The sequence below is a fragment of the Mytilus trossulus genome, chromosome 11 (genome assembly GCF_036588685.1).
Source record: "Mytilus trossulus isolate FHL-02 chromosome 11, PNRI_Mtr1.1.1.hap1, whole genome shotgun sequence".
Lineage (NCBI taxonomy): Eukaryota > Metazoa > Mollusca > Bivalvia > Mytilida > Mytilidae > Mytilus > Mytilus trossulus.
The window spans coordinates 22,955,755-23,244,112 of NC_086383.1; the positions used below are offsets into that span (position 1 = coordinate 22,955,755).

Consider the following 288,358-nt stretch of genomic DNA (forward strand, 5'->3'; position numbering starts at 1 on the left):
ACTTTCAGCTCTGTTGCCTACAATGTATATCGTGGCGACCAGTTGTTATTTGTGTGGGACGTCTTCGATCATCAAACATGTTGTCGCTGATAGTACATACCGCCACTTTCAGCTCTGTTGCCTACAATGTATATCGTGGCGACAAATTGTTATTTGTGTGGGACGTCTTCAATCATCAAACATTATGTTGTCGCTGATAGTATATACCGCCACTTTCAGCTCTAGTGCCTACAATGTATATATCAATGCAATCAATTCTTGTTTGTGTAGGATGATACCGGAATGCCCAGAAACACGTCAACACGGAGCCTTAGCTCACTCCTAACAAGCTATAAAGGGCCCCATACATGACTGGTGTTAAACCTTTAAAAAGGAAAACCAACTGTATAATCTATATTAAACCGAGAAACGAGAAACGAGAAACACTTATGAACCACATCAACAATCGACAACTACTGAACATCAGTTTCCAAACTTAGGACATGTGAAAATAAATGCAGCATAAGCATGGACGTATTATATTGACAATATAATACTTCCATTATATAAGAAAAAGTGTATGACAAGTCAACGAAATTGCTTAAAAGTAATCCTCTCCGACTATTGTCGAGATACCATAATTGCATTTTAAATACAGAAGTAGGATAATTCCGGATAATCTTCTTCTTCAGGAAGTTCACCCTATCTGCAGAGTCACCGCATTTAACAATTTTTTTCTATTTTTAAAATTGCGTTATTTGAAATTTTATAATCGTATCCGAACCGCTACTGATTGGATTTTATAAAACATTCCACAAACAATGCTGATTGCTTTGACAGATATGAGGAATTGTTAATACCTTTGATTGTCTTTAAGAGTAAATCGCTTTATATTCACGACACATTCCTATGTTGTAATTCTATTTGATTCTTAGATATAACAAGATTGGTCATTTAACATCTATATAGTTAATAATGTATTTGTTGATCTTGAAATATTTGTAAATATCAAGTAAACTTATGGTTTCTGATATATGGTCATATATGTTTCATACTTTTAAGATAGTAGTACATGTACGATATTTGGAACATAGCCATCGTCATCTGTGATAGGGGCCGTGAAATTTACAAAGGAATGATTTCAATTTCAACACTCGGAACACTTGGTTTAATATATTTAATGTATGCAGCAGCCCTGGAATATCTAGACAAATAAGAAAATCTTGAAAAAACTACTTTTTAGCTCACCTGGCCCGAAGGGCCAAATGAGCTTTTCTCATCACTTGGCGTCCGGCGTCCGGCGTCGTCCGTCGTCGTCGTCCGTCGTCGTTAACTTTTACAAAAATCTTCTCCTCTGAAACTACTGGGCCAAATTAAACCAAACTTGGCCACAAGCATCATTGGGGTATCTAGTTTAAAAAATGTGTGGCGTGACCCGCCAAACAAACCAAGATGGCCGCCATGGCTAAAAATAGAACATAGGGGTAAAATGCAGTTTTTGGCTTATAACTCAAAAAACAAAGCATTTAGAGCAAATCTGACATGGGGTAAAATTGTTTACCAGGTCAAGATCTATCTGCCCTGAAATTTTCAGATGAATCAGACAACCCGTTGTTGGGTTGCTGCCACTGAATTGGTAATTTTAGGAACATTTTGCTGTTTTTGGTTATTATCTTGAATATTATTATAGATAGAGATAAACTGTAAACAGCAATAATGTTAAGCAAAGTAAGATTTACAAATAAGTCAACATGACCAAAATGGTCAGTTGACCCCTTTAGGAGTTATTGCCCTTTTAAGTCAATTTTTAACCATTTTTGGTAAATTTTATACATCTTTTACAAAAATCTTCTTCTCTGAAACTGCTGGGCCAAATTAAACCAAACTTGGCCACAATTATCATTGGGGTATCTTGTTTATAAAATGTGTGGCGTGACCCGCCAAACAAACCAAGATGGCCGCATGGCTAAAAATAGAACATAGGGGTAAAACGCAGTTTTTTACTTATAACTCAAAAACCAAAGCATTCAGAGCAAATCTGACATGAAGTAAAATTGTTTATAAGGTCAAGATCTATCTGCCCTGAAATTTTCAGATGAATTGGACAACCCGTTGTTGGGTTGCTGTTCCTGAATTGGTAATTTTAAGGAAATTTTGCTGTTTTTGGTTTTTATCTTGAATATTATTATAGATAGAGATAAACTGTAAACAGCAATAATGTTCAGCAAAGTAAGATTTACAAATAAGTCAACATGACCAAAATGGTCAGTTGACCCCATTAGGAGTTATTGCCCTTTTAAGTCAATTTTTAACAATTTTTCGTAAATTTTATATATCTTTTACAAAATTCCTCTTCTCTGGAACTGCTGGGCCAAATTAATCCAAACTTGGCTACAATCATCTTTGGGGTGTTTAGTTTTAAAAATGTGTGGCGTGACCCCCCCCAGACCAACCAAGATGGCCACCATGGCTTAAAATAGAACATAGAGGTTAAACGCAGTTTTTGGCTTATAACTGAAAAACCAAAGCATTTAGAGCAAATCTGACAAGGGGTAAATTTGTTTATCAGGTCAAGATCTATCTGCCCTGAAATTTTCAGATGTATCAGAGAACCCGTTGTTGGGTTGCTATTCCTGAATTGGTAATTTTAAGGAAATTTTGCTGTTTTTGGTTATCTTGAATATTATCATAGATAGAGATAAACTGTAAACAGCAATAATGTTCAGCAAAGTAAGATTTACAAATAAGTCAACATGATCAAAATGGTCAATTTATCCCCTAAGGAGTTATTGTCCTTTATAGTCAATTTTAAACAATTTTCATAAAATTTGTAAATTTTTACTACCGGTAACATTTTCCACAGAAACTACTGGGCCAAGTTCATGATAGATAGTGATAATTGTAAGCAGCAAGAATGTTCAGTAAAGTAAGATGTACAAACATATCACCATCACCAAAATACAATTTTGTCATGAATCCATCTACTTCCTTTGTTTAATATTCACATAGACCAAGGTGAGCGACACATGCTCTTTAGAGCCTCTAGTTACATTATTTTGATGTTAATCATCTGATCATTAAGTGGAGAAACTGCAAAATGTAAGCTCACACTTCTTTGTTGATTCATTAACGAATCAAACATGCGACTTAGCACGCTACATTTTTTTCACGATACCATCCATGCGACATATTGCAATCGAAGCAATCACGCTACATAAAACCACGATGCCATGCGACATATAACTAGCAAATCAAGCACGCTATAGCTACACTGTGTCACGATATCAAGCGATATATTGAATCGTAGCAAGCACGTTGTATAGTGCCGCGATACAGAGCGAAATATTACTATCAAAGCAAGCACGCTACATTGTTCAAGATACAATGTAACATATAATACAATCAGAGCAAGCACGCTACGTTGTGCCACGTTACCATGCCACATATTACAACTAGAGCAAACACGCAACATTGCTCAAGATACCATGTGACTTATTTCAATCAGAGCAAGCACGCTACATTGCTCAAGATATAATGCGACATATTGCAATCAAAGCAAGCACGCTACATTGTTCAAGATACCATGCAACATATTGCAATCAGAGCAAGCACGCTACTTTGCTCAAGATATCTTGCGACATCTTGCAATCAGAGCAAGCACGCTACATTGTTCAAGATACCATGCGACATATTACAATCAGAGCAAGTATGCTACATTGTTAAAGATACAATACGACATAATGCAATCGGAGCAAGCACTATACATTGCTGAAAATACCATGTGACTTATTTCAATCAGAGCAAGCACGCTACATTGTTCAAGATACCATGCGACATATTGCAATCAGAGCAGGCACGCTACATTATTTAAGATACCATGCGACATATTCCAATCAGAGCAGGCACGCTACATTATTTAAGATACCATGCGACATAATGCAATCAGAGCAGGCACGCTACATTATTTAAGATACCATGCGACATATTTCAATCAAAGCAAGCGTGCTACATTGCACCTCAATATCATGCGACATATTGCAATCAGAGCAAGCACGCTTAAGTGTTCATGATACCATGGGACGTATTGCAGTCGGACCAAGCAAGCTACATTGCTCAAGAAACCATACGAAAGATTGCAATCAGAGCAGGCATGCTCAAGCCGTTGTTCAAGATAACATGCGGCATACTGCAATCAAGGCAATCACGCTTCATTGTGTTCGATACCATGCAACATATTGTAATAAAAGCAAGCACGCTACATTATTCAGGATACCATGCAACATATTGTAATAAAAGCAAGCACGCTACATTATTCAGGATACCATGCAACATATTGTAATAAAAGCAAGCACGCTACATTATTCAGGATACCATGCAACATATTGTAATAAAAGCAAGCACGCTACATTATTCAGGATACCATGCAACATATTGTAATCAAAGCAAGCACGCTACATTATTCAGGATACCATGCAACATATTGTAATCAAAGCAAGCACGCTACATTATTCAGGATACCATGCGACATATTGTAATAAAAGCAAGCACGCTACATTATTCAAGATACCATGCAACATATTGTAATCAAAGCAAGCACGCTACATTATTCAGGATACCATGCGACATATTGTAATCAAAGCAAGCACGCTACATTATTCAAGATACCATGCAACATATTGTAATCAGAGCAAGCACGCTACATTATTCAAGATACCATGCGACATATTGTAATAAAAGCAAGCCTGCTACATTATTCAAGATACCATGCGACATATTGTCATAAAAGCAAGCCTGCTACATTGTGCCAAGATACCATTCGGCATATTGTAATCAAAGCAATCACGCTACAAAGCAGGGCTATATAGGCGTAGCAAAGGACGATACATCTTTGTCTATGAATGAAGTTCCGTACTAACGACTTTTTATGTAGGATCATAAGTTCATCGATTACGCAGCTACGATTAAACACGCATAATATAAAAAAAAACGTACTAAGAAGCCATCTTTCAAAAATAAAAATCATTTTTGTTGAAATTATTGTATAATTCAGCAAAATGAAAAACACAACTTTCACATAGCAATTGTAACTACATGTATGTAAATGTAACATTTTTTACAATTTAATTCATATGTTGTTAGCACCTTGAAGGGAAAAACTTACTGGCTGTGTTGAAGGTCCATTTGTGGCCTTGGTCAAGTTTTTGTCTGTTTGACACACTTCCCGTGTTCGTTCTCAATTTCGTTTAAGTTAATTATTCAACAATTACAACACTCATCAGACAGGCAATTCATTATAGAAGGACCTCTGTTTAGTTTAAAATATCGCCGAATAATTCATACTGCAACTACGGGCGCATTGCATTTGAGCCAATTTAAAAAAAATCCTTGGGATCTTTCATTTGCGCCACAAGGTTATACATTGTACTTCATTTGCGCCAAATAATAAAAACTTTATTTGTGCCATTTTACAGGTAATGCTTTATCGCGAAGAAGATTTGTTTCTTCAGTATGCCCCCCCCCCCCCCCCATATAATTGAAAGAGTTCATACTCATTTCTAATACAAAATTAAGGGTCACTCAGATTAGGGATTAATATATACATGTAGTTTGAGATGAAAAGATAGACATTGGCAATTCAGAGACAAATAGAGGAAATCAAGGCTGTAATTTAGGATGAACATATGGGTTATCATGTCTCCTGAAAGATTTTTTTGCCGCAAATGAAATGCCAATTGGCGCAAAAGCAAAGCACCGGCAACTACACAAGGTCATGTAGTTGTGTTTATTTCCTAAATATAGTTTCATATATAGCTATATTTTGTATAATATTAATTTCATCATGGAACTCTATCTCCACAACCAGGGACCCATAAAGGGAAGAACAAAAGTTTGAAATTTGTGTTACGATTTGTATTAATTTAAGTTGCAGTATAAAAACAATATTTAGTCATTATCATAAAAATCCAATTTTTTTTTGTACTTGGCGCAAAACTAGGAAAGAGTTTGGCAGAACCTCGCCCTTCCCAGTTTCTCAGCCTCATACAAACAAGTTTTATTTTCCTGACATTGACCTAATATTGTGTTATATGTATTTTGATATTGCAATTAAATATTCGGAAGAAAATGCTTATTAAGGGGAAAATGTTGCGTAAAACTTAAATTTAATGTGTCCATAAATATTAATCAGGACAATGCATCGCTATACGCTATTAATTTTAGTAGCAGGGTTACAAATAACTATGCTCCTACATAATTCATTAAGTTTGTAATTGAAAAATCTTTTGAAATATTTTGAAACACGACCTGAATCTGGGTAATTAATAAAACCTAAAAACGCTCTAATGGAATTGAACCTTAATGTAATAATATTTTATTGCATAAACTTGAAATTTAATCGATTATTTTTTCTTAGAATAATGCAGAAAAATCCCATCATTGATTACATATCGTTAACATGTAATTCATTTGGTAAAATGTAATTGTTCCCAGCCTAAACTGGTGGAATTCGCAAGTTAATTACCGAAAGGGTTGTAATATTTCTTTCATATATACTAGAGTAGGAGTTTTACATTGAAAACAAAATCTGAAAAAAAACTGGTTTTCACTGGTAGGGATACAATTCACCTGTGCATTCCATTCGATAAACCAAACTGTTAAAATAGAAAATACGAAGTACATTTGTACAATATATTATATAAAGATAAAAATGAGAATTGGGAAATCCGAACATATATATCAGCCACTATATTGAGAACTACTGATGTATTCCAAATACCCTGACGCAGATATTGCAACTGTTTTCCGTAAAAACACTAAATATACTAAAACCTTTGTCAATGTCTGCATTCACTTTAAAAAAAAATCATGGCAGCTTATATCAGCATACATTGTATTTAAACATAATCAAAACGGACAATTATTTGCATATGCCTTGTTATCGGAGTCAAAAGACTTATTTTGATACGTTCGTGAGTCGACAGCTTTCAAGGTTCCATGATTGAAATAAAAGTTAATATGTTATAACTTCATCTGATTTTAACATAGTTATAAAATATGTGTTATGATTGCCAATGAGATAAATCTTTACCAGAGACCAAAATGACGTAGAAGTAAGCAAGTATAGGTTACAGTATGACCTTCAAGGTTGCAGTCTTGTAATTGACTGCTCCATAGGCTTACAGCAACTAACGACAACCACCGAACATATATATGTCCACAAGATAACAACTAAAACAGGCTTAAGTTAACTTATAAAAAAACATTATTTCACTCTTTCACTTTGTACAGTCGTTCTCATAAAGAAGGATTCAGATTAATAAATAACATACATGAAATAGTTTGGATATGCTGTAATCATGCGATAGGTATAAACATATACATGACTTTTTTTGTGTATACTTGACTTCGAGAACGAACATGGATATACATGACGTAATTTATATATTTTCGTGACTTAGAGAGATGACCATAATGTTCCACTTTATGTAGGTACAATCAACACATAATTCACACTGAGACATTGCCCACTGAAGGAACTCTTACCTATATTGGCAATGATTATTTAAAAATGTAATGCTTCTTTTTGTAACTTCATTGGGTGTAAAAGCGCTGACCGAAGTACATTTTAAGCTTCCGCGCTTCATTCTAAACGAAAGTGCGCACGGTCAACACTTTTACAACCCTATAAAGTTACAAAAAAAGCATTCAATACTTATAATTACATTTTTTTTTAGCTAGGATCATAAAAACACGAATTTCATCAATTGTTTTATTCAATTCGCCTGTGCACTTTTTATAATGTGACCTCTTGTTATCATGATTGATAAGATTTATTACGTAATAAAATTGCTTAAGGAATAACACGTGATGTGCAGTTTGCCAATCAGAATAACGTATTGTAATGAAACATGCATCTAATGTTATTATTTACATTTGTACGTTGCTGCTGTATCGATTAATCGTAGTTTATTTCTGTATCACGATCTACACCGATCGTTAAATTTTAAACGATATCCTATATCAAAATAGATTACACCATCAAAGTAAATGAATTTACATAACTGTACTCTTGCGACAAGGCTCTAACGTGATGTGTTGGTCTTATGTGGAGTCAGTTGTGGATCCAGAAATTTTCATAAGTGGGGATCATTGGTTGATCCAGGGGGGGGGGGGGAGGGGGGTCCGCGGGTTGGGCCCACTTTCTTTGGGCCGATCAATGCATTTAAATGTGGACATATAGTTGCCACCCCCCTTTTGTCCTGGGTTGGGAACCCCCCTTTTTAAAATGGCTGGATCCGCCCTTCGGGATAACGTGATGTGTTGGTCTTATGTGGAGTCAGTTGTGGATCCAGAAATTTTCATAAGTGGGGATCATTGGTTGATCCAGGGGGGGGAGGGGGTCCGCGGGTTGGGCCCACTTTCTTTTGGCCGATCAATGCATTTAAATGTGGACATATAGTTGCCACCCCCCTTTTGTCCTGGGTTGGGAACCCCCCTTTTTAAAATGGCTGGATCCGCCCTTCGGGATAGACCGTTTTTATAAAGATATAAAAGATGTGGTATGAGTGCCAATGACACTACTCTCCGCTCAAGTAAACCATTATAGGCCAAAGAACGGACTTCAACACGGTGTTTGTTTTTGTAGCAGGTACAAATGTACATGTTAGTGTTTCTAGTATTCCGTTGTTTTTGTGGCAGGTACATGTAAGTGTTTCTAGTATTCCGTTGTTTTTGTAGCAAGTTCATGTAAGTGTTTCTAGTATTCCGTTTTTTTTTGTAGCAGGTACATGTAAGTGTTTCTAGTATTCCGTTTTTTTTGTAGCAGGTACATGTTAGTGTTTCTAGTATTCCGTTGTTTTTGTAGCAGGTACATGTAAGTGTTTCTAGTATTCCGTTGTGTTTGTAGCAGGTACGTGTAAGTGTTTCTAGTATTCCGTTGTTTTTGTAGCAGGTACATGTAAGTGTTTCTAGTATTCCGTTGTTTTTGTAGCAGGTACATATAAGTGTTTCTAGTATTCCGTTGTTTTTGTAGCAGGTACATGTAAGTGTTTCTAGTATTCCGTTGTTTTTGTAGCAGGAACATTTAAGCATTTCTAGTATTCCGTTGTTTTTGTAGCATGTACATGTAAGTGTTTCTAGCATTCCGTTGTTTTTGTAGCATGTACATGTAAGTGTTTCTAGTATTCCGTTGTTTTTGTAGCAGGTACATGTAAGTGTTTCTAGTATTCCTTTGTTTGTAGCAGGTACATGTAAGTGTTTCTAGTATTCCTTTGTTTTTGTAGCAGATACATGTAAGTGTTGCTAGTATTCCATTGTTTGTAGCAGGTACATGTAAGTGTTTCTAGTATTCCGTTTTTTTTTGTAGCAGGTACATGTAAGTGTTTCTAGTATTCCGTTGTTTTTGTAGCAGGTACATGTAAGTGTTTCTAGTATTCCTTTGTTTGTAGCAGGTACATGTAAGTGTTTCTAGTATTCCGTTGTTTTTGTAGCTGGTACATGTAAGTGTTTCTAGTATTCCGTTGTTTTTGTAGCAGGTACATGTAAGTGTTTCTAGTATTCCTTTGTTTGTAGCAGGTACATGTAAGTGTTTCTAGTATTCCGTTGTTTTTGTAGCAGGTACATTTAAGTGTTTCTAGTATTCCGTTGTTTTTGTAGCATGTACATATAAGTGTTTCTAGTATTCCGTTGTTTTTGTAGCAGGTACATGTAAGTGTTTCTAGTATTCCTTTGTTTGTAGCAGGTACATGTAAGTGTTTCTAGTATTCCGTTGTTTTTGTAGCAGGTACATTTAAGTGTTTCTAGTAATCCGTTGTTTTTGTAGCAGGTACATGTAAGTGTTTCTAGTATTCCGTTGTTTTTGTAGCAGGTACGTGTAAGTGTTTCTAGTATTCCGTTGTTTTTGTAGCAGGTACATGTAAGTGTTTCTAGTATTCCGTTGTTTTTGTAGCAGGTACATTTAAGTGTTTCTAGTATTCCGTTGTTTTTGTAGCTGGTACATGTAAGTGTTTCTAGTATTTCTTTGTTTTTATAGCAGGTACATTTAAGTGTTTCTAGTATTCCGTTGTTTTTGTAGCTGATACATGTAAGTGTTTCTAGTATTCCGTTGTTTTTTTAGCTATTACATGTAAGTGTTTCTAGTATTCCGTTGTTTGTGTAGCAGGTACATGTTAGTGTTTCTAGTATTCCGTTGTTTTTGTAGCAATTACATTTAAGTGTTTCTAGTATTCCGTTGTTTTTGTAGCAGGTACATTTAAGTGTTTCTAGTATTCCGTTGTTTTTGTAGCATGTACATGTAAGTGTTTCTAGTATTCCTTTGTTTGTAGCTGGTACATGTAAGTGTTTCTAGTATTCCGTTGTTTTTGTAGCTGGTACATGTAAGTGTTTCTAGTATTCCGTTGTTTTTGTAGCATGTACATGTAAGTGTTTCTAGTATTCCGTTGTTTTTGTAGCAGGTACAATTAAGTGTTTCTAGTATTCCGTTGTTTTTGTAGCATGTACATGTAAGTGTTTCTAGTATTCCTTTGTTTGTAGCTGGTAAATGTAAGTGTTTCTAGTATTCCGTTGTTTTTGTAGCAAGTTGATGTAAGTGTTTCTAGTATTCCGTTGTTTTTGTAGCAGGTACATGTACGTGTTTTTAGTATTCCGTTGTGTTTGTAGCAGGTACGTGTAAGTGTTTCTAGTATTCCGTTTTTTTTGTAGCAGGTACATGTTAGTGTTTCTAGTATTCCGTTGTTTTTGTAGCAGGTACATGTAAGTGTTTCTAGTATTCCGTTGTTTTTGTAGCAGGTACATGTACGTGTTTTTAGTATTCCGTTGTTTTTGTAGCAGGTACGTGTAAGTGTTTCTAGTATTCCGTTTTTTTTGTAGCAGGTACATGTTAGTGTTTCTAGTATTCCGTTGTTTTTGTAGCAGGTACGTGTAAGTGTTTCTAGTATTCCTTTGTTTGTAGCAGGTACATGTAAGTGTTTCTAGTATTCCGTTGTTTTTGTAGCAGGTACATGTAAGTGTTTCTAGTATTCCGTTTTTTTTTGTAGCAGGTACATGTAAGTGTTTCTAATATTCCGTTGTTTTCCACTTATCAGCGATGTGTTTCACTTAGTTTGTTTTTAACCCGGATTTGTTTTCGCTCAATCGATTTGTGACTATTGAACAGTGGTAAATAACTGTTGCTTTTATGTACTAAGAGAAACACATATTAATGGGTATTTCGGATAAGAAGTACGTTTAAATATTGCAGATAAACCTTCTGTTAATATCAATTTGGCAAAATAAAGTACTTAGTGTATCTAACAGTATTCATAATTACAATTAATATACTTTGTCTTCTTATTTATTCTTTCGTACTCATTAATCTTAATTGGTAATTTTTCAACATTACGATTCAATGAGGGTATGGATGGGGTTGACAGAAAAAGGAAAAATACACAAAATTTGCGGAAAACGTCCCAAAATATAACGAATAGAGATAAAAAGTCAAAGAAATTTAATCAATAAAGAATGATTGGGTGCTTAAATGTAAAGAACAGAGAACAATGGGCAAACATATAAAAGATAAAAGTAAAATGTCTCAGAAATCAAGAATGGAAAAATGAAGGATCCCATCCGGACCCTCTTTATTGTCATCAAATATTTTATCGTCGTGCGTTTTCGTGTTTGACTAACGAACGTTATATATCAATTAAGAAACTAGGTATAAAGCATCCTTTTGTAGTTTAGCTAATCACCACTAAATGTCTCTATCTTAAGCTTGCTATAGCAGTATAGCTGTTTATTTTCTTATAAGGTATTGGAATATTGCATTGCTTGTGCTGTCATGTGATGTAATCGATTTCTGTTTGTATGTAAAAACTAATTCTATCATCTGCTTCATCATTCACAACATTTAACTCAACAGGAAAACAATTACGGAAACAATCCGGAAAAATTACTTATTGGAACAGCAGATTTTTAACTTCCGTATACCGTCAAGTTTACACACGCAACTGACCAATCAGAGTCAAGTCGATATGTAATATAGTAATATGTATCAATTTAACTTGAAACAAATTATGGAACAATGTTATTCTTATATGAAATTCTTGCATGATTAAATCAAGATATTTATTTTCATTGGATAAACATTCTTTGAAACAAGTTTTAAAGGAGTGATATTAAAGCTGGTGACTTAATTTACCTTGTCGGACAATAACTGTTTTATTGTAGAATTCATTCAGGTTTGCAACATTAAAGACGAGGCTTTCGTACAGTATATGTCTTTTAGATTGCAAAATATACATCTTTATCTCCTCCATATTGAAGAGCGGATGACAATTTGATGAAAAGGAATAAAAATGTCTTAGACAGAACAACATTCCAGAAGTGTCATTAATAGTTCAAGTACAGATATATTATTATCCCGTCACATACTTTCGATTATCTAATATTTCACAAGTTCAAACTTCGGACACATACTTCACCAAGACATAATGAAGGAGGACTATTGCTATCCTCGTTAAAAATTACATACAATGAAACACATTGTACCATCTGTTGGTAAAAAGTGAAATTGCATTTAATATTTGCTGATCAAACGATACTTATGTTTTATCAATAGAGGAAAAGGAAACCATCTGTAGACCAGGAAAAGTACAAGGTTAACGTATTATTGTTTTTAGTGTTTACTTAGAAAAAAGAGAGAGCTTTCAAAGGCATCGAACTGACAAACGACATTTATAGCTGCTTTCAAAACGTGCAGTATTTTGCACAATCAATATAATAACATACTTCTTTTCCTTTTCTGTTGATATTTTGTGAGAAGATTTCAAGCTCGTTCCATGTGACTAAAGAAACAATAAAAATAGATACACACATAAAGCCTGGTGTATTTTGGAAAGCCGTCCATTTAAAGATGAAGCACATGCGATTACCTAGACGTGCATCAGCTCCATGCAGTGTGCAACATCAAGTTGTCAAGGTAACGTGTTATAGTTGTCTCGTTCTTTATTGTAAATTCTGCTCTGTCACGTGCTCCACGTGTAAAGTGTGAAGATGAAAGTTATGATTTAGGAGCTACCATTTGATTTTAAGGGGCTAGAATGAAAAATTTGTTATTTGTTTTTTTAACTGTAATCTCTGTTCTTCCTTTTTTTTTGTCCTGCTTGTTTCTTTTATTTTATCCTGACTTTTTTTTACATAAACTAAAATCCTGGCTTGTTTTTACTTAAAACTCCTGTTTTGCCTAGATTTATTTCAAATTTCATCCTTGCCCTCCCCTTACATTCAAATGGTAGCTCCCTAAGATATGTACATTCTCATCAAATTTTAAACTTCGTATACATTTAATTACATTTTATGTATTTTGGTTTTATACCAAACAAACTGACAGAAATTGTAAATCCAACTTCTTTACAAGTTCTTGATTTTGGGATTTCATATTTACATGCTTCCCACTTTGGTTATTTATATAAGAGTGCATGTGTGCAAGACATCGGGTGCTTTTAGGTGTAATACCACCAAATCATGGTACGTCACATCCGGTTGCACGAAAGTAGGTCTAAAAAAAATATTCACTTGAATTTGACTGTTGTAGGTAATTAATCCTACATTTCACTGCAGTAAAACTATTTCTGTGTCATAAACATATGTCTTGGGTATTTCAAAACACCATTATTTTTTATTTGTGATTTCTATAGAAAATTTTGTAATCTTGAGGTTACATGGTTACTAAACCTTGTACACAGATAGAATAAGGGGAGAAATTTGATTGGTTAACTTCCATTGATGGTTATTTTCTTATATGCAAATAAATGTTATGTAAAACTTTTTCTATAGAACTGGACAGGATAAAACTTTACTCATGCCAAGTATTAATTTTCTTTATTTGAAACAAAGATAAATTCTGCACATTTTTTTGGAAAGTGCAAATTTAACAATGACTATATATATAATAGGGGAAAATTAATGGTGGTATTACACCTTTAACTCTACTTTCGATACAAATCTAGTTACCATGGCGCCAATAATGACAAAAGACCAGCAAAGAACTGATTATAGTGATTCGTACCCGATAATGGACCCTTAGTTTTGTGTTGTTTCTTAAGCTTAAATAAATAATTAATCTAAAGAATGATATATTTTTCTTATATTATCAAAATGCGGTTCAAAGAACAGTGAATTAAGAAAAGTCCGTTTAAACGATGGACATTATCGACACAATTTTTACTAGTATTCCAATTAACAAGAATGGCAATTTGAACAACTTGGACAGAATTATATTTTCAAGTTTGTTTGTAATCGTTTGTTTTTCTTTAATCGTTGATAATTGGCCTTTTAAGTATAAAATTGCATATTCATTGATGAAAAGGAAATGCGTGACCTAATTCTTCTACGCATTAATTATTCATTGAGGAAAAAATGTAGTACACGATTATTGTAAAAGTTACGATTTGAAAATCAATTATGGTTATTAATTATTTCTGAAACTATATGGATATTCTAACAAGGAGTGTTGAGATAGAATGCTTGTAGTTTTTATTTGCTCTGGACCAAAAAAACACAGTTCTTTAATTCATATTAACAAAATTAGTGGGGAATAAAGGCTTTTCCCCCGGGAGAGAAATCCCAATTAGAAAAAAAAATGGCTTAAATTTATTCCCAAAAAGACAACTTTTTTCCCGAACAGTGCAATCTCAGTAGTAATTGTGCATGAATACAAACTGAAATACACGCATAAAAACATTTTTCATGTCTAAAATGACTATATGTGCAGATTTCACACGGTCTATTTATGTATAATCACTGACAAAAATGGGTCTTATTTCAACGCAGTTGACTCAGGAAATTTCACTCAAATTAGTGGTTGATTTTAAATTTCCCAATTTAATGAAAATGACGCATATTTTCCCAATAAAAAAGGGTAGAGGTAGTTTTGAAAAAAGCAAACACTATCACTGAAATCTGATAACAAGCTGTATAGATGATTTTAAATTTGTATGTTAAGAAAATAAGTATAGGTTACTTTCGTTTATCAATACGCAAAGGAATTAGTTAGTTTACATACATTACCATACTAGTTATCAAAATTAAAAAAAACAACATTTATTCATCACAAAACGCTGAGATATACTAGCAGAATACATTTCTCCTTTTTTATGTCCCATTTATGGGCATTATGTTTTCGGGTCTGTCCTTCTGTTCGTCCCGCTTCGGGTTTAAGTTTTTGGTCGAGGTAGATTTTGATGAAGTTGAAGTCCAATCAACTTGAAAATTAGTACACATGTTTCCTAGGACACGATCTTTTTAATTTGATGCCAAATTAGAGATTTTACCCCATTTTCACGGTCCACTGAACATAGAAAATGATAGTGCGCATTGGGCATCCGTGTACTGGGGACACATTCTTGTTTACTATTTAAATATACTTTCAAAGAATCACATTTCGTTCTTAGAAAAGGACTTGGTGCTTCTGGGAAAAGTGTAAAAACAAGAGTCTTTATATAGATTGGGTCTGCTGGTATAATGTATGATATTTGCAAATGTTATAAAAAGAAGACGTTTACAACGACACATAATGATATCGATAAAATATGGTTTAAAATTCTACCTCTTGCACTTGTGACTTAGCATCAATATAAACAACATTCATGTCTAAAAATCAAACTGACAATAAAATGCACCTATTTCACTTTTACACATTGTGACTTGGATGGAGAGTTGTATGCAAGTTGCTTTTTCTATTAGGAAGATGTTTTAAATAATAATAATCCGTCGAATCCATTGATAATTACTCAACAATAAATCCAAAACAAGAGGCGCATTCATGTGGGGTGTGTAGGTTCCCTAATGACCATCATATATGATAATTACATGCTACTTGTTGAGAGATGAGACTTTAATAAAATATTGAATTGAATTGCTAGACTTTTTTCCCTTAAATACCGACCGGCACACTCAAAGTTTGGTATTTTTTATTTTACTTTTTCTGCGGGTTGTGACATAAAACAGGACAAATCGAAACCAACAACTGTGCTAAGAGTAAATTAATATGTAGGAAGAGGCACACAAAACAAAAAGAATCATGAGACGGTAGACAAAAAGTAACCTAGCCACACATATGCATGAGAATTCCAGAATGGTTTGTTTTCTCCTTTACAAAAGTATGAGATCAGGCATCTCTTTGTTAAACGTCAATATAAAAAAAGAAGATGTGGTATGATTTCCAATGAGACAATTATCCACAAAAGACCAATATGACACAGACATTAACTGCTATAGGTCACCGTGCGGCCTTCTGTTCAGTTTTCGTGGTTTATTTGAAAAGGACACATTCTGTAATATCAACCAATAATAACTACTTTTTACAAAAACAACACACAGTATTGGATTGTATTTTACCGTATAGTAAAGATTATTTATATTACACATTTTTTTGTAATTGAAAATGATAGAATATAAGAATTGTCACTGTATATAATTATTTACAAACTCAATATATAGATTTAATCAAAATGTTATGCCAAAAGATCTTTAATAGAGAGGATGTATCACGAATAACACTGAATAGAATTGGTTCCGTCTGCATTGAGCTGGAACAAAAAAGAAATACAAGCTTCATCCTTGAAAATCATTGATCAGCTTAGAACAGTGTAAATAATTAAATTTCCCGCGTCATCAAATCCGTCATTTAGTTCTACTTGTCTAATGTTTTTTGAAAATGCAAAGTCACGGCTTGAATTTAGTTTTTGAAAACACAGAGATTGTTGGATAACGATGTTATTATCTTTTGAAAAGAAATACTATCAAGTTTAAAAGTGCAATGTGTATTAAATAACACAGATTGTTGACATTGTCAACTATTTGGTTTCACGTAAAATTGAGAATAAATATTGGGAATAAGTTAAAGAGACAACAACCCGACCCAAGAGCAGATAACAGCCGAAGGCCACCGACGGGTCTTCATCGCCGAGAAAATATCCAGCACCAGGAGTTGGGCCTCAGCTTGCTCCTGAAATAAAATGTGTACTACATCAGTGAAAATGAACATACTAAACTCCAGAACATATAAATGAAATAAAATGTTAAAAAAACATACAAGACTATAAACAAAAGCCAGAAATTCCTTACTTTGGACAGGTGCAAAAATATACATTATTTTTTTTAACAAAATTCGACCTGTGAAAATTTACACGAGACATTTATTGATATTTTTTAATACAGTGCATTGCAGTGTTATTGATGCTCCGAAGGTATAACTCATCTATGGGGTAACTTTAAAATTGAACTTATTACATGTAACAGTAATTTGATATTGAAAGTCAACCTAAGGTATTCGGTTAATTGTCGCTTTTTTTTCTTATATTTTTTGTTTACTGCATGGTGATCGCAAAAATATATATTTCGCGAGCTTAACATAATTTGTATCCATTTCTTTCCATTCAGACATAAATTCTATACTCTGAGACCATCATATATTATGAATAATAAAAGAAATGTATCGCCTTAATTGGTCCATTCTTAGACTGAGACTGACATAATACAATATGAAAACTGAAAACAAATTATTTCCAATGTGCTGTAATGACGTCAGCTTAAGTTAATTTGCTTCTAAAGTTGTAAATTGTCACTTTAAATAGCCTGAGACCAGGTGTAAAATGTCTATGTGATTACTCTACAATTTTCATTCTGTAACTTGTCCATCAGTTGTCAAAGGATATTACGACTTTAATCAATGCCGTAATCCCGAATGGATTGTCGTAATTGGGAGACTGTCGTTAACACTGTAATTTCTTTCTGGGGACAAAGTCTTTAAATAAACATTTAATGGAGAAACTATTTATCTACACGTCTTTCACAATTTGAATGATAATGAACAACTTAACTGAGTATTCATCCTAAGTCGCAGCAACAATATTTACTGTTAACGTTTTCGTCTGTTCATTCATGGGACAAGTAAATTAAAAAGTAATTTCTAAAGGTTTGGAAGGATATACATGCACTCAGAAGTTCTGTTCCAGGACTTAATTATACATAATTCGCGAAAGAGTAAACGAATTAATCGATTATTATTTACATCGGTAGTTACTCACTCAATCACTCACTCCTCAGTTGAAAGTGCCGAGGTAAAAAAGTAGTTTATATCATACAAATGTATTTTTGCGCCTGTCCCAAGTCAGGAGCCTCTGGCCTTTGTTAGTCTTGTATTATTTAAATTTTAGTTTCTTGTGTACAATTTGGAAATTAGTATGGCGTTCATTATCGCTGAACTAGTATATATTTGTTTAGGGGCCAGCTGAAGGACGCCTCCGGGTGCGGGAATTTCTTGCTACATTGAAGACCTGTTGGTGACCTTCTGCTGTTGTGTTTTTTTTTTATTTTGGTCGGGTTGTTGTCTCTTTGACACATTCCCCATTTCCATTCTCAATTTTATTACTTGAGATTGTTAACAATAATCTATTGTTTAACTTAATTTATAATATAAAAAAGAAGATGTGGTATGATTGCCAATGAAACAACTGCCCACAAGAGACCAACATGACAAACACATTAACAACTATAGGTCACCGTACGGCCTTCAACAATGAGCAAAGCCCATACTGCATAGTCAGCTATAAAAGGCCCCGATATGACAATGTAAAACAATTCAAACGAGAAAACTAAAGCTTTAAGAACAATAACTATTGTCGCCTTGAATTATCACACGACAACTTTGCTTCTGATGACACTCCAAACTTCCTTCACATGTATGCAGCTCGTGATGCAGTATTTCTCGTCGTGTCATTTATGACATTGCATTTTTGCAAAGTACAAATATCATGAGTAAAAAAAGAAATATAGCATATAGCAAATAATAGATATTTTTCTTTATTTGCAGTCAAAACGATCTCTGAGCCTTGATGACATAGAAGAACTGAACGAAGACCAGAAACAAGGTTAGTCTATCACAAAATAATCACATCAAGTGTTAACTAAAAACATTGGCGGATTCCATGGGGGGGGGGGGGGGGGGGGGGTTCCGGCGGTTGGAACCCCCTTTTTTGGCCAATCAATGCATTTGAATGGGGACACATAGTTGGAACCCCCTTTGTCCTGGGTTTGGACCCCCTCTCCCGTTTTTAAATGGCTGCATCCGCCCCTGAACAACTAGCATTCAATTTAACTTATTTTTATAAGGTAAACCACAAACGATGCATTGTAACTTAAAAGAGATTATCAATGTATGTTATATGAGTATCATGACGGGTGTCACGTGTAGAGCAGAACTAGTTAATGCTTCCGGAACACTTGAGATGACCCCTGTTGGTGAGTTCTTGCTGCACAGTTTTTAGAATTGTATGTCTTGTTTTGTTTACCGCACAGTTTCAATACAGACATCAAACGTCAATATTTTAGTGCACGAATCAGACGTTTATTTTTTTCTATATAAGAAATCAAACGCTCTCTTATGATGATAGTAGCTTTTATTGCTGATGATTTATTAGAGATCTGAGAGCTATTGCTGATAAAAATTGTTCTCCTGATTTATAAAGAGATCTGACTGCTATTGCTGATAAAAATTGTTCTCCTGATTTATAAAGAGATCTGACTGCTATTGCTGATAAAAATTGTTCTCCTCATTTATTAAGAGATCTGACTGCTATTGCTGATAAAAATTGTTCTCCTGATTTATTAAGAGATCTGACTGCTATTGCTGATAAAAATTGTTCTCCTGATTTATAAAGAGAGCTGACTGCTATTGATGATAAAAATTGTTCTCCTGATTTATTAAGAGATCTGACTGCTATTGCTGATAAAAATTGTTCTCCTGATTTATTAAGAGATCTGACTGATATTGCTGATAAAAATTGTTCTCCTGATTTATAACGAGATCTGACTGCTATTGCTGATAAAAATTGTTCTCCTGATTTATAAAGAGATCTGACTGCTATTGCTGATAAAAATTGTTCTCCTGATTTATTAAGAGATCTGACTGCTATTGCTGGTAAGAATTGTTCTCCTGATTTATTAAGAGATCTGACTGCTATTGCTGGTAAGAATTGTTCTCCTGATTTATAAAGAGATCAGGCCCCATGGTCATAAAACTTTCGAGCATGATTTTTGTACTCAGACTCGAAAATCAACCAATCAAATTGCTGGATTTCATGTTTCGAGCTTGATTTTTGTGCTCCGAGCACTAAGCAAAGTTTTATGCCTTCAAGGCCTGACTGCTATTGCTGATAAAAATTGTTCTCCTGATTTATTAAGAGATCTGACTGCTATTGCTGATAAAAATTGTTCTCCTAAATTATAAGGAGATCTGACTGCTATTGCTGATAAAAATTGTTCTCCTGATTTATTAAGAGATCTGACTGCTATTGCTGATAAAAATTGTTCTCCTGATTTATTAAGAGATCTGACTGCTATTGCTGATAAAAATTGTTCTCCTGGAGTCGGTTTCACACATAAATTACGACTGAGATTGATCGTAAGTCATGGACAATTCAGTATTCTAACGATCAATCTTAGTCGTAAGGTTTTTTTTGTTTAACGCATAGGACTACTGGCTACAAAACTACACAATAAGCAATAACGCACAGGGAATGAGGGTGTACATGTGGGATTATAGAATAGAGAATGATGGGCAAAAAATATAAAGAATGAAGATAATGGATTATGGATATAAAAAATAAATTAGACAACAAAAGAACAAAAGAATAAAAAAAGAGAAAAAAAGAACAAAAAATAAATAGAGAATGATTTTCTGCTAAAATATAAAGAATATGAAATAATTCACGGCTAACGGACGTCGTGACAACAGGACGTTTTTCGTGACTATCACATCACTCCTTAAATTTCTTACTTGCAATAACCTAATAGTATTTGTAATTTTGTAGTCAGTTTTAATATTACTTATTCATAGCACGAAAGACGTGACTTAAAATCTCTTTATTACATTATAGAATATAAATCTTTACAATAGCATTACAAATCTCAAAGGATGTTTTTTCAATAGGTATAAATGAATAGTTTCAATAGTTAATCTAACATAACAATTCTCTAGACAAATTATATGTACATTTGCTACAATAGAAAATCAAATTATGGAGTTTCATCCGCTTTATTTACGTCTGTTTTACTCCCAGAAATTAGACGTTTCATCACAGAAAGTGATAAATGAGTGTCTATTCTTGGAGCAATTTCGAACTCATAGACATACAAGTTTAAACCCTAAGGAGTATAGAATAAGTAAATTTGTAAATTGTGTGATTTATGTATATTTTATATGTCGATAATATCGGTACACTTACCAAAACCCAATGATGAAGATTTTCTTAACTAGATTTTAAATTCTGTTTCTAGTTATACGTACCGCATGCATTGCTAGATAGTACGATTATCCTTTTACAATTTTATTAATTCATTAAAAATTGGATAGTAACAGGAACTTCCAGAATGTGTTATTTTCAAAAATCTGACAACCTGATTCCTGCCCTGGTTTATAAATATAGATATTATATTAAAATCATTTAGACTATGTGCAGAAGTAATAACTTTACACACATTTATAATGTGCACACTTTTTGTAAAATACACTATAATGACGTCAGGTACACGTGGTTCGAGTTTATAATGTTTTACTTGACATTTTACTCGCAAATATATTTTCTGAAGTTTTTTATAAGTGGCCTCTTTGAAAACAAGCTGCGAATGAGGACGTCAAACTTAGGGATAAGGTTCTACTTCTTATCACATTTTTCTCATAAACCAAATTTAAAATGCCCTGGATATCTTGTTATGTCCGTGTATAAATTTTTATAACTGCATTAGACTGCAACATGTATAATATATTTGTTAGATCTGAAAGAGGCTTTTGGAATGTTCGTTTCACGAAAAGGAAAGATGTCAGCACGAGACCTTGGTTCGTTTCTACGCTGTCTTGGATGGAATCCGTCGGAAAGAGATTTGGAAGAAGCGAGACAAGAGTTAGACGTCGCAGGTAAATATAAATAAAGAGATCTAGAAGAAGCGAGACAAGAGTTAGACGTCGCAGGTAAATATAGATAAAGAGATCTGGAGGAAGCGAGACAAGTTAGACGTCGCAGGTAAATATAGATAAAGAGATCTGGAAGAAGCGAGACAAGAGTTAGACGTCGCAGGTAAATACAAATAAAGAGATCTGGAAGAAGCGAGACAAGAGTTAGACGTCGCAGGTAAATATAAATAAATAGATCTAGAAGAACCGAGACAAGAGTTAGACGTCGCAGGTAAATATAGATAAAGAGATCTGGAAGAAGCGAGACAAGAGTTAGACGTCGCAGTTAAATATAAATAAAGAGATCTAGAAGAAGCGAGACAAGAGTTAGACGTCGCAGGTAAATATAAATAAAGAGATCTAGAAGAAGCGAGACAAGAGTTAGACGTCGCAGGTAAATATAGATAAAGAGATCTGGAGGAAGCGAGACAAGTTAGACGTCGCAGGTAAATATAGATAAAGAGATCTGGAAGAAGCGAGACAAGAGTTAGACGTCGCAGGTAAATACAAATAAAGAGATCTGGAAGAAGCGAGACAAGAGTTAGACGTCGCAGGTAAATACAAATAAAGAGATCTGGAAGAAGCGAGACAAGAGTTAGACGTCGCAGGTAAATATAAATAAATAGATCTAGAAGAACCGAGACAAGAGTTAGACGTCGCAGGTAAATATAGATAAAGAGATCTGGAAGAAGCGAGACAAGAGTTAGACGTCGCAGTTAAATATAAATAAAGAGATCTAGAAGAAGCGAGACAAGAGTTAGACGTCGCAGGTAAATATAAATAAAGACACAATAGAAATAACCTGCAAAAGTCTGCAAATGAAAAGTTATTGCTCCTGACGCAAATTGATTCATAAACGTTAACCAATCACATGTACTTAATATCACAAACACAATTTAACAGTTGAGAATTGAAATAGTCAGGAAGGCATATTTTTCTTATTAGTGTCCCCCGGACTGTTGTACGAAATCGGTTCGCGGATACCTTAGGTTAATAATTCATTGACATTTACTAATTTAGTGACGTTAACTTATTTATTAAACTTTAACTAATCTATTGACGTTGATTTATTTATTGAACTTAACGATAACTAAGTCTTATTCATTGATGTTAACTAATTCATTCACACTTACTTATTCATCAACGTTAACTAATTCATTGACGTTAACTAATTTATTAAAGATAAATTATTCATTGACGTTAACTTACCTAATTCATTGACGATAACTTATTCATTGACGTTAACTTATTCATTGACGATAACTTATTCATTGACGTTAACTTATTCATGGACGATAACTTTTTCATTGACGTTAACTTCTGCATTGACGATAACTTATTGATTGACGATAATTATTCACTTGTGTTAAAATTTTGGATGTAACGCGTCTTCTTATAGACATGATTTTGTCATGTGACCTGACGTCTTCAAACGTTTTTTTCATGATTTACTCCGGTTTAAAATGGATTTAAGAATTAACATATCTTATTCACCTACGTTAATCAGTTCATTAACGTTTACTTGTATATCATTAACGTTTACTAAATAATTGACGTTAATTGATTCAATATATAATTTAAACTAACTTATGAATGTCACAAAGAAGTATCGTGACGATCCAGGAAATTAAACTCGAATCATGTAGGTTCACTTTTCGGACGTTAAACAACACCGAGTCACAATTCGTGTTGTCAAAACGTTTGGAAAGCATTAAAAAAACGACGACAATTTCAAGTTCCTTCTTTATCTGTTCTATATTTTTTTTTAAATCAATTTCATAGAAATAAAATCTAATCTAATGATTTAGTTTGTTAAAAAAATATTCAAACTGTGACCAACAGAACTAAAAATTCATTTATTCATTAGCGTTTCGTGAATTGATGTGCTTCACAGTAACTCGAGGGATGCTTTTTGACCTTTGAATTCTTTCATTAGTTATAATTCTAAAATGATCAGCACCATACAAAAGGAGGACCGTTATAATATTACTTAATTGGCTTTCTATAGCACTCTCGAATTGACAGTGTACCCTAATTTTGATAAATCAAACTGTCGATTGTGTCCTGCGTCTGTTTAGGACAATGACCCAGAAAAGATATATAAAGCCGAGCTTTTAATAACAGACTAGTGTATATGACGTATGATAAGCTCTGAGTTGCCCCGAGTTTAATATAATAGTTTAGTTGTGTTTATTTTTGATAGATAATTACAATGTTTTGTCATCTACATCGTAATGCCCTAAAATCACAGAAACATGTCAGAAACATGTATTGAAAACTGTAGAACAATTACGTATCATACGCATTATAGAAACGCTGTTGATATGCTGAATGTACCAATACTTTATTTGTGAGAGTTCACGTAAGCTTGAGATGAAATAAAAGAGGGACGAAAGATACCAAAGGGACAGTCAAACTCGTAAATCTAAAACAAACTGACAACGCCATGGCTAAAAATGAAAAAAGACAAACAGAAAAACAATAGTACACATGACACAACATAGAAAACTAAAGAATAAACAACACGAACCCCACCAAAAACTAGGGGTGATCTCAGGTGCTCCGGAAGGGTAAGCAGATCCTGCTCCACATGCGGCACCCGTCGTGTTGTTTATGTGATTACAAATCCGGTAAATAGTCTAATTCGGTAGGTCAAATTCATGAAAGGGAAGGGGATTGTAGTTACGACGTAAGGAACATATCCGATATCATTTGTGAAACGGTTATTCCATAACGGTACATAATGTACACTAAAACGCCCGAAAGTACTTGAAAACTTAACGAAATTTCTAAATTTGATGAAATAGAAATTTTGCATTCTATCGCTTTAACAATCACCACTGTCATCCAAGTAAATTTCAATAAAAATGTCAAAATAATTCCATAACCTTTAACATGTTTAAGGGATGACTGTCATTATTGTTCTGTCTATGAAGAAATAATATATTAATCATTTGGATTTTTTTGTCTTTGAGCTGATTTTTTTTTTAGGGAAGGGGGATCCGTGTTGCTCAGTCGGTGTTCAATGTTGTGTTTTGTGTACAGTTGCTTTTCTGTTTGTTTGTTTGTTTGTTTGTCTGTTTGTTTTATTTTTTTATTTTTTAAATTATATTTATCCATGATGTTGAAAGTTTGTTTTCGACGTATGGGTTAAGATGTCCCTTAAGTATCTTTCACTTCTCTTTTATATCAAATTAAGGTGGTATCACTACAGGGAGATAACTCTGTAAAATCAACAGAACGTTTTAATGACGTTGTGTTCCTAAGGGAATAATAAGCTTCTCAATGACCAAAATAAGTGTTTGTCAAACTGCTTTATAGCCAGTGTGGTTTTTCTGATAAAACGGTTGGTTCAAATTTTTTATTTTTTTTTATATATTTGTCAAAGGGTCAAGGTAAATACTCAGTCTAAATTTTAAGAAAATTAAACGAGTCAAATATTAATTTTAGTTTCAGTGTTATGTATCAAATCAAACCACATGTATCAAAAGTTACTGTTTCATATTCTTAGTTAAGAACCTTTAATTCGGAAACATATAATATTCCACTACACTTCGTATAAAATTACCTTTGAAAAATTTTCGGCTCTCTCTTGACACCATTTGCGAGTATGGTCTTGAGGAAACAATGATTTTTTTTTGACGGACCTGTCCGTCGGAAGGGGACGATAAATGACTGACCCGCGTTAAGAGAGACCCATTATTCTTGCACGTTAAAGACACCCTTGTAGATTTCGAAAAAAAAGTAGGCTAATGCCACTACAAGGCAGCACTCGCGTCCGCAAAGTGGAGAGGGATTAATATATTAAGTTGCAAAACTTGTTTCCCAATCCACTATAAATGAACATGTTTAAACTAAGTATACCTTTGGAAATTCATTATCCAATTTAAGATCAACGTTATTAGTTTGAATACTTTTAAAAAGATTTACTAACTTCCTTATTAGTTTACAGATAGTCTATTTAGGCACGACAAAGTAAAGAACATTGTCAATACTAATTAAGGACACTAGGACCTAGAGCAGTATTACCGCGGGAACCAGTAGCTAAAAGTACAGCACGCACTTGTTTATAATTAGATATTACGCTTAGAATATGTAAATTGGAATCTGATATCTCTATTGATGTTTTAATTAACTTAATATATGTTAAAGTAAAGTAAGCACGTCTTTATGAAAAACTCATCGGCAATCAATGGAGTTTAACTATATAATCATGTCAATGTTAAATAAATTGCAATATCTCAGTAAAGTGCATTGTCTGTCACAATATTTTCTTATCTTCATACATGTATGAGTCTATGGGGTCAAGTTGGCTGTACTTTTTAAAAGTTGGCTATTTTAATCACCTAATGTCAATGTTTTGGCGATATTTTCATAGAAAACTATCCAACAAAGCATATATACCTTGTTGAAACAATATATCTTTACACATAACCGGATTATTGATTCGAGGTTTACAAAATGCAGTTTATTGATTTTGCGTTTAAAAACAATGCAGTTTCTAATGTTTACCTAAGCTAGTTCAAGTGGAACTTTTATTTATATGATGTTGACGATAACTGTAGCTAGGTCATTTAACTTCCAGCAGCAGATTGAATAAGCCTTTTACTAAAAGTTTTAGAACAAATAATTGCAACGAGCATGCAACTATATACTTTAAGTATTGATGCACTTGTTACATTCTGCTTGAGGCTCTTGACGTGTGCTTACAATACTGTGACATAACTTATTTTCGAGGATACTTTATTACGCGTTTTACCCTTTCTTGACCATTTTGCGGCTATTTAATTTTCGCGATTTTCTGATTAACTGGATAAAGTGTAAAAAGGAGAGATCAAAGTTTTACATGTTTGCGATGATTTATATTCGCGTTATTACTCTATTCGCGAAAGTCGCGAAAATAAATCGCTCGTAAAAATAAGTTGGTTTACAGTATATAGAATGGAGGTATTCTGTCATATCTAGAATAGCAAATGACATATATCTTCGGTCCAAAAGTTAACTGAAATTAGCAAAATTTAAATTTTGATTACAAATTCAAGTACATACAACTAGGAGTTGGATATTTTATCAATTTTTTTTTCGCTAAAAAAACAACGTTGAAAATGTGTTTTGCTCCCTTATTAGTTTTCAGTTTTTAAAAGACGTATACTTTGAAACTATCTTTTTTTTCAACTCAACAGCCTTTTGAAACTTTACAAATGTGTGGGTTGTTTTTTTTACAAACTGTAATTATCATTCATGCATGTACATGAAGTAGAGAGAATGCAATTCTTTTTTACCCCCCCCCCCCCCCCCCTTTTTATTTTGAAGAATGCAATGCGCTTAAATAAACATTTAAATGTTCCTTACTTGATTAATCATCAGCACGGACAGTATACATGTATTTATCTACGATCTTCGTGTGTCAAAGTTATCTGAAATTATGTTCTATTCTCCGTAATGTTTTACAATATTTGTGAATAAACATTGATGCTAGTAATGCCTAGTATGCATATACATGTAAGAAGTTACCCATAAACCCTAACAAAAAACATGTATAAGCCAACATCCGTCAAAGGATCTCGACTCCACTTGAAAAATAATGACTTTTGATTATCCTTAATCAATTACAATCATTAAATACTCGTGTCATCTTACATTTAAAGCGAGTTATCATGAATATTGTGCAATTGTTGATACCTTTGATCAGATTATAAACTTTCAATGGTATTTTAACACGCGATTTAGTTCATTTCGACCAGGTTTTTGTATTTGTTATTTGAAGTAGGGCATCATATTTAGAAGTTATAAAATGCCAAAAGGAGTCAATTCAAATCTATCTTTAAAACTAAACTTTTTATAAAACGAATTCCAGAGTACATTTTTTTTATTTCGACCTTGAATTGCCTTTGTTAAAATGTATTTTTTCAATAAGTATTATTCATGATGTATGTGCTGGTTGTCATCAACATTTATCTAGGACAATATATGCGTATACATAAACAAGTAATACGAAGCCATACCGAGAAACTCTATTTTGTAGATACAAATATGTTAAAAAATAATAATATTCTATATAAATACATACAAATGAGAATATATGTCGTGCTTAGTCTAATTCTGGCCAATCTACATCAATTGGAACAAAATCTAAGCATGAGCTCCTGTAGTTCAAATTCATTGTAACGTTGTATCGTTTCAGCAAGTGGTCGTCTGACATTTGCGGAAGTGGAAAAGTTTGTCCGGAAACGTGGTGGGATTTATACAAAATCAGAAGAAGAATGCGACATCATTGAAGCGTTTAAGGTCCTTGATAAAGACGGCTCTGGGAAGATATCGATTCGCGACTTCCGGCGTTGCATGACGACTTTAGGAGATAAAATGTCTGACGAGGAAGTTGAGGAAATATTGCACTTTGCTAAAACAAAAGATGGAGAGTTCATAAACTACGCAGGTAAATACTTAGTATTCTGTTTTATTTCAATACAATCTTCTCAATATAGCCTCGATCATATGTAAGAAGTACAGAAATTATTTTTTTAAATATAAAAAAAGAAGATGTGGTATGAATGCCAATGAGACAACTATCCACAAAATACCAAAATGACACAGACATTACCAACTATAGGTCACCACACAGCCTTCAACAATGAGCAAAGCCCATACCGCACAGTCAGCTATAAAAGGCCCCGATAAGACATTGTAAAACAATTCAAACGAGAAAACTAACGGCATGCTTGAGCACTTGAGAAAATGAATAAACTCGGCACTATATAATAATAAAAAAACCCGAAGATATCATGTTACGATTAGTAATAAGACAACTATCAACCAAAACCAGACAACTATACATCCAAAGCATCGTACTGTTTACATAGTTAGCAGAATGCAAGGTCCCTGTAACGGAAAACATTTTTGCCAACATCAAAGTCAACTAGTTAATCGCTTATATGCTTTCGAAATCCCGGTTTGAACATAAATGTATAGACTACTAGTACTGTATATAAACTATGTATCGTTGAAGACTTCATGTACATATGTCGATTTAAAATAGTAAGACACGTTCGTATTAATAGCAAACTGTGTACCAGTTGAGTTACAAGTATTTCATGTACTTAATATCGTGTGTGTCAAATCTATAATTTGAAAGTAGAATTATTGGTTCTAATAGAAGACAATATAACGCACGTTTTGTTTTGCTCGGAGAAAAACCAAGGTCTTCACCTTCTTTCAATTTCTATTGATCCTTCAATTATTGAAGATTATTTGACGGGATACTTCAATTATTGACAATCATTCGCCGGGTCTTTTCAGAGACTAAGAAACAATTACAATTACAATATCAAAAGCAGCTGCTTTCCCGAAATAAATCAAAGCCTGGATGATGGAATTAAGGATGCTAGCAACACATTGTAATTATCTATAGAACAGTTAAAAGATTAACCCATTAAATATTTACGTCTTGTGATTAAGGGAATGAGCACGGCTGTTTGCTTCTTTCTAAAGTCAATATCAAAAGTGCACCAAGTAACTTTGTATTTTTCTTAATTTCTTAATCTAACTAATGATCCACAATGTATTGCTATACGAAACTAATGATGCTCGAATCATTTGCTATGCCGATATAATGACACTCAAATACTATGCTATACCGAACTAATGACCCTCGAATCCTTTGTTATACCGAACTAATGACCCTCGAATCCTTTGCTATACCGAACTAATGACCCTCGAATCCTTTGCTATACCGAACTAATGACCCTCGAATCTTTTGCTATACCGAACTAATGACCCTTGAATCCTTTGCTTTACCGAACTAATGACCCTCGAATCCTTTGCTATACCGAACTAATGACCCTCGAATCCTTTGCTATACCGAACTAGAAAATATCTGTTGTTTACTCTTTTCTCAGAAGTCAATCTCGGAAGTGCATCCAGTAATTTTTATATTTAGTCGTGCTAATGATCAGCGAATCTTTTGCTATGCCGAACTAACAATTCTCAAAATTTATGCTATGCGTCTAAGATTGTTTGTACTAATTAAGTTTAATTCCGTTTGTCATCAATGTTTATCGTTCTGAAAAAAATACTGATTGAAAAATCTTAAACGCATTGCTCTTCTAACATTCCAATATATAAAAATGAGATATGAATAACCTTAAGACATTGGATGTTAAGTTGTCAAATAAATAATAACCCATCTTGAGCAATCACGCTCTTTCCCAATACTATAGATTAATTTGTTCTTTTTCTTGGAAAAAATCTCATGACCTAAGCCCCAGTACATCAATTTGCTGTCAATTTGGTTCAATATTATTTATAGGCAAAGTGATTTTTATTTTCAATATCTAGTCATTAGGGTTAAGTTTATAGGGGGTGTAGGTGGGGTGAAGGTGGGTTTAACAGAATATAGAAAATGATTGGGGGGAAATGGAGGACAACGCGATTTATTTTTTTAAATTATGGATGCTAAAGGTGTTATACCACCATTGACTTTCGTATGCAACCGGATGTGACGTACTAGTGTAGTACACCTAATATACAAACACGTATCGGACTTATATATGTGACCCCTTATAGAGCCAGAGAAAATATGACCATTGCATTTCAAATAGAACTTATCCATCTGATGAGTTAAGCCTTTCTCAACTGATTTTTATAGTTTGTTCTAATGTTGTACTGTTATACCACTGTCCCAGGTTAGGGGGAGGATTGGGATCCCGCTAACATGTTTAACCCCGCCACATTATTTATGCATGTGGCTTTCCCAAGTCAAGAGCCTGTAATTCAGTGGTTGTTGTTTGTTTATGTGCTGCATATTTGTTTTCATTCATTTTGTTTTATATATAAATAAGGTCGTTAGTTTTCTCATTTGAATTGTTTTACATTGTCATATCGGGGCCTTTTATAGCTAACTATGCGGTATGGGCTTTGTTCATTGTTGAAGGGCGTACGGTGACCTATAATAGATGTTTATGTCTGTTTAATTTTGGTCTCTTGTGGACATTTGTCTCATGTGAAATCATACCACATTTTCTTTTTCATAATCAAGTGACTTATAATTACAATTGTTGAAAATTCGCTTAAAGTAAGTTATAACATAGAAATAACATAGAAAAAGAATTCCTAATATAACGGAAAAGACATAATTATATTTAAGTATCTCATTTGTTTCCATATATTATATAAAAAAAAAGAAGATGTGGTATGATTGCCAATGAGACAACTATCCACAAAAGACCAAAATGACACAAACATTGACAACTATATGTTACCTTACGGCCTTCAACAAAGAACAAAGCCCATACCGCATAGTCAGCTATAAAAGGCCCCGATAAGACAATGGAAAACAATTCAAACGAGAAAACTAACGGCCTTATTTATGTAAAAAAAATGAACGAAAAACAAATAATTTTTTTTTATGTAACAAATAAACAAACGACAACCACGGAATTACAGGCTCCTGACTTGGGACAGGCACATACATAAATAATGTGGCGTAGTTCATATTTTGGAGTTGGTGAATTAATGACTCTTTTTAGGCATTGAACATAAACCGCTTACGTATCATTTATTTTACCTTAGCAAATGATTAAATTCTATTGCTTGTTTCAGAATTCTTCCAAAAGTGTCAGGATTATAGTTCCGACGAGGGTTGACCATAAACGAGCACCAAAATTGTTTACAAAGATCAATATAAATTGTCCATATCGACAACCAATTTCATGTCCGTTGGAAAACGAATACAGTTTGGACTGGTTGCTTAGATTAGAAGACTTTACACGTAGAGGAGACATATTTGTAGTGGAACCAGTAGACCGGAAGTTTAGACGTAGAAACATCGACCATTTTTTGTGCTTTTAAAACATTTGCACAAACTGCACTGAATACATTTTGAACAATTGCATATTGCCATTTTCCAAGTTGACACTTGCCAATTTTATTGTATTGAATTAATAGTATTGATTTACGTTAATTTTTTTTTTTGAAAAGTAAACAAAAATATTACAAAATTGATTATGTCGGGTAATGATTATTTATATTTTAAGGGTAATCTACTAATTAAAGGTATCTATATACAACTTGACGATTACCCGATTTAATAATAGTAAAGTTGTGCAGCATTTTCAAAGTGAATGTTTCAACATGGCATATAACGAAGGTTTTGGAATTTTTCGAGCGTCTTGCGTACAAAAGTATAACCCTTGTATATGTGGTGTGTATGTTTTTTTCCTTAAAGTTTATTAGGGTTTTTTTTCTTCAAAAATTTAAGACAACAAAAAAGCAAAAACTGAGAAGTTTGATATATATTTTTTAAACGTGCAATAACAGTATAAGAACTATCGATACAAAACAAACACACAAACAAACAAACAAACAATCAAATAATTTATGAGGTTTGTTTTATTTACTGTATCAAATGTTACATATTGTTTTCCAGTATGATTTTGTCAAAAAAACAAAAACATAACTGAGAAATAGACAGTACACGAGTCTGAAATTGCACTGTAAAACCAAATTTGAGCTCGACCGAATAGTCATAGATTTCCGAATCTTTGGAGGCATGCTATCACGAGTATTGTTTTTCAAAACGGTCCTCTAATTAAAATTTTGGAAATTATTTCATTTCAGACCACACGTTTAGGAATTATATATTGAAAATTTTTTTTCAGAAAGAATTGATTTACTACTAATCTTTATGGTTGTATAATTCGCCGTTTCGGAATCTAATGCATTCTGGGAAATATTTTAAAAAGTGTACACCAAATTAAGCGTCGTGATTGGTTAAAATCGTTCTAAACAATTGAAATTCAACTAAGAAATGACGGTTTTTTTTCCACTTTGGGGCACGAACAGTGAAAACTACCCATAGGTCTTTAGATTTTTAAACGGTCAATTGTTAATGATCATTTCGTACAATACAGCTTATTTCAGATTAAGGGACAAACTGAATAATAAAATAACCATACCTTCTTACATGTAATGGCAAACAACAATTTTCTGTCATTTAAATGAATTAATCAAAAGAGTATCGTTTTTCTTGGTTAACCATGCACTTTCGTATTATTTCAAATTAATCAAATGTGAATACAGGAAACCATACATGTACATATTCAACTTTAATGTTGCAAGTTGTGTTTTTATGTGGTAATGAATGATTCATTTGAATGCAATACATTATATAGAGGATGGATGCAATGTTATCGAGAAGACTAAGTAGAAATACTTGTAAAACAGTCATAATGTTAAATATCGTACTTTTTTAATCTCGATTTTTTAACATCGAAACAAAGGCAAACATAGGCCAGTAACGGAATCAAAATATTTGTTTTATACTTTTTTGTTTGTTCGTGTAATGATCAGTGTTGAAACACATATTATACGACTGTTATTGAATTGATCAGTCATCTTTTTGTGATTCTACCACTACACGTAGGTTATTCTCAATCAAGTTTTTGAGAAAGAAGAAAAAACATTAGAAGCAAAGTACAAGTTGTGTCCTTAAAACATATCAAAGTTGAGAGACCATTTATTAGATCACATTTTCTTCAAGGTGAACTAAAGGTTATTTCTAAATATAATGACATTCCATTGAGTATTTGTATCATAAAAGGGGATAATATGAATAACAAGCACTCATAAAACCCACATATTACATTCCTCTATAATTAGCATTTTCCAATATCAATACTTAAGTTGACACATTGATTCAAGACGTTCTATTAATGAAACTTCCACGAATATAAGATGTCTTCCGATCGCTTGGATTGCAAAATAGCAGAAAATTGGTCAATGAATGACATATGCAAATTTTGAGACAGAAATCCAATGTATTTGAAAACCTTTCATCATCATTTTAAGAAAAATGTGCTTTTCGTTCTATTGAGACGTTTGAGAAATGTATAAATTTGTTTGATTCAATTATCTTTTTTCCAAATAAGGTATATATAAGGGAGATCACCCGAAAAGTTAAGATTATAGAGAAATGGGTTTTTAACATTTTATATGACAATTTTATGTAGGCTGCAACTTTTTAATAAGCTCCTAGACTCATACTTTCAATATACTTAACAAAAACAGCATGGTATCAGCAACGATTCGACGAAGCTTAATTAGTATAAAATTATTCTTGAATTTTGACTACAGTATTTTTACGTATCCACTCTGCTTAAGGGGGTAGACCTTGGTCCAGGGAGATAACTCTTTAATTCAGTGATGCGTTTGTAATAGTCAAGTTTTATTAATGTATTTAAGCATTATCTGAAACAGATTGAAAATAATCTATGTATCCTAGAAGCTTTGAACGTATTTATGAAAATGGCTGACACAAACGTACTGATGATTTTAAGAGTTATTTCCCTTAACCTAAGTCTACCACCTTAAACTGTCGGTTACGTGTATTTGTGTAACCAAAAATAAATATTTGAACGTCATTTGTAAATTGTTTTTTCAACCTTTTAGAAAATGTACATACAAAATAAAAATGTTATACTGTATTTGAGATATTAGAATCTTGTTAATTGCATGATTGTTTTATTTAAATATTTAATAACAAAAAAAATGTATATATTTATAACTTTTTTCACACTTTCACATTTTTAAATACAAATACTTGTAATAAAGATTACCAGTTATTGTTTCATTATTCTGCTTGAATTGTATATTCAACATTCAATGTAAGTTAACGCAAACAAAAATGACAAAGAGAAAAAAACAGAAAGAAAAATAAAGTTTACGTATGAGTTTTAAGTATGAACTTGATATGACTTTTGGAAGCACATGATTTTACAATTTATAGTTTTCTTTTAAATTAGCTATGGTGTCTTTTTCCTTCGACTAATGGTAAGTTTCTTCTTCCCTTTTAAACTTTTCATATCACTTTAGGTGCAGTTGATCGTAGTTTCGTCCTCCAACAAGGACAGACAACAAAGTAACCCGAAAACAACAAAATTATTTAGAACACATTCTGGTTGATGAGAAAGCAAAATAAAAATCTGGCTTAGTGTGTTATTCTTGTCGGATCAAAACATGTTTCAAGTTGTTATATATAAAAATATTCTAAACGTCTGAATATGCATGTAATATTTCCCGCTGGACATTAAACACCTATCAATCGACGTTACTTGCCATAATCAACACGACAGGTGCCACTAGGGGTGCAGAAGGCTAAACAAATACAAAATATACCACAGTTTCCTGGTATTTATGTTGCCTTGTTTATTTTATTTTTTATGAAGTTGTGTTTCAATTGTGAAGGAAGCAGTAGACAAACTTATTATTTTATTTGGTATCGAAGTTCTATTTCTTATACCTTGATTAAAAAAAACACGTAAATATTTCTTGCAAAGAGTTTCGAGGGATTCATAGATAAGTTGACTGTTGAGAGACTTAGTTTCAGTCCCTATCCAATCAAACCTAATGACAGTCAAGTTTCTGTTGTTTATCTTGGTCAACTCCTTGTTCTTTAGAGAGAGAAAATGATACCAGAGGGACATTCAAACTCACAGGTCGAAAATACTGACAATGCCAAGGTTAAAAAAATAAAAAGACAAACAGACAAATAATTGTACACAAGCCACAACATAGAAAACCAAAGACGCACCTCGTCAAAAACTGAGGTTGATCTCAGGTGCTTCGAAGAGGTAAGCAGATACTTCTACACATGTGGCACCCGTCGTGTACGATTCTATAATTGTGTTTATAGTTATAAAATTGAGAATGGAAATGGGTAATGTATCAAAAAGACAACAACCCGACCATAGAAAAAACAACAGCAGAAGGTCACCAACAGGTCTTTAATGTAAAGAGAAATTCCCGCACCCGAATGCGTCCTTCAGCTGGCCCCTAAACAAATATATACTAGTTCAGTGATAATGAACGCCATACTAATTTCCAAATTGTACACAAGAAACTAAAATTAAAATAATACAAGACTAATAAAGACTAGAGGCTCTGACTTTGAACAGGCGCAAAAATGCGGCGGGGTTAAACATGTTTATGAGATATCAATCCTCCCCCTATACAATGTACCTCTAGCGAAATGTAGAAAAGTAAACACATAACAATACGTACATTTAAAATTCAATTCAAGAGAAGTCCGAGTCTGATGTCAGAAGATGTAACCAAAGAAAATAAACAAAATGACCATTATACATAAATAACAACAGAAATACTAGCAGTTAACTGACATGCCAGCTCCAGACTTCAATTACACTGATTGAAAGATTATGATTTCATCATATGAATATATATTCGTTTTCGTCCTGAACATGCATGCAATATTTGTAACTGGACGGTAAGCAATCAACAGAAAATGTATTAAATTAATGACATTTAAAAGCTCACAAATGTAAATAGATATAAGAAGATTTGCATTGTATGAGTGCCAAAAAGACGGATCTCCATCCAAGTTACACAAGTACGGTTTTAAACACGGAGCCTTGGCTCATACAGAACAGAAAGCTACATGAATAAAGGGTCCCAAAAATGATTCACGGTCTAATCTTTACAAAAAAAAACGTGAAACGAGAAACACTTTTGAACCACACCAACCAACACCAACTGCGAAACATCTGGGTGCTTGCTAAAATCTAAATGATATTCTGACTCACAATTTCCACTTGTTATATATGTAGGTCATCAGACCACATTACGTTGTATAATCAGACTTTGTTTAACAAGAGAAAATAAGGCGACCTAATTATTCTATTTGATATCGAAGTTTTATTTCCTATACCTTGATTAAAAGAAGCCAGTCAATTAATTTGAGAGGATAATATCTACTTCGTAAATTACTACACGACAATGTCGACTACAGATTACTACTTATGGTAATGAACAGTGAATTAAAATCAGCCTCCTATATCATTTTATCTCCGTTTTATACCATGTTCTTATTCATGATCTACAATATAAATGAAAGAAAAAATATAACAAAAATTAAATCTTGAATCTAGAATGACGTCCTCGCGTGTATTCGAATCGAAGAACTCTCGCAAGTTAGGAGTGTTGCAGATTTCGACCTATTGTAGCATGTACTCGTATACAAGCACATAGATATACATGTAGCAAACTATGTTATCAAAATTGAAGAAAATTGGCAAGCAGATAATGATTGTATATGTATGACTTGTATGTAGGTTTGTAAATAGAGCTTATGGTATATTCTTGTTTTGAAGAAAATACCGCCTATAAACAAAGATTAATAATTATTATTCATTATTTATCATTAAAGACACACGGTTCACACGGCTAAAATTGATACCAACTGGTATATTCACTGACGATTATAAAGACACAACTAGCCATAAACTGTTTTCGATATCATCTAAACGAAAACGAGTTTCAAGACTGAAAAGTATACATAAAGGATAACAATAACTCCAAACAAATCTTGGATAATACAATAGATCATAACATCCATCGACACAATATATAGTAAAAGATAAAACACATGCATATTCGAAACAAACACCGTCGCATATTTTCACATTTCTCAACTATAGCTGCGTTTCATTACTCAATATTGACAATATTGTTAGTTTTTTTTTTCGTTTACAACATCATTGCCAAAATTGCATACTAACATCTACACATAAAACCACATGTATCATAGTATGCCGATAACCAACACGCATGGCACTTCTGTAAAGTTATGATTTACAGCAATAACCCGCAAAGAATTCACAGCCATTGAAAAAGCTCGTTTTTTTTTAAATTAACAAGGCCGTTAGTTTTCTCGTTTGAATTGTTTTACATTGTATTATCGGGGCCTTTTAAAGCTTAGTGACTATTCGGAATGGGCTTTGCTCAGTGTTGAAGGCCGTTCGGTGACCTATGGTAGTTAATGTTTGTGTTATTTTGGTCTTTTGTGGATAGTTGTCTCATTGGCAATCATACCACATCTTCTTTTTTATATATAATTTTCGGTGTACATGTGAGGTGTGCATACAATTTATATTTTAGAACCACCCCGGAAGCCTCGTTGTGAAATTCTGGTAAAGACAACAGTATCATATGCAACATGACGATACCATTAGTGGAGCAAGATATGTTTACCCTTTTTTATGGGTTTTGTGTTGCTTGTTCTTTAATTTTCCATGAAGTGTTTTGAGAACTTATAGGTCACTTCGTCGTCTTGGTTTTTGTTGTATGTTTGACACAACAGTACCTTGACCCTGTATACATATCGAAGTTCAAAGTTATTAGTCAAAAGGTAAAGTCAAAGTCGCGTATGGCGTATTAAATTATAAGCCGGGTACCTATGATAGTAAGTAGCTAAATATAATCATATCTAATTGTTTTTTTACTGATTGGCATCCTGACACACTGTAAAGAAAACTGAATTCTTCAAGACCGTATGGTAACCTCTAAAAAGTTGTTATGTCTTTGGTTTTGCGTCTCTGATGTTCATTCCTTTCTCTTTTTCAAAGGGCTAGAACACAAATTTCCTCACAAGCATATTGGGAGTCTTGCACAAAGTCGATCCTTCCTTTATACAGAGTGTAATTACCTTAGAAACCCGCGTACTTTAACTCCTTCAATGATGATTTAGAGGAAGAACCCATGCACTTTAAACTTCTTGTTGATTTAGTGGAAAACCTGTTATTAGTGCCTTATTACGGTTTACGAAAACAATATAATTTGCAAACTAAAATCCAGATCAGCAGATATATTGCTTGTGTTAAATTTCTCAAGTCAACATGCGATATGCTTAATCAGGATCTTTCCTATTCTGCATCACTCTTGTCTCATCAATTTAATACAATTGTCACAAATAAAGCGAGAAATTATTTTTCTCCGAAACAAACAACTTAATTCTAACTGCCATTTGTCTTCGTTATAAGCTCTATGTTTGTAAGCATGACATATTGATGCTATATTCGTCGTAACATTGATTACATGAGCACCAGTATTTGAGGGTATGAATGAGGATCCTTATTTTTCAAATTTTGGACTAATACCATGGACAAATGAACAAAGCTGGGACTATTATACTATTGTTCATGAGTATAATAGTCACAGGGCATGGCAAGTAAAGAATATACACTGATATAATAAACCAAACAAACAAATATAAAATAAGGGCCTTAAAATACATTATAAACATTATAATGGACAAACAATATAAAGATAAAATATAATGGAGAAAAAGTACCTACAGAATACAAGAAAAATTAAATGTAGACTAGACCAAAATAATTGGACCCTCTTCCAGATCTCAACAATAAGGTAATTGTTTAAAAACAATTTGTTCTAAAATGTATTTCATAATTTCATAATAACAAAAAAAATCGTTGAACTATCCTAGGTTTTTAGACTTTATAAATTGTATAATGTTTGAATTTTATTATTTATTTATCACACACCGGTTAACCAAGCCACGTGACTGAAACAATAGAATATTATATGACTATTTTAAACCCTCAATGACATAGTTATAATGATACTGAATCGATACTATTATTCAGAGCAATTTACCAAATATAGAATGGTTCCAGACAATATTAAACAATGTATACCTATAACATTCAGAACTCGTATTAATACAGGGAAAACATTACTATTTATTCTGCCATAGACAATACCAACATTTTCTTGTACCACTCTTTAATAATAAAAACCTAGATAAAACAGCTATTTGTGGTGTTAGTACTTATTATATTTTAAAAAATGAAACCAAATAGCATCATGACCATAATATCATGAAATTATAAATATTTCCAGGAGATTGCCTCCAATTTCACCAACACTGTTATTGTTTTCTTTTTTAATCTTACTTTTTCTTTTTCTTTCATTTTTTCTTTTTCTTTTTCTTACTTTTTTCTTTTTAATCTCTTAAGTATGCTATTTCATATCAATTGATAAATTGACAATGTCTTTAGGCAATGCGACAAAAGACACCAAAAGGAATTCTTAAACGCATAAGTCGAAATAATTATGACAACGTCATGGTTAAAAAAATACAAACATACAAACAACAGATCACAAAACACAACAAAGAAAATAAAAAAAAAGAGAAACACAAACACCTTTCGACTTATAAACTTCAATGTCCATTTGTTTTTCTTTCGCCTCTCTTATACAGACAATATTAAGTGGTAGAAAAAACCTAATGTCCTTGGTGTCGATAGAACATTCATAACAACCTACATGTTGAATGTATAGTTAATTTGTTACAGAAATTACAGATAAAGTTAAGTCTGCCTCATATCCTGACTTACAATGAAGATTGGTTTCCAAACGTGATGATTTAATCTTTCTAAATTGTGAACTTACCATTCCTAGAGTATACTGTACTTGTTACACGCTACATTTTTTATTTCCATAGTCTGCGAAACATATTTGGGCAGTAGTGAGTCATAAAAAATTATCATCATGAAGATTTGTTTCAACTTTTGAAGATTTTGTACATTTTATTGTTGAATAAAGGATTTTGATCAGCAGTCCATATTTATTTTGTTCCGTTTGATTGCTGTCTTTTATTTTCAGTAAATTCCTTTTTATATTTCACTCATAAAAGTTCTCAAAATGCTGTCAATGTGTTGTTGTATTCGAGTCTTTTGATCTTTGTTGTGCTTATTTATAATATACAGTTGTCGGTAACAATTAAATTCATAAACTGATAACGCCATGGCTTAAAAAACATAGAATCAATAGTTCACAAAACACAACATAGAACACTAAAAACTGAGCAACACGAACATCTTTCAACTTATGTATATTTCGACTCTTTTACAGTCGTTGTTAAGTGGTAGAAAACAAACGTATGTCATAGGTGCCGATGGAACATTATATAACAACCTTCATGTTAGATTTATAAGTAATTTGATAAAGAAATTACAGATATAGTTGAGTCTGCCTCATTTCTTCATTTGCAAAGAAGGTAAGTTTTCAAAAGAACTGATTTCAGTGTTCAAAATTTTGAATTTGCCCTTCATAGAAATATCTTTTTTTTATAACACATTATACAATGTTGTGTTTGAACCATTTTGGGTAGTGGATAGTTATAAAAAATATGACCAACGCGTAGATTTGATTAACCTTGTGAAGATTTTGTTCAGACACCTGTTTATTGTTGAATAAAGGATTTTAGTGTCTATATTTATTTTGTTTTCGATGGGTTGCTGTCTATTAATTATACAGTAAATTTCCTTTTTTTATTTGAATCTCATATAAGTTTTCAAAAAGCTGACATTTTGTTGTTGAATTCCGAGTTTTTTGTATCTTCTTTATGCTTATTTATTATATTTCGTTTTCTGTTTCAATTAAATTATAAGTCGAAACAAGTCTCATCTTAAAGATTTTGGTTAAATGTCGGTGACTCAATTTGCAGAACACTTGTTTATAATTAACAACTTTATATGAATTTTCAAAATATCATCTGAAAAGCCCTCTGGAAAGCAATTTAAAGAAACAAAACATTGAGTAACTATGTGAACCAAACGTGTGACACTATGAAATGTTTAGATTCCTGGCATTTCTGTATTATAACCAAGTAAGAAAGACCTTTTGGCATTTCAGTAGAAGTGAATTGACGAAACATGATATATTGTCGCAATCTTTGACAATGAGTATAGAATATTTATCATTATTGATGACCTGATTAAACAATAGAGACAATGCATTTTGCTATTCATTCATACATTTGCATTTAGTGCTTAGTCTTTCGGTTTTTTTGTTGTGCCTTGTATACTATTATTTGTCTGTTTGTCTTTTTCTTTTTCAGCCATGACGTTCGATCAGTGAGTTTGAATGTCCCTTTAGTATCTTTGTCCCTCTTTTACACCTTTTCTTCTGGTAAGTGTACAAGTAAAAGAGAATTTTATGAATACGTTTCGTTGGGTGCCTTATGAATCTAAAACAATATTAATACTGTTAATCGAAAATAAAGAGTAGAGCAATTATTATACCAGACCAATTCGAGGTAATCGAATTGAAAACCTCTTTACCGCTAGAGGGTACGACATCTTTATCCCGCTCACTAAAGACGTCTTACTATGCTGTTTAAAATGTGATTTTATACATAAACTGTTCCGACACTGTAAAGGGACGCTAGGAGGAAGCACGCGTGGGTTTAAACAGTATTTACTATTAATATACAATACCAATGGAATAAAACAATTTTAAATTGATAGCAGTCAAATGTGGGATACGGGAAAACAAGTTCGCGGACAACACTTAAATCCGTCTCCAAGAGTATCATTCTTCTAAACAAAAAGCATCTTTCGCTTAACGATAGCTCGTTTTATGTATGTTGCTGCGGGTATTATTTTCTTGTTAAAAACGTTTCATTTTTATTATCAATTCATTCCTATTCTCATTTATTTTCTAGAAAACCAGTTTTTTCATCCATCTTATGTTCAGCGCTTTGGTACAGGCGTCCGATGTTTTGAGACGTATAGACGCCAATAGATCTTCATTAACCGCCATTCATTAAACACTAAAAAGGATGAATGAAGAACCTAATTAACTAGTTTGTTTATATGTTTATGATTCATGAAGCTTATAAACAGTTCATGTATCAAAACGACAAACTTGTTTGAGTACATACAATCTAAGACTCTTTCGTCGTCCAATAGTATTAAACCATTTGACTTTTCTACACTTAACACAAATATTCCTCATTCCAAAGTAAAAGAAAAATTGAAAGAGTTGGTATTACTTTGTTACACGAAAAAGAAAGGCTAACGTAGATTCAAGTATCTTGTCTCAGTGAGGGATAAATCTTGCTATGTAAAGAATCGTTCTGATTTATACAAATTTTCTCTGAAACTGACATTATCAAGATGCTTATGAGATTGAATGTCTCTGCAGTATCATGCACCTCTGTTATACAGTCTTTGTTTAGTGGCAGACAATTACTGATATTCTCGTTTAACATTCAACATGTATAGTTAATATGTTACAGAAATTACAGATTTACTTAAGTCAGCCTAAAATCTTGACTCAATAATTTTGGTTTTCAAAAGGGATGAGTTCAGCTTTCCAAATGTTAAACTTGTCATGCATTTTTAGAGTACATCCTCTTTAATCATGTTCATACACGCTACATTCTTATGTGCATAGTCTATGAAACAGTTTAAGTAGTGGAGAGTTATCAAAAACTATCACCTTGCAGATTTGTTTTAACTTGTGAAGTGAAGATTTTGAACAGACACCGGTTTATTGTTGAATATAGATTTTTAGTGTGTTTATTTATTTTTATCAATGAGTTTGAATGTCCCTATTGTATACTTTCCCCTCTTTTACACCTTATATTCTGGTACGTGTACTAGTAAAAGAGAATTTTATGAATACGTTTCCTGAGGTGCCTTACGAACCTATAACAATTTCTATACTGTTAAACGAATATAAAAAGTATAGCAATTACTATAATATTAAACCATTCCGAGGGAATCCAATTGAAACTTAACACGGCTAAATTGGTCGTTTGGAATGTGAGTTGATACTTTAATTGTTCATGTACTGCAATGAACGTAAAGAGTAAGCACATGTGGGGTTAAACAGCATTTTCTATTTAATACAATAACTGTCGAATAAATCATTATAAATTTATAGCAGTCAAAAATGAAATTCAGGGAAACAAGTTCTGAAAAACTTAAAACCTTCTCGAAGAGTGTCATTCACCTTTACAAAACACAAACACTTCCACCATCGCTCGTTTAAAGAACGTGTGTGTTTAAAATGCCTTGCCGAGGTTGTCAGCCTTGAAGAAGTCACTTTTATGAATTTTGGTTTTCAATGATCTTCAACTTCGTTCTTTATTTGGCTTTTTAATTTTATTATTTTTATTGGAGCGACTCTGATGAGTCTTTTTTAGACAAAACGCGCGTCTGGCGTACATACAAAATTTAGTCCTGGTATCTATGATGAGTTTATTCATTATCAATAGTTTTCCGTTTTCTTGATTATGTTTTGAAAAAAAAATGATATTTCATTCATCTTATGTTCACCATTTAATACAGGCGTCCGATGCTTCGAAGGCGTAAAGACGCCAATAAATCTTCATTAGCCGCCATCTCATTAAACACTAAAAAGGATGAGTGGAGATCTTAATTGACTAGTTTGACTATATGTTTATCATACATCAAACTTATAAAGAGTTCATGTATCAAAACGACAAACCTAAATATTGTACGTTCAATTTATCTAGTAGACACTCAAAGTTTTCCGATGCAAATTTTCACAATATGATTTACTTCTAAATATTTTGGCTTGTCAGTCAATGAGCCTGATTTTACTAAAGGCTCTCGTTGTGATAATTACTAACTGGTCTATTTGAAAAAAAATAAAAAGAGAAAAAAAAAATGATTCTTAGCAAAAAAGTTCTAATTGGTAATATATTATTTATATACATATACCTGTTAATCAAGAAATCATGTTTTATTTTTGTCCTAGCTTAAAAATGTGTAAGTTCTCCCTTTTAATCATTTACCTCAAACCAGGTTTCAGTTTGAAAGTATTGTGAAAGTAAGATGCAGACGTATAAAAGCTTTTCGTACGGTTTATTTCAAAAGAGAAATAATATTTTAATGACAAAGAGTCAACACTCCATACCCATCAAAAGATACCATGGACTCATATGTTAGTAGCAATTATCCTTATTTAAACAAAAAGTATCAAGAATGTGTTCATAGTATGAATACTCTACTCGCCCTATCATTTGTTTTGTTCAGTGGACCGTGAAATTGGGAACTAAATGCTAGTTTGACATTCAGTTTATTGTATATTATATATATATATATCAAAATAATGGTAGTCAGCAAACTGTTTATCATTTTGTCGCTAATGTATTATAATATAGTCTATAAAAAACATATTTTGTACTGTTATAGACAATAGAATTTTGCCAAGTATACTTTAATTTCATTTTCAGATATTGATGAAGTCTTGTCATTCCCAATTCAGTTATACTAAGTGCTTGCATCAGAGTTATGAGAAAGAACGATAAAAATTGACATTACATAATCTTTTTTAATCAGTTTTATTGAAGTCTGGTGATGGTAGTTCAGTGACTGCTATTCAAGTCCTTCCTTAAATTATGTTCATCGTTGTCATTGGGCTTGGTTTCTTCCTTACTGTTTAAAAAGTAGAACCACAAAAATAAAGAACTCTGTGGAAAATTCAAACCGAAAAGTCCCTAATCAAATTGCAAATTCAAAACCTCAAATCATCAATCCAATGGGAAAAATATCCTGACTCTGTATACATGTAGGTATTTCCTGATGTTTAAATGGTGGATCAAACCTGGTTTCATAACTAGCTAAACCTCTCACTTGTATGACTACTACTGTAATATACCTTAGTTTGTTGATTTCTGTTATCATTCGATTTTGCTTGTTTCTTCTGTAACCTGTTCTAACATCGGACACAGACTTCTTTTAAACAGAGTTTTATTGTGTGTTTGCTGTGTTTTTGTTTATGCCACATTGTCTAGATGTACTGCATTGGAGAGGGTTGATATCTCACAAAACATTATGAAACCCACCGAATATTTGCGCTGATTCCAAGTCAGGACCCCATAAGATTTATTAGTCTTTGGAGTTTTATTTAACTTGTATGTTTCGCAGTTTAACGTGACGTTCATTTTTCTAAACTGGTATACATTATTGTCTAGGGGCCTACTGACGCCAGCCACCGGTTGCGAAAGTTTCGTGCTGGCTGTGTTGAAGACCTTTTGGTTGACTTTGGCTGTTTTCCGCTATTTTGTCAAGTTGTTGTCTCTTTGACATAATCCCTATACTATGTCATAATTATGAATTCATCGTTCAATTAGAGTTGCCCGTGTCTCAAATAACAAGATACTTGTATTTTGCGGTCTAAGATCTCTAAATACCGCAATAGATAAAATAGAAACAAAGAAAACAAAGAAACAACAACCTAACCAAAGAGCAGAAAAGTTGTTACGAGGGTTGATGATTATGGTTTATAATTAGAACTAGGGTAAGGGTTATATAAAAAATCCAGTCAACAGCCAAATGTCACGATTGAGATGGGTCTTATTTGCAGCGGGGATTGTCTTGTATGTTAATTTGCTTGTCGCTTACTGTACCAATCATATTGCCCCAGATACGCACTTCATCAATTAATGTCAAATCAGCGACGCTCGAGGCAAAAATATTTGAAAGTCTAAAATCTAATACAAACATGGAAGATAGTAAAAAGGTACCTACATGTACATAGTATTTCACAATAATAGTACAATATAATATAAATATCAAAAACTGCAAGCAACACGTTATAAATTACATTTGTACATATTTTTTTGTACGAAGCACTTTTCTGTTCTGAATTTACTTTCATCAAGAACGCTCAAGGCTAGTTGTTGTTTTGATACTGGATCTTTTACAATAGTTTGATACGTCGCGGTACTTTAATGCATTGTATGGTTCAGTGTAGAGTCTCAGTCGGTACTTTCATATACATTTATCTTCCTAATACTCATTATTCACAAAATTTATATGACTTACAATTGTTCGATGTACATTTTCGCAGCTATGATTTATTACATCGCACTTTTCTGTGCATGAAAAGGACAGGTCATCTGCAAATATGTATTAAATAGAATGGGATTGCATGTCTAATGGCCTGAGTTATATTCATCAATCGGTTTTTAATGTTTTTGTTCTTTTGTAATAGAGAATCTGTCTAGACGGCTAGTCAGATGTACTATGATATATAAAGGGAATCTTTCTTTTTTCATTTTATGGTTTGCTTGATTTGTTACATATAGATATAATAATGTTGGTTGATTATATTGATTGAAACTTAATTTAAATGTACTACTACAGAGAGTCGTGGTTTAGTGGTTAGTGCATCGGACTTCTCACACAGGTTTCTGGTTCGATGCCCGTCTGGGATGAAAATTTCAGGGAATGAGTTGTCGGCTCTCCCTTGACACCATTTGCGAGTATGGTCTTGAGGAAACGATGAAAGTCCGTCGGAAGGGGACGATAAATGGCTGACCCGTATTCAGAGAGAGCCATACATGTATCTTTTGCACGTTAAAGACACCCTTGTAGATTCGAAAAGAGCCGATTAATGCCACTACAAGGCAGCACTCGAACCTGTAAAGTGGAAAGGGATTAATATAAGTTGTAATAACTTGTTTCCCAATTCACTATAAATAAATATATAAATAAATTTAAATTAAACTACATGCTTACAGTTATATGAAGTATCAATTGAATCTTATCACCATTTTAACAAAAACAAAAATGTTATCGCCACGACATAGATTGTTGCTAAGCAGGTTATAACGTGGTGTTTAGTCTCCTCCAGTCAATCTATCGCCCTTAGTTCAAAATAATATGTATTATCGAATCTGTAATATTTATTTTTATGTTATGCAAAAAGACAAAATTAAAGGTCTATATTTTGATTGGTTGGATAGAAAAATACACAGCCCCGTTCAGTAGCCACCATGTGACGTTAAAAAAGTGACGGGGTGTGTGAGTAAGATTCCCACTACATGTAAAAAAAAAACGCTATCGTACGGCAGCCTACATGTATCAGCCCAAAATTCCGACCAACCTATCTAGACAATCTCATATACAGAAACATATTATTTGCCGTATTGCTCAAAATGATCACTTCCTGGATGTTCATGCATGTAATTTCTGATACTGGACATTTAACGATCAGCATCAGCAATTAATAAGATATTTATCAAAAGGATCCTGTAAAATTAAAAGGACTCATCATTAAAATCCCAATATAATGTAAATTTTGTACTGAATATTAGGGTTGAGTTATCCTTCTTTTAGTACAAAAATATATCATAGAATAATCCAGGCTTCAAGATTTGTTTGTCAGACGTCTGTTTCGTCTACAAATAACTCATCATGACGATTGAATCAAATTGGTTTAAAAGGCCAAAAATAAAGTGTAAAGTTGAGGAGCAATAACCATTCCTATGAAAATGTTAAGATTTGATCATGATGCCTTTGATAAATGGATGTTTCACGTCCATTGTCAAGTTAAATGATAATATAAATGCTCATAACGAGAACATTTTAATGCAACATAAATAGATTTTAACCCGTCTACATGTATGTACGATATACCATTTCAATTAGTTTGATTGTCAAAGTGCTTGTTCACAAGGCAACAATCTTCATATCTCTTAGCCTTGAAAAAATATGTTCACCCTGACCCGACCAGTCTTTGATATAACTCTTTAACGCTGCTTGGTAAGCGACAAAGCACCTAATACCAACTTTAAAGTTATTCGTTTGATGCGGAAGAAAATAGAACAAACGACTTCAGCACTCGCGGCAAGAAAGCTACCAAGAAATCCATAAAGCTATTAGCAAATTGAAACTACACCTGACAAAGCATTAACAATTGCCAGAGAAATGACAGAGAGGCAGTAAGGAAGAACAAGACTGAAATTACTTCACTTCAAGTCATGAGGTAAACATTTCAAATTGGTTAATGTTAGTTGTGTTTGTTGTAACTGTTGACGTTATAGAAAAAACATTAACTCCATCAAAGATTATACAATACTGCTCATCTTAATTCCGGTTGGAATATGTGCGTTAAATTTGATGCCCCGTATGGGGTAGAATGTGACGCTTTCAGCATGTTGAAAAGATAAACAGTGTTATAATCAACTCTTTTATGACTCTGTCGGTTACAAAACAAAATAATAAGTGATGCTCTCTGACGGACTATTATAACAAGATGTTTAAAACACTATATTGTATATTTCATTTCATGAAAATAGTTATTTGTATATTTCATTTCATGAAAATAGTTATTTGTTATATTGGCTGTGTTGGATGCTTTATTTTACATCAAAATTCATTCGGAATTGAGACGTAACCTCAAATAAAATGTAAAATGGAAATGGTTGATGTGTCATAGAGACAACAACGCAACCAAATAAAAAAAAAAAAAAAAGAAGGCCACCAATGGGTCTTCATAACAAAGAGAAACTGCAATACTAACAAAGGCCAGAGACTCCTAACTTTGAACAAGCGCAAAAATGGGTCGGGGTTAAACATGTTTTATGTGATATCAACCTTTCACCCATAACTCTAGTTGATGTAGAAAAATTAAACGCACAGCAATACGTATAATAAAACTCTGTCTGAGTCCGATGTCAGAATAAGTAACACAAGTCCATTGTAAGCAACATGACAATGTTATATATGTTACAGGCATTTTCTAAATTTAGGCATTTTGTAAAATGACTGAATTTTTAGGCATTTTACAAAATGCCTAAAGTTGACAGGCATTTTATAAAATGCCTAAAAAATCATAGTCATTTTGTAAAATGCCTGAAATTTTTAATGAACATTTTACAAATTGCCTGGTCTGTTTCAGGCAAATTGTGTAAGTATGAAATAGATGATAAAAATATATTGTAAAGCTATACTGTAAAATAAATTTAAGATTATTCTTTAAAAATGTAACAACCGTTAATAAGAAAATCTGTAGGCTTCTAGGAGCCTGAATTGCTCAACTTGCAAAATATTGAAAATAAAAGTATGACACTCAAGGAATATTTTAACTATTGGCCAAGTAAAAAAGGGCATAATCACATATGAAGATTGAGTTGACGACTTCTGTTACCATTAAATTGCCTTATAGGCCTATTGAATATGCATGAAATATTTGCCACTTGAAAAGCATGCACCATTCAATGTATGATACTATTACTTGTCATCTGTGTTCAAATGAAGAGGTTATCAAACAAGAAAGAATCAGACTCAATGACAAAACAAGCTGTCAGGTTAGAAATTTATCGGAGAGAGTTTTAACAGAGGTAGATATTGGAGAGAATGCATTAGTTGCAATTCCGCATGTGGATCGAGAGAAAGGAGACCTGTGTAACCTAATGACTGTTGTTACTGGAAAGAAAGAGCATGGTTATCAACTGGGAATTAAAGATGGAATACTACGTGTACTTTACACCAGGAATCAGTCTGAACTGTCTGATAGTAACTTTATTGCTATTCAATCTGTAAATTATAATAATGAAATATCCTTCAGAAAAGCTGTCAGTAAAGTTTCTTAGTGTGAAGGTCAGGGTTACACAAAATGTGGCTGTAGTGCTAGTGGTAAGACTAGATGTAACACTAAATGTTTTCTTTGCAAACAGTCAGAAAAAATGTGCAACAGTTGCTGTCATCCAATCATTTGATATAGCAAAAATAATTGTCATCTTTAGTGTTAATGTAAATGATTTAATTACAATTATATAACTGTAACTGTATAAATTTCACCCTATATTTAATGATAGAAAAAAATCATCTGTTTGATATTTCCAGTCGTTAAATTTTGAGTAAATTCAATTCAGTTTAAGTGCTTTAGGCATTTTGTAAAATGCCTTACAATTTTTTCAGGCATTTTATAAAATGCCTGAAAAAAATAGTCAATTTGTAAAATGCCTAAATCATGCAGCATTTTAGAAAATGTCTAAAAAATTTCAGTCATTTTACAAAATGCCTAAATTTAGAAATTGCCTGTAACATATACATAAATTAACAAAGGGCAGCTAGAATGAGCTGACATGCCAACCCCAGACCTCAATTAAACTGATTGAAAGATTTTGATTTTATCCTATGAAAATCAAGCACAATCCCTCTTTTTATATTCAGTTTTTACTAAATTGTAATACAATGTATCGAAAACCCTAATGTATAGTTAAGAGATACATGTAGTGTCCATTCCAGTTATATTTGCACGTCAAAAAGAGCTCCTGCAACAACTTGTAGACGATTATATATTTTAAAAATGAAATTGAGAATGGAAATGGAGAATGTGTCAAAGCGACAACCAGTGGCGGATCCAGAAATTTTCATAAGAGGGGGCCCACTGACTGACATAAGAGGGTCCCGCTCCAGTCACGCTTCAGTGATTCCCTATATAAGCAACCATTTTTTTTCCCAAAAAGGGGGGGCCCGGGCACCTCGCCCCCCCCCTAAATCCGCCTCTGACAACAACCCAACCATAGAGCAAACAACAGCCGAAGGCATCAATGGGTCTTCAATGTACCAAGAAACTCCCACACCCGGAGGCGTCCTTCAGCTGATCCACTTTAAACAACTTACCTATTGAATTATGTTTATAGATATAGGAAGATGTGGTGTGAATGCAAATGAGACAACTCTCCATCAAAATAACAATTTAAAAAAGTAAACCATTATACTAGTAGGTCAATGTACGGCCTTCCACACGGAGCCTTGGCTCACACCGAACAACAAGCTATAAAGGGCCCCAAAATTACTAGTGTAAAACCATTCAAACTGGAAAACCAACGGTCTAATATGTTATAGGCCTGAATGTGTTTGAAATGTTTGCCACTCAACGTTAAGCAAATAAAAATCAATCAATCTATATAACTGTGCTAATATGCAATTGCATTGGACACTTTTTGAAAGACTTCTACTGTACATTTTTACTTGGAATTTCTGCAGTCCATTTTAGAAAGAGTGGACATAAAAAAAATAACAGTTATATTGCAAAACATAGAAAACTATATAGATCCTAAACTGCAAACGTATTGCCAAAAACCTTGTCAACGTGGTTGTAAGACTCTGAACACGTTTATCCTAGTGTCAACACCAACCGTGAACACGTATTGCCATAAACCATGACCGTGTATAATTGCTGCAATTTTATCAATAATTTGTTTTGTTTAAATAGGTCGAAGTTCCATAGAACAGACATATACAACAAATATGCGATCTTTAAATTAGTTGACTAATGTTGCTAATTTAGTGTTATGCTGTTTGGATTATTGCTCATTCTAATGTAACGTGTTTCTTTCGCTTTATGAATAAACCCATGCTCTAAATCCAATATTTTTTTCCTGCACATGCGTATATTGACTACTACAGGATAATGAATTTTATCAAATTGGCATGCACTTTCAAACTCTTAAATGATGCACATGTTGTTACTATTTCATTTATTATGACTGTTATGTGTCATTGTGTACTATTTCATTTACTATGACTGCTATGTGTCATTGTGTGTTTCATTCCGAAATTGACATGTTTGACCTAGATACGACAACCGTTCATGCTGGCTATTCAAAAACTCCTTCCTCTGAAAAATTACAGTGCCAGCTGATTGCTTATTTACAAACAAAAAGAAAGGTTCACGGAAGAGCCTACACAATCGCGTTACCCTTGTACACATCGGACATAGAAATTACATTTATATTGTCCTAATCAGAGTCGAAAAAGTTAATGCAAGCTATACTTTATTGGTTGTTTTAACATGGATAGGCATTATATTTGTGTTATTTTAGCCCTCACTATCGCTCGGGCATAAATAATCACGAATATAATGCCTACCCATGATAAAACAACCAATAAAGTATAGCTTGCATCAATTATTTCTTAATTAATGTTTTACCAATAGGTTTTATCACCAAAACAAATATAATGGACCACACTGTCGTGTTGCTTTTGATATCAATGAATTCGATAATAAATCATATGTTTCCTCTTAAGAGAATAGACATACGGTTGTTAGATAGTGGATGTGATGGTATTTATGATACATGTACACGTATTCCTTAACGATTAACAAAGATGAGATGTCATCAAACATAGGCAATGCGTTTATAAGCCTAATTGCAGCAATCCTGTATCTTGAAAATTGTCAAAGGAAACACAAGCTCTTGGATGCCATAATGGTTCAAGTTTCTATGTTATATGCAAGCCAGTTTGTGTTTAGTTTTTCATAATATTGGTGAATAAAAATCTTGGTTGTTTTCACGGGATAACGTCGATAGTCCGACACTCATTGGTCCGACACTCATAAGTCCGACACTCAATGGTCCGACACTCAATAGTCCGACACTCATTAGTCCGACACTCAATAGTCCGACACTCAATGGTCCGACACTCATTTGTCCGACACTCGATCATTTTCCTTGTTCAATAAACCATAAAATAAGGTCAGAACCCTATAATTTTGCATAAAATTCAGAAAGATCACATCGATTTTAATAAATATGTGTACAGAGTTTCAAGTTGGTCTTCAATATCATTATACAGTTCCTTGAAAAACAAGAGTGGACACACTGAAATGTCTTGCCTGTAAAACGTTAAATTCAAATTTAAATAATCAATGTCAGGGGCGGATCCAGCCATTTACAAAAGGGGGTGTGGTGTTCCCAACCAAAGATAAACAGTGGGTGGTCCAAATACAAATCCCGATACAAATGCATTGATCGGCCATAAAAGGGGGTTCTAACCACAACCCCCAACCCTACCCCCTGGATCCGCCACTGAATGTACATGAGGTCAAGTTGAGATAAACCCTTTCAGACATACGTACACTCATCGTTAGTCCGACCTTGACGATTTCCAACTTTCGTTTTTCGAGTGAAACTGTGAATATAAAACATCGGGATTTTTGTTTTTAATTGAACATTGCCTCTACAAACTACTTAGCTTATATTCCTATATATTTCACCAATAAAAAAATCAGAATTTGTATGAAATGAAAACCTACATGTACTGTAAATATAACCATATATGTTGGATCGAAATAAAAAAAACTAAAATACCGCGTTATAACTCAAAGATAGCAAGTCTTATGCACACACAATCAAGACATGGACATATCACGATTTTCATACGGTGTGATAATTTCTTACATTATTTTCTCAAGTTGTAGATAGAATTGTTCATCGACGTATTATAGCTGACTATGCTTCATGGGATTTGCTCATTGTTGAAGGCCGTACGGTGACCTATAGTTGTTAATTTCTGTGTCATTTGGTCTCTTGTTTAGAGTTGTCTCATTGGCAAGTACACCAAATCTCCTTTTTTATATATACACTTTTTTTTTGAAAGGGTATATCTCACCTCGACCTCATGTGTTTGTGGGAGGGGGGGTCGTGGGTTGGACCCCCTTTTTTGGCCGATCAATGCATTTGTATGGGGACATGTACCTTGGGTTGGGAACACAGACACTCCCCTTTTTAAATGGCTGGATCCGCCCCTGACATTGATCATTTAAATTCAACGTTATACAGGCAAGAATTTTAGTGTGTCCACACTTGTTTTTCAAGGTAGTGGAAAATGGTGGAGTGTCGGACTATTGAGTGTCGGACTATCGAGTGTCGGACTAATGAGTGTCGGACCAATGAGTGTCGGACTAATGCGTGTCGGACTATCGGGACGACCCCGTTTTCACTAAGGGAAGAGAAGTAACAATGTCACAATGATTATATGTTTTCATTTATGCACCTTTGTCGAGTGTATCGGATAGGCAACCCGAATCTAACTGAAAGAGACGACATCAGCTTGTTTTTGTCTATTTGATGAGTTAAGTCTTATCAGCTGATTTTTATAGTTCGTTCTGATGTTGTACTGTTATAACCCTGTCTTAGGTTGGGATCCCGCTAACATGTTCAACCCAGCCACATTCTTTATCTTTGTGCCTGTCCCAAGTCTGGAGCCTGTAATTCAGTGGTTGTCGTTTGTTTATGTGTTACATATTCTTTTTCGTTCATTTTTTTGTACTTAGATTAGGCCGTTAGATTTCTCGTTTGAATTGTTTTACATTGTCTTATAGGGGCCATATAGCTGACTATGCGGTATTGGCTTTGCTCATTGTTGAAGGCCGTACGGTGAATTATATTTGTTGATTTCTTTGTTATTTTTGGTCTCGTTTGGAGAGTTGTCTCATTGGCAATCATACCACATTTTCTTTTTTATATGACTATAAATAAGTTTGAAATATTTTGCAAATGTTTACAGTGAATTGAAAGAGAAGATGTAAGCCAGCATCATGATTGGATTTCTGACAGACAACAATATCAAAATGTACTAAAATCTGTGACTTTCATAAGTGATATTTACGGAAGCGTATTAGCGCCACACATTTTTTTATTTATTTTTCTTACTATGTTTGCGTTACAACGCAAACCTTTGCGAAATAACGCAAACCTTTGCAACCTTTGCGTTTAACGCAAACATAGGAAGAAAAATAAAAACAAATGTGTGGCGGTAATACACTTCCGTAGATATTTAGTACACTTGTTTATTTTCTTTTTTTTTAAATGAATAACTTTTTTTTAATCTAATCCCAATTTGAAAACAGCATTAAACTATGTAGCCTTATCAAGTTGTTAAAGTATTTATAAGTATATTCCTAGCGTTAAATTAAGTAGTTTTAAGTCACTATAAAACGGAAATTTGGTATGATTGCTATTGAGACAACTATCAACCAGAAACCAGAGGATGAAAGATGTAAACAACTATAGGTCACCGTACTGCCTTTAACTTTACGCAAATTCAATACCGTATAGTAGCAAGTCAAAGAGGGCATCGTCATACAGACATGGCTTTATAGGTAAACTATATATTCTTTAAGTCATTTTTCGGGCCATTGTGTATTCATAGAAAAGTACATCGATGCGAGATAACACCAATATGTTGGTCCCTCAGGCATTGGTGAACTTTGACGGTGTTTGAAAGTATGTATAATGCATAAGCTCTGTTTAGTTTCACGCTCGTCTGCTTTAGAGTGGAACTGATGAAGGTTGTCACAAATAAGGTAGGTCTACTTCCAATGGTACATTTGTATTACATGTATTCTCTTATCGTACATCTGTAAAATTTTATCATTTAAAGAGAAAAAAGATACCAAAAAAGACTAATAAAAAGTTATGAGTACAATAACAAACCAGACAATACCATGGCAAAAACAAAAGAGGATTCGATATAACTATGTAAAAAGATTGAGCTATATGTACGCCACCAAAAATGTGATCTCAGATGCTTTGGAAACGAACATATAAAAAAGAAAATGTGGTACATGTAAGCATTTTAAATTCAGAAATTATTGCGAGTTTTTTAATTGTGGCGAAAATTGAGACAGGTTTATAATCGCAATAATTAAAACTACCAGTTTGAAATGTTTTATATGAATTAAACAGGAGTTTTCTCAATATCGCAAAAATAGAAATCACAAGAAAAGAAGCCTTTATACCAAGAATTTAAGAGATAAACCAAACGAGGCTAACAAGGAAACCATATCATCATATTCATACCATCTAGTGTATTTTATTTGATTTTAGTACTACACACATCAGTCCCTAATCTTTTGATTTTGGTTTACAACAATAAGATGTGATGACTCACCAACGGTATTAATGTCTGACACCCAAATGTCAAATACGTGGTCATAATATAAGTTAAAAATTGTAAATAACAAAACTTTAATATAAAAGAGTGTTAACAATTAAAATCTTTTGAACTCCCATAACTGTTGCATACAGAATCATTACAATCACTGGCTTTTTCCCGCCGTTTTGACGACAGTTTCCGTTTTCCTTTTATGGAATGATTATTTTGATTATGTGAAGGAATCGGATCTGTCCGTGTCTCTTCTTCGACTGAATAATTGATGACTGGTTCACTGTTCAAATCTTCATTTCTATCGTCAAATACAAATTCTTTGTCGTCTGTATCAGACGCTGAGTCACTCGATAAGCGTCTAGATTTTTGCTTGTCTGAATGTTTTGAAGGCTTTTCGGATTCGTTTAACGATAGTAAACGATAAGTAACACGCTTTTTGATTCGTTGTCCTAAATCAGATAGATTTCTTTGCATTGCTTTTTCTGCATTACGAATTGTAGGGGTTGATGGTTCACTTGATATTTTGTCTTGTAAAATTGAACGAGGAGCCGTTAAAGAATTTTTCAAACAGGAAGTAATTTCTGTATGTGATGGCGGGTTTGATGACGACTGTCTTTGAGCAGATTGTAAGAGTATTTTCCTATCTTCTTTGTACATATCGATGAGCAAATCCATTTTTGATTCTATATCTTCAACCTAAAATAACAGATAAGATACATTTGTTTTAATTCATTTTTTTCATATATTTTCAATTTTTGTTTATTTGGATTCTTAATTAGTGTACACTATAAATATAACAATTTTCCTGGATCTCATGAGTATTGTTAAAAAACTTTTTTAATCTTTAAAAAAGGAACAAGTTTTCTCGTATGTTTTATGCAGACTAAAATTCGGCTTAACCATGATATCTTCATGCAAATATTCATAAACATATAACTTTTCCTCAATCAACCAAAAAAACTGAATCCACATGAATGTGTATCGATGGTTTGCTGTCTTGTTGACGTACATATACCAGACAAATGTATATTTTTATTCGTATATGCAAATGTATACATGTATGTAACAATATTACAATTATTGTTTTCTTTCACTACTAAATATATGTATCTTACGATGTACTTGTATGACCATGCACAAAGATTAATTTCACATTTACAGTTAATATCATACTGCTTGAATTGTAGAGTAAAACTTTAGTAGGCTTGCTTGCTCTGTTTGTATAAATGTCATCTCCAAACAATATATATAGGCATATTCTAACCTGTGAATATTACATTTGATTGGACTTTATCCTAATTACAATTGTACAATATATACAAACAAAGCAATCAAGCTAACCAAAGTCTTACCCTGCATGCATTAGGAAATTAGCTGTAAAACACACATTGATTCCATTTATGTCTCGTTGGCATTGGTTAACCAGGCATTCATAGTACATAAACTCATCATTAGAAGACACAGTTTTATTTCTATTTATGTAAAATTGAAAATGGAAAAGAGTAATGTGTAAAGGGTCCAACAACCCAACCATAGAACAGACAACAGTAAAAGGTCACCAATAGGTCTTCAATGCAGCGAGAAACTCCCACACCCTGAGGCATCATTCAGCTGGCCCCGAATCAAATATCTATATACTATTTCAGTGATAATGGACGCCATACTAAACTCCGAATTATACACAAGAAACTAACTGTACTTGTTTTTAAATTAGGAGTTTAAGAACTGTTATTTATGTTGTTACAATGCTGTATGTGCTTTTGTTGGATCATATAAAGCTTGCACTTTTATAGTATTGTTTTCTTTAGTTCAAAGTCCTTAATGCTTGGTTTTATTTATCTACAAACTTGTTTTCAATCAATTTTAACCAATTTTTTAACAGTAATAAATTCTGTGTTTTCCATTGCAGTAATTAACTTTCAGATGTTTTTGTCATGAATTAGTTAAAGCGTTATTTGTCCCTTGATACTTTTCTGCAATTAAAATTATTGAAAGTGAAAAACGTGATTGGAATATTTGAAACCTGCTAAATGGCATTCAGTGCACTTCTGCAATGTGAATGCGCATAAACAAATACATTTATTTATAAACAGTCTTTAAGAATTAATTCGAAAATTAATAGTCCAAATAAAAATGACAACATTGAGGCAAAAATAATATCATCGAAAGGAAAAAGCAACAAAACTTAAAACGACGACATCTCGAACTCCATCAAAACCCGGCGGGAAACTAAGGTGGTCTGGAAGAGTAAGGAGTTTTTTTTTCTCAACACATATGGCACCCGCATATTCTTATTTAATTTTCCGACAAACTTACAGATCTTTCTACTTTAACAACTCTGGAAGCAAGACTTTGATTGCAATCATAAACATCTTTTTTCTTGCTGCCTTGTTTACCAAGAATTACATCTAATCTGAAATTAAAGGGGAAATGTTTAAATGACATTTGTGATGCTATAAAGCAACATTTTCAAATGTAGAACTTTAGCACTGATACTCAGATCTGATTTCAGTGTGTTTCTTCTTTTGTTTACATGTCATCTACAAAATTTCTTAAATGTGTCTTGTAATTATGTATTTATAAAATAATCTTAAAACAATCGAAGAAACAAATAGTGCGTATGAGAACATTATAAACACTGTTATTCCATTATTTCACTTTCCGATGTTGCAAATAAATTTTGATAAACTCTCAGTATCTTGAGGTATTGCGTATTTAAGTTAATATCAAACATTTTCATGCATATTTTAAGGACCAATAAAAAACATACAGAAGAAAACTAGACAAACCTGCACTGTAAATTTTTAACACGACCAAGCATGTCCACATGGCCAGCCGAATATTGTTCGATGACATCTTTGACGTCATAAGGTCGCAAAGCTTCCTTAAATTTTCGTCTAGCAACAAAATATTTGATTTTTCGTAATGCCCTTATGGCTTGTTTATCTACATCAGTTATTTGGTGTAATTTTGGAGAGTGGTCGAGGTCATCTGAAGAAAACAAATTTAAATAACGTCAATGCATTGCAAATCTTCAATATTAAGAACGCGAGTAGTTCTCTGTTTATTGGCGAAGTCCTAAAAAAATTTTAAGCAACAGTCTTGTGACATTTATATGGCTACAATTGTAAAACGATTTAATTAGAATTTGTAACAAGATTTGATATTTGCAATGTTGTCGTACTCTTCTGTTAGTGTTATCAACTATTTTTCTTTTCAATGCGCCAATCTTAGAACTAAATTTCTGTAAACAGGCTGCGCAATTACGGGTACCGTTGCTTAATCAGTTATAATTTTTAGTGTCACAAGAAACCAGTTTTGCACTATATAACCATTCGTACATTTCGGGACGGAGGTGTACATGTATTACATTACAGAAATTATTTTTAATTGAATCTATGGCGGATATAAATATTTGCGGATATATTATATACTGTTGTCTGCTAGAATATGGTCGGGTTTTTGTCGCTTTGACACATTCCCCATTTCCTTTCTCAATGTTATTGAACGTCGGAATTTCAATAGGATATTTTTTTACTAAGATTTGATATTAAAGTATTTTCTTTTATAAAATACGAAACGGATCTTATCACGATTTAATGATTATTTTTTTTATACATGTTTTGATACTACGACCGTAATGAGTATATAAACTTTTGTAACGTTTATTCCTTTTAATTGAATATTGATATTATTTTTATTTATTTTATATGGATCATTTTTACAGCAAGACATAATATTCTAAGAAAGTAGAAAACAAATAGTAACCTTCATACGATAATGGCGGTGACGGGTTATCTTTCCTAAGCGGAAGTTGATCCACTCTGTGATCTGCTATTCCTGTAGCAAGACTCAAATGGCTCCTAAAAGCAAACAAAACATTGTTCATTACCATTTGTATACGTCTCAATTGTATGATTATTAGAATAATCTAGTTCTTTACAATTTATGTTAATATCAAACATTGCAACATTGTCCTTAGTTAAATTAAAAATGCTACTGAATAAACTCGAAAATATAAATCACTCTAGATAACGCGATGTTTGCAGTAATAATTCTACATACAATGTATGTTCCAAAGTCCCAATTCATAAAGACGTCACGGTAAATTTCATTAACCTTCAGTTGGTAAATCAAGATAAATATTTGCAGGATTATTGAAACGAATATATGTGCGATTTATTGGAAACGTTCGATGTTAACGTTAATACTTTGCCTAGAGATATTATTACTGTTATATCTCTTGACCAAGTGTGCATGCCATGCAATGTTTTTTTTTCTAGGAATATTTTGTATATTTCAGCACGCATTGTCAGTATTAAAATGATATTGCGATCGACTAAGATATTGAAATATTTTCATTCGAACTGTCGGGTGGCAATACTATCCATCGTATGTTGGCTAACATGTAGATGTATCAACTTGTCAGAATAAGAATACTTCATTTTTTTGCTCTCAATCAGTTGATTCTCCCCACTAAAACATTGACCCTATCTAATCAAATCGCCTTTACATGCAATTTGCAACAGTTTTATCATATATTTGCCACACTATAACTTCCGAATAATACCGAATTATCATAATTATTCATAATAATACACAACAAGCAGATGGAAATGAAGTATCTTCTTTTTGCTTATTATGAGACAATAAATAAAAGTAAAACATAGATCACTTAATTGTACTACTCTAGCAAATAAGAGTACATAAACATATACAGCAGCAAAGCACGTTTATCAAATTATCAAATAAGAAATGCAATGATAAATATTATCTTATGTTATTTGCTCTGGAATATATTTTTTTGTTTTTAATCTCGAAAAGCTTAATTCGAGGTCGAGGCAATACATTTACGAATATATTAAGTCGTTACCTTAACCAAGTCTGATATATATCTTAATATGTAATTTAATTGCTTTTGAATAGATTTTTGTTGCTTCCAGTCTGTAAAAGCTTCACTTAAGGACGAAGCCGTAAATATATAAATATATAGTCGTTAGGCCAAATGAAAATAATATATGTGTGGTTCCAGTTACCCTAACTACCTTACTTTATAGTCTTTATAATAGCCTAACCTAAAGATTTTTATGGCATTTTTTTTTATTAAGCACTGTTTAAGTCAGAATGTTGCTCCATGTAAAAAAACATAAATTAAAATATCCGTACCTTCCTACCCAAACATATTTTTAGATGTACATGTAACTGGAACCACACATGCTATTTTGTTTGGCCTTACTTTCACACAAAATCTGAGTGTGTTTGCAGTAGCACATATCCGTTGTCTGGTTCCGCTTCCGCAAATCCGTAAACCGTAAAATAACATTTTTCTACGAATTTCAATGTCATTGAATGTTTTTGAATGATCCAAATAAACTTATAAAGCATGCATTCATACATTGCTTTTATTTTTCATGTAAAGCCGGAAAACGTTATATAATAGTTTGCTTTCAATAACGAATGAATAAACCTATCAAGCATGCAACAAACATCGCTTTTATTTCTCATGTATAAAACTTTACAAATAATATCATTATCCATTCAAGTAAAACATATTGATGTTTATTGTCATCTAGTCCGAGATTTTTCTGATGTATATAAAGCAAGGGAAGGCTGTTCGTTATTTCATCTTGTAGTACTAGCATACTACAATAAACGACACACTAAACTGTGTTCTTGTCATATATGCTTTTAAGGTTACAGATACCAGATCACGGCAATAGTTTGCGCAGAAGAATACATTGCAGCGAGAGTACAACTAACAAGCATTTTGTATTTTAATAATCCATTCTAATTTTAGTTTTGCAAGCCATTATCTAAAAGCTAAGAACAAGTGTACTCACCAGGTCCTGTTTACAAGGCTGCATACAAAGACATGTATAACTAAGACTTAATCATTATTAAAGGAGGGATATGAGAAAGCTATATGCGACAAAGACTAAAAAGAGTGTAGTAACTAATATCGTGCTCTAAAAAAAAAACGTGGACAGCTTTTATTATGGTTTTATCAATTGTTTTAATGGAATCTACTAATGAAATTTTATAAAATTTATTTATGTCACAATAAAGATATCACATATTTTCTTATTGCTATAGTTTCACCTACAATTTCTAAATAGTTTCAGATTTACCTAATTAAATGTATATATGTATCAACAGAAACACACATTTCCATCGCCAAAACATACATAAAAATTTCGGGCGGGGGCACCTTTTTAACCCTTAAAATTATTTCAAACATTTTTTTCGTTTTCTTCTTTAACAAATTCAAGTTCCTTTAAAACAAGTATATTAATTGCAGATCATATTCTACACATGTATGTGTTGGTATATAAACCTGTATATGTTGTAATTATTACTTATACAGAGGAAGCAAAGCTAATTCTATATCCTTTTAAGGCTATGGCGTTGATGCAAGATACAAGATGGTCACAACCTTTGACTCTAGGCAAAATAATTGATGCAAGATCGACACAACTATGAAGCATACTAATGCACTTTTAGTAATATTTAGCCTTCCTGACAAGTTGACAGCACTATATTCCAGATAGTTTTATAAGACATATACATGTAAACTGACTTTATTCTGCTATACAACATTTTTTTTATATAGATTAGACCGTTGTTTTTCCCGTTTGAATGGTTTTACACTAGTAATTTTGGGGCCCTTTATAGCTTGTTGTTCGGTGTGAGCCAAGGCTCCGTGTTGAAGGCCATACATAAACATATAATGGTTTAATTTTTTTTTTAAATGTTATTTGGATGGAGAATTGTCTCATTGGCGCTAAAACCACATCTTCCTATATCTATGTGTACGTGTACATGTACATTGTACCAACAACATATACAAATCTGATTTAATAAGCAGACACTATAATGATTTTTTTTCATTATAACTTTGAATAAATACTAACTTAAGTCTTTTCTACCTCAAGATCTGTATTTTGCAAAACTTTTAGGAATTTTCGGCCCTTAATAATCTTCAACTTCGTACTTTATTTGGCCTTTTAAACATTTATGATTCGAGCGACACTGATGAGTCTTTTGTAGACAAAACGCGCGTCTGGTGTATATATAAAAAAATTGAATCCATGTATCTATGATAATATAAAAAAGAAGATGTGGTATGATTGCCTATGAGACAACTATCCACAAAAGACCAAAATGACACAGACATTAACAACTACATGTATAGGTCACCGTAAGTTTATTTACATTTCAAAGAAATCGTCGAATTTGTTAGAACAAAATTCAAAATTTCAACATTTTACAAAACATTAGGGGATAACATCATGTTCAAACAATCACATACATGTACAATTACGATATGTACGGAATAGTCAGGCATTTTTGCAGTGAATATACATTATGCTTACAACTGGCTTAAAATGTGAAGCCTAAATTTCGTTTTCCAAAATGAAATTCATCTAGTAATCCTATGATATTGATACGGCTGTATATTTTACTTTTCTGAAAAAAGGTAGCTCGAATAATTACAGCGTCCCCTTCTGGTTAAAAATAAGCCTACGGTTTGATTTACCAATAATGACCCTTATAGGTGAAAACAAGTTGACGAAGGGAGGTAATGTATGAGTTAGTGCGACATAGACAGTCATTTGTGAAGGTGCAAATACATGTACATATGAAGCGGACAATCATGCACAGTCAAACTTGTTGTCTGATTTCACAAGTTTGGCGGTGCACCTATTTTGATCGGAGATTTTAGCATGCAGAACACGTTCAGTGATGGCTTGTTGACAGTACAAAGGTTGAGAGCCTCTCAAACAAGCATGCGATATTCAGCATGTTGCATGGTCATACCTGATACATTCTGATATCAAATTCCTAGAAAACAATTGGTGTTTTTAATAACTTGTATCTTGCGGTTGTCTTTAATATTGAGTATGCAAACTCGCAGATATTTTCGGTTAATTATACATACGAAGCAACCAAACTCTACGAACATTTCTTTTGAATTGTTAACACTAGTCATTTTGTTGCCCATGATATCGTGCTGTTTGGTGTGACCCACGGCAACGTGGTGAAGACCGTAATTTGATCTTCAGATCTTATTTCTATTTACCAGTATAACGTATGTTAATTGTCAAATGTTTGGAAACCTATAAAGAAATAAAGTGTAAGATTTCTTGATAGAAAGCTGTTTTGTTTTTTACGCCAACACCATAACATATCCATGGTTTATTTTGTTCCTTTGAAATTTATTTATTCATATTGCTCAGACGGCTTCGCAGTACTTTTGTACTAGAACATCAACATTGTAAATGCAATATGGCTTTAGATTATTTTTTTTCACCAAACGCATTCTAAATGTTACGAAAGAAAACAATTTTAAGGATCTGATGTGCAATATTTACGGTGAGGCTCCTCGCGGGATTACTTGGCCGTTTATAGTGATCATTTGATTAACAGACCAAGGATTTCAAATTATTTGATTATGTTGTTTAAAAATATAACAAATATAGTTTCAGAAAAAGGGAGAAGGTTTGGATCCATTAAAACGTTTAATCCCGCTGCAAATGTTTGCAACTGTCCTAAGTCAGGAATCTGATGTACAGTAGTTGTCGTTTGTTTATGTAATATATACGTGTTTCTTGTTTCTCGTTTTGTTTACATAGATTAGACCGTTGGTTTTCCCGTTTGAATGGTTTTACACTAGTAATTTTGGGGCCCTTTATAGCTTGTTGTTCGGTGTGAGCCAATGCTCCGTGTTGAAGGTCGTACTTTAACCTATAATGGTTTACTTTTTAAATTGTTATTTGGATGGAGAATTGTCTCATTGGCACTCACACCACATATCTATGTTATTATATGGCAGTACATATACGTTTGTGATTATATGCGATTACTTGGAAACCCCCATGGGTGGCCTCTTTGGTACTGCAAATTGTTTCAATACAAACCTTTGATGTATCTGTATACTTAATTATATAATATCAATGACATTTGCACAAAGTATTTTTCCCACTTTCAATTCTTTAATGTGTCATAATATTTCAACTTTATAGCAGAAGATCAAAGACCCGGATGTGCAGATTGTTTATTAAACAAACAATGTGTTCAATACTAATCATTTAGGTTTTTGAAATATAATACTTAAAAATTCTTCAAACAACTCTATAAAAGCAGCTGCAACATTTCAACATATGTGCAAGTTCTTTTGAAGTTTTTAGGATCTTGGTTAAAAATTGTATGTAAGGAAATTACAATACAAATATAAAAAAGAAGATGTGCTATGATTTCCAATGAGACAACTATCCACAAGAGACCAAAATGACACAGACATTAACAACTATTGGTCAACGTACGGCCTTCAACAATGAGCAAAGCAAAGTCTTTTATAAATTTTTGTTGAAAAAGTTACAAAGTATGGAAAAATGAGATAAAAAATCCTAAGCCGATTTTATTATAGCAGGACCATAACGATATTGACGACTTCAAAAGGTCAATGTAGCATGACACACTTAATTCAGATAGTTTGTTCACTGACCTCCCTACACCCTTCTTTACTTAACTTAATCTAGGAAATTTTGATTGACCAATAAGGATATCCATATATATATAATTAATGTAAATTAAACAAATCTTGCAGAAATATTTTGGGCAATTCACAAAATGGTGGGGTGAATAGATACATGTATATTATAGAGAAAATCCAATCTGTCATTTTTAATGTATAACAATCAAAATGTTGATTAACGGTGAACTGTTCAGTCATCTATACACAATACTGTGTAATGCGGTTTACTTATCCACCTTACCTATAATATAATGAAAAGTGCAAGTTTTTTTGAGATATAATTACCTATGCAATGTATCTGGAACTTCCTCTTGGTCTGAGAGATTTGTTCTTCGATTGTTTTCCTTTCTCGGCTGTATCAATGGGGAATGAGGGTTTCCGGAATGACTATGGTTACTTCCGCCGGTACTTCTATCTCGCCGTCTTGTAGAAAAGCGACTGACAAATGACGCATTATTTTTAAACTGTCTATCACTGAAAGAAAGAAATAGAATCATTTTCATAACAGCGTGGACAACCGCAATTCTTATGTTGGTATTAATTCCGAATAATTTTTTATAATATGTTTAGCTTCCTATGGGAATTTAGATATAATAAAAGAGTAAAGTACATGCAGGTGTACGAAAAGAAACAAGAATGTGTCCGTAGTACACGGATGAACCACTGGCAATATCGTTCTTTATGTTCAGTGGATCGTGAAATAGGGGTCCAACTCTCATTTGGTATCAACATTTGAATGATCATATCATAAGAACATGTACAAAAATGTATATAAAGTTGATTGGGCTTCAACTTCCTAAAAAACTATCTTGACCAAAAACTTTAACCTAAACCAGGACAGACGGACAAACAGACGGACGAACAGATGGACAAATGGACGGAAAAACGGTACGACTGACCAGCAAACATAATGCCCATCAATGGGATATACAAATAAAGTTTAAGTATTTAACATTTAAATCAACATACAAGGTTTTTAGCCCTTTGCTGTTAATTTGCAGTATTTTGATTTGGGCGTTTTGAACCTTTGGCTATCCCGTTACATATAAACGTTCACCTAATCTGAATCAGTCAATTAATAACCTGAGTGTCAAGAAATGGTCTTGTCCACGCTGTTATGATAATGATTCTAACAATACCAATATCGTATATTTAAAAATATCTAAGCAATGTCATAAAATGATTTATGTCCTTACCAAACATACACGTATGTCTATAACGGAGATAGAATTCAAAAGAAATGCATCAGTTCTTGTCATACTGCATTTCCTAAGGACGATATTTTGTCTGGAGTTTCTATCTAGTTTCACATTTATGATGTATTATCTTGGGCTGACGCTCAATAAAGACACAACATTCAATACTATTTACGTCTAAGAAACTACTTCTTCTCCTTTTGATTTATAATTTTCATTTTAATCGGTAAGCGACAATTTTACATCCTACAATACAATCCTTTTGTGTAAAATTCGGAGTTTGAGAATGTAATGAATTGCTGGTAATTACATTGTTCGTAATTTCAAATGAAAGTTACGTCACGTTGTTAGTTCAATTTTCCTTTTCAGAATCTTGGTTATATTTTCAAAAGTGTACACCAAATCGTCCTGATTGGTTAAAAATGTCATATACAATGGAAATTTAACCAATGTCGTGACGTTATTTTCGGTTAGGGGTAAGAACAATGCAATTACCAATGATGCTTTAGATTCTGAAACGGCCAATTCCCATCGTTTTTTTAGACGTTGATAGCCAATAATAAAATTTGGGGTGTACGCTTGTGAAACTTTTACCAAGAATTCATTAGATTCTGAAACGACGAATTAAACAGGAAAATACTTACGCCGTCGGACTAGGACAGGGAATCATATGGGGTTTCCATGTAGCTATAGATATAGAATTTCTGTCGGCTGCATAGCAACGCCACAGACTCTGTATCAACATGGCGGCTGGAACTCTCCTACGAATGAGGTGTTTTTGTCGTTGCTGTTGTTGTACTTTAAGAGCAAACCCTGAACCAAGTATTCCCTATGAAGAGTAAATAAATGGATACAAATAGTGGTAAATAATAAAAACTCAAACAATGTCATACTTTAAAACAAAATTAATCTATATTTATTGCTGACTATGTTGATGCCCGTACATTGACCCGCAGTTGTTAATTTCGGTGTCATTTTGGTGTATTGTTGAGAGTTGTCAAATTGGCAATCATACCACGTCTTCTTTTTTATATTTTTATTAAAATTTTGAAATTATTTTAGGGCTTTTTGAGTTACTACTGTTCTTAGACAATGAAGGAATGAATGCTCACACACATGTTTATTATTTTCATCATACAAGGCTCTTATTTTTTGTCATGCAGAGGCCTTTGTATATCTTACTTTACGTAAATGTTGAAGGTCATACGGTTCTTACAAGGTGAAAAGTTACAATTTTAAAAATAAGGCAATGTCGTATCATTCGACATTGTTATATTTTTAAAATTGTACAATATAAAAACTCTGTTACAAATTAAAGGAGTTACCCGTATATCTTTGTTTATCTGTTCATTTATTGTACATTTTTATTGTATTGCTTATAGTGACTTCATGTCATGCACTTTAAAATTTACATCTTTTCCAAGCAGGTTTAGAGTAAAACACTTGTACCTTAAGTTTAAACGTCTGGAAAAATTGAAATCTTTTGAATGTAATGTTACCTTGTCGACTTAAATCACAATAGAATACACACTTACTGCAGGTAGAGCAAAAAATGAAATCCCTAAGATAGCTGAAAATCCTGCAATAACCTTTCCAGCCCACGTCTGAGGTACTACATCCCCATATCCCACCGTGCATAATGTTATCTAATCAAAATGAAACAAGACAAGAATATACAAATGTATTTTTATAAACATTCATTGCTAAGTTGTGTAGGTTTTTTTTTCTTTGTTTGTTAATCCTATTTTTTACTTGTAATTGTTGATACAATCAGAGACATATAATTAAATATTGCATTATATGTGTCCGATAGAACAATCCTGCGTATTTTGAGTCTATTGTGTTTCGTCATATAATACATTTTGTATATAATATCAAAAAGTTACATCAGATTTCAATAGTTAATAAAAAGACATATAGAGGTTAAAATTAGTATACTTACCACGCCCCACCAAATTGCATCAGCAAAACTTTTTAATTTTGGTTTTTCGGAATCTTTTTCGGCGAGAAAAACGAGGAATGAAAAGAAAAGTAAACCTAGAATTCCTATATACAGCGTTGTTAACAGCTCCTGAAATATAGAAATTTAACGTTCTATGGTTAACGCATAAATTAACAAAAAACTAAATACGTTTTTCCTAAAATAACTTTAAAAAAGTCAAAATGCATGATTTCAAGTATTGCAAAGCCAAACATTATAGTAAACATGCAGTTTTAAAAACTCCATCATCTAGTTCACCAGACGCGTGTTTCGTTTACACAAGACTCGTCTGTGTCATTCAAATCTGACTAGAAACCCCTTAGTGCACGAATAACTTTAATAGTAATAATAATTGTAATTTGTAATAAGTAAGTTAAGGTGGTACCTAACACTACAGGGAGATAACTCTGTAAAATCAGCTGAAAGTTTTAATTACTTTGTGTTAATAAGGGAATATTAAGCTTCTCAATGATCAAAATAAGTGTTTGTCAAACTGCTATATAACCAGTGTAATTTTTCTGATAAAATGGTTGGTTAAATTTTTTTGATTTTTTGATATTTTTGTCAAACTTTAAGGGTCAAGGTAAATTGTTTAAATACTTGTCAAAATTTTATGAAATTAAACGAGCCAAATTAATTTAAGTGAAGGTGTTGGGTATCACCTTAAATATTCAAACAGCATTTGTTTAATCTAGGTATTATTGACGGATAATGATATCTTGTTTTTTTGTTCAAGTCAAGACAGTTGGCAAACCAAACATGCAGCAAACCAACGGCAAAAATAATAATAAAAAAAATATATTGCTTGATTGTAGTTGAAGTAACAATTCAAGACAGCTTACTATGATTATATTTTATTCACTGAGAGCATCTTATGAGTCAATAGATTTTGTTCATATGTTTCAAGACATGATCTTCATAAATGACTTTGCAATATCAATACATTTTGCTTAGATATTTCATGACAAATAAATAAACTACGATGTTTGCAGCAAGACAAACCACAAACGCATCAACTTATTTGAGATTTATTACAAGTATGATTAAAAGCTAACCTGTCTGTGAGCCCATATAACTGATCCTAAGAGTTTCCAAGACCCTCCACGACGGTCCATTCGAACCATTCGTAGAATTTGGAAGAACCGAAGACCTCGGAGTGATGTAGCGGCGAATGCTGAGCTTAGTGATCCAACAAATAATATCACGACAATGGAAATAATTAAAATTAAATCTGAAATAGAAAAAAAATGTTTTCTATGGTTTCGTATTACAATCTGCAAAGTAAGGACATATGTTCTATGGTTTCGTATTACAATCTGCCATAAAAGAACATATGTTCTATGGTTTCGTATTACAATCTGTAATAGAAGAACGTGTGTTCTATGGTTTCGTACTATAATCTGCAAAAGAAAAAAATGTGTTCTATGGTTTCGTATTACAACCTGCAATAGAAGAACATATGTTCTATTGTTTCGTATTACAATCTGCATTAGAAGAATCTACAATCTACAATAAAGGAACATGTGTTCTATGGTTTCTTATTATAATCAGCAATAGAAGAGCACGTGTTCGATAGTTTCAATTGACAACACATGCTTTGATATATTCTGCTTTATGATTAATTAGCGAGAATTTGAGCAGTAATGAAGAAAATATATAGGCTGTTATATAATTAAGAATACAATTACAGATGAAGACTGATACAGCTTTTATTTCTTTGTCTTATGATAAGAGGTTTTCCTAGAAATTTTCGTCTTTCAACTATATATATCTAAAATTAGCTGTTTCAGAATCTGAAGGACAATGGATAATTTCATTGTTCGTACACCAAAATAAAAGAAAAACATCGAGTCATTGTTTGAATTTTAAGACTTGTTTTAACCAATAATGATGTTTTGATGTACACTTTTGAAAATATTACCCTGAATGCAGTAGACTTTGAAACGGCGAACTGGTCGTGAGTCGTCAGACTAAGTAGTACGTCTTTTTTGCTTTTTCTCAACCATGATTGAAATTTGAAGTAACAAAAAAGAAAGAAAAATGCTACAGAAAAACATGTGATGTTTCAATTGTATGATGTCCGTGGGTCAAATTCACAAACATTGGGACAAGTGTCGTAGAATTGCAACAAGGTTTGTTTGTAACCGTCAACAACTCCCTTTCAATTTGAAATCTAATGGTTTCGGTAATTGCTTTGAACTTTGAACTGGTTGGTAAAATGATTGAGTTGAATCATGTTTAAGAACCATTTTTTCCAATTATGCATATCGCTTTCCGGTTAAGGCAGGACGTGATTCCAAGTCAAATTTAAATATTTTTGCCTAAGTCCTAAGAATATATCAAACCGGACAGTAAAGAAGTAAGTAACCGACCAGTACACAAATCCGCCATACTTGCCTATAATGCATAATGGTCTTCTCATAAACCTGAATCTTCCACTCCACCCTTGGTATCTGGATCGACAGCCAGCTGCCCAAATACGTACAATATACTCTGTAATCAGCCATATTAACAAGGCAGGTTCCTACAACATATCTACAATTTTATATAAGGTTTTTTGTAATCGACAGCCACCTGCCCAAATACATACAATATACTCTGTAATCAGTCTAATCTTACCGCCTATAGATTTATGGGGATATGATTGGTAAACGAACTACACGTGGTGACATCGTATTAGGTCACTAACATACCATGTAACTACAAATAGTGTAATAATATCAACAAGGCAGGTTCCTAACATAGCAACGATCTATATCTTGGGGGAAATCCCTCTACCAATTTAGGGATATGACAGTTGTTTTACTATTTCGATTCTATAGAACAAATGGAAAAGCTTATCATAATAGATCATTGCATCTGCATAATCTTATTTCCATTCAATAGATAGAATAACATAAGCATAAGCATTTTATATAATTTTCTTTGACAGTGCTAATATTATATAAATATCAGTTTTATTAGTTTTGCGGCAGGTTCCATTGTACACAAAAGGATAGATTGAATGAGTATTAGTGTTTTACGCTAATATTCAGCACTATGGGCCATTTCAGTTTCTCGTGGTGGAAGAAACAAGAGTGCTCGGAGAGAACCACCGACCTTCGACAATTCTAGTCAGTTAAAAAGAAGTCGAACGCAATTGCATGTATGGGATTCGAACTCACAACCTCATTGTTCACAGGCTATCGATACAGTAGTTGAACTACTTGCAATATAGAACTATGAGCCACCCAATACAACATAAATTATAATTACTTACTATGTACATAATAACATCGGAAATAACTTCTGTTGATAGATCATCTATGGTAGCCAACACACTTAAAACGAGACAAGACACACAAGCTACAAACCTGAAAGAAACAAAAATAATATTAAGTATTAACTCATCTATGGTAGCCAACACACCTAAAACGAGACAAGACACACATCCTACAAACCTGAAAGAAACAAAAATATAATTAAACTCCTTGTTTTCAAAATTCCAATAGGGAACATACTTTATATAATTGTTATTGGCCGAAACGTCTTGAAAAATTGGTTTATTTAAACAATTATAATTAAACTGTCAATTGTTCTTGAACAATTGAGAGGTCTTTCCTTTTTTAATGTAAAATACATGTTCCAATAGACGTAGAATGTATTGAAAAGGTCAAGGTCAACCGTAAAAAGCTCGAAAACACACTAAAAATCCATTATATGAGGTTAAACACACTAAATTCGCTAACTGGGACATGACCTTGACCTTTGACCTTTTGACCTTTGTCAAGGTCATTAGTCCCCAATGTCATTGCTGAAGACCCCATGGGTCTAGGACCTTTAGTTATATAGTAAAAGCTGATTTTGTCTTTCCAGAAACCTAAAACAGGGGTTATGCCCCTTAAAAAAAGGTCAAATCTCTTTTTTTTAAATGTAACAAAGTTGCACCGTAATGACCCAAACATTTTCCACTATTTAAAACTTCTGTAAGTATAATAGTTTCTGAGATTATCCCATAACAAGGTGTTAGTTTAAAGGTCAAGGTCAACAAAAAAATTTGACCTTGAGGTATTTTTCAAAGACACATGATGATTTGATGATGAATGGTGAAGATCCTAGGTGTCTACAACTTACGATTTCTGAGTTTTGGTGGTCAACCGACACCGGTTAATTTTAATACGGGCATAACCCTACCAATGAGTCGTTGAATCTTTTCGATCTAAATGTAACAAAGAACCGGGGTCTGGTCCTGAACAAATTTCACCCTTTTTTTTTCTACCTATTAACGTTACGGTGTTGGAACGATAACAAGTTTTTTGGGGTTTCGGAGGGATTACTCCGAACCGACAAAATATTTCGACTCACAGGGTGAGTTCCGGATAGGTATTCATGACACCGATACAAAGTGTGAATATGAAAGCGACACGTCTTACGGTTAACGCGGATAATTTTGTCAAAGTTTGGCGGAAGAATAATAATAATAAACAGAAAAAAATTCAGTAAGGTCTTTCCCTTTTGAAAAGGGAAAGACCTTAATTAAGTATTAACTCATCTATGGTAACCAACACACTAAAAACGAGACAAGACACACAAGCTACAAACCTGAATTGAAAACAGAATAAATCAAATATTAAGGATGTACCTAAGTAAAGTTTAGGAATTTGTGTTAGATGTTCGGATTCCTTGGTTCCCCCTACAATACAGGGTATAATAGTTTGCCCCTTAACACCTTTTTTCCTTTTGTATAAGACTTCATAGCCCATAAAAGGTCATTTGCCAAAATTGAAGCAGATTGTAGATTTCTTTTTTTTTTTTCGATTTGAGACCCAAATACAACCAATGCAAATTTAAGGTAAAAGTCCGAGTCAGTCTTTTCCTTTTATATTTTAAAACTCAAATAACTCGAATATCGATCAATATGTTTAGCTTATTTTGTTCCTTAACTTATGCTCGTTCGACTTGAAGTATTGCTTTTAAATTCTTGATTTTATTACTTTCACCTAAGTACATCCTTAAACTTAATAAAATATGGAGAATGATAAGACCATCGTTCTCATTAAAGCCATGGCTACTGATTTAGAACCATAGATTATCATCATTCGATCATTACACTGTTTTAATTACAGAATGTATAAACTATGAATATGAATAGATGTCAGATAGAATCCAAATGACAATTAAACTACTGGTTTAGAATTGTCTACAGTGAAGTACATAATACATATTGTTTCTGCTTTTTGTTAGCCAAACATATCTAATATTGGCTTATGACTTGTTGTTACATGCATCTTTATTTCATTTATATGTTGTTTTAATATTATAATTGTCAGTATTTGGATCACTTGTCCATTGTTCTCTTTCCAATAAAATATTGAATTGAATTGAATATTAGAGATATTTTTGACAGTATACATGCTTGTTAATTTAGATTTGTATGTTTATCTACTCATCTTTTCCGAATAGTATTAAACAAATCTACGTGTATATATGCTGGAGCTCATAACGCTTGAATTCGGCAAAAGGACGCGAATGATCTAGTATTAGCAGGACATAGTACATTCATGTTAAGTTCTTACAGTGTACAAAATTGAACTGAATGATTCTGAAAATTAAAAAAAAAATTAAGTACACCCATGGATTTGACAACGAGCAGGTTTTCATTAGACATATTTAATGCACAAAATGGCCAACTATGTCAATTTTGTAAACTCAATCCATATTCTTATTCAATTAAGAGTTTTGCACGGACACATTTCGTTGGTTTTTGCTATTTTTGTATATTTAGGTAATAGATCGCCTCATTTACATTTTTTACAACTTTGACAACATAGATACATATCAACAATTCTATATAAACACATTAAATTCATGTTTTAGAGGACAACGTTTTAATAAATGAGTGTTCAAAACTTCTCAGTGGAGTTTAAATAATAAAGTTTTGTATGCAAACAACCCCAAGGGACAATAAAGCACGAAATACCCTTTCCATCAAATAAATTGAAAATTACAACTGGGACACTGTCCATGTCATACATTGCAAGCTAATGCACTCAAGCTCATTGTTGTGCATTTATACAAGCAAATAAAGAACATAAAAACATGTTATTTATCTCCTTGTTATTTCATTTTAAACCAGTATCATAGTTTGTAAACAGCAATTAAATCTAAATGCTTTTAAACATTCGAGTTCCAGACGGTTTCTTGTCTCCCCTTATTATTACAGAGCCGCATCAAAATACCACTTGAAATTCATCAATAGGACTTTATTTTGCTGTAATATTACATCTAAGGCCAATTTGATTGGACAGTGTCTGCCAACCATTTCACTTCCTATGACATCTAACGTCAATTTGATAGGACGGTGTCTGCCTCTAATTCTACTACCGAAATCATTGGCAACACTCAGTCGACGTTTCCGGAAAAGTTGAAATATTGCATTCTAAATATTGTACGTATTGTACTTTAGTTTAGGAACAAGGGTAATGTATGCCAAGAGCTACAACTGTCAAATCAGCTCCGCGCATAACCAGGACTACTTCATGTGCGACTGTCGAATCTCAAATTTACGATGATAACTCATGAGATGCAATTATAGTGTTATTCTAAAACAGCGGTATACTACTTTTGCCTTTATTTATTCTTTATGCCTTTTTTCGGTTATTGTTCATACTAAGTGTAGAGTCGTTAGGTCTATAAAGATAGTCGAAATAACTTATTGGTTAGGAGTTAAATGTGCAATTAGACTATGGATCAAACGCTTTTGATGCCAACAATTATTTTTGTCGTTTATTTTGAAGAAAAAAAGATATTAATGACAACACATATTTTAAAACGTGTCTTGAATAATACATTTATAGTACAGAAATATCCCTTCAACAAACTAAACGAAATATAATTTCATACCCCACATATTTTTTTGGTAAATACAGACAACAAATTAGGAGATAACTGTATTGTATTTTAAGCTTGGCCTTCGTAAAACGTAGATTTTACTGTCGCAAATTGAGTTTACCTAGCGACGCGGAGCGGAGATAGGTAAACGGATATTTGCGACAGTAAAATCAAGTTTTACGAAGGCCAAGCTTAAAATACAATACAGTTATCTCCATTCTAATGCCACATATTAGAATAAATGTCATTTAATAAATACTTTGGCTTAAAAATGGCATAAATGAAAAAGTCCGCGAAACTGTTGCATTGTCTTTAGCATCTAAACAATGTGACGTCATGTGTTTACTCTGGATGTCAAACATGAATACTAAACATATTTTTACTTTTCGTACGCTCCAGAATGGTTTCAATATAGACTAAAAGAAGATTTTGAGGCTCAAAATGTGAATATATTGTTTATTTTTTGAGAAATTACATATCCCAGAATTCAAAATGGTGGCTTTCTTAGTTACGGACTGGTAGAACGTGGAATCTAACCCCTCAAAATATTTATCAACGTCCAATGAAAATTGTCGTTACAAACTAATTGCATTAGAATGTTGTTTATAATGATGGAAACTGAGATAAAAGATAAATATATCTGTTATGTCGGTGTTATTTTACGAACCAGACTGACTGATGATATTTCCTGATGTCTTTAGCCTCACTTTGATGTGACAACATATCGATTCTTGTCACGTAGAGCAAAAGTTACTTCAAAGAAAATTTCATGTAATCGGATGTTAAAAGTGTTTGATATGATTTTTTTTTGTCTTAATTCATCCGATTGTTATCGCGTTAAAGCACTCCCTGACAAATGAAATGACAAATTGTATATTTAACGCTGTATTATAAAGAGAAAGGCGTCCAAATATTTCACATTACATTGGTATCAAATTTGAGGTTTTAAAAAACTAAGGATTTTCTACCTCAGGAATAGATTACCTTATCTTTATTTGGCAAAACTTCTAGGAATTTTTAATTCTCAATTCCCTTCAACTTCGTACTTAAATGGCCCTCTTGACGTTTATTTATTCGAGCGTCACTGATGAGTCTTTTGTAGACGAAACGCGCGTCTGGCGTATACATGAATTTTCAATCCTGGTGTCTATGATGAGTTTATCAAAGACTTGCTTTTCTGAATTTGATTTGTATCGTAAATAAATAATTATAAGCAGCAGATATGAAACGATTGCTAATAAGACAAATAAATCTCCAAAAGAAACAAAATGACACAGAAATTAACAACTAAAAGTCACTATACAGCCTTCAACAATTAGAAAAACCCATAACACATAGTCAGCTACGAACAAAAGACCGTAATGACACACGTAAAACAATTCAATTGAGAGAACTAACGGCCCGATTTATGTACAAAGTAATGAACGGAAAATAAATATGTTCAACTAGTCCTTCTGCATACTATTTGTTTTTCTATTGATCAAGTTTAAAAAGAAGGCTGAAATAAACATGTTCTTATCATTTGTTTTATCTTGCGAGTTTTGTCAACAAATAAGTTTCTTTATTGCTGGTTTGTATGTTTATGGGATTTTTAAGTCAGGAATCTTTTCAATGTATGGCTTTATTTGTCAATCTCAACTGTTTTTCTCCCTTAAGACAAACGGTTTTGATGCATGGCAGATATAGATTTCTGATAGTTTATGTTCGTTGTTTTTTTCTCTTTTCAAGGCTAAGAAATACTTTCAGCTTGACTTATTGTAGTAAAACATTTGTCCGTTTTTTAATATAATATCTTTTTTACAATATGTCCTTATAATTTGAAGTCTGCTTGTGTTGCTGTCTCATTCGTCTTTCATAAGTAGATGTGGTATGAGAAATAATGAGACAACTTTCGCTCCAAGTCATTATGTATGAAAAGTAAACAATTATAGGTCAAAAAATGGCCTTTTACAAGTAGCCTTTGATCAAACGAATATCAGGCTATAAAAGTCCTAATATGACTGATGTAAAACCATTCAAACGGAAAGTCGAACGGTATAATCTATATATAAAAAGAAACTAGAAACAAATGTTTTCTACATCAACAAACGACAACCAAATAGTATACAAGAGATACCGGCTTAAATCTGGCACAGAACTGGAGTTCAAAAATATTTTTATATAAAAAAGAACATGTGGTATGCATATGATTGCCAACTGTCAGCAAGAGACAAAAATGACAAAGACATTAACAACTATAGGTATCATTTACATTAATAAACATAGGATTTCTGTCCTGTTTTTCCCCCCAAATTACCTTTAATTAGCAGTATTTGCAAAAAAAGTTTAGCTTCTCAAAGCTCTTCAACTTAAATATGATTTAGCCTTTTAACTTTAACTATCCGAGCGTCACTGATGAGTCTTTTTTTAGACAAAAACACGCGACTGGCGTACAACGTCAGATATTTCTGATGATTTTCTTTTACAACAATAAACCAATATTTGTAACAAGAGTATCAGTTTTCTTCCAAGTCAAACTATCTGACCTCCGATAGGATTAAGCGTACTATAACAGCAATAACCACCAGTGTAAGTAAATATTAGTACTTTGCCAATGGAAATATAAGTATGATCTTCTGAGTGCATGTAAATGAAACAAATTTCTGTGTGACCGAGTATTAATAGAAGGATATCGAATGCATTTTTTGTTCATTGCATAAGTAAATAATATCGAAACAGAACTGTTTATATTATTCCCGCGTAAACTGCTGATATTGTTCCTGCGTATTTGTATAGATTCACTAAATAAACAATTCTTGCTCGATAGACACTTCGCCGACTTCAAAAGATTGAAGAACTTTCTTAAAATAATAAATAACTGATGTTCATATTGTGATTACGTATTTTGTATATACAATATGCATTGTTATTTGTTTTTAATGCATAGAAAACTATTTCAACCCTCCTTTGTTGAAACGAAATACCATTATTAATATTCGTGTACGAGTTGCTTTTTTTTATTTTTTTCAATTATTATAACAGATGGTTAATTCATTGGAAATTATTTCAAAAAGTTTTGTTCAAAAGTCATTTAGATTTACATTTAGTTTTCTGTGTTCTTGTTGTTTGAACTGTCAATAAATAGCTGATGGGTTTTAACTCAATTTGTTAATATGCCAAAACACAAAGCCAACGTTCAAAACATTATTTTTAATCTAAGACTTTTACAAACATTCTAAAACATGTTATAGCCTTTAGTTTTCTGTATTGTTTTTTGTGCACTATCATTTGTCTGTTTGTCTTTTCCGTTTTTAGCCATGGCGTTGTCAGTATATTTTTGACGCATGAGTATGAATGTACCGCCGGTATATTTCGCCCATCTTGTATGAGATTTGTGTTCTTCCTCTTAATCATACGGTTTATTCTTAGAAGTTTGCACTTTTAAAAGTCGTCTATTTTGTAACAATACCTAACGTCTTAGCTTGATATTCTTTGTTAATAATGTTTGCCTATACTATAGTACATGTAAACCCCGATGTCCGGATAGTTCGTGTAGATTTATAAATTGACCTAACTTCTAAATTGCAGCAGCTATTTTATTTTAAAACATTTCAAATCTTTTCTTGCGTTAGTTAGACCGTTTGATTTCTCGCTAGAAATGCTTAATACATTTGACTGTCATTGCAAAGCCTTTTATAGCTGACTATGCAATATGGGCTTTGCTCATTGTTGAACGCCGTAAGGTGACCTCCAGTTGTTAATATCTGGGTTATTTGGTCTCTTTCGAAGTGTTGTCTTAATAGTAATCATAACACATCATCATGTTTTGATATGATATTTTCAAAAACAGTATTAAATGTAATCGTAAATAAGATGAATACAGGATACTTTTATCATTTCGATCAATTATCTGTCGATTTCAATTCATTTTGTTTTCTTACTTTAAAAGTGCAACAATGCATAACTTGATAATGTACGAAATGGGATACCCAAAAGACATCGTGCAATTAATTATATCTAAAAAAGGCTACCGGTAACCAAATTAAACATCTGCAGTGAACAAACAAAATATATTCCAAATGTCACGGGGACAGTTATTGTTTAATTTGAAACCTTAGAGAAATTTCAAAACCAGATTAATGTCTTGAAAATTCAATTGTTTGGTTTGATTACGGTTTAAAATTGTCGTTTACACAGCCAATAAGGTAATACATCATTGTTTGTGATTTTTATATGACAAGTACCAATTTAATCATGCTGAGGTTTCTAGTCAGAGACAACCAAGGATGAAGTAAATAGTCAGAGAGTTATACTTTTCAAACACAATTAATTAAACAACATGAACTGAATATAACCTCAGGCTATGCCAGAAACAAACAAGTACTTATTACAATATCACATTTTTTCTCGTACAAACTCACGTCCTTAAAACCGACATGAAAGGTAGTACTGCCGATACTTGAGCTCAGTTTGTTATTCTTTTTCAAAACATTCAATTAAACAACATGAACTAAATATTACCTCAAACTATGTCAGAAATAAACTTATTACAAATGCAGTACACGAACATATTATTACGTGTTTTCTGATACAAACTTACGTCTCAAAAATCTACATGGATGGCAGCATTGCGGTTTTGAGCTCAGATTGTTATCATTTTTTAAAACATTTAATTAAATAACATAAACTAAGTACATGTATAACCTCAAGCTGTGTCAGAAACAAACAAGTACTTATTACAAGTACTGTACACACGGACATATTATCACGTTTTTTCTCGTACAAACGCAAGTCTCAAGAATCGACATAGACGGTAGCAATGCGGATAATTGAGTTCAATTAGTCATACTCTTATATTGTTATATTGAACAGTGTTTATCTGTTTTGTAGATTCTTTATCTTTACAATAAACTAAAGGTGTGTGTTCACTTTTTGTTACTTTGCTTATGTTTTCTCATGAGAAGATTGATACATTTAGTAATATTCATTATCTCGTTATTTCTCTTCACGCGAACGTCACGTTTTGAACGCGCAGAACATCAAAATCAAGTGAACAACTTTATATAATACAAAAAAAATACACCAAACGGTAGAAATCACCATGTAACAACACAACACTTTCAACTATTCAAATAAAAATGTAAATGTACAAATTTGTATACAAAAAAGATGACTAAAATTTATTTTTGAATATACACGAATACCATGCACGGAATAACAAATATGACATCTTAAACAATTCAAAATCGGGAAAGACCTCACTGGCAAAATTATTTAACCGCAATTTAGCTTGAAGTTGCATTTTTGAAAGATAAACACCAATTTATATGCACAACAAAGATTGATTTTTCTGGCCTCACATAATCTTTGTTCGGATCAGTTAATACCAGACAGTTAGCTTCTGACTACAAAATAGCACAACCATTCTTCTATCTATATACAAGGTCAAGACGACCAAATTCAAAGCTATTATGAATTTATCTTTTAGATTGATATAAGACAATCTTTGCATCACTTTATCCTGAATGGTATTGATTGGATCAAAAGTTTTGAATTATCGATGAAAGGACTGTGTTATTTCTGTAGAAGCTAATTGGTACCGATATAGCCGCAAGATAGTTTTTATGCGATATGGCTTTTGGTGGTGAATGTAAATTTTCGTTTTTCATTTCTATTCTTGAGTGAACTGTTTTGTGCTCTTAATGTAACATTTAAGCTATGGCCTTTGTTAAATAAAGGCAACATTAGTATACTGCTGTTCAAAGGTAAAGAACAGAAATCCGAAAAACAAACTAAAACCTAGGTAAATACATCAACTATCGGTGGCGACAAATAAAGTCAACTTTAGTATACCACTGTTAAAAAGTCAGAGATTCAGAGAAATCAAATCGGGGTTACAAACTCAAACGGAGGGAAACACATCAACTAAAGCACTAACAGCTTTTTCACCTATTTCTAATCCTTCAGTTTGGCAGTTATCAGCAGCCTGATGTATCAGTCTGTAAGTTGAAGACTATCTATCAATATAAGGACCATAAAAACGAAAATACACATATAGACAAACAGCAGTATACATACAAAACACAACATAGAAAACCGGACTGAGCATCAAGAACCCTATCGAACCCGATGGTGATCTGAAGTCCTCCAGAACTTTGCAAAATCATATCAATACGATTGTCACAGAAAGTTTATGGAAAAGTACATGTAAGAGTAGTCTCTTGACTGAAAGTTTATCATGTATATACATTAAAAAATGAAAATCAAATGAATAGACAATTGCTTTTTCTGCTGGATTCATACATAAATTACAAACAACCGCATAAATCAAGACTATAAGACTGACGGATGCACATAACATGCAGAGGAAAGCTTTCTCCTCTATGTTTGGCTTGTCAGGAAACAACTGCAGGTGGAATAGTTAAGTTTATTTTTCTGATGATCTCTGCATTAGTTGTCAGCAAAACAACACTCATAGTCTGAATAGCAATAATTGTAATATATGTAAAGTTGAATTAGATTTTGTTGCCCATTACGTTTCTATTTAAACATGAAACAAACAATCTAGCCAGTTTTGCACTGAACATTTAAGTGCACGATATATATACAATTGTTTTCCCTGGCAAACTGGGAATTATAATAGTACTACATATTCATTTCTGTCAAGTTTAAAGACTGCAATAATTAATTAATTGTTTTAATATGAGATGAATTGCGGACACCACTGAATTAAAATCAATGCAAAATAACATTTAAATAGGTATATAACATGTATAATACCTACTGACGGTACATACTATAAGATTGACAAATCAATTCATCTGGTTGGGGTAATGGAAGCTATTTATTAACATAGGCATCAACTTTCAGAGCTAAAATTTTAAATGTTAATCCTATTAAATATCATTTTTTGTTATTAATGCGTATACTAGTTCAGATATAATACTAGACTTTAGTTTTTTTGAATTTTAATAAGTGCGCAAAACAATTAATAAAAAGTGATAAAAATCAACTGAATTATTTTCCATATGATTAAACGCAAATATTCCTTAATGGTCCATGAAAATATGATGGTATTCGAAAAAAACAACAACACAGTCATGATGATAACTTAAGGTTGTATATCTGTAAATATTTACAATGCAATTTCCCATAGGAGCTCCTTTTACGGCTATAACTGTACCACATAAATTTGAAGTTTTGAAAAAAATCTTATCCTAGAATTGAAAGTTCAAATGCACTACACATTTTTTCAAAGGTCAAAATATAGGGCTGTACGGCATATTTTCAACGTAAAATGCCTCGAACTTCTCAGAGTTTAAACTAACACTTATTTTCTGAACTACCCTACCTCGAATGAAGGGTTACCATATATTTCCATATAACAATATGCACATGTATATTTACTGGTAACAATCATAAGTTATGTCTCTGTGAGATTGAACACAGAGAGCATAACTGGGAACCAGTTTGTAAACAAAATTAATTTTCCAGACATATTCAAGATTTTCCCAAAAAGAGACAGGGTTTGAGAAACAGCTGTATTTACAAAGTGCAACCTATAGCTTTAACAAAAATAACTATTGATTCAATAGTTTCCTTGTAAAATATTTCGGATTAGAACATACTTCTTCGATCTTAAATACTATACAGTACTCCAAACAACATTAAAAGTTTTTTCGAGTCTACTTATGTCAGACATCTTTTTATTTATAACTTCGTTTTCTATAGGAAAATGTCCATTATCAAAAGCTTTTTATTAAAGGGTACTTTGACAAGACACGCAAGACATACCCTTGAGGCCTATCATTTAAGAGATTCTAGTACTATGTGATTTAATCCGTTATTACAAGCGCTTAAGGTTGTTGACTAAGTTTAGTACTTATGTCGCCAATGTATGTTCGATTTTATTGCCCAATATCTTTGATCTATGATCGTATAACGAAAAGATTTCATGACGTATTGCCTACATGAACGGATAATAACAATAGCTATGTTTTAACACAGTTTTTTTCAATAGGCGTCCGTCGAGAAAATATCTAACGTACCGACGCACATTCGAGAACTAGTATCACGTGTGATGTTATGTGCATAAAAAAAAAGTTTCAAATATTGCATAAAATTAGTTAAGGTACTGCTGCTTCAAACAATAAACTAGTAGACAACTTTAGAGTTCGATACATTTTTGATTTAGTGAACATCAATCGTACGTGCAGGGTCATCGTCACTTCCGTTCAAATGTTGAGACAGTGGTTGGAAAACTATGATGCTATATTGCACGAATTATTTGGAAAATAAAATTCTCACAACTTGACAATCATCCCTGCTTTCATTGGAGAAATGGGATTATTTCTAGTTTATTCTGGTCAGTGACGATCACTAAGACGCTTGATGAATATTAACATTGCAGGGATACAGGCGATAACCTCTTTCTGGCAAATGACGTAAAAAAGTCGGACATAATTGACGATTTGTCCCCGGTGAAGGACTAACGCTAAAGTGGTCTATTATTAAAACATTGAACTATATAAATTGAAAGCATTACTGACATACATGTAGAAGATAAACTAGTGAAGCTTTAAATGTAATGGAAGCATTTCATCAAACGACGATAGTTTTTCACAATATTTGTATTGTTTTGTTTCATAAAATCAAGATTCAGAACACCCTACATGTATTTATAAACAAATCATAGGACCACAATTTAAACCAAAACATAAATAACACACAAACAAAAAAATACAAAGCAAAAACCACTACAAATATATGTTCTGCTTTCCCTTATAACAAACACCAATTGCATTTAGGGAATAATTCATATTGTTGATAACAAGATGCTGTAATAACTATTTTCGCACACGTAGAACAATTTCTCATTTGCAACATTGCTGTCTGGAAACAACAAGATTAAACATTGAGAATATATAACCATTAATTGATTCAACTTAATTACAAGTCCGGGAGGTATATATTGGTGTTACGTTATCTAAACCTAACTGTACCTCCATTTTATTAATATCACTCCGCAGACCGAGAACATTTTTTTTAATATCCTTTCCCAGACTGTGACCTGTAACAATCTTATTAGTACACCACTAAACTTGTATCTGTCAACAACAGGGAAAATGTAATAAAATCTACTAGATTCATTTTCTGCTACTCGTCTAGGCGATAATGAAATCATATTATTCTCTAAATTGTGGGATATGTGCTGCCTTTTATTGTTTATAAATGAAATCATGTTCTCAGACGGCACGAAGGAAGTCTTAAACTGTAGCTTATATTCTCTAGATATAACTGTAATGGTTAATACACATTTGTAATGGTTACTGCATGAACACATTTCCTGACATTTTAGAACCGAGGAGTGTCAACAAGTATATTTTAAAATTCGAATTTTTCATATATGTCGAGATACATAGAATATTCATGGCCTACTAGCCAGTACTTCAGTACTGTCACAAATATATTGATATTGTGATATTCAAAATTATTATTATTATTATTTTTTAGTATAAAGGCTTAAAACAATGAATATATATCTTATTCATGGAAAGCTTTGAATCTGAAAACCGTCTGTAACTATACCTTTTATCCCAATTTTCCTTTATAAATTTAAATGAATTAAAAGCTGATTTCTGTTTTTGTTAATAAGTTTTGGATTTTAAAATATTTGGCTTCGAACATCATTGTAGAGACATATTTATGAGATCACAACACATATGACTCTATCCATTAGTTTCTCTGTTTGTTCTTGACGTCATACTTACAGTCAGTTTATTGACGTTTATATTGAAAATGAATCCATGTCTAATTATTTTATACAAGATTTACCAATAACTTTTCCTGCCATCCTATATTTTATGTCATTATCAATAATATGCCTTAAAACAAAATAGACATAACAGACCGATGTGTTTTCAATATAGAACAATATAACACGAAGCTTGAGAAGCTAAATTATCTCTGTTTTATTTGATTATCTAGATCTTAGACATGCTATATAAACGGTGTCAACCAAAAGTTCATTTGGGATTTACGAAGCAAGATTGAAACAAAAACTAATTATTTTACCCTTATACAATAAATGGTAGCCTAATGGTAGGGTTAGTTCATATACACTTATAGTGTAGTATGTTTTAAAGTGTTGGGTATTCAAAACAAATATTAATCTGAAGAAAAAAAATGGTTTATTGAGACGTTCACACCAATCTCTTGAGTATATATATGCATTTTATATTCAAATAAAGCGATAAGAACTTATTCCATATACAGAAATTTGCAATAAATAAAACCTTTTCACTATGTTATAAATATGATATTGACCCACTCTCAAAATTCTAATTTTCATTCTAGGTTCATAAATAACATATCGTCAAAATAAAATCATACTCTTATAATCTGCAAGTAAACATGTACAATACTATAAAACATCTCACATTTTACAGAAGCCATAAGAATAAAGAAGGAATGCCACAGTTTCACATTGTTGATTACTAAATTGCAAATCAAATTAGTTTAAACAATATTTTATTTCATGAAGTGCACAAAATATAATTATACAATATGAAATACAGGGATTCGGAAACAAGAAAAACTTATATAAATCCGTCTCCCTTATAACCAAATCAAATTGAATACACATTTTTAAAGAGCATGTAAACAATGTACTAAAATGGAAGCAATTGTGTTTCAGTATGAACTAAATATTTATGATTTGGAATTCCAGATACGATTTTTACAAATAGAAACAATTTGTTTTAAATGCGAGGTCGTAATTCATAGTTCTTAAATTAATGTTGTTATCATATGAGCCTAGAGTTTTTGCTGTACTCGTATCTTTTTTTTAATGAAACACTATTCAATTTGACATCATTACAACGTTATCATATCAGATATGCCAGGTTTAATAAAAAGAAAATAAGAAGAAAGATCAGGCGTGCATCTCGTCTACTAAAGATTTATCAGACACCTATATGTAGATATTTTTGGCACTCATTCTGAGATCACAATATGTATGACTCAATCCGTTTGTTTCACTGTTTCGTCTTGACGTCATACCAACACTCATCCTATTGATGTTTATATTGAAACTGAATCCCTGTCTGATTATTTAATGCAAGTATAGCAATAGCCATTCTATACTTTATGTCAATATCAACTATTTGCGTTTCAGCAAAATAAACGAGTTTGTTTTCAATTACTTGTAGGAATACTATAAAATTGAGTTTCAGAAACGAGACTTTGTGATCTAAAATTGTGAAGTCGCATACTATTCTAATTTAAATACACTAACAAGTACATTTATCGTAACATAATAGAAAAAAGTGCATTTTGTAGTTAACCACTTACTAGTACTGTGCGCCTAAATATACTGTATATAATTAAGTATGGAATTAGAACTAAAATATGTTAATATAATCCATATGAGAATTGTACACTGCAGAGGGATAATTGTTAGCACAAATAATTAAATTTTCATATTTCTAAAAATAATTGGAGTGAAATTATTTCATTTGCAGTTATAAGCAGTTAAAAAAACAACTCACCTGTAACCTTAATTTGAAATTGACCTAAACTCAAAATTGACCGACATATTTCCACTCTTAGTTCAGAGAAAAATATATCGTTTTAATGACCATTATTTGTTATCAAAGATATAACTTGCAAATTAAATGTAGAACTGTATAATTGTGATTGACACATCACATTTTGAAAGCAGCCTTGAGAACATTAACAATGCACATTGACGCGTTCGATTGTTGATTACTGAACGGTATATCAAAGGGAATACAAATTGAAGGCTTTGTCATGTAAAAAATGTTAACCTTACTAAAAAGAAGTAATCATTAAAAATACTCAGTCGATATTTATAACATGTGTCATATTTTTTTCTTACATGAAATGTAAGTTTAACTTCTGTTCTTTTATTTTATTGTGAACTGACTGTACTATAGGTATAGATTGTATTGCATCTCGTTTCAAACTAAATAAGGTTAATGAAATGTATTGAATTTACATAGATATAATTAATAATCAACTTATATTATTTCAGGTCATAAATATGAAAAAAGTTAAAGAATTTGTTTTGATTCAAAAAACTATATTAAAATCTTTTTTCTTAATGAACCAAGAGAAAACGAAATAACAATTAATTGCAAAAAGCATCAACAATGAGAACAAGAGTAAGCACCAATAACCGATTGGTAATCAGTGGTGGTCTCAAGTGAAGTGAACTCATTTCAATTGCTTGTAACAATGATCAGATTTTAAACATTGCCGAAGTATGTTACGTGAAAACAAGTTGATATCTACTAGAGGCAGTTTCACATTCTAAGAAAATGCCTTAATTCATGTGTAGTTCCTTTGATTTTCAGTTTCACGTACAAATGATATGATAACACTTCTGTGTAAATGAGCTGATACGTTCTTGTCTTGATTTTCATGTGTTGTTTTCTGTGATTTAATAAAACATTGGCAAGACAATTTTAAAGACACAGCTAGTTGATTTAGTTTTCTCACTTATCTCTTCTCGGAAAATAAACCCTACGCCGCATTTGGAAATCCGATATATGTATTACAAAAAAGGATTTAATATTGTAAATAATTTTAACCAAAGTATCCTTAATGAGTTATATGAGTTATATGCAATCATATTTTTTTCATGTGGTTTGATTAAGTAACTTTTCTAATAAGTCTTTCCCCAATGATGATTTATCATTGATTTGTGATATATATATATATAATAAAGTTATGAATAATTTATTTAAATTCATGCATTGCAATAGCTGACATTTGAAAAAAAGAAAGAAAACGATTCCTCAATTTAGGGTAGGAAAATTTGTGTCACGTTTAATCAAATGATGGGATTTCCGACTTATAACTTTGTTTACGCCATTCCCTATTCAATTTCAATTATTGTGTAGTGAATAAATTCATCATAGATACCGGGATTGAAATTCGTTATTTGTGCCAGACGTGCGTTTCGTCTACAAAAATACGCTATTTGTGACTCTCGAATACGGTTATTGTATGCCTCTTCAGCAAAGCTAAATAGTGTCAAGTTCAAATTCAAAATAAAGGAACAATAAAACTCGATAATATATAATGATGTCATGTATCCTTCTTATTTGAAAGGGGAAGACCAGTGATGTAATTGGGGATATATATTGGAGTGTTTTAAGAAATTGCTACTCATTTTCATCTTTTGCAATAATTCCTACATTGTTGGTGCATTATGTGAATTTTCATCTTGTCTGATGCATATTACGCCTGTCCCAAGCCAGGAGCCTCTGGCCATTGGGAATCTGGTATGATTTTAAATTTTAGTTTTTTGTGTATAATTCGGCGTTTAGTATGACGTCCATTATTACTAAACTAGTATGCATTTTTTGTTTAGGGGCCAGCTGAAGAACGCTTTGACACATTCCCATTTTCCATTCTCTATTTTATAATTTATGAGTCTCACCAGATGAAAATATTTTTTTTCAAACTCTGCTTTCCCCTCCCTTCAAACAATGTCTTCTAACACAAACTAATGTATCTTTGAAAAAAGTAGAATAACAAAAATGCCAAATCTCCAAGGAAAATTTAAAATGGAAATTGCCTGATCAAATGACAAAATCAAAAGCTCTATACGTCTTGATATACTAATTACAAAAGTAGAATGTTGAATATGCTCTACAGAGAAAAAAAAATAAGCTGCAAACTTTCATTATACAATGCAGTTATAATAAATCAAAATTCACAATTATTCAAAATTAGAAATATCATAAACTATACAGAAATGGACATCACCATTTGATAGACTTCTTTTTTTAGATTAGGATTAATTGGATAGCGCAGCATGCTCATATCTATTTTTTGTCATAATATATGGTTTTGATTCCAGCATGACACGACAGTAATTATTTTGTTCATTTCTGGAAAAACCGAGTTGTGAACTCACATTAGCCTGAATAGAATTTAATAAAAAATAAATATATGAATTGCAAGATGGTGATACATCTCATTTAACAATGACAACGTGTAACTAGGGCAACTAAATGTGTTTGCCTTGTCTTGTAGTTTTTTCGTTTACCACTGTATTTTACTATACATTTTTCTCAAAGATAAACATTGTGAAAAACCGACGTAAAGCGTTTTAAATGTTATAATAATATACCAAGTGTTATTCCCGATCAAAATATATAGTATGTGCATTATGCAATAAAAAATACCTAAAAAGGCGTCAATTTCTCAAATTGAAATTTTAAGGAGAAACTATTGTTCTTATGCACAGCTATGAAACGATGACAGATGTATATACATGTAAGATTGCATTTCTTTCTAACCAACGTTTTGTAAACGTTGGGGCGTTTGTTGTTGTTTTCTAAACGTTACGAAAGTAGAAACAAATGCATCGTTTAATATGTGTTTACTGATTCTGTTTGAACTTTTAATAATGCATGACATGTTGTTGGTAAACAGACTTTTTTTACAAACGTAGAAACAAATATATCTTTAATCAGGTTGAAGTTAGAAACAAACATAGCGTTTGTACTAATAAACGATGAACGCCAAACTGTAGACGCATTTCTAACGAGTGCATAGTTTGTCAAATTTTACGTAAACTTTGCAAACGTATGTAAAAAAAAATAATCAAAACATGTGCGCGCTTAGCCGTTTGCTTCGTTTGTGTTAGAATGAAAAACACTCTTAACATGTGCTACAAAACAAATTGAATTTTGAATATGATTTATTCTAACATCTACATGATTTGAGATATCGTTTATTTATGCCTTCTAACGATAGAGATATAGAAAATATCTAGACGAAAGGCATGCAATAGCTGTAAAATCCCAACAGTGAAACAATAAAAAGTAGAAAAATAATAAAGAACACGCGTAGTATGAACAATAAAAATGTTAACTGACAGGTCAGATTATTCTACATTCAATATAAATGATATCAACTTTAAGCAGTGTTGTTCTATGACATATTTCTTGATGATCCTTTCATAACTATTTACTCCACTGGGTCTGTGCCACTGCTTCATGTGCTGGTGGACGTTTCGTCTTCGAGGGTATCACTAGCCAAGTAATCAACATTTCGGTGTTGACATGAATATCAATTATATGGTTATTTTTTTATGAATTTACTGCTAGACAAAATATAAATTATTCGAAATATTGAGTGTTTTCTTATTCCAAGCATAGATTACCTTAACCATATTTAGCACAACTTTTTATATTTTTTTTTATCCTCAATGCTCTTCAACTTTGACTTTGTTTTGGTTTTCAAACGCGACTTTACATTTTACATCGAATTAAAGTAAGTTCCTTTTAATTGAATTCTGGTCTGAATGACGAGTCGACGAGTCATGTGGCACAACGTTAAAAACTATTGGTTATGGAATAAAATGCATAATTATGTTGGTTTTTTTTAATTTTTAGTGTTAAAATGAGAGAATATGGACAAACGTATGAAGAATCTATTAAAACAAAATACTTCTTATGACAAGACAATTATCTCTTTGTAACCCTTTTCATCGGAATCATTAATACAGAGAATCGATGCCGGTGTGGTATGACATTCCGGAACAATGCACATCAAACTGATTAGAGTCTGAACATTTCCCAGGAGAAAATACCGATCGGTGAACTTTTTAAAAATGAAGAGAGAAAAGGCCTTAAACTTTCTACTTGTAAATATCTGCTGGGGTTAAGTATACTTTAATGAAAAGAGGTTGAAATATAACTTTTTTTTGTCTTCCTAATTGTGTCTATATAAAACTCATGTGCAATCTTTTATTTCAATATTATGAAAACTAATTAGACTTTTAATTAAAAGAATTTTAAAATTAAATTTAGAACGGAACTGTAAAATACGTCAAAAAAACAGAAACCCGACCAAAGAGCAGAAAACAGCTTAAGTCAACCAGTAATAGTGAATTCTATTAAAAATTAAATGGTTTTATATTAATTGTCTTGTATAAAATCAACACGGTAGAAACGTGACATTACTTGAGTTGTACAATAATACTTGAAACAGTGTTAGAGGATAAACTAGGACCTTATAATAGTGGAATATTTGCGTACTGCAAATATGTATTAAGTTCACTAGCTGTTTATGCAGTGACAGAGACAAGGATGCGCATTGATTTCCTCAAAAACTATACATTTTTTTTGACAGACTTAATGTTTCCATCTATCTGCTACTTTATACGGATACATCAGATATCAATATTGTCTGATTTATCTTTAGAGATGACAAAGTTCATACAGCAGGATATATTTTGTAGACTAATACAGAGACCGTAATGTGATATATGTATATCAAGTATAATGGTATATCTAATGTGGTTGAATACGAAAGAATGCTATATTTGGCAAAACTTTTAGGATTATTTGGTCCTCTATGCTCTTCAAATTGGTACTTTTGACTGATACAGAGACCGTAATGTTATATGTGTATATCAAGTATAATGGTATATTTGATTGCAAAACATTTCGGAAAAAGTAAAATCACAAAAATACTGAACTCAAAGGAAAATCAAATAGAAAAATCCATAATCACATAGCAAAATTAAATGACAAAGTTCATACATCAGGATAAATTTTGAAGATTGATACAGAGACCGTAATGTGATATATGTATATCTAGTATTATTGTATATTTGAGGGCAAAAAATTTCGTTGAATATGTGAAGAATTCTGTATTTGCCAAAACTTTTGGTTTGTTTGGTCCTCAATGCTCTTCAACTTCATACTTTTTGGCCTTATTTACATTTTTTAATTCGAGCGTCAATGAAATATACAATTTCAAGTACGGCATTTTTTATGAGTTTTTTTTAATTCATATTGCATATCGAGCCATTTTAGAAAATAAAAAAGATAAAACTATGTACATATGCAACAATATACTAGTTAATTAACTATTCTTTACATAAGCCTGTCTGTGCCAAGTGAGGAAAAATGTTGTTGTTCTTTTTATGTATGATGTGTTTAAGCTTTTAATTTTTCTATTTGTTAAGCAACTTTACGTACTAATTTTTCCTTGATATTCGGTATTTTTGTCATTTTACTTTTTACATTAAATCAACTGGCTTTTTTCATTTAACTATTATGTATAGTATCTTTGGTTGTGATGGTTACTTTTGTCTCATGAATATTTACCATATTTTGCCTTTCGAAATAAATCATGCTGCATCAGCCCTTACACAACTTTGACTACATATGTTTTTGTTTGTATTTTCTGAAATAAACGTTTCATTGATGTAGGCACAAACATCCAGTAGTCATGTTTACTTAGAATTTATTTATTCTTATTTTCCCCTCCAGATGACGTGATAACAGATGTGTGACAAACTATATTCTAAAAAAAGTTTTAATGAGTCGTATTTAAATTGTATGGTTATTCTTAAAGATGAGTTTGAATGATTATATTTACAAAAATTGTGAAGACAGTAATTAAGATGTTTCAGATTGAAACATGTAATTATGATATCATTGTATACTTAGTGCAAATTGATATATTATATCATTACTACTGTCTACGGAACTCAATAAAACCTTAGCTCTGTTTATTTTGCTAATACCGAAAAAGAATATTGTAAAGTCTTATTCAATTTTATTAATGCCTAACCGTTACTTGTGAGAAATAAACAAATTTATATAAAAAGGTAAACAAAACACAACATTGAATAGAACTAGCTTGAATAGACTCTTAGGTTTTAATATTATATTTTTTTTATGCACAACAAAGATTTGAAGTAAATTAGTCATAATATTTATATGTATAAATTCGTCAACATTTTGTGCAAATTGAGATAGGTCGATGCTCTCGTTCTAAACCCTAATGTTTGATAGCACTTTATCTTATTCATTTTAACTCTTATTGTAGCCCTATATAACGAGTCGTAAAGTATTTTTTATGTCTTCAAATGTTAAATGCGTCTCTTACACGATGTTTATCCGCCAAGTCAGTAATTTAACAGTCGTGATTCCAAACGATTAAGAGATGTTAAGTTTGATGATGGCATTACTGTTTGATTTTATGGGTATGTATGACGAAAAAAAACAAAAGAGTTGTGACGTAATCAGCAAATCATAATTCTGTCAATATTACCGTAATTTACCTCTAAAATACTGTTTAGATAGAACTAAGACATATATATATTATAAACTTAAGGCAGATTTCTTAAAACTCTTTGGACATTTTTAATTAAGAATTAAATGATCTTGAATCCTAAGAAAGGAACCTGATAGTCAGTGGTTGTTGTTTGTTGATGTGGTTTATAAATATTTCCTATTTCTCTTTTATATATATATAGATTAGATAGTTTGTTTTGCCGTTTGTATGGTTTTACAATAGTTATTCTTTGGCCATTTATAGCTTGTTGTTTTGTGTGAGCCAAGGTTCCGTGTTGAAGTCAGATGTTTGTCCTGTAATGTTTTACTTTTAAAAATTGTGACGTGCATGGATAATTGTTTAATGGACAACATTCTCACCACTTTTTTATATTTATTTATCAATATGCTAAGCTCTTAATCGTTCCGATTTTTTAATGATAGTTTATTTATGTACATGTATCAGTTTTTCATACTGTGTTTTATGTACTATTGGTTATCTGTCGATTTTGTTTGGTCATTTCTTTACTTGGCATTTAAAATTTACCATTAGTAAAGTGACCGATAGCAATTAATTTCTATTTCAATTGGTCTCTTGTGGAGAGTTTTCTCATTTGAAATTATACCACATCTTCTTATAGAGTGTTTACAGAGAGTGACACAACTCAATGTACTTTTGCATCAAACCCTTTAAGAGAGTTAAGCTTATTAGGCAACTGTCATAACCACTTATTGTTCAAATTTGGTATAGGCATTTGCATATAGATAACTTTCAGAAACGAGATATCAATTAGATGGCGATTCCGAAACGTTTTGGAGTAATACAAGCAATTTAAGATAAAGTACTCTTTCTTAATCAATAGGATAAAATCCGAGACACAAAAAATGAAATACACATCTTCTCTTGCTTTTAAACCTGATTGACTGGGATGCAAATTGTATATATATCTTTCTACTCTCTTTTGTTACGACTACCAATTATACTTTTTGTAATCTTTATGTTTTATGCGCAAAGTACACTATATTTGTTATCACAGAATTAAATGTTTTTACATTCATCAAATTATGTTAAATTTTCCCGTTAGCTATCATAATATATAAACTATTTTACAGATTAATTATATTTTAAAATCTATTATATGCTTCAGTAATATGAGAGAGTAAGTTTTAACGCTTTCTTGTACTTTAAATTTACTTACATAGGAAGTTAATAAAAAGATGAAATTAAGTTGCTTTTAAAGAATAAAGAATAAAACTTTTAAACAATTTTTTTATATAGATTAGACAATTGCTTTTCCCGTTTGAATGGTTTTACACTTAATAATTATCTAGTAATTTTGGGACCCTTTATAGCTTATTATGTGGTGTGAGCCAAGGCTCAGCGTTGAAAACCGTTCATTGGCCTATTATGGTTTACTTTTATAAATTGTTATTTGGAGTTGTCTCATTGGCACTCACGTCACATCTTCCTATATCTAACATTTAAAAAATAATCCAATAGGGAGCTAAAAAGACTACAGAACAAAGGTAACCAATTAAGAATAAAGATAAATGTCGAAAAGAAAAAGACACGAAGTCGCTTAATTAAGACCTCTTTTACTCGGAATCAAAACCTTTGACATTTAATAATGTTGATACAAAGCATCTTAAATGACGTTTTTTGCGGTATTGATGCACCATGTTAACCTACTATATGTCATGCAACTGCTGTAATTAGGAAGAAATTACAGAAACTGTGTTATTTTAGCCTACATTGGGATCAGAAGTATAATAAGTCTGGTTAACTTACGTAATGTTCTTATAAACTACTTAACAGCAGCTAAATCAGCGCCATTATTAAGTCATTAGAGGATAACGATATAATTAAATCTATTTTCAATTTGTTAAAAAATTTCATGCTATCAATGATTATGAATAAAGAAATTTGAGTATATATCAATTAGACACCATTCAAATGATTCCAAAAATAAAAATAAGTTGAAAAACATCTATGGTTTTCACCAATGTAAATTTGATCACACTTTATACTGGTAATGTGTATTTAATTATTCGTTTAAGGTTACAACATAAAGTTTTCTAGATTCGGTCATGATAAAATAAAGTAACTTGTCTTTATAGAAGTGACATAAAATTACGAAGGAAAATAAAACGATATTGACGTGATATGATTTTTGACGAGCCATTTACTCACTAAAGACCAAAGATATGGGTGCACTAATATAGAGGTCACAATGTGACTTCTAACATATGGTACGATTCGAAAGGAAAACTAACACAATATGAAATCTAACAAGTCATCAAAAAAGGAATAATAAAAGACTGGTGAACGCTAAAACACAAAAAAAAACAATGCTAGATAGCAACAAACGATAACTACGTTACTAGACTTCAAATCCTATTGCGTTGGAAATGTAGACAAAACAATGTGACTGTTCTACACACGCACCGAGTGCATAACCGTTAAAACCCCAACATTGTTTGAGCTATTAACACTAAACAAGCATGCAACCTTAGACATAGATTTGACAAGAAATCTTCTTGCATGGTACTGAAAAAACAAACATCATGGGAGATCGCACACACATATTGAGCACACAACCGTTAAAAAAACAAGATTTGTGTAAGCAACAAACAATGTGGACTGGCCTTGCGGTCATGAAACTTTCGAGCACGATTTTGTATTCAGACTCATGAATCATCCAATCAAATATTGGATTTCATGTTTCGAGCAGGATTATTGTGCTCCGAGCACTACGCAATTTTTTTTTAACTTCAACCCCTGATAAAAACCCAAAAAGAACATATCCTACAAATCATCAAGCATGGAACAAAAAGACAATCAACGTTGCAGATACATGTAAGCCTTGAAATCGTTCAACTTCCTGGACAGAAGTGGAAAACACAAACCGAGGACAGACTGTTTTTTTTTGTGTTTAGAGTTTAAAACGTGCTGTACAAATTAGTAAAAAAAAGCTTAACGTATGCAGTATGGGCTTGCTCATTGTTGAAGGCCGTACGATGACTTTTAGTTGTTAATGTCTGTGTTATCTTGGTCTCTTGTGGACAGTTGTCTCATTGGCAATCACAGCACATCTTCTCTTTTTATATTCTAAGCGTTATTCTGTACTAAGCATAATAAACTAAAAAAATATCAAAAAAAAGTAACTGTCAATGACTTCGCAGTGTTTTTTTATGTTTCGACTTTCTAAAAAGAAAATGAAAACGAAACCGAAGTGGCCAGCTGAGGACCATCTCATGCGCGTGATATTCTCGCTATATTTAAGTGTCAACTACTTGTTACATCTGTGTTAATGTGTAATAGTTCATTTACTTTAATGCGTGGTTTGTTACACATAGACTAGAAAATTTATCTAATTATTTGTTACGTTCTTTCTTTTTCACCATTTTCTAAATTGTAATACTAAATGAAACGTTTAGAGATAGCAGAACTGCCCTTATCTTATGAGTTCCAGTTTTATATATGTAAAAGCCTTCCTTAACTTTAAACCTTGCGACACGGAAAAATCACATAGTCTGCTTATACCTTGAGACAGAATGAACTGGAAATGTAAGAACATTCACGCATGTCCCCCCTATGCAAAACTTCTTGCACAAAGTTACTTGATAAATGATGCATAGAAACTTATTCAAAGGATGCAACTACTTGTTACATCTGTTTAAACTGATATGATTATTGAGTTGTTACATAGTCTATTACGTTTCTTATTTTGATTAATCAACTTGCCAGTGGTATATTTAAATTCACTATGTATCTTTCTTGTGTAACTTATATGAAAGTCTATATTCATTAAAGATTAAAGCAAATAGTTTCATTGAACGTAATAGCAAAACCATATTTTTATAAATGTCTTTGAAGCTTAATTTTCTAATTGCGGTAGCCATTAACCCATTCCTCATCTACATGTTTATAATACCACCAAATTCGACTGATGTCTTGATTCTTCAATTACCAAAGGAATCTCCGAAAATTATTATCTTTATATGATCACTTGAGGAATAGATGTAGCACATGAATATTGAAAAAAAAAGAAAACGGACCGGAATTGTACATCCCCCTTTTTTATTTATAGATTTACAAATGTATGCGGAACGTCGGCATGTTTCATGAGACTTTCCTTTTCATAAGTGACATCTACTGTACGGACTGTTTGATATCAAAAACGATGCATTTAAATTGTACATATTCATTAAAACAAAGCCAAATCATATTTTAAACAAAACGTTTTTTTGAATTGAAGAGAACAAAAACAGCAAAGATTTTTTTGTTTACTCTTGGTTTTTTTTCCACATATGGATAGTAATTGTTCATCATGAATTGATACGCCATATCCGTTTTCCGTCGTTTTAAAAGAAGATATTGTATCTCATATTGTGGTAACTAATCGTGATGGCGTCTGTAAAATATGATGGGAGTTCAAGACAACATAGGTACTACCAAGTTTCAATACATACGTAAGTCATTGTTCATCGTGTGTCTTTAAACCATGTATAGGGTAAAAGGTTAATACACTTTTATCATCAACAACTCATATAATTAATGGAATAACAAATATCTACGTAAAAATGAATATACGAACATCATGAAACAATTCATTTGAGCAAAATAAATGCACAATCCGGATAAAAATAGCTGGAGTTATCTTTGATACATGACTTTCAATATCATCAGTGTGAACACTTGAAAACTAATTACACCATGTAGGATTAAATGTGTTTAGTATTATAAAGGGATTATTACATAAAGATTATATTCGGATTCACACACCTCTTTGGTTCTACGTTGCTTATTCTAAATGAATATAAACATTCATTACGAGGTCATTGATATAACTTATTAAATCCAACACAACGTCATTTGTATTCGCGTTGAACCTTAAATTTCATATTTAATACAATCTATATATGAAAATCTGATTTGAGATTTGGTATTCTAGTTGAACCTTATTACTTTCTTTCGCGACAATGGAAAATCCCATGTTATTCAAATCAGCTCTTGAAATAACAAATATTAAAGTAAATATAAATATTATAACGTTATAAAACTATTGGCGCTACAGAAATATACAATTAATGTGCTCAGTGCATTGTATTATAAAGGATAATTAAGAAACGAATATATTAGGATTCATACACGTCTATAGTTATTACTTCTTTTTACATGGACATAAATGCGACATGAGAGCATTGTTACTCGAGTTGAACTACACATTTTCCAATATATATTAAGTTTACAAACTATGAATATGAAGATAACTGTTCCTCAGTTGAATTTTACATTTTTATATAGATAGAACGTATGATAATTCGACATGAGATCTTAGATATTCGAATCAAACTACATAACAAAGGGACGCAATATACCAATGCGACAGTCAAATAATATGCCCTGTTGTTTTCGATTATAATACAACAACAAATGGAAGCGTTTAACGACCTTGACTGGCTATGCAGCCCTTGCACGGTCGGTTCGTTGCCCGAATGCGATTGTTGAGCATTTAAATAATGTTGTGCCATTAGTTAGGAACGAGTGGTGGTCGCCATTTTGGAGGTCACTATCTTGGTTTTGTGAGGTGTTTTGATTTGGTTTGTTTTACAATAGAAATTTTATACAGCTGCTAGTTTTCTGTTAGTTCCTAATGGTATCATTTGCTCAATATTCAGTTCATCGACATCAACATGATATATAACACACCGTCAAACATTCTCCGTTGATATATTTAAATAGAAAAGGTTTTGATTTCCTCAGTCAAAGTTGATGAATGATGGGTTTGACTATCCTATGTCAAATATCTTGTAACGTGTATTTTATAGTATACAAACGTCTTTGTGTTTTGGGGTTTTGGGCATTTCTTACGACGGTAAATCCAAAAAAAAAAGATAATTTGGAACCACACAATTATAAAGTATTATCTTACTGTTTACGCTACTTGTCCATTTGAAACACGGAGAGCTTTTGAAACACAACAGATTAAATACATTAAAACTTATTGATCTCTTCACATGTTATATTTATAGTAAAGTAAAGATTTGCGTTGTTGGAGTAATTTACTATAACGGAAGTTACAATGAAAATTCATGTTTTGGCGATAGCCATTAAAAAAGATAGAATATTCTTCAATTTTAGATAGAGTACTGTATGGATAATTTATAAAATGGATTGTGCCTGTGCAATGGAGGACCCTCTAGTGCTCTTATGAATCGATCTTTAGCTAAATAGAAGATTCATAGTTCAAATCAAAGAAAAAAACTTTCAACGAACGACATATTTACTAAACTGAAACACAGTAATGATACAGGGAACACGGTACTATAATAACATTTTCCCATCAATAGGTTGGCCTTTTGTGTACCCATGACAGGTGAAGAAAGTCAGCTTAGGAGGGCTGTGATTGGATGTAAGGGTACAATATATATTTTTTTATTATCTATGAATATCTGCAGTGTGTAAATTAACAATATAAATTTTGAAATTTATTGAAATATTTTCTAGAGAATTATTCGAAAAGGCTTCTTAATTTCATAAATTTGGTGTAAAATGACGGTGGGCAGGTATAACATAATCAAGCTCCGATGGAAATTGGTCATGATATTATTTGGCTTCAATTTTTAAAATAGAGTAATAAAGTACCAACACCCCACATAACTATTTTATCAAGGTTTTTATTATAAAAACTGGTAAATTTAGAAAATGTTAGTATTGTCCGAATAAATAGTACCGTTTTCCTTACAGATCGATGTCATTACATCAATAAAGACCTGAACAAATACGAAAAATAATTCCGGTTATGATGAATAATTTCATGGTCAGTTATTATCTTATGGCATATCTTAATCGATGCTCAAAAATGTTTTTAAGACTTTGATGTTCTAAGATAGTACAAATGTATCAAAATAGGTACTTCAGATCTGAGAAAAAGATAAACTGTACCTCAATGTTTATATGTCATGCAATATTTGTCAAAGAGTGTTGTACACACATATGCAGTCACATGTATCAGCAGTCATTTGATGTCTAATTTACTTAAATAGTCTACATTGTTGAAAGTGGTAACCTAGCACAGGTACTTTTTAATTGAATATGTTATACTTTCATATTTTCTAAATTAGTGGTGTTACATATAATATATTAAAAAAATATAAAAACATTCAATAATTCTATTTACAGACTGTATCATTTGTTTACCTCTTCATGTATGTTGGTGATTTGCAACGACGTTTATCCCATATACCTTTTATTTCTATGCATACCATATTCTCTTAAACTGTAGAAAACCATGCAAAAACGTTGATGACGTCACGGTTACATCACTGAATTATGTATATGGGCTCATAACAAAATTATGTCAGCCAATGAGGAGACGCGTTACATCCAAAATTAAATTATTCAGTAAGAATATATATTGTTTATGTCGTAAACGACATATAGAGGTATTCCAAGCTGAGCTTTTCAATTAAGATCGTATAATGTTTTGTGCAGACGAAATATATGGAGTGACAGTTCAGTGACACGTAGCCATAAAGTTGAGTTTGGAACATTTCAAATGTTGTTAAATACTGCGTTTGTTTAGATTGTTTTTTATGCTGGTGTCAGCAAAAAGTTATACCATTGCAGTAAGGTTTTTAATTAATTGACTCAGAGAGAACATCGACCTTCTACGGGAAGACTAACAGTCCTTGTCAATTAAGATTGGAACACAACTCGCCAAGAGCAGGGTCCGAATTTAGAAACTCGGAATTGGCAGTTTATTGAGCAATGTATATGACAACGTAAAATTACAACAAAAACAGCCTCCGTCAAATTCAAAACGGAAAGTCCGTAGTCGACTACAAAAATAAAATTTAAACACAGCCAACGCATGCATGGATACCAAATTTCATATTCCTTACTTGGTTCTGGCATTATTGTATGTAAAAAAAAGTAGCTTTAACCTGGGTTTAAAGCTAGCTTAACCCCTCACTTGTATGACCGTCACATACAATTACATTGTATTGACAAGGACAATATTTTCCATATATCAAAAAAGGGATTTAAAAATGAACAAGTACAAACTTAAGTTCATATATAAAAAAAGAAGATGTGGTATGAGTGCCAATGAGACAACTGTCAACAAGGAGTCCAAAATGACACAGACATTAACAACTTCAACAATGAGCAAAACCCCTACCGCATAGTCAGCTATAAAAGATCCCGATATGACAATGCAAAACAATTTAAACGATGAAACTAACGGCCTTATTTATATACAATAATGCTTTTCAAACCACTTTTAAATTGTTTTGATTTCATCTGTGTTCTAGAGCAATCGTTAAATCTAAACTGAACCGAAAATAAAATAACCGACATAAAATTAAAAGAGAGTAATGATGAAACATATTTATGCACGCACATTTTGCTTACATCATATCATCAATATTCTAATACATTCCATTTTGACGTTTTAATTATCCATGAAAAATATAATGAAAATGTGCTGTTATTGAAATATCAAGAGATTATTAGAAAATTCCAATAAATTATATTTAAATTACGTAATAACTTGCATGTAATTTTTCATCAATCTAGTTTTTACCATCATCTTTAGGTTTAGGTAGGAATGTTATTGCCTCTCTCATCTTACTGGAGTTTTATTGAAATCATAAAAGAAAATGAAGTAAGTAATAATTTTGACGAGAATAATTAAAGCATTTTTTAGGATGAATTTATTTAACTACAACACTCGTTGCACAGGTGAAAGAAATAATTAAATGGATTTCAAAGTGTAATCGCTCTGTATTTTAGGTTTAAACAATAAACTCTCTGTTTTAGCCTTAGAACATAATGAAAATATTAGGAATTTTAACCCTGGAAATAGATAACAAGTACTCAATGTACGCTGTTTTAGCAACATCTCTCGAATTGTTTTAACATTTTGTTTTCAAACGTCACTTATGGGATTGTGTAGACGACTAGCGTCTAGTGTACACTATTTAAAGTCTGGTATATATGACGAGATTATCCGTCGTGCAATACGTATCAACTACCAAAAGGACACTTGGCTAATTGGTTTTCAGTATGAATACTGTTTCCTTCGTTTTCTCTAATATTTTCTTGAAAGTGTTTTTTTAATATTTAACCACTGCATTGTCAGTTGGTTCTCGACTTAAATTTACAAATTTCGTTTGTATTCTCTATTTCTCTTGGTTACATGACAAATACACAACATACGAGTCAATTAAAAACCAATTGTTCAGAGAACAATTGTAGGTCTTTCCACTAGTAAAGATCTATTTTGATACTGAAATATGAAAAATCAGTTTAAAATGTTAGTTCCTATGGCTTTATGATGTATTTATATGAATTTAAAGTAAAGGTCAAAATCTAAAACGTCATCTTAACCTATGACCTTGACCTCAATTTCAAGTTCACAAACCAATCAAAGAAAAAAACTTTCAACGAACGACATATTTACTAAACTGAAACACAGTAATGATACAGGGAACACGGTACTATAATAACATTTTCCCATCAATAGGTTGGCCTTTTGTGTACCCATGACAGGTGAAGAAAGTCAGCTTAGGAGGGCTGTGATTGGATGTAAGGGTACAATATATATTTTTTTATTATCTATGAATATCTGCAGTGTGTAAATTAACAATATAAATTTTGAAATTTATTGAAATATTTTCTAGAGAATTATTCGAAAAGGCTTCTTAATTTCATAAATTTGGTGTAAAATGACGGTGGGCAGGTATAACATAATCAAGCTCCGATGGAAATTGGTCATGATATTATTTGGCTTCAATTTTTAAAATAGAGTAATAAAGTACCAACACCCCACATAACTATTTTATCAAGGTTTTTATTATAAAAACTGGTAAATTTAGAAAATGTTAGTATTGTCCGAATAAATAGTACCGTTTTCCTTACAGATCGATGTCATTACATCAATAAAGACCTGAACAAATACGAAAAATAATTCCGGTTATGATGAATAATTTCATGGTCAGTTATTATCTTATGGCATATCTTAATCGATGCTCAAAAATGTTTTTAAGACTTTGATGTTCTAAGATAGTACAAATGTATCAAAATAGGTACTTCAGATCTGAGAAAAAGATAAACTGTACCTCAATGTTTATATGTCATGCAATATTTGTCAAAGAGTGTTGTACACACATATGCAGTCACATGTATCAGCAGTCATTTGATGTCTAATTTACTTAAATAGTCTACATTGTTGAAAGTGGTAACCTAGCACAGGTACTTTTTAATTGAATATGTTATACTTTCATATTTTCTAAATTAGTGGTGTTACATATAATATATTAAAAAAATATAAAAAAAATCAATAATTCTATTTACAGACTGTATCATTTGTTTACCTCTTCATGTATGTTGGTGATTTGCAACGACGTTTATCCCATATACCTTTTATTTCTATGCATACCATATTCTCTTAAACTGTAGAAAACCATGAAAAAACGTTGATGACGTCACGGTTACATCACTGAATTATGTATATGGGCTCATAACAAAATTATGTCAGCCAATGAGGAGACGCGTTACATCCAAAATTAAATTATTCAGTAAGAATGTATATTGTTTATGTCGTAAACGACATATAGAGGTATTCCAAGCTGAGCTTTTCAATTAAGATCGTATAATGTTTTGTGCAGACGAAATATATGGAGTGACAGTTCAGTGACACGTAGCCATAAAGTTGAGTTTGGAACATTTCAAATGTTGTTAAATACTGCGTTTGTTTAGATTGTTTTTTATGCTGGTGTCAGCAAAAAGTTATACCATTGCAGTAAGGTTTTTAATTAATTGACTCAGAGAGAACATCGACCTTCTACGGGAAGACTAACAGTCCTTGTCAATTAAGATTGGAACACAACTCGCCAAGAGCAGGGTCCGAATTTAGAAACTCGGAATTGGCAGTTTATTGAGCAATGTATATGACAACGTAAAATTACAACAAAAACAGCCTCCGTCAAATTCAAAACGGAAAGTCCGTAGTCGACTACAAAAATAAAATTTAAACACAGCCAACGCATGCATGGATACCAAATTTCATATTCCTTACTTGGTTCTGGCATTATTGTATGTAAAAAAAAGTAGCTTTAACCTGGGTTTAAAGCTAGCTTAACCCCTCACTTGTATGACCGTCACATACAATTACATTGTATTGACAAGGACAATATTTTCCATATATCAAAAAAGGGATTTAAAAATGAACAAGTACAAACTTAAGTTCATATATAAAAAAAGAAGATGTGGTATGAGTGCCAATGAGACAACTGTCAACAAGGAGTCCAAAATGACACAGACATTAACAACTTCAACAATGAGCAAAACCCCTACCGCATAGTCAGCTATAAAAGATCCCGATATGACAATGCAAAACAATTTAAACGATGAAACTAACGGCCTTATTTATATACAATAATGCTTTTCAAACCACTTTTAAATTGTTTTGATTTCATTTGTGTTCTAGAGCAATCGTTAAATCTAAACTGAACCGAAAATAAAATAACCGACATAAAATTAAAAGAGAGTAATGATGAAACATATTTATGCACGCACATTTTGCTTACATCATATCATCAATATTCTAATACATTCCATTTTGACGTTTTAATTATCCATGAAAAATATAATGAAAATGTGCTGTTATTGAAATATCAAGAGATTATTAGAAAATTCCAATAAATTATATTTAAATTACGTAATAACTTGCATGTAATTTTTCATCAATCTAGTTTTTACCATCATCTTTAGGTTTAGGTAGGAATGTTATTGCCTCTCTCATCTTACTGGAGTTTTATTGAAATCATAAAAGAAAATGAAGTAAGTAATAATTTTGACGAGAATAATTAAAGCATTTTTTAGGATGAATTTATTTAACTACAACACTCGTTGCACAGGTGAAAGAAATAATTAAATGGATTTCAAAGTGTAATCGCTCTGTATTTTAGGTTTAAACAATAAACTCTCTGTTTTAGCCTTAGAACATAATGAAAATATTAGGAATTTTAACCCTGGAAATAGATAACAAGTACTCAATGTACGCTGTTTTAGCAACATCTCTCGAATTGTTTTAACATTTTGTTTTCAAACGTCACTTATGGGATTGTGTAGACGACTAGCGTCTAGTGTACACTATTTAAAGTCTGGTATATATGACGAGATTATCCGTCGTGCAATACGTATCAACTACCAAAAGGACACTTGGCTAATTGGTTTTCAGTATGAATACTGTTTCCTTCGTTTTCTCTAATATTTTCTTGAAAGTGTTTTTTTAATATTTAACCACTGCATTGTCAGTTGGTTCTCGACTTAAATTTACAAATTTCGTTTGTATTCTCTATTTCTCTTGGTTACATGACAAATACACAACATACGAGTCAATTAAAAACCAATTGTTCAGAGAACAATTGTAGGTCTTTCCATTAGTAAAGATCTATTTTGATACTGAAATATGAAAAATCAGTTTAAAATGTTAGTTCCTATGGCTTTATGATGTATTTATATGAATTTAAAGTAAAGGTCAAAATCTAAAACGTCATCTTAACCTATGACCTTGACCTCAATTTCAAGTTCACAAACCAAGGACCTTAAATCAAAAGCCCCTAGGTCTTTAATATGTTTGGTTTATTAGTAATATCACTTTACGCGTAATTCTAAATGTCAGATGGGCAAAAACTCCCATTTATTGTCTGCGCACCCTTTCAACCAAAATATACAAGTAAGGACATGTCGCAACTAACAATTTATGAAAAATTATTTGTCGATATGTCATAAGGTATTTGAAAATAAATGAAAATAAGCAAAATTCTCAAAAAATCAAAATTTAGAATATGACCTTGACCTATGACCTTGACCTCATTTTTATTTTTTTGGACCAAGGACCTCGAATCTAAAGACCCTATGTCTTTATCACTTATGGTTTACCATTTAGAAATGCATATCACTTAATTAAATGGAAAAGGGGGAATAACTCTCATATGGAGTCTCCGTAAAGCTTCGGTCCAAACGAATATCCTAATCCTGAAGCTGTAACGAGCAATTTGGTAAACTAAATTTGTCGTTATCTTTAACGGTTGCGAAGGAGTAGTGGTCACAAGAAAAACAGTGTTTGGGGAGATAACTCTTACAACGTAAAGTATTTTGTTACGCAGTTGTAAATTTTAAAGCGTATAAATTATACGATACCATATTCCAAATATCTAAGCGACATCTTTTGAAACATCAATACTACGCAAGAAAAAAAATTTGGAGGAAGAAAAAAAAAAAAATAATAATAATAATAATAATTAAAAACCAATTGTTCAGAGAACAATTGAAGGTCTTTCCATCAAAACAATGTAATTTGATATGAAAAGTGAGTTTAAAATGTCATTTCAATCGTCAAATGATAGCTTCTAGTAAGCTGATTCCAAAAATATATTGTTTCCATACATTTTTTTTAAATAAAGGAGATAATTTGTTACTTCCGGTTTGAAAAATGTTACTTCTGATTATATTTGAATATTTACTTGACACTGATTCCAAAAATATCTGGTTCTATATACTTTTATATTAATAAAGTACAAAAAATAGCTACTTCCGGTTTACAAAAAGCCGGTTGTTTTTTTCAAGGTTAAATGGTTTGATACCTTTTTCTAAAAGTTGTATATCTTTATCATGTATACTTATAGAATAAAAGCAAAGGTCAAAATCTAGAACGTCAAATTAAGCCAAGACCTTGAGATCAATTTCAAGGTCATAAACCAAGGACCTCAAATCAAAAGACCATAGGCCTTAATTATATTTAGTTAATGAGTTATATCACCAAACGCGTATTTTTAAATACAAGAGGGGAGAAAACTCCCTTTTACATTCAACGTACGCTTGCAATCAAAATTTACATCTTACGACATGTCGCAACTAACAATTAAGTAAAAATAATTTGTTGATATCTTATACAGTCTTTGGATATAAGTGAAAATAAGCCAAATTCAAATACTAGAATATGACCTTGACCTTTGACCTTGACCTAATTTTCATTTTTTGGGACCAAGGATTCAAATCAAAAGATCCTATGTCTCTATCACTTATGGTTTATAAGATAGAAATTCATATCACTTATATCAGATGCATAAGATAAAATAACTCTCATATGGAGCGGTCATATCGCTTCGGTCAAAATAGGCCAAATCATGCGAAGGATATAACGAGCAATATGGTAAAATAAATTTGTCATAATCTTTAACGGTTGCGAAGGAGATGCGATAACAAGGAAAACAGTGTTTGGGGAGATAACTCCTACAAAGAAAAGTATTCGTTTACGCAGGGTAAATTTCAAAAGCACATAAACTGGTCGATATCATATACAAAATATCTAAGCGACATATTGCGAAACAAATGTTTATCGCAAGAACAAAATTAGGCGGAAGAAAAAAAAAATAATCAGAAGAAAAACAATAGGTCTTTCCACAGAAAAGTGGAAAGACCTAACAATCAGAACAAATTCAATAGGTCTTTCCACGGAAAGGTGGAAAGACCTAATAAAGGTTTCTACCTCAGAAATAGATTACCTCCGGAATCGATTACTTTCGCTGTATTTGTCAAAACTTTTAGGAATGTTTGTTCCTCAATATTCGTAAACCTCGTACTTTATTTGGCTTTTAACAGTTTTGTTATTTGAGCGTCACTGATGCGTCTTCTGTAGACGAAACGCGCGTCTGGCGATCATATAAATATTCAATCCTTCAATCCTGGTATCTATGATGAGCTTATTCAGATAGATGTATATTTTCAAAATGAAAGAAACAAATTCTTATTCATAAGCCCATATTGTCTTTTCAGCTGAACTAATTATGACCTACGTGTATTATGAACGGGTTATGCCATAAAACCAGGTACAACCAACCTTTTTTCATTAGATATCCTGTACCAAGCAAGGAACATGGTAGTTGTTACCAATTATTTATATGTGTGTTTGCGTTTGTATTAGTAGCAGTTCAGTGTTTCTGTTGTTCCTCGGTTTTATTCTTATAGTTGATGTATCTCATACGGTTTTGATTTATGACCCTAATTTATTTAAGTTAGATTGGTGAAAGAGGGACGAAAAATACCAAAGGGACAGTCAAACTCATAAATCTAAAACAAACTGACAACGCCATGGCTAAAAATGAAAAAGACAAACAGACAAACAATAGTACACATGACACAACATAGAAAACCAAAGAATAAACAACACGAACCCCACAAAAAACTAGGGGTTTCTCAGGTGCTCCAGAAGTGGAAGCAGATCCTTCTCCATATGTGGCAGCCGTCGTGTTGCTTATGTGATATCAAATACGGTAAATAGTCTAATTATGTAGGTCACATTCATGGTTAATTTTGAATAGCGGTGTACCACTATGCATATATCTACATGTATGCTCTGATATTGTATTCGAAGAACTTTAATGTAAAGTAGACATATTCAATTTTGATGTATATTTGTAAACAAATCATTTATCATCTGCAATTCTGAATCAAGGTACCAGTAGTTTACCGACTTTCAAAGACAGCATTTATTTCGCGTGGTTATAATTTTGAATTCTAATATTTACATACACATGATAAACTATTCTTATAGTGTCGTTTTAGTATTAATCGGCTCAATTGATTATACAATTTATTTAAATGCACGTCAATGTATCTTAGTGCATCTGTCAAAATTCGAAGAATCTAAGCCAATTTATATCCCTTTTCATAAAATTCATTTCAACATTATTCGATATTATTTGACTAATCTAATATCTTGAAGGCTAGAGTGACATTCGTAGATTTACATCTGACATCATCAGCTTTGGTGATTGCCTCCCCTGTAACTCTATTGTATGCCCTTAATAGCAGAATGTACCCGTCATTGAAAATACCAAAAAGAAACTATTTAAAGTAAAAGTTAAAGACATTCAAACTCATAAGTAACTTTTGCAATTTAATACTCAAATATTTCGAATGCCGATCAATATGTTTAGCTCATTTTGTTTCTTAACTAAAGCTCGTCCGACTGGAAGTATTAATTTCAAATTCTTGATTTTATTACTTTCACCTAAGTACGTCCTCAAATTGAATAAAATATGGAGAGTGATAAGACCATCGTTCTCATTAAAGTCATGGCTACTGACTTAGAACCATAGATTATCATCATTCGATCACTATACAGTTTTAATTACAGAATGTATAAACTATGAATATGAATAGATGTGAGATAGGATACAAATGACAATTAACATTCTTGTTTAGAACTATCTACAGAGCGGAAGAGGTACCCCTCGCTTTTAATTGTTGTTAGCCCAAATATCTTTATGAAATTAATATCGGTTTTAAAGATATTTTGTTTTACAGTAGGCATGCTTGTTTATTTAGATTTTTATGATTATCAACTCAACTATTCCGAATATTATGTGTAGAGACTCATAACGCTTGAATTCGTTGTAGGACGCGAATGACATAGTATTAGCAGGATATACATTGTAGTACATTTTTGCTAAGTTCTTACAGTGTACATAATTTCATAATTTTCTAATAAAGCATGTACTAAACTAAATAATTCAGAAAATTAAAAACAATATACGTACATTTGTTTATTCCTTGGATTTGACAACGAGCAGGTTTTCATTAGACATGTAGAATGCGCAAAATGGCCAATTATGTCAATTTTGTAAACTCAATCCATATCCTCATTTACTTAAGAGTTTTGCAAGGACACATTTCATTGCTTTTGCTATTTTTATACAGTTATATATATATCGTCCCATTTACATTTTTTACAACTTTGATAAAACAGATACATATCAACAATTCTATTTAAACACGTTAAATTGTTGTTTTAAAGGACAATGGTTTAATAAATGAGTGATCAAAACTTTTCAGTGGAGTTTAAATAATAAAGTTTTGTATGCAAACAAACCCGACGGACAATAAAGCACGAAATACCATTTCCATCAAATAAATTGAAAATGACAACTGGGACACTATCTATGTCATACATTGCAAGTTAATGCACTTAGGCTCATTGTTGTGCATTTATATAAGTAAATAGCGAACTTGAAACATGTAATTTAACTCCTTGTTATTTAATTTTAAACCAGTATCATGGTTTATAAACAGCAATTAAATCTAAATGGTGGTAAACATCTGGGTTCCAGACGGTTTCTTGTCTCCTCTTATTATTACAGAGCCGCATCAAAATACCACTTGAAATTCATCATTAGGACTTTATTCCGCTGTAATATTACGTCTAACGCCGATTTGATTGGACAGTGTCTGCCAACAATTTCACTCCCTATGACATCTAACGCCAATGTGATTGTATGGTGTCAGCCACGAATTCTACTACCGAAATCATTGGCAACACTCAGTCGACGTTTTCGGAAAAGTTGAAATGTTGCATTCTAAATATTTTGCATATTGTACTTTTAAAAAAGAAATAGAGTCATGTGCATGTATGCCAAGAGCTACAACTATCAAATCAGCTCCGCGCATATCCATTACTACTTCATTTGCGACCGTCGAATCTCAAATTGACGATTATAACTCATGAGATGCAATTTTAGTGTTATTTTAAAACAGCGGTTTACTACTGTTGCCTTTATTTATTCTTTATAGACTAGCTATTTTTAATTATTGTTCATACTTAGATGTGGAGTCGGTAGGTCTATAAAGATAGCCTTAATAACTTATTGGTCAGGAGTTAGAAACAAAAAAAAAGTGTGTCCATACATTTTGTATTTTAGGGAACGACAATTTCACTTAAACATGTTAAAAGAAAGTTGAAAGTTGACTTCATTTTAAATGTGCACTTAGACTATGGCTCAAACACTTTTGATGCCAAGAATTATTTTGTCGTTTATTTTGAAGAAAAAAAAATTGGAATGACAAAATATGTTAACGCGTCTTCAATAATACTTTCATAGCATAGTAATATCCCTTCAACACTTAAAAAAACCTAAACAAAACATAATTTCATACCCCACATATTGTTTTGGTAAATACAGACAACAAGTGTTGTTTATAATGATAAAAACTGAGATAGAAAAGAAATTTATCTGTTATGTCGGTGTTATTTTACAAAGCAGACTGACTGATGATATTTCCTGATGTTTTTAGCCTCACTTTGATGTGACAACATATCGATTCTTGTCAAGTTCAGCAAAAGTTACTTCAAAAATAATTTGATGTAATCGGATGTCAAAAGTGTTTAATATGATTTTTTTTCTAAATTCAGCTGATTGTAATCATATTCAAGCACTCCATGACAAATGAAATGGAAAACAAAAATATAAATTTTGCTCAGAAAAAAAGTATATTTAACGTTGTATTATCAAGAGAAAGGCGTCCACATATCACATTACATTGGTATCAAATTTAAATTTTTGAAATACTAAGGTTTTTCTACCTTAGGAAAATATTACCTTGGCTTAATTTGGCAAAACTTTTAGGAATTTTTGGTCCTCAATTCTGTTAAACTTCGTACTTTATTTGGCCCTCTTGACGTTATTTAATTCGAGCGTCACTGATGAGTCTTTTGTAGACGAAACGCACGTTTGGCGTATACATGAAATTTCAATCCTGGTATCTATGATGAGTTTATCAAGGACTTTCTTTTCTGAATTTGATTTGTATCGTAATGAAAATAAGAAGAACATGTGATACGATTGCCATAAGACAAATTAATCTCAAAAAGAATTAAAATGACAAAAAAAATAACAACTAAAAGTCACTAAACAGCCTTTAACAATTAGAAAAACCCATTACGCATAGTCAGCTACGAAAAAAGGACAGCAATGACAAACGTAAAACAATTCAATTGAGAGAACTAACGGCCTGATTTATGTACAAAATAATGAACAGAAAACAAATATTATCAACTACCAGTAACCAATTCAACGTTGACGTTACGTTGTGACAACGTAATACCCTCGTTGTGACCACGAAGTTAAATTAAAAATGTTCTTCTATATATCATTTGTTTTTCTATTGATCAAATAAGTCTAATATAAACATGTTCTGATCATATGCTTTATCTTGTGAGTTTTGTCAACAAATGCGTTTCTTTATTGCTGGTTTGTATGTTTATGGGATTTAAAAATCAGGAATTTCTTCAATGTAGGATTTTAGTTGTCAATCTTAACAGATTATTTTCCCCCTTAAGAGAAATGGTTTTGATGCATGGCAGATATAGATTTATGATAGTGTATGTTAGTTGTTTTTTCTCTTTTCAAGGCTAAGAAAGACTTTGAGCCTGACTTATTGTAGTAAACATTTGTCCATTTTTTAATATAATATCTTTATTACAATATATCCTTATAATTTGAAGTTTGCTTGTGTGGCTGTCTCTTTGGTCATAAATAAGTAGATGTTGTATGAGAAACAATGAGACAACTTTCTATCCAAGTCATTAGGTGTGAAAAGTAATCAATTATAGGTCAAAATATGGCATTTTACCAATAGCCTTGTCTCAGACCGAATATCAGGCAATGAAAGTCCCCAAATGACGAGCAAAACCATTCAAACGATAAAAATCAACGGTCTATAGATATAGGCAGATATGATATGAGTGCCAATGAGACAGATTGAACTCTCCATCTCAATCACAATTTATAAAATTAACCATTATAGGTCAATGTACGGCCTTCAACACGTACATGTAGCCTTGGCTCAAACAGAATATCAGGCTATAAAAGTCCCAAAAATGACTGGTGGAAAACCGTTCAAACGGGAAATAAACGGTATGATCTACATAAAAAGCTAGAAACAAATGTATTCTACACAAACAAACGACAACCAAATAGTATGTAAGAGATACCAGTTTAAATCAGGAACAGAACTGGATTTAGAAAATTTTTGAACAAAAATCAAACCAGGATTACATTTGTACATTGGGCTTTGAAGAATCTTCAGTTGTAAAAAAAATATGCGCATCTTTAACCTTTGATGTAAAATGTTAGGAAACAATTTGATTGAACCCGCAAAGCAAATGTTAAAGTTATTTTTATATAAAAACGAAGTTGTGGTATGCTTGCCAACTGTCCACAAGAGACCAAAATGACACAGACATTAACAACTATAGTTCTCATATACATTAATAAACATAGGATTTATGTCCTGTTTTATCCCCAGATTACCTTTAGTTAGGAGTATTTGCCAATAAGTTTGGCTTCTCAAAGCACTTCAACTTAAATATGATTTAGCCTTTTAACTTTAACTATCTGAGCGTCACTGATGAGTCTTTTGTAGACAATAACACGCGACTGGCGTACAAAATTAAACGTCAGGTATTGTTGATGATTTTCTTTTACAACAACAAACCAATATTTGTAACAAAAGTATCAATTTTCTTCCAAGTCAAACTATGTGACCTCCGATGGGATTAAGCGTACTATAACAGCAATAACCAACAGTGTAAGTAAATATTAGTACTTTGTCAATGGAAATATAAGTATGATCTTCTGAGTGCATGTACATAAAACATATTTCTGTGTGACCGAGTATTAATAGAAGGATATCGAACGTTTTCTCTATTTATTGCATAAGTAAATAATATCAATACAGAACTGCTCACATTATGCCCGCTTAATCTGCTAATATTATTCCCACATATTTGTATAGATACATGGAATAAACAATTCTTTCTCTGACGAAAGACACTTCAACGACTTCAAAAGATCGAAAAACTCGCTTAGAATAATAAATAACTGATGTTCATATTTTGATTACGTATTTTGCATATACAATATGCATTGTTATTTGTTTTTAATGCTTAGAAAACTATTTCAACCTTCTCTTGTTGAATGAATTACCATTATAAATATTCGTGTAAGTGGTGCTTTTTTTCAATTATTTTAACAGGTGGTTTATTCACTAGAAAAGGTTTCAAATAAGTTTTGTTTAAAAGTCGTTTAGATTTACATTAAATTCTCTGTGTTCTTGTTGTTTGAACTGTCAATAAACAGATTATGGGTTTTAGCTCAATTTGTTAATATTCCAAATCACGAAGCTAACATTCAAAACATTAATTTTAATCTTTTACAAACATTCCAAAACATGTTATAGTCTTTAGTGTTCTATATTGTGTTTTGTTCATTATTATTTGTTTGTTTGTCTTTTCCATTTTTAGCCATGACGTTGTCAGTTTATTTTTAATGTATGAGTATGAATGTCCCGCCGGTGTCTTTCGGCAATCTTTTATGAGATTTGTGTTCTTCCTTGTTATCTTTCTGTCTATTCTTAGAAGTTTGCACTTTTGAAAGTCGTCTATTTTGATACAATACCTAACGTCTCAGCTTGATATTCTTTGTTAATAACGTTTTCCTTTATAAAAGTACATGTAAATACAAAAGCCCGGATATTTCGTTCAGAGTTTATAAGTTGATCTACCCTCCTTATTTCAGTAGCTATTCTATTTCAGTACATTTAAAACAGTCTCTTACGTTACACGTAATTTAGCTGTTAGTTTTCTCAAATAAAATGATGTTTACTTTTGTCAATTCTTAAAAGACCTTTTATAGGTGACTATGCGATATGGGCTTTGCACATTGTTGAAGGCCGTACGTTGATCTATAGTTGTTAATTTCTCTGTCAGTTCGTCTCTTTCGAATAGTTGTCTCATCATCAGGTGTTATATTATATTTACAAAACAGTATTATTAAATGTATTCATAATTAAGATAAACTCAGGATAATTTTATCATTTTAATCATTATCTGTCAATTTTAGTTTATTTAGTTTTCTTTTTTTTAAAGTGCAACAATGCATAACTTGATAATGTACCAATTGGGATACCCAAAAGACTTCGTGCAATTAATTATATCTAAAAAGATAACCCGTAACCAAATTAAACATCTGCAGTTAGCAAACAAAATATATTCCAAGTGTCATGAAGACAGTTATTGTTTAATTTGAAACCTTAGAGGAATTTCAAATCCAGATTAATGTCTTGAAAATTCCATTGTTTGGTTTCATTATGGTTTAAAGTGGTCGTTTACACAACCGATACAGTAATATATCATTGTTTGTGATGTTTATATGACAAGTAACAATTTAATCATGCTGAGTTTTCTAGTCAGAGACAATCAAGGATGAAGTAAATAGTCAAAGTGTAATACTTTTCCAAAACGATTAATTAAACAACATGAACTAAAGATAACCTCAAGCTATGACAGAAACAAACAAGTACTTATTACAAGTACTGCACGCATGGACATGTCATCACGTTTTTTTTTTCTACATAGACGGTAGTACTGCGGATATTTATTTTTTTTAGTTAAATCATCCATTCCCTTTACATTTTTTCATTGACTGCTATTTATTTGTTTGTCTTTTGTCATGTAGATTGTTATGTGTGCAATAGATAGTTTTATGTTTGCTTTTTTTTTTAAGATTAAGATTGACATATGCAGTAAGATTCATTGTCTCGTTATTTTTCTTCACGCGAACGTCGCGTTATTAACTCGCAAAACATAATATCACGTGAACAACTTTATATAATACAAAAAAGATACACTAAACGATAGAAACCACCATCTAACAACACAACACTTTAAACTATACAAATATGAATGTAAAGTTCGTACAAATCTGTATACAAAAAAGTTTACTAAAATTTATTTTTTGAAATTACACGAATACCATGCACGGAATAACAAATATGACATGTTAAACAATTCAAAATGATGCAAGAACCTACTGGCAAAAATTTTCTAAAAAAGTTCATCGGAAGGTACAAAGACCTTGTTGATAAATATTCCGTATCAACTTCTCAAATAATACACGATGGTCTTGATGTGTAGATTCAGCGTACTGATGTTGTTCATCATCTTAATAACATGTTTTATTGTTCTTTTATTTGTCTTTGTTCTATTATTTATATTACTTTAACTGTTGAATGGTTTTATGTGATATCCGTTTGACGTGGCTCGGTACTTATACATTTCGTCAATGTGTTTGTATTTCATTTTTTGGTGGTTTGTTTTGTATATGCGACTTTTTGTATTTCTTTTGGTCTTATATTGTGACTTTGTATTTTAAAAGATCCCATAGTATGATATTTTCTATTATATGTCATTATGATATATTTCTATTATGAATTACTATATACGTTGAACCACAAACGTCAAAATCATCAATCGCGTAGTGAAGTTAACTATTTTTGGATTCTTATAAATTATATATTACTTTTGGACTAGTTTAAGTCTCGATCTATTTCTGAAATTTATTCTTACATAATTTTGAATTTTAACCCTGTATGCTGACGTTGCTTATGTAAATTTCAAACAACAAATTTCTGACGTCAGACACTCAAATCAATCAATGTGTTCGTAGATAGTAGATGTTTTTGTGCTCTGTTAAATTGTTCCTTTTAAAATTGTTATACGATGATGACTGATGTACCCATATTTTGACTATTTTATTTATTGTGTCTGTTTATTTAACACATCAATGTAAATATAACGGAATTTGATGAGACTGTCATTAAAGTAAGAGGGGAAGCGCTATAGAATCGGGTTTAATCCACAATTTTCTACATTTGAAAATGCCTGTACCAAGTCAGGAATATAACAGTTCTTGTCCATTTGTTTTTGATGCGTTTTGTTACTTGATTTTGCCATGTGATTATGGACTTTCCGAATTGATTTCCCTCTAAGTTCAGTATTTTTGTGATTTTACTTTTTACCGCAATTTGCCTTAAAGTTGCATTTCGAAAGATAAACATCAATTTATATGCACAACACACATTGATTTTTCCCGGCCTTGCATAATCTTTGTTCGGATCAGTTTATACCATACGGTTAGCTTCTGACTACAAAATAGAACAGCCATTCTTCTATCTATACACTAAGGTCACGACGACCAAATTCCAAGCTATTATGAATTAATCTTTTAGATTAATATCTGACAATCTTTGTATCTCTTTATACTGAATAGTATTGATTTAGATCAAAAGTTTTGAATTATCAATGAACGGACTGTGTAACTTCTGTAGAAGATAATTGGAACGGATATACACACAAGATAGTTTTTATACGATATGACTTGTGGTGGTGAATGTTAATTTTATATATGCTCTTAATGTAACATATACGATATGGCCATTGTTAAATAAAGGCAACAGTAGTGTACTGCTGTTCAAAGGTCATAAATCGATTGAGAGATAAGAAATCCGGGTAACAAACTCAAATCTATAAAAACTATCGGTGGTGATAAATAAAGGCAACTGTAGTATACCACTGTTTAGAAGTAATAGATTCGGAGAAATCAAATCGGGGTTACAAACATTAAACTGAAGGAAACTCATAAACTCAAACAGTTAAAGACAAACATAACATAAAAACCGGACTAAGCATCTCGAACCCCAATCAAACGCGAGGGTGATCTGAAGTACTCATAAACTTTGCAAAATCATATCAATACGACTTCCACTGAAAATTTATGAAAAAAGTACATGAAAGAGTAGTCTCTTGACTGAAACGAAGCAGTTTATCATGTGTATACATTAAAAAAAAAATGAAAATCAAATGATAACTTTAGCTTTAACAAAAATATCCATTGATTCATTAGTTTCCTTGTAAAATATTTTGGATTAGAACATACTTAGTCGATCTTAATTACTTTACAGTACTCTAAACAACATTAAATGATTTTACGTGTTTACTTATGTCAGACATTTGTTTTATTTATAACTTTGTTTTCTATAAGAAAATGTCCGTTATCAAAAGCTTTTTATAAAAGGTTACTGTGACAAGACACGCAACGCATACCCTCGAGGCCTATTATTTAAGAGTCTAGTACCATGTGATTTAATCCGTTATTACAAGCGCTTAAGGTTGTTGACTAAGATTAGAACTTATGTCGCCAATGTATTTTCGATTTTCTTGCCCAATATCTTTGATCTGTGATCGTACAAGGAATAGATTCCATGATGTACTGCCAGGATACACGGAAAATGACAATAGCTATGTTTAACATAGTTTTTTTTTTAATTTGGGTCCGTCGAGTAAATATCTAACATACCGACACACATTCAAGAACTAGTATCACGTGTGATCTTATGTGCATCAGAAAAAAATTAAGACTGCAAAATGAAACATCTAAGTTTCAAATATTGCATAAAAGCAGTTAAGGTACTTCCAACAATAAACTAGAATACAACTTTAGAGTTAGATGCATTTTTGGTTTTAGTGAACATCAAATGTACGTGTAGGGGCAACTATGATTTTATAGTGCACACATTATTGGGCAAATTGAATTCTCATAATTGACAATCAGCCCTGCTTTTATTTGGGAAATGTGATTATTTCTAGTTTATCATGTACAATGACGATCACTAAGACGCTTGATGAAACTTAATATTGCAGGAATACAGGCGATTCCCGGTGAAGGACAAATGCTAAAGTGGACTTTTATCAATACATCGAACTATATAAATTGAAATCATTACTGACATACATGTAGATAATAAACCAGTGAAGCTTTAAACGTCATAGAAGCATTACATCGAACGACGATATGTTTTCATAATATTTGTATTGTTTTGAAAGCGGTCTGTGTTTAGTTACATAAAACCATTATTCAGAACACCCTACATGTATTTACAGACAAATTATTGTACCACACTTTAAGCGAAAACATAATGATAAAAGAAGAAATCGAAAGCAAAAACCACTACAAATATATGTTCTGCTTCTCTAATAACAGACACCAACTGCATTTAGGGAATAATTCATATTATTGATATCATAATGCTTTAATTACTATTTTCGCACATGTAGAATAATTTCTAATTTGCAACATTGCTGTCTGGAAAGAACAAGATTGAACATTGAGAATATATAACCATTAATTGATTCAACTGGGAGGTTTATATCAGTGCTACTTTATCTTAACCTACCTGTACCTCAATTTTATTAATATCACTCCGCAGACTGTGAACATTTTTCTAATATCCTTCCCCAGACTGTGACCTGTAACAATCTTATTAGTACACCGCTAAATTTGTATCTGTCAACAACTGGGAAAATGTAATCAAATCTTCTATTCATTTTCACCATTACTACTCGGCTAGGCGATAATGAAATCATATTATTTTCTAAATTGTGGGATATGTGCTGCCTTTTATTGTTTATAAATGAAATCATGTTCTCAGACGGCACGAAGGAAGTCTTAAACTTTAGCTTATCTTCTCTAGATATAACTGTAATAGGTATATTCACATTTGTAATGGTTACTAAACACATTTCCTGACATTTTAGAACTAAGGAGTGTCAAATGGTATATTTAAAATTCGAATTTGTCATATATGTCGAGATACATAGTGTATCCATAGCCTGCTAGCCAGTACTTTAGTACTATCACAAATATATTGATATTGTGAGATTTAAATATATTATTATTATTATTATTTAAATATATAGACGTAACACAATGAATATATCTTATTCATGGAAAGCTTTGAATCTGAAACCCGTCTGTAACTATACCTTTTATCCTATTTTTCCTATACAAATTAAATGAATTAAAAGCTAACTTCTGTTTTTGTTAATTTTGGATTTTAAAATATTAGGCTTCGAACATCATTGTAGAAAGTTATCAAAAGTACCTAGATTATAATTTTAAACGCTAGACGCGCGTTTCGTCTACATAAGACTCATCAGTGACGCTCAGATCAAAATAGTTAAAAAGCCAAACAAATACAAAGTTAAAGAGCATTGTAGAGACTGATTTTCAATGTGCATATTTATCATGCCGCCAACAATATAACCAGACGACACCTTATCCACTTTCATCAAAAACCTTCTGAGATCACAATACGTATGACTCTGTCCATTAGTTTCACTGTTTGTTCATGACGTCATACCAACACTCAGTTTATTGACGTTTATATTGAAAATTAATCCATGTCTGGTTACTTTATACAAGATTTACCAATAACTTTTCTTGTCATCCTATACTTTATGTCATTATCATTTATATGCCGCAAAACAAAATAGACATTACAGACCGATGTGTTTCAATACAATATTACACGAAGCTTGAGAAGTTAAAATATCTCTTTTTTATTTGATTATCAAGATCTTAGACATGGTATATAAACGGTGTCAAACTATAGTTCATTTGGGATCTAGGAAACAAGATTGAAAAAAAACCTAATTATTTCAAAAAAATTTCCATAATACAATAAACGGTAGACGAATGGAACGTTTACTTTGTATACACTATAGTTAGTTATTTTTGTTGTTGGGTAATACACAACAAATATTAATCTGAAAAAATATGGGGTTTTTTCACACAAATCTCTTAAGGGTTTGTATTCATTTTTTATTTAAAAAAAAGCGAAATGAATTTTTATTCAATATGCAAACACATGTAATAAATAAAACCTTTTCACTTTGTTCTGAATATGATGTTGACTCACTCTCAAAATTCTAATTTTCATTCTAAGTTCATAGATAAATAGATCGTCAAAATTACCTCATACTCTTATAATCTGCAAGTAAACATGTACAATACTATAAAACATCTCGCATTAAACTAAAGTCTTATAGGAAGGAACAAAGTTTCGCATTGTTGATAACTAAACTGCAAAATCAAACAGAATACAAATGTAAAAAGCAGAAAGAGCTTTATAATGTGAACAATGTGCTAAAATTGAAGCAATGTTTGTTTTAAGTATAACATAAACATTCAATCAAACACGTTTAAAACCAAGGGTATAATAGAACTTGAGTACATAAAGAGACATTTAAAAGAACAGGAAAATTAATATTTGCGAAAAGCAGTAGACTTTTCATGCAAATGATATAATACCACTTTTATATATGTAAATGAGCTGATATGTTTTTGTCTTGATTTCCATGTGTTGTTTTCTGTGATTTAATAAAACATTGGCAAGACAATTTTAAAGACACAGCTAGTTGATTTAGTTCTCTCAATTATCTTTACTCGGAAAATGAACCCTACGCCACATTTGGAGATCCGATATATTTCATTACAAAAAAGATTAGATATCAGAAATAATTTTATCCAAAGTACTCTTTATGTGTTATATGTAATCACATTTTTTCCATGTGGTTTGATTAAGTAACTTTTCCAATAGTTCTTTTCCCAATGATTATTTATCATTGATGTGTGATATATCATGTATAATAAAGTAATGAATAACTTATCTTAAAAATGTATGCATTGAAATAGCTGACATTTGAAAAAAAAGAAAACGATTCCTCAATTTAGGGTAGAAAAATTTGTGTCACGTTTAATCAAATGATGGGATTTCCGACTTCTTTCTTTGTCTACGCAATTCCCTATTCAAGTTCAATTATTGTGAAGTGAATAAACTCATCATAGACATCGGGATTAAAATTTTGTATTTACGACAGACGTGCGTTCCGTCAACAGAATTATCATCTGTGACGCTCAAATACGATTAATGTATGCGTCTTCAACAAAGCGAAATAGTGTCAAGTTCAAATACAAAATAAAGGAGTGATAAAACATCGATAATATAAAATGGTATCATGTATCTTTCCTTTTTGAAAGTGGACGACCATTGATGCAACAAAGACTGAAGATAGGAGTGTTTATTAGAATTTGCTACTCATTTTAATCTTTTGCATTAATTCCTACATTGCTTGGTGCATAATGTGAATTTTCATCTTGTCTTATGCGTATTAGTTTATGTTCAGCTTTTACCAGGTCAGAATATTTATTTCTCTTACCAGGTCAGAATATTTATTTCTCTTACCAAGTCAAAACATTTATTTTCAAAATATTCCCCCTCCCCTCCCTACCAGAAAAAAAAGTCTTCTTATACAGACTATCTATATAACAGTAGAATAACAAAAAACCAAAATCCAAGTAAAATTTAAAATGGAAATTCCCTGATCAAATGCATGGCAAAATCAAAAGCTCTATACTAATTACGAAAGTAGTATATTGACTATGCTCTACAGGGAGAAACACAATTAGCTGCAAACAATCACTACACAAAGCAGTTATAATAAATCAAAATGCACAATTATTCAAAATTAGAGACATCATAAACTATACACAGAAATGGACATCACCATTTTATAAACTTCTTTTTTTGAATTAAGATTAATTGGATAACGCAACATGAACATATCCCTCTCTTGTCATAATATATTGTTTTGATTTCAGCATAACATGACAGTTATTATTTTGTTCATTTCTGGAAAAAACGAATTGTGAACTCACATTAGCCTGAATAAAATTTAATTGAAATAAATATATGAATTGAAAGTTGATATTATATCATAGTTAACAATATAAAAATGTAACAAGGTCACCTATATGTTTTGAATTGTCCTATAGGTTTTCTTTTTCTTTTGGTACTATATAATTTGCAACCAAGTAATTTTTTTTAAAACGGATCAAATACGTTTTATACTTTACAACCATGCCCAATATGTACTTGCTTAATCACAATTTATAGCTTCATGCATTATGCAATAACAATTCTATCTAAGCGATTCCTTATTTTTAAATTTAAATTTGAAGGAGAACATTTGCTCCTATGCTCAACCAACCTACGTCGACAGATTCATATACACTTTAAGATGTTTATCCACTACATTTTATGCACTAAAAATCCAATAAATAGTTATCTGTGTCATGCTGAGAACTGCATGAATTGAGATATTGTTTATTTTGAAACATAAAAAAAGCTGTTTCTTGTGATTTGTTTTTAATTAAAATTCAACATGATACGGCAGTTATTATTTTATTTTTTTTATTAAAAACAAAATTGAAAACTCACATTAGCCTTATTAAAAATATAGAATTTATATAAATCATTTGAAAGATGCTGATATATCTTTTTTAATAATTAATTAATAATTTAAATTTCGTAACCAGGGCAAATAGATCTTTCGTCTTTTCCTAACCATGCTAACGTCTTTTTTTATTTTTGCGTATTCTATGCATTTGAGCCAAGACATGATCGTAATGAATATTTGCATGCATTATGCAATAAAAAAAAGAGCATTTTAACACTTTTTTGTTTCAAGTTCCAATTTTAAGGCGAATGTATTGTTCCTATGTAAAATAATGGGTTTTTTCACCCGACAACGGCTGATGCATATACACTGTAATATATGTAGTCTCTGCATTTCATGTACTACAAAAACAATACGTTTTTAATCTGTTTTTTTATAACAACTGCATGATTTGAGACATCGTTTATTTATGCCTTTTAACAAAAGAGCTATAGAAAATATCTGGACGAAAGGCATAACTAAGCTTTAAACTTCCAATAGTGAAACAATAAAAAAACAAGAAATAATAAAGAACATGCGTAGTATGAACAATAAAAAATCTTTACTGGCAGGTCAGATAATTCTACATTCAATATACAGTTGTAAATAGTATCAACTTTATGCAGTGTCGTTCAATGACATACTTCTTGATAATCCTTTGATAACTATTTACTTCACTGGGTCGATGCCACTGCTGCATCTGCTGGTGGACGTTTCGTCCCCGAGGGTATCACCAGCCCAGTAGTCAACATTTCGGTGTCGACATGAATATCAATTATATGGTGGTTTTTTTTATGAATTTACTGCTTTACACAATATAAACTACTTGAAGTATTTTCTTATTCCAGACATAAATTACGTGAACCGTATTAAGCACATTTTTTTGTTACTTTTTACCCTCAATGCTATTCAACTTTGAATTTGTTTTGGTTTTCAAACGCGACTATACATTTTACATCGAAATATAGTAAGATTCTTTGGATTGAATTGTGTTCTGCATGACGAGACGATAAGTCATGTGGAACAAGGTTAAAAACTGTTGGTTATTGAATAAAATGCATAATTATTTAGTATGAAGAATCTATTAAAACAAAATACTTCTAATGACAAGAAAATTTTCTCTTTGCAACCCTTTTCATCGGAATCATTAATAGAGAGAATCAATGCCGGTAGGGTATGAAATTCCGGAACAATGCATTTCAACCTGATTAGAGTCTGAACATTTCCCAGAAGAAAATACCGATCGGTGAACTTATTAAATTTTAAAAATGAAGAGAAAATTGCCTTAAACTTTCTAATTGTTAATATCTGCTGGGGTTACGTAAACTTTAACATGTTTAATGAAAAGAGGTTGAAATATAACTTTGGTTTTGTCTTCCTAATTGTGTCTATATTAAACTCATGTGCAATTTTTTTTTTTAATATTATGAATAAACTTATCATAGATACCAGGACTAAATTTAGTATATACGCCAGACGCGGTGTACCTAGACTTTTTTTATTAAAAGAAATCAAAAATGAAATTGAGAAGGGAGTTGTGAAATATGTCAAAAAGACAAAAACCCGACAAAAGAGCAGAAAACAGCTGAAGTCAACCAATAAAATTCTGAATTCTATTGAAAAATTAAATCGTGTTATATTACTTGTCTTGTATAAAATATGTAAAACATGATAGTATGTATCAAGACGGTAGACAAGTTAAATAAAGTTCTTTTTACAATAATTTTCGATAGAGTGTTGGAGAATTCCAAGGACCTTATTACAGTTGAATCTGGATCACTATCAACATGTATAAAGTTCACTAGCCGTTTATGCAGTGACATAGACAAGGATGCGCATTGATCTCCACAAAAACTATACATTTTTATTTAACAGACTTAATATTTCCTTCAATCTACTACTTTATACGGAGACATCAGATATCAATATTGTCTGATTTATCTATAGAGATGACAAAGTTCATACATCAGGATTTATTTTCTAGACTGATACAGAGAACGGAATGTGATATATGTATATCAAGTAGAATGGTATATTTGATGGCACAACTTTTCAGAAAAAGTAAAATCACAAATATACTGAACTCAGAGGAAAATCTATTCGGAGAGTCCATAATCACATGACAAAATTAAATGCCAAACACATGAAAAAACAAACGCACAAGAACCATCACATTCTTAACTTGGTACAGGCATTTTCAAATGTAGAAAATGGTGGATTAAACCTGGTTTTATATCGGTAAACCTCTCACTTTTTGACAGTCTCATTACATTCTGTGATATTCACAATGATGCGTCAAATAACGCATATAATAAATAAAATTGTCAAAATATGGGTAACGAATGCTGTTTTTGCAAAAGATAGTATCTAGAGGAAAATTTTAATATGTTTTCCTCATTTTTGTTGAGCCTGCGATTAACAATAAAATAAGGCGAGACTTTATTTTCTGTAAAACCCTTACAATTTTGATAGCTTAATACATCGATAACCCACCTCCTGCTAGGGTTTGAATTGAAGGTCACATGAATACGTATTCAATGAAGTCCAAATAATCACTCACCAGTGTACAACTCATCAACCTTGATTCTCAGCTTATTCAACATAATAGAACAAGATTGGCTACTAACAGTGAATTATAATTTCACTATATCATTTTTATTTATGAATTAACAACAAAAAAAAGATATTTATTTTTTTGATATTTCAAAGCTAATGCACATAACATTTCATTCCAGTTCTTAACCTACATAATGTTATCTTATCTTTATAAGGTAATAAATCTAAATATTCTTCAAATTCAAAGTTTTCTTAAAAAAGTTAAAACATAAAGCTTTGGGAGAATTTTCCATTTTTGATTTCTATGTCTGCTAAAATTGGTAAAAAATATCTGTATAATGCTCAACTTTAATCATTTGGGATTAAAACTAAAGTTACTCTGATCATGCTGATTTAACCAAATATTAAAAAAGTCCATATGTATTCAAGATATTTATCATACAAATCAACCATTCAAAAACTTTTGATCACCTGACCATAATACTACATTGTTTTAGCAGTCAGTAACTATGTGTAAAAATACATTTTAAAATTAGTAATAACTGGTAATAACCGGGCCGTTTAAGGAATTACTTGTATTAACTAAATGCATCGGGAATTACCAGTAATTCCTAAATTTTAGTAATTACATGGTGTTCCTAATTTCACCTATTTACTGTAACATATATATGTCACAATGTAGTCAATTAAGAATTTTTTACAAGCATGTACAAAGTCAGGAAAGTTATTGTTTTCCTTTTTACGTATGATGTGTTTAAGCTTTTGATTTCGTCTATTTGATTAGCAACTTTCCCTACTGAATTTTCCTTGGAGTTCGAAATTTGTGATATTTTATATTTGCATGATATCATCTGGCTTTTTTTCCTTAACACTTTTGTTTGGTATCTTTAGTTGTGATGGTTACTTTTGTCTCATGTTTTGAAGTTTTACCATATTTTTCCTGTAAAAATTAAACCATGCTGCATCAGCCCTTACAAACTTTGTCTAAATACATCTTTGCTTGTTTCTTCTCAAACAGACGCTTCATTATTGTAAAAATATTCAACCGGCAGTCATCTTTATTCAGAATGAAAATATCAATAATCACAGTGTTCACTCCAGCTGACCTGATAAGAGATGTATGACAAAACATATTCTTAAGAATGTTTTAATGAGTCGTTTTGCATTTTTATTGTATGGTTATTTTAAAAGATGAGTTTGAATGGTTTTATTTCCAAAATTGTGAAGACAGTAATTACCGTGTATCAGATTTAAATCTGTAATTATACGAAAACTGTATTGAATGCAAATTGATATTTTTTTATATTGTATCAGCACTGCTGCCTAAGGAACGCAATAAGACTTTAGCTCTTTCCTTTTGGTTTTAGCGAAACATAATAATGTAAAGTTTTATTAAAATTTCCAAATGCATATCCTTTCATTGTACGGGACAAACAATAATATAAAAAAGCAAACAAAATACAACATTGAATAGAACTAGCTTGAATAGACTCTCAGGTTTTAATGATAATATTGTGTTTTGCACAACTTGTAGATTTGAAGAAAATCAGTCATAAAATTTAATGATGAAGCAAATCAACACACAGCATTCTCTAATGTATAAATTCTTCAACATTCTGAGCAAATTGAGATAGGTCGGTGCTCTCGTTCTAAACCTTAATGTTTGAAAGCACTTAATCTTATTCATTTTAACTCTAAGTGTAGCCCTATAACGAGTCTTAAAGGATTTTCAATGTCTTTAAATGTTAAATGCGTCTCTTACACGATGTTTATCCGCCATGTCAGTAATTAAACATTCGTGATTCCAAACGATTAGGGTTTTTTCTGTTTAATTATGGCATTACTGTTTGATCTTATGTGTATGTATGAAGAAAATAAAAAAAAAAGAGTTGTGACGTAAACAGCAAATCATAATTCTGTCAATAATACCGTAATTCACAAACCTTTTCAAGACTGTTAAGATAGAACTAAGGCGTATATATATATCTATATATATTATAAAGAAAGATTTCGATAACTCATTATACATTTTTAATCAAGAATTGAATGATCTTGAATCATAAGAAAGGAACCTGATGGTCAGTGGTTGTCGTTTGTTGATTTGATTTACAAATATTTCCTATTTCTCTTTTTTTATATATAGATTAGATCATTTGTGTTGCTGTTTGTATGAGTTTACACTAGTCCTTCTTTGGTCCCTTATATCTTGGTGTTCGGTATGAGCTAAAGTTCCGTGTTGAAGACAGTTATTTGACCTATAATAGTGTTCTTTATAAATTGTGGCCTGCATTGGGAGTTGTCTTATAATCACTCTTACCACATCTGTTTATATCTATTTATCAATATGTTTAGCTCTTAATGGTTCCGATTTTCAAATACTTTTTTATTTATGTACATGTATAAGTTTTGCATTCTGTATTTTTGTACTCTTGGTAATCTGTCGTTTTTTCTGTCATTTCTTTCCTGGCATTTAAATTTTACCATTAGTAAAGTGACCGATATCAGTATATTTCTATGTCAATTGGTCTCTTGTGGAGAGTTGTCTCATTGGCAATCAATCCACATCTTCTTATGTTTACAGAGAGTAACACAAATCAATGTACTTCTGCACTGAACCCTTTAAGAGAGTTAAGCCCACTGGGCAACTGTCGTAACCACTGAGTGTTCAAATTTGGTATAAGTATTTGCATATAGATAACTTTCAGAAACGAGATATCAATTAGATGGAGATTGAACAAACGTTGGAGTAATGCAAGCAATTTAAGATAAAGTGCTCTTTCTTAATCAATAGGATAAAATCCGAGACACAAAAAAATTAAATACACATCTTATCTTGCTGAAACCTGATTGACTGGGATGCAAATTGTATATATATCTTTCACCCCTCTTTTGTCACAAATAACGCTTATTCTTTTTGTAATCTAAAGGCTTTTATGCGCAAATTGCAATATATTTCAAATCACAGAATTAAACGTATTTTCATTCATTAAATAATGTAAGATTTTTCTGTAAGCTATCATATTATATATATACTATTTTACAGATTGATTATATTTTAAAAACATAAAATCTAGTATATGCTTCTGTGATATGCAAAAATAAGTTTTAAGCTTTCTTGTACTTTAAATTTACTTTCATCTCTTGGGGTTGTAACAGCATCTTCGAAATAAAGAACAATGTACACAAAAATAGATAGAGAAAAAGCAGGTTGCTTATTAACAATATAGAAGGTAAGGGTTCCAATACAGGATGGACAAACATAGGTAGCTAATAAAAAAGTTTAAAATACGTTGCTTATAAAGAGTAAAGAATACAAAACTATTATATATATTTTTTATATAGATTAGACCGTTGGTTTTCCCGTTTTCATGGTTTTACATTAGTAATTTTGGGGCCCTGTATAGCTTATTGCCCGGTGTGAGCCAAGGCCTCGTATTAAAGGCCGTACATTGACCTATAATGGTTTACTTTTATAAATTGTTATTTGGATGGAGAGTTGCCTCATTGGCACTCAAACCACATCTTCCTATATTTAGCATTTAAAAAAAAATGGTTAGCTAAAAAAGACTACAAAACAAAGGTAACCAATAAAGAATAAAAAAAAAATGTCGAAAAGAAAAAGAAATAAAGTCGATTAATTGAGACCCTCTTTAACTGGGAATCAAAACCTTTGACATTTACTAGTTTTGATACATAGCATCATGAATAAAGTTTTTTGCGGTATTGATGCACCAATTTAACCTACTATATGTCATGCAACTGCTGTGATTAGGAAGAAATTACAGAAACTTATTTCAGCCTACATCGGGATCAGAAATATAATTAGTATGATTAACTTACGTAATGTTCTTATAGACTACTTAACAGCAGCTAAATCAGCGCCACTGTTTAGTCATTAGAGGATAACGATAAAATTGAATCTATTTTCAATTTGTTAAAAAAGTTCATGCTATCAATGTTAAGGAAAAAGGAGATTTGGGTATATATCAATTAGACAGCATCCAAATGTTTCGAAAAATAAAAATAAGTTAAAAGAAATCTATAGTTCTCATCAATGACGACTCCAATTGTATATTTTTTCACACTTCATACTAGTTATGTGTATTTAATTATTCGTTTAAGGTTACAACATAATTTTGTCTAGATTCGGTCGTGATGAAAAAAAGTAACTCGTCTCTATAGAAGTGACGTAAATGTATGAAGGAAAATAAAAAGATATTGACTTGATATCGATCAAGGACATGGTTGTACTAATATAAAGGTCACAATGTGAAATCAGACATGTGATACAATCTGAAAGGAAAAATATCACAATGTTAAATTTAACATGTGAAACCATCCGAAAAGGAAAAATAAATGAATAATGAACGCTTAACACACATAACAAACAATGCGTGATAGCAACCATCGAAAACTAAAAGACTTCAAATCTTATTGCGTTGAAAATGTAGACAAAACAATGTGAAAGATATTAACCCGCATAAACCGTTAAACATCCAACATTGTTTGAGCTAATACCACTTAACAAGCATGCAAACTAAGACAACCACTTGACAAAAAATCTTCTTGCATGGTACTAAAAAAACATCATGGGAGATCGCACAGAAATATTGAGTGCAAAACCGTTTAAAAAAAAACTCAGCTTTGTGTTAGCACCAAATAATCGGGTCTGATAACAACCAACGACAACTTCTGAACTACAAATCATCCAGCAACGGACAAGAAGACATTCAACTTGACAGATACAAACAATCAAGACCGCCTTGATGTCATTCAAATTCCTGGATAGAAGTGGAAAAAACAAACCGATAACAAAAAAATTTTATGTTTAGAGCTTAAAACATGCTATAAAAATTAGTAAAACAGCACAATAAACTAAAAAAAAACATCAAAAGACAAAAGACAAAAAGTACCGATCAATGAGTTCTTATTGTTACTGTAAGCCAAACCCCAACTGCTAATCAAACAGGTTAATAATAAAAGTAAAGATCATCATACAAATGGTTTACATAAAACACGAAAAGCATGGTCCACATGTTCGGCAAATACCTGTACGGCCATTCATCTAATCCACAAAGCCGTTCAAATCTAGTGTTTTGTGGGGTCAGTCTTAAAATTATCTGTATGAGTTTAGTAGAGGGCTGTATTTCTGACGACAAGGTGCTTTATGTTTTTCATCGATTTGTTCTTTTACCTTGTTCCTAGGTAACAGGTATTTTTCATTATTTTTTTAATGTAATGATGTAAGTCAAGCATAAAATTAGATTCCATGTGTACTAGTTCATTTACTCCAATGTGCGGGTTGTTACACATAGACTTGAAAATTTATTAAACTATTTGTTACTTTCTTTCTTTTTTGACCGTTTTCTAAATTGTGATACTAAATGTATCGTTTAGATATAGCAGACTTGCCCTTATTGTATGAGTGCCAGTATTATATTTTGAAAAACCTTCTTTAATTAACAAGGAAAAAAACTTGCGAAACGGAAAAATCACTTTGTTTGCTAATACATGTTATACCTTGAGACGGAAGAACTGAAAATGTAAGAACATTCACGCATGTCCCCCCTATGCAAAACTATCTGCACAAATTTACTTGATAAATGATGCATAGAAACGTATTCAAAGGATGCAACTACTTGTTACATCTGTTTAAACTGATATGATTATTTAGTTGTTACATAGTCTATTACATTTCTTATTTTGATTAATCAGCTTGCCAGTGGTATATTTAAATTCACTATTTATCTTTCTTGTGTAACTTAAATGAAAGTCTATATTCATTAAAGATTAAAGCAAATAGTTTCATTGAACGTAATTGCAAAACCATAGTTTTATTTGAAGTTATTTTTTTCCATTGGTTGTAACCATTAACCCATCCTTTTTTACATGTTCATGAGACCACCAGATTTGCCTGATGTCTTGATTATTTGATTTCCAAAGGAATTCCCAAAATTGATAACCTTTTCCTGATCACTTAATTATTGACTGGAGTACATGATTATCAAAAAAGAAAAGGAAAACGAAACCGAACTGACCAGCTGAGAACTACCTCCGTAGTGGGATTTTTTTCGCTAAATGTAAGAGTCATTGGTGGTATTCGGCTGTTATCTGCTGTTAGGTCTGGTTGTTGTCTTTTTGACATATTCCCCATTTCAGTTCTCAACCTTATTTGCACTTTGATTCGATGCAAACCTATCCCTTTTTTACTCTTTTAGATATAAGACAAAACGGCCGTGGCATGCATTACGTCTATGGTATTCACAAACATATCATTTATATATGTGACATCTACTCTACTGACTGTTTAAATCTGACATTCAGACCAGTTAAAATAGAATTTAAAACGGTGCATATTCGAAAACGACGAAGACAAAACAGATGTTGAAGAAAAACATAAATTGAATTAAAAAAGCGAAGAACAACAAGAAAAGCATTGTTAACGAATAGTAATTATTTGTCATGAATTGATACGCCATATCCTTTTTGTTCATAATTATGAACTACTATTATAACTACTAGAGATAGTCTAGCTGTGGTCAACAAATGTGATGGCGTCTATATAATCTTATGTTGATATCTCATTAGACTAAAGTAACAACCATGTTATAATGCATACGAAGGGCATGCATTCATACCATCGTAAATATAAGTTTAATTTCTTTTAAACAATTCATAAAACTAACAGAATAACAAATATTTACGTTAATATGGATTTTAGAACGTTATGAAACAATTCATTTGTGCAAAATAAATATAGAAACTGGAATTATCTTTGATACATGACTTTCGATATTATCAATATCAACACTAATTACAATATGTAGGATTAAATGTGTTTCTTAATATGAAGGGATTATTACATAAAGATTATATTCGGATTCATACATATGTATGGTCTTATTTTAAATGAACATAAACATCCAACACAAGGTTATTGGTATTCGGGTAAAACTTTGTAATTTTCTATAGATACAACTTATTAAATCCGACACAAGGACACAATAGATATAGGAAAATGTGGTGTGAGTGCCAATGAGACAACTCTCCATCCAAATAACAATTTAAAAATTAAACCATTATAGGTTAAAGTACGGCCTTCAACACGGAGCCTTGGCTCACACCGAACAACAAGCTATAAAGGGCCCCAAAATTACTAGTGTAAAACCATTCAAACGGGCAAACCAACGGTCTAATCTATATAAACAAAACGAGAAACGAGAAACACGTATATATTACATAAACAAACGACAACTACTGTACATCAGATTCCTGACTTAGGACAGGTGCAAACATTTGCAGCGGGATTACAATATCCGAATTATTGGAATTTATCGTCCTATATATACAGCCAATCACAAATCGAAATAAGGTCATTGGCATTCTAGTTGAACCTATTCTCTTTCTTCCTCGACCATAGAAATCCGATGTAATACAAATCAGCTTTTCAAATAACAAATATTAAAGTAAATAATACTATAAGAACAATATAAAACTATTGGCGCGACACAAATATACAATTGTTGTGTTCAGTACATTGTTTTATAAAGGGATAATTACACAAAGCATATATTAGGATTCATACACGTATATCGTTATTGTCTCTTTGTACACGGACATAAAAATGCGACATGCGGTCATTGGAATTCGAGTTGAACCACAAATTTTCCAACATATTTAGTTTACAAATTATAAATATGACGCCATTTGTTTCAAAGTTGAACTTAACATTTTCCTAAAGATAGACCCTATGATGATCCGACTTGAGATCCTTGATATTCCAATTAAACTACATTATATGCCATTGCAAACAGCTTCTAGTGTACTGTTAGTTCCTAATGGTATCCTTTGTTCAATATTCGGTACATCAACATGATACATGTATATAATATACCGTTACATACTGTTAAAGATTCTCTGTTGATATATTTAAAAGAAAAGGCCAATTTCCTCAGTCAAAGTTGATGTTAGATAGGTTTGACCTTCCTAGTTTAAATAGCTTGTAACGTGTATTTCGTAGTATTAAAACGTCTTTGTGTTTTGTGGTTTGAGCATTTCTAATGATCCAAAAAAACTGAGAATACTTTGGAGCCACACAATTTTATAGCATCATCTTACTGTTGACGTTACTTGTCAATTTGAAACACGGAGAGCTTTTGTAACACAAAATATTGAAAACATTAAAACTTATCGATCTCTTCACATGCTTGCTATATTTATAGTAAAGCAAACTTTGTGTTGTTGTAGTATTGTCCTATAACGGAAGTTAAAATAAAAATTGATGTTATGGCGGTAGAAATTATAAAAGATCAAATATTCTTCAATTTGAGATTTGAGTACCGTTTAGATTATTTATAAAATGGATTGTGCTTGTACCAATTGAGGACCCTCTAGTGGTCTGATTAATCGATGTCTAGCTTAATGTAAGATTCATGGTTGATTCAAATCAAAGAAACAACTTTCAGCGAACGACATATTTACTAAACTGAAACACAGTAATGATACAGATCAAAGTCATTACATCAATTAGGGCCGGCACAAATACGAATAATAATTCCTGTTATGATGAATAATTTCATGGTTAGTTATTGTTTTATATATATCTTGATCGATAGTTAAAAATGTTTAGACTTTGATGTTCTAAGATAGTGCAAATGTATCAAACAGGTACAGATCTGAGAAACAGATGAAATGTACCATAATTTGTGTTTTATATAGACAAACAGTGTTTTACGGTGAGCATGAGTTATCAGCCATCATTTGATATAAAATTTACTCTACATTCTTGAAAGTGATACAATCATTTGTTTTTCAAAATGTGTTATGAGTGTGTTTTGGTGATTTGTATCGTCAGATTATTTAAGGAATGACTGTAATGTTTGTCCTGTCTATGAAAAAATAACATAAAATATGTGACGGGTTATTTTAAAGTGTGCACAGCATTTTTAATGTTAGTTCGAAATATTATCATTGACGTTTATCCAGTATATCTTTTTATTTCTATGCATACTAAATTCATATTTAATCAGAAAAAAACTTGTATGGTTTATGTCTTAAAACGACATATGAAGGGGAAGGTATTCCGAATTAAGCTTTTCAATTAAAAACGTTCACTGTTTTGTACAGACAAAATATATAAGTGACAGTTTAGTGACACGGAACAATAAAGTTAATTAAGAACAATTTCAAATGATTTGAAATACTGCGTTTGTTTTGATGTTTTATGCTGCTGTGAGCAAAAAGTTATTTATCATGGCAGTAAGCTTTCATGTTATCAAAGAACCAGGAAGATCATCGACCTTCTACGATAACTAGCAGTCCTTGTCAATTACGATTGGAGTCAAACACAATTCTCTAGGAGCAGGATTCGGATTGAGTAACTCGGAATTGGCATTCTTTTGCGCAATGTATAAGAAAAAAGTAAAATAACAAATATATCGAACTCCGACCAACTTCAACACGGAAAGTCCGTAGTCGAATGGCAATGTCAAACACATCAAATGAATGGATAATAACTTTAAATTTCCTTAATACTTGGAACATGAATTTGTGTATGTACAAATGGTGACAAAACCTGGTTTAAAAGTTAGTTAAACCTCTTCCTTGTATGACAGTTGCATAAAATGCCATTATATTGACAACGGTGTGTGATTAAAACAAACAGATATTGCACATTACTGCTACCACCGATAGCTTAAACGTCTGACTCGTTGTAGCATCATTTGATGACAGTTGAAAAATAAATCCCGTATTTTTTGATATATTTGAGATAACTATAAGTAAAACATAAAACATAAACTTTTATCATTTCTAGTGAAGCAATTACTAAAATGTCCATGTTTATCCGGATTTGTCTTAAAGGAAGATCAGTTAATACTTCAAAGGAATAGTGCCACGATATACACGGTCTTCTTATATCAACAGATCTTTCTTTAGATCTCTTCGCTTGATGACTATTCCAAGTATACATGACAACAATACGTCACAACTTTTAGCTGCTATTCAACATATAACATATCATGTTTTATTTTGCAATGTATAACCATCACTAGACTCGTAAATGTATGATACAGTTTCAAACTCCTGAGGATAATGAGTTAGTTCACTGTTAACAAATAACAAAAGAAAAAGAACGGCTCGTAAATGGGTTAATTTGCATTTTTTTTTATAGAAAAATAACGACACTTATAAAGGTACTTTTACATTGCCCAAACAGGAAAATGACGTAATGTATACATGTATAAAATATATGTATATAATGTATGAAAATAAGTGCACATTTATGTGTGACTTAACAATGTTTGAAAAGGAAAAAAAACGCACGTTTTGTGGTAAACTAAAAATCTTTTAAATGGAAAATTACAACCAGTTTATGGGAAAATTTGCATAACTTAAAAAGAAAAATAACAACATGTATTTGATTATATATGGATGGTTGTTGGTAAACGTTTTGGAAAACATTACATTACACATCATAAGAATGTATTCAGAAACAAATACAATGATGAATGCTTGTTTACAAAAGGATAATGATTTCTTTATAACAGCAAAACACTTTTAAAACTAAATGTACTCTCCTGTGTCTTTAGATTTTTTATCATCCAAATATGAAGTTAAGACAGTTACACATTTCTACTGAACCTTTGAAGTTTAGATTCGAATGTTGTCAGATACATTTGATAGGCATATCTTTTATTTTTTTTGCGTTCTTCAATACTTACATAATTGTCTCCTCATCTTTTAATATATTTCATCACCGAGTCATTTTCTATTCTTTCTAATTTTTCATAGTTTCCTCGTTTTCTGAACCTCATCCTGACAATATCGTCTACATGTTCAGAATTTTTTTTTTTTTTAAAATGACCAAGTATAAATCAAAGTTCAAAGCACGTTTGAATTGTATTTCGTTTCAATGTTGTTCTAGAGCAACCGTTAAATATAAACTGATCCTAAAATAACATAACCTACAGAAATAAAATTAAAAGAGAGTAACGATAAAATATATTTATGCACGCACATTTTGCTCACATCATATCATCAATATTCTAACACATTCCATTTTGACGTTTTAATTATCCATGAATAACATAATGAAAATGTGCTGTTATTGAAATATTAAGAGATTTTTAGAAAATGCCAATAAATTACATATAAATTACGTAATAACGTGCATGTAAATTTTCATCAATCTAGTTTTTACCAACATCTTGAGGTTTAGGTAGAAATGTTATTGTCTTCATCATTTTGCTGGAGTTTAATTGAAATCATAAAAGAAAATGAAGTGAGTTATTATTTTAACGAGAATAATTAAAGCAATTTTCAGTATGAATTTATTTAACTACAATACTCGTTGCACTGGTGAAAGAAACCATAAAATGAATTTCGAAAGTAATAGGTCTGTATTTATGGTCTAAACAATAAACTAACTGTTTTCAAACCTTAGAATTATTTGAAATACATAGGATTTTTAACTAGGTAATAGATTACCTAATATTGGCCGTTTAAGGTGGTACCCAACACCTTGACTTAAAATAATTTGGCTCGTTTAATTTTCATAAAATTTTGACAAAGTATTTGCTTTGACCCGTTGACAAAAATATAAAAATTTCAAAATATTTGAACCGAAAAATTTAGCAGAAATATTATGTAGCAGTTTGACAAACGCTAATTTTGATCATTGAGAAGCTTAATAAACTATACAACGTGATTAAAACATTTAGCTGATTTTACAGCGGTGACTCCCTGTTGTGTTAGGTACCATCTTAAGCAACATTTCTCTCAGTAATCGCTTCATATTTAGCTTTTTTAACCTTTTGTTTTCGAGCGTCACATAATATGGGATTGTGTAGACGAAACGCCCGTCAAGCGCACACTATTTAAAGGTATCTATAATGAGATTACCTGTCGTGAAATGCGCATAAAATATCAAAAGGACACTCGACTAATTTGTTTTTTAGTATCAATGAAGTTTTCTTCTTTCCGTCTAATATTGGTATGGTGGTCGCACCAGTGAATTCCAAATTTCACGGCTATGTATATGTCTTCTTTACGTCTAATATTGGTATGGTGGTCGCAACAGTGAATTCTAATTTACACGGCTATGTATATGTCTTCTTTACGTCTAATATTGGTATGGTGGTCGCACCAGTGAATTATAAATTACACGGCTATGTATATGTCTTCTTTACGTCTAATATTGGTATGGTGGTCGCACCAGTAAATTCTAATTTACACGGCTATGTATATGTCTTCTTTCCGTCTTATATTGGTATGGTGGTCGCACCAGTGAATTATAATTTACACGGCTATGTATATGTCTTCTTTCCGTCTTATATTGGTATGGTGGTCGCACCAGTGAATTCTAAATTACACGGCTATGTGTATGTCTTCTTTACGATAAAAATGTAACTATTGTTTGATCTGGTTTGACTTTGTTATCCTTTATACTCAGTATATGTTAATTATTTTATTGATAACATTATTTTTTTTTATTAATTAAACTAGAACATATAATTAAGGAGCTATTCATTATGATACTAGTATATTGTATTTTGAATGCAACTATTATCTAGTCCCAGATAACAATAATTCTATAGTATATCGTCCATAAGACAGCGATTAAACAAGTCTGAAATGTGTGTAAATATGTTTCAATGTTGGAGATACTATCCGGTAAAATCAACGCAACCAGTCTCCTTATTCTTATATGGGTTGATATCTCCATATTATTTGTGTAAAATATACTTTGTAAAATCCTCTTTGAGTAGCATTTAGAAGACACGTTATAAAAAGAGTATTATTTTGTATCCTATTTTAGGAAATGAGCCATATTTGAAGCAAGATCTTCTTACCTTTAGGAAGCACTGGAGATCACCAAACATTTCAAGATTGGATTTCGTTTCTAATAATTGGCTTTCTATAGTATGATTAGTGGCCAGGTTTTTTTCGTGTTTTTTTTATATTTTACCACGTGACTGCATTGTCAGTTCGTTCTCGACTTGAATTCTAAATTATTGTGTGTCCTCTATTTCAATAAGTTACATGTGAAAAAAGGCTTGTACATCAGATAAATGATTAAAGTGAAACAAACAAACAAGTTATGGTTAATAGATATAGGAAGATGTGGTATGAGTGCCAATGAGTGCCAGTGAGACAACTCTCCATCCAAATATCATTTTAAAAAAGTAAACAATCATAGGTCAAGATACGGCCTTCAACACAGTGCCTTGGGTCACATCGAACATCAGCCTATAAAGGTCACCAACACTTACTAGTGTCAAACGAGAAAATCAACAGTCTAATCTATATGAAAACGAGAAACGAGAAACACTTATGAACCACATAAACAGCCGACAACCTTTTAACATCTGATTCCTTACTTAGCACAGGTGCAAACAATTGCAGACATATTAAACGTGTTAATGGTACCAAACCTTCTCCCTTTTCTAAAACTATAGTATCAAATCTCAACATAGAAAGCCCTTAATGTCTATTCAAACAAAACTACCTATATCTTCGTGATTTATGAGCGGTTACTGCCTATAGGAATTTATGTTGCCAACCAATACTTAGCACATACAAATTGTACCAGTAGCTTACAATTTTCGATGATATTTTTTCAATCAGTAATATGTTAAAAACGTCCGGCAGTAGGTCAGTTTCTAAGTGGCGGCAATTTAACAAAAACATTCTATCAGATAAATGGAATAATAAGACAAGATGGTCAAGTCTAACTGAGTGCATTGAGACAAAGAAGAGAAAACATCATGTGGTGAACATATTTCAGCCCTGTATTGAAAACGTGTTTATTCTTGAAATGGATACACTTGCACAAGGACAGGTTTATATTACACAAATATTTGTGAACTGGGTCAATCTTTTTTACTGTGACAAACTCAACTAAACTGATACGTGTGTGAAGGATATTGCAATATAGCTGCAATGTACACTTTTATACAAAGTCAACATATATATTTGCTAGTTAATTTTTCAATATAAGTGGAAGTTTGGCTTGTTTTTAGGAGCAATTCAGTGTTTCTGCTGTTCGTTATTTTTCTTTTATAATTGACGTGTTTCCCTCGTTTTTGTTTTGTTACCCCGATTTGTTTAAATTAGATTGATAACTTTTGAATAGTGGTATACCACTATGCATATATCTACATATATGCTTTGATATAGTTTTAGAAGAATTTTAATGTAAAGAGGACATATACAATTTTGATTTATATTTGTAAACAAATGATTTATTATCCTCAACGTTAAATTAGGACACCTATAGTTTACCGACATTCAAAGACAGTATTCACTTCGCGTGGTTATAATTTTGAATTCTAATATTTACATTCACATGATAAACTATTCTTATAGTGTCGTTTTAGTATTAATCGGTTCAATTAATTATACAATTTATTTAAATGCACGTCAATGTATCTTAGTGCATCTGTCAAAATTCGAAGAATCTGAGCCAATTTATATCCCTTTTCATAAAATTCATTACAACATCATTCGATAGTATTTTGACTAATCTAATATCTTGAAGGCTAGAGTGACATTCGTAGATTTACATCTGACATCACTAGCTTAAGTGATGCTAGTAAGCGGAAATTGAATGTGTTATATCAAATTATATGTGGCATTTAAAATGTATTCAGAGCAAATGTCAATTTGTATGGCCTTTACATAACATGTAATTTTTTAAACGCCGTGATGGCAATGAATTCTTTGAAGCTGCTTCGTAAATTAATTAAAAAATATCAAAAATTATAATTGTCGTTTAAAATGGAATCTTGCGTAAAGAAATCATTTCTTTAATTTGTGATGCGTTTGATATACTTTTATGCTAATAGTTGAAATTGTTTTAAATGAAGAAATATATCTCTCTTATGCATGGTTCTGATGAATTAATAAATAAGCAATATTTTTGGGTTTGGTTTTATCCGCTCTCTAACGTATGTAATACATTTTGAATATTAAAATATTTTTACTTCGAACATAAATTGCACATAAATCGTTGAAATGCGCATGAGGCGCATAACAATTTGTGTGTGTGTAAAGTTATTACACGCAATGCTTTCTATGTAGTTTTGTACAGAAATATGGAAAAGAAAACAGTTTTTAATCTTCGATTTTATTACAAAAAATCCAACAATTAAGGAAAAGGATTTCTAGATTTGCCCAAATTAAATCAGTTCAAACCTGAGTAGATAGATGCTACGCAGAACAGTTCTATAACTAAAGGGACACAACACGTGATATGTAGAGTAACGATTAAGGTTCGTTATCTATATGGAGAGAATTCGTAATGACTAGTAAAACACAAAGTCGTCCTCTTTGCTCAAACTTAAACGCATCTTTGTCTATATAATGGAATTTGATGAGACTGTTGTACAAGTGAGAGGTTTAGTGTTATAAAATCAGGTTCAATCTACCATTTTCTACAATTGAAAATGTCTGTACCAAGCCAGGAATATGACAGTCATTGTCCTGTCGTTTTATGTGTGTTTTGTCATTTGATTTTGACATTCCGTTTTGAATGTTCCTCTGAGTTCAGTATTTTTGTGATTTCATTTTTTACTGGATAAGCCGCCAACTAATTACGGACATGTTAAAGTTTAAGGTTTAATTCCATGTTTCATTATCGAGGTAGTCTTTATAATGACGTCAAAGTGTCAGTTAGCTAACAATACAGGATCTCATCAGTATTATACGTAGTACAAATATAACAAATATATGTGTTTACATGAATGATACTCACGTGTCACACCTCCCCATAATCAAGTTAGTTATAATCCAGTCTCTTAGGATTGTTCATGTTTTACTGATTATAGGAGTTTTAATTGATCGGATGGCAAAACTATCTCAGAATTAGGTTAAACTTTTTTTATTCTAGCTTGATGTTACAAGGTTTTATATGTTGAATGATTTTTTTAACGATACTCTGTATCTCTAAAAGACCAACAGATTTAAAACAATAAACGGAATGAATTCATCGAGTATTGCACGTAGTTTTGGTGGCGTCCGTTGATTTTCATTTTCTGTAACAATTCAACCGTTTATTAAAATTCTTCAATCATCCTTTTCAAAGTGGTTTAAATGACGTCTTGTTTCATTTTCTCTTGAGTTTTAATTGTCCCCCTAATCATCTTTTAATATATATCAACTTATTATCATAAAACCAAAATCTGGGTTTTTAATCAGCTTCAAAGATAGAACAGCAATGAAAACAGAATGATTGGAAATTGATTGTTTTGTCGCATTGTTTCTTCTTTTTTTTATTATAGTTGTTATGATGTATGGTAATAAAAAGGGTTTCTCTTCTTTCGACGAGGTATATAGTCTATAGATATTTCGGAAACCATATTTTTTTCATATTTCGCATCAATAAAAATATTATATCGAATATTTCAAAATAACTGTCATTCTGAGACATAAGTTTTTGATTCGTAAAAGGAATAAATTGTATGACAGATCTGCAATCAACACAGTACTTAGTAATATTTTACAAAAAAAATTCTCATCTGAGACTACTGGGCCAAATTAATCCAAACTTGGCCACAATCATTTTTTTGGGTATCTAGTTCCAAAAACGTGTCCGATGCCCCGGCCATCCAACTAAGATGGCTTCTAGGCTATTTTATAGCAAAAATCAATGACACAATCAAACCAGTGAAAAGGTTCTAATTCTTGACATGGAACAAGCAGACCATACTTTAAAATTGCGACCAGGAGAACACTTCAACTTTAAATGACGATTGACAAAATGCATTTTTATTATACTCATTGAATCACAAACCAGAATAAATTCATTGCTGAGCAATCTTCCTTCCTGAATTCAAAATGTTCTTAAAGTCGTTCAGTTTCATTAAATGTTATCTTTTGTGGATTACATCATGTGATCAGTGAAATATATACTGCAAGGGATTCAAAAATACAAATGTTAAAACTTCCTGTCAAAATGAATATAATGCTTACGTTGAAACGTTAACATAAACTTTCAATTGCACAGGAGTCAATTAATTTGCATAAGTAAACGTCTAATAATAATGACTATAATGTTAACATTGCAACTTTAACATCAACTTCCAATTGCACAAGAGTCAGTTGCACCGATGTGGAATCTTAATTACTTTACAAGAACCGTTTTGGTGCAGTGAAGATATATGCACTAGATAATCCTGAGCTATATTTATTCAATATAAAAAAGACAAACAAATTCTCACAAATATTTTAGATGTTTAATCTCTTTTTCAGTGCTTTCATGCATATTCTGACTGTATAATAAAATTCCGTATATTTCTAAAGTGTTACACAGTACAAATGTAATTTTTGAAAATATGCAACTTTAAATTTCAAAAAGAACTGTTTGTGTACTTGTAAACTTCTTTTCTGTATGAACTTAATTTCCTTGATTTTCTCTATAATGAAAACAGAAATAAGGTACAGCATATATTTAGAGCGACTTTTGAAAACAAAACAAATCACCAATATCAGTTGCCTTAAACGTTCTCAAAAGCATTTAAATGAGTAACAAAGTTTAACTGGAACCTTATCTGTGTTTCTGAATAGTAGTGTTGTGACATTAAAGGGGTTGGTGTAAGCTTTCCCTAAAAGAAAACTTAATAACACTTATAACATAAGAACCGCAATAAGAAAATAATTCTTAGTACATGCAAATATAATTATTGTACTTACATAGCTATATGGTAAATTACTGATGCCCATAATTTTGGTCTTTCAAGAAAATTATAAATTCGTGCTTGTAATCTCCGAACACGTGCATCTTTCCTGTGGGCACGGTAATTTAGAGGTTTTCCGAGTAAAGACATTCGTGGTTCCGCATACCTTTTACTACCAAGACCACGTTTTGATAATCCTGTAAGATCCTTTTCTATATCGTTTCGTCTAATGCTATTATTTTCTGTATCGATGTCTACATCCATGAAATCGAATTTTAATTTCCTACTCTGCTCGTGCTTTGGTGAGTAAAGGAGATCATCCGAATCACTAGAGTGATTAATAAATTTCCATTCTGAAGTGTCATTACAGTCGTCATGATGGCCCTGATCCGCCACGCTAATAGTCAGTTTAACGTTTGACTTCCGAGTCATAGTCATTTCTGCTCTTGTAACGAGTAATGACTATAAATCATGGAAATTCAATATAAAAAATGAGGAATGGATGTAACATAAACACTTTTACAAATCGCTCCATTTCCAAATCAAATCAATTTATAATGGTATCGTTGTCATCATGTATGCCGTGGAAAATCCATTCAATATCTAAAGTTAATACAATTTTAATATGTTTCATCATATGATCACGGATCGTACCGTTTGTCCATCTGAAAGAAAAATAATTAAAATATTTTAAATGGTCATAAAGAATATTATCAAGGGTAACACAATTATTGTTTAAAACGCAACGAATAATTGATTAAATAATTTTAGTACTGTAACATGATTTTTGTTAAGCCAACACCATTTATAATAACAGATATTACTTTGTATCGTATCTTGATCATCTGAAACATGAACACTTCATTTTAATGACAATGAAACATATTCTTATGTGAGAAAAACTCATCATAGATACCAGTATTAAAATCTTATATAAACGCTCCACGTGCGTTTCGTCTACAAAAGACTAATCAGTGATGCTGGAATAAAAAATATGTAAAAGGCCAAATTAAGTACGAAGTTGAAGAGCATTTAGGACCCAAAATTCTTAAATTGAAATATTTAATATCACAAACGGTAGATTCATTTATGTTTGTGGGTATCAATTTTGAGGAAAACTTGCATTTTCGTGGTTATTTGATTTCATTGTTTTCCTAATCTGTGCAAACAATTGGCCGTTTCAGAATCTAGAGCATCATGGGTAATTTCATTGTTCGTACCCTAAAGTGAAAATAACGTTACGTCATTGCTTGAATTTCCATTGTTAATAATGTTTTAAACCAATCAAAACGCTTTGGTGTACGCTTTTGAAAATATTACCCAGGGTGCATTAGATTCTGAAACGGCGAATTGAATGCTTGGTTTACTTGGACCCACGAAACCTACGAAAATTGGTATCCAACCAATAATAATAGATCTACATTTGTTTTGAATGATTTTCAAACCTTTCAAAGTGACAAGATTTAATTTAAACTTCCGGCAATATAAAGTTTGGCACTTGTTTTGAACAAAGCTTGGTGACAAAACTGCCTAACAAGGCAGCACAAAAATAACTGCTATAATCCATTGAGTAGGGAATACACGTAACAATGTAAAACGTTAATTGCTTTGGTCAGTTTAATTCAACATTATTCATTCAATATCAAAAGTTTATGACGATTTGAAAACAATAAATATGCAATCCCTCCATTCGACACTCTTTTTTAACTGTTCAATACATGTTTTGAATATTAACCATAAGCATGCAGTACATAACTCCACGTAGATATTATATACACATAAAATAACAGTAAATTCCAATAATTAAATTCTGTTATTGCACTTTCCAATGAAATAAATTCACGGAATAATAGTAAGTTTGATGTTTGAAATATTGTGTAATTTCGCTTCAATTATTGTTGATAATTAATATATGCACTACAGTATTAACATCCAAAAGAAAAGCTTTAAATATTGTTTATACTTATTATATGCATTACAGTAGCAACATCTAAGAGAAAATGAATCAACAGGTATACTATATGTATATGCTACATCCTCATTAGATTCATATTCTAATCATAATATGAAAATAATTGAAAGTGTAGGAAACTGTGTGTCTCATTAATCAGATAGGGAGTGCTGAACAAGTAATTTTGTCAATAGTAATTTGCTTGAGCAAGGTTAGATAAATAGTGAACAGATTAATAGTTAGGATAACAAATATTAAACACATGCAAATCCACGTGGTAAGAAATAGAAGAAATATTGGTTGCATAAATCAAGTGGAAAATCGTATTTGTAATCTGAATCATACCAAAATAATGAAGGAAAAAAGTAAATGATACAAATTGATATGTATTTATAAAAACATAATATATGTTAACTACTAAATAGAGAACTAAAATAAATATACAGTCCTCTTGGATATAGAAAGTTTAATGTTTTAAGAGGGGGTGGTCGAAGGGATCTTTATCCCGAAATCACGGGCTTGAAAACATGAAATCCCGAGGTCCCGAATTTAAAGAAATTTAATCCCAACATCCCGAAATTCGAAAACAGAATTCAATTACCAGCTGAAAAGGAATTGTCAATTAAAAAATCTGATATTCTTTTAAATAAATTTACTAATTAAAAATGTTGTAACCATCAAACAGTTAAGGTGTATCTAAAATAATTTATATATCTTCTTACTAAATAGGTAGAGCTGGCAAAGCTCTTTTTAATGTTTGTTTCAATGCCAGTCAACTTCGATATTATTTCGGCTTTCAGAATAATTTTAATCTGACTCGAGGGCAAACAATGAGTCCTTTGTATTCGAAATAAGCGTCTTGAGTATAGAAATGATGTTTGGTATGTTTGATCTTATTTCATTGATGGTTTTTCTTGATATATATGTATTTCAAGTGTAAAAAAAAACAGAAGCTATCTATGCAATAATTAACAAAATTACAAAACATCAACATACGTCAGAATTTGATTATGTTATAAGAACATGTTACCTTAACAAGTTACATTAAACATTGATAAGTACAAAGTCGACAATATAGATATCAGGCCTCACGGTCAGTAAACTTTCGAGCATGATTTTTGTACTCAGACTCGAAAATCAACCAATCAAATTGCTTGATTTCATGTTTCGAGCATGATTTTTGTGCTCAGAGCACTGATCAAAGTTGTATGCCTTCAAGGCATGGAATGATGGAAAGAATACTTCTTATATGAAATACTTTTTTTTGTATATTCTTGTTAAGTCATACGCAATAGGTCGTAATTGTTAGTTAGCTGACGTGTAAAACTAAAATATGTGTGCATTAAACGGCTCGTTTGGTATTAATAGTGAGAGATTTAGCGCTATATTACCAGTTCAATCCACCATTTTCTATATTTGAAAATGCTTGTACCGAGTCAGGAATAGGACCGTTGTTGTCCATTCGTTTGATGTGTTTTGTCCTTTGATTTTGCTATTTGATTAGGGACTTCCGTTTTGAATGTTCCTCGGAGATCAGTATTTTTGTGATTTAACTTTTTCTTAACGTATTATACGACTTCCAATTGTTGATTTTTCTACTACTGAATCAACTGAGTGTATATCTCCTTTATTTATAGGACTGTCTAATAGGGTCGTAAATAGTATGATTTGCTTTCCAAAGAAAGATTACAATACAATTATATAACCTAACAGTCAATATATTTATAAAACATAAGAGTTGCTATTATTTAGTGATAACTTTCTTTACATATGAACAGTAAATAGAACCATGTTATCTAGTAACATAAGGTTATATCTGTCAACTTGTATTATTACTATTTGAATATTTCTGGTAAATAAATAATATATTACGTCTCTTTATTGTTTTTTACCCCGTCTTAATAACATGTCTGTAGCTTGAATTAATTGTTTTCTTCATTACTGTTTTAAGTCCTGTCTTAAGTATCTCTTCCTTGTAAATAAAAAGAAAAGGACATTCACACTTATCATTCAGAAATAGAAACAACTGGAACAAAACATAACACTTCGGTAGGTACCATATTTATCAGGTATATCCAACTTGGAAAATATATCTTGAAGCTAAATGTTAGGTCATTTATAGTTCAATATAGTATTATCTTTTCGTTGTTCATTTTGAGTACTTTATATATCTATGAGTTACACAATTAGAAGTCAATGTGCATTTAAGGCTAGAGTAGTTAATTTTGCTACGTCTGTAAAGGGGATAACAGTAGAATTAATCACACCAATTGTATTATATTAGATATTTGATAGTGTTAATATCTCAAAATAATTAATATTGAAAAGCTTACGCTAAATGTCAGATATATAAGTTCTGAATAATTATCTACATCGATGTTAAAACTATATATAAGTAATTACCATATTTTTTTTATTTGCACTATAGAGAAAGTGCAAGATATTTCTCATTTTACTGCAGATATGATTTGTGAAAAATGTTAAGAATGTTTGCACTTGAATAATTTAAATAGATATCAATTTTATAAAGAGATAACGTAAAAAACCTAGTTATACCTAACATAGACTAATTTCAAAGTTATCTTTCCACTCTCAATTTTCTTGATGGTTGGTTTGATTTATTTGTTTAGGTCCGTTCTCAATGTCACATATATAAATCTTTGTTAACTTCCAATTGACAGCTGGTAACGATTTAATACACGTGAAGTTGATTCACGAGTTCTCTCAAGAAGTAAGAATAAGTGAGAATGACATCTAAACGCTGTCCAATTTTTCTGAGATTTTATCCAACCTTTATAAATAGTTTGATAATAAGAGTTCATATTTCTTGACTTAAAGCCGATAGGATTGATATTAATTAATGTTTTTTAGTATGACCAAAGCTAAAATTTTTAAAAGGAAAATATCATTATAAAATGTGTATACAAATCTCATTTAATATATCAAGATAAAACATGTGTATGCCAGAGTCTAGTATCGACCATTAAAGGCTCATTAATGGCGCTCACAATTTTAATTTAAAATAAATTATAGATATCGAAGTTCAAGAGCATATTAAAACTGAGAATAGAAATGCAGAATGTGTCAAAGTGGTAACAACCCGACCAAAAAGCAGAAAAACAGCAGAAGACCACCAATGGCAAGAATGTAACTCAACCGAAGGCGGATGGCTTCAGTTGACCTGTAGCAAAAAATAGGTATTTGTACAGCAAAATGGACATCCAACTCAAATTCCAAAGCATTTAAATGAACTAAAATTAAAAATCATGAAAAAAAACAATTGCATTAAAAACTTGATACAAGCCACTCAAAATACGCTGTTTTTTTTTAGTATCATTGAACCATAATTTTGAGACCGTTTTCTATAAATGCTTTTTTCACTATTACGTGAGAAACTTATTCAAATTATGTATTTGAACTAACATATTCATTTCACGCAGTCTTTTCTTAGAATATATATGTATATAGGCAATATGTTGCTCATATCTGAATATCAACTATGTTCTCAAAATGAGGTGTTTTAGAAGATTTTGCTGTAAAGCACTAAATAAAGTATTAAATTGTTGCAATCCTTTACTTATATATATATAATAAAATTAAGAATGGAAATGGAAAATGTTACAAAGAGTCAACAACCGGACAAAAAAGATTTAAAACACATTCCTAAGCCACCAATGGTTCTCATTAAGACAATTTAAAACAACAACAGAACAATACAGGGATAGTCTTGTGAACATATAAAAGAGGGGCGAAAGATACCAGAAGTACGAGCAAACTCATAAATCGGAAACAATCCATACAACGCCAGGATTATACCATAATAGAAAAAAGAAAATAAATCGTTAGCAACACCAGCCACCAAAAACTGGAGTCATCTAAGAGACGGTTCATGTATGTTTTTTTGAAATTTATAATAAAATCAGATTTATCTTTCAAGGATCAAAATTGTTGCCTCATAATACATTTTAGTCTGTCGTAGCTAAGCATTATCTGGTATTTTTTGTGTGCCTTGTTTTTGAAGACATTTATTTTACTGAAGAAAAAAATCCTGGCATTATTCAACAGAAAAAACTACACTGCATCCTTTTTAACAACATTGCATGAGCTACAATATCCATTTTACTTTAAAGACAAATTTTAGTGTGAACCATAAATCTTAAAGTTACATATACATTAATACTGATAAATAATTACCCTTAAAATAGATTAATGGCGATGGAAATATAAACAAAAAAGATTATAACACTACAAAGTGATAATTGGTATGAGAAAATTGAATAAAAATGTTCACGAAGAATTTTCCAACCAATCAGGTAATACATTATGTAAATGAAAACAAATGGTTTTCTTTCAATGACCTTGTATCTAATGTGTTTACAGGTGTTTCGAGACCTTGGTTACGAAAAGAAGCCTTACGGACATATTCGCTTGATTTCGTTAAATAAATAACGTTTTGGACCTACTTTTTATTACCGTTCATGTTGACTTCTGAAATGCGTGTTGCACAGTTCGACGTAAACTGTTACTCTTAACATGAAGATGTGGTATGAATTTCAATGATACGACTCTTCACAAAAGACAGTGTGACACAGATATTAACACTTATAGGCCACCATGCGACCATCAACAATGAGTAAGACCATACCGCATAGGCAGCTATAAAAGGCCCCGAAATGACATACGTAAAACAAATTATACGACATAAATAACGATCTTATTTATGTAAAAAAAAATAAAAAAATATGTAACACAGCAGCAAACAATAAGATTTGAGTGCTAGTGCATCTATACGTTCAGTGCAACCGTTGACTATGATTTAGATCTTTTTTGTTTTGGTATGCACATCCAACAATTTCATTTTCAGTTCGATTTTTGATTTTCAGATATCTAAGCTTCGAGCATCAATGAATCGACGAAAAATGTTGCAATGCGCATATGGTGCATACCTATTGATATAAGTATTAATCAAAACTAACCGAGTGAAATAATTTCTCCAAGATGAAAAAATGTCACTTATGATCGTCCTTGAATGTATTAATACTTTAAACTTTTAATGAAAGACATTTTATTTCGCAATAAAATTGAACATATGCTAGTGTGTGAAATCTTTAAAAAGAAGATGACAAAAAACAACACATCCAAAAAATCACTACACAAAGTAGACAGTATAAATTTGTAGATTTAATTAAAATTCTGTTAACGGAAAGACTGACAAACTCATTGATGTGAAGTGGTTTCTTGAAAAAATCTTTTAGGAAATTCGAACAATAAATTCGCAAGTTAAGGTCATTTATAGTTCAATGACCTCTTCAATAATAATCCGCTGTACCAACTAAAGTATACAATATCAATCCGCTGTACCTTAAGTACCAACTAAAATAAACAATGTGCATAAAGCATATAACAATTTATTTTGCTGCTTCTGCAAAACCGATAACAGTATAAATATTTGATCGTATAATTATCCCAAAATAGTTATTAATTACAGTGAAACCTGACTAAACCGAATCCTGCAGAAACCGAAAACGTGTATAAACCAAACATGTGTAAAGCACCGTCATATCAAATTGCATGCGTTGTAACCTGATGAAACCCAAGATTGGCCAAAACCGAACAAAGTCCAAAAGAGGTTCGGTTTAAACAAATTTTACTGTCATTATGAGAGAGTACTGGGTATCAGATAAACAAAATATGAACGGTCATTTACATCAATATTAGATCTGAAAATATTCATAGCATGAAATTATTTAATTTTGCCAGAAAATAATTATTGTTATTGATTTTATTCATTATGTCTGTTTTGTTCACGCATCGTTGTAAATATAACGGCATTGATGAGACTGTCGTTAAAGTGAGAGGTTTAGCTTTATACAATCGGGTTAAATCAACTATTTTCTACATTTGAAAACGTCTGTACCAATTTAGGAATATGACAGTTGTTGTCCATTCGTTTGATGTATTTTGTCATTTGATTTTGGCAAGTGATTAGGGACTTCAGTGTTTTTGTGATTTTTCTTTGTACTTATGAAAGAACATACATAATGTTGTGGTTATTATTTATGTAATAACAGAACTATTTGATCGAAACTGCTATTGATATACACATAAAGGGATCTCCTTCTTGAAAGAGGGTTAATTATTTTTAGCGGTTATAATTACACAGTTAGTTTAGCAAAATGATAGTTTCTTTATTTCAATTATAGGATAACATTTTAATATTTCTAATATACATGTAATATTTTTAATTCGATCTCATATAATGCTAACATTGAAAACAAAATAAAATTAACCGTACATCTCTGCTTTTATACTTTGGCAGAGTGTACTACATGTTACATACAATGATCTCCACTGAAATATCTGTACCAGTGAAGAAATATGTTAACAGCATGTTGAATAATAACAAAAAAGGTTTCGGTAGAATGTTTCAGAAGTACAGAAAATATAGTTCAACCATTGTTTCAGTGTAATGTTAATGTAGATTTAATTTACGGCATGTTATTCCAGTTAATACTCTTCACTCAGCTGCCAAACAGAAGCATGAAACGATGCAATGCTTGTGAAGATTATTTAAATGTTCTACTTATGCTGAGGGGATTTCGGAATATGATTGGCATCATTCAAATGCCAAACAGAAACATGACACAATTCAATGTATGTGAAAATGATATAAATATTCTACTTATGCTTATGAGCATTTGGAATATGATCGGCTTCATTCAATTGCCAAACAGAAGAATGAAACGATTAAATGCATATAAAGATGATATAATATTATAATTATGCAGGGGGGGCTTTTGAAACAGATGCATGAAACAATTCAATGCATGTGAAGATAATTTAGATGTTTTATTTACACTGAGGGGATATTGGAATATGATTTGCGTGTAAGTTGCAGACATTTCGCTTGTTTACTTGGATCTTAAATATGTCTGAAATAAGAGATACATTATGTTTTGGTGTTTTTTTAGTAAGCATTAGCACAAACCTAATCTGTGAAGACATTTATAATAGAAGAATATTTACTTTGCTTAATTCACGTTTTGTTAAGATAATTCATGTCTTCGCATTTCATTCCGATCGCATTTCAAATAAAATTAACAGCAGGACATAAACTGCAACACATTCCCTTCAATGCTAACAATCAAAAGTGTTAGCGCGCACAATTTTGAGTGACAGGTACGCACACAATGAAGAATAATTGTACTTAGAATCGATGATTGTCGCTGTACATATAAACAAAGAACGATTACAACACTATGAAGCGATTTTTTTCTTGAGATAATTTAATAAAAATGTTATCAAATAGTTTTTCTGATTACATTATGGGAACAAAAACAAATTATATACTCTATATGACCTTGGTTATCAATTGTATACCACATATAGCAAAAAAGGTAGAAGAACAATGGGGCAAGTATAAATCAGAAGGTCAACAAACAAGTCGCCAGGGCAGAGAAAAAACATCATCACATATTTGTTACGAATATGTCGGGGTTTGCATATGTAATAACCTCATAATTGCCCGGATCAAAACTGAGGTTATTGGTTATTGTGCTCTGATTCCAAATGACGTGACGTCATTGCGTCCTTCACGACACTTTTGTGATTTAAGATTTTACCTGTGATGTTTCATTTAATTGTTATGATTGTCTTTTTTTCTCTTTTCTGCACACTTAGATATGTGATAAACAGATAATAACATGTATTTTTCATATTGCTCAGGTTTCAGAGCAGGAAAACATTGGAACTTGGCATATTTTAAAAACATGTTCTCACAACAGATAGTTATGGGACCAATTCATTATATGCCATTGGGTACACATTTACCCTTTTCGATGATATTTGATTTCCTGAAGTTCATCATACTTTGTGAGTTGTCTTGTTGACACTCATCTTATTTCGATTATACATTATTTACCTATACCCATTAAACCAACAAAAGTTTAAATGAAGGAATGAGTGTAATATTTTTTCTGTCTAAGAAGAAATAACATAAAAAATTTGATGCACTCTGAATAACGCGCGTAGTGGGTTATTTAACAGTATGCACCATATTTTTTATGTTATTTCGAATAGACAGAAAAAATATTAAAGTCATTTCTTATAATTTAATTCTAAATTCCTTTTTAACCGTAGAAAACCGTGAAAAAAACGTTGATGACGTCACGGTCACATAACTAAATTATGTCTATGGGCTCATAACAAAATAACCTCATCCAAAATTAAAGTATTCCAGAATATAATAATGATTCTACAGTACCCAATTTTCACCTGTATCTGAGGTAACTACTGATTTTTATGGATGTATTATCGTATGAATTTGTAATTATCATTTCCACTCGAAACTACCGATCTGAAGTCTTCCGCGTAATAATTAACCTCATAATTGCCCGGATCAAAACTGAGGTTATTGGTTATTGTGCTCTGATTCCAAATGACGTGACGTCATTGCGTCCTTCACGACACTTTTGTGATTTAAGACTTTACCTTTTATGTTTCATTTAATTGTTATGATTGACTTTTTTTCTCTTTTCTGCACACTTAGATATGTGATAAACAGATAATAACATGTCTTTTCCATATTGCTCAGGTTTTAGAGCAGGAAAACATTGGAACTTGGCATATTTTAAAAACATGTTCTCACAACAGATAGTTATGGGACCAATTCATTATATGCCATTGGGTACAAATTTACCCTTTTCGAGGATATTTGATTTCCTGAAGTTTGTCTGGAGTTGGTTTTTTTTTGCAATACGATTTGGTACACATGTTCCTTTATAAGAATCTGTATATATCTGGACATTAGAAAGCAAAAAAAATAAAAAACGATAAGATACTTTCATTACCAGGAATAAGACGTTGAGATGTATGCTCACACCAACGTTATTTGGTAGTTGTCTCACTATACTAGCAAACCTACAACATACTCCAATTTATATAAAAAAATAACCATCATTGGAAGTTAACCAATCAAATTTCTCCCCTTATTCTATCTGTGCAAATGGTATAGTTACATGTAACCTCAAGATTACAAAATTTTCTATAGAAATCACAAATAAAAAATAATGGGGTTTTGAAATACCCAAGACATATGTTTATGACACAGAAATAGTTTTACTGCAATAAAATATAGGATTAATTACCTTCAACGGTCAAATTCAAGGGAATATTTTTTTAGACCTACTTTCGTATACAACCGGATGTGACATACCTTGATTTGGTGGTATTACACCTGAACTGTTGGCTTTAAATTGGCTTCAAAAACTATTATAAACAACATAGAATGTGAGTTTTCTTAACAAAACAATAACAAAAGCTTAGACATAACGATATTAAAAAAACAAATACAATTTGTTCTTAATTAAAAGAAAATTAAATAAGGTACATCAAGTGGAACAGAAATAACTTTCTCTTGTTATAAATAATTGAAGAGTGGAAACAAATTAAAGAAAACAAACAATGTATAGATCTAGTGAACCAAAGCGAATTGTAAGTTGAGAAAAAAAATGACACCACCCACGTACATGTTATTAAACCCATTATTTTAATAATCATACTTTTTGTATTGAACAACATCAGGAGTGATTTCAAATTAATTAAAACTTTTTTTTTGGAAAATCTGAAGAGTTTATTATATACATTGAAGATTTATTTGTTTCACAGAAGGTTAATTTATCACTGTATTATGACGTGGAATTGTAACTTTTACAAATATTTAAGGCCCGTTATCGGAGACATTTTGTATATATTCATTTTTCAGGGATATGTTTGTTCTAATAGCCCATAGAAAGTGCCTGGTTTAAACTTTATAAACTTTATATAACATAACTATTTCTACAAGTGATTTTCGTAACTTTCCAACCTTCTGAATATTTTACCATACTTATATTGAAAAAGGAATATTAAAAAAAAGTTACTTAAATATTTATTTACGGATTTGTATTCCAAATTCATAGCTTGAAACAATCAATTATTTACCGAAAATATATAAGTCTAAATAACATGAATATTGAGTTTCTAATTTCATCCGTAGTTCTTTGTAACGCCAAATAGAAAAACTTTAAATAATACGAAAGACAATAATACTGCATGTGTTTGGCTTAACATGCATTGCGAAAGGCAAATTTATTGTAACGTAAAGTTTGTTTACCCGTTTTCCGCATTTATACACATAGTTTGTTGTTTCAGACAATTATATGGTACATGTGGTAGCTGATATCCCTACCGAATATCGATGAAAAAATAAAAGACATCGTAGGACAAACGCTTTCATTGGAGCCGCTGGTTTGTCCATATAAAAAGTTTTAATTAATTTGAAATCACTCCTGATGTTGTTCAATACAAAAAGTATGATTATTAAAATAATGGGTTTAATAACATGTACGTGGGTGGTGTCATTTTTTTTCTCAACTTACAATTCGCTTTGGTTCACTAGATCTATACATTGTTTGTTTTCTTTAATTTGATTCCACTCTTCAATTATTTATAACAAAGGAAGTTATTTCTGTTCCACTTGATGTACCTTATTTAATTTTCTTTTAATTAAGAACAAATTGTATTTGTTTTTTTAATATCGTTATGTCTAAGCTTTTGGTATTGTTTTGTTAAGAAAACTCACATTCTATGTTGTTTATAATAGTTTTTGAAGCCAATTTAAAGCCAACAGTTCAGGTGTAATACCACCAAATCAAGGTATGTCACATCCGGTTGTATACGAAAGTAGGTCTAAAAAAATATTCCCTTGAATTTGACCGTTGAAGGTAATTAATCCTATATTTTATTGCAGTAAAACTATTTCTGTGTCATAAACATATGTCTTGGGTATTTCAAAACCCCATTATTTTTTATTTGTGATTTCTATAGAAAATTTTGTAATCTTGAGGTTACATGTAACTATACCATTTGCACAGATAGAATAAGGGGAGAAATTTGATTGGTTAACTTCCAATGATGGTTATTTTCTTATATGCAATGAAATGTTATGTGAAATTTTTTCTATAGAACTGGACAGGATAAAACGTTACTCATGCCAAGTATTTCTTTATTTGAAACAAAGATAAATTCTGCACAATTTTTTGAAAAGCGCAAATTTAACAAAGACTAATAGGGGAAAATCATTGGTGGTATTACACCTTCATAGGCTCCGTTGTTCCTAATTCATGACATGACTTCCTGAAAGTGCCAGGAATACTGTCCTAAATGCAAACTTTGTCTTTGTAATTCAAGTGTAATAAACAAACATTTCATTTGATAACAATTTCTTAAGAACAAAGAACCGCGATCAAGACTATCACCTGTCTTCACGTGTTTATTTTATAGTTTAATATGCTATCATATATATTTTTAATTGCTTTTGAATGCACAACAAAATTAAATGCAATGTGTTTTCGAACTTGTGTTGAACTACTTAATAGCTCTTTTATTTTACCAGCTTCATCTTCTCTTTAAGTATTCAAAGATGATAAATTAAAAGCCTGTTTTAGTTATCAAAGGTATCAACCATTGACTTTTGTCAGAAATTGAATACACAATGATGTACAGATAAAAAAAAATCATTAAAAATTTCAGCTGTATTTTTTTTTTTTTTTTTTTTTTTTATATATATTTCAAGGTAATTCTTGGATGTTGATCCCACATTTGCTTATAAAGTTATCAAACTAAATAGTTTGTCTTAGATATTTTTGTCTTTAAAAAAAATTGGTTTCAAACTAATGCATAAATATTTCCATAATATTTCTCTAAGAAAAACAATTTCCGATTTATTCCTTGAATTGTGTAAGATGAATATGGTTTGTATTTTCGTTGCATATTTTTTGGACATACAATGCATGTACATTAGTATTAGTTTTGAAAATAAGATAACAGATTGTTTGGTTAACGAACCACTAGAAATAAGATAGAAACTAAGTTATGCAAATAATTCTGTTGTCTTTTTTTTATAAGTCTAAAAACTAAAAAACGTACAACACGGAATGTATCGACACTCAATTTTTTTTCAACCATTAGCAAATATCGACAGTGCTCTGATTCCTCAACACCTTTCTACATTTTTCAAATCGCATATCTATTAGATTCAAAGTTTTACCCGTATTTTCTCAACCAATTTCTGACTTTGAACACCGTTATAATACTGTAGCCTTTATTTATGATTATAGTTACTAATCAATGACCATTTTTCATATACGTTTTATTTAAAAGTGAAGTTATATCACATAATTAATCTTATGCAATCTTCACCAAAAAACTAATTGGTTTTAACGTAACTGTTTCATTGAAATGTAGTGTAAAGCATGTCATTGTACATTTGAAATTTTACGGTATGAGGTATCAATTGAACATATAAGCCATTGAATTGGTGTCTGATTTCAATGTGGACTAATAACAGCCATTGTATCGAATGAAAACGCGCAACAAGTAAAATATCAATAAATTAAATGTTTGTTTTATTGTCATATCTGTATCAGAAATATAAATATATAAAAACAGAGAGATGAAATCTTTGCTTTTTAACACTTAAACATTTAGAAATAAACGCTATGTTATAACACAAAGTCGCAAAAGTTTACAAACCGGAAAATGTAATTTGTTTCTTTCATCTTTAATCTTTTCATGGAACACTTAAAGCCACATGATTTGAAAGGTCAACTGTACACGACTAAAAGGTTGAAATGATATAATTTCATTTTCTATTTGTAAATGTAGTGAATCTGGAACTATAGTTTCGTTCAATTTCCGGAAATCAAAACAGAATAATTTAACACATTAAATAGAAATGTCACAGTTTCCGTTTCGAATATTAGAATAACAGTTGATATTTCTATGCACTTTTTCTGTGTAATTATATGTTATGCTATCATCATCAATCCGTCAATGTTATTATTGATAACTAGCATTCAACACCATGCTTTGATTAATTGAAAATCTATACATTTCTTAAGAAGTTTTTATCTCACTGACATGCAAAAATAATGTTCTGAGGACGTCCTCGCAACCTAATTTTAACACGTAACATTTGTGAATATTACGACATAAGATATCAAAACATATAAACAAGGTTTAACGAAGAAATTCTAATTTATATAATATTTTGATTTTCACAAACATTTTTAAATATGTAATATATCACAGAAATAATTTTATAATGACAATTTATCGTATTTTATTTAAGTATTCTATCAATTTTAAATTCTTCTCTGTCTTCGGAGAAAGGGAGTCAAGAATAACAAATCAGACGGTAGATATATCAAGTGACTTTTTGTAGACCTTCGAATATGTGTGCGTCAGGGAATAAGATTACTTAATCTAGATCAATTTTATTCAATTTTTCGAGAAAAAAAAACTAAGGATCTTCTTATCCCAAGAATAGATTACCAAAGCCGTATTTGGCACAACTTTTTGGAATTTCGGTTTCTAAATGCTCTTCGACTTTGTTTCTGTTTGGCTTTACAACTTTTCTGATCTGAGCGTTACTTATTAGTCTTCTGAGACTAAACGCGCGTTTGACGTATTTAATTATAATCCTAATACCTTTGACAACTATTTTCAAGACTATCAACACTGAAATTTTGCCATGATTCTAATATGTTGAAAATAAGAAAAGACGATTTTTGTATTCTACATTTTGTTTAGTGTTCGTTTAGCGTAACATGTCAAAAATTGTTTAATGGTACAATATAAAATCTGACTAGATATGTATCAAGTTATAAAAACAGTTTTCAACTTGAGATTTTTTAGTAGTAAGATTAAACGACCCAGGGATTTGGCATCTGGCTTTCTAAATGATATTAAGTTATTTCATCTTCATTTGCTCATGTCAACGAAAAGCGTCCATAAATATCAATTGACAAGCATTACTAGGGATTGTTTGTCCTATTTATTTAGTGTATCTGTACTCGTCTCAAATTCACAGCTCAGTGGTAATATTCTTATACCTACGATGACAGTGTTAAACAGTAGTTTTGGAATATACCCGTTCTTGCTTAGACACTTGCTGCCTGATTAAGGATTTGGATCGTTTGAATCGGCATGGCCCGTGTCTCCCATACGTAGTTTGAGTGTATTGCAGGCTAAACATACATATGAAATAAAAGACGAGGTACTTCAGGAAATTCAAAAATCAGAAAAGAAGATGAAAAAACATCACATAGAAGGTTTAAATCACTGAATGTGGTATGCTTCGAATGAAAAAAAAACCCAAAGCTTTAACATGTTATTCTAATACTGTGATATTGGTTTAAACAATTCAAATAAATTGCATCAAACAAGATGATTCACATTATATAGTTGATTTAAAATGTTAGTAAGTCATATTATTTCGAAGATCGACTCAGATAATAGAAGACGCCTTATCTCATGCAAAGGCCAAGTCACTCGCAACCTCGCACATTTCTTAGTAACAAATTGATTTATGATTTGATAAACAGCTAGTCTTCAAAAAATAAATGGTAAAAGAAGGCCAGTGACCTTAATTTTGAGATTTTTGCTAAATGAGAGCATGATATCATCAATACATCTGTCAGGAATCTCCTAAATCTATATCTAGATTGTGTCAGCAGACGCAATTTCACGTGGCTACGATTTTAATCATATAAGCGGTATTATGGATTTATTCTCTTTGACAAAGCCTGGATATACATACGTAATAGACAATTTTAGGTTGAAATACTTCGAATTATTTGTAGACGTTTTTATTTTTTGTGGAATTTTATCCAGAGTTTTACAAACATGGATTTTTTCTTCTTAATAATTCCTTCCTTCACTTTAAATATGTGAGGAAATATTCCTCGTGGTCTATTGTCATATAATTCCTTCCTTCACTTTAAATATGTGAGAAAATATTCTTCGTGGTTTATTGTCATATAAAATTCCTGCGTTTCTGTTCATACATTTGAATATTACATATTCAAAACAGCATGTGAAAAAAGTAAGAATGATATAATCAATTAATTGTCGAATGAAGCATTAATTAAAGAACATATCCAATAAATTGAAAATCTAAACGTGTCTAAAGATAGCTTTCTATAAAAGAGGTTGAAAGATACCAAAGGGACAGTCAAACAACACGATTCCCACCAAAAAATAGGGGTGATCTCAGGTGCTCCGGAAGGGTACGCAGATCCTGCTCCACACGTGGAACCCGTCGTGTTGCTTATGTGATATTATAACTTGCATCTTTAAAGCTTTTAAAAACTAACAAAAGAAGAATGTATTGGAAAGAGATATTCAATCATTTAAACAGTGTTTAACCTTAACAATACATGTACTGATCTGCATAAATACGGATATATCTGAATTTATAGCTCAAGTGTATTCATCGAACTTTGTTTAACCTTCACGGTATGGTTATTCCAGCGTAGCTGATGAGTCTTTTAAAGACGACACTCGCTGCTGGTGTTCACTATTATATGCCTGGTATTTCTGATGAGTTTTTGTATAATTAGTTATACATCCTACCTGTGCAAGGCTTTTGGTATTCCTGATAAAGATAAATTAAGAGAAACATGTCCGAAGCAACAAACTTATAAAGTATTAGTTTGATTTATAATCATGATAATCATTTTCATTTCCTTGTTTAAATCTATGTCATTTATTTCTACATTTAGGATGGAAGGGTTGTCTAATGAATAACACATTAGAGGTAGAGACATCACACTAAGTTTGCGCTTTCACAAGTAAGTGCACATGTGTAACAAGTCTGAAATCGATTTTGACATTATCTAAATGCTGGACAATTTCAAGTGATGCCCGATCTCAGAACGTAAAATGCTCAAATCTTTATTGAAACATTTAAGATCGGATCAAAATCAAAATCAGTACAAATGGAGCTTATCTTCAATCAAAGCCTTTAAAAGGGAAAAGAGTCTTGGATATATATTAAGATATATTAAAGATCCCCTTTCGGTTATCAACTTTTTTATGAGTAAACAAGTATCATAAATACATATGAAAATTAAATGTAGGATCCATGATACAATATTTTATCCAGAATTAAGATAAATGGACATCAGGATTTTTAGCAACTTCAATTGTTTCATATTTTTATTATTAATAATAATTTTGAAAGAGATACATAAATTACCACATAATTTGGAGTTACATTTCCTTAGCTGAAAAGAAAATCTTTACCGTTTTATATGTATGGCTAGTATATTTTTCTTACAATATTTCCAAACCTTACTGGCATAAAAATAAAGAAAGTAAAAACTGTATACGAAAATTGATACTATGACATAAAACAGCATAGCTGTGTGCGTGTATCAAACTCTCTAGCTAAATTAGCGTGTGTCATACCGAAGTACGATACTTATGCTACGTTCCATGCCGAGCGCATATTTCGAAGCCACAAATTTGTTTTTAATGTGATGAAAAAAATTGTTCAATAAATATATTGTAAAGGAAAATAAGAGTCCTTCATGTTCGCCATATTATTGTATTAAGAGCGGAAAATCATCCATAAATTTTCTCAGACATCTACTCAATTTATAATCATCAACTGGGTCGTTAGAAGCAGTTTCCTATGTTGGGCATCCAATAAGTGGTATTATCGGAATTCTTTGACATTATAAATCATGCTAATAACAAGACACTCTAACATTGAATTTACAGTGCAAATATTTCTAAGATTTAGACAACAAAAGGTTTTAGTCTTACATAGGAATTTATTTTTAGTGTTGTCAACTAATTTTCTTACATTTTTGTCGATTCGTATATTTTGGATCGTTTACAAGGCATGCTTAATATCCATTTACCTTATTCTTTGAATGTGTATTGCTTGAGCTTCAAGTTTAGAAAAACTTGATCTGCTTATTAGCTAGTGTGGGCTTTGTTTTAATTTTATCGGTGTTTCTTTTGTAATATATATAATTTTATAACTGCTTCGTACTTCGTTCATATTAATCGAGTCAAGCCATTGTATGTGTGAATACTAGAAATAACAGTGATACCTATTCATAACTTACGGATCACTGTAGAAGCACTATTGAAGTTTATTTTCCCTGATAAAAAAGTATTTCAAAATGAAATACCAGTAGAAGGGAATAGTATGTATGTTACTCGGATCAGATGTACCTGTTTCAGAATTACCAGGGATGTGAGATCCGATACGATCTGATTTGCAATTAAAATTATGATTTTTTTTTAAACAAAACCGTTATAGATATAAGGAGATGTGGTATGCGTGCCAATGAGACAACTCTCCATCCAAGTCAAAATTTGTAAAAGTAACCATCATAGATCAAATTACAGTATTCAACACGCTGCCTTGGCTCAAACACAAATACAAACTGTTAAGAGCCGAATAAATGATAAGTGTAAAATCATTTAAACAGGAAAACAACCGATATAATCTATATGAAAAAGAGAAACAAGAAACACTTATGAACCACACCAACAAACAACATCTTTTGAACGTAGTTTTGACATTAAATGACTGTCGATATTAAATGACTGTTATTTTATTCATACTGTTAAGACAAAATAGCTTCAAATTCTATAAATAGCAGAATTAAACATAGACAGTAACGGGCAATGAATTCAATATCCATGAATTGATGTTCTTATTCGTTATCTAAATATATACATTACTGTCTGATACGGTTTCAGATTTCCTGTTAGAAGAAAGATAACTTTCACTCCCTTATGTATATCTTCATTTATTTCCTAGGGACAACGTATATTTTTTAGTTGACTGTGGGTGGTTTTTTCAATTAAGACTTGCATGACTTAAGGTTATACGTTTGTTACAAACACATAGAACTGACAGACTATATTTATCACAGTAGGAGTTAAAGAGGAGGGACGAAAGATACCAGAGGGACAGTCAAACTCATAAATCGAAAATAAACTGAAAACGCCATAGCTAATAATGAAAAAGACAAAGACAAACAGACAAACAATAATACACATGACACAACATAGAAAACTAAAGAATAATACACGAACCCCACCAAAAACTAGGGGTGATCTCATGTGATCCGGAAAGGTAAGCAGATTGTGCTCCTTATGTGGAAAAAAAACTAATACAGAATGCAATCATGATGAATTTCTATGTTTGCCTGTTTCAAGAAGACTTTCTTTTCCCATATATATAAAAACACATTTAACTACGTATACCCCTTCAGGCATAAGGTACCCAATTCCAATCGTTGATTACGTCATCATAAAGTTTTAATACATATTGACAACTTATATATAGATAAATTTCAGAATTAGAGAATACCATGATTGTATTCTGCGTATAGACGTTTTCGGTTCAATTTGATTCCAAATAATTGGAGATACCAAGGAAGCATTTAAATACCTGAGGTTGAAAAGAGGACATTGTATCGGTAAAAAATTAATTAAGAATCCACAAAACAAAAAAGCCAAGAGTAAATATTAAGCAAAATATACCTACCAGAAACTGGGGTGAAGTCAGCTGCTAGGTAGAGTCCAGTAGTTCCTCTACTAATAGTGAGACCTGTAAACATCCAACAACAATTAAGTTTCAATGACGAATAAAACCTTATTAATTTATGAATAAAGTAAAACACATACATTAGATACAGTAAGATGTGGTATGAGTGCCAATCAGGCAACTCCCCATACAAGACAAATCAGACGCACCCGAAGGATGCAGAATCATACAGTCTATTACCAATGGTTGTAGATGTCTTCTAGATATGCATGGTGTTTGATTGTCGTCTGACTAACAGCTGTGTGAGAAAAAAAAGGTTAATATTTCTCAATTTAAATATCTTCATACAAGAATTAAGAAGGGCTTTACAGAAGTGACAAAAATGTTAATAGAGTTAAAGAAAAAAAAGACAGACAATATACGAAGCGGTTAAACATATCTTGCCTTTAACGCAACTATCCTAATTAACGACGTCGATTATGAGTCTGGAAATTATCGAATTAAACAAACAGAAAAAACAGTGAAATTAGCAAAATTTTAATATTCCATTCAGTAACATACTATATCTCTTTTGGTCTTTTGTGCAATTTGTTTGCATGCATATCTAAGTTCCATACCTGTACACATGCTGTACCAGTTATGGAATATGACAGTTGTTATCAATTCGTTTGATGCGTTTGAACTCTTGAATTTGCCATTTGGATTACAGACTTTTAAAGAAAAATATTCCTCGGAGTTTTATTTTTTTTCAAATGATGTATATCCATCACCGCCTTTTGTATCACACTTTTTGTTAGGAAACAACGTTGTCAGGTTTGTTTTTTTTAATGTTTGGTAGTATTATCAATCATTATGGTAGTTTTTTCATATTATACACAAACAATAACTTTTATAATATGAGTGTTAATGTTATTCTCCATACTGCTTTTATAATGATTGAGTTATACACTGAGATTTTTTTATCATTGGAAACAATGGCAATTAAAAGTCACATTAACATGACATTTTATTGCGTAACACTGTAAATAGAAAACTATAGCCTGATATTAACCAATTAATCTATACTGATTGACAGGTCATCAGCGAAAAGATTGTAAAAAACTGGGACGAAAAAAAAACAACACTAATCTAATTTTCAAGTCTGATAGATGCATCATGAGAGCTTACCGGACGCTTTGATATTGATGTTAGATAACAGTGTCAATTGTATATTTTGGATGACTATATCGTCTATAAATTGACGGTATTATTCAATGCCACGTTGGAGCTATATGAGGTTAATATCAATTATAAACAGAAAAGGAACAACTTTATGATAAGATGGTCACAGTTGGTTGCTGTTGGATTACCTGTATTTTCTTCAAAACGAAAGTTACAATATCGAAGAAAAATTTTATTAATCATTTTAAGTTAAGTTGTAACTTGTATTTTTTATATACTAGCACAAAATCGTTCTCACTCCAACAGATAATTCAATCCTTGGAAAACAATTCTATGTGACAGAATTTGATGCGACTGTCATAAAAGTGAGAGGTTATTGCTATAAAACCATGTTCAATCCACCATTTTCCACATTTGAAAATGTATGTACCAGGTCAGGAATATGACAGTTGTTGTCTATTCGTTTGATGTGTTTTATCCTTTGATTTTTGCAATTTGAATAGGAACTTTCCGTTTTGATTTTTCCTCGGAGTTCAGTTTTTTTGTGATTGTACTTTTTTCCCTAAAAATTAAAAGAATACAGAAACTAATGAGCCCTATCCAAACTATCTTATCTGCATCGTTAAGTTATGGCCTGCTTGACTTGCTCTACGTCAAATATTATTCATAACAATTTGTTATGTATTTTATTACCCTATTTACATGCAATTAAACAATGTCCTACTTTTCCATGAAGCATTATTCATGAGCTAAATCGTATATGGCAAAAAGATGAATCCGTGACCTTGAGTAGAAAAAAATTGAAATGATTAACATGTTCAATATATTTATTTTATTCAAACGTAAAATAATGATATATTTGATTTCTTCACGCTAATCTTTCTGAAATAGATTTGAATCGCTTTCCCTTGAAAATAAGTAATTTATCAACATTTTTAACCGTATAATGTTATCGATTAAAAAAATATGTTGAAGTTCATTGTGGGTTGAAATGCTAATCAAAATTACTTTCAATTAAAAAGTTGTATGGATATCATCAAATTTGTTATTCAAGACAGATTTTAGAAAAATAATAATGCGCTATTATTCGCTATGCCTTTACCTTAACCTTTATCTTGTTATTCCTAATGAACATCGTATTGTAGTTGTTGTAAGTCGTCATTCTATATATTACCTTATTTTACTTAATCTTATTAGAAGGATTTTTGTATCAGTGTTGACGACAGCGATGACAAAAAACTGACGTGTTACACGGAACGGAAATTGGATTACTCCGAGAAAAAGTAATTACACTTCAATATAGTCCGATTGATACCTTGTAGCTATTTTGTAAAAGACTTCTGAATTCAATCTCTTCAAAGGTAAAGTACAAGCAGGCAGACGTCTTTGACATCATACAGTGTAGTTCTGTAATGCGATAACAATGGCTTATCAAAAAAGGCCTTACATGGTTTATTGTTTGTTTATTTACGTTTCTATACTAAAGGGAAGCATGTTCGATATATTGGTTTAAATGTAAGCGATGATATTTTATCGTGTGGTTTTCTATGTTGTGATGTAATGCTATTGTTTCAGAAAAAGAGAGAAGGTTTGGATCCATTTAAAACGTTTAATCCCGCTGCAAATTTTTGCACCTGTCCTGAGACAGAAATCTGATATACAGTAGTTATCGTTTGTTTATGTATTTTATACTTGTTTCTCGTTTCTCGTTTTTTTATATATAGATAAGACCGTTGGTTTTCCCGTTTGATTGGTTTGACATAAGTAATTTTGGGGCCCTTTATAGCTTGTTGTTCGGTGTGAGCCAAGGCTCCGTGTTGAAGTCCGTACATTGACCTATAATGGTTTACTTTTTTTTAAATTGTTATTCGGATGGAGAGTTGTCTCACTCGCACTCACACCACATCTTTCTATATAAAAAAGAAGATGTGGCATTATTACCAATGAGACAACTATCCACAAAAAACCAAAATGACACAAGCATTAACAATTATAGGTCACCGTACAGCCTTCAATAATGAGCAAACCCCATACCGCATATAATGAGCTATAAAAGGCCCCGATAAGACAATGTAAAAACAATTCAAACGAGAAAACTAACGGCCTTATTTATGTAAAAAAATTAACGAAAAACAAATATGTATCACATAAACAAATATATCTATTATCTAACTTCATGAGTCCTGAATTCGAATGTGTCCTTCAAACAAAGATATTAAAGTGCTTGCATATCATATTTACAGGGTATTATTTTTTTTTTTTTTAAAACAAGTCGTAAAAAGCCTTAACAATATTGCCATAGAATAAAGTAACTACTTACTTGTTAGCTGCCGCGCCAAGGGACACAACTCTATACGTTATCAGTATTAGTGACACTTATAATAAATGACATGACAAACAAACAATTCCCCTAGTCTCGATTACTTTTAATTTAGAATCATTGATTCTAGTGCTTATTCCATTACTGTATGGTAAATACAAGATAACCATTAATTGAAACTCTCTTCTCATTGTTTGTCATTTATACGGTAATCAATGACAATACACCACACTCCCTAGTCAACAGTAATGAATCTTTACCAAGTGGTAGACGGTATATTAAGCAATATCCATTTGGAATATGATATTTAAATTGAGATTATAGCGTTGTTTTTCAAAGTTCAAGGACATTTTCTATATGAAACATTTATTTTTTGTAGCATATTATATGAGATTGATTTGCATTGGTGATGTTATCAGTAATGGTATTATATTATTGGACATTTTTCAGAGTTTAAGATCGCTTCCTCGTACGTTTATAGTATCAATCAATTTTATACACAATATTGACTTTGACCTTTTGAAAAATATATAAAAATTTTAGAAAACTTTAACCAATCACTTTTTAGGAGAAAAAAATGATGGATAGACAAACACTTTTTTTTATCATTGGGAAGCTTAAAATTTTCTTAACAATACAAAGTGATTAAAATGCTCAGCTGATTTTACAGAGTAATCGCTCTGTAGTGTTGGGTACCACCTTAATGGAGACTAGCGTCTATTCATAATATGTTTTATTTTTTAAATACAAAACCATCCGTTTTTACTTGAAAATGAATATTCTTAACATTGTTTCTAACTTTCTATATTCGTATATCTATATAAGATATGATAGTTTTTAATTTCTCGGCCGTTCAGGTTATTTTCGATAATGTTCCTTATAGAGATCATTTATCATATTGAATACTTCCTCATAGTATAACATAAGAAAGTATACCAAAAAGTGGGCCTCTGGTGTCCATGTGGTTTAAGTAGTTTCTAGAATTATCACTTGCCAGTCAACACTGAGGCTGTTATTTCCAACCGCACTCGTGTGGTACTGGGAACACTCGACTCCGATCTAAATTGACTATGATTGTCAGTTTTCCTTTCAAAGGTCGATGGTTTCCTCCAGGCACTCTGGCTTTCTTAACCAATATAACTTGCCGCAACGAAATGGCCCAAAAGCGGTGCTTATAAATGGCGCTAATGCACAAAAAAATCAAAATAAAAAATATAACAAAATTATTAAAGTATAAGTAGTTATCAATAGTACCAGAATTATGATTTAATACGCCAGACGCATGTTTCGTCTACACAAGACTCATCATTGACGCTCAGATCAAAATAGATGAACAGATAAACAAGTATAAAGCTGACGAGCATTGAGGACCACAAACTCCTAAAGGTTATGCCAAATACGGCTACGGTAATCTATCTCCGGGATTAGAGTAAATACTTGCAATTTAAAGATGGTTTTTACTGATACCTTAACTTCACACTTACAAGAAAGTTGTTTATAGATCGGTTGTATTGTCAAAACTCGGATTATTCACCAAGACAGATATAATAGATTAATATGACAATAATTGAGATCCGGCATTCACAACCGAAAACACACATCCCATTCACAAAGCTTTCCATTACACGAAGTAATGATAAGAACACATGGTGTGGCTTTTCATTTTGTGATGTTAGACTATTGTTTCAGATAGGGGTGAAACTTTGTACCTATTTAAACGTTTAAACCCGTTGCATTTGTTTGCACTTGCTATAAGTTAGGAATCTGATATTATAAAAAAAAAAAAGAAGATGTGGTACAATTGCCAATGAGACAACTGTCCACAAGAGACCAAAATGACACAGACATTAACAAATAGAGGTCACCATACGGCCTTAAACAATGTTCACTAGTTATAGTGTGTTTATATGGTTCATAACTGTTTCTCGTTTTTTTTGTTTTTTTTTATATATATTAGACCATTGTATTTCACGTTTGAATGGTTAAGCAGTAGTCATGTTTGGGCCCTGTTTATCTTGCTGTTCGTTATAAGCCAATGCTGCTTATTGAAGACCGTACTCTCACCTATAATGGTTTACCTTTACAAATTATCAATGGGATGGATCATTTGTCTCATATGCATTCATACCACATCTTCTTATGTCTATTCTTAGTAACTAAACACCAGAAAACCAAAACACTCGACAGGACCTACTTTGAACATTAGAGCATATTTCTTTCTATAGTGTGTAATGTAATGAGGGATTCTTGTCTATCTGGTCAAGTTTGGTCACAGAAAATTATTAATAGAATTTGTTATAACATCATCATGGATAGATATAACAAAGCTGACTTTAAATGAATTTAGCTATCCGTTTAAGGTCCCGGTTTGATCATAAAGCTTCCTACGTTGTAACGTATGTTCTGGCTATCAATGGTTGAAGAGTTTCCCACATAGGTAAACTCAGAAAAACGCTTCGAAGCTTTAAAATTATACAGAATAATTTTCATATGTTTACTGTCCCTCTGGTATCTTTCGTCCCTCTATTACAGTCCCCAATACGTATCAATGGCCAACACAGAACAGCAATCTATAAAGTCCCAAACAATGGTTAGTTGAAAATGATTTAAACAGTAAAACCAATTGTCTTATCTATATGAAAAAAAATACAAAACAAAAGAAACACCATCCTTGTGAAAAGCCTTGAAAAAAACCCATCACTATGGTCTAATAAGGTTCTAGTACTCTTACCTGCAGCCTGTTTGTAACATGTGTCTCAAGATTTATCAATCAAATAAGAAAAAAATCAACAAGTTTATTCTCGAAAATCATTAACTGAGAAACAAATCCATCTCATATTACGTTATTTTGGAAACTGTTTATAGACCTGATAGAGACTCTTTCAATCCAGAATCTAACCGTAGAACGAACATGGCAGATGAAAAGTAAAATAACAAAAAATACCGAACTCCAAGGAAAACTCAAAACGTACGTCCCTAATCAAATGGGACACGAACAGAAATGTAACCATACGAACATAATACGAGTTGATAATGAACTTTCTATGAAACCGTAATTCTTAACCCGATATAAGCCTCATAGTTAAACAGAATATATTTAGTCCATGTGCTGCGGTAATTTCAGTGTGTAGCTTATAAGTGATTTTCCATAGCTGTCAATAGTCATCTATTTATATTTAGTAAGAGTACATTTCAAGAAACGTTATACGCTAAGCTATACCGAAAAGATGACAAAACTCGACTAATAAAGGAATCAAAAATTATTATGGTTGATGAGCAAAAAGTCGGGTTCCCTATGGATAAGGCGAAATATGCGTTGAACAGTTTTCTGTGAAAACATTTAATTCTAATCATGGTTAAGTCATTTATCAGCTGCATAATTTAAAATTATTGATATATATTAGTAGAATCAGTTGCAATTACTAATTCCATAAATGAAAAAAATTGGCTAATCCAAAATAAAATCAACTCATCATAGATAACTGCAGGAATCAAATTTTGTACTCCAGACTAGTGTTTTGTCAACAAAAGACTAGTGAGTGTCTATAGAATAATAAAATTGGGAATGGAAATGGAGAATGTATCATTGTGACAACAACCCGACCATAGAAAAAAAGAACAGCAGAAGGTCACCAACAGGTCTTCAATGTAACGAGAAATTCCAGCAAAAATGAATTTAAAAATTAAAAGACAAAATCAGATAAAAAGTCGAAGACTTTGATAACCAAATATTTCGAAGGGACTGTTTTAAAAAAACAAATAAATTCTCGTGATCTATCCTCTTTTACATCGACTAAAATTATATTAGATTTTAATAATATTGAAATACTAAAAAAAAGAAATCCAAGAATTCATCATTCTCTTTGATGCAGGTAGCATTACTAAATCTCGTGTAGCGTTGTTTATTGATAATGACATAGGAGATTATTTTAAAAAAATAATCATTAAAAATAAATTTTAAGATATGTTTACAACTATTAGAGTCCTTTTTTTATTTATATACCGAGTGGTAAATACAGATAAATTGTATGATTAATACGGTCATCTGTAATCGTGATGTATTAGTTTCTGTGATGATATTGATATCAGTCATGGTTAGAAGCATTTATCAAGCCTTTAATACGTACTTGTATGACATCACGTCATCGATATCAGTCACTGGTGCATATCAGACGCGGATTTAGGGGGGGGCATGGGGCCCGGGCCCTCCCTTTTTGGGAAAACATTTGTTTGCTTATATAGGGAATCACTGAAGCGTGACTGGAACGGACCCATTTCTTATGTCAGTCAGTGGGTCCCCACTTATGAAAATGTATAGATCCGCCACTGCATATGCGTTATCAAACCACTTATCCGTATAACGTCAAGTCACATAAAAAATAAGATTTTTTGGGTATATAGTAATCCCTCGAGCAGATTATACTAGCGTATAGGTGTTGATACGGAAGTGATATTGAAATGCCATACCATATTCTCTTTTAGTCAAACTGTATATAATTAAATAGAATGGCATTATCAATTCAATTCGTATGATATTCAGTAGTTACTGTAAATTGATCGCAAACCATTTAAGAGCTACGATTTAATCGTATTTTACAATACGCGTAATCAACTCCTTGACATTTTAATATAGCTACCATTTGTGTTGACATGGTAGAAAACTACTTTAACGTGTTTTGTATTTTGTGCTTAGTTTTTATTGTTATTCAAAATATATATGTGGCCATATTCTGATCTGAAAGCTGCCTTTTAAGTGTTTTTTTTTTTTAATTTTGAATGTTTTCAGATCCTTCACTTTTTCGATGTCTTTTTTGACTATTATGTCAAATCGAGTCGGACTTGGATGAAGTTGAAGGTCAGATAACTTTGTTGTTTGTTTTTCCTCAAACTAATTCATTCGTGTCATAAATGATTAATTCCTTTAAATGAGATTTTTTTTTGTTATGAATTGTTGACAAAAACAGAGGGATACTATGCAGCATTTGTCGTGATTTTCTTCTCTGCATCATTGAAAAAACAACCAAGAACGGTTACTGACGTCAGTAAGCACATGTTTTACTTCTTCTTTTATCTAAATCCCCCTATTTTTATATTGCTACACTCTCCTGGACAGACATGTCAACTTTGAAAAATGCATTTTTTAATACGATAAAATTACTCAAACTTTTGCTGCGTCAGTTATTGTTAGTGGCAGTGGAATCTTTTCAAATTTATTTTTTTAATTTCTTAGTATGTTTAATGTGAAGCTTCCTTTTTTAACAGTATCAAATTGTATATCCTTAAATAGAACGGCTTTGTCTATTCAATTCCAATCAAATTCAATAGCAATTTGATCGCAAACCATTTAAGAGCTACGAGTTAATTGTATTTTGTAATACTCCTGATTAACTCCATGAAATTCAAATATAGCTACCATTTGTGTTGACATGATCAAAAATTACTTGGACGTGAATTGTATATAGTGCTTTGTTTTGACTTTTTTGACTGTTATAGACAATAAATACGTAGACATATTTAGGTCTGAAAACTGTCTTTATAGATTTTTGTTATCAATTGGAGTGTTTACAGATCCTTCATTTTTCTATATCTGACATTATTCTCGTCTATCATTCAATTTTTGATTATTTTGTCAACTTGAGTCTGACTTGGGTTAAGTTCAAGGTTAGATAACTACGTTTTAATATTTTTTCTAACTTTTGTTTGTTGTACAAAATGTTCATCAATTACACAAGATATTATTTTAAATGTAATTATAGATTATCGTTGATCATCTCAATGATATTGATTTTCTCGCTTGAAAAGCAATCGAGTTGAGATGACCAATGATAATCTGTTTATCGCTATTTTACTTATGCCGAAGTTATCAATTTCATGTCAATTTCATTAGCAACGACACGTGCTCCATTAGTTTCTAGCGATAATTTTCATTTCGACTCCGTGTTCATGTCTCCCGACTCCACTGAGAAAGGAAGTTATCAGTCAACAATATCAAAGGATCAAGATCATATGGCAGTTGGTATCGAAAAGTCCGTTTTTATTCATGTTGTCGTTTGTTTTGTTGCAGTTCACTGTTTACGTTGGTTTTTTACTTATAGTAGATGTGTTTCCCCTGGTTTTATATGCTACCCGGATTTTTTTCTCTCGCTTAAACGCTTCGTGACTATTGACCAGCAGTATTCTACTGTATCCTTTATTTGTATCATTCTTCTTATTCTGAATTTTATTCACTTTTTGTTCATCTTCAACCCGATTTTAGATCAATAACAATTACGAATAAGAAATTATATGTCTTTGTGGTAAACTATTACAATTTTTAATTTATTTCTACAAAGATACATGCAAGTTTTCCTTTTATTTTTCGTCGCTTATTTTTTACTTTTAGTCGAACGACTTTAAACGAGACTAGTTATTTGTGCATCCCGCAATCGTTTTTTCAACATTGGACATTACTGGTGCAGGTAAAACTTAAGGTGCGGTTTGGATCAAAAGTTATGTTTACATTTTTGTTTCCATTGTATTTATATTATACTTGATCTTTAATAATTTGCAATTACTTAACCAATGCAGATTAATTTCACAAACTAAATCAACATGTGTTTTCAGCGTTACAGAACACAAGATAGTTCTGATTTGATATTGCAGATTTCTTCAAATTTCACATGTTTTTGCGTTTGAGGGCATCCAAAACAACAATAAATTAAGTTGTATTGGAAAGACAATTCATACGTTTCATTGATCTTATATTTCTAGATGAATAAATACTTAATACAACATGGAGAAACAAAGCTCATAAGTCGAATATTAGTCAAAATATTTCATTAATTATATCTTTCTGAATTCATGTGTTGGTCATATGATTCGAAATGGGACAATATGCTGTTATAAACTCCAGTGAAAATATGAAAGGTCCTGTATAGGGGTCCTTTATTATGTATTATTAATTAACTGGAGCTTATTTGACTAAATACGAGTAAAACTGCCAAATCGATAATTTTGTCCTATAAAGCCAATACGGATTTTTCCGTATTGGCCCGGGTTTAGCAAGCCCAATATTAGCATATTCGATTAGCTCTAGACTAATCGGTTGAAATCCCGATAACTCTAGAGAACTACGGCTAGTGTCGTCTGACAGGAGAAAATGACAACAAAACGATGGAGCAATAGCTCTATACAAAATATAGATGATGCGATGGATGCGTTAGTTGAAGACTATTTTCACTACGACGATTTATCTAATAGGGAGGCAGAGTACATCAAGAGAAATCTCGCGGATGTCAATGGGGAAGGAAATTTGATTCTGGAAGAAGTTGATTCAGCGAATTTCAACTTCCCAAATGAAATTCTGCAGGACATTGAAAATGCACAGAATCATGAGATTGACGAATCAGACAAAGAAAATAGCTCGAGTAGCAAGAGGTTTCGCTCTGTCACTGATGAAGACACTGACTCTTTTCTAGCTTTAAGTGTTAACAAGAACACAAAAACTAAAACAAAGAGTGACTTGAACGTGATGCTGGATTTTTTCATATCTGTTGGAGAAATGCGTGATTCAGTGGAAATACCTGCCAAAGACTTGGACAGTCTGTTATCAAGATTTTTTCTTGGAGTCCTGAAGAAAAATGGTGACGAATATGAGCCTGACTCTTTATCCTCTATGTTCAACAGCTTGGATAGACATTTGAAGGACTCAAAAAGTAGTATAAGGTACGATTATTTTCATGTAGATTATTTGATATCTGTGAGACATGTAACTCCCTTGTCTTGATATAGCATGATAGCCTTTGCATTATTCTGTCAAGCATTATGACTCGAATATTCAGTGCCAATATTTTAATTTTAGCCTTGTGTAATTTTTTTTGGTAAAAACTATATATATCATCTGGGTCAATGTGGTTTTGATGATCTTAAGCTTGTGTACAATGAATATTCCTTGGTTTCTCTTTGCTATAAGTATAAAACATGTACATACAAAAATTACATGTCAGATATTATGCATATCTTTTCTTTAATGTTTCAGTATTAAAAAGGATCCTGAGTTCAACCACACAAGACGGGTATTAGAAGCGAAGCGAAAGGCATTAAAGTCATTGGGCAAGGGCAGTAAGCCAAACAGAGCTGAACCTTTGACGACTGAGGAAATCCAAATCTTGAGGGAGAAAGGCGTTATTGGAACACGTAAGTTTAAAAAAAAATGTTGTATTCCAGCGTGTCAGTCAGTAACTTTTAATTAAACATTTTTCTAACCTTGTGGCAAACAAATTATTTTATTTCCTTGTCGCCCTCTATCCATCCCTGATTATTAAATGGTTGTTCTAATAAAAAATGTTAAAAATACACATAAGGTCTTGAACAATGAGAGTGTCTCCAGAGGTCTTTTGCATTTTGATACAGTATTTGTCCTTTAAATACTATTTTAAGTTGGATATTTACATTAAGATACATGTATTTTAGTTAAGTTCTTTTTTTTTTCTTTTTCCAGAAAACCCTGATGCATTACTGAATGCTGTGTTTTTAAATAATGCAACATACTTTGGTCTACGAGGTCGACAAGACTATGTTAACATGACATGGGGAGATGTCAAGTTAAAAGTTACATCTGATGGAAAGGAGTATTTGGAATTTAATGGTGAGATTATGTTATGATTTCCATCATTTAAATAGTTGATATTTTAAATCTTTTAGAAATCACAGAATATATACTTCTGTGGATAATGGATGTACATGTACAACAGTCCTGACAAAAGTTGGTAATTTGTGCTTTTAAGGATATTAACCATTGTTTTATATTTATCAAAACAAATCTTATTTACTATGCAATACATGTTTTTTGTTATATAAAAGTGAAAGTTTTGTACAGACAGGAAGGATAATTCTTCTTTAAATATTGACATAAGCATACTTTTTTCAGAAAGAAGCACCAAAACCCGTAGTGGAGCAAAAAGCAGGGATTTCCGGGATATTACGCCAAAGATTTTCGGGGAAGGAGGAAGTAATTGCCCTATTCATGTTTACAAGGAATACAAACGGCATAGACCTCAAGACACATTAACTGATGAACATAGATTTTATTTGAGGCCTTTAGATAATAAACATGAGGAAATATGGTACACTCGCCAAACCATAGGCAAAGATAAATTAGGTAAAATGGTAAAAAATATGGCAGAAAAAGGAGATCTTCAAGGAAGAAAGGTTAATCATTCGGGACGTAAAACTTTTGCTACCACACTTCTTCAAAATGGTAGACCTGCCAATGAAGTTGCTCAATTAGGAGGCTGGAAAGGCATTAGTACCTTAACTCATTATTCAGTACCGTCTATTGAACAACAGCAACAAGCTTCTCACACAATATCTAAGGTCATGTTGCCGAACTCAGATTTACAGACGACATCAGATTCAGAGGAACCTTGTGAACTTTCAAACTCAAATACATTAGTTCATAATAATTTAAATGCAAATGTATCAAATACAAATAATCAAACTGCTAACAAACATGACAACCCAATGGCCATGTTTGCAGGTGCAACTATAACAGGTGGTGTTTTCAATATTAACATATACTCAGGGGAAAGAAAGAATACTATAAACTGCAGCCAAGAGCTTTAATCTGAAAACTAGATAAAAACATGTTTTTTACTTGTTGTGTTTATTTACTGTTGATTATTTAATAAAATTGTTACTATTTTATTGTTTTGATTAAAATCCTCAATTTTCATTGATACATATTCAAATCACTACTATTGAAGTCCTGAATGTCAGATTTTCACACTATTTTCAATCTTCATATTGGCCCGGCTAGAGTTCATATTGGACTGGTTAATTAATAAAGGTATCATTGCGTAACAATTTTCATATTGGCTTAGTTATAGGTCCTCGGGCAGCCATATTGGCCTTCGGCTTCGCCTCAGGCCAATATGGTACCCTCGGACCTATAACTAAGCCAATATGAAAATTGTTACGCAATAATACCATATTCCTTACTTCTATATGCCTTTTTGTCTTTATCTTTACATTTCAGAATTCGATTATTCTCTATTTTTTTCAGGGTTTTTTACTTACTTTTTTTCTGCGTGTAAGTCAATAAAGAAAAATTATCACTTTCTCTTCATTATGCTAGTCAAGGGAAATAAGTCCAAATAAAATGAAATTATTTCATATTGAAAACTATTATTAAGAGAATAGAGTACGATGGGACTTAGTTTGCCATGTTTACACTTAGATGATGAGATTATCGAGTCCGGGATACTACAAAAAATTTAAACAGTATATTAGGTACTTTATCTTAATAAAAAAAAGAAGACATGGCATGATTGCCAATGAGACAATTATCCACAAGAGACCAACTGACGTAGATTTAGGTTACTGTACGGCCTTTGACGCGACAAAAACCAATACCGCATAGCAATATAATTTAGTCTACACTATAAACGAAAATAACTGGATTCTGTAGTGTCGATATGATGTCTAATAAATCTATAAAAAATAATTTTTTAAGTATAATATTTACGATTTGAAACCAATTATTTTCAAATAAACGAACTCTCCCCAATCTATATTATTAAGGTACATAGTTATATATTGATTGATACAATTAGATAGATATTATTTTGTTTCTTATTGACAAATTATTTCTACATACTCAGTTATAGGTACATTGTTGAGTCTTTATTTTAAAATACAATTGATTAAAATCGTCTTAAACTAGATCCATAACTGTATTACATTTGAAACATGTTGAACAAATACAAATAAAATGGAAAATTTTGCAAATATGAAGCTCTCAATCCTTTGTTTTTACAGCACCGTCGAGTCATATTTAAATAGTTTATCGAGTTCTAGGCCTTTGTTACGTGTAATATAAAACTATGTTGTAGCTGTGTCATAGTGACATCCTTTGTTAGATCATTTACCTGACAGCGTTTTATTGTTTCTGAATATATATCTTAAATTGAAAAAAAAACATCGCTATTATTACAGAAATCGTGTCGGCTCTGACATGTGTTTTTCAATTAAAAAGACAAAGCATGCGGTATATCGGCTGAGGGAATTGTCATATTTTATTCTTTCAAAACACTATTTGTTCTTTCTCAACGCAACAACAAAAAAGTATAGTATATTTACCCTTTAAAAAACTAAACCAGCACATAAAAATCCACAGCTAAGTTAGCCAAAGCCATCAACGCACTAAGGTACGTTACATTTGAATTCTCAAAAATAGGATAGAATAAGGAGAGAATTCAAGATTAGATTTGTAATACTGAAATAACATTTATCCATAACAATGAAAATTACAATACTAATTATGAGTTCATCCAAGTCACAATATGAAAAAAATAAACAATTAAACGTCTAAGTACGGGCTTCTGCTCGAGGTATTGGCTGGCAACTTATAGTAAGCTATAAAGGGCACCAAAATATCTATGACTAAAAAGGATTCAAACAGGAAAACCAACTGCCCCATCGACAAACGAGATACATATTTGAACCACACCAACAAACGATAACCACTGAACTACTAGCTCCTGACTTAAAACATGTGCATAAAGATGCAGCTATGTTTAACGTTTTAATATGGCACCAATCTTCACCTTAACATTAGTTAGTACTTTAACATAACAACATAAAAGACACACTTACTTTTATGTGAAATTCATACATTACAAAACAGACCAACAGTCCAATTGTCACAATACGTATACTTTTTTATATAATTCTTGCATTTGCCAGAGCAAGCACTTACAAATGTCTTCACCCAGACGGTCCGGGTTTTATTTCCGGCATCGAACTTTTAATATCGACTATGCGAATACTGTTTAGCCAGTCAAGGTCGTAAACAATCATTATCATATAAATGTACACCATCATTAATTTTAGATAGAGGTGTGGATAAATGGTACTAAACACTCCGAATTTGTATAAAGGAATAGTTTTAAGGTTTTATGTTAAGATATATATATTCATCAAACATGCATTGTACAATTTGTGTTCAAGATACCTATTAACAACAAGTGATAGGGGTATAAGGCGACGCTCGTGTTCAAGTATTTAGTTAGCTTGGGGTTTTTTTATGAAAGAACTGTCTTAAAACTTTTGAGTAGTAATGGCGCTCTTGTTGGTTTTTTGTGGTTTATGTGTTGCTCAATTTACAAGTTTTTCTTATAGACTAATTTTTTTTTTAACAGAACAAAAAAAAAACTGCCGAAAGCCACCAATCAATACAGCGAGAATATTTTGCAACCGGAGCGTGCTTCAGCTGGTCCCTAAACAAAAAATGTGTATAAGTTATGTGACAATGGACGTCATACTAATTTGCATATGCAATTACAAATTGAGAACTTTATATGACGTAAAAGTCAAAACAAGCACCGTAGTGAACATGTTGTGTAATAAACAGACAAATAGTTCTGCGTTAACTTGGTATGGCTATATGTCCATTAAGTTTACATTTAGAGTCTGATCAATACAATTAAATCATCAAATTCAATTGCACTACTTGAACGTCTGACGACCGCTCTTCATGATCTCGGGATAAACTGCATATGATCATATGATTGAATTTTACGTACTGATATCTTAAAAATCTTTAAACTAATACAATACACATTACAGATTGTACGACATGTTGTCGTTAATAATATAATATCGTCGGTTCACCAGAGTGAAGTAGATTTGGAATCAAAAGTTGCTATTTAAACAGATATGTTAAGAAATCAGCCATTTGATATTAAAAGGCAGGAGGGCTAGGATGAAATTTGAAAAAAGACAGGACAGGAGTTATCAGTAAAAAAGAAGACAGGATAAGTAACTTGACATAATATAGTTTGTGGAAATAAAAAGTCAAGATAAACTAATAAAAATACAGGACCAAATAGAGGTAAAAATTAAATGGCAGGACAGATAGCACAATTTACAAAATGCAGGACAACATTCTTCATCCTAGCACACCCCCCCCCCCCCCAAGTCTGTATTTAAAAAAAATAGATTTCATTTTAACAAAACAAGTAAAAGGGAAAATTTTGCAAATATGCAGCTTTGAAATCTTTGGTTTTACGTCGAGACCTACTTAAATTGTTTATCGAGTTCTGTGCCTTTTCTTTTATCTGATTGTTCAAAACTATGCTGTAGCTTTTTGAGAATAGTGACAGTCTTTGTTGGATAAATTACCTGACAGCGTTTCATTGTTTCTGAATATATAGCTATTATTACAGAAATCGTGACGGCTCTGACATGTGTTTTTCAATTAAAATAACAAAGCACGCGGTATATCGGCTGAGGGGATTGTCATCTGCTATTCTCTCACAAAGCACTATTTATTCTTTCTCAACGCAACAACAAAAAAGTATAGTTTATTCAAATTATTAAATGCCTCGTTCAGGGCTGCATTGTACGTAATTGTAAAAAAAAGCAGAAATCGTTTCGGCTCCGACATGTGTTTTACAATTAAAATGACAAAGCACGCGGTGTAAGGGAATTGTCATCTGCTATACCCTCAAAGGTTTTTTTCATACGAGTCCGCATTGTACGTTAATGTCAATTTTTTAAAACAATTCCAATGGAACTAAAAGGAGAGTATATTTACCTCACAAATATGTCTCATATGAGACTGCATTGTACGTAAATATCAATCTGTTTAAACTAATTTCAATAGAAAGAACCGCACGTTACTACACTCAAATCAGTAAATGGGTTCGTTCATACTGTGTTTGAACATTTTACATTTCAACAGACAAACAAAATGTGTAGTAGACCGCTTACCAAGCAGTCTGAAAGTTAACTTAACCATAGTTATGATAGTTAAATAGCATTTGCTACTTTTTTCTGTTTTAATTTTCAATAGTCAATTTGTTTTTTATTAATACAATACTCTCTGAGTCAATCCTCTGATTGAGTGAGGCTTCACAACCATATTCATTACAAATGCGTCAGTATAAACAAGACGATGTGGTATGAGTGCCAATGGAACACACTACTGTCCATCCAAGTTCTAAAATGTCAAAAAGTCAACAATTATAGGTCAAAGTACTTACTTCTACATAAAGCTTTGGCTCACAAGAAACAGTAAGCTATAACGGGTCCCAAACAACTAGTGTAAGACAATCAAAACAGGGAAAACAACTGCCTCATCTATATTAAAAAAAATCATTCGAGAAACCCTTTTGAATCAAACCAACAAACGGCAACCACTGAATATTAGTCCTCTGACAAAGGACAAGGGCATACCATTGCAGCGTGTTTAAACGTTTTTTACAGGTACCAACCTACCAAACTTTGCTCTGTAGTGTAACATTCCAACATAAAAGAAACGCTTTTGTTTATATGAAATCCATGCTATACAAAACAGACCAACAAACTCATCGAGTACTTTATAAATATAACGTAAAAGTCAAAACAAATACCGTAGTACATGTTGTGTAATATACAGACAAATAGTGCTACGGTAACCTGGGTATGATAAAATATCCATTAAATTTACATTCAGAGTCAGATCAACGCGACAGTGCATTTATCTAATAAAATCATCGCCAAATTAAATTGTACTGCTTCAACGTCTGACGACCGGTCATCATAATCTGGCGATAACAAGCATATGATCAGAAGATGGAATTTTAAGTACTGATATATTAAAAATCTGTAGACCAATGCAATACATATTACATATAGAAAGATATGTTGTCATTGGATATATAATATCGTCGGTTCAACAGAGTGAAGTAGATTTGGAATCAGAAGTAAATTACAATTAAACAGATACAGTGAAACGTTAACCTGACTTAACCGACTCCTGCATAAACCGAAAACCTGTATAAACCAATCAAGTTATTAAGCACCGTCATATCAAATTGTATGCATTGTGAACATGATAAAACCGAACATCGGCAAAAACCGAACAAAATCTTAAGTCCCAAAGAGGTTCAGTTTAAACAGGTTTCACTGTACTTTAAAAATCATTTGATGAAATGATACACAATGAGAATAGAAATAATATAGCAACTCCTCAAAATGATAAAAACAACACGTTCTAACGTCAACAACAAAAGTTGCTGTAGCTCAAGCTGAAGAAAAAAGATTTTGTAACTGATTCTGAGTGTGACAATGAACAAATTCAAAAAATGCATTAATCAACTTCATGGATTTTTTTGGCTAGTGTTTGGATGATATCTTCATACGATAACATTTGGTACAATTTGCAGCATTGTATGAATTTGACTTTCATAGTCCACCTGCAAGCATTTTCAATTGTTATATTATTTTTGCATATCTACGAATATTTGAATGTAATTGGTCCGTTAGATTTGTTTTCTTGGTTCACATTTTTCCACATGTTCCATATGCCATGCTGCCAAATCAACTTTCTCACTACGTCACTATATAGCACTGTATAAAGGCAATACGATACAAAGGAATTGAACCAAGGGCCCGCTAACTCGAATACTTCAGTCCCTACCCGTAATCGATCTCTCCTAATGAGTATTCGTAGATCAACGGATTATATCGATTGAATTGTTCGTGTTCCTGGAAAGTTTACAGAGTATGGAATCCGATGTGTTTACTGGGTCACTGACATATAATTTTGCATAATAATTCGTGTATCCATTTTTTTATTTTTAAATCGACCTATGCAACTACATTGTAATACAACTAGAAAAAAATATTTGTAAAACCTACATATCTGACTCTCGAAACTTAAACTTTAATGAGTCATTTAAAGTTCAAATTGTGAGTCTTGGAGTAAATTTTGAAAAATCAAACAGAGCTGTGAAGTTTTCTCAGTTTCAAAATAGTTAACTTTCCAAAACACTAGTTACAAATGTAATGTGATAGGTGATTGATTAAGAAATCTAAAGAGCAAAAAAAATATATAGGTCAATGAGCTTGTTTTCGAGATATTAGCCATTAAAAGCTTGGCGGGAAAATATTCTCCCTCGACTCTTCTTCAATTTATCATTGACAAAATAAAGTTCTCATAAACTTTGAAAAAATAATTAAAATTTTATAAGACTTTTACAGTCTGCTTATTATTATACATGTAAAAGATTTATAAAAAGAAAAATTGGGTTATTGGGCAAATTTTCTTTATGCATTCAAATGGATAAAACCAGAGGATTCCAAAAATCTGACAAAAATCCCAAAACAAGACATGAATGTACTTAAAATCCCAAACAGATAAACAAACGTGATTATATGTGTTAATTCATCCCCCACCAAAATCAGACGTGACTTCGTACTTATCCGAACTTATAATCCTGGTACTTTTGACTATTTTGACTTTTAACTATTATCCATCCCGCAATGATAAACAGACGTGACTTCGTACTTATCCATCTCGCAAAGATAAACGAACATTACTGTCAGTGTGGAAGCATGCATCGCATCCTTCAGAACTAAATGGACGTGACCTAACATTTATACATCCCACCTAATCAAAACGATCGACGCTCTTGTGCATTGTACGTAAATATCAATCTGTTTAAACTAATTTCAATAGAAAGAACCGCACGTTACTACACTCAAATCAGTAAATGGGTTCGTTCATACTGTGTTTGAACATTTTACATTTCAACAGACAAACAAAATGTGTAGTAGACCGCTTACCAAGCAGTCTGAAAGTTAACTTAACCATAGTTATGATAGTTAAATAGCATTTGCTACTTTTTTCTGTTTTAATTTTCAATAGTCAATTTGTTTTTTATTAATACAATACTCTCTGAGTCAATCCTCTGATTGAGTGAGGCTTCACAACCATATTCATTACAAATGCGTCAGTATAAACAAGACGATGTGGTATGAGTGCCAATGGAACACACTACTGTCCATCCAAGTTCTAAAATGTCAAAAAGTCAACAATTATAGGTCAAAGTACTTACTTCTACATAAAGCTTTGGCTCACAAGAAACAGTAAGCTATAACGGGTCCCAAACAACTAGTGTAAGACAATCAAAACAGGGAAAACAACTGCCTCATCTATATTAAAAAAAATCATTCGAGAAACCCTTTTGAATCAAACCAACAAACGGCAACCACTGAATATTAGTCCTCTGACAAAGGACAAGGGCATACCATTGCAGCGTGTTTAAACGTTTTTTACAGGTACCAACCTACCAAACTTTGCTCTGTAGTGTAACATTCCAACATAAAAGAAACGCTTTTGTTTATATGAAATCCATGCTATACAAAACAGACCAACAAACTCATCGAGTACTTTATAAATATAACGTAAAAGTCAAAACAAATACCGTAGTACATGTTGTGTAATATACAGACAAATAGTGCTACGGTAACCTGGGTATGATAAAATATCCATTAAATTTACATTCAGAGTCAGATCAACGCGACAGTGCATTTATCTAATAAAATCATCGCCAAATTAAATTGTACTGCTTCAACGTCTGACGACCGGTCATCATAATCTGGCGATAACAAGCATATGATCAGAAGATGGAATTTTAAGTACTGATATATTAAAAATCTGTAGACCAATGCAATACATATTACATATAGAAAGATATGTTGTCATTGGATATATAATATCGTCGGTTCAACAGAGTGAAGTAGATTTGGAATCAGAAGTAAATTACAATTAAACAGATACAGTGAAACGTTAACCTGACTTAACCGACTCCTGCATAAACCGAAAACCTGTATAAACCAATCAAGTTATTAAGCACCGTCATATCAAATTGTATGCATTGTGAACATGATAAAACCGAACATCGGCAAAAACCGAACAAAATCTTAAGTCCCAAAGAGGTTCAGTTTAAACAGGTTTCACTGTACTTTAAAAATCATTTGATGAAATGATACACAATGAGAATAGAAATAATATAGCAACTCCTCAAAATGATAAAAACAACACGTTCTAACGTCAACAACAAAAGTTGCTGTAGCTCAAGCTGAAGAAAAAAGATTTTGTAACTGATTCTGAGTGTGACAATGAACAAATTCAAAAAATGCATTAATCAACTTCATGGATTTTTTTGGCTAGTGTTTGGATGATATCTTCATACGATAACATTTGGTACAATTTGCAGCATTGTATGAATTTGACTTTCATAGTCCACCTGCAAGCATTTTCAATTGTTATATTATTTTTGCATATCTACGAATATTTGAATGTAATTGGTCCGTTAGATTTGTTTTCTTGGTTCACATTTTTCCACATGTTCCATATGCCATGCTGCCAAATCAACTTTCTCACTACGTCACTATATAGCACTGTATAAAGGCAATACGATACAAAGGAATTGAACCAAGGGCCCGCTAACTCGAATACTTCAGTCCCTACCCGTAATCGATCTCTCCTAATGAGTATTCGTAGATCAACGGATTATATCGATTGAATTGTTCGTGTTCCTGGAAAGTTTACAGAGTATGGAATCCGATGTGTTTACTGGGTCACTGACATATAATTTTGCATAATAATTCGTGTATCCATTTTTTTATTTTTAAATCGACCTATGCAACTACATTGTAATACAACTAGAAAAAAATATTTGTAAAACCTACATATCTGACTCTCGAAACTTAAACTTTAATGAGTCATTTAAAGTTCAAATTGTGAGTCTTGGAGTAAATTTTGAAAAATCAAACAGAGCTGTGAAGTTTTCTCAGTTTCAAAATAGTTAACTTTCCAAAACACTAGTTACAAATGTAATGTGATAGGTGATTGATTAAGAAATCTAAAGAGCAAAAAAAATATATAGGTCAATGAGCTTGTTTTCGAGATATTAGCCATTAAAAGCTTGGCGGGAAAATATTCTCCCTCGACTCTTCTTCAATTTATCATTGACAAAATAAAGTTCTCATAAACTTTGAAAAAATAATTAAAATTTTATAAGACTTTTACAGTCTGCTTATTATTATACATGTAAAAGATTTATAAAAAGAAAAATTGGGTTATTGGGCAAATTTTCTTTATGCATTCAAATGGATAAAACCAGAGGATTCCAAAAATCTGACAAAAATCCCAAAACAAGACATGAATGTACTTAAAATCCCAAACAGCTAAACAAACGTGATTATATGTGTTAATTCATCCCCCACCAAAATCAGACGTGACTTCGTACTTATCCGAACTTATAATCCTGGTACTTTTGACTATTTTGACTTTTAACTATTATCCATCCCGCAATGATAAACAGACGTGACTTCGTACTTATCCATCTCGCAAAGATAAACGAACATTACTGTCAGTGTGGAAGCATGCATCGCATCCTTCAGAACTAAATGGACGTGACCTAACATTTATACATCCCACCTAATCAAAACGATCGACGCTCTTGGGCTGTGGTAGACACATGAGGCAAACAAATCAACGTTATTTTAAGCTATAATTATAATATTTATCAAAATCATCATTGGACATTTTTAAAGCAAATTTATGTGTTTACGATTATTCGTGTAGTATACTTAACAAATAAAATAAGTTTAAAAGGATAAGAATTCCTAAACAGACGAAATAGTTATGAAGGTGCTGGTAGATTTCGTGATCTAGGCAAAGCTTTGAGTTTTAACTGACCATTTTATAGGCGGGTTAATACTTCCTTCGGTTTGTGGGTGAGTCGGCCGAGTTGACATTTCAAGAAATCCGTCAGAATAACTTTTATTACTATAACACTGTTTTTATTCATTGTCTTAGATTACCATAGCTACAGACTGCCGCATTACTATCCTTCGGATACAACTGTTTTTTTTTGTAAAGGTTGAACACATTCAATATAACATAAAAATGTGTGTAGATTAAGGGACAACATCAAAAGATCGATGTAGGATAAAAAAAAAACTTCATTCAAATAGTTTGGGGTGGGGGGTAACATTGCTGCAAGTTTGGTGAATCTAAAATCGATTTTACATATATCACTATTGGTCAATCAATTTTTCCCCAATTAAGTTAAGAGGGGGGTGTGGGGGTCAGTGAAAAAACTATGTGAATTAAGTTTTTTATCCTTCATTGAACTTTTGATGTCGTCCCTAAGGCAATTTATCATAAGTATAATGTTAATTGTTTAACGTTCGTGGTAAATTTTTAGCCAATCTATTTCGTTATAGCTTGAGTAAAAACAATATTAACTTGTGCTGCGAGCAATAACTAAACAATAGTGTTTTTTTTCTTGATCTTCATAATTAAAAAAATGTAGATCAAACATTTATCTTGCTTGAAACTAGGTTAAATTATTAGGCAAAACAGGTTTTCGTTTTAGTAAAAGAGGGGCGAAAGACGCCAGAGGGACATGCAAACTAAACTTAGTAACGATATACGAATGGTCCTTTGAGGATTTTTAAGATTTCTTAAGAAAATATTTCTTATAATAATATATAATGTAAGGACTGATTTACCTGCACAACTTAAAAATATATAGTATCCCGGTTGCTCAAACTCTTTCGCGACGAAGGGAGTGCACCTGTACTCTAAACCATATGCAATCGTTTTGCTGAAAAAGCAATTTAGCATTAGTATGTCATGTTCGTGTAAAATGAAGCCACTTTCGTGTCAAGAAATTTTCAATAATTGCCTATTCAGTTTATCCAACTGTGTAAAACTGAACGTTAAGGACATGCTCAGGAAATAATTCCCATGTTTTTTACCAAGCCACGTGATATATTCAATTCAATTCTCTTCCACATACGGTGTCGCGGGAATTAAAAAGATTTCTACCAAATGATCTTACTCGACAATATCATTTCCAGCTTCAGTTAAACGCATAGCAGATGATTGATTTTAGCTAGATAGGTAAAAGGCTTTGGTGATTACTCGTAACCTTGTGGCCGGTAATTGTTGATGAAAAATATTGATATTTAGAAATGTATGCTGGATATTGTTAGAGTTAATCACTATCTTCAATAAAATCCAAGTAAATTTACATTCATCTCCTAATCAAGGCAACATTGTTCCATAGATGTTTACCCTCTCTCGATATTTCTCATCCACAAAGCGTAATTCTCAATTTTCTTCTACTCGCTCCAACTTTATGGTTTTTGTTATTGCTTTAAGCAATCGAAATCTTAGTTGTAATAATAATAACTTCCGCAGATATTACTGAATAGGAGTTTAATGGAATTTAGTCTAATACGTTCAGATCATCAGCTGTGATGCTTAGCTGTCTTTATATCATGTCCAAGGATCAACAGGAAAACAACTAATGTAACCACATTTAAAAGGCATAGTAAAAGATGTCTTCCTGTTCTGGACTTTGGAAATGTGACCATTACTTCAGATCGTAATTACCTTTTATCAGCTCAAATAATTTTAAATGTTGTTATAAATTGTGGTCCTCCAGACGATCTACTTTTTGATGTTTGCCTACCCTAGCAATGTAATTTGTGTTGACCGAGAATATTACATATAAAACATCAGGTTATAGAATTTGGTATATTCGAAAAAGAGGGTTGCAGAACACTCTAATACTGTTTACTGGCTAAGTGGTTTTTTTTTGTTGTTTTTTTTATTATCAAGTTCAAGTTTCTATATTCTATGGGCAAAACTATCGAGATGGTTTTTTTCACGTTGAATTTTGCCGAATTCTTCTCCCAAAGTTAAAGTTTACGCGGGGGAGTATCATCGTGGTTTATTCAGTGCAAATTTCCCATTTTACAGTATATTTCTATCAGAGCAAAATTAGCTTAAACTAAAAAAACTATTTTGTTTGACCTGTAATAGCCTGAAACCGTTCAAGACACTCATGATGAGGAGATGTGGCATGATTGCTAATGCGACAACTATCCAACAAAGTTTATATAAACCGATTGCAAGAAGAAAAAATAGGCAATCATACGCCCTTCAACAATGAGAAACACGATCGTTAAACACTACCGTAGTACGCTCAATATTACTTTTAAAAACTTCACAAGATTCTTACAATCGTGCTATTGTCAACATTTTCCAATATGCAATCATTTTTAAAAGGGGTTCCAATGCAGGATAAAAAGGGCTGTTTCCAACCCTGTGTCCCTATTCTAAAGCATTGATCGTAAAAATGGTGGTCCAACCCCGGACCACCCCTCCCCTCCTCCCCCCTCATCTATTCCTTAAATAACATAATTTTCACATTCATGTACCTCTCGTGTACATCTCGTCATTCAAATTTATCTTTAAATTAATTTCTGTTGCAATATAGGTCATGCAGATCCTTGGTTTTGTCTCAAGTAGAAATATTTATAAAAAAAAATCATTGGCGGATCTAGGTGCGTTCTATGGGTTGGAACCTACCTTTTTTAAAGATAAATACTCTTGAATAAGGACATATGGTTGGTCCCCTTTTTACAAATGGCTAGATCTGCCCTGAATTCCTAGACGTCTGAGTATCATTTGATGTCGCCTAAGATTGAAAATCTAGTTTCCTTTAATCTGGCTTGGGAAAATGTTTTCCGCCGACCTTTATATCAGTTTTACAGTACAAAAAGGTAAATTTATTTCAATTGAAAAAACTCATAAACAACTGTTCTATCACAACGTTGTTAGTTTTTTTCTCAAATTTTAATTTAGAACGGATCGTTAACTGAGCATAATTTCCTCCGGGATGTGAACTCATGAAAAGTAATCATCAACGAAATAAACGTTTAAACAGTTTTAAAACGGCACAATACTTAAATTCATATCAAAGGGAAAAAATGCTCAATGCTGACTTAATAATATAGAAAAAACAACATGTGGACATGTATTAAACAACTGAATGAGAAAAGATCAAGAAAAGAAAAATATACAGCAAATTTTTGTAGAAAAATCAAAAATTAAAAAACAATTAAACCGCCAAACCACATCTAACAAACCAAAGAACTATGAAAAAAGAAAAGGTTATTAAAAAACAAACAAAAAGTTCTTGCAGACATCATTTTCCTTTCATCTTACAGTTTGTTAGTTTGTTATCTCCTTGACAATCATACCACATCTCCTTAATATCAAAATAATAACATCACAAAGGTGAAGTTGTTTAAAATTTTTAAAAATATTGCAATTAATTGAAATCATTTTTGTGACATTTAATTCAATGCATACTTACAGTCTCTGTGATTTTCCAGATCAATAAGACCTAATTCAATCTTTTATTCCTTTTCTCTTCAAAATCTACAGCGTAAAATTATTCCGGAAGTAGCTTTTACATGCATCCGTCTGCTGCTCACGTGTGAAAAAGACATGTCAAATGGAACTTCTTTTTAATCATTTTATCGAAGAATATTTTTGTTTAACTAATGTTGCGGTAGAAATAACAGTTTGTCTTGTTCAATTATTTATTTTTTCTCGCAAAAAGATAAAAGTATTTTCCGACAAATAGTCATGCCTCTGTACGGATATATGTTTCTTTAGAAGTTTGTCTGAAGCTTAAGAATAGGCACGTCTGGTTGAATAATCCGTAGATTTCATTTTACAGATATTCAATACGTCAGAATGACAGAGATGAAAAATATAGCATTATCTCTTAGCATAGTATCCATTCGTTGAAAACAATTGATTTATCGACATTTTTTCATACAGAATAATATATATGTATATTAATGGATTTTGAAATTTATGTTCGCTTGAATTAATCTGATCCATCAGTATTAAATTCAATAAAAATTCTTTGTAGAAAAACCGGATGAATGTAATTCGAATCCTTTCGTTTGTTCTATCGTTGAAAACAAATAGAGGTTTGAAACTTTAATCAGGCAATTATACACTATTTGATTTCGTATATTTACATAAAATTAATGTCCGGGAAAAGTGACATCCATTCTAAATGATATGTCACAGACTGCGATACAAATGCAATAAGAAAAAACATTAACTCTGTAAAATAAGAACAATACTTATATTGTTTGATCAGTTAAACATGTTCTATCGTTTTTTAGCTCACCTGGCCCGAAGGGCCAAGTGAGCTTTTCTCATCACTTGGCGTCCGTCGTCCGTCGTCCGTCGTCGTCCGTCGTCGTCCGTCGTCCGTCGTCGTCGTCGTCCGTCGTCGTTAACTTTTACAAAAATCTTCTCCTCTGAAACTACTGGGCCAAATCAAACCAAACTTGGCCACAATCATCATTGGGGTATCTAGTTTAAAAAATGTGTGGCGTGACCCGGTCAACCAACCAAGATGGCCGCCACGGCTAAAAATAGAACATAGGGGTAAAATGCAGTTTTTGGCTTATAACTCAAAAACCAAAGCATTTAGAGCAAATCTGACATGGGGTAAAAATGTTTATCAGGTCAAGATCTATCTGCCCTGAAATTTTCAGATGAATCAGTCAATCGGTTGTTGGGTTGCTGCCCCTGAATTGGTAATTTTGAAGAAATTTTGCTGTTTTTGGTTATTATCTTGAATATTATTATAGTTAGAGATAAACTGTAAACAGCAATAATGTTCAGCAAAGTAAGATCTACAAATAAGTCAACATGACCAAAATGGTCAGTTGACCCGTTTAGGAGTTATTGCCCTTTATAGTCAATTTTTAACCAATTTTCGTTAATTAAAGTAATCTTTTACAAAAATCTTCTCCTCTGAAACTACTTGGCCAAATTCATCCAAACTTGGCCACAATCATCTTTGGGGTATCTAGTTTAAAAAATGTGTGGCGTGACCCGGTCAACCAACCAAGATGGCCGCCACGGCTAAAAATAGAACAAAGGGGTAAAATGCAGTTTTTGGCTTATAACTCAAAAACCAAAGCATTTTGAGGAAATCTGACATGGGATAAAAATGTTTATCAGGTCAAGATCTATCTGCCCTAAAATTTTCAGATGAATCGGTCAATCGGTTGTTGGGTTGCTGCCCCTGAATTGGTAATTTTGAGGAAATTTTGCTGTTTTTGGTTATTATCTTGAATATTATTATAGATAGAGATAAACTGTAAACAGCAATAATGTTCAGCAAAGTAAGATCTACAAATAAGTCAACATGACCAAAATGGTCAGTTGACCCGTTTAGGAGTTATTGCCCTTTATAGTCAATTTTTAACCAATTTTCGTTAATTAAAGTAATCTTTTACAAAAATCTTCTCCTCTGAAACTACTTGGCCAAATTCATCCAAACTTGGCCACAATCATCTTTGGGGTATCTAGTTTAAAAAATGTGTGGCGTGACCCGGTCAACCAACCAAGATGGCCGCCACGGCTAAAAATAGAACAAAGGGGTAAAATGCAGTTTTTGGCTTATAACTCAAAAACCAAAGCATTTTGAGGAAATCTGACATGGGATAAAAATGTTTATCAGGTCAAGATCTATCTGCCCTAAAATTTTCAGATGAATCGGTCAATCGGTTGTTGGGTTGCTGCCCCTGAATTGGTAATTTTGAGGAAATTTTGCTGTTTTTGGTTATTATCTTGAATATTATTATAGATAGAGATAAACTGTAAACAGCAATAATGTTCAGCAAAGTAAGATCTACAAATAAGTCAACATGACCAAAATGGTCAGTTGACCCGTTTAGGAGTTATTGCCCTTTATAGTCAATTTTTAACCATTTTTCGTTAATTAAAGTAATCTTTTACAAAAATCTTCTCCTCTGAAACTACTTGGCCAAATTAATCCAAACTTGGTCACAATCATCTTTGGGGTATCTAGTTTAAAAAATGTGTGGCGTGACCCGGTCAACCAACCAAGATGGCCGCCACCGCTAAAAATAGAACATAGGGGTAAAATGCAGTTTTTGGCTTATAACTCAAAAACCAAAGCATTTTGAGGAAATCTGACATGGGATAAAAATGTTTATCAGGTCAAGAACTATCTGCCCTGAAATTTTCAGATGAATCGGTCAATCGGTTGTTGGGTTGCTGCCCCTGAATTGGTAATTTTGAGGAAATTTTGCTGTTTTTGGTTATTATCTTGAATATTATTATAGATAGAGATAAATTGTAAACAGCAATAATGTTCAGCAAAGTAAGATCTACAAATAAGTCAACATGACCAAAATGGTCAGTTGACCCCTTTAGGAGTTATTGCCCTTTATAGTCAATCTTTAACCATTTTTCATAAATCTAAGTAATCTTTTACAAAATCTCCACTGAAACTACTAGCCACAATCATCTTTGGGGTATCTAGTTTGAAAAATGTGTCCGATGACCTGGCCATTCAACCAAGATGGCCGCCACGGCTAAAAATAGAACATAGGGGTAAAATGCAGTTTTTTGCTTATAACTATGAAACCAAAGCATCTAGAGCAAATCTGACAAGAAGTTAAATTGTTAATCAAGTCAATATCTATCTGCCCTGAATTTTTCAGATGAATTGGACAACTGGTTGTTGGGTTGCTGCCCTCCAATTGGTAATTTTTAAAGAAATTTTGCCGTTTTTGGTTATCTTGAATACTATTATAGATAGCGATAAACTGTAAACAGCAATAATGTTCAGCAAAGTAAGATCTACAAATAAGTCAACATGACCTAAATGGTCAATTGACCCCTTAAGGAGTTATTGCCCTTTATAGTCAATTTTTAACAATTTTCATTAATTTGGTAAATTTATGTAAATTTTTACCAAATATAGTTCTCTGTTACTAATGGGCAAAGTTCATGATAGATATAATTGTAAGAAGCAAAATCGTTCAGTAAAGTAAGAACTTCAAACACATCACCATCACCAAAATACAATTTTGTCATGAATCCATTTGTGTCCTTTGTTTAATATGCACATAGACCAAGGTGAGCGACACAGGCTCTTTAGAGCCTCTAGTTTCTTTCAGTAAAAGTGAGATTGAAAGTGCAGCTGAAGGACGCCTCCGGTAGCGGGAGTTCCCGCTACATTGAAGACACATTGGTGACCTTCGGCTGTTGTCTGCTCTATGGTCGGGTTGTTGTCGTTTTGACACATTCCCCATTTCCACTCTCAATTGTATACTATCTTTCTCTCTCCATTACTCAATCTCTCACTAGCTCACTCATATACCCTCGTTCTCTCGCTCACTGTCTTTCACTCATCGCTATAACTCACACAAACTCTCACACTTACATGCATCCGTTAAATGTAAAATTTTAAAATGTCTGTACCAAGTCAGGAATATGACAGTTCTTGTCCATTCGTTTTTGATGTGTTTTGTTTTTTAATTTTGCCATGTGACTATGGACTTTCCAAATTGATTTTCAGTTCAGTATTTTTGTGATTTTACTTTTTACTTTTCTCTCACTCACTCCCTCAATCACTTTTTAACTTATCTCTCTCTCTCTCTCTCTCTCTCTCGCAATCTCTCTCTCTCTCTCTCTCTCGCAATCTCTCTCTCTCTCTCTCTCTCTCTCTCTCTCTCTCTCTCTCTCTCTCTCTCTCTCTCTCTCTCTCTCTCTCTCTCTCTCTCTCTCTCTCTCTCTCTCTCTCTCTCTCTCTCTCTCTCTCTCTCTCTCGCAACCTCAATTCTCTCTTATACCAGCCTCACCTGCAGTTGAACTTAATCAGCAGAAACATCCTGGATCTGTGAATAATTGTTTTAGGGGCACAAAAGAGAATTATCAAAGTCACAATCAGGACAAGTATGTAGGGAGTGAAACAATGGTAAATCACCAGAATTATAGGTACAATAAAGGGAATACGAATCACAACAGTTGGTAATTTCATTGACCTGTTTAATCACAACTGACAGAGGATTATACGGATAATCTATTATGTGAACAGTCATTCAATTCAAGGAGTTTGAGTACAATGTTGTGTGAAAGACCTTGTGATAAAACTTTGAGAAATCAAAATACTCTCTCTAAAAAATACCTGATTAATGGTTTAGGTAAAAAACAAAATAGCTGAAAGGTATACAGATTTTTTGTAAGACAGTCTTTTTAACGACCAAAAAAACCCTAAAGGAAACAAACTAAGAACATACAGAAAATTTAAAAAAAATACAAATTAGAAATTTCTTTTATTAATAGATTTTAGATCAATATATGAATATATCAAATTTCATGAAAATAAGAATTAGTCATAGTTATCTGAATATTGAATAGGGTTGACACCGTAAATTACTTTTGAAAAAAAGATAATGTCCTCTCTGAAAGGAGGTAGAAGATGAATATCATATTTCTATAAAATGTCAAATTGTAGAAGAATGTAGGCAAAAACTTGTTCAGAAAGTAGAGAGTTACAGATTTCACCAAAATGTCTGATGAAGAAAAATTTATATTTATGTTTAAATTACATTTTATGAGTATGATGTAACTAAAGTTATTGTAAAGAGAGTTAGTCTTTAATTAGATGCATGATTTTTTTATTAGTTGTTAGTGGCTTTGAACTGGCTGTCAGATAACTGCGAGTACTCTCAGATCTGTTCATTGTGTCTTTTTGTGTCGGGATGTATAAGTACTCGGCCACGTCCTTTTGTATTTTTGTCTAACTGATGAGTTAAGCCTTTTTCAACTGATTTTTATAGTTCGTTCTCATGTTGTACTGTTATACCACTGTCCCAGGTTAGGGGGAGGGTTGGGATCCCGCTAACATGTTTAACCCCGCCACACTATTTATGTATGTGCCTGTCCAAAGTCAGGAGCCTGTAATTCAGTGGTTGTCGTTTGTTTATGTGTTACATATTTGTTTTTCCATTGTTATTTTTTTTCAGTTTAATCTTCCTGAAGGAATGTAATGTAATTTGGCTATCATTTGCAAGATGATTGTTCGTCATTCTATTTAATATTTTAATGTTATTGACTTAAAATATTGTATTGATGAATAATTGATAAAATTACATATAGCCATAATAAAGGGTGGTAACTTCATTTGTTTTTTTTTATTGCAAATTAATTAAGATAATAAATGCCGGGGAAAAGAAATTATATGTTTTATTCTTTTTTTTCAACACAAATCCTTGACACTTCGCAGAAAAATTGAAAGTTGTGATATGTACGAAATTCTCTACAAACCTCAAAATGATATATGAGATTACGGTGTCTTCTTACGCATTTTTTCTGGTGGAGATTTCACTTAGATTCCGTTTCTAATTGGCTTTGCTTACATTTATATATTCTGCCCAAAACTGTGAAATTGGTCAAAATTGATATTTCAGGGTAAAAACCCCTAGTTTTACACTTGCAATCTTGTTACACTGTACCTACAGTTTAAAAATTGAGAAAATTTGTAAAACTAACATTTAAGGGGGAAGTATTTTGATCAATCTTTATATCTTTCTTATGATTTAAGGGAGATACAATTTGTCATGCTGATAATTTTTTTTTAATTAAAAGGGGTTGACAGTTACGGTTGATCATAATTTGATGGAAAGTTACCTTTTATTTTTAGATTTTTCTTAAACTCGTGTATTGTGATTAAGTGAAGAATCATTTTCTGTGTTTGAAAATTTAAAATTATAAATTTGATAGAAAAATACATTATCATTGTTCCAATGGAAACGGCTTGGAATGAACCTCCGAATATACATGTACCTATCTGATTATATCAAGGCTAAATATTTCTAAAAATGTCAACATATTGTATGAATGAACATTATACTATCTTGTAAGATCTTGTAACACAAACATTTTTTGTACATAAGTAATATAAAACAAATTGAAAAAATAAATGTTTGGTTGCCATCGGAAATTGAAATTGTATAATATTGGATATTGTATATATAATCAATAAGTATTGGTCTTTTTAAACAATGTATTGTAGAATAAATGATAGAATATAAAAAAAAATGATTTGACCTATTTAAAGTGGTACAAAACACTACAGGGACATAAATCTATAAAATCAGCTGAACGTTTTAATTATGTTATATAATTAGGAAAATATGACGCTTTCCATAGATCAAAATGAGTGTTTGTCAAACTGCAATATATCAAAAGATTTTGTTTCTGAAAATGTGTACATGTTTGGTTCATTTTTTTTTAAATTTTGATATCTTTGACAAAGGGTGAAAGTAAATATTTTGCCAAGATTTTATAGAAATCAATCGAGCTGAATTAATTTAAGCCAAGGTGTTAGTTACCACCTTAATATATCTTGTCTTCTCGGACTCCCGTCTCTTGTCGCGGTTTCGGCTTTGCGGGTTGTATACAAACGGATCCGCGCTTTGTCGGAATAATTTTGTTAAAACTAATGTCCGTGAAAAATTTAGTGTTAAACATAAACACATGTCTTACACTTGTATTTTACTCGTTTCCTTTTTTTCTATGACTGCATGATAAACTCTAGGCTCTTGGTTTTTAGATTTAAATTAAGCTTACAGTTATTTTATCAAGAACTGAAATTATACAAAAATGATCGGGATTTATAATACCAAAATGATTCATTGTACGTGAATAAAAACCCAGTAAACATGTCGAGACTTTTTTTATGAAAACCAATCTCGATTTTAAAAGTGACTTACTAGTATGTTACATCATCTCATAATACTTTGCACATTTATTTCAACCATTTACATTTTATAGTGATTGAACGAATAATTTTTAATAGTATACTATAATATCAAGCAACAATCGTCTTTATGTTCATTTAGGAATAAAAATCATAAATCATCTTCTTGACATAAAGAATATTAGATTTTAAAGTTATATCTCGCCTTTCTAATTAATCTCATTTCCATAGACTAGACAGAATTTTTATGATATTTAGACATTTCAGATTATGAATGTAAAGTAAACTAAAGTTCATCATTTATGGTGATTAAATATGTGTAAGCATTTAATACAGAATTTATTTATTTCATTTTTATGGTATTAATCATTTCATAGTGATTAAATATTATTTTATGAAATTATATAAAAGATTATACAACTGCAATCAATTTTATAAGATATTGCTCCATTCGAGACAGTATTTTTTTAAACAGATGCTAGCTGAGTGTTTTGAATGATAAGCATTTAACTGGTAAGATTGAAGAAATATCGTATTGCAAAAGATTTTGTGGGGAATTTTGTTTTTCTTGTTTCTTTTACAATGATCTGTATAAAGATTTGTACTCTTTATGCGCATCACTACACCATGCATATTTGGTTTTAGAATACCACATGTTGAATATATCAAAACAATTAATTTGTCAGAGCAGTATACATCAGGTCAGATTTGTAGACTGATTATTTTACAATTGATCATTTTTTCGTGTTTAAGATGGAACCCGACACTTTCCCTAAAATTAATTAGGCTCGTTTAATTTTCATAAAAATTGACAAAGTATTTACTTTGACCCTTTAACAAAAATTTCAAAATTTCAAAAGTTTTGAACCAACCATTTTATTAGAAAAATTAAACTGGTTATATAGCAGTTTGACAAACACCAATTGTAATCATTGAGAAGCTTAATATTCCCTTTACAACACACCGTAATAAAAACGTATAACTGCTTTTACAGAGTTATCTCCCTGTAGTGTTAGGTACCACCTTAGCACAAGTATGCTATTTGCTGGTGGTCAGTTTTTATTGGAGAGAACGATCAACTTTCGGTATTTATTTACTTTTCCATAAAAGTAACTATCATATTGTTTTAGGATTTAAAAAAAAATAGAAGGTTTTGTTTAAAGTCATACATTTTCAATTTCAAAAGTAACCTTGTCAAATGAAATTAAATGAATTTTGTTCTCTACATTGTACGATTGTACCGAAAGATAGGTGAAAGGCTCTGGTAGAAAGCTAAAAAACGAAAAAATACAAGGATATCATTCGTAAAAATAAATCAACATGCAGACATTTTATACGTTCAGGTATTTTACATCCAATATTTTATAGTAGTATTCTTCACAAAGAACAACAATGTCGGTAATCACCTTAAAAGCTAATAAACTCTTTAAACATATATATTCAGAAGAGATATACATGTAGTTGGGAAGCTGCTGTCAAGTCATTTAGGATTACATGGTTGGTATTTATATTGATTCACTCATAGGGACCTTGCATCGGAATTAAATCGTTTATTCTAAAACCAGTTGTTAGCATGATACGGGTTAAGTTCTTCTCATATATTTTATGATGGTATGAGCCTAAGCCCCTAATGGGGGATTGTTCTTGTTTTACATATAATGTTGTGAATAGAGGCATATGCATTTACTATTTTAGCACCCACTATGTGCTTTTTTTTTTTATCTGCAATGGTTATAAGAACAACGATTCTGAGTGTGGGAAAATTTGGCGTAATCATCATGATCAACAATCTTTGACTGAAACATATAAAAGAGTTCACTCAACATTATCTTAGTCGATGTATTTTTAAGATCTTTTGTAGGGTCTTTTGACCATTTTACCTACTGTGTCCGTTTTATTTACACAGTGGTGTTAAAAATCAGTGGCATTTTAAATACTGTATGTTGACCTCTAGCAGTCTGTTGACATTTTGTTTATATTTTAAGTTGCTATTTCAATGATGTTAAAACCAGCATTTGTGTGCATGCGTCAAAATTTTTATCTTATTATCATTGGCTACTCAGTAATAAACAAGAGCGCAGCAATTATGTGTTAACATGCAACCAACAAAAGATGGCACTCAGAATAAAAACAATTGAGGATCCTGATTGGATGATGTAGGTTGGGATTATTTTCTATTTGAAAGCATAACCATTTATGTTTGAAAATTGGTGAAAATTAAATGCATAGTTCACAATGTGTAGAAGGTATAATGAGAAATCGAGGGGCCTTTCATTTTTTAAATGTTTAATTTTGCTGTAATAAGAGGCTGACTGCTAGTGTCATAGTCACAGGCACTGCTATCCTTTGTTCTATTTTGGTTCTTCAAGAAACAATTTGTTGATTATCTATGGCGTACTACGGAAAATGCATTACAAACAATTGCTCTCTAATGACCAGTAGATGAACATTGTTAAAGAGTTTTGCACTTGCTGGCCTGAAAAAAATAACGATGTCACGTATTATACGTTGGAAGGTCTCGTGTGTTTGTTTACCCAATATAAAGGATTATTACATTATAGGTTATATTGGATAACGGACACTAAATAAGAATTTACTACCATAAGAATACTAAATATTGAACATAATGGTCATAACGGCTATTTAAATAAGCTTTCGAAGTTCTTTATTTCAATTTGTTTTCACGAGGGATATGATAATGTCTGTTTCTTACAATGTTTGGGTTTTAGAACTTGGATAGAATGCTGCATTATTTGGCACAGTTGTTCATAGACATTTTACTAATGAAACTTCCGAAGAAACCATTATTGGTGTTCAATATCAATGTTATTCCTCATTTTAACATTATATTTGCAGGTACATTAAGGAATAAATTCAATTTAGCAAACTTAACTTTACATATGAAATATTCTTTTGTAAACCAAATATATTAAAAATTGTAGGCTCGAAGATAAAAAAAAAACCAATAGTTAAACTAAGTGTTTGGGTATTGAATTTTTTTGACTTGTACTAATGTAGACTATATAAAGTTTCCTGAATTATGATGTTAAAACCAGAATTTTTGTGCATGCATCAAAATTTTAATCTTATTACCATTTGCTACTCAATAATTAGCAAGATCGCAATTATGTGTTAACATGCAACCAACAAAAGATGGCACTCAGAATAAACACAATTGAGGATCCTGATTGGATGATGTAGGTTGGGATTATTTTCTATTTGAAAGCAGTTTGAAAATTGGTGAAAATTAAATTCATAGTTCACTATGTGTAGAAGATATATTTATCAACTGAGGGGTATTTCATTTTTTAATGTGTTTTTTGTGTAATAAAAGGCTTACTTCTAAAGTCATAGTCACAGGCACTGTTATCTATTGTTTTATTTTGTTTCTTTAAGAAACAATTTGTTGATTACCTATGGCGTACTACGGAAAATGCATTACAAATAATTGCGCTCTTAGATAAGTAGAAGAACATTGTAAAAAGAGTTCTGCACTTGCTGACCTGAAAATAATAACGATGTCACGTATTATGCGTAGGAAAGTATCGTGTGTGTGCTTACCCAATATAAAGGATTATTACATTATAGTTTATATAAGATAACGGACACTAAATAAGAATTTACTACCATTAGTTGACTAAATATTGAACATAATGGTCATAAAGGCTACTAACATAAGCTAACCAAGTTCTTTATTTTAATTTGTTTTCACCAGGGATATGTCAATGCCTGCTGCTTATCAAGGTTTTTGTTACTAATAGATTTTTGCATTTTGGCATAGTTTCCATAGACATTTTACTAATGAAACGTCCGAAGAAACCATTCTTGGTGTTTAATATCAATGTTATTCCTCATTTTAACATTTTTTCTGCAGGTAGGAATATGTTCAATTTAGCGAACTTAACTTAATATGAGATATTCATTTATTAACCAAATATCCTAAAAATCATTGATTCGAAGATAACAAAAAAACAGAAGTTAAACTAATGCTGAGTTCACACGTAATTCGAATTAGTTTAATTCGCATTCGAAACGTTTTACGTCCTAACGTCAATTCTAACTCGAATTACAATGCGCGTCAAATTCGCTGTTCTGTCCAAACGACATTAACTTTTAATTCGTATTAACAAAAACGTATTTCTAATTCGAATTGGATAATTCGAATTGGCCAATTTGAATCAATTCGAATTAAAAAAAAAAGAAGAGTGTGTGAACGCGATTATCGAATTCGATTCGCATTCGATTTGAATTCAATTCGAATTAAATGTCCGTGTGAACGAGGCATGAGTGTTTGGGTAGTCGTTATTGAATTGTTTCGACTTGTACTATTGTAGACTATATAAAGTTTGTTGAATTATACATTAAACTTACTTCTTGTCTTTTGTATTTTATATATATACATGTATTCTCTTTTGATCAATAATCCTATTACTCGTTTTATACACGAGACTAGAACAGCCGTCAAATTTGTGTATTTACCAATTTTAACCAATAATTTCCGATTATAATATTTTGGCTAAGTTCCCATTCCCATTCCAATGAGACAACACTACACTGTCGAAGCATCCGTTAACGTTACTTTGTGAGTGTATGCCACGCCCTCAGTTTTTGTTTGTTACCTTGCTTTGTTTTCTTAAATGATGTATGAAATTTGAACAATTGGTGAACTATTGCTGCTTTAATTTGTATAATTTGAATGGTAATATTGATCATGAGTATACATATACATACATGTACAGGTATGCACATTGTATAAACTTACAAGTTTAAATACTGGTCTCAGACATATAGGTGTATTTTCCACCTCGAAATTTGTATTTCCTAATTTGATTTTGAATTTTCTTTCGAGAACTAACTCAAAATATTTGTCACTATACTTATCGTATTTCCTTTTGATGCGCAATAGTATTTCCGTTTGATGCGTACGTTATTACGATCTTAATGAGCTAGATGGTCAAAATGAAATCATTTATGAATTCAGTGCATAGAAATAGAAAACATAACTCATGTTCGTATGACATCCGGTGCGTTGATAATGTAATTTTTCTTTACATTGCATAACTTGCTTACCATACGATTTGTAGTAGTTTCCAGTATTATGTTTTAATGTCAAGGTCTATAATGAGATTAGAGCTAATAATCATTTCGCGGCCTTTTATAGTTGACTATGCGGTATTGGCTTTGCAAATTATTGAAGGCTGTACGGTGACCTAAAGATGTTAATGTGTGTGTCATTTTGAGCTCTTGTGGAGAGTTGTCTCATTAATTTTCAATCATACATCATCTTTGTTTTTATATCTAATGAAGTGATTTTTTCTTCCTTCCTGAGCAGAATTGTACCACCAGTATACCTCCTCTAGTAAAACTGCCAAAGAAGAACATACTTTTGGAAAGCTTATCAACAAATATTTAAGCGGCATAGGCTGACATTATAAAAAATATTCACAAATAACAAATTGGCAATAAGGAATGCAGTGCGTTTGTCGCAGTGTTTTTGTCTGTAGTTGTTTTCCAACAATATTTTAGAAAAAGGAGTTCAGATCCAAATCAGACGATGTCCTTGCAATATCATTAATAACATGTGGAAACGGGTACAATTTGTTTTTTTTTATTTCTGTTCTATTGTTTGTTTAATGGTCTTTTTCATTTTAGCCATGTCATTGTTAGTTTCTTTTTGATACACAAGAGTTTGAATGTCTCTCTTGTATCTTTCGCCTCTCTATCACTATTCACAATGTTATACTGTATCTGAGAAGATGATACAATAATCCACACATGAAAGGAGAGCTGAGAGAGAAAACGAATCCTTCAAAAGAAGTACAACATAGAGATCAATATCAGCGAAAAACTGTTTCATGACGGCCATATCACTCACTTTGACAACCAATCACGACTATTCAGACAAAAAGCCTTCAACCATCAAATTCATATAATATGTCATTTGTAGATCTACATTAACAAATTATCTATTACCTAACACGTTTGCAACACAACACCTAAAGTGCATTATAAATTTTCAAATCATTCAAAGGAATTATGAGATGGTAATCGGATTCCGAGTTGTCAATCATATATTCTTCTACAAAGCTTTACCACAGACAATGCCTTGTACAAGGTCGTGATCACTGTGTCACTTTGCAACGGAAATATTCAAAACAACGACATCATAGTTATTCATGCTTTTTTATTATCTGGGGATCATATAAAACTACATTTTAAATTGTTCTCTTGAAAAAAAAACAATAGTATACAGCAAAATATTGAAATTTCAAAAATGGTTTTATTGTTATCTTGGGATCGTATAAAACTGCATTTTAAAATGACTTCTTGAATAGGAATCAATATTATACAGCAAAATACAAAAATCACAATGTGGTTTTTTATCAACTAGGAATCATATAAAAACTACATTTCAAAATATTCTCTTGAAAATAAATCCATAGTATACAACAAAATATTAAAAATTCAAAATGGTTTTAAAATTAACTTGGGATCGTGAAAAAACAGCTTTTCAAATATGTTCTTAAAAAGAAATCAATATTATACAACAATATATTCAATTTCAAAAATTTAATTTTCACTAGGGATCGTTTACAATCATTTTGACACTCTTGGAAAGAAATTAAAAGTGAACAAAAAATAATTGAAACTCTTGAAAAAAAACCTATATTATACAATCAAAGTGCTTTCATTATTAACTGGGGACCATATAAAACTACATTTTAAAAATACTCGCATAAAAATGTAGAAATCAATATTATATAACAAAATATTGAGATTTGAAAATGGTTTTCTTATTAACTGGGGATCGTATAAAACTACATTTTGAAATATTCTCTTGAAAAAAAATTAATTTATACAACAAAATATTAAAATTTCAAAATGCTTTAATTATTAATTGGTGATAGTATAAAACTACATTTTAGAATAGTCTCTTGAAAAGAAATAATCTTTATGCGACAGAATATTTACTAAAAAGAAACACATAAATGTATGTACATGTATATAATAAATATCAAGATACTGCAAATGTATAGACAAAAGAAAAAAGTGACGATTTAACGGACACAAAAGACTGCATATCAGACAAAATGATTACACTCTCTTTCATTGAATTAGATACCATTAAAAGCAGATCTCTATGTCCCATTTAGGTCTAGGAACTGATGTAATTGATGAAACAAGTCGGCTGAATAATTTCGAATTTTTTTCTCTCATTTTTTCGCACGATTATTAATTTGTATGATAAAAATGTTCATTGGCAGTACACAGTGCACATAAACCTGCTAGTAAAACCAAATATTAAAATTAACATCAGAGTCGTCAATATGGTGCAGACAATCTACACAAGTTAATCTTTGCAGTGTTAAAACAATCTGAAACGATAAAGATAATGAATAAATCAAGCAATGGAACAACAAATATGATTTAAAAGAGATGGTTATATAATTGCACTTTCATTACTAGGTCTATATTTTGGACAGTGTTGGTATGGGTCGTCAGTACAGCGTTCTTTAATTTGAGATCAGTTTCCATTATTCTTGATGATTTTTGCCTACTTTTATGTATTCTTTATATTTAAGACCTCCTTATTCTGTTCTCTTTTACTAATAATCAAAATCAATCTTGACCTAGAAATATATCACTCTTTAACAATTCCTAAACAAGGTGTTGTCAGACATTTGCAAAGCTTTGTGCGGATACTGGATCTGTATCCCTATCAAATTGTTGTCCTATAAGCACAAATAAGAACCCTAAAACTTATTCACACGTATTACCAATGTTATTTCAATTGATCGGGCGGAGCTTACGTTTTAATTTGCATAAGGACAGTCTATTTGCAGATGTGTGTGATAAGGATGATTGCCGTTATAAGTATGCATGACTGATTTCTAATCACCTATCAGTGTCATCAAAGGAATTTACAAAAGAAGTACTGGACACGTCATTGATGAGTTTATTCTAAAACACCTATCCATAAATGGACTGGTTTATTATGAGCGAACCGGTTAAACTCCGCCCAGTCAAGTGAAATAAATTGAGTAATAAAAGTGTTGATAAAATCAAAAGGGACTAAAAGAAATGTCAAACAAGAACACTTTATTTTCTTCAGCTCAGCTCGACATAAAACACGTTTGGGGCAAAATCATTCAACGTCATATCATTGCAATCAATTCCATATTAGTTTAAGGTTTAATATGCTAAAAAACACTTAAATGAAGATTTGTCCTGAATGGACGAATTTTTTACATGTCCTACTATAAATAAGTATAACAATTGGATATCATAACTTTATAGGTTTTATGCATATCAGCTAAATTAATTGGTTAGTCATATACCTAGATTTTACAAAGAGAAATTCTGTGTCTTGTCACTATTGTTCCATGCAGACCATCCAAGGTCGGCTGAGGTACTGCTCACCGGGGTTATAGGGTTTGGCGAGGGTGTGCGATCTTCATACTCTGTAAATTTCAACATATGTTTATACAATAAATTTAATTACTTAGGGCACGAGACAGACGGTCGATGCTTTTAAACTGACACAAAGGGTTGGAACAACCCCTCTTTTTTATCCTTGGTTGGAACACCTCCCCCTTTTAAAATGACTGGAAGTTTTCGCATTATACATCCTTAACCATTTATTCCGTCTAAATTTATCACATTCTACCTAAGGTTAATGTTGCTCAGTCTAGCGTTGTGTAGACTGTTACAGTTGTGTTTCCAATTGTAATATCACGGATCGTCGGTGAATTATTTGTTTTTGTTTTATTATTGTCTACATGGTAGCTGCTCCTTTATTATTATAAGCTTCCTCGTGATTAGCGGATTTTTTTGCAAAAAACAACTGTCAGACAAAAACAAATCAATACGCATATCAACTTCGAATATGCAGTCTTTTACCGTACTAAAAACGTCTTTTTATATTTTTATATCATATAAAGGTTACTTAGATTTTCATAAAGCGTGACAAATCTTAATTTTCTGTCAAATGGAGACAATTATAAATATGTTCATCATACTTATAACCTTTTACAGATGGTAAGCACGTACTGCAGCTTTGCCCAAAATGTAAACCAAGTCGTCGCGAGAACGCGTGCTTAGAGGATCTGCATATTTTTCAGATGGACTCGAAACAAAAACTTACAAATAAATGAATTAAGGTGGTATGAGTGTTTTCGCAATCTTAAATTGTAAGGTCCATAATTTGAGGCAGGAATGCAGAAAACTAATGTGAATTTTCACTTAAAAGATAAATTTATAAGATATAATCTTATAAAATAAATTTTACAAGTAAAGATTATTTTTGGTTGATTTTCATCTTTTTTTTTAATTGCCATTTTAGGTGGAAGTAACTCTGAAATAGTGCATTTTCAGAAGGAATCTACATGGAATTTTTCTATTCAGTATTTTAGCTAGAAAAAACGTGCGGTGATCCTATCTTTTCAAAGTATCTCAAAGCATTGTCTAATAGCTATCTTTTCGTATTTCATTTTACAATTCTATTATTTAGTTTAGCGTCTAATCACACAATGATGTTTTTTCCTGTATAATTCATACAAATGTTTCATTTTTCCACAACCTGCAGCTTGAGAATATTCGCGGTGATTATAATTTTCAATATATTTTTTTAACATATATCAATATCTACTACGTTTTGGCAAAGTAAGAACACATTCTATTATTTGTATTTTAGACTCCCATACCTCCTTAAAATTGAACTTACCATCACTGTCATCAAGGTCATTGTCAAGCTCGAATTTTCTACAATGTTAATGGTAATAATTGAAACGCTGTGTATTTTCTAAAACTAGTTAAATTGTGAACAGAGGTTTGCTATAAATAAACTCATCATAGATATTAGGACTTAATTTAGTATATACACCAGACGCGCGTTTCGTCTACAAAAGACTAATCATTGACGCTCGAATCCAAAAAAGTTAAAAAGGTCAAATAAAGTACAAAATTGAAGAGCATTGAGGACCAAAATTCCTAAAAGTTTTGCCAAATACAGCTATGGTAATTTATGCCTGAGGTAAAATTTATGCTATTCAAATAAGCCGTTCTATCCTAGAAAAGATTTGAGCCCGTCTTGATTCTAAGGCTTGAATTATTAAGAAATTTTCTGTCTGTCATATTTGCTTTTAGTTTATCGTTTTGTCATAAATATTCATCATGCAGGAGTTTTCTGTTTTCCATTGATTCTCATTTTGACAAACTTGAACCTTGTATACCTTACTACGTGTTTTATCATTATAATATGGTGGACGGTGGCATGTAGTTGATTAAACATACTTCGTTGGAACTCGGGATATCTAATTTGCAATCCCACCACATCTGATCTAGTATTGAAAACTTCTTCCCTAGATCAAATCTAGACAATTCAATCATAAAATAGCCTTCTTCAACTTTGTATTTGTTTGTTTTTATAACTATTTTGATATGAGCGTCACTGATGAGTCTTATGTAGACGAAACGCGCGTCTGGCATACTAAATTATAATCCTGGTAACTTTAATAACTATATACAGTTCTATCTTTAAACAAGTTTTACTTTTCAACAGTTTCGGACAGTTATATCTTTAAATATTGACTGAAAGTTCTACCTGAAGTAGTTTTGAGGTAGAACTGGTTAATTATATGTCATGACATAATAAAATAAGATGTTTCTGACGATTAAATATTTGTTTGCTTTTGTTCTAATTTAGATGGTGACACAAAGATGACTGATATACCCCTTTTTGACATTTTTATCTATTATGTCTGTTTTGTTCACGGATCGTTGTTAATATAATGACATTTGATGCGACTGTTAAAAAGGTGTGAGGTTTAGCGCTATTAAACCAGGTTCAATCTACCATTTTCTACAATTGAAAATGCCTGTACCTTGTCAGGAATATGACAGTTGTTTTCCATTCGTTTGGTTTGTTTTATCATTTAATTTTGCCATTTGATTAGAGACATTACGATTTGCATTTTCCTCGGAGTTCAATATTTTAGTTATTAAACTCTTCATTACAGAGATTAAGCATGTTAACTATATTTCACTTAATAAAATCAACGGTACCAATTTTGTTGCACCAGATGCGCATTTCGAAAAAACATGTCTCTTCAGTGATGCTCGTGGCCAAAATATTTGAAATCCAAAGCTTATATAAAGGATGAAGAGCTATTATCCAAAAGGTCCAAAAAGTATAGTCAAATTCTAGAAAGGAATCAGAGCTTTGCATGAGGGAGATACATTCCTTAATTTATAATAATGTCTTATATTTTGTAACAGCAAATTTAATAAGACAAAAAATCCGTATTTTCATGCCAGGACCGAAGTACTGGCTACTAGGCTGGTATATGCTAGTACCTTAACTTTTAGTGGGCACTTAACTTTATATAGATTAGACCGTTGGTTTTCCCGTTTGAATGGTTTTACACTAGTAATTTTAGGGCCCTTTATAGCTTGTTGTTCGGTGTGAGCCAAGGCTCCGTGTTGAAGGCCGTACTTTAACCTATAATGGTTTAATTTTTAAATTGTTATTTGGATGGAGAGTTGTCTCATTGGCACTCACACCACATCTTCCTATATCTACTTAACTGTCGATAATTCAAGTCGTCTACTTTTAGTTCATTGCGTATTTTCATATTATCGATTTTAAAGATTTGACTCCAGAGTATATAACTTTAGACATGTTACCTAGCAACTTTGTGACAGGACAGACTGTTACTCTGTCAAAATCCAACAATAGACTTTAATACAACGTAATATATAAGATATATACTCCGTAGCAAAAAATCCGTAACATGAAAAAAGTCTATCCAAAAACATTTTCTGGCGGTAACATCAGTCTTAAAGATTATGTATTAAATATATAAATATGTATAACAACAAATATACCTGCGCTTTGGTAGTTTACATTCGTTGCAGGATGAACATATCTTGAAAAATATGTGGGACCGGTAAGCTTCAATAGCAAGGAATATACCGAGCCCGAGTAGGATTATCATCAGAGCTGAGAACCAGGCCACATTGGCTGATGACTCAAAGAATGTCAAATTTCTGTCTGTTGTCGTTGTTATCGAGGTAGTTGTTGTCGCCTGAATGACAAAATCTACATACACAGAAGTCCTTTTGAGATCTTCATCGTAAGCTCGTAACCAAATGGATACAGTAGTGCCAGCAATGGTGTCATTTACTGCGGTCTTAAGATACAGGTTCCCGGATGTGTCGATACCAACGTAACCAGAGAAAGCTCCACTTCTTACATTATACGAAACAACACCTTTAAAAATAATGATAAAGCTGATGTTATATTCACTAGTATGATACCGCTTTAGATTTATGAAAGTCTTGTAACAAATGTAATACCATGATCATGTTAATATGCATACAAATTTGTATTGTAGCGTTGATGACTACCAATCGTCGATACATCTGTTATTAGGCTGTAAGTATCAAAGGTATCAGTAGTCAGTTGTTCGATTCCTTGTCCAAATGTGCAAACAATTTAGTTTATTTTTGGTTTGATCATCTATCCATTGTTTACCTAAAACTTTTCTGTTTAAACCTTTTCGCCTTAACCATAACTATAAAGACATTTATTGTCAAAATGCAAATCTGAAGAAATATAATGGTACCGTTGATGTCATTGTGAGAACTGGAAGAAGCTTTACTTATGGTCCAAATAATATTTTTTTCATTTGAACTATGGTTTTCTCATTGGCAATCATACCACATCTCCTTATGTTTATATGTTGGAATAAAACATATTTCAATATATAGGAAAAACAACACTTAAAGCATAAATCATTGTAGCAGTTTATAAAAGTTTCCTCCTAGTCTTATTGTATTGGGATACACCGTCTATATAATACTAAAATAACGAGGTCCTATTTGTCAGCCGTCATGGGGTAAAAACGACAAATCAAAGAATTCAACTTTATATATTGCTAATATATCTATAATACTAAAATAACGAGGTCCAATTTGACAGCCGTCATTTGGTAAAAACGACAAATAAAAAAATTCAACTTTATATATAGCTTATATAGGACAATGGTGTAGATTAAAAATAACACAACTCCAGACCATTTTGTTTCCTCATAATTAATATTGCTCATGATATAAATTAACATTGTTAATAAATAAGGTCCGGGTCGAATCCGATGCCGATACCAATAGTATATTCATCTGTTACCTGTAACTTTATCTGTACGTTTTCAATAGACAACTTTCGAGTTCGATGCATTTCCGTCAAAAACTCTGGTTTTAGAGAACGTCATTTGTGCGTTTAGGGGCGTCGTCACTTCCATTCCAATGTTGAGCGTGTGGTTGAAAAACTATAATTCTATATTGTACGAATTATTTGTCAAATTTAAATCAGCATTGCTGTCATTAGGGAATTGTCATTAAGTACCTACATAACAACCATTATTTCTAGTTTATCCTGCACAATGACGATCACTAAGACGCTTGATAAATGTAAATAGTGCAGGGATACAGGCGACCCCCTTTATCTGGTAAATGACGTCATAAAGGCGCGTGATGGATGAACTGGAAAGTGGTCTATTTGTTAGCTAGCATGACGTTTAACAGCGAATCAAAGAATTCAACTTTTTTTGTAAATAATATAGGTTAATGCTGTTGATTAAAAAATAATCCATTTCAGGACCTTATGGTTTCCAAAAAAAATAATATTAGCAATAATTTATAAGTTCCAGGTCGACGGGTTCAAACAGAAAACTGTGTATCTTATAATCGGCATGACTTTATCAGATGAAAATACCAATACTAAAATGAGGCTTACGCATAGTTATATGCTTTAATTCAGTCACGGACCAACGATGTCACGGGTGTGTTCTAGTAGTTTATAAACAATTGTATGCTCAGAGCCATGGTTAGCTTCAACTGGTTTTTTGAGGTCATGATTTTTATTATTTTTTAATTTCAGAGCTTAGCCGGATTTGAATAAATAACAACACGGTCTATATATACTCACCATGGGAACCGATATCAGCATCAGTAGCAGTCACCGTCCCCAGAATGGTTCCTATGGTGTCATAAGGTGATATGTGAAATTCGTACCTGTTCTGTGTAAATTGTGGAGTGTTGTCATTTATTGTATAAATCAATACTTCAAGCACCGCAGTTGACGTCATTGTACCATCAGTTACAGTAACGCCACATGTCACAGATGACGCAACGGATGTGTCGTCACGATCATAGTTTATAGAAAGAGTAACCTCCCCAGTAGTTGGATTTATGTTAAAAGTTGGGCAATCAACTCCATAAGTCACGGAATCGCCATCTGGATCAGTAACGTCGTACTTTGGTGTGCCAAAGCTTGTTCCTGCCTATACACACAAAGTGAAATATAAAGTTAAAAGATTTTTCAAAAATGTTCTTTTATTTTACTACAGAAGGGTTTAAGGGAATGAATGCAGTTGGCAAAACTTGGCGGCTTAGGATCGATATCAACTCGATATGTAACTTATCATAGTATATTATTATAACATACTAAAATTAAGTTCAATATGTGAACGATTTAGAAGAAATGACGGAATAAGGGATATGGGTTTAATTATTTATAGAACGAGCAAAATGGCCTAAAAATTAACATTGAAAGTTGTTTTTCTCTACCATTTTGCTGTAATCATTATGTGAAGGTATTTTTTATTATGACAACATTTATAAGATTTGTCTTCCTGAGTCGTGTCATACGTATTTTAAAAAATAAAAGTTTGTTTTTTTCGGCATGATATTCATAAATCTCTCAAACATGACACTTTATACAGTGACTATCTTACTTTTTCCTTTTTATCGTATTTTCATTCCGCTCTCATGGTACATAAACATGAGGATTCTTTTAAAGATTATTAGTATTTATATGTTACGGCATATAAGCACGTACACCTTTAACAGATAGGACTGTTTCAATTGCTGTTAGTGTAGTAATATCATTAATCTTACCGCTGCTTCTGGTCCACTCAAGGTGTAAATAGTCTTGGCAAATGATGGCGCCTCAAAGACGTTAGCAATATTTATTGTTAATGTTTTGGTGTCTGAAGCGGAACCGTCCGAAACTGTGACTTCTGCTGTACACGAACTGAACGACATCGTGTCATAATCAATGTTTGTTGTCGTCGATGTACTCACTAAACCAGCTGCAAAACAAAGGTAACAGTAAAATAAAATTGAGAATGATAATGGAGAATGTGTCAAACAACCCGTCTATATAACAGACAACAGCAGAAGGTCAAACAAAGGCAACAGTAAAATAAAATTGAGAATGATAATGGATAATGTGTCAAACAACCCGTCTATATAACAGACAACAGCAGAAGGTCATCAACAGGTCGTCAATGCAGCGAGAAATTCCCGCACCCAAAGGCGTCTTTCAGATGGCCCCTAAACAAATATATATATACTAGCTCAGTGATAATTAACGCCATACTAAACTCCAAATTGAACACAACTAAAATTAAAAAACATACAATACAATACAATACAATACAATACAATACAATACAATACAATACAATACAATACAATACAATACAATACAATACAATACAATACAATACAATACAATACAATACAATACAATACAATACAATACAATATGCTTTATTTCAAAAACACTCAGTCACATTGACATGTAAAACAAGAGGTACATGTAATTTACAAAATACAATCACATACAATTAAACAAATAAATAAAACAACTAAGAAATGAAATACATGTATATAAAAAATTACTTTACTTTATATTATAATATTTTGATATTATAATATTTTAGTTAACATACAGGACTAACAAAAGCCAAAGGCTCCTGACTTGGGACAGGCGCAAAAATGCGGCGGGGTTAAACATGTTTATGAGATCTACTAGGCTTGTGAAACCCTCTGGGAATGAAAACTCTAACAGCGCGAGGAATGAATAATAAAAAATTAACGGTTCCAATTTTCTTGCACCAGATGCGCATTTCAACAATATATGTCTCTTCAGTGATGCTCGTGGCCAAAATATTTGAAATCCAAAGCTTATATGTATAGGAAACGTTCCTAATTTCAATTGCACGCTCGATTGAAGAACGGATTCATGATAATTTTTTTATTTATTTTGAAAAAGTAACTGGTAGAAATACAACACTTACTTGAGGAGTCAATAGAGAAGTAATTTGAAGCAGTCGATGGTGTAAATGTTGCTGAATAAGTGTGAACGTCACCAACATCCGGGTCAGTAATGGTGACTTGGTACACAGATGATCCTAGTGCACTGTTCTCCAAAACAACGGGAACATATGATTGAATGTTGTTGTCTATAACAGGTGCTGTATTTAAACCTTTAATAAAAGAAATTAAAATAGTAAAAACAACAATGGTATTTGTGTTGCTGAAATAAAGTAAACAGGTGGATAAAAGTCAACACATAGATTAGATTATACCGTTAATTTTCCTGTTTGAATTGTTCTATTGTTATCATTTTGTGGTCCTTTAAAGCTTGCTGTTCGATGTAAGCGTATGCTCCTTGTTGAAGACCTATCAATTGTGACTTGGATGGAGAGTTGTCTCATTGGCACTCGAATCACATCTTCTTATTTATAATCGCGTCAACCATAAAACAGTTGGAAATTTATCTAAGTTCTTGTTTAAGCTCAAAATGAAAGATGAGAAAAGAAAATGTACACATGCCATACTTACTTAACAGAAAAGAAGCTCAAAATTTGAAAATTATGGATGTTTAAAATTGTCACTTATCAAGCTCAAATGAGTAAGGCTAGGTGGCTTTGAATAATAACTATAACGGAACTGAATCTGCATGAAATACTTCTCACTGGACGCTCAAAACACCGATAAATATAGATAAATATTGTTAAGGGGATATAAATGTTTTCTTAATTTCGAGTAATGTAGTTTGATACAGTGTTATCATTAAATGAAAACCTGTTTTTGTAGTCTGCTGGTCCAGAAAGCAGGTTGGCGTAAGGATACTGTGGTCTAGTGCACAATTTATACTAACCTGTGACCGTTACAGTCAGAGAGCGCGGTCCTATTTGATTGTTATGACTGTCCGCCACTGTGATTCTTAAATCATAACTTCCTACGCTGTAACCAAGGAAACCACTCGTAGTTACTATCTCTCCAGCTGAAATAGTGAAGGCATTTTCAAATAAAACATTAAAAGCTAACAATTTAAGTGTTTAAATGATACTATAACAGTAGAATTTTTCAAGTTATTTTTTTGGATCTAGGAGATTATTCTTGTAACATGGGACAAAGAACAACAACTCCAAGTCGGTTGCTTTCTTTGTTATTCACTGCATACTACACTTTACTACAGTTGTGCAATAGTTTGTCCGGTGCCGATTTCTTCCCATCAAACCACTAAAGCTTGTGAGTACAATATTATAAGTTTGTCTTATGTTAAGTCATAAAATACAAAAAATATAACACGACGGGAGCAACGGGTGCTAACAGAACAATACCAGCACTTTGGATCATCTAAAGTTTTTGTATGGGTTAGTGCTGCTCAAAGCGTTATTCGAACCCATAGATGGAAGACAAGTTGTGACAGCGCCATGAAAAAAATACGGAAAACTTAGTATGAATTTAATACTACAATATTTCATGCCATTAACAAAAATTATTTCTTAAAAATAGTAATAAATAAATCATCAAGACAATACTTACAATCGAAAATTTCATACGGACATGTTGCAATAATACTTAGAACATAACAGTCCATCGTAAACGTCAGCTGATCATTTTCTGGGTCCGTTGCTAAAGCTGTGAAGACCAAGGTACCAGTCGATGTCGTAGAAGTATCTAAGGTAGTGTAGTCTGTAAAAAATATAACAGTAACCAAAAATCACGGTCATAAAAGTTTCGAGCATGATTTTTGTGCTTGGACTCGAAAATCAACCAATCAAATTGCTGGATTTCATGTTTCGAGCATGATTTTTGTTCTCAGAGCACTGAGCAAAGTTTTATGCCTTCAACTGGTCTTTAACTTATATGAAATAAGACGATGGGGTGGTATACACCTTATCGCTATTTGTCCGCCATTACTGGATATCACACAGGTTCCCTTAAAAATTTGAAGTCATAAAACAAAATATCTGACTGTAATTGTTGTAAGCGTCAAAAGTTCAAGCTGCTGGGTCAGCCGGGATTAGCGATAAGGTACATGTATATTGCCAATGAGACAACTCCTCTGTTTTAAATTTGTCTTGCAATATTAACAAAACTAACATCAGCTAGGAAAAAAATCACACACAAAAAATTTTAAAAAAAAAATCTGACAACAGGTCGGCTACGCGGATTTTTTTTTAACTTTTCTTTTTACTAGCAAACTGCAACTACAATGTACAAATGTATGTTTATTCGAACTCCACTGTTAAGTACTATGAAGTGTAGATAAGGAAGGAGGGCATATAATCAATATTGAGGTTTGATATAGAAGAAGAAAAGCTGTTACGGTATCTCAATTTAGGGGGTTCATATGGTATATAAAGGGGCATTGACTCAGTATGAAGATCTATGAATATTTGATATGGTAAAATATAGAAGGGCAACGACTCACTATAAATATTTAGTATGATAAAATGAAGAAGGGCAACGACTCACTACGAATATTTGATATGGTAAAATTTATTCATAACTAAAGTTTGATAGAAAGTTATTTACTTACTATGAAGGTTAGATATGGTAGGAGATTTGTTCTTGTCAATGTTCACTGTGAAGGTTTCTTGGGTTGTGCTCACTCCATCCGTACACTCCACAACGATGCTATACGTAGACTTGGTATTGAAATCTAGGTTTGGCATGGCTTTCAGATATACTCCATATTCTACAATAAGAAAACAGTGGCAACCGGGGATGGAACAGGTAAATATATTCAATAAACAGTATAAATTCTATAAAATACTGTAACAGGTGCACATAAATTGATCGGAAACATATAAAGAAAAATTATTAAGCATAAATTAATCGTTTAAAGTATAGGCTGCATTATTTCCCTGTAAGTATTCACATCCATTGTTTAAATAGAGTTAACTCATTTTCTCTCAAGCATCTTATGTTAAGCCAATAAAGCAATGTTTCACACATTATTTGTTGGTTTCAATTTGAAACAGTAGTCCATAATATTGTGTAAGAAAAAATATAATCGTAAACTATACTATGGAAATTTGTCTCATTGGTAGTCATACCACTTCTTTTTATCTAAAAGTGTGATAAATACCACCCCAACAGAGGAAAAAATTGAATTCAAATGAAAGAAATAATTTTTCGCGTATTACAAAAATTTAAAAAAAAATGAAGAAGTCTCTTTGTATAAATCAACAGTACAAAAAAAATCTATATATATATCATTAGATTTACTTACTTGCTGTGCTCGGGTCCAATTTTACCCAGAATTCCGTTTGAGAAGGATTGAGGTCGCATGTTGGGGTTTGACCTGCTGTAACCCCTGACAAGGTCATCAATGTTAGTTGGGTTTCATCAGTTGCATCTTCGGATATTAATTTTGTAATTATTCCACCACTGAAGTTTATTATCAGAGCTGTAAAAATGAAGAAAAAGTATTGCAATTAAAGTTTAATATGTTGAAACACTTAAATCTAGTTCAATATGTGTGAGTCTTGTACATAATAATGTAAACTCAGATGAGGACTTGTAAAAAGTCTATAGATCAACTATCAATGTAGCACCATAAAAGCAGGGGGATAAAAATCCGCCTCTGACGCACTAACTAAATTTCTTTAGGTGGTAGATCGAGAACATTTCATAAGGGGCCTGCTTACTAACCTAAAAGGGGGCCGCTCCAGTCATGCTTCAGTGATTCCCGATATAATCAAACAAATTTTTGTCACGAAATTAGGCCCATTATCTAAAGGAATGACCACAAACTGGAGCTTAAAGAAGGATTTAACACGATTGTTAACTTCACTTCTTGTTGAAAGAAATAAGAAGCAGCAGCAGTTAAAACTAACAAAACCACTGTTAACACACTACAAATTGTGAAAACCCTGATAGAATCGAAAGAGGGACAATGTTAAGCCTCTTCTGTTGTGCATGCATCATTTGACATAAAAAAAATAAAGATAGATTCAGCGAATTTCTGTTGTCTTATTTATTACAGAAAAGTTTGCCATAAACGAACTATAATAATTGCTAAAAAATCATTCTAACTCATCCCGAGGAATCATAACGTGCATTTATTGATTGATTGTTGTTTGCCTAACGTCAGTGGCAAATATTTCATGCATGTTCAGAACGATAAAAGTGCATACAAATACAATGGCTAAACCATAAACTATTTTTTTTTATCGCGATAGACTTAATTGAATAAATGAGATAACTAAAACTGATAATTGAAATGAAATTGATATATAAAGATCTCCGTTCTTGGTAAAATGTGTCAGGCTGTGAACCAACTGAGCTTTTGTTTTACATTTTGTCACCCCGTGGCCTTTTATAACTGTTTATTCAGTATTGGTTTTGCTCATTGTTGAAGGCCGTATGGTGTCATGAAGTTGTAATTTGCTATTTGGTCGTTTGTGAATGTTTTATTTTTAATGCCAATCATATCTCATCATTTTTTGTTTACCTACATTACAGTTAAGGTGGTACCCAACACTTTCACTAAAATTAATTTGGCTCGTTTAATTTTTCATAAAATTAAAACAAAGTATTTACTTTGACCCTTTTACAAAAATATAAAAAAATCAAAAAATTTGAACCAAGCGTTTTGTCAGAAAAATTACACTGGTTATATAGCAGTTTGACAAACACTTATTTTGATCATTGAGAAGCTTTATATTGCCTTCACAACGCAACGTAATTAAAACGTTTAGCTGATATTACAGAGTTATCTCCCTGTAGTGTTAGGTACCACCTTAAGTTTCAAGTTTAGTTTAAGAATGATTTTTAAAATACAATGTATGTTCAAATAGTCAGATGTACATAATGTAATTCTTTAATAGAACGAGTTCAGGTGAACTGATGCAATTTCAAGTGTTACAGTATACTTTTAAATTTTGATAGTGATGTGTGTTGATGTTTTACCATTATATCAATTTCATATACATTTTGTCACTTTGATATATCTTATGAACAAAGCAGTGAATTTTACATAAAAACTATAATTGAAAAGACTTTGAATCAGTTTGCCTTCACGAAGTATAGTATCCTTTATACATAGATTTATATAGATATATATTTATTCTGTTCTGGTTTAAAATGACAAATATCAAATTCAAAAGGCTTAGACAACGACAACACTTCAATAAAGAACGTGAATACAATGGTCTGTTGTATATCAATTGGAACTGTTTTTACCCTTCAGTAAGATGCATGTTCAAATATTTATATTTGACAAATCAAATACCACTTTGAAGAGTATGTAAATCTGGTCAAGTACGTAGAACAAATAAACAGGATTTTAAAAAAGATACCTATCTTTGCATGTGGTACTAATATATAGTATGTGTGAAAAAGAACTTCTTTGGTAGCTGTTTGAAATGTCAGTTTCGAACCGTACTTTTTAAATGGGTTAAAACCAAAATTATACTGACTGAGTAAGAAAAGGAAAACAAAATAATATAAGTTTCATAAATACTGCATGATGTCTACTAAGCAGAAATAAACAAAAACAAAAAATAAGAAAAAATTGTAAAAGAAAAAATAATACAAAATCAATTATTGACAAAACCAAAACAATTAACACAAAAAAATAGTTTTTGTATAAAACATTTAAAAGCAAGAATGTGTCACAAGTACACGGATGCCCAACTCGCAATACCATATTCTATGTTCAGTGGACCGTGAAAATAAGGAAAAAACTCGATCATATCATAGGGAACATGTGTAATAAGTTTCAAGTTGATTGGACTTCAACTTCATCAAAACTATCTTGACCAAAAACTTTAACATGAAACTCCCACTTTCATTTTCTATGTTCATTGGACCGTAAAATTAGGGTCAAAAGTCTAATTTGGCTTTAAAATTAGAAAGATCATATCATAAGCAACAAGTGTACTAAGTTTCAAGTTGATTGGACTTCAGCTTCAACAAAAACTACCTTGACCAAAAACTTAAACCTGAAGCAGGACGAACGGACGCACGTACGGACAAACGGTACAACGAACAGACGGACGAACGGAGGCACAGACCAGAAAACGTAATGCCTATCGTAGGTGGGGCATACAAAACAGAAGGAAGAAACAAATATAACTCAAAGATAGTGAATTTTACAAGTCATTACTTGTACAATTATATTTGTACAAGTAATAACTTTTACGATGAAATCGTAGAAGTAGCTACTAATACAAAGTTTGTGTAGACACAACAACAAATGGAAGTTTTGAACGACCTTGACTGGCTATAAAGCCCTTGTACGGTCGGTAGAGTAATAACTTGTACTGTACACGACACATATACTATCAAAATATCAGAATATTTGTTTAGCTTTGCAACAATTAACGCCTCTAAATAAAGACGCAATTTTACGATTTCATAATTCGAATTTTAAAGAACGTAATAATGTTGTTTTTTTTTGGGGACAGTTTTCTTATCCAGTAAACAAATTGCAATGCGCATGAAGCGTAATTCAGTAATTTTTTGGCAATACGATGGATGAAGTGGAGACAAGGGTACTACTATCTTGGAAAGGCTAAGAATGTGTACCTTTCAATAAGCCACTTACGGACATCCCATAAAACAGGCGTTTTGTGAGTTTCTTTTGTGCAGATTCGTGGCACCCTCTCATTACAAGCCGTCAAACTTAAGGTCAATTTTGACTAGATATGCCTGAGTATTTTGTATTACTGTATGCACAGTCTAATACATCAACTTAAGATTTACCGGTATTGCTTGGCAGGAGCAATCAAGATAACCATGTTTCAATATCTTAGAAAACCAATGATGTGCACAGTTACTGTACTCATATGCCGGAAAAAAAGACACCGCCAAGGCAAAAATCAGAAACAAAATCAATAGACAGACCAAAGTTGACAAAACACAACACTTAAAACTAAAGACACGAACCCCGCCAAAAATTTAGTTTTATCTCCAATGTTCCGGAAGGAGAAGCAGATCCCGGTCCACATGTTGCACACATCGTGTTTCTCGTTTTAATGCAAACCCGGTAATTAGTCTAATTCGTTATAGGTCACATTCGGGAAAAGGTTACGGGACTTTAGCTACGACATTAGGAACATATCTGACACCTTTTTGTACATTATTTGGCTATTCAAACAGTAGCTCATTTCTCTTCTGTTACACGTCTTAAGATTGTATGGCAAATACAGGTTGCTAAATATAATACATCTTCTCCATTTGATCTACGCGGATGACCTTATTTATACCGACATTAAGAAATATTGTAAATCTTTGTGTTGTGATTAGAGCATGCCTATTTCATCTGCGGAAGGTGGTTGTATGATTCAATCACCGTCCTTTTAAATTCAAAAACTTTAAAATAAGTATAGTTGATGATGTATGTTTGATATGAACTATTTGAGTATAAGGGAGCAACTATTGAACTTTTTTGTTTTCTTCACACTATCAATCAAATTAATTTTTTTCACAAATTTATTAACACTTTAAAGTTAACTTTATAATTAAGTGATTGGTGAAATCTGCATTCTGAATTATTGTGTGTGTCATCTGCTTAACCAGAGTATTTTTTCCATTAAATTGGGAATCAGAACATTTTTTAAGAGAACAAAAACATAAACCCTTACCCCCATCCTTTGAAGCTAAATGGTTGTTCCCTAAAACCCCATTTTTGTCTCCACGGCGTCAGACGTTTATGTCTGATTAGGATAATGCATCTTTTTGTTGATTAAACTTAGTGGTTTTCATGTTTTAAATACGTGTATCTTTTCGCACTAGTACAAAAAAAACATATATTGAACAAACTCGATACGTTATCATCCTGAACATACATGAAATATTTGACGCTGGACGCTTAGTCGCCATCAACTAACAAAGTTGTCAATGAATTTCATCACGGGACACCGAATAGAAAATGGGTGATAATTCAGAAGGCCTCGGTATATTCATGGATAAATTAAGAATATCGTTATAACGTAAAATTGAGAGTGGAAACGAGGAATATAACAAAGAGACAACAACCCGACAATAGAGAGAAAACATACGGATATTAATAATTCATAATGGACGAATTACTTTTTATTATTTGTTCGATGTATTTCATATTCCTTTTAACTGTTTTTTGTGAAAATGGATAACGGTTTTTGTCTGTTCTTCTGGTGGTTTTTTTTTCTGTTGTTGGGGGGGGGGGGGTTTTGGGGGGGGAGGGGGAGTAGACGATTGTTGTAATATTATCTTAATAAATAAATATTAAGCTTTGGTAAAAAAAAATCACTATATACGTAAATTAAATTAAATAAAAATGTAAAGTGTTTAGTAATTAATTCCGTAACAAAAAGACATCTAAGTAAACGTTTATTCAACTTGATTGTTTCAATTATCATATCATACGATACAAATTATTGGGTTTTTTTACAAGAAGGCTATTCGTAGTAAGTAGAAATTACAATCCAAATAACTATGTCTTCTATACTTCATTTATTTTAATATGTAAATAAAAAAAAAAAATCTAATAATTCATACAAAATTTTGGGAAAATTTATGATTCAGACAAAACATGGGGAAATATCTAAAACATATTTGATTTATTACGAATAATGATTAAAATGTTATAACTCGCAAACATTACTTAATAAAATTTACTTTTTTATGTGAATATTTTAGAAATTATTTAAACCACATTCTCTACTTACCAAAAACGGTGGATGGTAATAAAAGCAACAAAAATGATAAAAAGATATGTCCGTTCATTTTTTCATAAAGGTATTCACAACTTAAGCAAAACTATCAATTTCTCACAAAATTTGATTTAACCTAGTAAAAGACCAAGTTACCATGCTGCGTCACATGACCGCTTTATGAAATTATTGTTTATTATGTAAATATTTTTTTTCTATATTTCAAAAGCAAAGATTTTTCGACTAGTTATGAATTACAATAGATAATACAATAACTTTCTGTCTTGTATATAATATACCAATAGCTAACAGTTGTTCATTTATTGACAAAGCGCGATCATTTTTTGATTACTATAACATTATTTGATTTGAGTAAACAAATTCGGATAAGAAATTAAATAACTGTAAACATAGGTTTTCTATTAAATGTACATGTATACATTTGAAATGTATTGAGACAAGAAAGAATATACAATAATGAACGTCAAAATCCAATTGAACAAGACAGTATGCTATTCTTTGATCTTTATATATAATAGAAAACAATTTCACAACTTAAAGATATGTTAGAAATATGACGTTGTTTGACGGTTCTTTAACAAAGCATGTGGATTTTTGTATTGAAACTTCGTAAATTAAATAAAATTGAAATATTTATTAGATAATTGATTAACTGGAAGAAAATGTAGGCCATACGGTCAATAAGATATTGAAAAACGTGTGTCCAATCCTTTCTTCAAATGGGCATCTATGTTAGGATAACGGATTAACACGAAGATTGACGATTGTATCACAGATCCATCATCATTGGACCATCATTGTGGTTCTAGACTATTTTTATATTTTTATAAAATATGATCCATGACTGGAAATACATGAATTTTGGGCCCAAGTCAAAACCGTATAGTGAGGCTAATACAAAATAGACCGTTCAATAACCCGATCACGGTCGGAATCACAGTACATGTGACAGGATAATCAATTTACTACATCGTAGTAAAGACATATTTATGGCACGCGGGAACCACATAAATGAGATAATCACAATTTATCGGGGATAATGATAGATTATCGGTCGACCATTATAGATGTACGGCGTAAAGTATACTTTACGGTTGTAAATGTATTTACGAAATTATGGTCGACAATCTATCATTGTCGATCATAAATGCATTAACAGTCGACAATCTATAATAAAGGAACGCGGGAACCACATTATTGGATAATTACAGTTAAACAGGCGGTTCGTAAATGCATTTTACGCCCTAGTTTCGATAGCAATTCATATGTACCCAATCACAATAGGTTATCGACAATGCCAATTAATTTCGTCCAATCATATCCATCGATTCAAATGACAACACATGTAAGTCAAATTGATCGTCTAGCCCGGCAATTAATAGTATTTAAAAGAATTGAAATACTGTTTATCTGTAAAAATTGAGACGCAATTAATTACATGCAAGTTTACATTTATTAGATATTTTTACGTTTGCATCAGAGATCAACCGATACGAATCTTGGGAATATTAATTATTCATTTTTTTATACTTATAATAATTTTACAAAGTTAATAAGTTATAACTGGCACTAAATTCATATACATGGCAAGTCGTTGTAGAATAATTTACTTTCTATTTGTCAATATTAACGCATCATTTATCACTTCTAATGTAACAAAATAGTTTTTTTATATCAAATATTTAATATTAAAAAATCGTCCATTTTTCACACACACATATATATAATGTACCGTTACATATATTGTTTTTTTCCGGATTGAATACCATTATAATAGTATTACCTAGTGCTTCTGTTTAAATAAAGTAAAGTAATTTGTTTAGTTGTAAAAACAAATACCAAGTGATAATCCATTTAGAACGGCCCTAGAACGGTGCATTACGTTTGCGCGCATTACCATTACATTTGCGCGCAAAAATCATTACGTTTGCGCGCAGCTTTTGATTACATTTATGCGCATTTTTTTACAGGTAAACTCAGGTAAGATACAGGTAATTATACTTATTTATATATTAATTTGTTCACTTATTTACAAGTATCAGTATCCCTTCCGTTAGTCTAAGTCTCTCAAGGCACATGTTTTGAAAGAATTCAATCGGTATTTTTTAGGGAAAATACAGGGCATAATACTTATTTATTTATTAATTTGTTCAATTATTTATATGTATCAGTATCCCTTCCGTTAGTATAAGCCTCCATGATAAGCCAGGGAAAAAAAGAGATAAAGCCTAATAATTTGTTCCATTTTCAAATACAATTCAACAAGTCAAAGGTGTATTCAAAATTTTAAGACAATCTGTGACATAGCCCATTTATTGTTACTTGACCTTAAGCTATAACGGAGTTTATATTTGATTTTAGAATTCAATATGAACAATATATTATTTGAATTAACAAACTATTTTCAAAATTAATAATTGATGCTCATATCGTTATTAAGATGTAAAATAAATGCGCGCAATTGTAATCAAAAGATGCGCGCAAACGTAAAACATTTTAATCCCCAAATGCGCGCAAACGTAGTGCGCTCATTTAGAACTTCACCTCCAGCTTAATTTCAGGTGATTGGAGGGCAATAAATTGCGTAATCGCACACCTGTAAATCCAGTCAAAACTCGGGCTACAGAACTAGTTGTTGGAAAATCGGACACGTATAACTTCACTGTGTACAAAAATATAATTAAGAAGCAAATCTGAGCAAATAAATGCTGTACAGAAAACGGTTTTTTGTAATATCAACTGATCTTTACCATTAAAAGAAATGCCGAGAAAGTACCTTTTTATTTGATTGGTGTATAAAATTGCCACAAATCCACTTATTCATGGTATGGCATCAATATTTCTGACCTGACACTACGTACTTTATATTGCCTTAATTCTATAGATTTTAATATGCAATGTTTCGGGTCCTTTCAGGAATATTCCCAGGTAAACCCTCATCAGAGGCCGAAAGATACTGTCGAGTGAATATCTAATTGTACATAATTAAATAAAGTTTATCAAGAGAAAAAATAAAATCATATAGACGGTGAAACACTATTAAAGGAAGTAAGCCTCACAGGCAGACAGCTCGAAAGAAGAAAAAAAATATTAATTTGACTTAACTATAACCAGTGAATATCTGTAGACAGAATATATTCAGAAACAAATTTTGTACAAGTTGCTCTAGTATTGTTTCTAATAATTCTCGTAATATGTAAAGGAATTAAATTAAAATAGTTGTACATTTTGTTCACCGTCTTCTTTGAATATATTAAATCCATAATTTCTCGTTCTCGCTTAAACGTTCAGTGGAACATATTTCGTGTATGTTTAGGACGATGATATAGCAATAGTGATGACCTAAGGTTATTTGCTAGTATAATAGTATAACATCTATATTAATGTTGGTTCTCAATGCTCTTCAACTTCGTACTTCATTTAGCCTTTTTAACTTTTTTGGATTCGAGCGCCACTGATGAGTCTTTTGTAGACGAAACGCGCGTCTGGCGTATATACTAAATTTAGTCCTGGTATATATGAGTTTATTTTCATCGACACTCATATTAATTTGTATTTATTTTCCATGTTTCCAACTAAGGTTTGACTTGAAATAACGATGAATTATTGATTGTGATTGTTTTAATGCCAGTGACAAATATTTCATGTATGTGTAGGACGATGATATAGTGATGGCCTAATGCGGGGTTCACACATTGCCGATTATTGCTCCCGTTTGAGATCAGACAGCAATACGACACGAAAAGTGAAAAAGTCGGATTAGTTTCCTCAATTATCTGGAATGTCCTATCATTGTCTGAACACAGTCGTTTAAGTTCGTAACAGATTCTTACGGGTCGGGAAGGGTCCGAATAGTTCGGCAAAGCACCCCGACAGTTAGGTGCGTCCCGTAACATTCGGGACAACTCAGCCGATTTTGTCTAGTCGGATTACAATCGTGGCTATGTCGTGACAGATTCTGCTGTATCGGATCGAATTCCGAACAAGGTCTTGTGTATTCTGGACGGTGTCTTGTGGCACGGGAATGATCTGGAGTAATTTTTCATAGTTGTTTTTTCTGCCGATTGAGTCAAGATTGCATCCAGATCTTGTCGATTGCGAACCGTTTTTTGCCGAAACCGTTCCGAAACAATCCCGTTATTAATACGAAATTAATCAATGATTCCCACGTCAGAGTCCCGACAATAACAGAATACAATACGACTGAGACCAGACAAAGCCGTTTGCAATGCGATAGAGCGGACCGTGATAGGATTACGTTCCGACAGTACCTGATCATCCCGAATATGCAGACAGTTTTCTAACGGATATCTTCCGTCAGCGTCGGTTCACTGTCTGGTCACTGTCTGATTTCTGTCGGATTACTTTCTGTAGAGTCGGGACGAAGTCGTGACCTACTCGGTCGAATTTTACCTGGCGAAAAATACAAATCGGGTTAGAAGCGGATTCAGAACGGGATTATTCTTTTTGGATGTTCTATCGTCATAGTAGTAACTTGATGAACATCCTGCAATCATAGCAGTTACTTAATAAATATCCTATTGTGATAGCAGTTATTTGATGAATATTATATTGCCAAATCATGTACTTTATGAATATCCTATAATTGGCAAAAGAAGTTAATTGATGAATTTCATACTGTCATAGCAGTTTGATGACGAATATTCTATAGTCAAAGCAGAAACTTGATGAATAACCTATAGTAATAGCAGGTACTTGATTAAAATCCTATTGTTGAGGCAGTTACTTGATGAATATCATGATTATACTTTAGTCAAAGCAGTTACGTGAAGAATAACATATAATCATAACAGTCACTTGATGAATATCCTATAGTCATAGCACTCTTTGTTTTTTTGTTTGTTAAATGTATTTTTGTTTGAAACCAATTGATGATATAAGCTTTTTCTCCCACTAAGTTTAATAGTTTATTCTTTTGTTTTTCTATTTTATCACTGTCCCAGGAGATGAGGAGGGTTAGTGTCTTCGAATAAGTTTAAACCCACCACATTCTATTTGTGCCTGTCTCGTGTCAGGATCCATTCAATGGTTGTCGTTTGTTGCTGTAAAACATATTTGTTTTCCGGTTATGATTCCTTTCATAAATTGTTTTTACATTTGTTATTTTGGGGCCTTTTATAGCTATGTGGTATGGACTTTGCTCATTATTGAAGGCCAAATGGTAACATACAGTTGTTAATTTCTGTGTCATTTGATCTATTTTGGAGTTGAATCATTGGCGATCATACTAAATCTTTTTAACTTTTTTTTTTAAAAGTCTGGTTCTTCTTTTTAGTTATTGAACAGTCGTGTTGACTGCACAAACAACGGGAATATTGGTTAACAACCTTTCATGATCTGGCATATATCTAGACAACAACTTCGTGATCAATAAAGCAATTTGTTGGGTTCAGGTGAATCTGACGTTGGGTGTTAGCAGTATCCAATATTGCAGAGAATGTTGAATGAAAGTCCTCTGACTTCCCTAGTAAAATTTCAAAGACTAGTGGAAACATCTTGCCATGAACAAGTTTGTTTTGATTGTAGAATGTAAATGAGTTTTCCTTCTTTTTTTTAAATTGCATTTATTATTTCTATATCGATTTAAAAATTTACTGACAAAAAAAAGTAATCAAATATGGTATATAGCTCTTAGGCAGCAACCAATTGATTTTCGGGTGGAGGGGAGCAAGGATATTTTTTCTGGACAAACTTTTTTTTTGCATTCGGCGAAAAACAATCTATTTTTTGGGCGACAAGACGAAAACAACCTTTTTCTTTCAATTTTAGAATTATATATCGTGGCAGCTGAGGGTGAAACAAATACTTTTTTTCCCTCAGGGTCAAAAACAAATTATTTCTACAAAAACTGTAAACAAACTTTTTTTTTCCAAAAAAATCCATAGCACTTATGAATGAACTAATACACCAACAAAGACAACAACTGAACAACAAATGACAGGTGCAAACAAATGCAGCGGGTTTATACGGGTTCAAAAGCCCTAATATATTAATAATTACCGAGACTTAAGTTACAAGAAAAAACAGCTCAGAAAATATCCTTTTGCAAAATGATGAGAGCATTTTTACATTTTTAAACCTAATAATTTCTGAAACTACTTCTCGTCTAGAACATGCATGAAATGTTTGCCACTGGACGTTAAGCCACCAACAATCTATCAAATGTTGCTTTAAAAATGGATTAAACAATAAAAGCCACAATTGAATCCAAGACAGCACGTATGTTGCCTGTTTGTATAGTAAACAGTTACTGAATTCATTTTTGTTCACTGAGAATATATTCCTAAGACGAGTTCGAGTATGTCAATTAATTTATATGGTATCATGTGGTAGTTGAAATTATCCAGTGCAATCATTTTGTGTCCAACGGTGTCTTTAAAACATATTAAATGTTGTATCCACTGTCTGTTGTTCCGTAGTCTGTTAGGTCGCGTTTTTTTAATTTTAGCCTCCCACTTTGGCAATACCAAATCATAGAGAGGGAAGGGGCGATTACTCGGTACTTTTTTTTTTTGTCAATTCATAAAAAAATTGTTATAAGTAACAACTTTCTGTATTCTCATATCTGCAGTAACATCACAACATTGAATTCACCAAGGTATACTTAAGCTTTTATCTATAGATGTCTTATTAAAAATAATAATCACGGAATCTCAAAGTATTTTCTATGGTAAACATATATAATGTCTGAGATATGTTCTTATGCAAATAATTTTTTTTTTTTATTTCTTTAAGATAATAGAGTAATCAGATATTTAATTTGACCCATGTCTTGCGGTTCATCGATTTTCGGTAAAATAAACAGAAAAACTGGCACGTTTAAAATTGTTAAATACTTCATTTATTTTTTATCTGTTGATTTATTATTTTGAGTTTATGCATTAGATATCAATCTCTAACATAACACTTAGGAGTCCTAATCAGTGTTAAGACACACAACTAACTTCATAAAATATTATATGAAATGATATATAGATTTCTGTTCATAAGAAAAACCCAAATAATTACAACAACAAAAAAAGAACCATAGAGCATAAATCTTTAACGATTTCTTGTTTATGAATGTTGAAAATTTGTTTCTTTAAATACTGTTGAACAGTCGCGAATTAATTTATTGATTATAACATTCTTCAAAAAAAAACTTTATTTCTTTTCCTCTGTTATGTCAACGTTTATAGGGGCCAGTTGTTATAGAAATTTAACTTCTGACACCTTTTAGCAATATAACAGGTAAACCTGTGATAATCTAGACACCTGTAATATGCATTTACCTGTACAAATACAAATATACATGTATATGATAATAAAAGGTATTTTACTTTGTAATCGATAGAGAAAACAAAACTTATTTATGTGTGGAACTTTTAAATTTTACAAGTTTATTCTTTAAGAAGCTTTATTATTCGTGGATTGAAAATTGGAAACTATGTCCCGCTTGTGTCCATTCTGTTACACTAGTAGTAAAAAAGTTGACCGCCAATCAAAATCGATTTTACAATTGGCTAGCATTTGTGGTTTTATCTAAAATTATCGAATTTACGACTTGTGTTTTAATTCACTTGGTCGAGGTTAACTATCATTGTCTAAACAATTCACCTTATCGACTGTTAATGCATTATCAAAGAAGTAACTACCATTGTCTGAGCGCGAGTCACATTAATTAGACCATCTATGATGGTCGACCGTAAAGTATACTTTACGCCGTACATCTATAATGGTCGACCGATAATCTATCATTGTCGGCGATAAACTGTGATTATCTATTAATGTGCTTCCCGCGTTCCATACATATTATATGTGTCTCTGATCGAAACGAACATCTGACAAATTTTGGATATTTCATTTATTTCATTAGACTTTTGTCAAGTTTATATCGATATAGTGTAGTCAAATTTTTAAACGTTTTGTTAACCTATGTACAGCTATGAAAGTTTTTAGTACTTTTTAATTGTTATTTTCATTGAAGTCTGAGACATCTGAGATATATAAACTCTATAAGAATAAGAATAACGGAAAGGAAAATCCAAAATTATAGGAAATTGAAGATGTTACTTCTTTTGTAATCTATTTTACTATGATCATTAATTTCATTTAAATGTAAAATCATGGTTTTACTATATTATGATATCAAATACTTGGGCCCCGAACATTCATTGGTCACGTGTTATCTGTACTGATGATTCTTTTCAACAAATAAAAAAGTTATATGAACCCAAATGCATTTTGCAAAACACTGTTGTTTTCCTTTTTATAGCGGGTGACCGTGAGGGCATTCCGGTTTATTGCTTTCGCCTAGATTTCCATTACTTGATATTCGTTTTGGGTTTTTAACCGATATATAAACATGATCAATACGTAGACATAATCAAGTGAAAACTAACATTCCATATCGCTTGTTATAAATTCGCGGGAAAATACAATAGTAGAATGGAATGATATACAAATGTATGAAAATTATATATTATATACATATAACTGTAATATACAAGTATTAATATAATATATAACAATAAACCAGCGTATAGACGTTACGCTCGTTATAATATTGCGTCAATACCGTGTAATCAACCAGTCCACACTAATAAACAGGTTATCTATAAAATCATAACAGTTAAGTTACATGTATATAAAACTTATATCCATAGACGAGACAGGTAAACACTATTCCGGAAAAAATACAAATTGTTTAATCATATTTTACTTTAGTCTAAAATAAGGACAACATATTGACAAAACGTCAAAAATATGCGTGTCAGACGTGACAGACTATACGCATAATCACTTCAGTAGGGGTGTTTGTGTTCTTCAAAATAGTGTTATATCCACGAAAATTCGAATGAATGATATAACAATATTACTGGATATGTGTTTCTGATACGACTAACCTATTTTTTGGCAAAAACAAAAAGTGTTCATTATGGTCAGGTTTTGGAAGATGTTGAGTTATCAAAGTTTAAAGGTTTTAAAATATAATATTATATGATATTTCGGTTATGTAAATTCGGCTTACATAAGTACATACATAGACCATATCAAAATCGAATTTTTGCAGCACTCACACTACATAAAAAAATGCAACAGCTTCTGACAAATGTCTTGCAAGATGTCCAATGTCGGATTTCGCCGCTTTTTACAAATAAACTGTCATTTGCGACGTTATTTATTGAAAATTTAGATAAGTTGCATGCTAAATAGTGCTTTTCCGTAATTGTGCTTTAACTTTACAAAACAGCTACAAACTTTTTTATAACTTGCATAGTAAAACGACTTCGTTTTAAAAGAAATGAAATGTCTTGCAAGTTTGTCCACTAGACGATTTTCGTACGTTTTAAACGTTGTCGATTCGGGGTACGCTATTTATGGTGGATCATCTGTACATAGTTCCTCAGATAGAATTTTCTTGATAGTGACTCATATACTATCAACAAGACCACAAAGTATTAAAAAAAAATCCGATGACTGGGTTTGTTCGTTTAGATGAGGTTCTTAAGTTGCGAAAAAGTGTATCCCAAGAGGATAACAAATCATCTTTATCAATTTTTCAAATTTGGGAAGCGTTAACTGACTGCAATTTTTTTTATTTTTCTGCAATAAGACTCATGTGTATTGCCGAATTGAAAGTGAAAATAAAATTGGTCATAAAGCGTGGCTATACCTCTTCACATCATACAAAACTTGTAAACATATGAGATGAATTATAATTAACCTTTTTTTTCCTGACAATCCATTCATTTCATAATCTAATTGTACCGCTATTAAAGAAAGTATAGTGAATTAGAAGAACACAAAACAAATTATTAGTTAAATTCTTTAAGTTCCACTAAAATTTCCTCTTACTAAATAATTCAACTGTGGTGATTAATTGAACATATTTATCCCATCGAACTTGAAATAAAGGAAACCATGATAGTTCAACTTGGCGAGCTACTGGCATGGATCATGATACAAAAACCACAACAAAATGAATTAAATTTACAACCACCAAAACTAAAAAAAATAAAAACCCACTTATTTTTTATTGAGTTTTCAAACTTACAAATATGGAGAAGTCAGCGAAGATAAGCTAAGCTGGCTGTTAGATAAATTAAACTAAGCATGCAGACAAATTAGCTGTGGGGATGTAGCGTCAACGATGAGATGAATCCGCTTTTTTTGGATGAGTCAATGCATGATCTTTGCTGACTGCTTTTAAAATTACCATAAAATTGTAAGACCAATGATAATCTGTTTATCGCTATTTTACCTATGATGACGCACTCAATTTTATTAGCAACGCCACGTCTACATCTACATCTACATAATACTTCTTAACTTCAATATGTTGAAGATTCCTTAGTTTCTAGCGATAATTGTCCATCTCAAGCGAGTAGCATGATATGAAAAATTATCACAAAAAAAGATTTAAAGAAAATGCACAAAAGAGCGATAAAAACATATATTCAAAAGTATAAGATATTTTTTTTTTTACAAATCTATTACTTATCTTGAACTTTGAGCGCTATTTCTTGTTAAATAATCGCTTGTTACAAACCCAAAAAGGACTTCATATCTTCATGTTTGTATCGGCAATTGTTTGAAAGAGATAATAAATCATCTTACTACTGAAACAAAACATGTATTTTTTCTATATATTAGGTCAAATGTAGGAAAAACTAGGAAGAGTTGTGTTTATAGAAATCTTTTGAATGCAATGAACAATGTTTGATGAAGATATTTTAAAACATACTTGAAATGAACACTTGTTTTGGGAAAGGATAGTTACCCTGACGATAACAGTGGGATTTCCAGTGACACTAGAACAATAGAAAAGTCACTCTTCTTATGAAAGAGATAGAAAAGGTCTAAAAACAGGAGAGACAATTTACGCATAAAACCAGATATGCATAGGGATGAATATCTCTTAAAACACAAAACCATTATATAACTTTTATACAACCATTATAAATAAAGTATATGTTAAAGCTAAATGTGTTAATATATGATTTTTTAATTGCCAAACATGCTGGTAATTGAACAACCTATTGTTCAACATAGGGGTGTGTAAATAACTGCCAGATTTGACTGCATATTTTTCTTTTTATTTGAAAAAAATATATATCAAACCTTAATAATGTAGCTTTCTGGGTATCCAATTTTTAACGTGTTCCGAAATGTAGTTTTGTCACAAGAATTTTTCAAAGTTGTGTCATTTTGTCTATATGAATGTCGGTAAATTCGTATGATCGAGCACACCGACAAGTATATCGTTGGGACAACTCGATATAATGTAATCAATATGCGTAAAGATTACCTAATGTGAAGTTTATCAAAATCATCATAACATAATTGATCAACACATTATGTTTGATCAACATGAGTCCTACAATATAAGATTTAAAGGTGCATATCATTTACATTCAACGTTTTTATTGGATTTTTTTTTTACTACAATGTAACCTCGAGGTTCAACGTTGATAGTAAAAAAAAATCCCAGAATTTTTTTGAATGATATTGTAAATGATATGAACCTTCGAATTCTTATAACATCGAAACAGAAAATATGTGATCCGAATTAACCATGCACGTCTGTTACAGAATATTTTGAACTTTTATGATGTACAGGGGGTAAGGGTTTTTCTTAAACAATATTATGATCCCAAATTTGATGAATTTTGTTGGCAATACTTTAATATACACACTACATATAGCAAAGTATATATTAAATTTCAATGTATTATTATTAGGAAAAATGTTTGACTCGGTAAAAAAAAAATCTTCCCCCTCCCCCCGTATTGCATGTAATGGTTTAAACCTAAAGGATTCGCACTAACTGATTAAAAGGGGTCCGCTCCAGTCTTGAATCAGTGATTTTGTTTATCATAAACAAAATATTGTCTCACACTGAAAGGGGCAGACGGGCAACATGCACAGCCCGGATTGTCAAAACAACTAAGATTTACAAAAATGATTACAAATAAAAACCATCAGTTGGACAATCTTACTGGAATCTGATTATCTCTACTGATCAATAATGCAACGCTAATGACACATTTAAGTTTTGGAATGATTTTATTCACAAAGAATGTTTCTAATTGATATACATTTCTATGCTCTTGTCTTTTCAGAGTTTATATTGGAAATTAAAAATTGCGGCATGAAAGACACTAGCTCCACATTCCTATGCATATTATTTTATATGTACGAGAGTCATTCCATAAAATATCCGTTTGATATCCTTTCAATGCATGACACTGTCTAGTGGTTTTTCTGCCACAATTACAAGGAAAACCTGGCTAAACTTGTGCTAAACCAAACACTCGAATCTTACATCGCTATTGATGTTAAGCAATTATTTAAAGGGCCATCCGGAACTGTTGGGTTTTATGACAGTCTTCCTTCCATACACACCATCGCTGCAAAATAATTTGAACTTTCAATTAGATGATTATAATAGTATTTGGCAATCCAAAGAGAACCTGAAAACATTAGACCACAATAAACAGAAACCCCCCCAAAAAAGCAAATTTTACTTCACAATGAAATTGAAAAAGTAGTTAGTTACATGTCAAATCATCTTTTGGCTGTCGACAAAAAATAAATAAAATCTAAATTTCGTAGCATTTTACCCCCCCCTTTTTTTAACTGAATTTGTTCAAGGTATGGTGGTTTTACCCCTTTTCAGATTTCAGTATGTCATGTTGTATATCTTTTATAAATTAGATGAATTTCTAGCAAGTTTCTACGATATTCTTTATCATTTGACAAAATACTATGCATCTGAATTAAATTGTTTACTATTTGAAAAAGCGCGCCTTCTTTTACTTTAATTTACTTCCCTTTATTTCACATAGCAACAAATATTAAAAACTGCCACATTTGACTGCATATCAATTTTTTTTCCCAAAAAAAATATATGTCAAGCAGCATAATTAACTTTACAAATTGGGAGAAAATCAAGATGTTCCGACTAAAGGTTAGTTTTAAAAAAAAATAATGAAAGGTTGGCATGATTACAGGTTTGAACCCTGACGACACTTAAAATGGAAAATTCACTTATTTACCTATCATATGAAGATACGATGATGTGATAAACTTAACAATTAATAATTTACCTGGTGCATTATCATATTCACATTACGTTGACACGTCTCAGTTCGTCTGTGTTAGCTCATTTCAAGCTCGTAAATAATGTACACCATTGTCCGCTGTTCTTTATCGATTACCTCTAGTCAGAAGAGCCCACTGTTTACAGGGGAGATAATATTTTGTCACCGGTCCACGCACAAGTATACATTGAATTATAGTTTTATCCATCTGATGAGTTAAGCCTTTTTCAACTGATTTTTAGCTCACCTGGCTTGAAGGGCCAAGTGAGCTTTTCTTAACATTTGTCGCCCGTCATCCGTCGGCGTTAACTTTTTACCTTTTGAACTTCTTCTAGAGAACCACTGAATGGAATGAAACCAAACCTAGCATGAATGTGCCTTATGAGGTTCTGACCAAGTGTTGTTACTAAGTAGCCGATCCATCATCCAAAATGGCCGCCAGAGGGGGACTTAGTTTAACCAAGGACCCAATGGGAAATACATACAAATGTCTTCTTTTAGAGAACCACAGAATGGAATGAAATCAAACATAGCAAAAATGTTCCTTTCCTAATGAGGTGCTGGCCAAGTGTTGTTACTTTGTAGCCAAATTTTATCAATTTTTAAATGATTTCAAAAACCCAGGAAGAGTCAGGTGAGCAATACAGGCTTTTGAGAGCCTCTAGTTATGGCTCGCTCTTAACTTGTTCTGTTACACCACTCTACTGGGTTCAGGGGAGGGTTGGGACCCCACAAACATGTTTAACCCTAACACATTCTGTATGTATGTGCCTGGCCCAAGTCAGGAGCCTGCAATTTAGTGGTTGACGTTTATTTATGTCTTACATATTTGTTTTTCGTACACAAATTTGGCCGTTAGTTTTTTTGTTTGAATTATTTTACTTTGTCATATTGTCATATCGAAGCCTTATCTAGCGGATTTTGCAGAGCTTTGCTCATTGTTAAAGACCATACAGTGACCTATAGTTGTTAATTGTTAATTGTGAATTTATGAATTAGTTTACTCACAAATTTTCTAAAAATTTCGTTGCGTGTGTTTCTGATATGTCTATTTTAATATGATAATTGAAAAAAAAGAAATGCAGACAATAACCAATAAATATTAAAAAACATAAGACAGAGAAACTTTATAACTTCATAGCAGAAAACAAAACATGAGCAAAAGACATACAACTGTCTGCATAAAAAGATTGAGCAATGTAAAGCCATCCAAAAGCCTAGTATGTTCTCAGATGCTCCGGGAGGAAAAGTTTATTCTGCTGAGTTAGACAGATTGACAAATTCATTACACATTCGAGAAAGGATAGGAAAAAAACCGATACAATAAAAATTAACAAATCCATTTAAGAAAAAACAACAAAAAACGACAACCAGTAATAACAAAAATTCATAGAAAATATTGAACAACACGAGCTCAACCAAAGACAAGGGTGAACACAGTATGAATCATATAATACATATGTGTACATCAAATCATGAGATTGGCATAGGTTCGATTTACGACTGAAGGATTTCAACTCAACTACGTGCATTCCCATAATGTAATTGTTGCTTGCAGAAAACATTGTAAGTAACAACTATCTTTCAAGCATATCATATGTAACGTAAGCTCAGACATATCGTATCGACTTGAAGATTTATTACCAAATACTCCATGTGAAGTCGCTACTTGAATCTTGCTACATGGAAATGGCAAGTTAACTTTTGAAATATGAACACTTTTGTTTAAAAGGTTGGTTTCAACCAACCTTGTTTGCCGGTTTTGTACTAACATGAGTAACACGACGCGTGCCACATGTGGAGATGAGCATGTTTTGTTTACTATTGTTTATCTATTTGTCTTTTTCCTTTTTAGTCATGGCGTTGTTAGTGGGTTTTTTTATTTCTGAGTTTGCATGTCCCCCGCGTATGTTTCCCCGCTCTTTTGTATACAATTTCTAAATGTTACTCGTTATATATACATGGGAAGATATCAGATTGATCTGTAAATCTGTCAACTTTGTCTTCGTCTTCGTCTTGCTTTTCTTTTCCATTATCTCTTGATGTTGTGATGTTAAACCTTTGATCTCTCTCCAAGCACAAGCTAGTGCTAATGTTGTAATTTCATAAGCACATTACAAGTACCTGGAAAGATCTCAATGTAATTTTCTCGGCTTCTCTGATGTTATTAAATTTTCATCTGTTTTTTCTTCTTCATCTAAGATGCAAATTGTCAATCCCCTCTTCAAGCACAGACTAGTGCTAATGTACATTTATCATTAGCACTTAGTAAGTACCCGGGAAGATCTCAGCTTTATTTTCAACTTTCTTCTTCTGATGAAATGTTCGTTCTGACAATCTTACATCAAGTCTTTGTATTTAAGGGCTAAGGTGTCAACAATTGATAAGTGTCATCTCGCATCTCTTCGTTGAGCTTCTGATGTTTTAGAACATATGAGATAGCCGTTGAATATTGAATAGTGTCACAATTGATCAGGTCGATGATTGTATCCCAAGCGAAGTTTTGACGATTTTGAAAGGGAGATAATCACGATTATTTTCAGATATTAATTAATTTATTTACGATTTTCTGTGTAAATTGAAATTTGAACAAATGTGATATTTTTTCGTTACTTTTTGCACACGTGTGTCCCAATGCAGACTAGTTCTCGTTAATTTTCTTGTATCAATATGTAACTTCCTTATGACGAAGTAAAGCCCATTTTTCCAAGCACAAGCTAGTGCTACTATGTTAAAGAAAGTTGCACACAGCGTGTTCTTGGGAAAATGAACCGTTGCTTTATACATGTATTTCTGCCTTATGTTTGTAGGTAATTTTCCGTAATCCTTCCAAGCACAAGCTAGTGCTAATGTGTATCGATTATTAGCACATAACAAGTACCTGGAAACATTTTGGACATGGGTGGTACCTTTTGGGTTCTTCTGTATTTCTGTGGTGAAATTATTTCCGACTCCTCTCCAAGCACAGGCTAGTGCTAATGCTTGTTTATCATTTGCACATAACAAGTACATGGGAAGATATCAGATTGATCTGTAAATCTGTCGACTTTGTCTTCGTCTTCGTCTTGCTTTTCTTTTCAATTATCTCTTGATGTTGTGATGTTAAACCTTTGATCTCTCTCCAAGCACAGGCTAGTGCTAATGTTGTATTTTCATAAGCACATAACAAGTACCTGGAAAGATCTCAATGTAATTTTCTTGGCTTCTCTGATGTTATTAAATTTTCATCTGTTTGTTCTTCTTCCTCTAAGATGCAAATTGCCAATCCCCTCTCCAAGCACATACTAGTGCTAATGTACATTTATCATTAGCACTTAGTAAGTACCCGGGAAGATCTCAGCTTTATTTTCAACTTTCTTCTTCTGATGAAATGTTCGTTCTGACAATCTTACATCAAGTCTTTGTATTTAAGGGCTAAGGTTTCAAGAATTGATAAGTGTCATCTCGCATCTCTTCGTTGAGCTTCTGATGCTTTAGAACATATGCGATAGTCGTTGAATATTGATTAGTTTCATAATTGATCAGGTCGATGTTTGTATCCCAAGCTAAGTTTTGACGATTTTGACAGGGAGATAATCACGATAATTTTCAGATATTAATGAATTTATTTACGATTTTCTTTGTAAATTGAAATTTGAACAAATGTGATATCTTTTCGTTACTATTTGCACACGTGTGTACCAATGCAGACTAGTTCTCGTTAATTTTCTTGTATCAATCTGTAACTTCCTTATGACGAAGTAAAGCCCATTTTTTCCAAGCACAAGCTAGTGCTACTATGTTAAAGAAAGTTGCACACAGCGTTTTCCTGGGAAAATGAACCGATACTTTATACATGCTTTATACATGTATTTCTGCCTTATGTTTGTAGGTAATTTTCAGTAATCCTTCCAAGCACAAGCTAGTGCTAATGTGTATCGATTATTAGCACATAACAAGTACCTGGAAACATTTTGGACATGGGTGGTACCTTTCGAGTTCTTCTGTATTTCTGTGGTGAAGTTATTTCCGACTCCGCTCCTAGCACAGGCTAGTGCTAATGCTTGTTTATCATTTTCACATAACAAGTACTTGGGAAGATATCAGATTGATCTGTAAATCTGTCGACTTTGTCTTCGTCTTCGTCTTGCTTTTCTTTTCCATTATCTCTTGATGTTGTGATGTTAAACCTTTGATCTCTCTCCAAGCACAGGCTAGTGATAATGTTGTATTTTCATAAGCACATAACAAGTACCTGGAAAGATCTCAATGTAATTTTCTCGGCTTCTCTGATGTTATTAAATTTTCATCTGTTTGTTCTTCTTCCTCTAAGATGCAAATTGCCAATCCCCTCTCCAAGCACAGACTAGTGCTAATGTACATTTATCATTAGCACTTAGTAAGTACCTGGGAAGATCTCAGCTTTATTTTCATCTTTCTTCTTCTGATGAAATGTTCGTTCTGACAATCTTACATCAAGTCTTTGTATTTAAGGGCTAAGGTGTCAATAATTGATAAGTGTCATCTCGCATCTCTTCGTTGAGCTTCTGATGTTTTAGAACATATGCGATAGTCGTTGAATAATGATTAGTTTCATAATTGATCAGGTCGATGTTTGTATCCCAAGCTAAGTTTTGACGATTTTGAAAGGGAGATAATCACGATAATTTTTAGATATTAATGAATTTATTTACGATTTTCTTTGTAAATTGAAATTTGAACAAATGTGATATTTTTTCGTTACTATTTGCGCACGTGTGTACCAACGCAGACTAGTTCTCGTTAATTTTCTTGTATCAATCTGTAACTTCCTTATGACGAAGTAAAGCCCATTTTTTCCAAGCACAAGCTAGTGCTACTATGTTAAAGAAAGATGCACACAGCGTGTTTCTGGGAAAATGAACCGATACTTTATACGTGCTTTATACATGTATTTCTGCCTTATGTTTGTAGGTAATTTTCCGTAATCCTTCCAAGCACAAGCTAGTGCTAATGTGTATCGATTATTAGCACATTACAAGTACCTGGACACATTTTAGACATGGGTGGTACCTTTCGAGTTCTTCTGTATTTCTGTGGTGAAGTTATTTCCGACTCCTCTCCTAGCACAGGCTAGTGCTAATGCTTGTTTATCATTTTCACATTACAAGTACTTGGGAAGATATCAGATTGATCTGTAAATCTGTCGACTTTGTCTTCGTCTTCGTCTTGCTTTTCTTTTCCATTATCTCTTGATGTTAAACCTTTGATCTCTCTCCAAGCACAGGCTAGTGTTAATGTTGTATTTTCATAAGCACATAACAAGTACCTGGAAAGATCTCAATGTAATTTTCTCAGGTTCTCTGATGTTATCAAATTTTCATCTGTTTTTTCTTCTTCCTCTAAGATGCAAATTGCCAATCCCCTCTCCCAGCACAGACTAGTGCTAATGTACATTTATCATTAGCACTTAGTAAGTACCCGGGAAGATCTCAGCTTTAGTTTCAACTTTCTTCTTCTGATGAAATGTTCGTTCTGACAATCTTACATCAAGTCTTTGTATGTAAGGGCTAAGGTGTCAACAATTGATAAGTGTCATCTCGCATCTCTTCGTTGAGCTTCTGATGTTTTAGAACATATGAGATAGTCGTTGAATATTGTTTAGTGTCATAATTGATCAGGTCGATGTTTGTATCCCAAGCTAAGTTTTGACGATTTTGAAAGGGAGATAATCACGATAATTTTCAGATATTAATGAATTTATTTACGATTTTCTTTGTAAATTGAAATTTGAACAAATGTGATATTTTTTCGTTACTATTTGCACACGTGTGTCCCAATGCAGACTAGTTCTCGTTCATTTTCTTGTATCAATTTGTAACTTCCTTATGACGAAGTAACGTCCATTTTTCCAAGAACAAGCTAGTGCTACTATGTTAAAGATATTTGCACACAGTGTGTTCCTGGGAAAATGAACCGTTGCTTTATACATGTATTTCTGCCTTATGTTTGCAGGTAATTTTCCCTTATCCTTCCAAGCACAAGCTAGTGCTAATGTGTATCGATTTTTAGCATATAACAAGTACCTGGAAACATTTTGGACATGGGTGGTACCTTTTGAGTTCTTCTGTGATTTTGTGGTGAAGTTATTTCCGACTCCTCTCCTAGCACAGGCTAGTGCTATTGCTTGTTTATTATTCGCACATAACAAGTACTTGGGAAGATATCAGATTGATCTGTAAATCTGTCGACTTTGTCTTCGTCTTCATCTTGCTTTTCTTTTCCATTATCTCTTGATGTTGTGATGTTAAACCTTTGATCTCTCTCCAAGCACAGGCTAGTGCTAATGTTGTATTTTCATAGCGCTAGCTTGTGCTTGGAAGGATTACGGAAAATTACCTACAAACGTAAGGCAGAAATACATGTATAAAGCAACGGTTCATTTTCCCAGGAACACGCTGTGTGCAAATATCTTTAACATAGTAGCACTAGCTTGTACTTGGAAAAATGGGCTTTACTTCGTCATAAGGAAGTTACAGATTGATACAAGAAAATGAACGAGAACTAGTCTGCATTGGGACACACGTGTGCAAATAGTAACGAAAAAATATCACATTTGTTCAAATTTCAATTTACAAAGAAAATCGTAAATAAATTCATTAATATCTGAAAATTATCGTGATTATCTCCCTTTCAAAATCGTCAAAACTTAGCTTGGAATACAAACATCGACCTTATCAATTATGACACTAATCAATATTCAACGACTATCTCATATGTTCTAAAACATCAGAAGCTCAACGAAGAGATGCGAGATGACACTTATCAATTGTTGACACCTTAGCCCTTAAATGACTTGATGTAAGATTGTCAGAACGAACATTTCATCAGAAGAAGAAAGTCGAAAATAAAGCTGAGATCTTCCCGGGTGCTTGGAGAGGGGATTTGCAATTTGCATCTTAGAGGAAGAAGAAAAAAACAGATAAAAATTTGATAACATCAGAGAAGCCAAGAAAATTACATTGAGATCTTTCCATGTACTTGTTATGTGCTTATGAAAATACAACATTAGCACTAGCCTGTGCTTGGAGAGAGATCAAAGGTTAACATCACAACATCACGAGATAATGGAAAAGAAAAGCAAGACGAAGACGAAGACAAAGTCGACAGATTTACAGATCAATCTGATATCTTCCCAAGTACTTGTTATGTGCAAATGATAAACAAGCATAAGCACTAGCCTGTGCTTGGAGAGGAGTCGGAAATAACTTCACCACAGAAATACAGAAGAACTCAAAAGGTACCACCCATGTCCAAAACGTTTCCAGGTACTTGTTATGTGCTAATAATTGATACACATTAGCACTAGCTTGTGCTTGGAAGGATTACGGAAAATTACCTACAAACATAAGGCAGAAATACATGTATAAAGCAACGGTTCATTTTCCAAGGAACATGCTGTGTGCAACTTTCTTTAACATAGTAGCACAAGCTTGTGCTTGGAAAAATGGACTTTACTTCGTCATAAGGAAGTTACAGATTGATACAAGAAAATGAACGAGAACTTGTTTGCATTGGGACACACGTGTTGTACTCAAATTCCCTTGTTAAGTAACCAAGTTCTACTTTAAACTGACTGCTTAACATGAGAAAAAAATTGCTTTCTGAAATTTTTCATTTGCTATATCCTTATAAAGTTCATCTTCTGAATGTAAAAATGATCTCTCAAAAGGACAAATAAGGATACTATGTGATAAGATTGCTAATTAGGATACCACTATCCACAGAGACCCAATGATGGAGAAATAAACAACTATAATAGAGAACAGCATTCAACAATGATCAAAACCCTTACTGTCAAGTTAGATATAAAAGACGCTCGACATGAACATTTTGAAAAGATCAGTAAAATAAACGGACAGCCTTGTGCGAAAAATATGACAGATACAGACACGAACTTCCACTGAATAGTAGGCTTCGGACTAGTTATAGGGACAGGCGCAAACAGAATTTGTTTGGGATTAAGATATTGAAATTGTATACAACACCTTCAGGTCACATTAAAGTCTTCAGTTAAACGTTTCATGGAACTTTTTTGAATGTTTTATATTTCAATCAGATTTCAATGTGACATAGTTTTTAAAAACTATCTGGTACCTATATACTGCAAACGCCTTCGACACAAGAGGTTCAAACTTCCAAGCTGCTCTATAATTTACGTGTTATATATTTTCTTAAGACGCCATTTAAGATTGCACTACGCTAATTATCAACAGATTCAAAGCAGAAAATCAGACATACAAAAATAGAGCTTTGCTCATTGTTGAAGGCCGTACGGTGACCTATATTTGTTAATTTCTGTGTCATGTTGGTCTCTTGTGGACAGTTGTCTCATTGGCAATCATACCACATCTTCTTTTTTTTTTTACTTACAGCATTCTTTGCGAGGGGTTAGTTAAATATAAAAAAATAACGCCTACAACCAATAGTTAAGCATTAGTGAGTTTATAACCTAGATTAACAATAAATGATCCTTTCTCTTTTCTTTAATGAGCAAACGCGGTTTGTACTTACAAGATCAACACGACTGAAGCCACAGGTGGAAAAGAATCTGCTTTCCGTCCATGAGCACCTGAGATCACCTCTGGTTTTAGGCGGGATTTTTAGTTTTGTGAGTTGTGTTTTGTGTACATACTGTTATTTGTCTTTTGATTTTTTTGGGGCGTGTCGTTGTCAGTTTCTTTTATAATCTAGTCCTGCAAATCGGTATACATGTCTCATTATTTGAATAAACGAGTACAGTTGATAGCTTGATATTCCCTCCAATAACTTGACTTTTCTCACACTCATACATCATATATATATCTGTACGAAACAGTCTCTAAACTAGTCCAGTACGATTAATAAATAATATCAAAAAGCTTTCAAAATACTACGTTAAATTACCTCAATCAAGGCAAGCGATTGATATTATAACGGTATACATTTATTTTATATATTGAAAATGACAGTGATTTCCTGATGTGATATTTATAACAGAATTTGGAAGAGAGTTCTCAGAACGGTAATAATCTGTAAGAGATTAGAAAATACGTTTAAGATCGGTAAAAGGTTCATGGTAAGGTGAAAAAAACATTAGCTTACTGGTGTCTAGAGATGGGGAAGAATAACATTCATATGAATTCTTAAAGGCGATAGAAAACCTTCAAATTACGGGGGCTTTCAAATAAAGAAGATATAAACCAGTAATAGTTTAATTTTGGCAGCTTGAATTAACATATAAGATACATAAATAAATATAATTTACGCACAAAATATTCATATAATACAATACAAAAGATACACATACGAATAATCTTAATAAAGCGGGCCTAAAAGAAATAACAAAATGCGCCCAAAATGCGAAAACTCTACAACTGCTCACTCAAATAGCAAACTTCAATTTTGTAAAATGGGTTTGGGTGGGTGGGTGAAAATTTAACGTCTAACTCGAACAATCTAAATCAAATAATAAGGATATAATATAACAGTGTGAGCAGGTTTCACTCACTTACAAATTTATTTACATTTTATACCTTAAGGCTATCCAGTCAAATTTGCAGACGAATTTCAGCCAAGTAATTACTGGTTTTTAAATTATAAAAACAAACCAATTACGGGGGCTTTCAAATAAAGAAGATATAAACCAGTAATAGTTTAATTTTGGCAGCTTGAATTAACATATAAGATACATAAATAAATATAATTTACGCACAAAATATTCATATAATACAATACAAAAGATACACATACGAATAATCTTAATAAAGCGGGCCTAAAAGAAATAACAAAATGCGCCAAACAACCCGCCAAAAAAGATTAACAAACACAAATTACACACACACGCAAATAGAAGAATTGAAACCCAAGGAATGAAACACTTCCTTGTAAGTTTCAGTTGAATAAAAAGGAATAAGAAACTTCCTTTATACGACACACTCAGAGAATATGACGGACTCCCCTGTAAGTGCACTAACTTCAAGTAAGCTTATGATCCCAAAGAATAGTACACTTCTTTGTAAGATCAAAATCCTAAGGGATAAATTGCTCCCTTATAAGATTAACATCGATGACCTCCTATCAATATACAAAGCATACAAACAAACCATAAGGTGATTATCATACAACAAAAAATGCATAATACAAATTATATATGACTGATAACATGTTGAAAGCATCTGCGAAGCTCGTATAGACCAGCTTCATTAAGATGCAACCCTCCGTCCTAAAAGGCAAAAAGAAACCTAATAGGACGCCCTCTTACAAGAAACCTTTTATATGATTTTATAAAACTAATGCTATATTTAGAACATACAGAAAGTAATTGCTTATTAATATTAGCACATTTAAAACCAGTTAAATCAAAATCTACAGGTCTTGGTAAAATAGAAGATATATAAAGCTTGATATGCGGAGACAAAGATTTAAATTTTACAAATAACTCTCTAAAATCAGCAATGATTCGATCTACAGAAAAGTCTCTAACATCGTTAGTTCCAACATGAATAAGACAGTATGAATAGTTACTCAAGTTTATTTCACCTTGATCCAGTTTCTTCTTAATAGTGGAAATACGAGCACCACTGTAAGCTTGAAGGTCCATGTTAGAAATGCCAGATAAATGTTTACAGATTGAATCGGATAACACCAGTACATGTTTGTTGGTTATGTCTGAAAAAATATTATAAAAGTTTGGCCATTGACTCTGCAACAGATATTTTTTCCTGCATAGTAAAATTCAAATATAGCTTATAAGCATCACTTGCCCAGTCACCGTGCAGCTGTATCAGTTCACTAGGAACTCTAGCCTGAAAGGCAAATGACGCACCTCCCCGTCTAAAAGAATGTGTGGAGTAAAGGCGAGGATCTCGCCCAGTCAATGAAATTATACGCTTAATCTTATATTGAAACTGTTTGTATGTTACTGTTTTAAGACTAGCATTTCTCTTGATAACAAAAGCAGGAGATTCTTCAGGAGCAGGAATCATGCGGCACATTCTATTGTATGCAGTAACGGGACATAAAATAGAATCATCTATTTTGACCAACGGTATTTTTAAAATTCGTTCACCACATTGTATAGTTTTAGTCCATTCAAATACCACAATAGCTACTCTTTCATGCATAAAAACTTTACCTCTAGTAAGTTGTCTTTTACAATCAAAAGAATCTACAGAATCTGGCACTAAATTAGACTTACGAGACATAAGAAAAAAGGCAAATAAAAATAAACACCAATACACAATATCTGTACAATTATCAAGGTCTAAAAAATTAAGCATCTCTTTTAGCAAATCGGGAGTAATAGGCCTAGCTTGTCTAGGACAGTGTTGTTTGACTCTAGAAATTCCCGCCATTAACAACTTAAATTCAAAATTATCTAAAGGGGGAAATGGAAGATCTAAATAAAAATGCATAATTTTTACACCATTGATATAATTCCTAATAGAATCCGTCGATTTGAATGATCGACTTAAATATTGCGCATAACAGCTAATCGTTTTAAAAGTGACAGGAATGGGAGCAACATCAAAATAAAAACAAAAGAGCAAAAAGGCTCTCCATTGTGAAACTAAATTTTTCTGAGTTCCTACTGCAAACGCAGACTTAGTAGACGTTTTAACATCTTTCTCTAACTGTTTAAACTGAGCATCTGAAAAAAGGAATTATATATATGCAAATATATAAAAATTACCAACTGTGACTAAAAGCAAATAGACTGTCTTCAACTTCAAATTCCTCTAAATTCGAGGAAACAGAGTTAAAAAATTGAGTTCGATGCAAATCAGACAAATGCCAACGAGACAAATAATCACTGATTCTATTCTCACTTCCGGGCACATGACATGCTCGCACCTCGAATTCTGATAGTGCACATAAGTAACATATTTCTCTCAGACACATTTGTAAGTACTCATTTCGGGATCTTCCTGTGTTTATCACTGTAACCGACACTTGATTATCACACAAGATTCGTATTTTAACGTCTAACTCGAACAATCTAAATCAAATAATAAGGATATAATATAACAGTGTGAGCAGGTTTCACTCACTTACAAATTTATTTACATTTACATTTTATACCTTAAGGCTATCCAGTCAAATTTGCAGACGAATTTCAGCCAAGTAATTACTGGTTTTTAAATTATAAAAACAAACCAATGAGAATATGGCTGATTTTACTTCCTTTACCAATAGGCTGAAAGTTTATTCTCGGAGAGATCAACAAGTCGTAGTTATTACTTTCCAATGATATATTTGAATTGCTTACTCTTGCTGATAATACATTCATTGATTGGTTTTTAATGTGACGGAAACTGGAATGCCTTAAGAAAACCAGCAATCTTTGGAAGGATAATGTCAATTAATATTGCACCTGTCGCGCACAGTGTCCAAACTCATAAACACTCTAAAGGATACATGTAGTTATCTCATTGACAAATTTAACATATCTCCTTATTTTTATTTCATCAGCTTCATATGTCTTCTGTGTACATGTATCAGTATGTATTTGTGACTTTTATTTAAGTTCTCTTGTCAGTGCTTCATTTGCCTTTTTCACTTTTTTGTTCAAGATTACCTGATGAGTCTTTTGTAAACGAAACGCGAGTTTGGCGTTATTTGAACCCTGGTATTTATTTTAACAATGAGTTTATGTACAAATACTAGGCCGATGCCACTGCTGGTGGAGGTTTACTCTATGATTGTTATCGCTAGTCCAGTAGTCAGCACTTCTATGTTGACATGAAATACATGTAGCATTGATATAGTCATAATCGTTCATAAGCTGTTTACTTGACTTCATTTTTTTCTCGAAAAACTAAGGCTTTTCTACTTCATCAATAGACGACTTTTACTGTATTAGCTTTGTGTCCTCAGTGGTTTTCAACTTCCCATTTTATTTTGTCTTTTTTAATTTTTTGTCTTTTCATTCGAGCATCACTGATGAGTCTTTCAGAGACGAAACGCGCTGCTGCGTACATAATTTAAAGCTGAGTTTCTCATAAACAAAAACCATACAAAATATTAAACAGTTTATATCTATAAGAATTTGATAATTTTGAATGGAATATGCAGTTACATGTTACAGACGACATAGATAAAAACAACTTAATATTTACTGTGCATCAAAATAATATACTTCTACTAGAAAGTTTATTTTCAATCAGATTTTTACATTTAAAACATTTAGAACAACTGAAATGTCAATTACATATTCGATTTCTCATTGCGTTTCTACTATGATAACCTTGTATATTCTAATAGAAGAAAAATCTTCGTTAATAATCAATAATTCACTTGTCTGTTTATTAAACGAAATACCAGATGGCGCTCGAATTCCATCTTCGGCAGTTAGAATGATTTCCTTCGCCTCTCGATTGCTAGATATTCTATGTATATTATCCGAACGCGATCCTGTTATGTACAGATTTTACTCATTGTCCACAGTTAGTCCAGCTGGATCAAGAAGATCGGGGCTGCTATACGTAATATAGTTACTCCCATCCGGAAACGCACAATAGGCCACAGACCACAATTAATTCCTCTATCAGTTCTTTATAACCTTTTGAATCATTAAAAAAAATGCACCATGCACTTTTGTCAAATTTTTTGTGTGTGTAATGTACTGTCCTAGTCCAAATATATATCCAAAATTCTGAAAGATTGAAGCAATCACTTTTACAAATTTAGCCAATACACATCCATACCCCTATTGACAAGTCAAGAGATGTTCCGAAAACTGTAAATATCACCTTTTTGCACTTGACCTAATCACTCATTCCATATCAAAATCAGTTAAAATACAACATCCAAAAATTTATTTGACCTCTCTTCTTTCATTTCCACCCAAAAAGATTTAAGGAATGAGTGAGGAAAGGAAAGAAAAAAAAATAAGGAAAAATACACTCTAATTTAAAGGAACTATATACGAAAGGGATGTCATTAATTGTGGTCTTGGGCCAATAAACGGTTAGCTCTACGTAGCACTAGCCTAGGGTAGTATGAATATTCATGAGTTTTATAAAACAACGCGAGGTACGAGATCACGTCAATGGCGCGATAATTATCTGAGAGAACTCCCAGCAAGCGGTAAACAAAACAAAAAAATGTTCAAAAGCTCCCAAGATGACGGGCATACATCACTGGAACAGAGACGATATGAAAATTAGATAATAAGCGCTTCGAATACTGAATTAGCTTAGATATTGTACAGAAACAGCATATTATATAGGCATTCAAAAGACGATTTAAAAAAGGGGGGAGTTTCACACAACGAAATATGACTATGCATTCGAGGGGTACTCTTTTTGTTAATATGAAAATATACAGAACAGCAGCTATATTAAACCAGTGACAGTAACTATGCGGAAAGGGGGGGGGGGGGTGCTGCTCCAGTCCTGGTCAATCGTCCACATCCCATTTGAAAAAAAACCGACCCCCCTTATGCAGAAGATTTATTGGCTATATGTCTGATCTGTAGTCCAGTCCCTATGCTACAATCATGTCTGGATGATTCCCTTTATAGACCACCAAATTTTCCTCACTAGGGGGAGGGGGGTTCTAGTCAATCGTCCATATCCATTTGAAAAAAAATATTCCCCTTATGCAGAAGATTTATTGGCTATATCATGTCTGATCTGTAGTCCAGTCCCTATGCTGCAGTCATGTCAAACCAACCTGCTCCCCCCTAAATCTGTTTTAGAGACGCATATACACTTACATCTTTGTCTCAGAACAAACTAATCTAAAACTAAACCTAAGCCTAACTCAGTAACTGATTAGACCAATAAATAAGATGTCTAGAAAGGCTTTTTGTCATTATTATCTAGACTACTATTACTTATTATCCCACCATAAACATATGGCCAAAGGGGATGGGGGCTAGTGTGCTTGTTTCATCTTGTGCACATGCAGTTACATGCTTTGGTACATGTATGTATACAGACATCTGGCTGGTGTAAACCAGAGTCTGACACCCCATTCATTTACATTTATTGTACATTTATTTTTGTATGTAAGAATCCATATGTAAATTTAGCTGCATACTCAAATTCTTTTATTGTTCTGATGTGGTTTTTTTTCTTTAAATCTGATTAACACAAAGAGTGAAAAACCTCTGACACTTGTGAAGACAGGAAGTATCTTTATTAATAATTTAAATATACTTATATACATTTATACATGCTCTTAAAAGGAATATTTACAAATGATATATTTTGTTCAAAGTACTAAGCTGATCACTTTTTGTTTAGTTTTAAGTAAAAACTAGGAGTAAGGGAATTCTGACAATTTAAAAAAAAATTTGTAAGGGTTCAGCAGAACCCAGTGTCTCGCCTACTTTTGCTGAAAATCACAGGCTCAACAAAAATGAGGAAAAAAATCAATAAAAAATGTTCCTTTTGATACTTTCTTTTGATTGTAAGAAGCTTCTGAAGTTCTGTCCAAGTTTGGTAAAAATCAAGGATAATTTATGAATCTAATAAATGTTTAAGAACTTTAACTGCAGACTGTATGCTATGTTAACTGGAAGAAAAACTAAGTCCATTTATAAGTAAAATACAGATACACAGGTACAAAATATTAACAAAATTTCCTTCTAAATTCTAGCTTTTGATCATAAATAAGCTTCTGTCTAAGTTTGGTACAAAGTAAAAGGAGTATAAGAAAGTTAAAAGATTTTTAAAAAATTTAACCACAGAGCAAATGTGTTGTTTCCTGGCAGAAAATCTTAAGTTCATTTAAAAGTAAAATACCAAAAAAAACGGATTTATCTTTTTACAAAATTTACTTATGTATATTATCTTCAGATCATAAACAAGCTTCTGTCCATGTTTGGTACAGGCCCAGGATAGTTTAAGAAAGTTATTAAAATTTTAAAAACTTTAACCACAGAGTGAATGTAATGTTTCCCTGCATAAAAACTAAGTCCATTTATAAGTAAAATAGGGAAAAAATGGAATTTTATTTTTACAAAATTTGCTTCTGGATACTATCTTATGATCATAAACAAGCTTCTGTCCACGTTTGGAAGTAATCCAGTATAGTTTAAGACACAGAGTGAATATTTGTGGACGCCGCCGCCGACGACACCGACGACGACGGAATGTAGTCTCGCTTAGTCTCGCTTTTTCGACAAAAGTCGAAGGCTCGACAAAAATCAATCTAATTTCAAATATATTAATTTCACTAGTTCACTTAACCATGTTAATACAAAAAGGTAAAGTGCAAGGAGTACATGTATTTATTTTTCTGCATTTCTTGTTTCAGCAACTGCTGTACCTTTCCAGTTACTTATTATGTGTTGTGTATTTATTTACAATGGACTATAACACTTTTGAGTGACTGGACAGGTTGATTATGTTCATCTATAGAAAAAGGTACTGGAGAGATTGGTAATAGTTTTAGACAGCTGCAATTGAAGGTACACAAATTCTGGTGGTCATATACATTTGTAAGCCTTAAAAGATATATTATAAATAGCCCAGGCTAGGGGACATCAGACATCAGTTATATCAAAAGCCTAGGGTAATGGTCAATTATAAGGAATCACCAGTTATCATTATCAATAATGGTCTAGGGTAGTCAATTATCTCAAACGATTAGTTAACAAAGCCATGTCACTAGCCTAGGTAGTGCCCATTATTCAGGAATCACTAGTTAGCAGGGATGTCATTATGTTTTGAAGTTATAGGAGAAATATGATAAGTTACAGGAGAAATGTTAGACTCGCATAGCGAGGTGGCCTTTAAGGCCGGTGGTCTGGGGCCCGCTCAATGGCCCCAGAAGGTCTGGGGGTAAATGGTGTTATAAAATGCATTCTAGCTCTCTCCTGGCACCTAATTTCATAATTTGAAAACCTTTTTTATTGTAATTTTTTTCTCTTATTTTAAGACATTTTTCAATATAAAGACATTTTTTTTTATTCACTAATTTTACTTAATGTATCTAATTCTAGGAAAATTTTCAGGCACTATAATTACAAAGATGCGTTAAGATTTTATTTCTTTGATTCAATTTAACAAAAAAACAAACAGTTAACATATATATAGTGTTATAAATTTGATCTGGCGATGACAATGATTCTGAGGTTTGACTGTTCAAATCTAAAAATCTGATCATTATTCGATTCCTTTTTATTATAATGCAATGCATTCCATACATGGTGGAATATTTCAAATATTAAGTCATATCACTAGCCTAGGGTACTGCCCAATTATCAAGAATCACCAGACGTGAACAAAGTCATGTCACTAGCCTAGGGTAGTGGTCAATTATCTTGATAGATCAGTCAACAGTCATGTCACTAGCCTAGGGTAGTTGTCAATTATCTTGAATGATCAGTCAACAGTCATGTCACTAGCCTAGGGTAGTTGTCAATTATCTGGAGTGATCAGTCAACAAAGTCACATCACTAGCCTAGGGAAGTGGTCAATCATCTTGAGTGATCAGTCAACCAAGTCATGTCACTAGCCTAGGGTAGTGGTCAATTATCTGGAGTGATCAGTCAACAAAGTCATGTCACTAGCCTAGGGTAGTGGTCAATTATCTGGAGTGATCAGTCAACAAAGCCATGTCACTAGCCTAGGATAGTGGTCAATTATCTGGAGTGATCAGTCAACAAAGTCATGTCACTAGCCTAGGGTAGTGGTCAATTATCTGGAGTGATCAGTCAACAAAGTCATGTCACTAGCCTAGGGTAGTGGTCAATTATCTTGAATGATCAGTTAACAAAGCCATGTCACTAGCCTAGGGTAGTGGTCAATTATCTGGAGTGATCAGTCAACAAAGTCATGTCACTAGCCTAGGGTAGTGGTCAATTATCTGGAGTGATCAGTCAACAAAGTCATGTCACTAGCCTAGGGTAGTGGTCAATTATCTTGAATGATCAGTTAACAAAGCCATATCACTAGCCTAGGGTAGTGGTCAATTATCTGGAGTGATCAGTCAACAAAGCCATGTCACTAGCCTAGGGTAGTGGTCAATTATCTGGAGTGATCAGTCAACAAAGTCATGTCGCTAGCCTAGGGTAGTGGTCAATTATCTGGAGTGATCAGTCAACAAAGTCATGTCACTAGCCTAGGGTAGTGGTCAATTATCTTGAATGATCAGTTAACAAAGCCATGTCACTAGCCTAGGGTAGTGGTCAATTATCTGGAGTGATCAGTCAACAAAGCCATGTCACTAGCCTAGGGTAGTGGTCAATTATCTGGAGTGATCAGTCAACAAAGTCATATCACTAGCCTAGGGTAGTGGTCAATTATCTGGAGTGATCAGTCAACAAAGTCATGTCACTAGCCTAGGGTAGTGGTCAATTATCTTGAATGATCAGTTAACAAAGCCATGTCACTAGCCTAGGGTAGTGGTCAATTATCTGGAGTGATCAGTCAACAAAGTCATGTCACTAGCCTAGGGTAGTGGTCAATTATCTTGAATGATCAGTTAACAAAGCCATGTCACTAGCCTAGGGTAGTGGTCAATTATCTGGAGTGATCAGTCAACAAAGCCATGTCACTAGCCTAGGGTAGTGGTCAATTATCTGGAGTGATCAGTCAACAAAGTCATGTCACTAGCCTAGGGTAGTGGTCAATTATCTGGAGTGATCAGTCAACAAAGTCATGTCACTAGCCTAGGGTAGTGGTCAATTATCTTGAATGATCAGTTAACAAAGCCATGTCACTAGCCTAGGGTAGTGGTCAATTATCTGGAGTGATCAGTCAACAAAGCCATGTCACTAGCCTAGGGTAGTGGTCAATTATCTGGAGTGATCAGTCAACAAAGTCATGTCGCTAGCCTATGGTAGTGGTCAATTATCTGGAGTGATCAGTCAACAAAGTCATGTCACTAGCCTAGGGTAGTGGTCAATTATCTGGAGTGATCAGTCAACAAAGCCATGTCACTAGCCTAGGGTAGTGGTCAATTATCTGGAGTGATCAGTCAACAAAGTCATGTCACTAGCCTAGGGTAGTAGTCAATTATCTTGAATGATCAGTTAACAAAGCCATGTCACTAGCCTAGGGTAGTGGTCAATTATCTGGAGTGATCAGTCAACAAAGTCATGTCACTAGCCTAGGGTACTGGTCAATCATCTGGAGTGATCAGTCAATAAAGTCATGTCACTAGATTTTATTTCTTTTATTCAATTTAACCAAAAAACAAACAGTTAACATATATATATAGTGTTATAAATTTGATCTGGCGATGACAATGATTCTGAGGTTTGACTTTTCAAATCAAAAAATCTGATCATTATTCTCTTCCTTTTTATTATAATGCAATACATTCCATACATGGTGGAATATTTTAAATATTTAGTCATATCACTAGCCTAGGGAAGTGCCCAATTATCAGGAATAACCAGCTGTGAACAAAGTCATGTCACTAGCCTAGGGTAGTGGTCAATTATCTTGATAGATCAGTTAACAGTCATGTCACTAGTCTAGGGTAGTTGTCAATTATCTTGAATGATCAGTCAACAGTCATGTCACTAGCCTAGTAGTTGTCAATTATCTGGAGTGATCAGTCAACAAAGTCATATCACTAGCCTAGGGAAGTGGTCAATCATCTGGAGTGATCAGTCAACCAAGTCATGTCACTAGCCTAGGGTAGTGGTAAATTATCTGAAGTGATCAGTCAACAAAGTTATGTCACTAGCCTAGGGTAGTGGTCAATTATCTGGAGTGATCAGTAAACAAAGCCATGTCACTAGCCTAAGGAAGTGGTCAATTATCTCTAGTGATCAGTCAACAAAGCCATGTCACTAGCCTAGGGTAGTGGTCAATTATCTGGAGTGATCAGTAAACAAAGCCATGTCACTAGCCTAGGGAAGTGGTCAATAATCTTGAGTGATCAGTTAACAAAGTCATGTCACTAGCCTAGGGAAGTGGTCATTTATCTAGAGTGATCAGTCAACAAAGCCATGTCACTAGCCTAGGGTAGTGGTCAATTATCTGGAGTGATCAGTAAACAAAGCCATGTCACTAGCCTAGGGAAGTGGTCAATAATCTTGAGTGATCAGTTAACAAAGTCATGTCACTAGCCTTGGGTTGTCAATTATCTAGAGTGATCAGTCAACAAAGTCATGTCACTAGCCTAGGGTAGTGGTCAATTATCTTGAATGATCAGTCAACAAAGTCATGTCACTTGCCTAGGGAAGTGGTCGATTATCTGAAGTGATCAGTCAACAAAGTCATGTCACTAGCCTAGGGTAGTGGTCAATTATCTGGAGTGATCAGTCAACAAAGCCATGTCACTAGCCTACGGCAGTGGTCAATTATCTGGAGTGATCAGTAAAAAAAATCATGTCACTAGCCTAGGGAAGTGGTCAATTATCTGGAGTGATCAGTCAAAAAAATCAACTACCCTAGACTGGTGCATGAGTGAAAACATTTGTAGGCTAGTGGCACATTACTGACTACATCCCTCAGCTGTTGAAACACTAGTGACTACAACCCTATGATCGTGACACATTACTAACAGCACCACTAGGCTAATGACACATTACTTACAACATCCCTAAGTTAGTGACAACACCACTTCCCTAGTGATCACTCCTGACAATTGACAACTACTATAGGCTAGTGACAAGACTTTGATAACTGCAGATTACTGATAATTGACACGAAATTGTTAACTGGTGATCATGATAACTGACCACTACCCTAGGCTAGTAACATGACTTTATTAACTGATCAGTCCAGATAATTGACCACTACCCTAGGCTAGTGACATGACTTTGTTAACTTACCATTCAAGATAATTGACCACTACCCTAGGCTAGAGACATGATTTTAGTGACTGATCACTCCAGATAATTGACCACTTCCCTATGCTAGTGATCGTTCAACATAATTGACCACTTACCAAGGCTAGTGACATGACTTTGTTCACTGGTGATTCCTGATAATTGAGCACTACCCTAAGCTACTGGCTAGTGGCATGGCTTTGTTTACTGGTGATTCCTGATAAATGACCACTCCCCTAGGCTAGTGACAGTACTTTGTTGACTGATCATTCAAGATAATTGACCACTACCCTAGGCTAGTGACATGACTTGTTGACTGATCACTACCTATAATTGACCACTTCCCTAGGCTAGTGACATGACTTTGTTAACTGATCATTCAAGATAATTGACCACTACCCTAGGCTAGTGACATGGCTTTGTTGACTGATCACTCCAGATGATTGACCACTACCCGAGGCTAGTGACATGACTTTGTTGACTGATCACTCCAGATGATTGACCACTACCCGAGGCTAGTGACATGACTTTGTTGACTGATCATTCCAGATGATTGACCACTACCCTAGGCTAGTGACATGACTTGTTGACTGATCACTACCTATAATTGACCACTTCCCTAGGCTAGTGACATGACTTTGTTAACTGATCATTCAAGATAATTGACCACTAACCTAGGCTAGTGTCATGATTTTGTTCACAGCTGGTGATTCCTGATAATTGGGCACTACCCTAGGCTAGTGATATGACTGTAACTAGTGATTCCTGAATATTGGGCACTACCTAGGCTAGTGACATGGCTTTGTTAAATAATCATTTCAGATAATTGACTACCCTAGACCATTATTGATTTTGCTAACTGGTGATTCCTTATAATGGACCACTACCCTAGGCTTTTGATATAACTGATGTCTGATGACCCTAGCCTGGGCTATTTATATGACTTTTAAGGTTTATATGACCACCTGAATTTGTGTACCTTCAATTGCAGCTGTCTAAAACTATTACCAATCTCTCCAGTATCTTCTCTATAGATGAATATAATCAACCTGTCCAGTCACTCAAAAGTGTTATAGTCCATTGTAAATAAATACACAACACATAATAAGTAACTGGAAAGGTACAGCAGTTGCTGAAACAAGAAATGCAGAAAAAAATACATGTACTCCTTGCACTTTACCTTTTTGTATTAACATGGTTAAGTGGACTAGTGAAATTAATATATTTGACATTAGATTGATTTTTTTTTAAATTGTCAGAATTCCCTTACTCCTAGTTTTTACTTAAAACTAAACAAAAAGTGATCAGCTTACTTTGAACAAAATATATCATTTGAAAATTTTCCTTTTTAATAAGAGCATGTATATAAGTATTTTTAAATTATTAATAAAGATACTTCCTGTCTTCACAAGTGTCAGAGGTTTTTCACTCTTTGTGTTAATCAGATTTAAAGAAAACAAACACATCTGATGTCATCAGAACAATAAAAGAATTTGAGTAGGCAGCTAAATATACGTATGGATTCTTACAAACAAAAATAAATGTACAATAAAAGTATATGAATGGGGTGTCAGACTCTGGTTTACACCAGCCAGATGTCTGTATACAAACATGTACATGTACCAAAGCATGTAACTGTGCACAAGATGAAACAAGCACAGGCTAGCCCCCCATCCCCTTTGGCCATATGTTTATGGTGGGATCATAAGTAATAGTAGTCTAGATAATAATGACAAAAAGCCTTTCTAGACATCTTATTTATTGGTCTTATCAGTTACTGAGTTAGGCTTAGGATTAGTTTTAGATTAGTTTGTTCTGAGACAAAGATACAAGTGTATATGGGTCTCTAAAACAGATTTAGGGGGGAGCAGGTTGGTTTGACATGACTGTAGCATAGGGACGACTGGACTACAGATCAGACATGATATAGCCAATAAATCTTCTGCATAAGGGGAATAGTTTTTTTTTCAAATGGATATGGACGATTGACCAGAACACCCCCCCCCCCCCCCCTAGTGAGGAAAATTTGGTGGTCTATAAAGGGAATCATCCAGACATGATTGTAGCATAGGGACTGGACTACAGATCAGACATATAGCCAATAAATCTTCTGCATAAGGGGGGTATTTTTTTTTTCAAATGGATGTGGACGATTGACCAGGACTGGAGCAGCACCCCCCCCCCTTTTCCGCATAGTTACTGTCGCTGTGTGAAACTCCCCCTTTTTTAAATCGTCTTTTGAATGCTTATATGCTGTCTCTGTACAATATCTAAGCTAATTCATTATTCAAAGCGCTTATTATCTAATTTTCATATCGTCTCTGTTCCAGTGATGTATGCCCGTCATCTTGGGAGCTTTTGAACATTTTTTTGTTTTGTTTACCGCTTGCTGAGAGTTCTTTCAGATAATTATCGCGCCAATGACGTGATCTCGTATCTCGCGTTGTTTTATAAAACTCATGAATATTCATACTACCCTAGGCAAGTGCTACGTAGAGCTAACCCCAATAAACATCATTATTGTCGAGATTCGAATAGAAAACCGGTCCCGTGTCAGTTAAGTTAATTTCCCACGGATTAAACTTTGTCGGAAATTTCCTAATTGTTCTTCCATGTATATCAACGATTTTTAAATGGTCCTCCCCGTATTTTACACAAATTTCATTTCGAATACTTGAGATTGCAGAACTATCACCTCGCAGTTTTATAACGTCACCAGCTTTTAAAGTGTCTAGATTAATTTTCTGTACACCATGTTGCCATGCACTTACTAAGGCACATGTTCTACTATAAAGCGTTACCCCTCCGGGGAAATTTGCGATGCGAACCTTTTTGCATTCTTCACCCTTTTTGTTGCATACGTATAAAGTTTTTCTTGGTATCCTGCTAACAGGAGATTATTGTCTGGTAAACAACAAGCCCTGAATATTCTTACACCTCTACCTAGTTTCAAAGTCGGGAAACAGCTGACTAATGTTAGTTTACTGGTTACGCCATTTGAACTGGTATCTTTATCGTTTTGGTTCCCTGTCAACTGATTGTTGTAACCATTCAATGCATTATGTTGTAAAACATCCAAACCGTTCCGCAGTAACGTTGTGTCTACCTCTGATATAACAACACATCCCATCGTCTGCAAGAAAATTTCAAACCGGAATACAGCTTCAGATAGTTTCACGTGTAGTTCAGATTTTTTGTTTTTGTTTTCCAAAGTTTTTATTTTAGATTCCAGTTCTTTTTCCTTAGATTGTAAAGTTTGTATTTCACTGTGTAAACTTTTGTCAGTAGATTGTTCTTTTATAGAATTAATATCATTAAACAGAGATTTTAAAGTAACTTTATGACTTTCTATGTCACTCTTTGACTTTTTAATCTTTTCTACCAATTTATCATGCTTCATATTTATTTCCACGTCCAAAATCTTGACAAGTTTATCCAAATACTTATTCATTTTTTGGCGCGCTTCTTTGACGGTTTGTCGGATATTGTTTCGTTTCTCTTTCAAATCTGATAAATTGACATCTTTGCAAGGGAGCAGTTGATCTATTGTCATGGACATTTTACGAATACTATTTTCAATATTTTCTAAAGGAATTTCATTATTCAGACTTTCAAATGCATTTTCAATCTGCGTCACAGGCCGACAATTTGTATGCTTCTCTGTCAGACATTTCAAAGATTACATAGGACTGTTGCATGCTGGTAACAAAATGACGTCACAGATTCATTTTCATGAACCTGGCATAACTGCTGTGTTTACATGATGTGTGAGGGATTTCTATCTTAATGACTTGTAAAGATCTGCAAATACATGTACATGCGTACGTAAACGTATAAACAATAAACATACATCATTGGCAAATAGTTCACGTTTGATATATTATAATGATTAAACAATAACGACATTTGGGAAGTTGTCTTACCTGATCCAGGATTCGTTAATATTTGAAACCGAAATAAGACTGCTGAATGAAATTCTTATCAGGTCTTCGAAGGTTTATAAAGGAAATAATAAGAATGTAACAAAATTTGCAAATCCCACAAAAAAGACAATACATTGATTCAATTTATTATTTTTTAAATGGTTGACTACAGTACAGTACGATTCATCTAATCTAAGTAGAGATAGTACATGAAAAATATCTACTGACATACCACTACTTCATAACTTCGGAATTTGATGAGACTGTTGTAAAAGTGAGGTTTAGCGCTATAAAACCAGGTTCAATCCACCATTTTCTACATTTTAAAATGCCTGTACCAAATCAGGAATATGACAGTTCTTGTCCATTCGTTTGATGTGTTTTGTCATTTGATTTTCCTATGTGATTTAGGGACTTTCCGATTTAATTTTCCTCGGAGTTCAGTATTTTTGTGATTTAACTTTTTTCATTTCAAAACGATCTCATCTCAACAAGAATATGAATAGTGCATATACATGTATGTAATCAACCACCAACAATGTAAATGTCTGTCAATGAGGGTCTAGCACGGGCGTAGAAGGAATACCATATTTTGAGATACATTTTAGTTGAACAATATTTCTAGATTAGATATACGAAGATGTGGTATGATAAGACAACTCTCCCTCCAAGTCACAATTTGTAAAATTAAACCATAATAGGTCAAGGTACATTCTTCAACACAGAATCTTGGCTCACACCGAATAGTAAGCTATAAAGGTCCCCAAAATGACTAGCGTAAAACCATATAAGTGGGAAACCAACGGTCTAATCTATAGTTTAAAATAGCGAGAAACGAGAAAAATTTATGAACCACATCATCAAACGACAACTACTGAACTTTATGACTTTTTCCAGACTTATGAATAGTGCAAACAAATTATTATTTAACCGTTTTAATAGGTACCAACCTTCAACCGTATCGAAACAAATGTAGTTCCCTGTTCTTTATCTATTTGGATCTAAGATACCCGTATGTTACAAAGGAGAGAACCAGCTTGCTGGATTTCAACTTCCATCCACAGGGGGGGGGGGGGGGGGGGGAGAATATAAAAAGGCGACAATAGGCTTAGACTGGTTCGCTGTCTGTATGACTCAGATCCCCGTATGTTACAAGGGAGAGAACCAGCTTACCACTGGGAAATTCGTTGCCAACGTATTGTATTTCATTAAAATGTGGTCATCTTTATGAAAATGGCTTTTAATATTTGTGCTGCTTCTTGAATTACTCTCTATATACTTAATGCATTGGTCATAGTATGCCAACATTTAAGGCATGCCGAGTGCATGTCCACCATTATATTTAATTATAGTATATTTAAGGGTAGGGGATCTCGTTTCTCGTTTCTCGTTTTCTATATAGATTATACCGTTGGTTTCCCCCGTTTGAATAGTTTTACACTAGTCATTTTTGGTGCCCCTTATAGCTTGCTGTTCGGTGTGAACCTAGAATCCGTGTTGAAGACTGCACTTTGATTTATAATGGTTTAATTTTACAAATTGTGACATGGATGGAGAGTTGTTTTTTTGGTACTCATACCACATCTACTTATATCTACTTAGTTCTATTTGTATTGTTCAAATTTTGTTTTCCCGGACATTTTATAGCATACTATACAGCATGTGCTGTATATATTAATGAAGGCCGTACACTGGACTTTTGTTGTTTACTTCTTGTCGTTTTATCGTCCCTTTGATACATTTGTAGGTGTCTCAACGACGATCATATTACATCTGTTTCTTTTCAAAAAGTGTAGACAATAACATGAACTTTTCCCCTAATATATAAATTCGATTAATATATCAATAAACATAATTCCCTATAGATTAAATCAAATAATCAGACTTACCTTATATATCAAAGTATGAGAAATATATGTTGAAATATCAATATTAATTCAATTTATGAAATTTAAAATTCATTTGCTGTTATCGGTAAGGTTATTTGATAGAATTCATTTGAAAACAATTGTTGTTTTTAGTATATAACCTTGAAAAGAGTAGTTTAAATTATTGATCTAATAACAATACTGATGGCATATAAATTCAATTATAGCTCACAAAGTGTATTCAATGGCTAGTGACCATGTAATTCTAGTGTTGAAATATTTGTTTAGATTGTCAATATTAAAAGCACACGGAACATTGATCCAACCACAAAACCATACTTCACCAAAAAGATTTGCTGGTCATGCATATCATATGCTAATTGATCTATTGTCAACGGGTATCATTTAGTCATTTAAAATCTGATTAAAATATTTGTTGTTTGTATTGGAAAATTGATATGGTACAGGTGAGCTTCTAAAATAAAGACAACTGAATTTTGTAATACGAACTGGTAGTGGATTAATTCACATCAAATGATATGTAAGAAAATGCAGTTCATTTCAACTGTTCTATTCCATTTATAGACTATTAAATAACCGAATTTTGACTCCGGAGTATATTTTTTTTTCGACAGGTTACCATTTCTGAAGAAGAACATCCTTGTACTCGGCCAAGTAAAAGCAACTTTTAAAAGAAGAAAAATCAAGCTTACAATGATTATCGGTACAATTTAAAGGGGAAATATACTGTTTATGTGTTGCATATTTTTTTTGTTCATTTTTTGTACATAAATAAGGCCGTTATTTTTCTCGTTTGAATTGTTTAACGTTGTTATTTCGAGGCCTTTTATAGCCGACTATGAGGTATTGGCTTTGCTCATCGTTGAAGGCCGTACGGTGAACTATAGTTGTTAATTTCTGTGTCATTTTGGTCTCTTGTGGAAAGTTGTCTCATTGAATTAGCAATCATACCACATCTTTTTTTTTCTCGTATGTTTTCTGTACACGACAAAATCATCGGAACACGTTAACTGTCAGATTTGTTATAAAGTGTCAATAGTTTCGGTAAAATAGCATGTTACTTTATATTCATTGTCGCAATAACTACAACATAGTGCAATACGAAATGAACAAAAAAGACTTCACATAAAATGTTACAAACATTTCCATGGTATATGGATTGTGGGTTGCTTACTGAAAGTTCAGTGGTAACTATGTCAATCTTATGTTGACAATAACAAGTCATGTTGATAAACTGTGAACTTCTCTGTGTTATTTCGTCTTTGGTGGAGAATTCTCTCATTGGAAATCATATCTCATCTTTGTGTTTCTAAGGAACAAAGAACAAAAGTAGATAACATGATAATAACGAAATGTCGACGGTAGGATTAACGGGAAATGCATACTGCACTTGACAATTAGTTTTTATATAGGGACCCATAATTATCCTATATAGATATGTCACAACGGTTCCCTTATATGATGAGAGTGTACATATAACTCAGTCTACACAAAGAGTTTGAATTAACTTTCTTATTTCGACTGAACGTCGAGTGCCTCGTTGCCGAGTTGTCTAAGTTGTTGAAATACATTATCGCTAGCTTGTCAAAACTGAGTTTGTGTTTTCGAATCTGGCACATGGCAGGTGCAGTTGCAGTAATGAGTTTGAATGTCTCTTTGGGTCATCTTTTGACTCTCGTTTTGACCGTATGATGATTTTTATGCCCCACCTACGATAGTAGAGGGGCATTATGTTTTATGGTCTGTGCGTCCGTTCGTCCGTCCGTCCGTTCGTTCGTCCATTCGTTCGTCCGTCCGTTCGTTCGTCCGTCTGTCCCGCTTCAGGTTTAAGTTTTTGGTCAAGGTAGTTTTTGATGAAGTTGAAGTCCAATCGACTTCAAACTTGGTACACATGTTCCCTATGCTATGATCTTTCTAATTTTAATGCCAAATTAGAGATTTTACCCCGATTTCACGGTCCACTGAACATAGAAAATGATAGTGCTAGTGGGGCATTCGTGTACTGAGGACACATTCTTGTTTTACATCAACAACTTCCTGTTTACCAAATACATTGTACTTATATATCATAAAACAACATTACTATGTATAAACTGTGTATTGCATTTTTCTCAGGAATTGCAAAATAGAGTTTCCTGGTATTGTGTACCTAGTTTCTTGTGTGATGGCCATATCATGGGGTATGTTTGTACATTGATTTCGTTTCTCATCAGATTCCTTTTTACCGTAAACATGTAACTATGTGTATGTTTGGTCTTGATAAGAAACAATTTTTAAAGAATTGAATAATTAGAACACATTAAGAATGAATGATTTTCCAAAGTTATGTACTGGATTCACTTCTTTAAATTTACCAAAGCAAACTATGACAATACACATCTGACGAAACAGATGGTTGAATTAAGTTTAACCCCGCCACAATCTGTATGTATGTGACTGCCCCAAGTCAGGAGTCTGCAATTCAGTGGTTGTCGTTTGTTGATGTGTTACATATTTGTTTTTCGTAAATTTTTTGGACATAAATTAGACTGTTGGTTTTCTCGTTTGAATTGTTTACATTTGTCTTTTGGGGCCCATTTATACAGTGGAGATCAGTTCTAACCTCTCATTAGAACTGTCAGAATAATCTGTCATAGAACTGTTCTAACCTGTCCTAGAACAGTTCTAGCTAGAACAGTTCTACCCTAGAACTGTTCTACGTAGAACTGTCAGGATCAGTTCTAGGTAGAACTGTCAGGATCAGTTCTAGGGTAGAACTGTCTAAAACTGTTCTAGGTAGAACTGACCAAATCACTTTTTACTGTAGAACTGTCAGCAGAACTGACCAAATCAGTCAGGACTGAAGAACAGTTCTAAATGACGTCACAACAGAAAGCGCACTTTAGAATTTAGAAGAAAAAATCAGTTCCAATTACTTTACTTTATATAATAGCGGATTTTTCTATATTTTTACGGATCAAAATTTACATGTACAAATATCGAAGTGGATAGGAGGTTATCCAACTCATCGGAGAAATATTTTTATAAGATTGCAAATGAAACATCATTGTTTACGTTTCTTCGTTCCCCGTTTTTAACAGTCTCTTCATAAATATGACTCTGCATTTAATTCATGGAAATTTAATCTTAATTTACCTTGTTTGCCTTGGATTTACATTCATGATTTAGGATTCTGCTTTGACAAATGTTCAAACGAAAATTGTACAGTGGATGGATTATGGGATTAATGAAATCAGTGGTGTTAAACGTAAAAAAAAACTATGTACATTTGCATTAGCTCGTTGCCAAATTTATCCATAACGATTATGAATAATATCTGGGAGTCCTAAGTCTGAAAAATATACTCGATCTGAACATAAATGAAATATTTGCCACTGGACGTAAGGCTTCAAACAAAACCAATCATTGTCCTTCTTCAAATTATATATTAACAGTATAGTCAGTATACTATTCCAAGAAGAGAACTTCTCATACATGTACATGTATTTTTCATTTTAAAATAAAGTATATGAATCAGTCATGTGAGTGTTGGATTATGCCGTTAAATAGTTTTGTTTAAAAAAAACATCATGAACTACTGACTTAAAAAGTCACTTTTGTGACGGTTCAATATTAAATAATTTAAGTTTGGATGTAACGGGTCTTCTGACGTTATTTTGTTATCAACACCCATAGACATAAGTTAGTCATGTGAACTTAACATCATCAACGTTTTTTTATGGTTTGCCAAGATTTAAACAAATTGTTAAAATGAAATTTAGAATTAAATTATAAGAAATGACTGTAATATTTTTTTCTGTCTATTCGAAATAACGTATAAAATATGGTGCACACTGTTAAAAAACCCGCTACGCGCATTTATCAGTGTGCACCAAATTTTTTATGTTATTTCTTCATAGACAGAAAAAATATTACAGTCATTCCTTAAATAGTAATATCGATACAGAGAGGAAATAATGGCGCTTTAAAATGATGTGGATAAAATTTGGTATCCTCTTTATCATACAATATCTGTCCTGAATTAGAAATATTATTGGTTTACAATGAAGCCATATATATTGACATGATAAAGAATATATAGATATAGGAAGATCATGAAGATGTGGTGTGAGTGCCAATGAGACAACTCTCCATCCAAATAACAATTTAAAAATAAGTAAACCATTATCATGATTAAAGGTCAATGTACGCCCTTCAACACTGAGCCTTGGCTCACACCGAAAACAACAAGCTATAAAAGGTCCCATATGTTCGGTTTTGGTTGATGCGGTCACATAATTGTTATTAAAATGACTCGGTCTGATATATCAAAACTTCTGAAATTTGTTAACAATTCAATATTTTGAATAAAAAGAGGACATGCTGTCATTTGAATTATACAATCCATCGTGATCAGTTGTTGTCTGCTCTATGGTTGGGTTGTTGTTGCCCATACACATATTTTTGTTCCATGAGTCAGTCTGAGGTATGAAAACTAGCTGATGTTTGTTTCTGATGCGATATTTTGAATAAAAGTAGGAAATGATGGCACTCTCAATCAATCCATGTGTTCGTAGATAGTAGATGTTTTTGTGTCCTGTTAAATTGTTCCTTTTAAAATTGTTATACGATGATGACTGATGTACCCATATTTTGACTATTTTATTAATTGTGACTGTTAATTTAACGCATCATGTAAATGTAGTGGAATTTGATGAGACTGTTATTAAAGTGAGAGGGTTAACGCTATAGAACCAGGTTTAATCCACCATTTTCTACATTTGAAAATGCCTGTACCAAGTCAGGAATATGACAGTTGTTGTCCATTCGTTTTTGATGCGTTTTGTTTTTTGGTTTTTGATTTTGCCATGTGATTATGGACTTTCCAAATTGATTTTCCTCTGAGTTCAGTATTTTTGTGATTTTACTTTTTTCAATGCGATTTTTTTTTGTGGTTGTTGATTTCCAATATTGCAGTTATTTATAAACTACAGTCCCTCTTGACCTAAAATTATAACTGATATACTGTCCAACTATATAGACTTGCATAAAAAAAAGAAAATATGGTCATTTTTGGTTGATGCGGTCAAACAATTTTATTACACGACTCAGTCTTAAGTATGAAAACTACTGATATTTGTTTACGATTCAATACTTTGAATAAAAAGAGGATATGCTGGCAATTTAAATTCATGCGAACAAAATTTTGAAGTCATTGTTTTCCAATATTGCTGTAACTTGTATATTATAGTCCCTCATGACCTAACATTATAACTGAATTACTGTGCAGCTATATACTAAGCAGATTTGTAGAAAGAAAGAGCAAATAAGGTCAGTTAAGATTGGTGCGGTCAAAATATTTTATTACACGACTCAGTCTGAAGTGTGAAAACTACTGATATTTGTTTACGATTCAATACTTTGAATAAAAAGAGGTCATGCTAGCACTTTAAATTCATGTGAACAACATTTTCAGGTCATTGTTTTCCAATATAATTGCTGTAACTTGTATATTACAGTCCCTCTTGACCTAAATTTATAACTGAATTACTGTGCAGCTATATAGATTTGCAGGAAGAAAGAGCAAATAAGGTCAGTTTAGATTGATGCGGTCAAAAGATTTTTGTATAACAGGTCCGTCCGAGGTAAACTACTTGTAAAAAGATATCACATTTGTTTATAATTCAATATTTTAAATAAAAAGAGGACATGCTAGTACTATAAATTGAGTGCAAATAAAATTTTGAAATCATTAATGTTTTCCAATATAATTGGTATCCTTGCCTTAAGATAAACTGGATTCCTGCAGTTTGCAGCTAAATGTATATAGATTTATATGATGAAATCAAATATGATCAGTTTAAGTTAATAGTGGCTCAATGGCAGATCCAGAGCGGTGGGGATCCCCCTTTTTTTGACGATCAATGCATTTGAATGAGGAGATTTAGTTGGACCCCCCCTTTTAAAACTGCTGGATCCGTCCCTTGTGGTTTGGGCCAGAATAACATATTACACAAAGATTAAGGTCAGATAATTTTTTTATGTAAAATGAGCCATCCTGACTCCCTAAATGACAAATGTAAAACAATTGAAATAAAAATGCCCCCTCCCCCTTTTTCCAATATTAACGGCTTAATCTATGTTCAAAAATGAAAGAAAAACAACTAATTTCTGTAACACATCAACAAAAGAAAATCACTGAATAACAGGCTCCAGACTTGGAACAGTCACATACATGCAGAATATGACGGGGTTAAACATGTTCTCTTGCCGACGAAAAATTTGAAATAAAACCGGCAAAATAGCAAAACTCTTTATCGCTATTTTGCCCAAGCTTTTATATTTAGACAAAGAGTTCTTAAAACTTATAAATCAATTCTAGACGTAGAATTTATAAATCAATTTTAGCCGTCGGATTTAAAAATCAATTCTAGCCGTAGAATTTATAAATCAATTCTAGCCGTAGAATTTATAAATCAATTCTAGCCGTAGAATTTATAAATCAATTCTAGCCGTAGAATTTATAAATCAGAACTGTTCTAGAAGTAGAACTGACTAAAACTGTTCTAAAGTAGAACTGTCAGGATCAGTTCTAGGTAGAACTGTCCAAATCAGTTCTAGGGTAGAACTGTCAGGAGCAGTTCTAGGTAGAACTGTCCAAATCAGTTCTAGGTAGAACTGACCAAATCAGTTCTAGCTAGAACTGTTCTAACCTAGAACTGACTAAAAGGTGTCAGACTGACAGTTCTACGTACTGTCCTAGAACAGTTCTCCTGACAGATTCTGACAGATTTAATGAGAGGTTAGAAGTGATCTCCACTGTAGCTGAATATGCGTCATGTGCTTTGCTCATTGTTGAAGGCCGTATGGTGACCTACAGTTGCTTATTTCTGCGGCGTTTGGTCTTTTGTGGACAGTTGTCTCATTGACAATCATACAATATATTCTTTTTTATAAGTTTGTTTGAGAAAAACAACACTGAATTGATAATTCTTTTATTTCAAAAAGAAAAGTGTTTTTTTATGTTTGTAATGCCATCTATATTTAAGAAATAATTGATGCAACCTATACTTCATTGTCGTTTTAACATGGTTAGGCATTATATCCGTGGTGATTATTTTTGCCCGAGCGACTGGCAATGTGATTTTCCAGAGGAAGGAATGCATGAACGGTTGTTGTATCTAGGTCAAATATTTCAATTTCCAATTGCAACACATTCCAGTCATAATAAATGAATTAGTAACAACATGTGCATCATTGAGGAGTTTGGAAGTGTTTTAAGTAAATGAAATTTAAAAAAATGCATGCCAATTTGATAAAAATCATTATTCTGCAGTAGGCTTTTACACATGTACAAACAAATGTATTGAATTTAGAGCATGGGTTTGTTCACAAAACGAAAGAAGCACGTCATGTTGAATAATTCATAATGAAAATCATTGTGCAGCAAACTAATCAAAATAGCAAATTTCATATACATATGCTACAGACAAAGTTAATTATTCTTCGGTTATTCCTCTTTGCATAAACAATCTGGAAAAAAGTTCAAGTGAGCATTAAACGGAAAAGACGAATATTAGGTCTCATTTTAAAGTTTAGTGTAGCCTCTACAATAACTTACTATGCGGTATCGGATTTTTCTATGTTTTGAAGGCCGTTTCATATACATATGCGACAGACAAAGATAATTATTCTTCGGTTGTTCGTCTTTGTACAAACAATCTGGAAAAAAGTTCAAGTCAACATTAAAGAGAAAAGACAGATATTGGGTCTCTTATTCTCTTCTGTTTACCCCCACATAGAACCCGTTTTATTACTCGCATTTAATTTTTTTTACATTTGTAACACATTTTAATGATATGCTTTTTGAAAATCTATATATGTAAGGTGATCGGTATTTGCTTACAAATAACATCTAGTTCATTTGAACTCGGAAAGATAGTTGTTTCATCAACTGTAATCATAACAAAAAAGTGTCACTGTACTTGTCGATATAACAATTGAAAGTGGCGTGTTATCATATTCGATTTTTTAGAAAATTAAGACATGCTGCAGACGACAATTGGATTTATATTTCAGATACAGGTACATTGAAATGGATTGAGACACGATAGCTATTTGTGTTTTATTAAATGATTTTTTTCACAAAAGTTCTTTAGGGGAAAAAGGGGGAGTAGACCTAGTGTAGAATAGCTGTTAAATTAACTACAACCAATACCATATGTAATATTACTTCCAACTGTCAAATTGAAGCAATATTTATCGTTCAGAGCTTTCATATACATGTATATATGAAAAAATTCCAAAAAACAGTAGGAAATTGTCGTTTCATTTCCATTACATTATGTTTTATCCTTTCATTATTTACTTTTCGAAAGGCGACGGAATCAGACATTAACAACATCTGCGATGGAAGTAAGAGCATTGCTTTAAGCATATCTATAGACTTTAAAAAAATCTTTTTGAGGATATCAATCCAGGAAAGTGGAAGGACATTATGTTTACTGGAAGTGGTGCGGCCTAGTAAAAACAGCAAACAGAAAGTAGAAAAAAAATGTGTTGACTTCCGGAGTACGTAACTTTTTATTCTTTGTGGCAAGACCTTTTTTTTCGATTAAATCACAATTTCACAATTTAGTACATACATGATATGAACTTGAATTTTTTTTTCTATGTAGCATTTTAATTTTCAAAGATCAGCTGTTTTGCATGTAAGCCTATGGAGCAGTCAATTACAAGACTGCAACCTTAACGCAATAAATTACTGAGTATAATCATATTGTGCATTCTATTCTTGCGTAATTTTTTTCCGTCAGTAGAGCATAGTGACTGACTATATTTAAATGTCTGTTTGTTACATCAGGTACTGTCTGGTGAATGTTTCATTTTACATATTTGAAGAAAACTTTATCAAGAGAAAAAAATCATAGAGCTGCAAACGAAAGCTTGTTTTGAAGATGGGGTTCAAATCTCGCTCACATATTTTGTATTTTTTGTGTTGAAATATCAAATTCTAATGTTTCTATCATATTTTATTCTGATGTTTGCTATATTCAAAGAGTCATTATAATTCATTTTGACTATATATCATTTTTGGGTTTACATTTATTATATATATACAGGGAACAATTGCCGTCAAACTAAAGTAGGTGCCTGTACATAACCAATAACTAGAGAATTGGTTATATAGCAGTGTCGCCCAAATCTTGGGTGTGAAATATATACATAATTAAAAAAGGACACTTTAGAAATTTTCAGCACAATATAAACAATTTTTCGAAAACCTTGAACAAGAACGTTTTTGAACATGGTAATATATATAACTAATGCAAACAGCAATTATGTCGCCAATTTACCAACTGCGTAAATATGAGCACTGACATGTTTACCACCGTCCCTGAAGCGGTACCTAAGTCATCAGAAAATAAAACAACACCACAGAACAAACCAAATTACACTACAAATCGTGACAAATGTAGGTAAACAGTGGTAAAACATCAAAAAGCTGTTGCATCTGTATCACAACGAAGGGCCCATATGTTAAAATACCAGAAAAGGCCATACTGCATGTGTTTGTAACACAACGTGTTCTATGACCAACTGGTGTAATATGATATCCGGTTAAAATGTACCTCATCCTATAGACGATAAAACCTTAAAGACCAGGACAAATACATATATACGTGTATTCAGACTGAGAAAAACAACATCCCATTTGAATTTGTCCGATATTATTTGGTTTCCTGGCAAGTGACGGGGTATGGTACCTTATGCGCATACGGGGTGTTAACAATTAAACAAAATCAATAGTCTGGGCCTTGTGTGTAGTAGGAAGTTCAAGGTATGACAATATATGTTGTAACGTTTGGTCATGTGCTATAATAAGCATCATTCGGACTATTTAAAACATGATTTACATAGTATATAATCGAATAAAAAGAACTCCGGGGAAAATGGCACTAGCTCTTTCAAGGAGTTCATTTTTTCACTAACCAAAACTGTATTCATGCCCGAGTCCCAGTCAAAGACACAAATACACAATTTACGAGTAATAGATGTTACAAGGAGGTAAATCGAATTCCTTATCTCCATTTTGTTAAGAATTATCAGAACTAAACGTATTTATAAAGGCTTTTATTGGTGTATAAACTAGATGAAGTCACTAACAATTATACCGAAAAATTCAGACTTTTATTTGTTTTTTAGTATATTGGTCCAGTTGATACACTAAACCATTCGTTACAAAAACGTTTAATCCTAGAATAATTTGATTAATCAACTCTTTAGATTATCGGGAGAATGTGTTTAAAAAAGGTCATCGTGCTGGTTTTTAAATTTTTGCCGTTACATGCGAATTTTCAGGAATGAAATCTGTTCAGAAAATTAAATATTAGAAATATTAACCTTATTGTGCCAAAATAAGTTTGCAAATTTAAGAGTTGATTATTCTATAAGCATGATAGCTGCATCTTACCAAAGTCCCGAAACTGTGGAGAAAGGGGATGAGAAGGTACCAAGAGCAGGGTTCATACCCTACCTTACTGTAAACAATGTGATATCTCTATATCAGGTGACCCGTAAGGGTTGATATTCATTTTAGATACATGGAAAAAAGAGGCATGAAATAAAGAAACAAAAATTGAAAAGCGTAGATCCAAAATACGTTGATCATATGCAGTTCAAGTATTTCAGCATATACTAGTAATATGAATTTGTACTTTTTCACTGGTGACGCCCTTGTAGACAAAACAAAACTATAATGAGTTTATTTATTATGTGAACCTCTGACTTTTATTAAGTATCATTTACTCAATGTTTTATCAGTTTAAAGAATTTTTTTTTTATATATATAACGCATTTTGTATTGTTTGAGGTTTTTCTTGCGTCAGTCATTAAACAGTTTAAAATATAATTGTTTTTTTTTGCAGGAGGAATTTCCTTGGTCGGAGTAATTGTCTACGCAACAATGTCATTCGGTGGATCTAAGTTGGGTTATTCTCACTTTCACTTCTCCTTTGGACTATGTATTGTTGGTGGAATCGGAGGATGTTCTCTGGAATTGTATTCTTCCTAGCATGGCGATGGGTCAGAAACTAACGAAAGCAGTCGACGGGTAGAATTATCTGTATAAACGTTCTATCTGTTAATCAGTGAAAGAAATATTTATATTTATAACTTGAAACTTTTTTTTCTTGATTTCAAAACAGAAAAGAAAGTATGTAAGTGACCAATTAACTAGAAAAATCAAGACTTTTTATAACGAATGTAATGTTTGTATTATCCATTTGTATGGAAAAGAGCCTTCAGTTTCTTTTTATTTTGAAATGACAACATCATTAAAAATTGTATTAAAACAGCGTTAAACGTCAACGGTTGTAATATTTTTTTTTGTAAAATTCATATTTTTGTTCAAAACATTTGTAAATATCAAACTTTTACACGATTTTCATCTCTTTTACACAATATAGCTACATCTTGTAAAACATACCATCAATAAACTGTTCTTTATTTGTCGACAAATACAAACAACAACCGTTGACCTGATAAGTAAAGAAATGTTGTATTTTGGGTTAAACAATATGCGAATCAAAAAGAATGACTGCATTAACGTCATACCTGTTATTTTTTTCTTTCCACATGTAATGTACAATATTTTTTTTAACTTGTGTGCACTTAACGGTTGTGACAAATGCTTTTAGTCATACTCAGATCTAAAATAAATTAACACTAATTTCATGGTAAGGCTGTGCGAAGTAATATGAACAAGTTAGAAGGATAGCTATGTTTGATATGGAGATTCAACTTTGTTTGCAATAGACTGCGCCAAGACCCTTGTTTTTGTTCTGTGTTCCCCAACGTACATATATCTAACCAGCAATCATATTGCACGTAACAAGTCGTGGTGACGTATTTATGCATCTCGCAATACAAATTTAATATCATCATGTAATGGGGCCTTTCCGATACGAGTGTTTTAAAAGATTTAAAAATAATTCGATGCATTGTTATTTTTTTTATTATGTATATTATGTTTTTATCTTCTCGGTAACCTTGTACTTGCATTGCTTTATGAGAATAAACTATCTAAAATTACAAAAAAATAAAAATAAAAAACCCCAAATCAATCGAGGTTCAGTGGAAGCTCGCTAAGCATACAGCATTAAGGAGTAAAGGTAAACACTGGTCGACTCAGAGCACGAATGCTATGTCTGGTTAAGGTAATATGATTTTCTGCGGACTGTTACAATGTTCTTTGTAAACTAGCACGTTATAAATCCGTCAAAGCCCGTCGGATTCGTATAAAACAGGATTCATATTCATATCTGATAAAATGACATATTTGATTGTTCTTATCCAGAATATGCATCTAATTTGTCCATCCATTCATTCATTCAAAATGGTAGCAAGTAGAAAATATGACTTTCTTTATAAGTTGATATCCTTGTTCTGGTTCTGTTGCTTATTCTTGATTTTCTGAATGTAGTATTTTGTGGACCGTTGTTGGTCTTTTTCTGTTGTCACTGGTATTGTTAGCTTTGACTGAAACCAACACTGAAAGTTAAATTGAAACCAATTACAAGGTTGGTGATACACTCGGTGCAGAATAAAGGCACTTGTAGTATACTCCTTTTCATAAGTCATAAATCGATAGAGAAAAAACAAATCCGGGTAACAAACAAAAACCGAGAGAAACACTTCAACTATAAAAGGAAAACAACAGCAACACTAAAGAGCAAAAAAAAAGCAAATGACAATGTAAACCACATAGAAACAAACTATAAGATCAGAATTGCTATTTTCCTGACTTGGTAAAGACCATTTAGAAAAAATAATAGTTGGTTGAAAGTGGTTTTGTATCCAGCCAAACCTCCCACTTTGTTAATGGTAATGTTTGATATAACACTGACTTGACAACATTACATGACAGGACTGCATTACAAATAAATTCAAGAACATTCAGAACAGAGAAATACACAAATACACAATACAATTGTACGTTTCAATGTGTTAATAGTTATCAAAGGTACCAGGCTTATAATTTTTAAAATACGCCAGACGCGCATTTCATCTACATAAGACTCATCAGTGACGCTTAGATCAAAATAGTAAAAAATCTAAATAGTTTTTAGCTACAGAGTACTGATGACCCACAGTTCAAACGAGAAGTGCCAAATACGGCTAAGGTTATCTATGCATGGGATAAGAAAATCCATAGTATTTAGAATAATTCATACTTGTGCACAAACGGTTGTGCACAAACAGTAAATTTATAAGAATGACCATAGTACTGTTGTTTATGTCAACTTCAAAGTGCTGACTAATCACATAATAAAAATAAACACGCAAAACTAACTAGGGCAGCACAATTTTAATTTACAACAGAACCACGCATTTTCTGTCACACGACTGAATCGACTCTAGCCACAGAAACATCAAATATATTCTCATTCTACGCTGACATTTTTACAGTATACAAGTAAATTGAAAAGCCGGTATGTCTAATAGAATGGTCACTACTAAATTCTATATGCACGGTATTATCAACTGACACGATATCTGTAGGTATAGAGGTACCACTAAAAGCAAAATGACTTGATTTGTCTAAACTGGTATATATCTACAAAACAATTCATACATTGATTAAACTCATGATTGTACACGACTAAGCGACCATGTGTAGTATTGGATATGAGATTGTTTTTAACTTTAGACAATTCAAATAACTTCAACATAACTTTGCAAAGTATGAATTTCATGAAAAATCCACCTGTATTTAAAGTAAATAAATTCAGTTGATTCGGCATTCCACGGCATGCGTTTCCTACAGTGATTTCCATGACTTAGCTACTTGCTTTCAAGGACATTTTCAACCGAAGGCTACTACTTGTTTTGTTGGGCAGTTATCTTATTTATTTATTGCATTTGCGCTAAAACGGTGTAAAGAAAATTTTAAGGACTATAACTTTTCATTGATGTCTCAAGAACTGTGCAGTTTTTGCCATACGCGCGTCGTATTTTCTCTTTCTGCATTTTTATCTTGTTTCTTAATTATTCATTAAGTACTCTCGTCTTCTGATTTGTCAAGGCGTTGTTGGATGGGTTTTTTTTAACGAACATAGATCTGATGTGCATTAGTTGTCGTCTGTTTATGTAGTTACTACGAGTTTCTCGTTTCTCGTTTTTATATAGATTAGACAGTTGGTTTTCTCATTTGAATGGTTTTATACCAGTAGTTTTTTGGTCCCTTTAATCCTTGTTGTTCGGTATGGGTCAAGGCTCCGTGTTGAAGGGCGTACTTTGACCTATAATGTTTTACTTTTATAAATTGTTATTTGGGTGGAGAGTTGTTTCTTTGGCACTCAAACCACATCTTCCTATATCTATATATAGAATTTGCACGTATATGAACACACTTTACGGTTTATTATTATAGTTACATTGGCACCGTTAATGCTATTCATCAATCTTATTATAAAACAAAAATGTTTTGTCAAAATAAAAAATAAAAAACAAAGAAATTACCGTAAGTTACACAGATATATTGGTTGCTGAAAGCAGCTTGACATTTTGTTTTTCCCCTGCATGGATGGCCAGCAAGAGTTCTCATTCTAAAAGGGAAAACAATAATATTAGCCCCTTACGTGAATATCGAATTATCAGCACTTTAAAGAGTGTAAGTTAAATCAGGTAATTGAACTTTTTTAAACAGAAATTATTTTAAACTTAAAGAGAAATCTTTAGAATATAATTTGAAGACTTAATATTGCACTACCACTTTGTAGTATCTACATGAATACAAGTATGTTATCAATTATGAATGTATGTGATAAAAAGTGTTACGTGGACGATCAACATACATTTTGTACATCCATGTCGTTCATTTCCGACAGCGGTAAAACGCACTTCATTTTCGAATAGGTTTCAGATTTATGACAATTATGTTGCAGTCGCTCTTCTAATTTCTGTATTCGAGCGTTTGGTATGCCAGGTTTTTAACGATTTTCCCCGGTTGTGGATTTACCCATCTTCGCTATCCAAGGGTTACGATCCACTCCCGCTCTCTTCGGGACTGGATCGTAACCCTTGGCTAGCGAAGATGGGATTTACCTTGAATTGTATTATTGTTCATACATTTTCGAATTGGACGGAGAACGAATCACTAAAAATTAACTTGTATGAGCAACACGAGGGATGATAACGGTATAATTTGCTATCACTGGCGAAGTACCTGATATTACATCGATTGATGATGCAGATGTATTGCCCAGTCTCATGTCTTTTGTGCTTTTTTTCATTGTGTTTTCAGTTTGACTTTTTACTAACGAATCCAAAAATCATCATATTTTCGCATCTGCCCCACACACCGTCGTCTTTCTCTGGCCTCACCTTTTACCTTGAGGTACAGTAGTTGGACACAATAATTGTTAAGTGCACATAACATTTGTTTATTGTCTTCTGACATACTATAGATGATTTTTTCTTTCTTATTATATTTATAGGTATACGTTTGTATAGAATTTATAAGAATCATTTAGTATAGGAGATTGCTATAAATATATATCCAAAAATTACTTCAAAATAACAGTGCGATTTGTAATTGCTCTTTGCTATGAGGAAGTTCCCAAGCATATACACTCTAGGAGAAGGAAGTTAGTTGTTAGCAAACAATAGACCTGTTTCTTTTGTTCAAATGGTCTGAGAGTGAAGGATGAAAGGAAATCTAGAAATACGCGCTGAAGATGACAAATTTAAAAACAAAACTAAGTTTCTTAGTCAATCTTATGGAAACATTAGCTGGTAGCTAATATATTCAATATACATGCTTGTACTAAGTTTCACAAAATAATATGAAAAATGAAATTAAAAAAAAAACAATAGGTAGAACATGACGATATCAATCAAATTGCAAAGAATTCCCACGATCTATCATGTCATGGTCATTTGGTAATTTTAAGCACTTAACATATTTTTACCAAGTCAGAAATATGAAAATTGTTATCCGTTTGTGTGATGTCTTTGTGCTTTTGATTTTGCCATTTGATTAAATGCTTTCGATTTTGAGTTTTGCTCGGAGATCAGTATTCTTGTCATTTTCCTTTTTGTTAAGATATTATTTGATACTTATGATGCCTCTAGCTACAGGGATGGTGATTTTTCAATGACTTAATTAGAATCTACAGGCAGAATTATTGAACAAATAATAGTAATACCATTCATGGTACCAATGTTACTGCACCCGATGATCGTTTCGACAATTAATATGTCTGAAACAGTGATGCTCTAGGACAATCTCTGTTAAAATCTAAAACTCAAAACAAACGATATGGGCGATATGGAGCTGATCAAATAAAACGCAAAACCCGAACAAAAAATAAGAGCTGTGCATGAGGGAGATATATTCCCTTATTTGAAATTATTTCATTTGCAAAAGTCTGTGATAACTTTATTTACCCGAACTGGTTCATTTATTTCCGAAAAATGTTTTCCCTTCCAAATATAACAACGTATCATTTGGACTTGTAAAGGCTAACAGTTCACAGTTAAGATTTGAGCTATCATAATTTACAGCATTACATCCATAGTGAAGCATACATTCTTTTATACATTGCTTTGGACCAATGTTTCCGAACACAAGCATTAGATTGATGTCCAAGAATTTGTCTTTCTGAAAAGATCCACCACTTATATTCAGCTTCCCAAAAATTAAACACGGTGAGCTATATACAAACTTCATTTTGAGCAAATACCTAAAATATTTATACAAGTTAAAAGTTGATTAGCTAAAATAAAGTCATTTAAATATACATATAGCTGGACTAATAATTCAATTCAATGTGAAACTTATACCGCGGTAAGTTAAAAACATTATGTCGTGATAAATTCTCAATTGGAATTCAATGTTGAGTTTTCTATCCTGTTGTTTGTGACTTTGTCGTGTATGTACGTCATTGTGTTGTCAGATTGTTATCGACTTATAGGTTTGAATATGACTTTGGTATCTTGCAACTCTCTTTGACGTAGCAAATATTTTGTTAAAAAAAATTACTGAAGCAATTTCAGACATTATGCTTTAACACTTTACCTTGTATTATGCATACATTCATTGCAATACATATGAAGAAATATAAATTATTAACTCTTACTTTGTATGTTTGAAATTTTCCTATCAACATTTCTTAAAATCCATTTAAACGATAATTAATAAACATTATGAAAAATAAATACAACGATCTGACTTCATGCTTCACGTTTTTCAGATCAGTAAAAGCTTTGCAATATATGCATTATTGAAATTTTGATCTGCATCATTTCTTTGAACACATTGAAAAGATAATAAATAAACAATATAATATAAATAAAATGATCTTACTTCATACTTGACGTGCTTCACAACAGTAAAAGCTTAATGTTGTCATGCAGATTTTTAAACTTATATTCTTATTTGCCAGCTCAAACGAATATAAATTATTTGATAAATAAAACAACACATAAATAGGATAAGTGTGCCTACAGCTGTAGCGGACTTTTATATTAACTTTACATTCAATATAATTCTCAAACTAAAGTCCTTCACTATAATTCAGGCACACTACCAATCCAATCATACAATAGCACAGTAATATACAGTTACACAATCAAAAACTATCTACAAAAGAGGAAAAATTCATATTAATATAATGTAATATATGATGCATATACTCCCATTTACGATAACCATCTCATAAAAGGGTGGGTGGGTGGGTAAACATAATAACGAATGCTGCTACTTTGAACTATAGGCAAACTTCGAATAACTTTATTTTTTCAAACTAACCCCTTAAGTAATACTTAATCATGCTTTTCACGAAAATCATGAGGGCATATACCCGTAAAACCGGCACTACGGGTATATGCCATCCAATCAAATTGAACGTAAACACACACCATGTGCTTGATATAAACACACACACGTGTTTATAGTAAACAATCACTTGACCGTTACAACGTCATGTGACCAATAACTTTAATAAATATATTTATATTCTAATTCGCCAGCTCAAACGAATATAAATTATTTGATAAATAAAACAACACATAAATAGGATAAGTGTGCCTACAGCTGAAGCAGCCTTTCGAAAGACAAAGAAAGCCAAGTAGATCTGAACAGAGAATAATACATATATATAGTATATTTATGAAAATTATATTCCCAAACTTTTAGACACTGTCAGTTTCTTTAATATTTTCTCTAATATAACCATCTTTTGCTTTATCTGATGCCCATGCATCTACCATGCTTCTTAAACAATCTATCATGAATGCCAGCTGATGCAGCTGCAGTAGCTCCACCTGATCTCAAGCTATGTAATCCAAATTTGGACTTATCTAAACCGATAGATTCAAGAGCTGATAATATAATTTATCTTACTCTTGTATATGATAATACATGGATATAAATATATAATTTGAAGATGATGCGTCAATATTGGATAATAATAAATATTTCTCCAACATACTAACAGGATATGTTTGTGTATCTGTTCTAGCAATTGAAACCTGTGTGCCTTCCCTATAATGATCAGTTTTGCTTTTCTGAATGAGCAAAGATACATGTGTATCAGAAAATTTTAAATCAGATCTTTTTAAATTTACCATTTCAGAAAATCTTAGAAACCCTGCATAGCTAATAAGACACATACAACAAATTCTAATTTCTATAAGATTGTTACATTCTTGACCATATTTAATAATAGTTATCAAAGGTACCAGCATTATAATTTAGTACTCCAGACGCGCGTTTCGTCTACATAAGACTCATCAGTGACGCTCATATCAAAATATTTATAAAGCCACACAAGTACAAATTTGAAGAGCATTGAGGATCCAAAATTCCAAAAAGTTGTGCCAAATACGGCTAAGGTAATCTATGCCTGGGATAGGAAAATCCTTAGTTTTTTTAAAAATTCAAAGTTTGGAAACAGGAAATTTATAAAAATGACCACAATATTGATATTCATGTCAACACCAAAGTGTTGACTACTGGGCTGGTGATACCCTCGGGGACGAAACGTCCACCAGCAGTGGCATCGACCCAGTGGTGTAAATAGTTATCAAAGGTACCAGGATTATAATTTAGTACGCCAGACGCGCGTTTCGTCTACATAAGACTCATCAGTGACGCTCATATCAAAATATTTATAAAGCCAAACAAGTACAAAGTTGAAGAGCATTGAGGAACCAAAATTCCAAAAAGTTGTGCCAAATACGGCTAAGGTAATCTATGCCTGGGATAAGAAAATCCTTAGTTTTTTTTAAAATTCAAAGTTTTGTAAGCAGGAAATTTATAAAATAATTTTCTTTAAAATATCTGGCGTAATTGGTTCTTTTTTATTTACAATAACATGTCCAATCTTTCTATGAGCTCCTTCTTTAACCGATATACACAACTGTGAATAACACGGATTGGGATAGCCAGCTAGTTTATGAGCCCACCTTATGGAATAATATGCTTCTTCAACCTTAGCATACGAATAAAATGTCTTTGATAGGTGTATTAAGTACAATGAAACATAAAAATCTGAAGCTGGTAAAGGTTTAACATAAGAATAGTTATTACACCACTTACAGAAATTGTTAAATGCATATGAATATTTTCTTTTGGTATTCTCGGCGTTCGAACGCAGACAGAACTCAGGAAGGCAATTAGATAAAGATGACAAATCTTGGTCGACTGGCTTAGGCAAAGATTTCCATACTCCACATGTAAAAATGTCTGAAAAACGTGCATATAGAAATAGAAATATAATCTACTATACTACTACTAGCTTACAATATATTTAAATGACCTTGCCAGATTTATTTTCCACACTGGCCATGTCAGTGAGACCTTGCCTATTAAATTTGGCCTTGTCATCAACATATGACCTTGCCAATATATTGGCCTTGTCTTTACTATGCGATCTTGCGTGAACTCAGCGTTCAATCTTATAGCTAAAATACTAGAAACGAACTCAGAAGATCCCAACAAGGACTTATTATTCATACCATGAATAAAAATGTTCTGATTTGGTTGAAACTCTAAAACATCAATTACATATGGTTGCAAATGCGACCCTCTTTTAAAAATCATTGTCCAAAATGACGAGGAAGGCCACTTTGGAACTATCAAAGTGCCTCTAGCTTTACATTAAATCAAATGTATAATTGCTCTACAAACAACAGAAATTGGAGGAACAATCCAATTAACTTCATTATTCCAATTTTGCGTGAACGCATCAACTGCTTCAACACCTGGATTCCAGAATTTAGAATTAAACCTTGGTAATTTTTTATTTAAATTACTCGCAAACCTGTCCACAGTATGCGGACCCCACATATCATCTACAAATTTAAAAAATTCTATGTTTGTTCCCCAGTCTTCCATATCAATCATTTTTGAAATATAATCAGCTTTAGTATTTTCAGATCTCGGGATCCAAACAACATCTAACGTTATATTCAATTCAGAACACAACTTAAAAATATTAATAGCTATCTCTTGTAAATATACTTTTGCACTTCCTTTCTGAACAATGAAAACACAGTTTTTTTTTCTGTATGCCATTTAACACATTGATTTCTTAAACGAGTTTTAGAACAATTGAAATACTTATACACAACTTTTTGTACTGACACTAGATTAAGGCTTGTTTTGGGCACCTTTGTACCCCTTATTCCTAAACCTTAGGGACCATAACCCCCAAAATCAAACCAAAGCTTTCTTTTGTGGTTATTAACATTGTGTTATAATTTTATTGATTTCTATTTACTTATACTCAAGTTATTATCCGGAGACTATCCGTCTTTTGGACAGGATACCAATTTACGACCGCAAAAATGTTTGTGGTTGTATAAAAATGTTGAACATGCACAATAAAATATAGTTTTAGAAATCGATTAGACTAGATAGGCCTTATATTTTTTTTTACATAATTTAAGGACCATTTACACTCAGGACCGAGTCATCAGCAAGCAGTAAAGATGTATTAAAACAACCTAGCATCATATTGCTAGTAGTGGGAGTAGCATTCTCGGGTAAATTTGTTCCCTCTTTTTTTTATAAAATGTTTGGTTCAAATCAAAATAGAATGCTTTTATCTCCCTAATACTTACATTGTACAAAGAGGTGATACTACTTTGACAAATCCTTGTCCATGAGAGTTGTCTGTCAAATCTTAATTTCACAAAGCATGAATTGCATAAACAATGAACTGAGCTCAAAGCAAAGTACAATGTACTTTAATAATAGACTTAGACAAAGAGCTAAATCCAGTGATATACTTTGTACTACAGGTCTTTCATGAACATCCATCGACCAAAACCATATCTCAATAACATTCCATACTACATGGTTGGATTCAGAAGTCCTAAAAAAGACATGATTTTTTTTAATCGTATGTATAAGTAGATATGCACAGGTTAAAACTTTCTTGTGGTATAATCATTCAGTATCTAGCAACTATCAATTTGCTTCATGCACATATTGATATAGGTTGAGTGCCCCTCTGTTGGAAATAAGAACACACCTCCACCTAATTTTAGTCAACCGACGAAGAAAAATTCAAAACTATAAAATGTTATCCAAGACTTGTCTGTCTATTTACCATTGCCACTGAATAAGATTCCATATCAACAACCAATGAAAATCAAATATCCCTCTAATAGACGAGCATTGAAATCCCAGTTTTCTAAAATGGTAGTTAGGTGGAACCTAGAACTAAAAAAATTTGAAACAATATATCTTAAATATTTCAAATGCATGTACATTTAATAATATTAATTCTCCAAAATTCACTATATTTTTCCTTTTTTGGTTTTCTGTTGGAGACTGTATATATGAAGCCTTTTCAACTTATAAAAGGGGGGATACATTTCCATAGAATACAACTTTTCTGAAAGAATTGATTCCATTTATTTTCAATAAATAGTAAATATTGAAGTCTATCTCAGGCATCTAGGAACAGGCTCAACATTATATCTATACATGTATTAATATATACCAAAATGTGGACAAACCTACATTAAATATTCTACTTCAGTTCAACAACTTTAATTAATGGAGAAAATCAAATTAAAAAGTCGCAATGGTTAAATACTCCAATGGCAGTCTTTCCTGCTAATATCTTATGTGTAGAATGTGATATACCATTTTTGGGTCTATATACTGTCCTTTATATATTGAGGTCATTTTGACACAGCAAAATATAAAAAAAAAGTAAACTATGATTTGGAAATTGAGTTCTTTTTCGCAAAATAAACCACTAAAACTGAACTTAAATGCAAAAGACCCCTAAATGGCTAACAGATATTGCTATAGATAATAGTCCATGATTATACATGCTATTAAAGAATTCATGAAATTAACACCGATTCTGTCAGTTGAATGGACTAGAATGAGATAAGTTATATAGGCATAAAGGTTTTTTCCAACAGTTGTGGTGTAAATTAAATCAGTTGTATTTTATGGTTGACATATTTGTGTACATACATTTGTACATGTTTGTAGATCATTGGCTTTTCAAGGCATTAAATATTTTTCAATACCGATTATCTATTTATTTTTCTATTGTTGGTATTTTTCAGCTTCCTAAAACAGTTTTAACACAACATGATGAATGCAATCTTGATACTTGATATGGTGTCCTCACACAATTTGACGTGGCTGCAAAAATTTGGTTGACATATGTGGCCTCTTCTCATCGGTTCTGTGCTATTAAAAAAGCATTCTAGTATTTAGGTCTAACTATTTACAATAAGTTTGTTCAATTGTACGGAAGCGTATTAGCGCCACACATTTTTTCTTCTTCCTATGTTTGCGTTAAAACGCAAACCTTTTGCGTTTAACGCAAACCTTTGCGAAATAACGCAAACCTTTGCGTTTAACGCAAACCTTTACAAAATAACGCAAACCTTTGCGTTATAACGCAAACCTTTGCAAAATAACGCAAACCTTTGCGTTATAACGCAAACATTTGTTTTATCTTATTTCTTATTTAAGATTCAAAGGAAACAGTAGTTATTAATGGAGGAGGCTGTATATATTAAAATGTATCACCTTTGTTGTCATTGCAAAGTAAAATGCTTGAATAATTAAATCATATCAATGACTAATAATGAGCAGAATAATATCAGAAGATGTGGTATGAGTGCCAATAAGAAAACTCTCCATCTAAGTCACTATTCGTAAAAGTAAACCATCATAGGCCGAATTACGGTCTTTAACACGGAGCATTGGCTCACACTGAACAAAAAACTATAAAGGTCCCCAAAAACGGTATCCATGTTACTACTAGTATATATATTACCAAAAAAATTGATTAAATTGAGGTTATACCTAAGAAAAAAATCAACCCTGCTAATATAGCTATAACCGAATATAAATATACTTTCAAAGTAAGCTCTCGTTTGAGAACTGTGTAAAGTAGGTTAGATTCAAACAAGCTACCCCTTGGCAATAAATGTATAGAATGAAGATGTTTTATTAATAAAATTATGTTCTCTCTATTGAAACTGCTTCCCAGGCATCTTAAAAATACTTCATTATATTGAAATGAAAATTCAATGACTTTCTATCAAAGAATCTTGATCATATTCTGAGATTTAAAAAAAATGTTTCCTTATTAATAATTCATTTTAAAGCAGAAAGATCATTTTGTCTATTTGACTTGGAGGTTTCACAATTGTATGACATTATTTTTGATCTTTCAATTTTTAATATGACTATATACTAAACTATATCTTTTTTCTTATTAAAATATATACTTTTCTGATGCACAAATCAGTCTAAATTTATGTATAATTGCACTTCAATTGCAAGTATTCCATTATTCCTATGCATATTTAATATAATGATTTGGCCTTGTATGTATGTTTCTTTTTTTATCTACTAGTAAATCACATCCGAAATGAATGACAGACGGACATTTATACAAAACTTAAAGAATAATTGAAATCAAGATATTTGCGTTATAACGCAAAGGTTTGCGTTATTACGCAAAGGTTTTCGTTACAACGCAAAGGTTTGCGTTACAACGCAAAGGTTTGCATTATATCGCAAATGTTTGCGTTATAACAAAGGTTTGCGTTATATCGCAAAGGTTTGCGTTAAACGCAAAAGGTTTTCGTTAAAACGCAAATGTTTGCGTTATAACGCAAAGGTTTTCGTTAAATCGCAAAGGTTTGCGTTGTAACGCAAAGGTTTGCGTTAACGCAAAGGTTTGCGTTATAACGCAAACATAGGAAGAAAAAGAAAAATGTGTGGCGCTAATACGCTTCCGTACAATTATAATATAAAACGTAGTTATATTTTTTTATTTATGTTTTGTTTCAAAGAGTTTAAAAATACAATTATGAAATCAAAATTATTTATTACCTTTAATTCAAAACTACTAATTTTTTTTTTCAATTGCTAATTTCTTTTACGCCAATACTTAGGACAATGGTTAGGACATCATGTCTAAGATAATCTTAAGATAGCTTCGATGTGCATGCTGAAACATGTTGTAAATCGGTTCCAACTTCATCATAATTTCTGTCCTAGGAATATCTTATATGACCGATTTTATGACAGTTTCGATAAAGAGGCCCCGGCTATTATGTAACAAATATATTTTTATTTGAATGAATTAAGTCTTTTATTAACTTTCATTTATATTTTAGTCATTAAGCTTAATGCCTGCACACATTGTTCAGGATTTAAGCTTAAATCCTAGGATTTAAGACTAATGCCTAACATTATTTAGGCATTAGACTTACTGGATTTAAGCTTAATGCCTAATTTCACTTATTGCCGCTAACATATATATATACAAGTACGTCTGAGTCAGTGACAACTCTACAACAGATTTATCCATCGGATCACCAGCAATGATGGTGATACATGTTTGTGTACATAATGTATATACAACTCGTCTAAACATCAACCCAACAATGTTAGATCTGTAAAAAAAAAACAATTGCGAAAGCAAATTACAGATCTAACATTGTTGGGTTGATGTTCAGACGAGTTATATATATATATAAGAAAAATATATCAGAGACAAGTGCCTGTGGTTTTTATCCAAATAGATGAAATATACATGTATAGGACTGTAATATAAGAATCAAGCAATTTACTGCTATGAATGATATTACTCACCGTGTAGAACGCCACACATATTTTTTTTTCTTCCTATGTTTGCGTTATAACGCAAAACCTTGCGTTAACGCAAACCTTTGCGTTACAACGCAAACCTTTGCGATATAACGCAAACCTTTGTTATAACGCAAACATTTGCGTTATAACGCAAACCTTTGCGTTATAACGCAAACCTTTGCGTTGTAACGCAAACCTTTGCGTAATAACGCAAACCTTTGCGTTATAACGCAAATATCTTGATTTCAATTATTCATTAAGTTTTGTATAAATGTCCGTCTGTCATTCATTTCGGATGTGATTTACTAGTAGATAAAAAAAGAAACATACATACAAGGCCAAATCATTATAATAAATATGCATAGGAATAATGGAATACTTGAAGTGCAATTATACATAAATTTAGACTGATTTGTGCATCAGAAAAGTATATAATTTAACAAGAAAATAGATATAGTTTAGTATATAGTCATATTTAAATTGAAAGATCAAAAATAATGTCATACAATTGTGAAACCTCCAAGTCAAATAGACAAAATTATCTTTCTGCTTTAAAATGAATTATTAATAAGGAAACATTTTTTTTAAATCTCAGAATATGATCAAGATTCTTTGATAGAAAGTCATTGCATTTTCATTTCAATATAATGAAGTATTTTTAAGATGCCTGGGAAGCAGTTTCAATAGAGAGAACATAATTTTATTAATAAAACATCTTCATTCTATACATTTATTGCCAAGGGGTAGCTTGTTTGAATCTAACCTACTTTACACAGTTCTCAAACGAGAGCTTACTTTGAAAGTATATTTATATTCGGTTATAGCTATATAAGCAGGGTTGATTTTTTTCTTAGGTATAACCTCAATTTAATCAATTTTTTTGGTAATATATATACTAGTAGTAACATGGATACCGTTTTTGGGGAC

General features: G+C 32.2%; 5 protein-coding genes across 9 annotated transcripts; 2 read left to right on the plus strand and 3 right to left on the minus strand.

Annotated features, from left to right (window-relative positions):
* Positions 1 to 12,755: 12,755 nt before the first annotated feature.
* Positions 12,756 to 33,736, plus strand: LOC134690886 (uncharacterized). The gene is made up of 5 exons (XM_063551024.1): positions 12,756 to 12,931; positions 18,827 to 18,884; positions 21,788 to 21,928; positions 28,149 to 28,400; positions 31,562 to 33,736. The coding sequence occupies exons 1-5, from the start codon at positions 12,866 to 12,868 to the stop codon at positions 31,603 to 31,605; spliced, it is 561 nt and encodes a 186-aa protein (XP_063407094.1). The 5' UTR covers positions 12,756 to 12,865; the 3' UTR covers positions 31,606 to 33,736.
* A 22,391-nt stretch (positions 33,737 to 56,127) lies between these two features.
* Positions 56,128 to 190,966, minus strand: LOC134690887 (potassium voltage-gated channel subfamily KQT member 1-like). Of its 5 annotated transcripts, none has more exons than XM_063551027.1 (15): positions 190,597 to 190,966; positions 143,793 to 144,441; positions 72,036 to 72,129; positions 71,174 to 71,300; positions 69,832 to 70,007; positions 68,738 to 68,866; positions 68,331 to 68,441; positions 67,440 to 67,624; positions 65,885 to 66,073; positions 63,883 to 63,906; positions 61,905 to 61,922; positions 59,833 to 59,927; positions 58,854 to 59,055; positions 58,381 to 58,477; positions 56,128 to 56,760 (listed from the first exon to the last, which is right to left on the minus strand). In XM_063551027.1, exons 2-15 carry the CDS (start codon positions 144,212 to 144,214, stop codon positions 56,161 to 56,163), a joined length of 2,469 nt encoding a protein of 822 aa, XP_063407097.1. In that variant the 5' UTR covers positions 144,215 to 144,441; positions 190,597 to 190,966; the 3' UTR covers positions 56,128 to 56,160. The 5 variants fall into 5 exon arrangements, with proteins under 5 accessions (XP_063407097.1, XP_063407096.1, XP_063407099.1 ...); XM_063551026.1 differs by lacking the exon at positions 190,597 to 190,966 and adding an exon at positions 164,125 to 164,191; XM_063551029.1 differs by lacking the exons at positions 63,883 to 63,906; positions 190,597 to 190,966 and adding an exon at positions 164,125 to 164,191.
* Positions 174,556 to 177,569, plus strand: LOC134689863 (zinc finger MYM-type protein 2-like). The gene is made up of 4 exons (XM_063549831.1): positions 174,556 to 175,309; positions 175,623 to 175,780; positions 176,085 to 176,231; positions 176,514 to 177,569. Exons 1-4 carry the CDS (start codon positions 174,744 to 174,746, stop codon positions 177,206 to 177,208), a joined length of 1,566 nt encoding a protein of 521 aa, XP_063405901.1. The 5' UTR covers positions 174,556 to 174,743; the 3' UTR covers positions 177,209 to 177,569.
* A 13,493-nt stretch (positions 190,967 to 204,459) lies between the features above and the next one.
* On the minus strand, positions 204,460 to 222,756 carry LOC134690889 (protocadherin Fat 3-like). The gene is made up of 12 exons (XM_063551031.1): positions 222,636 to 222,756; positions 217,211 to 217,387; positions 216,515 to 216,673; positions 215,515 to 215,664; positions 214,844 to 214,969; positions 213,978 to 214,166; positions 212,791 to 212,984; positions 211,820 to 212,174; positions 209,719 to 210,103; positions 207,557 to 207,594; positions 206,172 to 206,294; positions 204,460 to 205,208 (listed from the first exon to the last, which is right to left on the minus strand). Exons 1-11 carry the CDS (start codon positions 222,691 to 222,693, stop codon positions 206,179 to 206,181), a joined length of 1,947 nt encoding a protein of 648 aa, XP_063407101.1. The 5' UTR covers positions 222,694 to 222,756; the 3' UTR covers positions 204,460 to 205,208; positions 206,172 to 206,178.
* A 23,670-nt stretch (positions 222,757 to 246,426) lies between these two features.
* Positions 246,427 to 247,101, minus strand: LOC134689864 (uncharacterized). Its single transcript, XM_063549832.1, has one exon. The coding sequence runs from the start codon at positions 247,099 to 247,101 to the stop codon at positions 246,427 to 246,429; it is 675 nt and encodes a 224-aa protein (XP_063405902.1).
* Positions 247,102 to 288,358: the final 41,257 nt, after the last annotated feature.

Bases quoted from the DNA above. Each gene is read 5' to 3' on its own strand.
- LOC134690886 (XM_063551024.1), top strand. From the start codon at position 12,866: ATGAAGCACATGCGATTACCTAGACGTGCATCAGCTCCATGCAGTGTG. The intron at 18,885-21,787 runs GTTAGTCTATCA...TATATTTGTTAG, and splicing joins GAACGAAGACCAGAAACAAG to ATCTGAAAGAGGCTTTTGGA. The intron at 28,401-31,561 runs GTAAATACTTAG...TGCTTGTTTCAG, and splicing joins AGAGTTCATAAACTACGCAG to AATTCTTCCAAAAGTGTCAG.
- LOC134689863 (XM_063549831.1), top strand. From the start codon at position 174,744: ATGACAACAAAACGATGGAGCAATAGCTCTATACAAAATATAGATGAT. The intron at 175,310-175,622 runs GTACGATTATTT...TTAATGTTTCAG, and splicing joins GACTCAAAAAGTAGTATAAG to TATTAAAAAGGATCCTGAGT. The intron at 175,781-176,084 runs GTAAGTTTAAAA...TTCTTTTTCCAG, and splicing joins GAAAGGCGTTATTGGAACAC to AAAACCCTGATGCATTACTG.
- LOC134689864 (XM_063549832.1), bottom strand. From the start codon at position 247,101: ATGGCGGGAATTTCTAGAGTCAAACAACACTGTCCTAGACAAGCTAGG.
- LOC134690887 (XM_063551027.1), bottom strand. From the start codon at position 144,214: ATGACTATGACTCGGAAGTCAAACGTTAAACTGACTATTAGCGTGGCG. The intron at 58,478-58,853 runs GTTTGTCTAGTT...CTTTAATTTCAG, and splicing joins GTTAAAAATTTACAGTGCAG to ATTAGATGTAATTCTTGGTA. The intron at 56,761-58,380 runs GTAAGTTTGTCG...CTGTTATTTTAG, and splicing joins TTGTTAAAGTAGAAAGATCT to GTTGAAGATATAGAATCAAA.
- LOC134690889 (XM_063551031.1), bottom strand. From the start codon at position 222,693: ATGAACGGACATATCTTTTTATCATTTTTGTTGCTTTTATTACCATCC. The intron at 215,665-216,514 runs GTAAGTAAATAA...TATTTTTTACAG, and splicing joins TACCATATCTAACCTTCATA to ACTACACTACCTTAGATACT. The intron at 214,970-215,514 runs GTAAGTATTGTC...TCACTATTTCAG, and splicing joins TCCGTATGAAATTTTCGATT to CTGGAGAGATAGTAACTACG.